At 37.0% G+C, this 261,224-nt stretch overlaps 16 protein-coding genes and 3 long non-coding RNA genes across 35 annotated transcripts in view; 7 read left to right on the top strand and 12 right to left on the bottom strand.

Moving 5' to 3' along the window:
• LOC109060351 (exonuclease V-like) overlaps positions 1 to 2,844 on the top strand; it is a 3,757-nt gene extending 913 nt beyond the window's left edge. For 4 of the 5 annotated variants that reach the window (XM_042739559.1, XM_042739558.1, XM_019077514.2 and 1 more), the window contains exons 3-6: positions 1 to 167; positions 250 to 354; positions 437 to 609; positions 1,648 to 2,844. The exon at positions 1 to 167 is cut by the window's left edge. In XM_042739559.1, coding sequence (XP_042595493.1) covers positions 1 to 167; positions 250 to 354; positions 437 to 609; positions 1,648 to 2,112 — 910 coding nt within the window. In that variant the 3' untranslated portion in view covers positions 2,113 to 2,844. The remainder of the gene's footprint in view (positions 168 to 249; positions 355 to 436; positions 610 to 1,647) is intronic. The other variant, XM_019077515.2, reaches the window with a different exon arrangement.
• On the bottom strand, positions 1,881 to 14,794 carry LOC122139821. Its single transcript, XR_006156567.1, has 5 exons — positions 14,618 to 14,794; positions 10,590 to 10,622; positions 9,616 to 9,788; positions 2,862 to 3,102; positions 1,881 to 2,015 (listed from the first exon to the last, which is right to left on the bottom strand). It is a non-coding gene; the product is annotated as an uncharacterized LOC122139821 (long non-coding RNA).
• Positions 14,795 to 18,982: 4,188 nt separating this feature from the next.
• Positions 18,983 to 21,399, top strand: LOC122139727. Its single transcript, XR_006156497.1, has 3 exons — positions 18,983 to 20,077; positions 20,166 to 20,289; positions 21,226 to 21,399. It is a non-coding gene; the product is annotated as an uncharacterized LOC122139727 (long non-coding RNA).
• Positions 21,400 to 26,486: 5,087 nt separating this feature from the next.
• Positions 26,487 to 34,695, top strand: LOC109060350 (protein ABHD15-like). The gene is made up of 3 exons (XM_019077512.2): positions 26,487 to 27,624; positions 30,448 to 30,800; positions 32,910 to 34,695. The coding sequence occupies exons 1-3, from the start codon at positions 27,124 to 27,126 to the stop codon at positions 33,460 to 33,462; spliced, it is 1,407 nt and encodes a 468-aa protein (XP_018933057.1). The 5' UTR covers positions 26,487 to 27,123; the 3' UTR covers positions 33,463 to 34,695.
• Positions 34,696 to 49,603: 14,908 nt separating this feature from the next.
• On the top strand, positions 49,604 to 76,753 carry aipl1 (aryl hydrocarbon receptor interacting protein-like 1). 4 transcript variants are annotated; one of them, XM_042739555.1, is made up of 9 exons: positions 49,604 to 50,492; positions 51,349 to 51,436; positions 69,291 to 69,358; positions 71,671 to 72,135; positions 72,374 to 72,553; positions 73,992 to 74,180; positions 74,715 to 74,891; positions 75,546 to 75,687; positions 75,908 to 76,753. In XM_042739555.1, exons 4-9 carry the CDS (start codon positions 72,040 to 72,042, stop codon positions 76,564 to 76,566), a joined length of 1,443 nt encoding a protein of 480 aa, XP_042595489.1. In that variant the 5' UTR covers positions 49,604 to 50,492; positions 51,349 to 51,436; positions 69,291 to 69,358; positions 71,671 to 72,039; the 3' UTR covers positions 76,567 to 76,753. The 4 variants fall into 4 exon arrangements, with proteins under 4 accessions (XP_042595489.1, XP_042595488.1, XP_018933056.2 ...); XM_042739554.1 differs by having other exon boundaries at positions 49,604 to 51,240; XM_019077511.2 differs by having other exon boundaries at positions 49,604 to 51,245.
• A 909-nt stretch (positions 76,754 to 77,662) lies between these two features.
• trarg1a (trafficking regulator of GLUT4 (SLC2A4) 1a) lies at positions 77,663 to 90,718 on the top strand. 2 transcript variants are annotated; one of them, XM_042739553.1, is made up of 4 exons: positions 77,673 to 77,823; positions 78,214 to 78,621; positions 87,784 to 87,910; positions 88,589 to 90,718. In XM_042739553.1, the coding sequence occupies exons 2-4, from the start codon at positions 78,238 to 78,240 to the stop codon at positions 88,597 to 88,599; spliced, it is 522 nt and encodes a 173-aa protein (XP_042595487.1). In that variant the 5' UTR covers positions 77,673 to 77,823; positions 78,214 to 78,237; the 3' UTR covers positions 88,600 to 90,718. The 2 variants fall into 2 exon arrangements, with proteins under 2 accessions (XP_018933055.1, XP_042595487.1); XM_019077510.2 differs by having other exon boundaries at positions 77,663 to 78,621; positions 88,589 to 90,717.
• A 2,433-nt stretch (positions 90,719 to 93,151) lies between these two features.
• LOC109060341 (Golgi SNAP receptor complex member 1) lies at positions 93,152 to 113,921 on the bottom strand. Of its 2 annotated transcripts, none has more exons than XM_042739550.1 (9): positions 113,767 to 113,921; positions 112,924 to 113,035; positions 112,477 to 112,567; positions 112,063 to 112,170; positions 111,308 to 111,399; positions 108,802 to 108,876; positions 98,148 to 98,177; positions 94,178 to 94,260; positions 93,152 to 93,878 (listed from the first exon to the last, which is right to left on the bottom strand). In XM_042739550.1, exons 1-9 carry the CDS (start codon positions 113,795 to 113,797, stop codon positions 93,754 to 93,756), a joined length of 747 nt encoding a protein of 248 aa, XP_042595484.1. In that variant the 5' UTR covers positions 113,798 to 113,921; the 3' UTR covers positions 93,152 to 93,753. The 2 variants fall into 2 exon arrangements, with proteins under 2 accessions (XP_042595484.1, XP_042595485.1); XM_042739551.1 differs by having other exon boundaries at positions 112,477 to 112,564.
• Positions 113,922 to 114,799: 878 nt separating this feature from the next.
• On the bottom strand, positions 114,800 to 137,076 carry LOC109060340 (carboxypeptidase D-like). The gene is made up of 22 exons (XM_042739549.1): positions 136,327 to 137,076; positions 134,903 to 135,150; positions 130,511 to 130,653; positions 130,238 to 130,407; positions 124,198 to 124,586; positions 123,922 to 124,113; positions 122,801 to 122,968; positions 122,613 to 122,722; positions 122,411 to 122,516; positions 122,071 to 122,213; positions 121,822 to 121,991; positions 121,023 to 121,325; position 120,988; positions 120,158 to 120,352; positions 119,453 to 119,588; positions 119,192 to 119,338; positions 118,999 to 119,094; positions 118,746 to 118,810; positions 117,752 to 117,883; positions 117,474 to 117,659; positions 116,872 to 116,974; positions 114,800 to 116,744 (listed from the first exon to the last, which is right to left on the bottom strand). Exons 1-22 carry the CDS (start codon positions 136,959 to 136,961, stop codon positions 116,518 to 116,520), a joined length of 4,065 nt encoding a protein of 1,354 aa, XP_042595483.1. The 5' UTR covers positions 136,962 to 137,076; the 3' UTR covers positions 114,800 to 116,517.
• Positions 137,077 to 138,617: 1,541 nt separating this feature from the next.
• LOC109103256 (14-3-3 protein epsilon) lies at positions 138,618 to 143,750 on the bottom strand. Of its 2 annotated transcripts, XM_019116633.2 has the most exons (7): positions 143,492 to 143,750; positions 141,645 to 141,844; positions 141,455 to 141,561; positions 141,104 to 141,310; positions 140,732 to 140,868; positions 140,097 to 140,136; positions 138,618 to 139,486 (listed from the first exon to the last, which is right to left on the bottom strand). In XM_019116633.2, exons 1-6 carry the CDS (start codon positions 143,553 to 143,555, stop codon positions 140,129 to 140,131), a joined length of 723 nt encoding a protein of 240 aa, XP_018972178.1. In that variant the 5' UTR covers positions 143,556 to 143,750; the 3' UTR covers positions 138,618 to 139,486; positions 140,097 to 140,128. The 2 variants fall into 2 exon arrangements, with proteins under 2 accessions (XP_018972178.1, XP_018972177.1); XM_019116632.2 differs by lacking the exon at positions 140,097 to 140,136 and having other exon boundaries at positions 143,492 to 143,748.
• Positions 143,751 to 144,594: 844 nt separating this feature from the next.
• Positions 144,595 to 148,750, bottom strand: LOC109103559 (adapter molecule crk-like). The gene is made up of 3 exons (XM_042739548.1): positions 148,204 to 148,750; positions 147,144 to 147,721; positions 144,595 to 146,898 (listed from the first exon to the last, which is right to left on the bottom strand). The coding sequence occupies exons 1-3, from the start codon at positions 148,421 to 148,423 to the stop codon at positions 146,761 to 146,763; spliced, it is 936 nt and encodes a 311-aa protein (XP_042595482.1). The 5' UTR covers positions 148,424 to 148,750; the 3' UTR covers positions 144,595 to 146,760.
• A 2,941-nt stretch (positions 148,751 to 151,691) lies between these two features.
• Positions 151,692 to 174,560, bottom strand: LOC109103555 (leucine-rich repeat-containing protein 75A-like). Its single transcript, XM_042739543.1, has 5 exons — positions 173,958 to 174,560; positions 172,622 to 172,925; positions 169,370 to 169,498; positions 163,906 to 164,018; positions 151,692 to 154,652 (listed from the first exon to the last, which is right to left on the bottom strand). The coding sequence occupies exons 2-5, from the start codon at positions 172,874 to 172,876 to the stop codon at positions 153,824 to 153,826; spliced, it is 1,326 nt and encodes a 441-aa protein (XP_042595477.1). The 5' UTR covers positions 172,877 to 172,925; positions 173,958 to 174,560; the 3' UTR covers positions 151,692 to 153,823.
• Positions 174,561 to 175,470: 910 nt separating this feature from the next.
• On the bottom strand, positions 175,471 to 180,497 carry LOC109103247 (polymerase (DNA-directed), delta interacting protein 2). 3 transcript variants are annotated; one of them, XM_042739544.1, is made up of 12 exons: positions 180,380 to 180,497; positions 180,055 to 180,253; positions 178,691 to 178,772; positions 178,508 to 178,608; positions 178,317 to 178,413; positions 178,106 to 178,181; positions 177,461 to 177,568; positions 177,234 to 177,370; positions 176,870 to 176,896; positions 176,636 to 176,761; positions 176,468 to 176,547; positions 175,471 to 176,282 (listed from the first exon to the last, which is right to left on the bottom strand). In XM_042739544.1, the coding sequence occupies exons 2-12, from the start codon at positions 180,237 to 180,239 to the stop codon at positions 176,168 to 176,170; spliced, it is 1,134 nt and encodes a 377-aa protein (XP_042595478.1). In that variant the 5' UTR covers positions 180,240 to 180,253; positions 180,380 to 180,497; the 3' UTR covers positions 175,471 to 176,167. The 3 variants fall into 3 exon arrangements, with proteins under 3 accessions (XP_042595478.1, XP_042595479.1, XP_018972166.2); XM_042739545.1 differs by having other exon boundaries at positions 180,055 to 180,249; positions 180,380 to 180,465; XM_019116621.2 differs by lacking the exon at positions 180,380 to 180,497 and having other exon boundaries at positions 178,691 to 178,766; positions 180,055 to 180,373.
• A 1,271-nt stretch (positions 180,498 to 181,768) lies between these two features.
• LOC109079238 (transmembrane protein 199-like) lies at positions 181,769 to 183,831 on the top strand. Its single transcript, XM_019094419.2, has 7 exons — positions 181,769 to 182,055; positions 182,309 to 182,497; positions 182,581 to 182,654; positions 182,769 to 182,858; positions 182,946 to 182,988; positions 183,069 to 183,181; positions 183,289 to 183,831. The coding sequence occupies exons 2-7, from the start codon at positions 182,326 to 182,328 to the stop codon at positions 183,382 to 183,384; spliced, it is 588 nt and encodes a 195-aa protein (XP_018949964.1). The 5' UTR covers positions 181,769 to 182,055; positions 182,309 to 182,325; the 3' UTR covers positions 183,385 to 183,831.
• A 540-nt stretch (positions 183,832 to 184,371) lies between these two features.
• smtnl (smoothelin, like) lies at positions 184,372 to 201,197 on the bottom strand. The gene is made up of 10 exons (XM_042739547.1): positions 200,647 to 201,197; positions 199,921 to 200,519; positions 190,581 to 190,662; positions 189,651 to 189,908; positions 189,498 to 189,560; positions 189,330 to 189,396; positions 188,177 to 188,317; positions 187,963 to 188,089; positions 186,624 to 186,775; positions 184,372 to 185,349 (listed from the first exon to the last, which is right to left on the bottom strand). The coding sequence occupies exons 2-10, from the start codon at positions 200,395 to 200,397 to the stop codon at positions 185,223 to 185,225; spliced, it is 1,494 nt and encodes a 497-aa protein (XP_042595481.1). The 5' UTR covers positions 200,398 to 200,519; positions 200,647 to 201,197; the 3' UTR covers positions 184,372 to 185,222.
• Positions 201,198 to 207,520: 6,323 nt separating this feature from the next.
• On the bottom strand, positions 207,521 to 215,411 carry LOC109103245. The gene is made up of 5 exons (XR_002020005.2): positions 212,601 to 215,411; positions 211,188 to 212,506; positions 210,694 to 211,106; positions 209,767 to 209,892; positions 207,521 to 208,161 (listed from the first exon to the last, which is right to left on the bottom strand). It is a non-coding gene; the product is annotated as an uncharacterized LOC109103245 (long non-coding RNA).
• A 1,306-nt stretch (positions 215,412 to 216,717) lies between these two features.
• Positions 216,718 to 220,367, bottom strand: LOC109103244 (tapasin-related protein-like). The gene is made up of 8 exons (XM_042739542.1): positions 220,210 to 220,367; positions 219,687 to 219,869; positions 219,324 to 219,596; positions 218,870 to 219,199; positions 218,263 to 218,592; positions 218,007 to 218,099; positions 217,510 to 217,529; positions 216,718 to 217,224 (listed from the first exon to the last, which is right to left on the bottom strand). Exons 1-8 carry the CDS (start codon positions 220,283 to 220,285, stop codon positions 217,216 to 217,218), a joined length of 1,314 nt encoding a protein of 437 aa, XP_042595476.1. The 5' UTR covers positions 220,286 to 220,367; the 3' UTR covers positions 216,718 to 217,215.
• A 307-nt stretch (positions 220,368 to 220,674) lies between these two features.
• gemin4 (gem (nuclear organelle) associated protein 4) lies at positions 220,675 to 224,641 on the top strand. The gene is made up of 2 exons (XM_019116619.2): positions 220,675 to 220,920; positions 221,379 to 224,641. Exons 1-2 carry the CDS (start codon positions 220,911 to 220,913, stop codon positions 224,525 to 224,527), a joined length of 3,159 nt encoding a protein of 1,052 aa, XP_018972164.2. The 5' UTR covers positions 220,675 to 220,910; the 3' UTR covers positions 224,528 to 224,641.
• A 4,371-nt stretch (positions 224,642 to 229,012) lies between these two features.
• On the bottom strand, positions 229,013 to 238,414 carry LOC109103242 (PHD finger protein 12-like). Its single transcript, XM_042739540.1, has 15 exons — positions 237,697 to 238,414; positions 236,946 to 237,124; positions 235,598 to 235,670; positions 234,255 to 234,672; positions 234,035 to 234,155; positions 233,233 to 233,365; positions 232,831 to 232,995; positions 232,494 to 232,640; positions 231,837 to 232,383; positions 230,957 to 231,064; positions 230,687 to 230,845; positions 230,503 to 230,602; positions 230,350 to 230,401; positions 230,089 to 230,227; positions 229,013 to 230,006 (listed from the first exon to the last, which is right to left on the bottom strand). The coding sequence occupies exons 1-15, from the start codon at positions 237,760 to 237,762 to the stop codon at positions 229,642 to 229,644; spliced, it is 2,772 nt and encodes a 923-aa protein (XP_042595474.1). The 5' UTR covers positions 237,763 to 238,414; the 3' UTR covers positions 229,013 to 229,641.
• A 2,699-nt stretch (positions 238,415 to 241,113) lies between these two features.
• Positions 241,114 to 261,224, bottom strand: part of LOC109103239 (seizure protein 6-like) — a 173,999-nt gene continuing 153,888 nt past the window's right edge. The window contains exons 10-18 of one of the 5 annotated variants that reach the window (XM_042739539.1): positions 249,509 to 249,705; positions 247,331 to 247,525; positions 245,690 to 245,881; positions 244,596 to 244,790; positions 244,360 to 244,398; positions 244,161 to 244,260; positions 243,551 to 243,650; positions 242,059 to 242,067; positions 241,124 to 241,292 (exon numbers count right to left, since the gene is read on the bottom strand). In XM_042739539.1, coding sequence (XP_042595473.1) covers positions 241,215 to 241,292; positions 242,059 to 242,067; positions 243,551 to 243,650; positions 244,161 to 244,260; positions 244,360 to 244,398; positions 244,596 to 244,790; positions 245,690 to 245,881; positions 247,331 to 247,525; positions 249,509 to 249,705 — 1,105 coding nt within the window. In that variant the 3' untranslated portion in view covers positions 241,124 to 241,214. Of the gene's footprint in view, positions 242,068 to 243,550; positions 243,651 to 244,160; positions 244,268 to 244,359; positions 244,399 to 244,595; positions 244,791 to 245,689; positions 245,882 to 247,330; positions 247,526 to 249,508; positions 249,706 to 261,224 lie in introns of all 5 variants that reach the window. The other 4 variants (XR_006156566.1, XR_006156565.1, XM_042739537.1 and 1 more) reach the window with 4 other exon arrangements.

Genomic DNA, 261,224 nt, shown 5'->3' with positions numbered 1-261,224 from the left:
CAGCCCAATGCAACGCTTCTTCAAGCGGCATCTGAATGTGACCCTCCTGTGCGACCAGTCTTGGTGTGAGATGAAGACTGTTTACGGTCTTTTAAAGCCATTTGTCAAGAGAAAGGAAATGCAACGTGCTGAGGTGCAGATCGGAAAGGAAATTCATTTATCAAGAGGTGAACAGTGATACACATTTAAACAGTGCAATATAATATATCTATCATATTCAGTAATCTGATCCATGACTTTCTTCTCCAGAACGGGAGATTCAGGATGTTGTCCGTGTAAATATCTGCACTAGAGAAGATGCAGAAGCCATCAAACTTCTTAAAATGTTGCACATGACACCGCTGTTGGAAGCAGGTGAGTTTGCAATGTTAAAACAGTGTTAGGTTTGGTACTCGGATCAGGTTTAAACATTTCATTTTCAAACATCTTGTTTCAGGAGAACGTGTGCGAGAGTTTCCTGTCTTTGGTGTGCTGGAAGGTGTTTATGTCATGGGGGTCATTGATGAACTCGTGTATAACCAGAAGGGGGAGCTGGTCCTAAATGAGCTCAAGACACGCAAACAGAACTCCTTGCCTAGTTCTGCACAAGATAAAGTCAACTGTTTCCAGGTGAGTTGGGGGTATTTATTGCAGGTATGGCCTTTGTCCTCACTCATACAGCAGTAAATCATTGCTCTGTGCTTTTGTGAACAGCTGCCTTGTTCTCACTGAACTTCATTCCATATACATTTGGCCATATTCAATGGTGTGGGCTCATTTTATGTCCTTTTCTATTAAAATACAAATTTCTAATACATTTAAAATGATGGGCTCCTGAAAATAACAAGTGCTGTATACACTATAAAAATTCGATTTAATTTTATTTTGGGGGGCATAAAGTAAAAAATGTTAGGGTGATACAACTGTCCTGATATCATAATAAAAAGCCTCAAATTCTAAAAAGTAAAACCTTAAGTAGTTTGGTGTAATCATTTACAATTATCTTTGAAGAAAAAAATCTGTTTATAGTATTGTAGAATTATTTAACCACTCTTATATTTTTAATTCTCTTTCTATTTAATTTTTTTAATTAATGTGGTTATGTGATTTAGTAACATTTATTTTATTTCAGTTTTAGTTTTAATAATTTTCAGCAATTTAATAATCATTTAGTATGCAAGGCAATATTTATATATTTTATATTAATATTTTGTGTTATTTCAATTATCAAAATAAAGTTTTAATTTCAGTTTCAGTGAACAATAACAACACTGGAAAATCCATGTTTTAACTCGACTGCATATTCAAATTTAAGCAAATGTTTTCTGCAAAGTCATGTGGTGCAACCAGCTAAATCTTGTGTTGTGACTCCCCAAAACTTAATGATATTAATGAATTAATAATTGATGATATTAGGAAAAATGCTTTTCACCATGAGAAATATTTTTTACAAATGTTGGAAAATGGCATAAAAAGTTTTTGAGAATCATATGAAATAAATATGAATAAAAAAAAACTACATTTCTGAGAACTTGGCACATGTTTTTTGGCACAGATTTTTCCTTCCCCTTTTACTTTTCTATATTATGCACACTATAATGAATCATTGACACATACTGTATATATTGGATAATTTTATATGTTCTTTAAACTATCCATCTTATTCAGGTTGGCCTATATAAATTACTATTTGATGGACTGGTGAGAGGAGAAGTGAAGAAAGACCATGTTTTAAATCACCTTAAACTGCGTTCAGGTCAAGTACTCGGAGCAGGAGTCCAGGCCCATGCTAAAAGCATTGGGGTCCAGGTGACTACCTTTGAGGAACTGGTTGATGCTCTGCTAATAACTGTGTCTAGTTCTGATCTTCCATGCATTGACCTGCTTCAGATTGAATACTATCACCAAGGCTCTAGTGGAACCATTGGGACAAGGGTCGCTCCTTTCGATGAAGCCCAACTACGGGCAGAGCTTCAGAGTCATCTGGCCTACTGGAGAGGTCGGAGGGAACCCAAAGGGGTGGACATAGAAGAGGCCTGGAAATGTAAATCATGCCTTTACGAACAAACTTGTAATTGGACAAAGAATAGATTGCAAGTATCTGACCAACAAGCAGATCATGCTAGTTCATGATTCAGCATTTTACAGATAATACAAACATTTGTATGTGGCGACTATTTTTGTCATGTTATTAACTTTTATACTTTAATTATTGTCTTATGTGTACTGTCTTATAGATTTAAATATGCATATATTATGTGAATGTTATTGTGCAGCTCTATAATGACTGTGAGTGAAGCGTTGTGAATTCATAATGCATTATATAATGCATAATGCATTTTTTGATTAGAATGGCTTTTTAATGGAAGCAGGCTGAAAGCTTGCTCACTTTGTGTGCATTAAGAAGTTTATGTCACTTAGCTAGTGGAGCTAGTGGCGGATATAATGCTGATAAAAACATAATGCATTGAAGTGAACAAATTACATACAGAAATTCTTAAATTAAAATACATATATGTATTTTATATATATATTAGTATTGTTTGTAGCCATTATATAAAAATAGTGTAAAATAAATTATTAATAGGTTAAGTTAAAATATTAATCCTTAACTAAATTATGAAGTATTTTTTGTTTTATTGTTTATTTATGCTGTATGTCACTAACAAATTATTTTAATTGGATGATAAAATGTGTGCCGTTAGATGTTGCTATTTTACCATTTCTTATTTACTAAATCACTGAATGTTTAGAATTTATGTTGAGCCATATCTGCAACACGATAACATGATAAACAATTTGATAACTATGACCTTATCAGTTTGTGTTTGACAGTTGCTAATATTAAATCTGTGATGCGCTGTGCCAAAGACTGGAAATACCATATTTTGATTAGCAGATCCCTCGTAGTGATAATCTAGTGTTGATACGGAGAGGCTGGTTTATTTGGCCCTGAAATTTCATCTGCACTGGCACTGACCTCAGCATTGCTGTTCTCTGTGTCGTCACCCAGTGCAGGCCTTGGAGCGTGTCCTTGTTATCAATATGACACACAGACTCTGAATGACACATCTGGCATTTAAAAGAGGCCACACACTCCCTCAGGGTGCTTCCCATCTGAACCTAAAACACACAAACAGTTTAGTCAATTTTTACATTCAATGGCTGAATTTGTTGTTGGTCAAGGTGTGCAGGCTCCTTTGCATGGCCATGTATCACAAGCTGTTTTAAATAGCCTCTGGAGGCTTATTTATTTTATTAATGAATTGACTCATTCCTTTCCTCATAATAAGGACACAACTGACTGCAAATCTCAATACAGAAGAGCCTGTGTTCTAATTTGATAGCCGGCTTTGCCCATGCGCAGGCATCGAACACCCGTGAGGCTGAGAGCAGCCATTATTAGATTGTGTTGGTTGAGGTCTGCTCTAATCTGCTAGTCGATAGGCTAAAAGAGCCATTCCCAGTGCTTTGTTTGCTCATGTCTGCACTAAAGCACACCATCTTCCAGCCAGAGTAAGCTGCAGTACAGTCTGGTCTGAAGAAGTTACTCAGGCGCTAATGACCCCTCATTCGGGGCTCTTAAAAGCACTCCTGCTCACTCAGTCTCTAGTAAAGAGCTTCAGCACTTCACTTCAGCCTTTGTAAACTCATGTCACCTGGCAGACAGAGGAGCCGTGCGACACTAACATGGCCTATCGTTTCATGCTCTGTTTGTGTTGCTCACCAATCTCAATTCCTGCGTCCCAATAAAAGGGTCTCTGAATAGTGATTGCATTAAGGCACAGACAAAAAGAAGCTAGAAGGATCCATTCCCTTTTTACCTATCAATCTTGTGAGGAAAAGGGTTAAATGATGCGTAAAACTAAATGCAAACATGGGGTGATTTAATTGATGTTCATGTGAGTGCGCAGTGCATGCGAGCTAATGCAGGTATACATTTGTCAGGACTTTGGAATCATTCATTTTGCATTGTGAAATCTTACATTGATAAATGTCATTACATTGGATTGCATCATTCCCTGTAAGCAAATCATTCTTCTAGAATATTACACTGAGTTAATCTCATGGAAACAGTACCAGATCACTTTTCAAATCTTTAAAGTGTTTTCTATTATATTCTAAAAACTGTAAATAATAATTGCATACCATTCAAAACTTTGGGGTTGGTCATTTTTTTTACTGTAATGTTTATGGAAGACGTTAATGCTAATCAGGGTTGCATTTATTTGATTAAAAAATACAGTAAAAACTATAGTATTATAAAATAATTTCACAATTTAAAATAACTGATGGAAAAGCAGCCATTACTCCAGTCGTCAGTGTCACATGATCCTTCAGAAATCATTCTAATATGATTTTGAATAAATACGAAGCATTTCATATTCTTATTCATTCTTAGCATTCTTTTTGAAAAGAATTGTGCTTTACATTATTTTTAGAAAAACCATAATTCATTTTTCAGTATTCTTTGATGAATAGAAAGTTTAAAACAGCATTATTTGAAATAGAATATCTTTTGTAATAATGAAAAGGTCTTTACCATCACTTTTGATTAATTTATTGATCAGTTTTACTGGTTGGAAGTACAAACAATTTGACTGAAATGTAAAAATCAATCAGTGTAATATAAACCTTTTTGCATTGTGGTAAGAAGCATCTTTTTTACATTATGATAATTAAGAAGTGGCAAAAGGGTAATTATGAAAACATGTAACATATGTTCCAGACTTGTTCTCAGCTGATTCACTTGTTAACAAATTCCCAAGGATGGTTTACTTCAGTGTAAATGTGATGCTTTTTCATAGATAAGGAAATGAAAAAATAAGATACCGAATTTGTTTTTGCAAAGAAATAATTCATGGTACATAGACTAAAAACTATGCAGTAAATCCATTAAAAGTGTAAGCCTGTGACGCAGATCTCCTTACAGAGTGACAGCGGTCTGCTGCCGCAGTAATGTAACTGAGCCAGTATTCAGCTCCACCCTGCCCAGTGTGGAGATCCCCTCACAGTCAAATGATCCCTGTCTGGAGCAACTGAAACCCACAGGCCTCTATACCAAGCTAAAGCAAAACATGAGGAAGTCCTTGGACTCAACCAGCTGTCCACAACCCCATTCTCACTGTCATCATTAGTCAACTGACGAAAACACCAGTCTCCAGTTCTGACTCTTTAATCCCAGGGATCAGTGCTACAGTGCGGTGGAACTAGAATCTGCTGCAAGTGATCACAGAAACAGAGAGCAAAGGGCCAATAACACTGACATCATCACTTTGATAATATAAAGAAATATTAGTCTGCGTTTCGACTAATGCAGAGGAAGATGGAGGAAGGGAGAAGATGGTTGTCAGAAAAAGTACACTTAAGCCCAAACATCTGATAAAAACATCACAATAATCCACACAACTCTAATCCATCAATTAACTTCTTGAAGCAAAAAAGGTGCGTTTATAAGAAACAAATTCATCACTGACATTTTTAACTTAAAACCATTGCTTCTAGCTAAAATACAATTCCATAATCCATAAAAAAGCAACATTTACAAGTAAAAACAGTTTGGATTATGGATTATGAACTGTTATTTTCATCAGAAGTGACAGTTTAAAGTGATAGTTTAACCGCTTAGTCAGGCTGTTGTTCCCACATGCTTCAAAGCTACCACCATCATTCCAATCCCGAAGAAGCCGTCTCCATCCTGCTTCAATGACTACCATCCAGTTGCACTTACTCCTATTCTCATTAAAACCGTTGAACGGCTAGTCATGCACCATATCAAGTCTGCCCTCCCCCCCTCCCTGGACCCCTTCCAGTTTGCATATCGGTCCAACTGCTTGACCGATGACGCCATCGCAACTGCCCTCCACTCAGCACTCACACATATACAGTCGTGGCCAAAAGTTTTGAGAATTACATAAATATTGGAAATTGGAAAAGTTGCTGCTTATGTTTTTATAATAGCAATTTGCATATACTCCAGAATGTTATGAAGAGTGATCAGATGAATTGCATAGTCCTTCTTTGCCATGAAAATTAACTTAATCCCAAAAAAACCTTTCCCCTGCATTTCATTGCTGTCATTAAAGGACCTGCTGAGATCATTTCAGTAATCATCTTGTTAACTCAGGTGAGAATGTTGACGAGCACAAGGCTGGAGATCATTATGTCAGGCTGATTGGGTTAGAATGGCAGACTTGACATGTTAAAAGGAGGGTGATGCTTGAAATCATTGTTCTTCCATTGTTAACCATGGTGACCTGCAAAGAAACGCGTGCAGCCATCATTGCGTTGCATAAAAATGGCTTCACAGGCAAGGATATTGTGGCTACTAAGATTGCACCTAAATCAACAAATTATAGGTTCATTAAGAACTTCAAGGAAAGAGGTTCAATTCTTGTAAAGAAGGCTTCAGGGCGTCCAAGAAAGTCCAGCAAGCGCCAGGATCATCTCCTAAAGAGGATTCAGCTGCGGGATCGGAGTGTCACCAGTGCAGAGCTTGCTCAGGAATGGCAGCAGGCAGGTGTGAGCGCATCTGCACGCACAGTGAGGCGAAGATTTTGGAAGATGGCCTGGTGTCAAGAAGGGCAGCAAAGAAGCCACTTCTCTCCAAAAAAAAAAACCATCAGGAGTCATATTGCTATCAATAGTGAATGTACTGAATAGAACTCTGACAAATTCATAAAAGCCATAATCTCCGATGAAGCCCCTTTCCGATTGTTTGGGGCATCTGGAAAAAGGCTTGTCTGGAGAAGAAAAGGTGAGCGCTATCATCAGTCCTGTGTCATGCCAACAGTAAAGCATCCTGACACCATTCATGTGTGGGGTTGCTTCTCATCCAAGGGAGTGGGCTCACTCACAATTCTGCCCAAAAACACAGCCATGAATAAAGAATGGTACCAAAACACCCTCCAACAGCAACTTCTTCCAACAACCCAACAACAGTTTGGTGAAGAACAATGCATTTTCCAGCACGATGGAGCACCGTGCCATAAGGCAAAAGTGATAACTAAGTGGCTCGGGGACCAGAATGTTGAAATTTTGGGTAAATGGCCTGGAAACTCCCCAGATCTTAATCCCATTGAGAACTTGTGGTCAATCCTCAAGAGGCGGGTGGACAAACAAAAACCCACTAATTCTGACAAACTCCAAGAAGTTATTATGAAAGAATGGGTTGCTATCAGTCAGGATTTGGCCCAGAAGTTGATTGAGAGCACGACCAGTCGAATTGCAGAGGTCCTGAAAAAGAAGGGCCAACACTGCAAATACTGACTCTTTGCATAAATGTCATGTAATTGTCGATAAAAGCCTTTGAAATGTATGAAGTGCTTGTAATTATATTTCAGTACATCACAGAAACAACTGAAACAAAGATCTAAAAGCAGTTTAGCAGCAAACTTTTTAAAAACTAATATTTATGTAATTCTCAAAACTTTTGGCCATGACTGTAGACAAAAAGGACTCATACGTCAGAATGCTGTTCATAGACTTCAGTTCAGCATTCAACAAAATCATACCTCAACAGCTCATTTACAGACTGGTCCAGCTGGGACTCAACATTTTGCTGTGCAACTGGCTGTTGGACTTTCTGACTGGAAGACCTCAGGCAGTACGGGTCGGCAGCAACACATCCAGCACCATCACACTGAACAATTGGGCCCCCCAAGGATGTGTGCTGAGCCCCCTTCTCTTCACTCTGCTGACCCACGACTGCATACCGTCACACAACTCCAACCTCTCTATTAATTTTGCGAATGACACGACTGTGGTGGGTCTCATTAGCAACAGAGATGAGACATACTACAGGAGCGAGGTGAGCTGCCTGGCCGGGTGGTGCAGTGACAACAACCTCTCTCTGAACATGGAGAAGACGAAGGAGATTATTGTTGACTTTAGGAGAGTGCACACTCAGAATGCTCCTCTGACCATCAACGGTGCGTCTGTGGAGAGAGTGAGCAGCACCAAGTTCCTGGGTGTGCACATCACAGAGGACCTCTCCTGGACTAAAAACACAGCAGCACTGGCCAAGAAAGCACAGCAGTGTCTCTACTTCCTCCGCAAAATGAAAGGAGCCAGAGCGCTGGCCCCCATCATGTGCACCTTCTACAGAGTCACCATCAAGAGCATTCTGACTAGCTGCATCACTGTGTGGTATGGCGCCTGCAAAACATCCTGCTGGAAGACCCTTCAACGCATAGTGAGAGCAGCTGAGAAGATTGTTGGTGTCTCCCTCCCCTCCCTCCAGGACATTTACGGAACCCGTCTCACTCGCAAAGCCCTCTGCATCGCCGGTGATCCCACTCACCCATCACACAGCTTCTTCAGTCTGCTGCCATCAGGGAGGAGACTGCAGAGTCTCCAGGCCAGGACCAGCAGACTGAAGGACAGCTTCATTCATCAGGCTGTCAGGAAGCTTAACTCGCTCCCAAACTTGCCCCCCCCACCATTCCCTCTTCCGCCCCAGGCACCACTGAACTATGAACCCCCCCACAGATCCCACATTCCCAGGTACTTCCACTCCCCCCTCTCACTAACATACGATGACATGTACCAGTCACTTTGTGCAGCATTGGTCTGCTCACTACCTCATTCAGCATAGAACTGACGTCATTCTACTACCTCTTCAGTCAGTTTAAATAAAAGAACTGCTCTCTGAGCCCTTTGTCACTTTAATTGGACTGAATAAGCTTTTTTGCACTACAATCTTTTTATCTGCACTGTTTGTTCACTTCACTGGTTTGCACTCTATCTGCCATGTGCCTTGTGCTGCTTTATTTAACTTTATTTTTATTTTTATTTTTATTATTTTTTTACATGCCCTTAAGATGCAAGCCCTTATTTGTATAGTTGTATTTTATATTATATATTTGATCTGTATCTATCTGGATTTTTAGGCTATACTGTTAGTGTTATCTGTATGCACCATGGGTCTGAGAGTAATGCAATTTCAATTCTCTGTATGTATGTACTGTACATGTGGAAGAATTGACAATAAAACAGACTTGACTTAAAGTTAAAATGCCTTGATGGATTTGTTTCAATCTTATTTCACAAGATTTTAATCAATAGACTGGAGTTGTAAGGTACAATGTTGATTATTGTAATGTTTCTATCAGCTGTTTGGACACTCATACTGACGGCACCCATTCACTGCAGAGGATCCAATGATGAGTAAGTGATGTAATGCGACATTTCTCCAAATGTGTTCTGGTGAACAAACAACCTCATCTACATCTTGGATGGTCTGAGGGTGAGTACATTTTTAGCCAGTTTTCATTTTGGCCTGAACTGTTCCTTTAATGTGATGAAGGAATTTTTTATTTATTTTTTTAAACTAGGAAACTTGCAGAAAAATGTAAGTGATATTTTGAAAAGCATATGATCTTTAGCTGTCTAATGCAATGAATTTTAGGTGTGACCAAGTTTATACAGTTTTGGTGCCAAGGGCAACATGCACTTTGACAGTTGCATAAAACAAGCACTTTTTTACACAGCTCTGCTCATGCACAGAGGGCTCTTGTGGACACCTAAGAGGAGTTTTGAATGCATTCAGGTCATTTGATACCAGGCCTTTGTTTTGGTGTAAAGCACGTCTTAATTCACTCTTGCATTACTGCCTTGAAGGTTCACGCAAACCACCTTAAAACATTGCAGATCTGATTCCATGCACATTTTGTCCTAATAGAGTAATTGTCCTCTCGTCCTGGAAGGTAACAAGCAGAGAGGAGTCTCATTTTTCATTTGGTGTTGTGGGAGGGAGTGTGAGAGAACTGCATACAGTCAGCGGCCTCCAGGAAAGACTCTGAAGCATCCTTTAACAAAGACACAAATAACTCAAGTTGAAACAAATTAAAGAACACGGGGCTGAGATAAGAGCAGGCTGTGTTTATGAGAATGTGAGTGGAGTTGTATGGGTTTGTTTAAGGGGAAGTGAGAGTGAGTGTGTGCATAGTAGTGGCACAAGTGTGCTTGTGTACATAAGAGATTAATTGAGCTGTTCATAAATGTGCTGGGTTAATGAAATGGCAGTTGACAGTGACCGTGCTGCACAGGAAGTTGCTTAATCTCTGTCACGCAGCACAGTAAGAAACACAGCTCATTATGTAGGTCAAAAGTCAATTTGATAACTTACTTTTCTGAGGCGATAAAGTGCTACTCTAAAGAAGGGTCAGGGCAGAACTGTAATATGAAAAATTTACGAACAGCCACTCTCGTCTACCCATAAAACTACATTGTTTCTCATTATTGCAATATATATATATATATATATATATATATATATATATATATATATATATATATATATATATATATATATATATATATTTAGACGGGTCACTTTTTTCAGTATGGTGGCAAGGGCAGTTTGCCCTTAGGTCGAGCACACACTCACACAACACACACGTTTTGCTTATTCATGCAAGATGAGAAGATATGAATTCATTTGCTATTTTTAGCCTGTTCATATAGTGAGTCTGCACGCTTTGGAAAGGCAGAGGACATTTGGCAATTCAAGCAGAGAACAAATTTGGCAAATCATGTAGAAAAGGCAGACGTAAGCAAAGTAGATGAACAAATTGTGCACATTAAAAATGCGTTCTCACAGGACTTACTCATTTCGCTTGAGCAGTCGCTTAGATGAAGCACTTAAAAGAAAAGTTAAAATTATGTGAATGAAATTGTGTAAATTAAAAAAACATTTACCCTTTACCCCACCCTCATGTCGTTCCAATCCAGAAATACTATAAATACAGAAGGAGATGTTTAGCAGACTGTTCAAACTGCTCTTTAAATATAAAAATCAGAGGTGAACAGGGGTTGTTTAGACCATCATGTCTAAAACACCATAACAGTATCCTGTTGCATCCTATATTCCAAGTTATATGTAGCCATATGATTGTCATGAATCTTGTAAATACCAAATCTGAATATGCATATGTTAATGTTGCATGAATGAGATTTTCAGTCAATAACAATAACATCAGTTTTTTTTCTTCCCCACAAGCATGTCATTTGGACTACTCTTATCACATTTTTTTGTCACTGATCATTCACTTCTGCATAGGCAGCAACACAACTGTCATGTTCAAGTACCATAGGACATCGCTAAAATAGTCCATGTGTCACCAGTGGAAACAAAAATAATGACTTTATTCAACAATTCTTCTCTTACGTGTCAGTCTCCTAGGTGTGTTCACAAGAGTACCATGACGCATGCGTGTGGTGCTGCTGACGCAGGAGCCAAGGTTCTGATATAGAACTAATTTTGAATAAAGTTGCTATATTTGTTTTCTTTTTGCACATAAAAATATTCTCAAAGCGTCACAAAATTATGGTTGAATCACTTGTGTCATATGGACCAATTTTTTATTTTTTATTTATTTATTTTGTTTTTTTTTTTTTTTTCATTTTTGTCTTTTATTTAGATGGGACAGTTTAGTGAGTGACATGAAGCAGTGTGGGGGAGAGGGGGCGGTATTGGGGAAGGTCCACAAGCCAGGATTCAAACTCGGGACGCCCGCAGCGCAACGGCGATATACGTCACATGGATTTTTTAAATGATGTCCTTACTACCTTTCTGGGCCTTGAACGTGGTAGTTGCTTTGATGTCTATGCAGGGTCAGAAAGCTCTCGGATTCCATCAAAAATATATTAATTTGTGTTCCAAAGAGTATTCAAGGTCTTATGGGTTTGGAACGACATGAGGGTGAGTAATTAATGACAGCATTTTCATTTTGGGGTAAACAATCCCTTTAAATATACAATTTTCAGATGTTAAAAAGAACAAGTCATCTTATAATTTACAGCGAAAAAAAAACATAAATTTACATTCCTAGGATTCCCTGTGTCACACTTTACATTTGATGTTTTTTTCATTTAAATATTTTAATTAGGTTTTTACTTCCATTTATTAAAGGGATAGTTCACCCAAAAATGAACATTTAATGAACTACCCCCAGGGCATCCAAGATGTACAGGTCCTTCTCAAAAAATTAGCATATTGTGAAAAAGTTCATTATTTTCCATAATGTAATGATAAAAATTAAACTTTCATATATTTTAGATTCATTGCACACTAACTGAAATATTTCATGTCTTTTATTGTTTTAATACTGATGATTTTGGCATACAGCTCATGAAAACCCCAAATTCCTATCTCAAAAAATTAGCATATCCATGAAAAGGTTCTCTAAACAAGCTATTAACCTAATCATCTGAGTGGGGAGTCATCAACTAATCAACTCTAAACACTTGCAAAAGATTCCTGAGGCTTTTAAAAAACTCCCAGCCTGGTTCATTACTCAAAACCCGCGATCATGGGTAAGACTGCCGTCCTGACTGCTGTCCAGAAGGCCATCATTGACACCCTCAAGCGAGAGGGGTAAGACACAGAAAGAAATTTCTGAACGAATAGGCTGTTCCCAGAGTGCTGTATCAAGGCACCTCAGTGGGAAGTCTGTGGGAAGGAAAAAGTGTGCCAAAAAACGCTGCACAACGAGAAGAGGTGACCGGACCCTGAGGAAGATTGTGGAGAAGGACCGATTCCAGACCTTGGGGGACCTGCGGAAGCAGTGGACTGAGTCTGGAGTAGAAACATCCAGAGCCACCGTGCACAGGCGTGTGCGGGAAATGGGCTACAGAGAAGCAGCACTGGACTGTTGCTCAGTGGTCCAAAGTACTTTTGTCGGATGAAAGCAAATTTTGCATGTCATTCGGAAATCAAGGTGCCAGAGTCTGGAGGAAGACTGGGGAGAAGGAAATGCCAAAATGCCTGAAGTCCAGTGTCAAGTACCCACAGTCAGTGATGGTCTGGGGTGCCATGTCAGCTGCTGGTGTTGGTCCACTGTGTTTTATCAAGGGCAGGGTCAATGCAGCTAGCTATCAGGAGATTTTGGAGCACTTCATGCTTCCATCTGCTGAAAAGCTTTATAGAGATGAAGATTTAGTTTTTCAGCACGACCTGGCACCTGCTCACAGTGCCAAAACCACTGGTAAATGGTTTACTGACCATGGTATTACTGTGCTCAATTGGCCTGCCAACTCTCCTGACCTGAACCCCATAGAGAATCTGTGGGATATTGTGAAGAGAAAGTTGAGAGACGCAAGACCCAACACTCTGGATGAGCTTAAGGCCGCTATCGAAGCATCCTGGGCCTCCATAACACCTCAGCAGTGCCACAGGCTGATTGCCCTCCATGCCACGCCGCATTTAAGCATTCATTTCTTCAAAAGGATTCCCGACCAAGTATTGAGTGCATAACTGAACATAATTATTTGAAGGTTGACTTTTTTTGTATTAAAAACACTTTTCTTTTATTGGTCGGATGAAATATGCTAATTTTTTGAGATAGGAATTTGGGGTTTTCATGAGCTGTATGCCAAAATCATCAGTATTAAAACAATAAAAGACCCTGAAATATTTCAGTTGGTGTGCAATGAATCTAAAATATATGAAAGTTTAATTTTTATCATTACATTATGGAAAATAATGAACTTTTTCACAATATGCTAATTTTTTGAGAAGGACCTGTAGGTGACTTTGTTTCTACAGTAGAACACAAACAAAGATATTTAACTCAAACCGTTGCAGTCTGTCAGTCATATAATGGAAGTGAATGGAAATCACGGCTTTGAGAGTCAAAAAAACATACACAAACAAAACCAAATTAAACCCTGCAGCTTGTGACGATACATTGATGTGTAAAGACACAAAACGATCGGTCTGTGCAAGAAACTGAACAGTATTTATATGTTGTTGTTTTTTTTCGCAATGTCCAAACTGTCCTGAGTGCATTCTCAACAGCCGGACACTCCTAATTGAGATTGTAGAAAGAGTGTCAATGGTCCATTTGAGAGATAGGTGGCAGTAATGCACTTATAAATCTGCCGTAAAGCAAGAAGAAGAAGAAGACATGTCACATGCTGGCTGTTGAGAACGTGCTCAGGACAGTTCGGACATTGCGGTGAATCAGAGAAAATAAAAAAAAACTGTATAAATACTATTCAGTTTCTTGCAAAGACAGATTGTTTCGTGTCTTTACACATCAATTTATCGTCACTAGCCTCAGGGTTTTATTTGGTTTTGTTTGTGTATGTTTTTTGACTCTCAAAGCCGTGGTTTCCATTCACTTCCATTATATGACTGACAGACCGCAATGGTTTGAGTTAAAAATCTTTGTTTGTGTTCTACTGTAGAAACAAAGTCACCCACATCTTGGATGCCCTGGGGGTAAGCAGATAAACATCAGATTTTCATTTTTGGGTGAACTATCCTTTTAAGGTTTTTAATGTTACATCTTATGTTGCTAAATTCTTATTCATTGTATTATTTCAGTGTCATTTGTGTTAACATAATGGCAGTATACTGTATATATTTTCAGCAAAGTTCTAGGAACTGCTGCCATTTTTCTTTAACCATAAATGTCACACATTATTTACAGTGTAGAAAATAAAAAACTCCCCAGTCAAAAATGCAGGCCTTGCAAACTACACAGATGGCTATTATTTCACAGTGAACCAGTGTTTGTGCTTTAGACACCAGTTTTGCTCAGAACACTAATGAATTTCAATGAAATTATTGTAAATCTGCCTTGAAAACAAGCATCTGGAGATGCTCTCATATTAGTTGGTGTATCTGTACCTTACTGTTCATTCAGCTAGCGTCCCGCAGCAGCTGGATCCCCATCTGCATGTAACCATGAAGACCTCAGCAGAGATTGCTGGGAAGTGTCTTCATAACGTGGCTCTATATGTGGTTTTATAGTGCATTAGGTGCTGCTTCCTTTCCATTATGACAGCATGAGTTACTGCCAGCAGTGCTCATGCAATTACTGCCATGATCGAATGTACTGTCCTCTTGCCACATAGTGCCCCCTGAGTGGAGCAAAACAAGCAGCGGAGCTATCATCTGTCTAGCATAAGTGTCTTGTAACACTAATTATACATAATGTTCTTTTTGGTTATGATTACAACAAAAAAAAAAGAAAAATCACCAAGCTTGTTTTTCACTGTGGTGGCAAGGTAGCATGGGATGAAGTGGGTTTTGTCCATCACTGTATCCCAGCAGTGAGGAGGTGTAGAGCTTGCTATTCCCAGAACAGGAATATACAGGAAATTAGAAAAGCAGATGGTGTTTTGTGCTAATGAGCCCTAACACAATTCACCTGTTAGTATCTGAGTGCTGGTTGGTGGGACGCAGGAGAAGATATTAGTGGCCTGGTGAGAGTTCTTTAACACCTATGATGTCATACACGGATCCTGTTTTAAATTTAGAGTGTGCCGTGCAAAGTTTCCTATAACATCTCTTACCAGAAAGACCTGGGTTTATGTGAGAGCCGTACAAAGTGAAAGGGAGAGGCTTACCACCTCGTTCTCAGATAGACAAGCAGATTAAATGGACAAAGAGACAAAGGGAATTGTGTCAGGGAGGGGAAAGTAACAGTGAGAGCGCAATGTACTGTGCTGGAAATCTTAAGCGTGGCCTACTACACGTAAGCAGTGGTGTTAAAGTGCTGTATACACAGGGGATGTGTTCACGGGGGATATTTATAGAAACCCTTCTCACTGTCAGATGAGAGGAGAGCATCTTTGAAGTGACGTCGATTTCTCTGTGTAAAAGTCCAGGGAGATGAATGTAGTGATTATTTTTCTTGGAGGCCCCATGACCTTTATCATAAGTTCAGTGGTTTCCTTCTTACAACACTGTGAAACTACTGAACTTTGCAAGAACAGCATGTTAAATTGAGGTTCAAAAGCTTTTTTTTAAAGTAAGAGTTGATCTGATTCATATAGTTTGATTCTGATTCATATTATTAATATCACAGGCAAAAACTGCTTCAAGGGATAGTTCACCCAAAAATGAAAACTTTGTCATTAATTACTCACCCTCATGTTGCTCCAAACATGTAAGGCCTTCGTTCGACCTAGGGACACAAATTAAGATATATTTGATGAATTCCGAGAGCTTTCTGACACTCCATAGACAGCAAGGGTCCTAACACGTCCTAAGGTCCAGAAACTTAGTAAGGCCATCATTAAAATAATCCATGTGACATTAATGGTTCAATCTTAATTTTACGAAGCTACAAGCATACTTTTTGTTTGCAAAGAAAACAAAAATAATGACTTTATTCAACAATTTGTCTCCTCCGCATCACCCTGGCGCCATTTTGGAGAATATCCACTGAATGTTAACAACATATGCAACATATGTACACGGATACGTTGTTTGCGCTCAGATCAAAGCATGAACAACATAAACAATGTTTTCGCATACGGTGCTGCTGACACAGAACAGTATGCGTCATTTACGTATGTGATACTCTCCAAAATGGCGCCAGGGTGACGCGGAGGAGACAAATTGTTGAATAAAGTCATTATTTTAGTTTTCTTTGCTCACAATTGTATTCTTGTATGCTATGCGTTGACTGTGGTAATATCCTTGCTGTCTATGGAGGGTCAGAGAGCTCAGAATTCATCAAAAATATCTTAATTTGTGTTCCAAAGATGAACAAAGGTCTTACAGGTTTGATGTTCTGTGGAACCATTTACATTATATTTTTCAGTGATTATTTGTTGAATAGAAAGTTCAAACAGCCTTTATTTAAAAAAATAAGTATTTTGTAAAAAAGTAAAAGTCTTCACTGTCATTTTTGATCAACTAAATGTGTCCTTGCTGAAGAAAAGTATTAATTTCTGTAAAAAAAAAAAAGGCTTACTGACCCTAAACTTGTATGTACTTGTTTATATTTAAGCGATATTTCATCTACATTAACATAATATTGCCAGTTTCTTATTTTTGCTCTGTCAACAAATAAAGCGACAACATTATTAACTGTTGCATGTCTCAGAGCAACATACAATTAGTGGTATTTAATTCCTGAATGAATCAGTTGAGTGAATGATTCAGTGATTTGCTTTAAAGATTGTATTCTTAAATGAATCGAAGAATAAATCAGTGCATCAAAGTTCCTAAATTAAGCAATGAATATTGAAGAAATTGTTTGACTGATTCAGCGACTCACTAGTAAAGTGAGAAACTTGTCGAAAGAAGCATGGCACTACCTAAGTGTACTGTATCTTGAATTTAAGTGTGTTTTTTTAATTGTTTATACATCAATGAAGTGAAAAAATATACCATGCAGTGAAATACAACATTTACCGGACACATTTGCTCATGTTTGCCTCATGTGCAGGTGTTACTAGGGTATAACAACAAGGGACAGCCTTACCGTGAGCGTCCCATGGGTCTGTGTTTCTTTTTGCTTGTCACCAGATAAGGCAGCATGTGACTCTTGGGACAGAGATCCCAGATCAGAGGGAACAGGCTGTTTCAGTTACACGGGAAAGTCATGCAGCACACAAAAAAGTACAAAAGTCAAATCCCACAAAAAGTATTTAGAAAACAAACTAATCACTTAATGACAGCATAGTGTAAATTCAGCGATGAAATGACGTGGGAGACACATGTGGCTCTACGTCGGATCAAGAATCACTCACGAGAGCCATATTTTGTTTTTCATTCCCTTCGTTTGTGCGTCACTGAGCCACAAGGTTTTGAGGTGAGACAGTGTGCTGTGGACATATGCATGAGTGCATGACTGCACCAAGAAATCATTTAGGAAAAGCGCTCAGTTGTCAGAGGAGAGCAGACAACTCACATGTTCGCAGGCATGTTTAAGGTTTTTCTGTTGTTTGTGGTTGTGATTTGATCTCAATCATTGTGTTGTGAAAAGAATGGGTAGTGGATGTGTTATTCATTCTGTGTCACACTGACTGCAGCATGAGCTACTGAATCATCCCTTTAAGCCAGCACGTCTGTGCTTTCTTTTTGCTTTGATATGCTGAAGTCCCAGTGCCTGTGATATTTTCACCACTGTAATAATTCCCTATGAAGCAGAGAGAGAGAGATTTTTTGCTGCAACAGCTGACCCAAAATAATGTGATTATGCAGTTCAGCTCACGTCAAGGTTTTTGATTATGCATATGCATCTGCAGACTGTAACAAATTAATGTTCAAGCCACATCTTTCCATACAACAAAACTGCATGGTTATTATAATGCCATTATAATCTAAAAAATTATAATCTAAAAAAGTATTATAAAAGTGGTCCAGACAGCTTAATTACTTATGTCCACGTACATAAGTCATATAATAGCTTTGTGTGAGAAACAGACCAAATGTAAGTTTTTATTCACTGAAAATTTTCTGAATGGACTACAAAAGTTGTATGGACTACAAAAATGGCACATCAACACCCCTGACAGCAAACATAGTTTAGAACTTGGAATATAATGCATGAGCTGTATGATACTTTAATATAACTTTTGCCATTACTTTTATTATTATTATTAATGTTATTATTAATTTATACTTAATATTATTATTAAATTAAATATGTAAAAATAAATAAATAAATACAATTAATTAATTAATAGTTTAACATTATTTTTTATTATTCATTTGAAAGTGTTGTGTATATACAGTATATGTATGTGTGTGTGTGTGTGTGTGTGAGAGAGAGTGTGTTTGTTTGTAATATAGATATTAAAATGTATTATATATAGTATGTGATAATTAATAAATGATAATTAATTTTAAAATATATTAATGATTTAGAAATAATAGATTAAAAAAAATCAAAGTACATTTTACAAAAAATTGCTTTCTGCAATTTGCTAGCAATTTTCAGCTTGTTTTGTATGCATTTTTTTTCTCAGTGTATAGCATTTTTATTGTAATTTATAGCAACTAAGTAGTATTGTACTTATTTATACTTTTTTTATAAGAAATTAATAATCATGAATATTCTGAAAACATAAATTATGCACTATCCTTTGATTAGGAAATTAAATTAAATTAAATTAAATTAAATTAAATTAAATTAAATTAAATTAAATTAAATTAAATTAAATTAAATTAAATTAAATTAAATTATGTTTCAAAGAATTGAATATTCCTTTAAATGCTATAGATAGATATAGTATAGGCTTAATGCACCCAAAACCACTCTGATAAACTCAGAAGAAGCAGGCCATGATGAAAGAAGTCTTGTTTAGAGAGGAGAGTTTCCATGAGCCAGCTAGACGGCAGTATTTATTTGAGGTTATGGAGCTGAGCACACATGCACACGCATAATCAGTCACAGCTCATTTCAGCTCCCTTTATCAGTCTGCACACATTTTATAACTGATGTTGAAGCGCAGACAGATTTGTTCCAGCTTTCCACACAGAGAAAAAGCTCTCTTGACACAACAGAATTTGTGAGACTTTTTAATACTGTACCCCTACAGAAGTTTCCAAAACACTCTGAGGCAGAGAAAAGAGACGCACAGTGATCAGAGAGTTTGTGTTAAGTCAGCTTTCATTTATTGGCTCTCATAAAACTTTGTTTTCATCTTTTCTGAGTCTAGGGTTGATCTGAGATATCCCACAATGCATTCACAGAGAGACAGGAAGATCAAAGAGAAGAATGAAAGTTTGGCTTATTCACTGACTCTCTCGTGTGCTACATTGAGACAAACAACCATCAGAGCAGTTCGGGATTCTGCTTTGGTGAAATACAATCCATTACAACACTGCAGGGAATGGATGGTTTGCTGGAAGATTTACTTTAAGATGACAACAGACCTAGAGAGTCTCAAGTGAGAAATTTTCAGGTGACAAATTTTCAGTTTAAAGATCCTCTGCTTTGGTTCTTTGTGTACTGTATACCCAGGTCACAAATTAGCTCTGTATATTAGGTTTGTGATCAAAAATATAGAGTCCCGATTTTTGTTTTCAGTGTCTTGGAAGAACAAATGCAAACACAAATACGTCAGTGGAAATAGAAGCGACCTTTCAGTGTGTTTTGTCCTAGTCCCTCCCTTTGTATCTTTTGGTTCACTTGGGCAGAATTGTACAACAAACAGTAACCTTTTCAGCCCATTCATTCACTGTGTACTTGCCCACGAAGTAGTGTTTTTTTTTTTTTTTTTTTTTTACCACACATTACCAGCACACAAAGATCACTGACAGGAAGAACGGAAAGCATGCATCTTTGCAGTTTTGTTGAGCTAGTTTTTTAAAAGATGAACCATAGCGACAAAACAACAAACTACAGTAGGTTTTGTTCTGTGATGATTCTGTGTCAGGTTTATGTGATCCATCGGCCTCTTTCTCATCTTTTTCTCCTCTACCCTGTAAACAGCTGCAGCCGTGAGGTTGAAGTCATTTCCCTGTGGGGGTGTTGGGTCCCTGGAGGAGAGCAGCTCTAATGAGACCCGATCTGTGGCTTGTTGCTGCTTGGCTCATCAGACGCATTCATCACTCTGGTGTGTATTAATCTTCTCTTCTTGAACAGAGACTCAGAGTGTGTCATGAGGCTTGAATGCTGCCATATCGTCATACATTTTCACACGTTTGTATTTTATCAGGGAGTTTTCATTTTGGAATTTCATTTAAATCGTATTTATATTACAATATGATAAATGATTTAAAATTATTTTGAAAGTGAATTAGTCTGGTAACAAGATAAAATTATTCTTTTGAATTATATTTTATAATATTAGAATTTTACCTTTCAGAATGATAATTAAAGATTAACTGCACTTATTCACTTTTCCATCTTTTATTCACTACTTATTCACCAATGAAATTAAATGACATTTTAAATTAAATTAAATTATTAAATATTAAACTAATACATAAAAAATTAAAATATAAAAACAAAAAGAAAAAATATTTTTAAATTAAAAATAATATAAACTCAATAATACTTGAATCTCACAATTATTAAAAATCTAAAAGATTAACTGCACTTAATTAACTGCAAAATAAAATTAAATAAAATTAAATTAAATAAAATAAAATTAAATTAAATTAAATTAAATTAAATTAAAATGATTGTTAAAAATAAATTAAATTAAATACAACTAAATTAAATAAAAAAAAAATAAACCAAATCAAAATTAAATTAAATTAAATTAAATTAAATTAAATTAAATTAAATTAACAAATTCTAGCCATATTAGCCATTAAGATCTTGCCATTAATTTTCCATAAAGAATAATGCGATTGCTTGCAATAAATGTTGCCTTGCAGCTGACAGGCAATGATTGAAATGCTAAAATAATGAGGTATAGTTATAGGTATAGTAGATAAGTACTTTGACTTTTTATAAAAGTACACTCAATATAAGTACTTGTGTACTTTTACTCAACTTGAATATTAAAAGAGTGTGCATATTTTGTCCACCATTCACATTACAGACTGATATCAGACTCCATGACAGCTGACATTTTGTGACTGTTTGAATCCCCCATGAATGGCAGCATGTGAAAACATCCGCTCTGCTTTTGCTGCCGCTAAATGTCTTTGGTCGCCATGGAGATGTGGACCACAGTATACTTTACAAAGCAGCTGCCTGCAGTGTCTCAGCATTGCTAGAGGTAAGACAGTTTCACTAACATCCAGAGCATGTCACCTTCAACAGGAACTTATTAAGTAGCTCAAAACCTCATGCTGTTTGCACAAGAAATCTTCTATTTAATCTCTCTTCTTAAGTATATCCTGCATTTCTTTGATGTGTGTTTACTGAAGCTTGTGCGGGATCTAAAGAAGCTCATGGTCATTTGATTCTGTGCACGTCTATCACATAAGTGCATCTGGAGGAATACTGAAACTGAGGCCTGCAAATGTTATGACAGTAACTCTCATCTGTATCTGCAGATAGGATTATAAAACTCTATTAATGAATAACCAAATACTGTAAAAACTGTGTGGTAAAGAAAATATATTTTTTTATTTCACTGCACTTTACTTTGAAAAAGTTCACATTCTTGACATCACACCCCCCAGTCTATTACTGTGGATTCCTGTTTCCAGCACAGAATAAAAAAGTATTTTTATCTTACAAATCTATGGCCTATTCTGATTCTACATATCATTTCTTAACGATTCCCAATTTTGATTCCAATAAGGTATAAAAAAAAAAAACATCAAACATATTAATTCTGTGTCTTTTAGCAAAACTTTTTTTTTTTTTTTTTTTTTTTTTGCAGCTGAATACCATGAACAAAAACCAGCTGCCTAAACAACACTTACAAAAGAAACTTCCCTGTGGTTTTAACAAAAATACCACAGCAAAAACAACTAGGTTAACTTATATAGATTTCACACATTATTAATCAAATGTAAAATAACACTGTATAAGTTTTCTTTTTGCAAATATGGATTAATCTTCATTAAAGTTACAGAAGTTATTCGGTCAACATCAGCAATTTTCTTTTTCTTTTGTTCTTTGATTAACATTAATGACACAGATGGTGACAGGTGTATTATGCTGCTGTCACTTTAAGACTGAATGCACAGATCCAATATATTATTGCACATGCATTTTCTTTCTCAACTGTTTACATTCAGATAAGACAAGACAGACTGTTTTTATAAGGATATTTTGACAATTTAGTATTTGTCCACTCAAGCACAAGAAGATGGAAAAGAGAACTTGGTTTAGTATTTGCACACTATATTAGAGGTTGCTTTTTTTTCCGCATGCGCATTGGATGTGTGCGAAGCACAGAAAACAGTGCACGAATACTGAATTCTCTTTCACATCATTGCACTTGATTGGTTTGAAATCACATAAAATTGTGAACACAGAAATCGTTAAGCGGAGGCCAAATGCGCTTCTTATCAAATTCATGGTTAAATATGGAACCAGTCCCCGAACCCAACCCAACACATTTTTTTTCACAACTTTTTTTTTCAAGTTTATGAGACTAAACTTAGATTGAGAAATGTTAACTTGTAACTGCAAGACATGAACCGACAACTCTGTGAAGAAAAGTCCGAGTTGTGAGACATAAACTTGCAATTGCATGAAATAAGTCTGAATTATCTTACAGAAGACTGGTACAAAAAGAACAAGAAACTTAAGTGCACCTGTTTGAATTTGGTTGGTCTCAACATATTCCTCTAAAAGAGGAAATGTGTATCATGAAGAAGACCAGGGAGGATGTGGTCAAGTTTTGAAATACCTCACACGCCACAGAGACATACTCAAATTTATACTCACCCAGAGCTGTTTACCATTGCAACCTGTCTGCAAACCCATCACAGCAGCAAGGGCCTGTCCCTGCTCCACAGCTCCGCCATAACCAGACCTTTGCTCTTACAGACAGTTTAATGAGAGCTGGAAGCATCACTGCATTCTAAACATTTCTGTAACCTTCACTCAGAACAAGGCCTACGGAGCGGTGGGTCAGAATGGATTATTGGGCTTATCATCGGTTTCAATGATTTGCTTATCAACATGTTTGTTTACATTCCTCTAAAGCAGCCGTGTGCATTTGATGGTTGACGTCACAGTGCCTATGATCAGTGGTGTTCAGAGCGGGAGCAACAAGATGAAGACGGCAGATGTATATTCTATCTCTTCTGCTAATTTATGAGCTTCTTCAGCTCTTCATAACATTTATAAACAGTTGTAGCATGCCAGCCATGTGATATATGAGAGGAGGAATGGAGATAACTCATTGTTTACTGTAATGATGATGCTTAGACACTTTTGCTGGCAATTACATGATTAATGGTATACAGTATGTGCATGTGTTGTTTACTAGTTATGTCACTAGGTTTGAGTTACTACAGTGATCAAGATTAATCCCACTGTTTTCTATTTTACCATTTATAATATAAAAAATGTTAATGTATCTATTGTTATTATAATTATTAATTGTATGTCTATCTTTATCTATTATTTGATATTTTTAATTATTTTATTCATTCACCTTATTTATTTTCTTGGTTTGTCTAAAAATAGTTAAATAAAATATTTAAACACTGCTTGGTTAAATCCAAACAGAAACCTCTCTTTCGCTGCTTTTTATTTTATTATTTGATCATTTCTTTATTAATGTCACCTTATTTATTCTTGAGATTGTCTAAAAATAATTAAATGAAATGGGAAAAATAATTTAATTTAATTTAATTTAATTTAATTTAATTTAATTTAATTTAATTTAATTTAATTTAATTTAATTTAATTTAATTTAATTTAATTTAATTTAATTTAATTTGAAAAATACCTATACAATTATAGTGGCACTACAAGGTTAAACTCTTTATACTCCCTTTTTAAAAAAAAATCTTTATTAATTTCACCTCATAGATTGTCTAGAATAAAGTAAAATAAAGTAAAATAAAATAAAATAAAAATATCTATACAATTACAGTGGTACTGCTTGGTTAAATGGAAACTGAAACTCCTCCTTTCCTTCTGTAAGCACTCTTTCATTTTGTCAAAGCACTGTGCAGTAAAGCAAACATTTCTGTTGACTCAGTACATGTTTTAATTTCATTTCAGTTTAAAGAGGAAAGATTGAATGTTTTTTTAGTTCAGGTTCAACTCACTGGGAATTAAATCTGCATGACTCTGCTGAACGATCAGCTGCCTGTGCAGGAGATTTCTCATTTATAATGTATGTGGTTGTACTTGCTCTATAATTCAAGCCATTATGTAGGCTTAGATTCAATTTTAGTATTTCAGTTGAAATCAGCACTCAAGGGAAGGGGCCAGATATAGACAAGCCCTTCCCAGATCCATTAATGTGCAGTGGTGGTGGAAAAACATTAGTATAGAAGGCTTTCATCATGCTCATATGGCCCAGTGAATGCAGGTGTGTGTTATCACAATCACATACAAGGGAGATCTGAATCATAAAGGAGGGCGAAGGCACAGAGGAGAATGTGATACAGTCGGGCTTCTACAAAGTGATCAGAGAGTTGGATTTGTGCCCTGAAGGTCATGGCTGTTGAAAAACCTTTCCCCATTTGTCATTTGGATCCTTTGTTTCCTCAATGTCCACCCAAGGCAATCAGAGGCGGTCTTTTCTTTTTACAAAGATTATTCTGAGACACTTCCTACATAGTAAAAGGACACTTTCATTGTCACTGAATCCTGTATGGGTGTGACATAGCAGAAAACTTGTTTAATATAGCTGCATTCCCAAAATAGAAAATTTTTGTACATCCTGCCAGATTCCCCTGATCTGGGCCCAGTTTTCATGTTGGAAATCTACGAAACAAAAATAGTTTATCATACAAAAGGTAAGGTATATAATAAAATGCATATAAAATTGTCCATATATAAAACTATAAGGTGCAACAGAGGGTTAAATAGAAATGAAGGGTTTGTTAGACTGACAGCAATAATCCAACAGCTCCCCACATGCACCTTTACCTAATCTCTCCATCTCGTAACAATCCCAAACACAATACAATGTAATCCCCAATCCATATTTCCTCTGTCCCACGTGAAAGCAGCAATCGCGCTGGAGTGACCAGGTTAAATGTGAAAGGAAACAGATTTTGTTGCGTGTAGAAACCCAGCCTAAGCCTTAATGTCAAACAAACAAAGCTTGATGTCACATGGTGCCTGTAATCCTGACGCTGGGTTCGCAGCACTATAAAAACATGCTGGCATTAATGGGACCATTTCAGTGTCTATTCCTAAGGCATTAAGAATATACTGAGAACAATAGCTCAAGTGGTGCCAGGCAGCAGTCTCTGACTAGGCAACACACCCAACTGGAGTTGTGCCACATAGGCTTTGTTTATTGCATTACCCCCCCAACCCCCCCCCCCCCCCACTCATTCAACCATAATGCAGTTAGAAAAAATTGCACTCTGCCTTTTTTTAGAAGGATCAGACTACTTTTAAACACATTAGAGGGTCACATAAAGCTAATATGATTATATAATATAAATATAAGGTGATTCTGTGGTTATAAACTAAATTAAAGCAATTTGCTGCCTACTTCCAATCTGTCAAAACTTTTTTATCACTCTGAAACTAGTAAGCTAACCTATTTTTATCTGGCAAGCAATGATTAAAAGTCAAATATTTGTATTCTTCTGTGTACTTCTAACTTGTGTGTGTTTATAGGCCTAGTATAAGTGAATTACATTAAGGTACTTTTCTTAAAGGTGCACTCTGTACATTTATAGGTGGATTTTTATTCATCCCATAATTATTATTATTATTTTTTTCTGATTAACTGGCTAAGCTGTGTTTTGCCTTCAACATTTGATGTCACAGCACTTGTCCCTCAGTGATGTGACCTACATTGTGTTTGTTATATTACTAAATTAGCTTGATTCATTTAGATCTTGATGCTCTGTAAAGCAGTTGAACACCGGCGGAACGTGCTTTATAAAAATTAAACGCATTATTAGTAGTAATAATAGTAGCTTATTCAACTATGCAACACGGCTGTTCATGTGACGTAAACAGCGACACCCATGAGGGGGCGATCCGCTCCATGTAAATAAAATTGCTTTAGTTTAGAACACAAGTATATTTATTTCGTTTTCATCTCATGTATGTAGGCCTACATATAATTTTAATAATATTTCTAAAAAAATAAATTGTTCATTTTTAATGTGTAAAACTTACTACCAAAGTTGAATTTGCTTTAAGTAATCCAAGGATTTAGGCTAATGAACAACAGCTGTTATGAAACACGATTAAAAGAGGTAGGAGACGAGTCCGATTTATTACAGCATCAGCCTAAAAGTATTGCAGATGAATAATATCTTCTGGAGAGGGCGTTCCTTTCTCTAAAACAGGGATGATTCACGGGCTCGAGCCAGTGTGTGATGCGACTCCACACAGAAAACTCTCTGACAATCATTCATCTCAATAGCTGTTCTGTGGCACACCACTGAAATGAGCACAAAAATGCCACAAGACTGCATGAGTCTGACAGGCGGATGCAGGTGAAGAGTTGACTGCGAAAGAAGATCTATTGCATAATCACTTCGGAGCACAAAGAGAGGCAGCGAGGGCGCTTCATTTTGAACTATGGCGGCAACACACCACATTCTTCTGACATAAATTTTGATTAGCTATGTGAAAACGTGCCATCTTGGAGAACAGCGACGAATTGCTGGATATAAAAACCATCCTTCCTCAAAACTTTCAAGTTTAAATAGTCGCTATCAGAGGCTGCCTGCATGTTTAGGCTACTACCTGTGCTATCAATTAACACTAATCTGACTCGCATCTGTCATTTGGTAGGGCTTTTAAACCGAAATCGGAAGCTTTTGGAGGTAGGCTATTTGTTTTTGCAGGTTACTCAACCTCATTCTCAGAAGCCGTTCAAATGCTGGAATGGATAGGTGCTGCTTGTTTTATGGTTTTAATGGCCATTCTCTGGCCAGTGGTCAAGTGTTTTGGAGCGGAGAGTCACTCCACGCTGCTGCTGCCACGGCGCGAGCGCAAGAGATCCGCGGAGAGATGCGACTCGAAACCAGAGGGACAAGGTGAATCCGACGCGCTCGCCTTGATATGCAAACCCTCAGCGCTGGCAAACTACCTTCTCAAACATTGCATGAGTTTTTGCAAGTCTTTATCGATACCAAAATGGAACTGGCGAATGAGTTCGTCTTTGCAGACTGTTTTCGGCGCTTTGTGGCCGTTTGACTGTCCGGTACATTTCATCCGAGATCATTTGCAGTTGAGTGATGATGGGCTCGTGGCGTTGGACTGGGCTGTTGTTGGTGCAGCACATTACAAGAGACGCAGGACGTCCAGTAATTCCACAAGTCCAGTTCTGCTCATCATTCCAAACTCTTTTGGGAAAATCACCAGGAATGTGCTAAAGGTAATTGTCTTCTTGAAACATTTTTTTCCCTTTTTAGGAGTAAAGATTGCGGTGCTTTGTTCAATATAAATAACATATAAATAAAACTGAAATACAACCGTCTGTCTAACCAACCAACCAACCAACCAACCAACCAACCAACCATCAGTAACATTCAGAATTACAAACACACAAATCTAATTTGAACAAAACACATAATATCAAAATAATGACCTTTAACCTTTGGCCTTTCACCCTTTCATCCCATCATGCAAAATGAAAAATCGTTCAAAAATCGAAAAAACACATAAAACTCATATTTTCGCTATTATAGGGTATTATGAGGCTAAAGACCGCTTTGTATGTATTTCACCTAAAATACTACATTGCAACCAAAACATCTTAACCAGTTTCCTAAACACCTGTATAAAGCTTTCTGTTGTGATGTGTAGGCCAATCCAGATGTGTGTGTCTGGTGTTTTTATTTTTTATTTATTTTTTTTTAAGAAAAGGAGCATCTGTTGATTTTAGGAGTCAGAATAAAGTCAGTGGCTAACAGTACTTGGGTACAAAAAAAAAGGTTATTTTTCAGTCTAGTCCATATATTGTGCATGTACAGGAGATGATTAGCGTGCATGTAAAACCATTTTATTGTCCACGTATACTGTCTAGGGGTTATATGGGGTGGGGATATATTTAACAGACATGTGAAACATTGTTACTGTACTGAAAGAGTTCAAGAAATGTACTTTAAATAAGGCTGCATTATGCACAGTCTTGAGTCTAAAACTGAAGCAGTTAACAGAAAACAATGCATTACAATTAAATGCACAGGTATTAATCCTCAGGGGCAAGTAGCAGATTAGTATTGAGAATACATTATGAAACTGGAGTACAGTAAAGGTGAAGTGAATATATTCTGTTTGACTGTTTTGCATTAAAGAGAAGATGCTGCATGACTTTTTCATTATTTCAATTATAGCATGCATGATAGACCCCCTCTCTCTGACTCTTCGCAGTAGAGTCAGAAGTGAGTCATTCTTCCTTACCCAATTTGGAGCTCACTCCATATTCCAGACCTAAAGCTCCAGGCAACTTTAAGTAAACTCATTAGCTTTCACACTCCATCATGGATGAATCCCAGAGAAATGTACGCTGTGCTCACCGGAACTTTGTTAGCTGAGCATTGTAGAGAATATAATCAGTGTGTCAGCAGGCTTCTTTTTGTGTGGGGCATGACTGAGATCAGTGATGGTGAAAGTATCTTTGTAGACAGATGGCATATAAGAGACAATTGTCGTAAGTCAAATGCCAAGAAGTCAGTGGGATATTTGCTCAAACATGTTTTGCCTTTTTTTATTTTTTTTGTGGAAAAATTATTTGTGACACTGGGTCTTGATTAGACTGACAAAAAAATGTAAATTAGCAGAGACTAAACTACTTCTTTTTTTTTTTTTTTTTTTTTTTTTTTTACAGAACAATGAAGTAATGCATATGGTTCTCCTTCAGTTTTATAGATTTGGCTGGATCTGTTTCAAGGCTGTAATATGCAAGTCTGTATGTTCAAATAGACACATTTTAAGGTGTTGGTTGGGGTTGAGAGCTAGTCCACTCTGGTTTCCATATGTTTCAGATGAATGCTATTTATGGGGTGATCACTGCATGCTAGGTGAGAGGCTGCACCCAATTTGCACATCGTAAAGCAGCGCTGGACTGCAGTAAGAGCTAGTGTGTTTTCTGACTGTGACGTAAGTAAGGGACATGAAAATACTGTGGTGAGAGGCAGATCCTGTTTCTACATTAAGTCATTTCATTTGCATCTTGGAACAATTAGACATTTGCCATCATGAATAGAACCGAGGAATTACTGTGCTTTTTCATTTTTGTTTTTTTAGTCTTTTTGTTAGTGTACTCCTAATAAGAGCATATAAGGATGACAGAAAACAATAGGATGAAGAGGAATAGGATGGGTGTGTGTTTCAAGCCAGATTTGAAATCTTATTTCTCGTATGAGCACCACCTCTCAGTTTCTGGTTAAGTTATGATATGTTGAGAATGAGATTCAAGAAAAAGATCAGCACACTTCCTCTTGGAGATGAATCCTCATTTTTTAGGTACAGTATACACAATATGTTGTGATGTTTTTGGGCCTGTGCAATTTATTCCTTACATTTATATAATCTAAAGCTCACTGGAAATGAATCCTTAAAAACAGTAGTAATTTAATACCAGTCAATCTCAAAATGAATATTTACGTTTTATACTGTATATTATTGTGTTGCCTAAATTTACTTAAGGATTTAAAATTATTGTTTTAGTGTTGGTATCTAATTTTTTTAAAAGGTACAGTATATAATTTTATCATCAGCTCCAGCTCAGTGTACTTCTATTTATTAAATATTCTAAATCTTGTAATATTTTCCCTGATCTCACTCTAAGATTATAGGAAATTGTGATATTTTGCACTCTGTCGGATTGTTTATTTCTAAGAATTCTTCAGACTTGTGAAACTTGTGGAATTTGGCAGCAGTGTTGTTGGTCCTTCTATCAAGTAATAGAATTTAACACAACCCTGATGTTAACACAATTCAGCAACAAAGAAAGCTACCAACCACATTATGGTAGCAAAATACACGTTTATGTATGTGTATATATTTAAGAGAGTTATATGGCTGCGCCCTGCTTTAAAATGTGTATATGTTATAATATTTATTTTTACTTTGACTTAAAACTACTTATTATAGGTGTGGATGAGACTCAAGCAAAACAGCTCTGTTTATACACAAAAATAACACCCCTGTGCTCTATATCTCACATGACACTTTCTCTTTTTTCTCCCCACATCTCTGTGAGGCAGCTCTGAGTCACGGCTACCTTCCTGTGATCTTCAACCGCCGAAGTCAAAATGGGACGCCGCTCTGTACTGTGAAGCTGCAGCAGTTTGGTGACCCGACTGACCTGCGGGAAGCAGTACGCTACATTCGGTACCGACAGCCAGCGGGTCAGATCTACGCCGTGAGTGAGAGCACTGGTTCAGGACTCCTGCTGTCCTACTTGGGCGAGTGCGGCTCCTCCAGCTACGTGACGGCTGCAGCCTGCATGTCTCCAGTTTTCCGCTGCCAGAGCTGGTTTGAGAGTGGCCCGACCTGGCCGTTCCACTGGGCTCTTGTGCTTTACCAAAAAATCTGCCTCAGCAGGTAGGTTTATAGGGAAGATCCTGTTCCTCTTAATTTTTCTCAAAATACCTGGGTTTATATTCAGGACTATTTAGAAATGGACTAAACTGTAAACAGGTGGATGATGAAACATTTCAGTTTTGTTTTCAAACATCATGTAGTGTGTTTTTTTTTTTTTTTTTTTTTTTTTTTAAAGGCTCTGATATACTCATGCTGAAGTTCTGTTTCAATCTTCACTTAAAGTTAAAAAGAAGTTTGAAAAACCTAAGCAATGTTGTAGTGTTAGTGAACATCCTTCCTCTCAGTAACAAAACAACTGGACAGTTCTTAACAAACAGTTAAGAAAGCATCTGATTGGATATGTTTACACAACCTCTACAATTCGGTGCTCCAGTCAAGTCACACTTTATACAATATATTGCTGTAAAGCAAGCAGCTTTACAGTATTAACAAAAAAACAGCGTCAGTGTTGCTTTCAATTAGAATTATGAAGTCAGTACTATAAGGCAATTCTCCAGTGTTTTTACTCGTGGACGTCTGACCTTGACAGACTGAACAGAAGAGCCCCAGAGCACACCTATCTATTATGTAACCACCATGGACCAGTGGTGGTTCAGAGATGTTTACCAGCCACAGTAAACTCCAGAAAGTTCAAATTGGCAAGTTGTTTTGAAAAAAAAAAAAAACTCCAAACGAACTTAATTTTGACCTAATTTTGTTTGAAATACCATTACAACAGCTTTTTTTCTACAGGTTTGCTTGAAGTATATTGGGGCCTTTAATATGTATTTTTGTTAGTGTGAAAAAAAGTACTGTAAGTCTTAACTTTTTTTTTTCTATTTAGGACTTCTAAAAAAATTTTTTTATCCTATTAGCAATTTTTTTTGGCTCACTAAATTTTGTAAATATTTATTATAACAAAAACAAAAAACAGTCTGCAAAAAAATTAAGAAATTACATGTGTATATATACACACACATACATACAGTGGTGGCCAAAATTATTAGAACACTAGCATTTTCATCAGCAAAAAATGGGTTTAAGTCAGTTATTTCTATCTTTTGCTGTAGTGTGTCAATAGGAAATATCAGTTTACATTTCCAAACATTAATTTTGCCATTAATTGTAATAATACAGGAGTCCGACAACAGCCAGTGCTCCACACAGAGATCTGATCTCACAATCATCCGGTCTGTCTGCAATGACATGAAAAAAACAGAACAAACTGAGACAGACTAAATCTAGAAGAACTGTGAAGACGTCTCCAAGATGCTTCAAGAGACCTAACTGCAAAGCTAAAGTACTGTTAAAAGTTTTAGGCACTTGTATAAAAATGCTGTAAAATGAAGATGCTGTCAAAAATATCTTCATAAATAGATTTTATCAATTAACTTCTATTAACTAAATTAAATCAACAGTCTGTGTGACCATCCTTTGCATTTAAAGCAGCTTTTGCTCTAGTTGCACTTGTGCAGTTTTTCAGGGAGTTTGCAATTAGGTGTCTTGAAGTGTCTTTGACGCGTTGCTACAGATCTTCTAGATTTAGTCAGGCTCAGTTTGTTCTGTTTCTTCATTTCATTGCAGACAGACCGGATGATGATGAGATCAGATCTCTGTGTGGAGCACTGGCTGTTGTCAGACTCCTCGTGCAAACAAAAATCTCACTGGATTATTACAATTAATGACAAAATGTAAACTAATATTTCCTTCTGACACTACAGCTAGCTATATATATATATATATATATATATATATATATATATATATATATATATATATATATATATATATATATATATATATATTTCAGGAGAAAATAAAGAATATATTTGGTCAGTTAACTAAGGATTTATTTTGCATTGTTAAATGGCATTATATAGATTAGACTTAAAGCTGTGTTTGTCTTTTTCAAAGGGATTGGTTACAATCAGGTGTTTCTGAAATAAATCATCTGGGGGGCTGTTGCCATACCGACTAGCGATGCATATCCAGAACTATTGATTTCTGCGGTCTGTCTAAACAGGTCGCCTGCTTAGTTGTAACTCGAATCAATGATGAAAACAAAACTCTTCCTTTGCTGCTCTTCTCTATAATGATTATACTCGATATTGTGTTAAATCCCATCTGCAGGTATAAAACTGTGCTCGGAGAGCTTGTCCACACAGACAGTTTATTCTCCAGCTGCTCTTTGAAGGCAATGGAGGAGGCCCTGTTCTGTCATTCTGGCTTGAAAGGGACGACGGAGGGGGCAGGTAGCTGGGAGACATACTGGGAACGTAACGATCCACTGAGGGACATAGATGAAGTGGCCATTCCTGTTCTGTGTGTGTGCAGCCAGGATGACCCTATCCGAGGGGAGCCTCAGGCCACGCTACCGTTAGAGCTTTTTGAGAGCAACCCACATTTCTTCCTGCTTTTGACTGCCCACGGAGGCCACTGCGGATTCTCCACATCAGATGAGGGCCCGATCGTCTGGAGCCACCAGGCTGTACTGGAGTTCTTTCGGGCCACCACTGATTTCTTTGCTGCGGAGGAGCGAGCTAAGCTGGTGGCCCGGCGGAGGGGTCTGAGCGGGGCTGGCAAGACTTTCCGCCATCGCAGTGTCAGCACATGCAAAAGACTGCCTGTCTGCTCGCATAACATTCATGCCATTTACAACTGGCAGAGGTCCTACACCAGATGATGATGTGCTCAGAGGGTCCTCACTTTGTTTGGGATTACAGAGAGACTGAAATAGCCAAGAACACTGCCAGAAAAGGATCAGTTAGAACCCTTTGTCTGACCTGCTGTTCGTCACAGCCAAGAAAACCAGCAGCTGAGTCAAAATATCTCTGTTTACATTCAGGACTATTCAGAATTTGGACTACCTTTGTCAACAGATAGATCGCGCCTGTCTTTGAGGATGTAAAAACATTCGATTTTTGTGAAGAAAAATATTTAAAGCTGAAGTAGAACATTAGAAAGGTGGGGTTACTGAATCATAGTTTCAAATGTTCACATTCAATTGCAAAAATAACTTTTTAATCAGTATTTTTGATTGTATCTTTGGTAATAAAAATCCTTAAAATAATGTTTTGGTTTTAGATAACAAGACTTGATTAGATATCTCAAAATAAATTTCTTACCACATTGTAAGTTTTTGGCTCGCTAAATTGACAAATTTGTGGTTCAAACAAGAAAATAATAGTTTGCTAGTTTAGTAAGTAAACCAAAAAATTTGATTGGATTTCTTGAAATAAATTTCTTAGTCCACTGGCAATTTTTTGGTTCACTAAATTTTGTAAGATATTTTCTGAAAACAAGTTTTGCTTCTCAAATTCACCTTAAATATGTTAAGATTTTTTAATAATACAAATACTGATTAAAAATATTTTTTGCATCACTAAATGGCAGTAAATACTTTAGCCTTAAATTAAATTTTTTAAAAGTCTTTTTCAAAGGGATTGGTCCAAATGTTTCAGTACTTCATTCCAAAATTTAGTGAAGATTAAAACTGTTAGTGGCTACATAGTGGCCTTTCCTTTTGGTGCTTTGGACGTCAGTAATATTCTGCCCCCTCTGCATTAGAACATTCTCTGCATACGATAATGAAAAGTGACATTCTGTAATTTTCTCTGTATAATACTGTTTTTCTGATAGATTGCTAGTTTATTTAGATATGTCCCCACAGTAAAAGAAGTAGCCTGTGGATTCAGAGTAAAGAGTCAGTCAGCACTGCTGGGGTTTCACATGACGTCATTCTGAGGTTTCAGGGAAAGCTGGTCACCCATTGACATGGGTGGAGCTCCAACACTGATTTATTTTCCCCTCTGTTTTTCTTTTCTGCCTCTCCTATCTCCATCTCAAAGATTTTTGTAATGTGTTTCTGGTGTCTGTGAACACGGGTGCTTTAATTAAAGGGTTTTGGCTAAACACATTAATGTATGCGAGTCAGGTTTTGTTAGTAAACAGGGCTTCAGAATTATAGGTTATGCAACGGACTGCATGAAACAGAAATGGGAATTCATTTACTCCCACAACTGTTCCTGAGAGCAGACTCACAAAAATGACTGCAAAACTGAAGCATTTGTTAGCATGTGCATTTAGTCACAAAGCTCCACGCTATTTGATCACACCGTTAATTCAAGGCATGATCACACTTTTACTGGACAGCCCCAAATATAGCTTCAGCCTGGAGCCTGAGCTCAGAGAGACCGAGACAGTCTCTGCAGTTCAAAATGGTCTCTTCCTCTGGCTTTATTCTTCATAATTAACCTACATACCAAAACGTCAATTTTCCAGTCAGTATCATCCTGGAAAAACATTTTTAATATACAGGCTTGGCATATGTTATGAAATGCTTAAGATTGTAATGTGACTGCAAGTTTGTACTGTTCAAAAGTTTGTGGTTGGAAACATTTTTGCTCACCCAGACTGCATTCGTCTGCATATATTCTGCAAAATACAGTAAAAACTGTAATGTTGTGAAATATTACTATTTGAAATAACTAGTTTCTAATTTAATATATTTGAAAAGGTAATATATTCCTGTCAGGGAAAGCTCAATTCTCAGCATCTATACTTGTTTTCAGTGTCACATGATCTTTCAGAAATCATTTTAATATGCTAAGACTAATTTCTTATTATCTATGTTGAAAACGATTGTGGTGCTGATTCATACTTCTGTGGAAAACATGATACATGTTTTTCAGGATTGTCTGATGAATAGAAAGTTCAAAAGAACAGCCGTTATTTGAATTAGAAATCGTTATTAAAGTATGTACTGTCACTTTCAATCAGTTTAATGCGTCTTTGCTGGGTAAAAGTATTCGTTTCTTAAAAAAAAAAAAAAAAATCTTACTGAACCCAAACCTTTTAGTAGTGTCTTCATTTCCACTGAGATGTCCTAGAGACCAGAAACCTGCCTTTTTAGATTTAGCACTGTAATTTAATTGCCGTTTTGTGTTCCCAAACATTTGTTTTGATAATCGATTATGCATGCCTTAATCAGTTTTAATAATCGTTAAGGTTATAACATTAGCTCCTAATAGGACTATGAATTGATTACTTACCTTGTCTATCGGTGACAACACTCTGCAAACAGTCAACAGTGAAATTCAGTTTGAATATTTTGTCATATATATGTATATATGTGTGTCAATCAACTTTTATTGTAAATATAGCAAGAATTAACCAAAACTTAAAACTGTGTGTCAATCAACTTTTATTGTAAATATAGCAAGAATTAAGCTAAAGTAATAGTCAATATATGCTCCTGCTTTCGTCATTACTCATACATTGATAAATTCCAGCATCTTTACAGAACTGCCTTAGGGTGCCATCTAGTGGATAATAGTTGAAAACGGAGCAGTAATCAATATATATTTAGATCATTGGTCCCTCAATAAATATGCTTACCTATAGGTACCTAACTAAACTACAACAAATTTATAACCAATTTTTTCCAATCCTAAATATTTTGTCACAGAAACTACTACCATTAAGGTACTTATATGCACTCTTAAAGGATAAGTAAGGCAATTTTGAGGGTCCTGTACAAGTGACAAGTTAAAGGTAACATTTATCTGCAATAATTTGGTACAGTAATTGTTGGTCTAAGGATTATATGGCTGTACATTTGATTTTATGCACTTGTTAGCAACGTTAGAAGCAGTGTAATATCTAGCCTAAATACTTTTGGCCTTATAGTGTGTGTTACAATCTTATTTTAATATTATTTATATACTTTTATAGTATTTATAATATTTTGAATGTTTTTATCATTTGTATTTTCATTGTGATTATTGTTTAAGTTTAGTAATTTTAGTAATGATAGTACGAAGTACATTTACTTGAGTATCTGTACTTTACTTTAGTATTACTTTTTCAGGAAACTTATGACTTCACTACATTTGAAAGACAAATATCATACTTTTCACTCCACTAGCCTACATTTCTATCAAGGTCCTCGAAGTAGAAAGTTGTTAACTTTGAAAGTCAGTGGGTGATTTTTTTTTTTCTTCTCCAAACCATGACACTTTTTTCAGACAGTCTATCAGTAATCACTCTTGTAAGGCTACGTGAAGTGATTTCCCAGCATTTTTGGAACACTGACCAGTTGCAAATGTGATATTTATTTACAGCAATTCAGTAATAAGTTAATCTTGTGTCATATAATAGACACAGTATTGTCTGATTTTGCAAAATTGTGTAAATATATTGTAAGTTGCTTCAAAGAACTAGCTTGTTTCATTTGTTTTTATTCTAAAAGCTTTCATTGTCGACATAAAAAAGGAAATTTACTTTTGGTACTTAAGAAAATATATTGTAAGTTGCTTCAAAGACATATTGGTATTGCAAGTATTACATAAAAAGCAAAACAGTGTGTCGACATAAAAAAGGAAATTTACTTTTGGTACTTAAGTACTTCAGTACTTTCACTCAAGTAATGGAATTGTGTACTTTGTCCACCTCTGGATGGCAGTATGGGAAACAGGCCGAGACTATGGAAAGGCAGTGGAGGCATGAGTGACAGTTACCATGACGCAGAGCTCACTCCTTTTGGCTCGGAAAGCGAGTTTATATTTAGCACCTATTTTTAAGCTGAAACATGACACATGTAGCCTAAATAATTCCGCTTCCAAATTCATACAATGCTTTTGTCCCGGCCTGCATAAAAGAATGGGGCTTCACAGATTGGTTTTAACCATGTCATAGTTCAGAGAAGCTCTCCAACAGCATACAGTTTATGCATTACAAGGGTGAATTAGCAGCACGGTAGGGATGCACATCATTAGTGGGTCATCAGTGGGCAATATTGACCCATCACTTGGTGATGTAAGAAAGGCCACATCCGCACACCATGTTCTACATTAATGAAAGGCATTGAATAGCTCACGTTTTTGGATAGATTTGTTCCAGGTGAGCTTAAAGTTGAAGTTAGAACCAAAGGCCACATGATTCTGGCTGATGTTTTGTGTGTTTTTGTTGATGTAATCTGGACTCTGGAGAAGTACAGCACCTGTGTTATTTGACCTGCCCTTTTGTCACTGCTACCCAGGTGTGACCATTTCCCAGCTCAAGCAGCAAATATTTGCAGAAGCCTTTGGCAAATTCTTCACATGTGCATGACGCAGATGTACTAGGTGGGGTGAACTCTCTCTCTCTCTCTAAGACATATTATGTATGTCTCTTGCTCTATTTTTTTCGTTCTCTCTCTTCCCATACCTAAATCTGCTTTAATCTCTCAGTATAGTTGGCTGTGACTCGGAGAAGAGCTGGTTAACGCCTGTCCCCTGGGCAGAGACATGAGGAGGACTGATGGCAGGAGATGTAATGTAGGGTGACAGGTTGCCTGGCTTGTCTGAAGGAGGCCAGATTAGGACCTCACATTCTTCCAACTTTCGTGGTTGAATTGCATTCTTTGCCATTTTACGGCTGGTTGAGGAAGAAGAAGGAGAAGCTGGCTACATTTACCAGAGGCTACGTGGTAGTATTGCCCTCTCTGGTGGAGACTTGCATCAGGTTTTTTTCCCATTGTGCAACTTCACGCCTGTGTAGCATGATCTGTGGGCACTTGACTGCTGACTGTCATCAGATATACCAGGCACAGGCCAAAAGAGCGGAACATTAGTTTCCACTGTTACAGAGAGTTCCAAAGAGATAGGATTAAACAAGTAAAGTAATAATACAACAAAGTTTAATAGTGCCTTTGCTTTTTAATAAAGGAGGAAATCATTTTCTATTTCCTTTATTGCAGGATTGGACAACACTGCAAACAGGGAATGCATCGCACATGTTTAGTTAATGCATTTTACATGATTAGACAATCAAACAAAATTTCAGCATTTACACGAATACTCAACTCTGATTGGTCAGTCACTGCATTCAACAAGTTATGAACAAATGTTGAAAGTTGTCTGATCTTTAATAACATTCTCATAAAAGTTAGTTACACATCTTTCATGGAATGTTATTTCCTGAAATGTTTTAGTTGGACTTTTTTTTTTTTAATGTTACTTGTTTTGGAATGCACAGAGAACATTTTGAAGGAACATTCCTATGATGTTTTCAAAATGATAAAACTGAATGTTTTCTTAACGTTTGTGTAACCAAGGGGAAAAACATTTATAGCCTACATTTAAAACATTTTAAAAACTCAACATTTTGAACAGAAAATTCAGATTTTTTTCATAACTTAATGGGAACTTTAGCAAAAAATCCTTGACATGAAATTTTTTTTTTTAATTGGTTCCCTGGTTGTCAGGTATCTCAGCTAACAGGAAATGTTCTCAAAACGTTCTGAATTATGAACAAATATACTTCCAGTAACGTTAATATAATAAAGACTTGTTCAAAGTTATCTGGTCTTTAAAGGGATAGTTCACTTAAAAAAAAATCTGTCATTAATTACATTTTTAAAATAGTCCATGTGACATCAGTGGTTTAACTTTTAATGCGTCATGGTACTGTTATTAACACATGTTGAATACTGACGAGGAAGAGAAGAAATAGCTTAAATAAAGTCATTATATTTGGGTGTTTTTGTGCACAAAAAGTATTCTTGTAGTTTCATAAAATTACGGTTGAACCACTGATGTCACATGGACTATATTAATGATGTCCTTGCTACCTTTCTGAGCTTTGAATGTTGCTGTCTGTGCAGGGTCAGATAAAAATATTGTAAATTGTGTTCCAAAGATGAACGAAGATCTTACGGGTTTGGAACGACATGAGGGTGAGTAATTAATGACAGAATTTTTTTCATTTTTGGGTGAACTATCCCTTTATTAATATTCTCAAAAATGTATTCTCATGTATTATGACAACAAACTTTCCTCAAAAAAAGTTACATAATACAGCTCTCAAATCAATATTTTATGTTCACTTTGTTTATGTGGTGAGTAGCATTGTAATAAGAAGCATAATTTACATTACTTCTGTACATTATCAGTGACTCAGTGAGTGTAAGTCATGCTTTTGGATGGAAGGTATGGCACTGTGTTAATGCACACTGCCAATTATAGTGCTGTCCTCTTTTTAGATGCGGACCTGTAGCACTCACATGCCTGACTACGTAATTAATCTGTCTGATTTATTGGAAACATGCAGGGACTGCACAGCTCCTGGCTGCCATCCTTGGGATGTCAGCCTCTGGCTGTAGAGGATATGGGGGAGGGTGGCCGGGTACCCTGGATACATCAGACATCTGTGTCTTCTGTCCGCAGGGCAGCACCTTTCCGCTTCTCTTCCTCATAACAAAGCGATGAAGTGGGCTGGGGTGGGCCTGGCCCCTCACTCGCATGGCCATCAGGGCATAGGACCTGGAAAAGTACAGCGCTTGTCTCCCAGCTTATTAGATGCTGTGTTTCATTACCTCCACATGAAATGGCCTTGGCTGGATGTCTCACTGCCCATTCCGGTCTCTCTCATATCTTCTGAAGAATGCTCCAGAAAAAAGCACCACTACCACTGGCGCAGAGGTTAGAAGATGCCCTTGCAATTTTATTTATTTATTTATTTATTTATTTTATAGCATGTGATATTAGCCTAGGGCAACTGCAAGGTCAAACGTGATATGAATTATAGAGAAGGGGTCAATTGAGACTTAAACTCACCCATAGGAATTCAAAGCATTTGAGCTACATATAATATAATATGGGTGAATATCACTGTAGGGTGCCTTTTAGTGTCCTGTACATAAATAACTCATTTGCTATGATAACTTAACATAATAATTACTATGAAAGGGTGTGTTATATTAGGCTAAGATTTTATATTCATAACAAAAGCATTACTTGGCTCTTTAGATACGTTTTCTCATTTTTATTTATTTATTTTTTTAGTTTTGTGTAAAAGGATGTCTGTTATTTTGCTGTTTCATGCACTGCTCATTAAATTTTAATGATAGTAGAATATTATCAAATCATAAAATGTTTACATTTTGTTCTCCTATTAATATTTTGTTAAATAAGAGTTGAGTATTGATCATTTGGTAATAAAAACAATATTTTTATTTAATAAAAAATAAGTGTTTGTCCATGTCCCTTGAATGGTCCCTTTAAGAAAAGCCCATCCCCTTTAGTGACATCAGAACAACAGATTTTTTGTCTCTTCAATGGCTTAGGTGAATAAGTTGGTGACTTTTCAATTGACAAATTTTCTTAGTCATGCAGAGTTGGCTTACTTGCTTTGCCAAAGCTAAACATGTCTGCCCTGTCGGCATAAAATATGCCAAAAGTGATTAGAATACAGTATTTTCAAAACATGTAATTTTAAATATACCATATTCTCTTCATAATAACATGCAAACAAAAAACTTCATCCAAATATCACAGTTTTCGCCAAATAAGAAAAAATACCTGTGAGAACTGTATGAGTTTCTTTAAAGACACATGGTTTACATAAAAGCTTTTATGTAGTTATAATTTGAAAGCAAACAAATAACCCTGTTGAGGAAAGGGACATCATACCTTTCAGAAAATATTATTTGCGTCTTAATTTTGTAATGAAAATATATTTAACAGTAATATATATGCCCATGACAGGGTGGACATATCTTATGGTTTATGCTTCGAATAATGGCCCATAATTATCTAAAAAAAAAAAAATGTGTGGGAGCTCAGCTAATATGCTTCTATAGTACTTCTATAGTTCTAAGTGTATACTATTTATGACATAACATAAAGTGAATGGGAAATAAAACCAAAATTTTTGAGTATTGTGAGGGTTGAAAGGCACTCTATGGTGATATAATATAATACAATACAATACAATACAATACAATACAATACAATACAATACAATATAATATAATATAATATAATATAATATAATATAATATAATATAATATAATATAATAAAACTACATATAAGTTAAAAAAATCTTTAGATATCCCGAAAAATGGGTTGCCTGAGATGTATAGTGGACTAGTGCAACTAAAATTAAAATCAAAACTAATCAATTACCTACGCATTCATTTATAGACAAAAATGTAAATAAAATAACTGAAAAACAGACATATTCAAATATACTGATTTAATTAGTTTAAAAATGTAGTTATTGTAACATAAAATCTTAGATAAATCACTTTAGAAATAGAAAACTAAATACACATGTAAAGCTATTTATTTTTTTGTTAATGTTTTAATTATTAATTAAAATTAAATCTGTCTATTTATTTGAAGTTATTTTAAAACAACTATATAAATAAAGGGGACTTAACCTGATTAAAGCTATTTAAAATTAATTGATTTTGTTTAAAATAAATAAAATGCTCTAAAACAAAATGCTTAGTTAATGTTAGTTAAGAATAAAACATTAAAAGATTTTTACAAAGAGTTGTAAATATAAGTAAAATACTTACTGAAAGTAATTTTTATGTTAATTTTTATTTTTGAATTAATATGTTAAGTAATTATTTCATTTAATTTTTGCGCTCCTGGTCCTCAGAAATGAACCTCATCAGATTGCTCCCTAAAATAACCAATAGAAAACTGACCTTTGACCCACTGTATAACTCACACACAAGCATTAGTGAATCCCTTTATCCACATATATAAACAATCCTTCCACTCATGTCCATATGGGTTTGACGTGAACTTTTCATGAAATGCTTTCGATGGAAAAAATCTGAGCCATTTCTTTCATAAAATTAGTTCCATTTGTAGTGCTTTTCATTCCTATATTCCCTACAGAGTTTATTTTTACTGAGCCATGTGTTCATGTAAAATTTTTTCATTCATTTTTCAAAGGGCCTGTGCTGATATTTGAACTAAACAAATCCAACTGACATTCCTTGAGGTCTATACTCCAATCCTGACCACAGTGTTACAGATTAAACCAGTCAGTATGATGTGACTCAGCAAATATGTCACGCTTGACAAAAATGGAAAGAACAGGATGTGACGTTCAGACGACAATTCAAATAAGACCTGAAAATCAGCATCTCCGTGAGAAAAGATTCACATTTCTCCACAAATGGAAAATTCCCACAGCATCCAGGAAAAGGTATCTCATACCCCACACTTAGAGCAGAGGTGCAGTGCAGCAGATATTACAGGTTACTGCTATGAAGATTAAAAGGATTGCCCTGGATATGAATGAGAGCTGCTCTGTCACAAGGGCGATGGGGCACATGGGTATTCTCAGGTGTCTTTGCTGCTTTCAGGGTGAGATATGGTGGGGCGGTGCAGTGTCACTGCTTGGCGATGTGGCACTTCCTTCCCAGCCTGCCAGGTTATGTTAATGTGCAGAGCACTGTGCTATAGTTGGAACGCCATGCTCTATTTGTGGAAAATCAGCTGGGCGAACTGCTGGATCTGTGTCAGACTGTAAGACTGGCAGGTGTGTTGGGAGGATGGCTGCTTTTTTAGACAGGTGCTCGTGTGTATTAAGGACAGGCTGAGCTCTTTACCCTTCTGGGAGGGAAGCCTTACTTGAATATAGGCTGACCTCAGTGGCGACAGCGTGCGCACAACAAACAGTGTTGTCGGTTGACACAATTGCTTGTGACACGTTTCCAAGGTCAACTAAGAGTCAGCTGTAACTGATTTTTGTTTGCTCATATTAAATGAAGATATATTGTGCACAGCATGACATGGGTGGCCAAGTGGGCAAAGGCTGCTGGGAAGTGAATGTGGGTCACACACACCTAAATCACTGTCACATGCTTAACTAACTCATATCACACCTCCAGCCATCAGGGCCATTACATAACCTGCTGTTGATTCCATGGTACTCTCGAAAACACTGTGCTGGTTCACTAATTGCTAGCATCGCAGTGATGCAACAACTCCAAGGGTCCAAGTTATAAAATGATCTTAGCATTTCAGAGCTCTACTCTAATCTCGAAGTGCGTTCATTAATACTGTATAATTTTATTCATGGTAGATCAATCGCTAAAGTCGATGGACTAGTGATGCAATGGTGCACTTTTACTTCGCCTGGCTTGACATGTCAAGTTCGACTTCTCTCTTGCAAGGCTGCACCTTGGTTTCCACGGTGTGTTGTCAGATATTGTATTGGTTACATTCCTTTGTTGTCTGGGTTGTCTTGATTAGTGAACATTAAGCTTGAACATTCCCTGATAAAGACAATCAAGGCGAGAGGTTTGAGAGCATGTATGTTTGCTAACTCAAACGGAGTTTGGCTGTTTTGAAACTCAGCTTGTCAAGGAGAGTGTGTTCCGTTGCAGGAACAAGGCTAATCATATCTGTACGTAGGCCTTGGTCTGCATTTGGAAAGGGAGATAATTCCTCATAAACTTTCATTGCTGGACAGGCCTGTACACAGGACCAGAGTCCACCAGGCATGGTCAATAGAGCATAAGTAGGGCAAATGTGATGATAAAACAGCTGTACATTACTGTACGGTAAACAGAACAGCAGACAACATGTTTAAAGGGTCAAACGATGTGAAATACTAGCGAACTCTACCCTAAAAAATGACAGTAATGACTCTAAATCACGTAATACTTAGTATGAGCCTGCAACCTTTGTAGTAACATAAAACCATAAAGATGTAAGGAATAATAAAATACTAGGGTCAATAACATGATGGTCATTCTTTAACTAATAATTTATTGAAAAAAACATTAAAAAATGAAAATTATACATACATTGACCGGAATATATCTCTACTATGATTGTAAATATATATATATATAATATATATATATATATATATATATATATATATATAATAAAAAAATTATTATTAAGTATAAAACCTTTAAAATAAATTGTTTTTATTTTTATTTCTTGAAAAAAAAAAATTATAACATTACTTTTTCATTGCTTATTAATTTTCCAAAACAAAGACGTGGTCCAAACTATGCAGAACAAAATTCTTTATTGTGTACAGTCTTATATGTTATTGACACACTTATACAGATGAATACACATCTAATCATGAGATATTACACATTTTTAAACAGACGTGTGTAGAAGAACTAATTTAACTAAAAAAAAAAAGGGAGCTCTCCTTTTAGATTTAAAAAAAAATGGTTTCATACATTTAATCATATTTTTTTAGCAATGAATAAATCATGAATAATGCTGCTTGCATAATCCTTTTGATTAATGATTCATTTTTCTGTAAGTAGTGTATCAAACGCCCTCGTTTTGGTTTTCTGTGAACTGTAGGGACTAATACAGTTTGCCCTTGAATATAGTGGTTCAATATTCCTCTTAATATTTTCTTTCCTGTGTAGTTGTGACCATGCGCTGCCCTATAGGTCTTGTTTTGTTTCATGGTAAGTGAGCCTGACAGAATGCTGAATAATTCAGTTTAATCTAAATCAGGTCACACTGTTCATTTCTTTATATCATAAGCTCACATACCAAAACTATCATTTTAAAATGTGTTGGCGGTTATCACACCTCCTATTCTGAAGAATTTTCACTCTGAGTTCCCTGTTGTCAAATAGATTTCCTGTAAACATCATCATGATAAAAAACACGATAATGCATTGCGTGTTTGCTCTAAATGCTGATCACAACTGCTTTTTATGCTTTGATGTTAAATTAATATGCTCATGGCATTCTGTTTTTACACTGTAAATTAATATGAGCTTGTTTAATCTCTTTATTATAGATGGTGCAATGCGTGTATCATTCAGATAACCCACAATTTTCATCACATCCTGTGAGATCAGGAACCTGTAAAGTCCAGCCCTACCTTTAAACAAAGAGCCTGTTCTAGAACTCCTGCCGTCAGCTTGAGAAGTATGTACTCTGAGGTTAACAGCACATGATGTAAATATAGCTAGTGCCTTGTCACTGAGGTATTGCCTTTCTGGCTGTTGCAACTATCCAGTTTAGAACAACATCCAGGATGTGGCTCAGATCCCCACATATTCACATTCTGAAAATTAAAGCGCTTTTTCTTATGCCTATCCTGTGATTGTTTGAATATTTATTGTGATGTGAAACAAACATGAGATTTATATTTCGCTGAGCAATGCATAATTGTTGTGTTTGGCCTTTCTGCCTTAGTGCGGGTCTATCACAAACCATTATTTTTGTTTAGCCAGCGTTCATCATGACTGTCATTGTCAGTCATGTGCGGTTATGTGACGTGATGGCCAGTGCTGAGTCATGCTGCGTCTATCATGAGTGTGTAGGTGTGGTCTTTTCAGAAAATGGGCAAAAACTGAAAGTTGTGCTCAGCCGTGTCACTTCGAAAAACGTTCACAGGGAGGGGAACAGCTGCTGGGATTCAAAAGTGCGTATTTTACCCTCACCTACATTTGCATGGTGAGCGCTGGCTCTTTAAATTGCTGTTAAGTGTCATCTCGCACGCACTTGCCTATGCTGAGTCATTGGGTTCAGGCTGGTTTTGTAACCTCCGCCCAGCAGGACTTCTCATTGGCTTGAGTCTTTACTCAGCCGCTTGTGTGGTTGGCTGCCAGGACCACTAATCAGTTCTCTTTTGCAAAAGGCAGCTCTTAAAGTTACAGTGGCTTTACTCTGATTTTACTGGGTGCTGTTTCACAGTACACAGGGTGGGGCCTGTCAAAAGTTGGGGTATTTAGATAAGTAAGACATGATTTGAAATTAAACATTACATTAAATTGCATTTTCTTTAGGTTGAGTTGCAAAGAAAAAGCCTGACGCTGGCAAATAATTATAAAAGGTTTAAATAAACAAGAACATACACTGAATATTGAAGCAGTTGATTAGACAAGTATTGTGGTTGAATAAATACAAATTTGATGTGTTGGTGGAACTGTTTGATCATAAGGTCCATGAGACGCGTCCTAAAAGCCAATCACGCCCATGGGAAGTGCTACAGCAAACATGTGATGAAAATTCACCTGCATATTTTCACAAACTGACTACTAGAATGCACAACGTCTGCAAAACTGTCAAGCCTGCAAGTTGAGAATTTGTTGAGGAAACAAAGTATACAGTAAAAAAAAAAGAAAAAAGGAATACAAAAATAAAAAAGTGATTTGTAACATTTTAAAATGATTTACTTTGTTTAATAAAATTAGAATTAAAAATAAATGTTTTCTTGTGTGTATTATAGTTTTTTAATCAATTTAATTAAACTTTTAATTTAGTATAATTAAAAATGTTACATATTTAATTTTTATATTATGTATACATATTATTGTAATTTATTTACTTTAAAAAATATTTTAAAATGTTTTTAATATAAATAATTTTATCATATATTTTATTTAAAAAAATTATATAAATAAAAAGGACAGTGTTAGCATAATGATGGGTACCCGTCCAACAGGACAGGGAATAATATTGCTCTACAAAGATACCTTATATAAGCAATCTATTATTATTATTATTATTATTATTATTATTATTATTATTATTATTATTATTATTATTATTATTATTATTATTATTATTATTATTATTATTATTAATTATTACTATTATTGAACTGTGAAAATATGATCAATGCACACAATTACCATAGACATAAGAAATTTTCAAGGGAAAAGTAATGCCACATTTCTATTATTACATTGCATTTTATAAATTGATATTATATATTAAGAAAGGATGCCTCACTGAGAGAAACAGGATCCTCTTCAAGAGGAGATCATTTACATAATATGTTCTCATCATGGACATGTATCGCTGTACTCATGCAGGAAGGCACTTGCCTGGGTGTGGGCCGATAGATTCCTGGAATCCATTTAAGAGCTGGATTAATGTCTCCTTGGAGAGACCAGTTCTGTGCACCAGGTATATTAATGCAACATTAACCATAAACCTAACACAACATGTTCCCAAATTGCGTTTATGTTGTCACTTGGGGACAAACTAGGTGACATTAAATAACTAAATTGAAGAGGTTCGTTTTAAGTCCCTTAACACTGTGATGTGTCTTATAGATAGGAACATGCCCAGACAGTGGGCCAGAGCTCGCATTAGTGTATTTGACCTAATCAGGATCAAGCAGAGAAAGTGCCCTCCAGGACTTACACCAGATATACTTAATGTCTCCAGTCTCTTAAGTAACAGGATGTAGGATGTCTCTTGTGGAGATAAAGCAAATTTGCATTTCCATTTGGAATACTGTGACTGTGTTGTCATGGCCTTTCTCCCAAAGCTGCTAAAATTTTGTTTACATAAATAATCAATAGATTTTCAGGAAATGTTAACCATGTTGGAACAGGACAGGAAACCGCTGTGTCAAGGTGTTTATGTCACCACTTTCAACACAGTATCTAACCAAACAGTCTCCAATTGGATCTAATCGCATTAACTTCACTAGGTATTTCCTACTTTTACTAAAACTATATTAGGGGACCTCTAAAATTATAGCTTCTGGAGTTCAGTTAATAATTTTTTAAAAAGTATGTATGTATATATATATATATATATATATATATATATATATATATATATATATATATTAATTCCTTCAATTAATTTTAAGTAAAATGATCTGCCGGACTTGATCCCAGAGTTAGTGGTGTGGGATTGTGGAATGAAGTGGAATCAAATGAGACGCTGCCCTTATAACAGTGACCGGGCAGTTGGACTGTAGTCATGCGGGAAAAGACCCTCTCTTGAAGCCCTCAGCTATGATGTACATGATAAAATGCATGCACTTATTAGTATTTGTTTGATTTGACTGTGCAGTACAAGAATTATGAATGGAATGGCATTTAAATTCTTGAGTTGCTGCACATGAGGAAACATTTTTTTGGTTACACAAGCAAGCATTAAAGTTTACTTGCTGTGATTATTTACTGAGGATACAGTGAAGTTATTGATGATGCTTTTGGGTTTCTGAAACCCATGTCTACAATAACGCTAAGTAATAATACTAATTATCCTCCTCCTGAACACAATGTTGCTTGTTTTTCCTCCATTTGGCCTATTTTTGTAGCCAAAAACAAAGGACGGCAAGGTCTAAAATTCTGATTGTAGAATAAAAGCCTGTATTTTTCTATGGTTTTCTCTCAGTCAGTGGCAGGAGTTTGCATTTTTGTTCAAAAATCCCTCTAGATTCAGCAAGCCACCAATTAGGGTTTCCGTCCACAAAATGAGCAATAGCTTAAATGGCAGTCAGCTTTAAATTTCACCAGAAACCTCAGGAATCATTTTTATAGAAAATGAAATGCAGCATTTTTCCTTACCAAGTTTTTCACCTGACTACTGTCATCAGTTCTGTGTAACTTGAATTCATTGATTAATTCTATTTATTAATACCATTGTAGAAACTGGCATTAAGCCATGTTAATTCATTCCACAAATATACGATAATAGCAATAATGAACTACAGAAATAAAGGGGATATTCGCTTGTCGTGTGAACTCAACATGGCAGCCACCAGAAGCAGACCCTCCATGTAAACAAAAACAGCTTTTTTAAAGCTACAGATAAGGCTTCATATTATGTGAATGTACATCTTTTTAACAATATTTTTTTATTAATTTCTTCATGTAAAACCCTTTTAATGAGGAAAAATTACTGAGTGTGGCTTTAACAAAACAGGAAATAATGTGGACATGAATATAGACCTACTAAAAAGCTCACAACTTGAGTTATGTCTCAAAAACAAGAGTAAAACAGTGTCTGTGGAAATTTTAAAGACATTACGCACGAGTCTGAATTGTATCAAAGTGAAGTAAGATTTAATAGGAGACTGAAAACAGTTATCCAGTCCTTCTTACAGAGGTGCTCAGTCATTTGCTCTTTAGAAGAGCCGTGAAACGCCAGTCGGGGAGAGATCGCGTCATTGGACAGTGTGCGCTACACCCGTCTGACTCAGAGCATGGCATTGGTGTGCAGGCCTGACATTCATGATCGGTCATAAGTGGGCGTTCCTTCTGTTCTTTGACTTTAGTGTTTGATTGGTCAGCTGTTGCTCTTGGCGTCACTGCGCTGCCAGCTGATCGGGAGGAGAGAAGCCGGTATGAGGGGAGTTGAAGCGGAGACTCAGGACGCAGCGATATGTGGGCTAGATTGTGAAATTTAGGACGTAAGACTAATGGGGTCGTATTGAAGTTGAGTTATTAGATTGTTAATGATTTCTGTAACACTCCGTTGAGTTGTCTTGAGCAGGTTAGGATTAGAAATTTTAGCTGAGTCGCGCTATAGCTCTTTATGTCAGGAGTGATTTGAGGTTAAGGTGTGGCTTTCAGCAAAAGGACGAATAAATTAAATTGTAGCAGAGCTTATATTAAATTCTTCGATATTTAGAGTAGAGTAATACATTAACAGTGGACAAGAGAGACTGGAAATGGCATCGGGACACGACCCAGGTCAGAATCGAACTTGAGTTCCCAATGAGCCAGCCGCTTTTAAATGTCGTGTGTGCGCTGCCTTGTGCGCCTGAACTGCGACTGAACTGAATCATAAGGGTTTTAACGGTTTTTCGCGAGGATTTGATAAGCGTGTGTTAAGTCCAGGAAGCGTTCGGTTACACAACGGAGTCTAATCGTTCGATGACCGTTGCAACATTTGCTGTAACTTTTCGGAAGTGTGTGAACCCACTTCAGAACGAATGGAATCTGTTACATTCCATTGGAAGAGATCGCGAGAGCGCTCGGTTCAGAGTTGAGCTGTAAAGGGCGTGAGCCGTCCGCTAGTAGACAGTATGTAGGCAGTATGAGGGAAAAAAAGGCATTGCGAAAATAAAGGATGTTACGCCAATTTTATGTGGTATCTGGGAGTCAAACCGCTTACCATTATGACATACGAATCGATCGACGAGAGAAATCGAGAATTCTACCAGTGAAGTAACGTAGGTAGGTGTTGGACATTCCTCATTCAGAAGTTTTCGCTCAAAGGTGTTTGTCGAAAAACTTAATATCGCAGCGATATCGATTTGACGCTATTAAGTCCAGTAAATATAAATACGTGAGACTGAAGCGTTGAGAATTAACACTGTATTAACACGGACAACTGATATAACAGTGGGCGTTACACCACTTTCAGTTACAATATATTAAACTCATATTTTCAGCTTTCGTAAGACGACAAGGAATAGGCCTTAGGGACCTAAAATTAATATTTAGTCATCATTTACCCACCTTCATGATGTTTTAAACCTGCATGGCTCGTATAGAAAGCGATATTACACAACCTTAGTCCCCATTCACTTTCATTGAATATAAAAAGATCCAATCAAAGTGAATGGTGACTGGCCCTCCTATTCCGCCTCACGGTTTCTCATGTTTTTACAGAAGATAGAAAGTTGTACAGGTTTGTAAAAACTCGAGTGTTAGAAAAGGACAGATTTTTGATTTTTTGAGTGAACAGTCACTTTAAGATAAAACCTAATACACGGAGTTTTGTAGTCTAGGTCTGTTTAAAAGACGAATGACAGGAGCAACAGGAGATTGTGCTATACGAGAGATGGCGAAGGGCAAAATTTTAGTTTGGGTAGCTGGATGGTTATATGTAAAACATGGATTTGGCCATGACACGACGCGTATACATCGTCACTGATTCCTGTGAGGCGAGAGCATGGCAAATTCCTCAAGACCCCACCCTGTACGGTGCGATACTATACGAGTTTTGCCTCTTTTTTTCATTAGGTTACTTGTTTCCTTTTTGTATGTGTGTGTCTGCTTTATCTCACTTTTCTCTTTTCCCACATAGCCTTACATCTGGAGCGAAGACCTCCGTTTCATACCAATATCAACAGTATGTCATTAAATGGATTTCTTCTTACGTCTGACTGCTGAAGGTAAGTTATGAAATATGATGGTTAGAGATTACTTTTTCCGGTGGTGAGGGTGATGTGTAAGAACTGATATCAAATATAATTAATAATAAAATTGTAGAAGCTAAAAATATGATATTTGATAAAATCCAAAGAACTGTTCAGAGTTTGTGAAACGTTTTTGTAAAATGTCATTGTGGATATTAAATATCAGATGATAAAGCAAACAAGGTATTTTCCAAATCAGTTCCAGCATATCACCAGATGTCTTTTGCTCTTTAATTTGTGGATGGGATTAAGCAATCAAGTGCTGACAAATATCCTTAACTCATGTTTATGCAATGGTTTTAATGGATTTTCTTGCTCCAGTAATTGTTTCAAGTTAGAAACATTTTAAGCCATGACGTACCATATTGTTACCTATCAGCCTTACCAGAATTAAGATAATGATGTTAAAACCAGATTTTCCTTTATTAGTCACTTTAATTTACACCACATTATTATATATAACCTGATTTAGCTTTTTAATGTTAGTTTATTAATATCTTTTTCCTTGATTTTAGATTTCTTATGAACTGAGAGCTGATTATGAAATCTCATTGATTTACAATAAGAAAAGCAAGAAATTGTCACATGACTGAATGATACAGTATGCATATTTGTGTCAGTTTTTTAATAAATGAGATTAAATGCACTGAAACTACATTTTAAAAATGGAGTTTGGCTTTCTTATTTTTAATAAATCTGTATTCTATCGTTAACTTAAGAATTAATTTTTCAGAATAATTGTTTCCATTCAAATTCCAGAAGTGTAAGTGTGTTGTATGTTTTGTCAATGTACCTTATTTAGGGTAGAAATAGTTATTAGGGTAAGAGCCATATTTAATATTTCCTGAATGAAAAAATACGGCTTATACGGAGGTCCATTTAATGCATTGTTCTGTTGCTCAGTCTTGATCATTCAGCTGATGCAACATTGTTTGTCTCTTGAAAATGTGTTATGAACTTGGCGTACAACCTTAAAACAGTACAGCCTATAAATTTTTCTCTTGCAGCCTTGTTTTCATTTGTGAAAAATTAAATGGCGTCTACCCTGAATTAAGTCAATATGTCTGAATAAATTAAGGGCTGTAAAATGACGTGCATGTCATTTTTATACACTTTTAAATAAGCAAGTTCAGATTGAAGTAGCTCATTAAAGAAGCAGCACAGTGCAGTTTATGGAAAAAGGAACATCTGTTCTCCTGCCCAGGGTAATCACTATCTGTAGAAAGGTTGGACATCTCAGATCTATGTGTTCAGGTATAATTTTCTTGCAGTCTTTTCAAAGCAATGAATTCGGTAAGAGCAACTCTTTATTTCCTGATTCAAGTGTATGTGCAGCTAAAGGCGGGAGTGTTTGTTTTGTGAACCCATTGTCTGGTCTTGCACTTGCGTTCACTGCTAAATGAGTTTATTCTTCATTCGAGCGTGGCTGGAAAGATACCGAAATATAACAGAGGAGTTTGAAACTCCCTGGACAGTTCGTGCACTGAATGGAGAAATCACTAAGGAGGATGTTTGATTGCTATTCAGTGTATCTGCTGTTCAAATGCTTCCTCCATTTAGTTTTTGACATTTATTGGCATTACTGTGAGGCCTAGTTCATATTTTTGCTTCCTCTTTAACGTTGGGCCCCATGGAATTTCATGAATAGATATGTGTGGACGAACAGACCATAACATGGAACTCCGACAACTGCATTTGTGGACATATGAGGTGAAATGTCGTCATATGGAGAGTTTTGGAACCACACCCTTAGCGTTACACATTTTCACTGTTCTGCAGGCCTCTTTGACATTTAGATTTTTTTACACTCTCATTTGTGGAGATTTGAGAGTTTTAAAGTGGTTTTTCTGCAGTCTTGGCGTACATTCCACCATTGCCTCCGTAATTGGTGCGGTATCGTGCCGCACAGACTGTGAGTGGGTTTTTTTTTGCAGATGAAGCTCGGCTGTGACAGTGATTTGCCTGTTTGGCAGGTGGCTGTAGTTGTCTTGAGTGTGGGAGGGGAGGATCTCAGAAGAAGGTCTGCTGTTGTCTCAAGGACAGTGGAGCTTCCCGTCTGTGCAGCCCCGCAGTCCTGTGGGACCAAATGCTGGACACTCAGGCGGTTTGTGCCACGAGATTTCAGGAAGTGAGCCTGCAGTGCTTCTGTCAACATTTTCATCCACAGTAACATTACGCAGTTAGATTCCTTGCAATACCTTTTCGCTGTGATGATTCGGCACTGTCAGAGACTTCTAGACTTTTAGAGTGAGTTTGCTTCTGCTGTCTACCCTGAGGGACCTGTATAATCTCCCTTTGATTAAATGGGCTGCAGGCTTTGTGCTCTACACTGCCATGTAAGTGACCCAGTTTGGGGTTTTGTGCTATTGTTCTTCACTGAATTTCTGTCCTCGACATACAAGGCGGCACACACATACGATGCCCCGAACTCTAAATAACGAGTTCATTCATTCTATACATGGAAAAATGGGTTTGTTTAAAACCTGTTGACTTCACTTGTGGGCTATTTCTCTGTCTCTTTCTCTCTTTTAAGGCAGCCAAGCTAGTTCACCTCAACAGTACAGAGTGTGAGCTAGCCCAGCTCTGTGGGAGGGTGGAGTCAGTCCAGAACGGCGTATCTCAGACAGCATGGAGGGCCTCTGCAGACAGAATGGAATTTATACCATATGTACCAGGCATCCCAAGAATGCATGGCACAGAGACTTGACCAACGGAAAGAACTGCAAAAAGCGCAATGGAAAGGGTGAGAGACAGAGAGAGGGCGGGAGAGCAAGCTGCAGGAATGAACCTGTTGAGTATAATTCCATCAGTGTTTCCTAAGGAAATAATTAGTCCTTAGTTAAGCACTAGACAGGCTTTCATATGAAATATATATATATATTAGTTATTTAACTGAAATATAAAACATATTAACTATGTAATATACAGCTCTGAAGTTATATGTTTTTCTTTTTGTAAAGAATTTTGAAAGAAATTAATACTTAATACACCAAGGATGCATTAAATTGACCAAACGTGACCGTAAAGACATTTATAATGTTACGAGATAAATGTTTGCTCAGAAATATTAACCAGCTGTAAGTAATGTTTCTTGATCTACAAATCAGCATTTGAATGACCACTGAAAATTGTAATTATGAGTGCTGAAAATTCAGCTTTGCCATCACAGGAATAAATTACATTTCAAAATATATTATTGAAATTGTAATATTTCAATGTCATTGTTTTTACTGTATGTTTGATCAGATGTGTGCAGCCTTGGTGAGCATAAGAGATTTTTCATAAACATCTTATTAACCCCACACTATTAAATGGTAAAGTGTGTATATAGCTATATAGCTTTGTGTCATTTTCAGTCGCATTACTACATGCTCTCGGCAAATCAGTTCCACTCAGTCAGTAAATAATTTTGGCTGAGTCATTCTCCATGTTGCGGAAACATCCTAGTGTAGATTTTTCATTCATTTTTCATTCAGTCTGATTTACCCATGGCACAGTATTAAAAGCATAATTGAGTCAAATCAAAGCTTTTGCTTCCTTTGCTGTGCCGGGAGAGGCAGCTGCCGCTCTGATCGCCGCTAACATTGCGAGCTATGATTCAGACTTCGGCGGGTGGGGTGGGGGAGAACAGGCGATGCTTTGTCATTACAACAACCAGCATTATGAAAGAAGCTTCATTTGAGTTACTGCTTATTCATAGTTTACCAGCTGCCATCAGCTTCCTTTTGCATGTGCTGCTAATACAGAATGTTCCTCTTTAGAATGTAGTCCAGTGTAACTGCATCGGAGAGGAGTAGGGAGGAGGCCTGGACTTGCTAAAGCTATGTACTGATGCGCACATGCTTATACGAGCAGCAGGGCTGTAGCGCTCCTTAAGCAATCATATATCTCACACTTTTTTTTTTTCTTTTTTTTACTGAACCTGATTCATCAAGTTCACAGAACAGGGTTTAAATGGATCTTTGGCTGTGCCATAAGCTGTGTTTCACAAAATAATGAAAAGAAGCTGAAGCCGCGATTTTAATCTTGGCCAGATGTTCTGCATTCTTCAGTGCTGCAATCTGCATTTCAGAAGAACGAGCTAAAGAAAGCACAATTACCTCCAAGTTCCAAACTTCCCTATTTTTCTCAAGGCAGTACCCTGCAGCATGTGGCAGTCATTGCAGTTCACATATGCATGTGCCTGTGATTTTTCCTGTTGTAGAAGTATGCTCCTTTCATGCCGGCCAGTTGCGACCCCCCCCCCCACCACACGTACACACACACACTGCAATGTGAATATGTGTGGGATGCTCATCACACTCTTAAAGGCTTTGACTGCTTCCTCTGGCTACATGTGGGCTTCTGGAGCTCTTGTTTGAGATTTATAGAAACCCCACCCCTCAGCCCTGATATTAGCAGGAGATTACATGAATTCCTGAAATGGCTTCGCCGCTTCCGTGTTGCCCCACAGTCATTTCCATTGTATAACCCAGCTGGAATTTCCTCTTTTATATCAAACTGTTTTGCCTGCATGTTTTTCTGTTTGTCAAGTTACTGGAAGAAAGTCGAGTAGCGGTTTAGAATGGTCCGTCTTGGATGTCAGAGGCACGAATAGCAGGCGGCTCTCGTTAGTTTCTGAATCCTTGCACAACCGTCATATTCATTCTGGAGAAGCAGTGACAGGGTGGGTCTGCTGGGATGCAAATGAACACTTAAATGTGCCACACCCTTTTTCCTTTGGGGTTCTTCAGATGAATTCTTCTGCATAAGCTCAGGCTTTGGCTAGACATTTCAGATTAAGGCTAAGATTACCTTCCTTGAGCGCTTTAGACTTTCTGTGGCTGTGACTTGGCCATGACGTGTAGATTTGTGTTCATCTGAACTATATATAGACTTTTAGGTGTCTTGCCCTGTATGCGCAAGCACTACTGTGCTCACTTCATCAATATTGGGTCGGGAGGGCGAGCACGCCTGCACCAAGACAAAGTCTGGGAGTCGAGAGGAGGAGCAGGATGTATGCGTGACGTCTGTGTCCCAGACGAGCCCTTGGTAAGTCTTCCTGTTTACCTCGTCGACTTCACAAACAAACGAACATTATCAAAAAACCTTTTGGGTACAGGTGCGTTTTTCTCTATAATGGTTCGTTCCGATCTCTTCCCCTTCCTGGCATCTGCCGTTTTTTTTTAGTCTTTTCATCTGTGCATTAGTGAATGGCATCCATTTCTCAATGTCTGCACTTCTCTATTTCTCGCTGTTGCCTGCCCGCCAGTTGACTCATGCCGTGATTCATGGCAAAATTACTGGAGCCGCCTCAGCATTTGAAGCATTGCTGTTGGAATGGTGATTGCCTGGCTTCTTAAAAGGGCTTGATGCAGGCACAACGATGCATGATTAAGGATGGAGCCGAAATGCAAGTGGTCATTCCGCTCTGTGCATATGTAAAGGCTGGTGAATAATGCACAAGAGCTGCGTGACACGGAGGAGAATGGGTAATGGAGTGGACGGGATGGGACGAGCTCAGGCATCTGCCCTAAAGTCACATAAATACAGCTTTGGGCACTCAGACATTAGGACCAGATGGAAACTCTGGAGTTCTCTCTTTCAGAAAGACTCAAGGAGTGGCTTCACATGGCAGACTATGATCCGTTAAAATGTGGTGTATTTGTGGAGGTATTTGTTTCAAAAGTTCTGCAGCCACCAATTTCAGGTTGTAAAGAAACGGTCGTTCTTTTCCCTCACATGCAGATGATCTGCTTGCATGCTGTGTCATGTGGCATTTCATAACTAAAATGGATTCTTATATCCCTCAGGGATTTAGCGGTTACCTTCCAGAGATTCTTACTGCATTCTGCCAGTTTATGGATCCAACCTCGCATTTTTCCACAGTAGCTGAAAGAAGAGAGACTTTCAACCACTGGGTGTGGTTCTCATTCTCCTCTCATTTTCTCTACTGTACTCCCTGTGAGAGCCTCTGCTTGACGGGAAAGCATGACAGGAATGTAACATCTCCACCATTGGCATCGTCTCTGATGAACAGAGAGCATGCACCTTTCAAAGCCGGTTTCCCTTAATAACCATTATCTCAGCTCAGAAATGACCTTGTGCTGCTTTGGTTCAGATAAATGCGGGATTTCACTCTAATTAAAGATCCCCCTTCACCCACCCCATTTGGTCACTTCCTGATTATTCATCTGGAAGCTGAAGAGAATGACTAATGCATTGATCCGTAGCTCATTTTGGCAACAATTTATGTGGGTGTTGAAGACTGTAACGACTAACGGCTAAATCAAGTAGGTGAACGTGTATCTGTTTAGACAGAGGGTGTAACAGTGCTTGCTTTGAAAAATCTGACTTGTGACCTCTTCCCACTGTCTTCCAGATGTTGGGCAAGCCCATTTGACCCTAAACTGCCGTCTTTGTCAATTGGATTGAAGTGTACCTTTGTATTTCACCTGCCGCTCAAGCTGTTCGGTGTCTCCTGGTGATGTGAGCAAGCTGTTGGTTCTTGGACGCCGTGGCAAGACAGCTGATGCAACAGTTTGGGTGCAGTAAGGAGCAATAGAAATGGAGGTATAACGGTGTTTTTTGCCACCACCCAACCTCCCATCTTGAGCCGTCTGTGGGCTATTGATTAATTGGTTCATTTGAAAGAGGTAGAAAGGGCTATAGGGAGGAAAATGTGAGCAGACGCTGCAGAGAGCGAGAGAAGGGCACATACTTCACCATTTCCCATTGCCTTGCGGAGCAGCCTGACTCTAATTGTTTGGGAAGCTTCCACGGCTTTACAATAAATCACTCCTTGGGAACACTGTTCTGTGTGACAGGATTTGTAGGCATTGTGTGTTTGTATATGTCGGTGAGTCATAGTGTGTGTGTGTGAGGGAGACAGCAATAGTTTAAACATGCTCCATTGTGTCCGGTACTGACCACTTGTTAGCCTGTGGTTCTCTGAGCGTCTTGACTGGGTGGGGACATCAAAGACCATGCGAAGGACCAGTGAAAATACACATCTTTTTTTTTTTTCCTGGGAGTGAGTTGGAGAAAAGTGTCTGGCTTTTCCATAACTGCATGTTATGCAGCTCTGTTTTGTCTGTGCCGCCCATTTTGTGGGATTAACTCCATGGTTATCACGACTTTAAAGAGCACATTATAGTGTGATACCGGACAGTTGTGTGTGATTGTGTATAAGTCTTGTAACCGAAGCTGACGGCCCTCCCTGCCTGCAGTGTCCTGGACATAGAAGGATCTTGTCTCCGCCTTCAGACAAAGGACGATTCAATCGCCCCGGTGTCTGATAACAACAGGCTTAAGACCCAGCAGAAGGGGGAAGCTGCAACCGAATGTGATTTCCGTCTGAAAACAAAATAGATGCAGTGAGCGTCCATTTCTTCTTTGGCTTTGTTCAGACTCAAATCGTTTTTTTTTTCTTTTCTCATGCACGTTATATGTATAGAATATTGGTTATATGACAATATTATCTGCTGATACTGTTTTTTTATGGTTTTTTTTTAGATTGCCTTTGCAATCGTCTAACACTCACTTAAAATTGACCTAATAATTTAATAACACTGCTAAAGTCTCAAAATGAATTTCTATATTTCATACTGTACATTGTAATGTTTTGATGCCTAAAGTCACTTGTAGCATTTACAGTAAAACAATTTATTCTTTTTAGGTTAGTGTATTTGGACAAAATAGTGTTTTTAATATTTGGTCATTTAAGTATCAGACATGAAACGAAGTCTTGATTTTACAGGTATCGAGCAAAATGTACTGTAAATATAGATTTATATTCTAGGCATGCACAGACATGCCTAGTCATATACATGTAGTTTAAAATTTGATTTAAGTATGTGTGTGTGTAAAATAACTATATTAATGTATACTTGTAATACTTCTAATATACAAATGTTGTCTACAGGAGTGTCTGAAATGAATCCATAAAACCAAACCCTATTTGTGCAGTGTGAACACAGCCATTCTTGCTCCACTGCGTTTGTTTGTCCATCGGGCAGCTCGATGAGTATGGGCAGATCATCCGTGCTGTTTGGCAGGAGTTGGCATTTCTGAGTTGTGGGTGAGAACGTGTGTGTGAGTAAGACTCCGAGGGAGCAAAGCTGAATGTGTGTGGGAGTGCCAGTCTAGGGCCAGTCAGTGCTTTGCAAACTGGACCTTTTTCTGTGGTTCAGCCAGGTCAGTGGGTTCATGAGGCCGTACCCATCCAACACTCGTCCTTGAATGCAGCAAAAGCGCAGAGCTTTATAGCCTCCTTTAGTGCTGTGCAAAAGATCAATGGGAGAATGAGGCCCAAAGACTGCCTGTCTGTGAGAGAAAAAAGTCAGAAAGGAAATGAAACCATACTTCATGAGCTTCCCTGAGAGAAGAATGAATGGCCTGATTTTTGGCTGCATACAGGAGGTTCTTTGGTTAAATGAATCAGATGTGTTTGAAAATGAAACTAAACCTTTAAGTCAATTGGATAAAGAGAGACTATTAATGCGGTGTGAGTGGTAGATGGTCTCCCTGCAGAACGGTTCGAGCATGATCAAACGCTTGGGTCCTGTGCACAGGCACCGGATCTGTCTGTACTCAATTAAAGGCAGGAGTTGAGCTGAGTGAATGAATGCTGAAGCAGTAGCAGGCCTGCAATACCTCAGGGGCAAAGAGCACATGACTAGACCGCCTCTCTTCCTCTCTCTCTTTCTCTCGCTTTCTCGTTAGCTTGGCTGTGGCAGTGAAAATGGGGGGAAAAAAGCCACTGTTTAAACTTTATCAGCCATTTCTCTTTTTTTTCCATCCACCCTGTCTGTTTTCAGTTTTCTTGGATGAAGGCTGCTTAAAGTGAATTTGATGAGTTATGGGATATGATAACAAGTGATGTCAAAAGCACTGGTACTTTTGACATCACAAATGGTCATATTCCATAGAGATACTAATATTAAAGTATGTAATGATGTACAGTTTTCATAGTACCGATATACGTGTGTGCTCTTGTGCATTGTGGTGATGCGTTTGAATGTTCACATGCATTTTTTAATCAAAGTGTGTTGACAATAAATGGTCATTAACATCAATCAAAAAAAAAAAAGAAAAAACAAAACCCTCAAAGAGAATGTTAAATGCTTGTAATTTATTTCTTTGCTTACTGAATGAATTTTGTTTTTATACTTTTATTCTTTATTGCTTGAATAATTGAAGCAGTGTTTTCTAAACCTAAATATTAAAGCTTTATTTATTTATATATTTATTAAATATTGATAACATTTAAATCAATATCACATTTTATTAATGAATGTGTTCAATAACCTATTCACTTTTTTTTTTTTTTTTTTTTTTTTTTTTTTAACCTTGGTATAAAAAAGGTATCATTATAAAAATAGAAAATTGTTTCCTAAACCTAAATATAGAAGCATGCTTAATTTTTTTTCAAATATAGATGCCATTTTATATCAGTATTTATCATTTTAGAAAGTGTGTGTTTGATACCATAGTAGATTTTTGCTTTATCACAACTGGTTTTGAGACTCATGAACATTAACTGGTTTTGGTGTTGGTGACTGAATTTTACCTTAACTTAAAGAAGAATTATAATGAACTTATATAATTTTGCTGTCTTAATTTGTACTGTTATAGCTCATTTTCTATTATTTTCCATCTTGTTTCTCCTCAAACATCCCTTTATTTCTTTGCCTCTGCAGGTCCTGCCACACCCTATTCCCACATTTTCTGTGGCATATCGGGAACAGACTCCGGGAAGCCCACTGGCTGACCTGCAGCAGTTCTTCACTGGCAAGCTTTATGTCCTTGTGTACCAGCTAAAGCTGCCAGCTGAAGAACTGTTGTGGTTTGCTCTTTCCTGGCACGTCAGCACAGAGATGGCGATGCAGAGGTAACGGCATCATTCCAGACAGTCGATGAGGCCGTCTCAACCAATCCTGGATTAGACAGATCCCATTTTTGTCAGTCCCTTCAGCAGCCTGCTCACATGAGCTGTCTGAGCTTGGCTATTCGTTCTTCTCAGGCATAAACAAAGGCTACCATACGGGGTCCATGCTGACTCAGCCACATTCCTGGCCCAGTGAGGGTCCCTTGCCCTTATTTGGGTGTGGAGTGGCATTCTGTGCTCTCAACTGAGCTGACAGAGGTGGCCATCTTACTCTTCAGCTGTAGCAAATGGTGGAGCTGACATTTAGTGGGCGAAACCTTAAGTACTACTGAAAGTAGTATTCTTATAGATGTTTCCATGCATTCTGGAGACATGCCCAGGCTTTGACGTGTTTGTGTTGAAAGTCGCAGAGATGCTCCAGGGGAACAACTGATGAAAGACTGCAGAGCGTAACTTTCTCTTTCCCTTTCGTGGCTGTTCTATGGTGTAAATATGATTTTTATGAGCTTGTGCACACTGTATGCATATAACCTTGGTCACACACGCACAGATCGGCCTATATACACATCCTCGTCACGTCAACTGACCTTATGCAAGCCATAAACTCCTCAAGGCTGACTTCTTCAGCACAGAAAACAGGATATGAAAATGCGTCCCTCTAAATCCTCCCAGCCAGATGAAAACTGAGAATATTCTAGGCATTTAGCAGAACCAGATGTCGCGTGCCTTAAATATGCTCTCCGTTCCTCTCCCTCCAAATGTGTACAAGATCCTGCAACTCTCTCACCAAGCTTTGCACATGTAACAGTACCTGTAGTTCTGACCTCCTCAAGGGCTTCTTCAGGTCATGGGCGAAGATCGCCTGCATGATCCGCTCTAGTCTAATGTCAATCTCTCCACAAGTGCATTAAAAGATTGTTGAGGGTCGTCGTTTCAGCTGCTCTTAAAGAAGCTCGGCCTGTCTGTGTTTCAGGCGCACTTAGGCCGTAGTACAGTGCGCTACTCTCTTTAGGGCCAGAGGTAAGGGTCAACACCTACATTTACATTACATTACTATGAAAGTTTAAATGAACATGATTGAATGATGTGTTGCTCAATAAAAAATAAAATGGCTTTGGGGAAGACTTGCCTTGTTTATTTTTACTTAAAATGTGATATATTTTTTGTTGTGGTTCTAAATTCTCTATGAATGTGAACATGATTTCTACATCCTAGCTTTTCTTGTTGAATTTTTGAAAACTTTACATAGTCAAGATTCAGTTTAGTTTAGCAGGTTATGGTTAATGTATTCAGAAAAGTAATTTTAGAGCCTCTTTCCCACCATACAGTGGTACTAACTGATTTAACTGTGAAACAAAATCTAAAATATATTAAATCTAAATATATTTATTCAGGGAATTATTTTTCATTTAATTGTGCCTCTCAAAGCATTATTTTCAAGGTACAGACCTAAAGACAAAATATGTTGCACGCTATGAGCCCCCATAAACTAACTACTAACTAGATGTCAATGCTGTTTATTTTTGTTTGTGTTTTTGGTCCAATATTTTTTTTTGTGGGACAACTTGTGTCTGTGATCATTCCTTGAATGTGAGATGGGTCACAAAGCCCTTTTTGTTTAATTAAGGTTGAGCTTGAAAGGTCCCCACAAGTGCAAAATAATCCCAAATGGCAGAGGTCAGATCCCTCAGAGTTACTTTGCACCGGGGTAAAGGGTGCCCACCAGGGATCTTCGGCGTACCTTCGACACTTTAGATTGTTTAAATTTCGGGACAAAAGCACATGTCCTGTACAATGCACAGTTTTGCATTTAGAAAGAAATTATAAAGATGTTTAATATTCTTAAATTTGAACATTCTTATAAACGTATTTATGCACAAAAAACAGCCATGGTCTGGTTTCTGTACAACATGTGCGGGCATATACTATTAACATTATTTTTATTTTCAGAAAATCAGGTTTGTCATAGTATAAAATTCATGGAATTTTGGATCAAGTCCAGTTGTACAGTATGTGCGTTTCATAAATGAGGCACTTGAAGTTATATATATATATATATATAAGTATTTTTTTTTTTTTGTCTACTTGTTTGTTTTTCGCAAAGGCTAAGTAGCTGCATCTGGAACAATTTGTTCAGACTTTAATTCAATTTAAATTGGAATGAACATAGGAATTTAAGATTCATTGGTACACCATGTTTCACGCGACGTCCCACACTCATTCACATAAAATCTGTTACGAAACAGAAGTCCATTTGTGTGGACTGATGAAACATTTATCTCCACATGGACTGCTTGGACACAAGTGAGAAAGAACAGATCCAGACTTGGTGCAAAGGGGTTTTACAACTCGTCTAAATTCCCCCCATCCGCAGAGTCAAAGCTGCTTAACCAGATTACCTTAAGTTCCAGGCAAGCAGGAGATCATTCACCTGACGAAACATCCGTGTCGCAACACTGTTCCAGCATCCTGCAATCCTGCCTGACCTTTGGCATGTGGCACGCCGGTGCCTTTTTCCTTTTACCGGGTCAATGTACCACAGTCTGCCTGTTGCACAGCGGGTGTCATGTAACCCGTCTGACTGGCAAGCGGCACAGTGTGTAATTCAGTACCGTACAATGGCCTCGAGACTGAGGGTGATTCATGGTGACTGTTCCGTCTTATAGCCAGGAAGAAAACCAGGAAGAGTCACATGGAATATAAGGCTGTCATTCTCATTTACAACATGTACACTACAGGGCTCTATATTTTTATATCTGCATCCCACCTGATCCTTGCAGCTCATGTCATTGACACTCACTGCGGGAATGGCCTTTGGCCTAGATTTCCAGCGTTTAAATGTTCCTCGTTTGTTTAAATCAGTGCTGACGTACATGACCCCTGCTTTATTTCTTGTTAGTGTGCATTAAAGGGCTACTTCACCCAAAAATCTTCATGTAGTTCCAAACCTGTATGACTTCAATTTTTCCATGGAACACAGCATTAATATAAAAAAATCAAAATGTTGTAACTACAACCTCTCCAATCATTTAGTCCGAATAACGTACTATTTCTTACAATTGGCTGCGAGCTAACAACCCTAACTCTAGCTCCCACACTAGCTTGTGTTTTTATATATCATGTTTCATTTGCGATTAACATGTTTTTGGGCCCTGTGTTGAAAATTTTACAAAAATATACATATTTGAGCACTCAAACCTCAACTTTCTTTTTGTAAATGGGGACGTTTGTAGGGGCTTCAGCTCCTGGTCAGAAACAAGCGGCCCTCTTAGCGGGTCCATGTTCAGGCCCTGTGATTAGTGCCGCTCCCCACAGTCTGGTGAATTCATTAGGTGCAGCTGGAAAATCCCATACGCAGGGTGTCTGAGGGCCGGATGACTCATACATTGGTGGGTGTACAGTACATATGCTCTGAGTAAGTAACTGGCCTCCCGGTTAAATGAAGCAGTGTGATACATATAGCAACATGCAGCCAACGGATCCAGAAATAGCCAGGGGAGAGACCGTATTAGGAAAATCCTAGAATGAAAAGGTGAAAAATTGAGTAAATTTCTGAGCAGTACGTAGGAGGGATGGATAGAGTACAGGAAGAACAAAAATGTTGGGAAAAATAGGAGGCAGTTCGAATTCATTGTGAATCATTAATCTGTCATCTCTGTACCTCCGTGCTTAATCCCAGCAGTGATGTCATCACAGGACCTGTCCACCAGACGATTCCCTTCTCTGTTTAAAGGCTGGTTATGTAATTCCATGGAAAGTCTGACCAGGGGAACTACACGAGCTAGACAATCTCATTAAAAGGGACATGATGCCTCAGCGTATGTCTCCCTCAACACTCTCCCTCTCCTTCCCTCACAATTGAGCTTTGAGCCACACGTTCACTGTCCTTTTTTATATCACTATTACTACCTTTTGGGCACATTTCTGATATAAAGTTGCTTGAATATTAATGACACTGTACATACATCAATTTTATGTAATTCTCTGAACTCATCATGTGATTTTCTCTGTCACTGGTCTGTCAGGCCTTCTCTCATCTGAAAGAGATGAACTGTGATGCCAGGTGACAAAACGTTGGATTGTTTTGGGCGAACAGGACAACCTGACAATGTTAATCCTCTTTTTAGACTTAAGTCTATACCACTAATTATGTGCATTTAGATTTTGTTTAGCTTGAAAAGGCACCTAGGTTCAAATAATTTTGGTTATATAAGCAATATATTAAAAAAGTATATGGTAACACTACTACCACTATATATATATATAGAAAGTTACATTTAAAATACAATTGCCTATGTACAATAATACTCTTTGAAGTATCTTGTGGGATAGTTTAAATACCTCATTCCACCACGTCATTGACATGCAGAGACAACAAATGTAAAGCTGTTCTGCAGCAGTGTGGTTTGAGGAATGTACTGTATGTAGTTCCTGTTTCCTCGTGAGGAGTACAGCGTGTCCATGTGTACAGGGTGACATGACATCCAACAGCAGCATGGCATGGGGCCTAGCGCTATTGTTTAATAAAAAAGGAACAGTGGCGTTTCCCACACTGGCTCATTGTTGCTCTCAGCTGATCTGTCTCAACGGGCTGAGGCCTGTCAAACCCTGCATTTAGGTAAGTAAAGCTATTTAAGCAATAACATTTGAGGAAGAAAGCTCTTAGCCATGAGGCTGTTGTACAATACTCTTTCAGACAAAAAGATGATTGCAAGATATTGCTGCAGTACAACAGTTAAATAAACCAGAAATTAATATCGAGTAACTTACGTTTTACAAATGGTAATGCCAGTTATTTTGTGTATGTGTGTTCCACTAAATGAACTCAACTTCAAAAGTTCACAAAGATCGCCCCCCAAATGCAAACCATTGAAATTGTGAAATGTTTTGAAGCAGTTATGATGTAACAAAGCACGTGACTTTGGCAATTTACTACACACTCCAAACCACTGTTTCAAAACAAATGATTTGCAAAGGTTTCGAGTCCCGTGAAAGTGCCCATCACTAGATTTGTGTTCCTATGTGAATTATCATTTCAGATGAATCTGTTAAATGAATGATTAAATGACATCTTCTCTGAGTAGGTACTTTTTAAAGTTAGTAATTACTTCAGAACAGTTTAAAAAGTATATTCTATATAATATGAATGTGTGTTGTATGAATTTTATTGCCATGTTGTCATTGTCATGTGACCTACCAGCTTCGGTTTCATCATTTCACTGCCTTCAAAAAGCCTCTCCCATGGCCTCATTGGATGTTAAAGTGAATTAATTGTGTTTTCAAACAAATCTGTTGGATGAATGATTCAGTGACTCATTCATAAAGACAGGCGCTTGTCGCCACCTACTGGCTTAACAATGTAACTTGCAGAAACAATCACCAATACCTCTATGTATGTACTGACAATCTGTCTGGAACACAGACAGCTCAGCCAATCAAATTCAAGGATGAAACTAACTGTTGTATAAGGGGGCTAAGCTAACTGTTGCAAATACCATCATACACCCAAGCTTTAGAGCCAAAATGAGCTTGGACTTGCATATTTGAAGAAATTGTTAGATTTTTCTATAACCAGAGCAGCTTTTTAATAATGGATTGCAACCAAGCTTTTTTTCTTTATTTTCTAAAACGCTCTGGCATTCCCACAAGCACGCTCCCTAAAACTTTCTCACGCTCTTTCTCTTTCTGGTGGTTAATTGATCCATTTTTCCAGTGGAGAGGTCTGTGTTTGATTCAGGGGAGGTCAGTGAGTGCGTTTGGGTGGGTCTGCAGTCTAAGATGTTGGCACAAGCTCTCTGAGGCACTCACCTGAGACCTTCACTTGCATCCACACCCTGATGTCCTTGGAATGTGTGTATTTATAGCCTTTCCTGTGAACCATGACAAGCATACATGCCTTTGTTCACCTGTGAAGACCTATCTGACAGGAACATTGCCACTGGGGCACAGGAATGTTCAGCATGAGGCACAACTCTTTGAGAAACTGCGCTAATCCTATTCCTGACCTCCGATTATTCCCAAGAACATGGATTTTTGCCACACCCTCATCATGTGGTTAAGCAACAATGGGGTTGAATTTGATATTACATCATTAAACTGAGTTGTCCACTTATTTGTTTTTCATTCAGAGGATCTTAAGGGGGAACTGATGTGTTGCGATAACTCCAGAATCACATGACTCAAATTCCTCAGCAACATTTCTACACAAACACAGAAGATGTTTGTGTTTTTCCACAGCTTCCCTGCTTGCCCGCAATCTTGTGAGCGGACTGTTTAGTCAACCTTTTTGCTCTGGCTCTCTGCATGTAGGAATGTGATAATGCATCCCAGCTTTGGCTTAGCCCTCCGGCCGGCCGCCTTGGTCTCTGGCTTCCCAACACGTGTCTGGCTCTGACTCCCACCCCCCCCAGAGACCTGCGGGACCTAAGAACGCCACACACTGCGCACTACCCCAAGAGATCTGCTTCTCCAGCGTCACACTAGCAGCACGTTCAACGACAGCTGTGTCACTCATGTGACCAAATGTCAAAGGCCTGGGCGAGCGGCGTGTGTCGGTGAAGTGGGGTTTATAATGGAATGTCTGTGAGGTTACAATGTTCAGGTTTTGAGGCCAGACACATTAAATGAGATTTATGTGAAGAGGATTTGCTGGCATGCTCTCTTGAATCCAGCATCTTAAAAGGGCTTCATAGATGCTACTGTAGAACTTAACTGAAGCACACTTTGTAAAACATTGGCATTACACTGCAATAGTACCGCCATGCAGTCCATGGTTTTGGTTTAATTGAAAATAAAAGCAGAAAAGCAATGTGATATGCAAATATAAAACTATCATTTCTTCTGACACTATAATGTTTTCACAATAACAGTGGAATTACACTACTTTTTGATCACTTCTTTTTGTTTTAAGTTCAATTTTAAGTCATATAAAGACCAAAATCTACTCAATAACATATTTAAAAAACTGAAATATAATAAGCCCAAATTCTCCTTGTTCATGTTTTGATCTTGCCAGTCCATGTGACGTAATTTTCACAATTAGCTGATGTTTGTGCACATCACCCATGTAAATTTTGCAGATCACCGTGGGTGTTTTGGCAGAGCAGAGGAGGGTGACCTGTCTGTGTGTTAAGTAATGCCATTCTTAGAGAGTATTATGGTCAGACTCTTTAACGCTAATGCTTTGGCCCGTGGAGTGTCCGTACTATCTGTCATAGATCTGCAGGTCTCTAAAGTCCAAAGAGGTTAAAGAGCATTTAGAGTTGAGAGCTGGACCATCTGATTCCACGGCCATCCCAGAATATCCCAGTCAGCTGGTCTCCCTGAGTGACGGAGCTTATAGAATAGCTTGTCCCACATGATGGTGGGAAGGTGGCTGTGTCAGCAGGCGCTCAATGTGAGAGTGAGCGCTCATGTGCCCTTTGTACTGCCTGCTATGAGCGGTGGTATGTATCTAAAGGTCGAGGGGAGGTACATGAGGCTCCAGCGGGGAGATATCGGGCCACTCGTTGCCCTGGATCCCAAAGGCCAACATGACACTGTCAACTCTGAATTCATTATCCTGTCAGGAGTTTGTGTCTTACAGTATTATATCGGGGAGCTCAGATTACTGTCGTATCAGGTTTTCTTGTATATCTGATCGCATAAAAATGACTTTTAAGTTAGTTACTGTTTAGTGACAGATGGCATACTCATTAGAGAGACATTCTGGGGTTAAGTGAGTTGCTCAAGGCTACAATAGTCACAGATCAGGTTTGTGATCCCAGTAACTCTGCTATGGAGTCACCTTTATTTTGGTTAAGGTTAGGGTTAGGTAAGATAATCTTGGTGGCTTTAGGCTACCACCACCTTCATCTTTGGCCTTTATTTGATTGATAGATCACTGACACTGTTTTAAAGACACTTGGAACATTTATGAGGAATAGCGCAGTGTTCGGTTTTACAGGTGTGTCTGTTTTGCAGGTCCAGGCAGCTCTGATCAACTCAAAACAAAGTGGAACAAACAGACACCCTCCTGCTGGAGCTTACAGGTATTACACACACTCACCTCTCTCTCTCTCTCTCTCTCTCTCTCTATTGTTCTGTCGTTCTATCTATCTATCTATCTATCTATCTATCTATCTATCTATCTATCTATCTATCTATCTATCTATCTATCCATCTATCCATCTATCCATCTATCTATCTATCCTTCTGTTGCTCCATCCATCCATCTATCCAACACACACACACACACACACTCCAGCACAGATGAGTGATGAGTTGTCATGCTTTGATTCAGTAAAGCATGGGTGACTAAAGAGATCCTAACACGTGTGTCCTGTCGGCTGAAAGCAGAGCACAGGATGTGTGAAAAGACCACAGAAAATGGGCTCCCTGAAGGGGAATGGCGTCTCAGATACCACTTCCTCTCCTAACACAGGATGTGTCCTAAAGTTTCATGTAGTGTCAGGTCAGCACAATGTGTCACATTATGACAAGCCTGGATAACAAACACACACTCACACACATCACCACGGCTTAATGCTGACAGACCAGTCACCTGTCTGTTCCTGGGTGCCCTCCTCATCTTTTTATGAATACAGGATCACAGCTTAATTCTGAGCTCAGCAGTGAGTGACACATTACACGAGCGGATTGCTGATACATTTTCAATATTCAGGTTTTCGTTTTGTTCACTGAATCGTTTTGATGGCGCACATGCCGTTCTCCACGTGGCTGCACACGCACAACGCAGCATGCGTGGGTGAACTGACGCAGTCTCCATGACTCACTCTGACACCAAACCTCACTCACAGCATCATTAATGTCCTTCTGCGTCTGTGGCAGGTGAGCAATCACAGAGCTGCACAGATCAGACCCACTTACAGCCATCGCACTGCAGCATTCATCAAACAGCCATGAAGCGCTCGAAAAATCAACTGAACTTAGCAACCAGAATTTTTTATGTTTTAATTTTTAAAACAGAAATGTAATTGTTCTTTAATTAAATTTACTTTCACGTGTACATGTTTACCTGCTCCAGATATAGATGAAAACCTTTAAGCAAAAAATAAATAAATAAATAAATAAATAAATAAATAAATAAATAAAAAGATATGCCTTGATTGAGGTAAACTTTCACATTATGTCATATTTTCTGCTCTGTCACTGTAAATCAAAAAGTAATTTGGGTAACACCAAATGTCATAAATCATAAAACACCAGAGAAGAATAAAGCCACTGGAACAGACACAAGGTCTAAATGATTTAACCTTGACATTAACAGTGAAACTGAGTAATATAGGCGCTGTCATTAATATTTTCAATAAGTTTTATTTTATTTGAAATTGAAGAGTATGTTGAAATTGAGCATAACTAATGGTTCCACAAAAAAATTAAGCAGCACAAATGTTTTAACATGAAAAATAATGTTACTTCTGCACCAAATCAGCATATCTGAATCATGATTTCTAAAGGAACATGTAATACTGAAGACTGGAGTAATGGATGCTGAAAATTCAGCTTTGCCATCACAGAAATGGATAGAAAAAAAATCCTTAACAAATCTTATCTCATACTTCTGGAAGCCTATTTGGTTTAGAAACCTTCAATATTATTTCTGCAAGATGATATAAGCTAGCTTAGCTACTGTACAACTACAGAGCCTTATTAAATATTATATACAATCATTACTTTTTAACTAAACATACACTATAAATATAATACAATGATAAAGCATTCACTTAAACATTCTTTATTTTGATGAAAGGAGCAGACATAGACAGAAACAGTGACATTCTGAATCTGAAGAGAGTCCTAATTAGAGCCAAATTAAGATCACAAAGTCCACATTGTAGCCAGCAGAGGGCAATACACTGTTTTTAAATAGACTTGGATGGCATGCAGCATCCAAAAAAACAGAGACAGCGTTGACCATGTGATTTCTGGAATGCAAACTTCAGTACATTCTGTTATTGTTACAGGAAATGTACAGAAAACTCTTAACTTGCACTAAAGCAGATTAAGAAAATCAGCTACGGCCAATATATATCAGATGGCTACAGAATGTGTAACCTTTTAAACAGTTCTTATTAATGGCAGATAACTGTCCTGTGATTACTACAAAATGTGTTTTTACACTTTTGATAGTTGGGTCCCATCGTGGTTGTTTTGTCCAGTGAATCCACTGCTTACTAATATTGCAGATTCTAATAAGGGTTCAGATATGCAATTGGCCGGTACACAATGTTCAGACATGGCTTGTAAAAACCATAATTGCATGTAATTTAGTGTCTAATCCAGGACAGTCTTACAAAACGGCATAATGCAGATGGCTTGTTCCAAACTTTTGTCTCGGCAGGAGCTCGGCACCGGCAGTGCTGCAACACACTCTTTGAGATCCAGCTGTCGGCCACATGTGTGTGATGGGGTCATTGAGTCCATACCCGGCTCTATATCATATCCTTTCTTTTAGTGTTCCTGTAAACCACTATGTTGGGATTGAACAGAAGGCGGCTGAAGAACCCCAGCTTTGTCCAGAACGTTCCAGGCTCTTCTGGTTGTGTATGTAGCGTGAAAATGCTGAGGAAAGCCCTTCTGTGGATGAGAAGGTGGGGCTGCTGGGCCTAATCCTGTTATCCCAGCCTTCTTAATCCAGATCCAGTCAGTCTTTACACCTCTTCAGTCACACAAACACAAACACACTTCCAATACAAATACATCACGCATTATGGAGGACAGCATGATGCTGGGTGTTGAAGGGATCAAGAAAAGCATCTTGCATGGAGGGACCGGTGAGAAGCCTAAATTTGTCACAGGAACTAAGGTACAGCTTCACAGTCATATTTTATACACATATATGGCAGGAGCGTCATTGCATTTGTAACAGTAGAAAGTGTTCCAGGATGTCATTTCATTGTTTGCCTACTCGAATCTAGGGATCACGTCTTTTTACCTCGTAATATAGTGCTGAGTAATGTTTTTTTTTGTGGATTTAACAGCATTAAACCCAAAATAACAAAATATGGGGCTAAAGCTTTCTAACTCTTCCATGCTCCCAACAGGTGACGTTCCATTTCCGCACTCAGCTCTGCAATGATGAGCGCACCGTGATAGATGACAGTAAGAAGGCAGGTATGCCCATGGAAATGGTGATCGGCAACATGTTTAAACTGGATGTTTGGGAGATTCTGCTCATGTCTATGCACAAAGGGGAGGTGGCTGAGTTCTGGTGTGATGTCATTGTAAGTATAATGTGATTTTCAATACTACAAATTACACAGGTGGAATTAAACATTGTGATTAAATTGAATAGTCCAGACTTATCGGATACTGAACTGGATCTTGAGTAAACGGAATCTATCAAAATAAAATTTAAAGACACAAAAATCAATAATAATAATTTTACTGAATATTAATTATTATGTTAATTGTCTATTATTTGTAGTTAAAAACTACAGTTTCAATTATATGAATTTCTTTGAATTTCATTCTATTTTTAATACTACTTCCTCAAATTTATTTTTTCAATTGTACATCCTCTTGGCTCCCTCAAATTCAGTTAAATTTAAAAGCCACTCTCTTTTCTATTCTCAATGGTGCTAAAATTAAGTTATTAATATATGTACAAACAAACAAATAAACCCTACCTTCAAAAAAATTTTTTTCAAAAAAATCTCCAATGCTCACCAAGGTTACACTCACCAGGGCTGTAGAGTAAAAGCAGTAATATTGTAAAATATTATTAAAATTTAAAATAACCATTTGAATATATTTTAAAATATAGTTTATTCCTGTGATGACAAAGCTGATTCTTCATTAGAGATCATTCTAATATGCTGATTTGGTGCTCATGAAACATTTCTTCTTATTATCAATGTTGAAAACAGTTGTGCGGCTTCATATTTTTGTGGAAACCGTGATAAAAAATTTTTTCAGGATTCCTTGACAAATAGAATGTTCAAAATGTTCAAAAGAATAGCCTTTGTTTGAAACTTTGAATTTGTTGTAACTTTGTAAAAGTCCTTAAGGTGATTTTTGATCAAATTAATGCATTCTTGCTGAATAAAATACATTATTTTCAAAAAAAATTCCTGCACCCAAAACTTTGAACATTAGAAAATGATTTTAAAAAAATTATTCACACCTCAAGTTTGAGTGAAGGCCAAATTGTTAATTGATATCATAAACAGATAACCCTTTACACAGTAAATACATTAAGATGAGACGTGGTGACCGACATTTCCGTCAGTGACCTTTACGGTACGCTACAAGCACAAAGTTGTGGAATACCACAGTGAGTTCCAGACTCTCATACATTAGCCTGATGGAAAGCTTAAATCCTTACAAAATAGGATTAATCTGAGGCTGCTCCACATGGTGTAATCATCATCACAGCTGTCATCCCAGCTCCAGCACCTCAGATACAGTACTATGGCTCTAACAGTCTCTATAACATTATGGGAAATACCAGGATTGTTAATACAAACACAGTCATGGACACATCAAGCCACATAAGCACACACTTTTAAGCTTAAGAAAAGTGCCATTGCTTTTAAAATATCAGTTGGAAATGGAAATATTTGCAGTAACTTCTACACTGAAAAATGACTTATATTAGGGATTATAAATAAGTATTAGTGTTAATAAGTACTTTATGTTCTTTTCTCTGTGGCCGAGCAGCACACTGGTATGTATCCAATAGTGGCAAAGAGTCTGCGGCGTATCGCAGTGGGGAAAGATCCAGTGGACTGGCACATTCACACCTGCGGCATGGCCAACATGTTTGCCTACCACAGCCTGGGCTATGATGATCTGGATGAGCTTCAGAAAGAACCACAGCCTCTTTACTTTGTAATGGAACTTCTGAAGGTCTGTTCCTTTAGGCACACTGAAAAAATATTTGCAAATTTTTACATACTTTCATATTTAATATGGATTTTACTTGTACTTTTACTTTACATGAGGTCTCACACCCTGCTTTAGCTTGCAAATAAGGCTTGATATCTATTATAACTGCAGGGTTTTAGCCTAAAGACCCTTGTCGGGAATTTAGAAAAATCGAAATGCTGCAGTGCTAACAAATACACTTTGAATTGAATTATTCTTTGCAAGCTACAGCAGTGCACAGGTCTTTGTCTTCTTTAATCATATAATTTTCATATGCACCAGCTGTAACCTTTCATGGCTTTTTATTTGTGTATCTGCAATATGATATTTAGTGAAATACATTATTGCGGCCTTGAGGTAGACTGCTGACTATGGTGGTTTAAATCACAGGAGCAGTACACAAAATGACCACTAGGTGGAGCTAGGGGATCATTTTAATATCGGTTTAGGCTGTGGCTCTAACTGGAAATTAATCATATGTGTGAAACTTACTGCAATAATCAATAATGGGTTCAGGTACAGCAGCCCAGTGAGTATGACAGAGAGTCCTGGGCTCTGAATGATGAAGAGAGATTGAAAGCGGTACCTGTGCTCCACGGTCAAGGGAACAAGCTCTTCAAACAGGGCCGATATGAGGACGCCACAATGAAATATAAGGAAGCCATTATGTGTATCAAGAATGTGCAGACAAAGGTAAAAAATACACCTCTGTAGCTGTTTTGCATACATTCCATAGTTTACAAATGACTAAATTCTGAGAAAAATATTTTTAAAATAATGTAACATTAAAGGGATAGTTCCCCCTAAAATGGAAAATCTGTCATTAATTACTCACCCTCATGTTGTTCCAAACCTGGAAGACCTTTCATCTTCAGAACTCAAATTAAGATATTTTTTGATGAAATCTGCAAGCTTTCTGACCCTGCATAGAGATGTTTGCAAGCATGCATGTGTCATGCTACTGTCATGAATGCATGTCTTGAATGACTGACAGAAGAGAAAAAATTGTTTTTGTTTTCTTTGTGCACAAAAAGTATTCTCGTAGCTTCATAAAATTAAGGTTGAACCACTGATGTCACATATTAAATGTGACTATTTAAATGATGTCCTTACTACCTTTCTGGGCCTTAAATGTGTCAGTTTTGTTGCTGTCTATGGGAGGGTCAGAGAGCTCTTGGATTTCATCAAAAATAGCTTAATTTGAGTTCTGAAGATGAACGAAGGTCTTACAAGTTTGGAATGACATGAGGGTGAGTAACTAATGACAGAATTTTCATTTTGGGGTGAACAATCCTTTTAATGAGGTACGGCACGTCTCATTTAATTGAAATGTGTCTGTTTCTTCAGGAAAAGGCATGGGAAGCTCCTTGGCTGAGACTAGAGAAGATGGCCAACACACTCACTTTAAACTACTGTCAGTGTCTGCTGCACATGGAGGAGTACTATGAGGTCATCGAACACACAACTGACATCATCAACCAGCACCCTGGTGAGTAACAGGAAGTGTGTTACACCTGTCGTCGTCTATTGGTGTTGGTCAGCGATTGGTGGATCTTGGAATGCCTGAGAAGAATATATGTACTGTAATTGGTTGACTGTCGCCATTGATCAGCGTCTGTTGGTGCAATGTGAATTGGCCTTATAACAGTAAGATGTGTTTCCTGATGTGAAATGCACCAGTTGAAAGCATTCCCTTTTTTTTTTTACAGGGGCAATGAAAGCCTTCTATCTGCGTGGAAAAGCGCACATGGAGGTGTGGAATGAAGCTGAGGCCAGAGATGACTTCATGAGAGTCCTGGATCTGGACCCAGGCATGAAAAAGACAATCAAGAAAGAGCTTGCAGTTCTCAAAATGAGAATGGAGTTAAAAAATGAGGAGGACAGACTGAAGTACAGGGGCATGTTCACAAAAATGGCGAGAGAGCAAGAGTCTCTAGAGCTGGAGAATCCAGATCAAGAGATTTCAGAGCAAACATCTCCAGAACAAGAAACAACTCAAGAAAAACAGAGTCCAGAGGAAGCACCACTAGAGAAAACAGGTGAAGAACAAACAAATGCAACACAAACATCTCCTAAGCAAATAACTTCAGCACAGGAAGTTTCACAAGAAGAAACATCTACTGCGCTATCAAGTTCTGATCATGAGATACCACAACAATCAACTACTCAGAATGTAACTCCAGAACACACTACCACAGAAGAAGCTACTTCAGAACAATTAGAAGCAGTGGAGCAATCAGCCTCTGAAGAAACCTCACCAGAACATATTACTCCAGAGCCAACCTGTCCAGAACAAGCAGACCAGGATCTTATAACTTCAGAACAAATGACTCCAGCTGAAACGACTTCAGAAAACATCAGTCAATGAGTCTTAATCATAAAAGAAATTCAAGAAAGGTGCAATAACGATGATGTGGGATAAAGCTGAACCCTTTCAACTTTTTCCCTCTGAAATTCTTTGTTGCTTTTCTTCATGTTTTCTTTATAATAATGTAAGATTTAACTTAGTATGACTGTAGTTTTGCCAGATTATCCAATAAAATAGTACTCAATCAGTTGCTATGTTGTGGTGGATAATTGAATAACGAATGATTAATTAATCCGCAGAATTTTGTGTCTCAAACATCATATACTTCATGATAACTCAGTGTCCCACTCTTTATGCACAGACATTGCAGTCCTATAATGCATTTAAATATTAAATATAAAACTGAACATGCTTATTAAATTTATCATGTTCATAAATTAATCATGTTTGAGTGATTTAAACATTTTAACTGAGCAAGTAAAATTATTTAATTATTTGAGGTCTCCTGGATTTCTTGTTTGCCAAATATTACTGTAAGATTTTGCATTTGTATGCATTGCATTTAAGCCTTTAATCAATTCATGAGCCCAGTTTGGGAAACCCTGTGCTAATACATATGTGCCAGCACTGAGATGATTAATATCCTGAGGTTTATGAATCAAATGATATGTGCTCTGGAACAGTCTGGATCAATGTCATTACATCATAAGATATTATTTTAAGGGGATTCCCTTGCATTTGTCTGCCATTTCCCACCATATCTACGGTGTCCTCATGTAACCATGTTTGTCACTGAGTGGGGACACAGATACATAGATCATTTAAACACCATCCACTAGATTGATTAATGAGAGATCACTGATAAAAAGATACAATAACAGGTGTTCAAGTCTCATGTAACTTTTCCAAACATCCTACTTTTATTCAGCAAAATAAATGGGCTACTTTCTCTTTCGTTGTATCCTCCTTCTAAACACTTTAATCTTTGACTAATTGTATAAGTAACCAAATAATAAGAGAATAGCATAAGTAATGCTTGTTTATAGTATAAAATATTTTAAAAGGCTCGCAAACACACCGGGAGCTATTGCAGCATCCCCAGGGGAAGAACATTGGGAGTATTACATAGAAAGTCCTGCAGGACCAGCGCACCTCCATCATTGATGCAAAGGAGGTGAGAGAGGAACATCAGTACACTTACTGCTGCTGTGCAACTACTTTAACCTGCTCTTCTGCTGCAATATCACAAAGGCACCTGCTTTTTTCCTTTTTACACGGGAAAACTGTTTTTTTTTCTACGCCTTTTAAGACGTTTGGGTAAGGCTGCTGAGGAAATGCTGAAGTCCAGATGAGTCGCGTCTCTGTGGTTTAGTTGAGTGTGTGGGCAGAGGAGATTGTCTTCCGATCTGGATTGAACTGAGCGGAACTGAATCCATTAAACACGATCACACAGAGAGGATGACATGGGAGGATAAAGTCACAACGCCTCTTTGACTTGTTTTAATTAGTAGAAAAAAATTGCGTCAAAAAAAAAAAAAAATCTGGACATAGTCATTCGACGTTAAAAGTCACATTAACCTTATGAATACAATCAAACGCGTTATTTTAAGTTAAAAAACCGTAAACAATGGGAAATTAGCGTCGCCTGACAACTTTGATAATATTTCACATTCGCCAAAAGGAGTTTTTTTTTTCTTTTTGTTTCAGAAACATTAACTTTGGATTTCCACAATGGCAATAAACACAGATACGGAGTTTGCGAAATCGAATCTGGGGGAGAGCGGCGGAACGCAACCAGCCGAGACCGAGAAACTCCTCGTGACCACCGAGCCCACCGGGGTGAAGACCTCCAGCTCCTTCACGGTCAATGTCGGGGGTGACAAGGCTCTCGACGGGGATCAGAACGGCCACAGTCTGCCGCTGAGATCCGGATCAGCGGGGCAGCTCGGGGTGGCTCCTCTCTCCTCGTCCAGAGTGAGCCTGAGCCGCACTTCATCGATCGGTAATGCCGCCCAAGAGCAGCAGAAACCCAAAGACTATCTCATACTGGTCATTTTATCCTGCTTTTGTCCCGTGTGGCCACTAAGCATCGTTGCATTGGTCTATTCAATTATGGTGAGTGTCAAGAAGTTATAATTGAAATAATTCAAGTCTGGGTGTTGTTTCCTAAATCAGCAGTCCCACGTTGTATGGTAAATATTTCTATACGACATGAAATTGTGTTGAAAATACTTGAACAAACAACACAAACTTCTTTCATGTCAGTAAACAGTGTCTATACTGTATGTTGTATGGCAAGCCGCTTACAGGTAAGCTATTCCTTAAAACTGCTGTTACTAGTAGGCTAGCCTACTTTAAAGTTGAATTAACTAGGAAGTCTGTAGTCACTATAAGATTATCTCAAATTTACTGGTAACAGTAAATTGTGCCTGCATCTGTTAGTCACTTATTCAGTACTAATTTAACTACTTGTGCAAATAGTTACTAAATTTCCCCCCGTTTTCTTAGTACAAACTAATAGTACTTTATTAGAGACTAGTGTGTATTCTATTTGTTACTAGTATTTATTTAACTCTTACTACTTTGGGTTTTTCTTTTATTTTTTATTTAACGATTAAAACTAGTAATTTATATATGGTAAAAGGCAATCATAGCTAGGGAGCTACATGTCTTAAAAATACTATCTAGGTACTAATAAACATTAGCAAAACTGAAATAGATACTGGGATAGTTGAAGAAATAGAAATGTTAATAGTAATGTTAAAAATGTTAATAAGTGATATCTGAATCACAGACCACCATAGAATTCACTGCCTTCTTTACCAATAACAGTGGAACAAGTTATTTGTTACGATCGGGATACTTACTAGTATGTACTAGTATGTATTGAATAAGTTCAGTAAAGTGAAAACTGTAGTCACTATATTAATACTGTATATGATACTAGTCACTAATAGTTGGATTACTTACTGGCATTTAAAAAATGTAATAAATTAGATACATTTTTAATAGTACTAGTTTAGTTTTAAATTAATACTACTGAGCATAATTGCTAAAATGACTTGCCATACTGTTGCAAAACATATGCAAAAGCACAGGAGCTGCATTGGGAGAGCAGAGCACAGATCCACTGGCAGGTTTGATTTACAGCCCTGTATATGCTCGCGGTAAATGGACCTGACTGCGTGCTGGGGAGCTATTCGCCAGAAAATTGGTGCAGACTACCTCCACCGTGCATCAAGCACCTACACAGCACAAACTCTAGGGAATGTGAAGCAAAACAGTCAATTAGAAAGCATAAATATGGTGCAATGTGTTCTTAAAAATAACATCTTTCTTTCTATCCACATAACCTAGAAGTTCAGAGAGTAAGAGTGCACATATGTTGGGTGTGGTACAATTTATCTGTATTTAATAAAGATGTACAAGACATAGCATTCATGATATGTCTAGAAAGAAACTATTTAGCACGATCCTGCATATTATATATGTAGGGCGGCATTTCTTTTTTTGTCCCTCTCAAAAAGATACCCTTGTTAGCAGATAACAGTATGCACTGTTTTTCAATCAGAAATGAGTGCTTTTGTTCACTTTTTCATACTGAAAGAACCGCGACTCAGCGGCGCATAACCTCAGCAGGATACAAATGAGACTTTCCAGCGCAGTCACAGAAGAGCAGCTTTTAAACACATCATTTCAGTAAATTTAATAAGACGCAGTCAAATTCAGCCTTAAGTGAATTTTGAACCATTGTGTGCTCGGTGCTCATTACAACTTTCTGAGTGTTTCAGTGGGACATGCACTATTGGAGAAACACAAATTAGTCAGAGGAAAGGCGCCATACAAATGCGCTCCGGTTTCTTGTAAAGATCAAAATCCTATATAGATTTACAGTACAGATTACAGAATGATCCCTGCTGTGCCCCTATCAAAAGCCATCCCACTCGACGCCCTTCACAGAGCCTTTGTGTTAAGACAGACTGAATAATTAAGAGTCCTAGACGCTCCTCAAGTTTTTGAGGTTGCATTGAAAGCTACTAATATTCTACAGCAAACACCTGTACTTCTGAACACACTCATGCAAATAGTGTCTCCCAGCCTCGTTGGTCCACACAAATACAAATAACCCTTTTATCCATGCCAACAGAGTGACAGCGGAAACCATAGCTACCTGACAATTCAACAGAGGGCAAGACAGATCAATTTAGCCTTCTAACCTGCTGTAAGGACCCCTCTGCATCATTTTGGGTCAGAATGCTTAACCCTTTTGGTCAGTCAAAAATAAAATAATCCAAACGGAATGTGTACTGGATTTCTGTTAGAATTTGGATCATAACTCTTATGTGGGTAAGGCTTAAACTAGAACTGCATTTAAACTAATTCTAAAGACAATTTTTAGATGTAACACTGTTGCATATTGCAAATATGCTGTATAAAATCCAGAATTTTCATTCTTTTTTGATTATAAGCCTTATGTAAATCTAAAACAGCTACAAAACAACAACAAGCCACTTAGAAAAGTGAGTGAGACACAGAGGCATGTTATTATATATCTTGTTTGGTAAGTTTAAAACATTAACATGGACATTTCAAAAGTGGAAAGTATGCAATTAAATATAAAAAATATTTCTGATATAGTATTTTACATTAATGCTACACTTTAAAAAAATAAATCCATAAAATAACAGAAAAAGCACTGGCAACTCATTACACAGGACATTATCCAATAATTTTATAGACATTCCTGTTAACTATGAAACACAACCCAATGCAGTGTAAAATACTGGTAAAAATTAGTGCTGTCAAAGGATTAATCGCATCCAAAATATAAGTTTTCGTTTACATATGTGTATATTGTATATATTTATTATGTATATATAAATACACACACATACAATATATATTTAGAAAATATTTCCATGTATATATTTATATTAATATAATTTATATTATATAGAAATATTTTAAATGTATAAACATAACATTTTTCTTAAATATATACATGCATATGTGTCTATTCATATATACATAATAAATATACACAGTAGACATATTATGTAAACAAAAACTTTTATTTTGGATGCGATAAATTGCGATTAATTTTTACCGATTTTTAGAGTGTACTATTAACTAAGGATTTCTGAGATGAGCACAAAAATAGACAACACAGTCATCTGAATTTGAAAAAGGCACCGCACATTTTCATTAATGTGGCTTCACCAATATTCGATATTGCAAAGTCATTATTTGTTCTTCTCTGAATAAGGTGCTCAATTTCAACATCCCTCAAGACGAAAAAATAAAATCATGAAACCAAAGGGTATTAAAACACTTTCAAAATAAGAGCACAAAGATGAAAAAAATCAAAATTGTGTACTTATTCTATGCCATTCACACTGACAATGACAAAGAAAAAGTTCACTTTAAATAACCAGATGATGCACTTTATTAATTGAAAAAATGAAGTGTGGAATGTTGGACATTTCATGCACTCAACTATCGCAGCTTTAATTACACTGCAGAGGGGGAGGGGCTATCAGAATCTGATCATGAATGACAAAATAACCTTATAAAATTCATACACCACACAGTTGAGTACCTAGTGCATAAATACATAGTGTATAAATGCATAGTGCATAGTGCATCATTTGCGATGCAACTTTAGTGGCCTCCACTGGTCACAAGAGGAAGTCTAAAAAACAACAACAACAACAACAATAACACACACACAAAAAAGGAAAAACTGGGATGCTACAGAAAGATTTAGTTTTTGTGTTGGAAGGCTATATGAAAATTCCCATTAGGATGATTCCAGATGCATGCTCCCATAACCACAGACATGAAAACAGTTCTTCTCAGCTGAGATCTAGAAAGCAATTGTAACCGACGACATTCTAGCAAGGTTTTGTACTGTAGGCATGCATCAGGAACTCTGAAATCAATGAGCTTACAGAGGCAGTACAGTGGCAAATAAGATGTTGTGGTAAGCTGAAGCTCATGCAAGCTGAAAGGAGTCACTTGGCTTGGCATGGGGAGGTGGGGTGGATTTTATTGGCCAATCTCAGTGCAGTGGGAGGACCAGTAAAGCAGTTACTGCATACGCTGCAGCTTCTGCTGGTGAAATATGGCAAGCAGAGATGCTGAATGGTTTTGTTTCTCTGTCCATTACACTATAACAGGAATTTGAGACTTCAATGGGCTGTCATTTTCTGCTTCTCCAGCTTTACAAAAAGCTCATATAGAATAGCTATGGAAAATATTGATGCATTAAGCAGCTTGTTGCTTGTTTCTCAAACAAGCCCCATACTGTAATATGGTGTCATCATGTTCTCACAATGCTGAGTGAAACATTACATTATGAAAGCAAACAGCCGGTGAGATCGTGTTTCACGTGTACCAGCTCATGCATTGACAACAGAAGCTTGCTTTCTACAGGCTAAATAGAAGAACTGGAGACAAATAAATCTAAATAAACACTGAAAAAAATGAGACAATCAAAGATATTAACAAAATGGCAGATAGTAGTAAGTGCATAATTATTTTTTTTAATGTTAATTCAGATTAACCGATAAATGGCAGATTGAAAAATTCCACAATAAATTCTAAATATTCATTATTTGGTTCTACTGTATATCCATGCCAATGCATTGCACACAAGGTTCATTGTAGTAAAAAATGTTCTTCACATTAAGAACGGTTTACAAAACAAAGTTCTTTGGGGAGCCAAAAATAATTCTTCTATAGTGAAAACCTCTTGATGAAACCTTTATTTTTTATGACTGTACACTATAGGTCAGCATTTTGCTAAAAAAAAAAAAAAAAAAAAAAAACCACCAGAAACTCAAACAAATCGTTCTAAATGCTACAAGCGAATTTAGAGATCACAACAATTTAATGTGCAATGTAGATTATATAAAAAAGATGTGTGAAATGTGCAAAATGCGATAAAGAATGAAACCGTGATATTAAATTATTAGTAATTTTAAATATTAACTTCAAAGTGAAAGTTTATCCATAAATAAAAAATGAAGATATTTTGAAGAATGTAACCAAATGTTTGCTGGTAGCCACTGACTTCAATAGTATTTATTTACCATGCTATGGAAGTCAATGGCTACCAGCAGCTGTTTGGTTACCAACATTCTTCAAAATATCATATTCAACAGTAGAAATAAACTCATACAGTTTTGGAACAACTTATGGGTGAGTAAATTATGACAGACTTTTCATTTTTGGGTGGACTATTCCTTTAAGAGAGCATTAGTTATTGCCAAAGGTAATCTAAATTTAAAAGAAAGTGCCCATTAATAATTATAGTTGTAATAACAATAACAAATATTTATTAAACTTGAATGTGGTTAATTACTATGTCTAGTCAAATTAAAACAAAAATATTACAATATTGCGTCTGTGTTGAAAATTATTTTATTTTGGACTTAAAACAAAACTGGTGTTCGCTGTGCACCATTGTGCAGGTTTTCTACAGTCATTCCTCCCCAGCCGCTGGCATAGCTGTTTATAATTAATGTCTCAAGCTCGTGAGGGAAAGCCAAGAGCTCCTGTTCACTCCCAGGCTGCAGCAGGAGATGTTGAGAGGGGGAGGGGAACGTTCTTGTGTGTTTATGTGACATACAATGAAAGGGAAAGTGAGGAGAAAAGGGGATCATCGAATCTGCCCAGAAGAATTGCCAAAGACTTTTCAGTTCAAAAGAAATATATTACAGGCCAAAGCTCCTGGGGAATCAGTGTTATCCATTTGCCGTGTCACGGCACACACCCCTTCTCTACTCGGAAAAGCCGCACACAGCCCATTAAAATCCACTGGCGTTTCTGAGCATTCTCCAAACCGCAGTCAGGCAAAATGCATCTCAAAACACAAAGAGCCAGAAGCCATTTGCGCGGCTGCATCACGACACATACTGCACTGTCATCATGCTAAATGAAAGAGATTGAAATGCAAGAAGGGCAGATGGCATTTTACTACACGGTATCTTCAAAAGACTCTTTCTGATAGAAAGCGCTGATACGGATTTTTGCAGTGATTAGACTTAGGAATCAATAACGTTGTGCTGCTCCAGCCACATATTATACCCCTGCTAGGGTGTCAGAGCCAGTCTGCAGTATTTGAACTGAAAGACGATGGGCAGGCTAGCACAGAGGGAAGAGTACAGGTCCTGCCTTAAAGTGCCATATGATTTTCTACATACCCAAAACAGATACTAAAGTATATTCCACAAGACAAGGATCTTAATGTCGTTATTGCATGACTGAGAAGTCGTTCAACCTGTCCTTGATGCTCAAAGAGGAAATATTAAAAGGCAATAATTTCTGTGTGTGTATTTACTACTTGTCAAAAGTTTGGGGTCAATACATTTTATGCTTTTATTTAGGAGGGATGTATTTAACTTAAAAAAAACTACAGCAAAACATGTTATAAATTTCTATTTCAAATAAATGCTTTTCCTTTGAACTTTCTATTCATCAGATAATCCACAGAAATATTAAGCAACTGTTTTCACTAATAATAATAATTATTAACATTACTTACGCATAAAATCTGTGTATTAGAATGATTTCTGAAGGATCATGTGACACAGAAGACTGGAGTAATGGCTGCTGAAAATTCAGGTTTACTATCACAGGAATAAATTGTACTATTTCACAATATTAGTGTTTTTCATCAGATAAATGAGCCTTATAGAGCATAAAAGATGCTTGTTCTCAAAAAAAAAAAAAAAAAAAAAAAAAAAAACCTTCACAACCTACCTATTGAGTAGTACTGTACATATATATTTATTTTAAATATTTCCTGTTATGTCTAATTATAAAAAGCTATTTTTTGATAAACTTTCTCAATATTGTTTCGAAAAAGATAAACATTCAGATTCTGTAAACGGTATGAGCAGGACTGAATACTGTGGCTCTAAAGGCAACAGGTAAACTGCAGTGTGATATTGAGGAAGCTGTGGGTGAGGGACGATTCGGTGTATGTGATGGGGGAAGCTCTTCAGTTTCTCCCAACAAAACCAGTTTGATAGAGCTGTAATTCTATCTGCTATTGTCCTACCTAATGCTCTAAGTGAACGCTGAAGACATGATTAAGAGAATAATGGTTCCACAGTCGGCCTTTCAGACTTTGGTGTACATTCATCATGGATGAATGTGATGAATGAGAAGGCGGCTTCCCACTGTGTTTGTTTAGTACTGTTCGTTTAACATTATGTAACTTTAAGGATTTCTGGTCCACATTATGTTTTGCTTTTTTTCCTATTGCCAGTACTTTGTTTATATTATTTTTTCCCCCCAAGCACTATCTACATAAAGTGTTATGACAGAAAGCTTGGAGTCTTTTAAATTTTTCATCATAAATGGATTGTGCACCCAAAAAGGAAAACTCTGTCATTTACTCACCCTCTTGTTGATCCAAGCATTTCTTTCTACTGTGTAACATATAAGAAAATACAGCAATTTGAAGTATGTTGGGAAACACATAACACTTGAGACTACTGACTTCCATTATATGGACAGAAAATAAATTCTTGTTACACAGAAGAAAGTCAGTCATACTGGTCTGAAACAACATGAGGGTGATTAAATGATAACAGAAATTTTAATTTTTGAGTAAATTCCTTTTTCTTTTGGCCATACCACATGTAATTGCTATACATGTAGTAGCACATCATTACAGGAGCTGTCAAGTCTAAAGGTGCTGAACTAAGGTGGCATCACAAAACTAGTGTGAAAATATGGACATAAATGTGTGTGACTATTAAAAAATGGTCACATCTTATTATAGATAAAAATAGATTATATCATGCATCAGCTACAGTTGGAATTACTGTCTGGAATTAGTTAATTTAATATATATATATATATATATATATATATTATTTCAGCTAGACGAGAAGGCAACACATCATTTCATTTACTATACCTTGATGTGCTAAAATAACAAAAACTAAATTTAAAATTAATAAAAACCATATACACATAAAAAAAACAAATACAAAATGACAAAAACACTTTTTTAATAATTACTGTAACTAAAATTACTAAAATTGTAACTAAACTAAAATTGCAAAGAAAATCTAAAAATAAAAACCAATTAAAAATATTAATAAAAACTATAATAGCAGTGCTATCCACAGTAATGGGCGTATACAAATCAGCTCATCTCATGAATCCTACTTTATCAGATAAAATCAGTGCTGTGGTTTGATTTTGAAACGTGTGGTGCACATGTTTATTCAACAAAGTCAAACACTGAAGGGGAGATCGGACACAAAATTCACTTTTACATGGTGTTTGCATATAAATGTGTCGTGTGGACACATCCACCCTACAAATGACAAAAATCCATTCATATACAGGTGTTTTGTAGTTGGATTTAAGAGTCTTAATTTTCTTTCGACATCAGATTCACAGAAGATGGTGGTGAGCAGTAACTTATTATTTAAAGGGACATCCACCGAAATGGCTCGCTGTGAACAAGGTAAACAAGGTAAAAAGGGTGTCATTTTACATGACCACTGAGAAATTTTAACCAAAATATGTTGCTAACATGAAGAATCATATAAATTTGTGGAAAATGGGAATCAGATCCACTTTAAAAAAATTGCATTAATATAATTTTACTTCGTCTTTGATAAACTTGGGGGGAGGGGCTTAAATTGCTCTAGTTCTGAGGCTCGTACTCTCTACAGTACACCCTACTTAGATAGAAATGCTTTTGGGAATCGTGCCGTACAGATTAAGTACATCTTACTACTTAAGTTCTACTTAGGGCTTCGGGAAGCTGATCAAAGTCAATTCAGCACCTTGGACAGCGGCATCACTCCCTAGACTCCGGACTTTCTTTTATGATAATGAGATTACGTCACATCGCAAGACGAAAAACCACGCCGACAAGATGGAGAATGGAATTAGCATTTGAGTGTCGGGAGATTGGTTGGCCACTGTGTCAGAGGCTTTTTCCTGCACAATCTATTGCTTAGTATTGATTACTTTAATGCAGTATACTGGAGAGCCTCTCCCTAGGGTACACTGACCGTCTAATGGGTGGCTGTGGCATAGGGCTGCACTCATAAGGAAACACGCTTATCAGTTCACCTCATCCTGTATCCAAATCACTTGAACAATTCACAGAGTCACTTCTGACCCTTTGCTTCCTATAGCATGCTGAATTTCAACCAAAGGATTAAATGAAAAAGAACACACTGCCTAGTATAACAGATCACATCTGTAATAAGAATTGTGACACTCTCTTTTTTTTTACAGTCAAGAAACAGTCTACAGCAGGGGGACATGGATGGGGCAAGACGCTTGGGACGCTTGGCTCGCCTGCTTAGCTGTGTGGCCATCATCGTGGGCCTCCTTAGCATCATAATCTATGTGGTTGTTGCAGGTATGTTGCATTACAAGCATCATCTAGCCACTATTAAACAATATAGATGTGACACGCTTTATTATTTGAAGTCAAAATTAATCACGAGTAGTTTTTTTTTTTTAGATGCAATTATGAGCAAAACACTTGTATTTTGAGTGTTTGATCAAATAAAGACTTAGCTTTCAAATTATGCCAACTTTATCATGAAATTCAAATAATAAATATTGTTTTGATGCTCTTTAATGTGGTGTGACTTGCTGCTGTAATTTAACAAGCGGATTTGCTTCTCAAAAGACATTTCTTTTTATCAACATTGAAAAAAGTTCTATTTAATTGTTCCTAAAAACTGTGATACTTTGAATTTTTTTTTTTGATGAATAAGAAGTTTAAAAGAATAACATTAACGCCTTTATTGTCAAAAAAAAAAAGAAAGAAAGTCTGAAAATACTTTTAGGAAGATTTTCTTAAAAACAAATTTTGACAGCCACCATTTAAATGATTCTATCTTTAAGAAACGTAATTATGTCAGAAATTCACTAAGAGACCAGTTAGCTTCTTGGCCAAAATGATGTAGTGGATCACATACTATAGTTGATAATATACTGTATACTGTACTATATTTGATAAGTTGTATGTATTTCCATATTCAGTGTTGCTGTTATGATTCATATGCTCTTTTTTCTGCTCTATCCTCAGTAACCGGATAGGAGGCATAGTAATAACGAGCAACCCATCTACAGCACTACTGCAAACAAAATAACAACCTCACCCATGATGTAATTAAAATAAGATCTCCCTCTTAACAATAATGCCACAAAAGATAAAAAGAAACAAGGACTGTAACAACAAAATAAGATCTGATTAAATAGCAAAAATGCATGCAGTAGGTTAGCATGCTCAGTGAAAAAAACTCCCATATGTTAAAAAGAACAGTAATGGCTTGCATTATGTAAATGAGAAACACTGCTGTTGTGGCAAGAACTCGTCTGAGGATGACACAAAGGACAAGAGGACTTTTTTTGTTATTCAAAGATGGTCTTTGAAAACATGGCTATGCTGCATTTTAACCTTATATTACTCCTGGTTGATCTTGCATTTGAAAATTATGCACAGAAATATTTGCAACATAACCACTATGTACATTTTATAAAAAGATTTATATGTGGAGTTTAAGTGACGGGAATGAACTAGGGATGACAAATCCGTTAGAGATTTAATTTTCGTTTATTTATTTATTCTGTTTTAATTATTAAAAAAAATGACCAAAATGACCACACGCATGCCTGATCCTGTATGTGAATAACTGTCAGCATTTTTCACTACTGTGTTTTTTTATTTGTAAGAGTAGTGGGTATTTAAAGATGGGAATGTACATCATTGTCCAGTGTATCAAATGCTATATTCTTTCAATGGCACAAAGTTCATGGAGAGCTCTGCCTTTAACCATGAGGCTCCGCCACACATCCCATACTAGCATAGATTCTCTCAGAGAGGTAAGACTGAAATGTTACGCATGCCAGCCCTCTCTTTCCTGATAAAAAACTGCTGGAGCATGGACATTCATCTAGAGGCATGCAACGGCCAGCACCATTCTGTGCCAAGACCTTTATATCAGTATGCTAAATAAATCACAGGCCTATTCATCTTTACCCGGGGTTCTTTCCAGGACAGAATGCCAGTTTCCCTGTCATAAATCTCCCGACTTATCCCTTATTATTATGAGATATATATCAACATATTTATAGAAATATTTAGGCATGCCATGGGTGGACAAATTTATTTTTTTTATCTTCACCTAGAATGAGCTTGTGTGTAAGGGACTCTGCTTTGACATGTCTCACAGTGTTTATTGCATCTCTTTGTTTGCTAATTCTTCAATCTGCTGATATTAATACGAGAAAATTACACAATCGGAGGTACAGATACATAACAGCACTTCTCTGGCTAGTTAGACCGAGTGACGGTTAAGAAGGAAATGTCTATTGACGTGCTTCATTCATACTGAATTAAGTATTTTACTGCCCTGTCATAGATTTCAATGCACTTTATCACTTACTTTTCAACAATATTCTCATGTCCTGTCAGTACTTTTGTATCCTAAAAGTATACTTTCATGTATAATCTCCTAAAAATAGACTGTTAGTACCTAAACACCTAAGATGACCATTTCATTTATAGGCATTAATGTACCGTTTTGTGCTTTTCATAACTCTTTTGTGTCAATTATGTTACTGTGTTGTTCATAAAACCCATTCTGCCATTATGAACGAGATGCAAAAATGCTGCTATGTGTCTTGAAACTGTGATTTATTATGTACAACTTTGCATTCTTGGTTCACTTGTATATCTGTTTTCTATGTTAGGTTACTGTGTAGCTTTGCAAGTGTGAAATAAACATTAACATGCATGGTCCAAACTTGCTTGCGGTTATTGATCGTGTATAGCACAGTAGTAGAGAAACACCAGCAAGCAAATTATTGCATTAGCAAAAAGCAAAATGTTAAGGATACTACACAAAGAAACACAGCTAGACAACAGCTTTCAAAGCCTTCCTGCCAAAAGCACATATACACAAGCTTCATTTTTCATGTTACTGACTATTGCTGTTGTAAATAATGCATGGCTAAGGAAATGGCACAAGATCTACTGGCTGATTTTGCACTTCCCTAGTTCTCTGATCTCTAAGTATGGCCCTCTGCCCAGCCTCACTCCAGCACTCAGCACTAACAGCCTTCTCTCACTCAGTGACACAAAGTGTTTAAGTACTCACAAATCTAGCCACCAGCTTAAATGAGACTAAAGTGCCATTATTAGTCATCTAGCATCACCATCCGAAGTGGTTTTATTTTGCAAGGAGAAGAAACAATGACAAAAACATAGAGCTTTTTGTCAGCTGAACCCCAAGGAGCTAAATTATTTGCTTGAAATTGGCCAGGAGATGTTAAAAGAAGTTAAATATTTCAAAATATAATGAACTGCACATCTTTTTATGCCCATTTTAAAATATAAAAAAATTAATCTAATTCTGCATTAGCTTTTCTATCACAATCTCATAAATGTGACATTACTGACTGAGAAGCCCTGACATGGATATTTGTGATGTAAAACAATGGTTCTCAAACAAGGGCCAAGGCACACTCAAGATGACTTAAAATGACTAAAAGCAAGATAACACAAACACTAAAATAAAAAAATTAAAAATATCAATACATTTCATTTTAATTCACTATTCACAAGTTTATTTTTCCTTTAACACATGGTGTTGCAAAATCAAATCAAAAATAAGAGATTTAAATATCAGCCTAATTTCAACAGCTGGAAAAGTCATGTACCGTAAATTAAAATCTACATGAGCATTTTCATAATTGATATACAGTTTTATGTATATGCATGCCACACTAAAATATTTTTTCAGGTAGAAATTAGTAAATCATAATCAACTGGAAAAGTTGTTTAAGGGCTTTTGAATAATGTTGTTGACAATGGGAGGCTTTGAAGTCAAAAATGTTGAGAACCACTGATCTAAAACAAACTTTATTGCCAATGCAGCAACCTAAGAAATTCATAGCCAGCTAGATAGGTTTTGCATGCACTGGGTGACATTTCCATATTGCTCTTGTGTGGCTTAAAATCTGGTTAATATGATTTACACAAGTACTGTAGTACGTGTTTTTGCATCAACATCATTTTTTGGTGCAGTAACACATGTACCAATAAATCAATTTCCTCTTTATAGTTTAGTTCAAGAGTAGGGATGGTCCAAACAAAGACTACAAAGTAAGAAACATCCTGGTAAGTGTGTTGGGGCAAGGAAATAAACTCTGCAGGACATTGGCCCTCCAGGAGCAGAACTGGACACTCCTGATGTAGGATGATTGTCACTACAGTTGCCCTAGAATAACTTCAGGTTAAGTGTCTTGCTCAAGGGCACAACGGTGACAGAGAAAGATTGTGATCTCTGTCTCCAGTTTCAGACTCACTGACTACTCAGCATCTGTAGCTTTTTGGAAAGCCGCCCAGGAAACCAAGAATTACATGACCCCCTCATGCACGCATTACTACACAGCTGCAGCTATTGATGAAATTAAGCAGAAAGGGCTTCATTGTTTAGTGCTACATTCAGAGAACAGTTTTGCCAGCAGTCTAATTGAAACCCTGAGATATTCCAGAGCCATCATACCTCAAAATTCATGAATAGCACAGCAGGTAATGTGTGTGAAGTCTCCGTTCTCACCTCAGATCAGGTAGGAGTCCCATCATAAGAACACTAGGAATGAACAAAATAAGGCAACATGCAGAGCAAAATAAAACAATGCGGAGATGACAAAGACTTATTCATTTTTTTCTCTGGGTTGGTGTAAAGAGAACATGTTTCAGTCAGCAGGGGAAGTGAGGAGGCTTCCTGTGGAGTTCTGTGTGTGGCCTATTAGCTTCCAAATGACAGCTGCAGTACCTCTCCTACAGACACATTTAGGCAGAGAAAACAACAAGGTTCCTCTTTTGTGACTTCATCTGCAATTTGGTCAATGAGGCTAATTTGATCTGTAATAGACCCTCAGTCCCTCAACATTTCAGGGCACTTGGTCAATGTATGGACTGGAACAGCAAGAGACTGATGTGACCTTTAGATAATGGACCAAAAGGGAACAAACGAAAAAGGAAGAAATATATTTTTTTTTTAGTTTCCAATAGCCCAATCTAGTTTATCGTTTTGGGGAAGCTGATCTCTCCATTGAGTGATTATGTTGATTTTGTGTGAACATCCCTCACTTTATGCATCTATGGAAATACCTCAGGCAAACAGACTCTAGTCAAACTATGGCATATAGCTCCAGATGTGAGGGACTCCGCAGAAATGCACACTTTTATAGATGCCACATCTTTTGTAAACACAAGAGGGATAGAGAAACAGGTGGTGACATTAAGACTTCCAATCCTTCCTTCTCTTTCCTCCAACTCTGCTGTGTAGAGTGCTGGTCTTACCTCTACATGCAATCCCTGTGCTAGTTTTTCACTTGGCTGGATCAATGCTTTTCAGCTTGTATATTCATCATGTTAAAGCTCTGGCCTGCTTCTGTCTCTCACGCTCCAGTTCCATAGGAGGAGATGTGTGGATGTAAGTCAGCAGACAAGTGGGCTGCGAGTGCAGGCTTGTTGGTTTAGCCAGATATTCTTAACTTGAACCTGCTCTCAACTTAAAGACACATCAGTAAAAGCATAAAGCAACAGCACCTTGAAAGAGAAGGGTTAGACGTCAAATGCTGCAATGCAAGTGTTTTATTTTTGGACTGCCTTCTCCAGTGTAAAATGTCATCGATGAAAGAGTTTAGAAATATCTAAAAAATAGAAGCTTTAGAGGACGGACCTCTAGTGTTTGACACACATTTTTTATATCATGTATATGAATAATTTATTAATTCACAAAGTACACAGCATGATGAGAAACCCTCTTACTAAAAGGATCATCAAATTAAAACCCTCTTCCGATTAATAATATACAGGAACAGCACAATGCAATGTTGATGCTTCACAGCATATCTCTTGTCTCAAAGCCACTGTGTTATAATATGCACATTGAAATCTAGTCCTGTTAGTAATTTGGTCTTGGGTCCCAGTTCACATCTGAACAGCGCATTGTTTGTAGTACAGAAACAAAAAAAGGCTGTTAGAGCTAAACCCCTCCCAATGCTAAATACAAATAAGGTCCATGCTGGCCACAATCAATCTTGTTACCAGACTAGGCCAGGTGGGCTTCTGCTTTGTGGCCCCAATGGTCCACCTCTCATTGAGCCCTTTCTCAAGGCTTCGCCACTGCTCTGCAGAACCCCCCCCCAAAAGAAGTCGGTTAGCTCCCCTGTCCATCAGTGAAATGCATATAGCAGCAGAAGGATGGTGCAGATGCCGATGACTCCTCCCAGAATTAATGAGTCCCGTCTCTTCCTCAAGTTGATCCGCTGTATTAGGTTATTGATGGCAGGGAAACGGTCTGAAGTAGGGGTCAGTTAAGGAAGTACAAGTATACAGCAGATTGCATTGCCTCAAATATACTGTAGACAGCAAGTATTTTTCATGGCATATTACATTTTAGACCTTACAATTCTGATGTTGATAGATTACATTTAACAGTGTTAATAAATTGTGTTTTTAACTTAGGGAGTGCTCAATGACAAATGTAATCTAAATGTAAAAACGGGAAATGTGCATCTCCACTTAAAAACCAATATTGCACTGATACATTACGCAGGCCTAATGCATACATGTGCCCCTTATAGAAATCAAGGATACTGGCCAGGGTGTTGACCCTGCTTTGTATAGACTTCAACAAACCTCGCTGGGAGGTCATGTTCTCCTTGGTTGCCATTGCAATGCTGTGGGGAAAAAATAAAATGAATAAAAATAAATGAATAAAACAGAAGAGTAGATTTTTTGGCACTGGCCTATCACAGCACTGGAAGTGGTCAAAAAGTGCTCCGATCATTGCGTCAAGGGCGCAGCAGCTGTCAGGACTGCAGACGCAGGAAAAAGTCTCCCAAAGACAGCAAATGTCTCTTTCACTAGGTTTGATTTCAGACAGGAAGGCAGAAGCTGCATTGATGTAATGCTCCAGAGACGTTGGCCACACACAGCTAGAAACCAAAAGTATGCAGAAAAGTGACCAACCATTACATATCCATTTCCCTTGACACTGCAGAAAGTGAACACCTCATATTTTGGACAAATCAGAGGTTTTCCTGCAAAAGCCATTATTTGTCCTAGGTTAAGTCACAGTTCATCCAAAAATGAAAATTCTGTCATCATTTACTCACACTCATGTTATTCCAAACTTATTTATGACTAACTTTCTTTAATGGGTCAAAAAGATGAAGAATGCACGGTTAATTCTATTCCATTATTATAATGGAAACTGAAGCTTTAAAGCTTCAAAAAGGATAGGGAAAACCATAAAAGTATCATAAAATGGTCCATGTGTGTTACACATTAGTGTCTTTTTACAAAGCTTAATAACACAGAAATGGGAAGCACGAATGTATAGGGTTGCTTTATAAAGGAAAGAACATTACAAAAGTTTGGACCGAAATGAGGGTCAGTAAATACATTTTTAGGTGTAATATCCCTTTAATGCATTTTAATTCTGTATTGCTGAATGCTGTAATTACACTTTTGGATAGGTCTGCTCCCACCATTTATTTGTTTTCTTCAGCTGAGTCGTGCTTTCTTGTTCCTAGTGGAGAAGATTAAATTGCTGTGTGACACTACAGCTCACTCCAACTCCCACTCGGCAGGTTTGTGAGTGCAAACCAAAGCACTGGCACCATTAAACTCCTGTCTGCCCTACTCTGCGGCACAAAAGCCATCAGATATAGTTTATCACAAGTGTTCAAGCAGACCCCTTCACCTCAATCACAATGAACAGGAGAGCTTATCTATCACACCCACATAAAACAGACCTCAACCAGCATGTGTTTGAGGCAAAACTTGTGAAATTAGAGCAAGACAACACAACTTTAAAGCAGTGTGCAATGCACTGACCACTGAGGTGCTAGTTTCTTGATCTCCGAGGATAAATTAGGCAGCCAAACCCCAGTCACACAAACAAGCACTTTAAACAAGACAGTGCACCCTGAGGGAACAAAAGGTCTCCGGTGTTTTGTACTCTCAGGTGCCCTCGGTTATTTTGATATTTTGATATGAGTTTTTGTGGTGACGCCTCTATAGATGGCCTTTATCATCTGTTTAACTTTTGTTTTCAGCCCATACTCCTGAGCATCTGTATACCACGAAATGAAGAACACACAAGCTTAATCGGATCTCCTAAACTTCATATTTGGGTGTGTATTTGAATATGTTACCTGCAAGGAGGTATACCAATCTGACATCATTAAAAGAGAAACGTGAGCGCCCACACTCCTCAGCGATGAGAGCTATGATGAAACATTAAACAATGAGCTCTCATCTTGGTGGCTCCTGGCTGTGGGTGGTACAAAGGGAAGATAATGATTATAAGCAGCTGATATAGCATAATTTTTTGCTTGAATAAGACTGAGGTGGGATAAAAAAAGCTGCACGGACCAGGAGCCGACTTAATTAAGCACCAGTGCCGGTCGCCAGCTTTGGGGTTCCCCTAGGTGCAGCAGTAAAAGTGTAAGCTGCTCTCATGCCGCAGCATAGATCTGCAGGGAGGGAAAGATGGTAGTGCCCAGCAGCACAATATTCACTACTAAACCACCTCAGGAAAAAGGCAAAACTGTCCGATTTATGCAAATGACACGCTTTTCTGTTAGTTTCCCTTAAAGGGAAAATTATTATGATTCACTGTTTACTCACTCTCATGTTATTCCATACTTGAATGACTTACTTTCTTCTGCAGGACTCATAAGAACATATTTTGAAAATGTATGTTATTTTGTTTATACAATTGAAGTCAATAGGGTCTAGTGTTATTTTGGCCCAGAGTTACTATAATGAACTAAAACTATTAAAGAGGTCATATGATGTGATTTAACATTTTCCTTTCTCTTTGGAGTGTTACAAGCTCTTGGTGCATGAAGAAGATCCGTAAAATTGCAAAGACTAAAATCTCAAATCCAAAGAAATATTCTTTATCAAATTTAACTCTGCCACGCCCCCTAAAATGACTCATTCAAACACCATATTTCTACGTCACTATGTGGAAATACTTGCGTAATGCCGCCCAAATGTTCACGCAAAGAAAGAAGGCGTGGTTTCAGTAACCGCATTTAGTTTTTAAGCAGTCATGTCAGGGAGATGCTGTGTGTATCTAGGTGACAGCAAAAGCACTTGTGGCCTTCCGAAAGTAGATGCATTTAAGAAGCTTTAAGATTACTTACAACAGAACAGCAATGCATTTTATGGATGACCGTTTCTTGAACCTAGGAGAGGAGGTAATTCTGACTTTGCTACGACAATCTGGTGCTCCTGAATCAGCTACTGTAAGTATCTTTTGTTATTAGTTAAAGTATTTGCTATTGACTGTTCAACTGTGGAGTTTTGCGTGTCGTGTGTGTGTGTGTGTGTGTGTGTGTGTGTGTGTGTGTGTGTACGCGCGCGCATGTGTGTGAGAGAGAGAGAGAGAGACAGGGTCACACAGTGGAATCAGCTGTCTTAACCGTCCAGACTGCAAACACATACAAGCTTCATCACCGTGTCTGTCACGTGACTGTTCCCCTTTCGGGCTTGCACTGATGGTAAAACTAAGGACGTTATCAATGGTCTTTACATTTATTTTGAATGATGAAGCTCACGATTATGGAAAGGGGGGTTTCATTTCCGACGAGTGCTTGCGGTGTTCGGCCAATCACAACTGCACTGGGTCAGTTGGCCAATCAAAGCAGACTGCGCTTGTCAGAAAGAGGGACTTTATAAAAAAACGATGCGTTTGAGAAAGGCGGGGTATAGAGGACCTACAATAATGTACAGTATTTGAAAAATAATGTGTTTTTTGAACATTAAAGCATGTCAACATATTCTGTATCTCAACAAATACACAAAATAATGATATTTAAAAAAGCATCATATGACCCCTTTAAACACATTTTAGTTAATTGAAATAAGCCTAAAACATATAAAAATATAAATATTCAGAAAAAAACAAACTAAATGAAAGTTAAAGCACTAAAAGTACTAACTAGAAATAAACAATAACTGAAACTAGACTTCAAACCTAAATATATAAAAATAACAACAATAATAATAATAATAAAAAGCACAAAAATTGACTAAATATCAAACATTAAAATGAACTGAAAAATATCAAATAAAAGCAATTTCAAAATATTTGTATAGAATTTCAAAATATTTATATATATATATATAGGTGTAACAACAACATATATATATATATATATATATATATATATATATATATATATATATATATATAATACTTAACACTCTTTCGGTCCCCTTTGAATTTCACTATATGTTGAAAAACATTCATTCTTCAAAATTCCACAGAAGAAAGATTTGAAATGACGTGAGGGTTAATAAATGACAGCATTTTCATTTTTGAACTTTAGAGTCTAAATTCACTTGTAGTTCTAAACTAGCAATATCAACTCAATGCAAAAGCAATGGGTCAGTTGTTTGTATCTCTCCATCAACTGAGATCTTCCTCCTTGAGTTCATGACCCTTGGTTTTATTTTAATAAAACAAATACAACTGGAAACTGTTGCATTTATGAATGCATATCCGGTGTAAGAAGTGTCTGAACTGTTTGTATGAAGTTAGACTCACCTTATTGTGTCATCAATAAGCCGATCTGAGCTGTAAGGAAACAAGAAAGGAAAAAGAAAGGTGTTTAGTCAATGATAATCAGGTGAATTACTGGAGCCCTCTCTCATCTTTGAGAGTCAGGTTAAAGGAGTCAATCTATGGCAAACATCCAGTGAATACTGATTACGTCACAAGGACACCAGAATGTTTTTCAACAAATCTGGTTTAATAAGCATTACAATAAAGGACTACTATCGGCATTGACTAAAAATATGTGGACACTCAATGACTACATCCATATGCATTGCACATTTATTTTCAAAACCAATTTTATGCACCTATTAACAATGGGTACAGCTGAAATAGCTAAATATGTTCATCATGCGAGTCCATTTTTTGCCAAGTAATGTACATCACATATACAAAACTACCTACAATTCTGCTATAAAAATTCACACCTTAACAGCAAAATGAGTAAATAAAATCCCATTTGAGACTTAACAGACTATACTGATTGGGATACAAATAGATTCACAGATCGTCACTGCAATTATTGCTTAGAAATTATCTTTCAGGAACAATTCTTCAATCTTGCATTACTGTGTCTATACTGGAATGTCTCAATCCCACACCATGGCCATTTTTCTTTCCGAAAAGGAGATGCAGGCCTTCAGGGTGGGAATGAAATTCTATGCTGGCTCACAATCACATCCTCCGTCAATTTAGATGACAAAGTCTCAGGGCCAGTAAGACCTCCGGGGAAAGAAAGTCCTCAATTCCCAGACAAATGGTTTTCAGTGTGACAGAGAGCTCCAATTTTGATTACACGAGCAAAAATGAGATTGCAAATTCTCCTTCCGATGCCTCTTTCTGTCTGCATGGTTTGTCAGCAGAGGCAAAAGAAATCTGGCACACACACAGCAGCTGGGAGAATAGAGCCTAATGGTCCACACGCCGTTCAGCTCCACTACTGCAAAACAGGTCTCTGTCTTCACAGGCACATGAACATGTATCTTGGTACCTGCTTATAAATGCTTTGAAGAAAGGAAAAGTGCAGCAAAACTGATGCAAGAAGCTCTGCTCTGTCAAATGGCTGTCATCTTAAGAGCTTTGTTTGATCAAGAAGCCAAAACACTGAATGGGCAAAGACAAAGTATCCAAGTTCTCGACTAGACTAATCATTATAAATTGTCCCAGTGGGCACTAATGATGCTGATTTTGCACAGTTTAGTTTGCAATTAGCGGGGCAAATATTTAGCATCCTGTGGGACTCGACTAAACAGGTTCCTTTACCATCATCTGCATTTTATCTTGATAAATAATTAATAAGGCTTCCTTAAGCCTCATTAATCTACATCATCGGCATCAGACATACATCCACCTGGTTTCCTACAACAAAAGTTAAATTCAAAGGAAATAAATCAGCTAGTGAGAAAGTTAGTTAGAGGACAATGCAAAAACTTCTAGAATATATAGTCGGTCTTCCCATTAAGCCTCATCCATTTCGAACTCAACAGCAGGGCTATTAGTTCAATTACATTAGCTAGTATCACACATGACTGCCAATCTTAAAATTGCGGTGATACAATTTAGGTTTGTAAAGCTTTCAGCAAAGCTCGGGTTGCTGGCATACACATCTGGACTACAGGGAGTATTTTATTATGCTCATGAAATCCAATCATTTAATAAATTGTTGATATGGAAGTTTAGAATTTGTACACTACCATTTAAAAGTTTGGGGTCAATAAGATATATTTATGTCTTTGAAAGTCTTATTCTCACCAAGGATGCATTCATTTGATTAAAAATTACAGTAAAAAAGGTAATATTGTGAAATAGCATTATAATGTAATTTTTTTATTTTAATCTATTTCACAGCTCTCTGGAATTCTTGATTAGAATTGGTCAGTCGTGACATTTCGAGGTGTGTTACTTCCCGATAACAACCATTTGTCAGTAGCAACACTGAATAACATATCGCCCATCCGGGTATCTCGCTCTCTCTTGTTTTTATTTAAAAGCAGCTACTGCTTTCTTGTTATAATTAACAATTGTGTTAAAAATTAAATTGGAGGACTTCAGTATTAACAGTACTGCAATATTGCTGCCGTGTTTATCTCCTTACTATGATGATTGATTTGTATACCATAATAGATTATAAAATAATAAACATTTCCATCTTAAAGCAATACTTCTTTTTCCTATAATTATTTATGTGGTTAAAAGCTGTGTAATAAGTGGTATGGCTGTACCGCATTTCTTAAATGTTTGTCTGATTTCAACTTGTTCCTTTGTCTTGGCTAAAAGCTTCTTAATAACAACTGTTTTCTTCACGGAAGCTTTGCGTTCAGTGAGCTAATAACATATTTCAACTCAAATCAATATACCGTGTCCAATTATTTACTTGTACGGGAAGTTGTGTAATCCGCTTTGTGCCGGGGTCCTGATCACCCGGTTGAAGGTTATTCTGTGATAACAACCAGATGAATGTACATTATTCCTTACACATTATAAAATGTAGTTATTCCTGTGATGCCATAGCTGAATTTTCAGCAGCATTTACTCCAGTCTTTAGTGTCACATGATCCTGTGTGTTTAATATTTTTTTTTGGTAACCATGATACATCAGGATTCTTTGATGAAGTCAAAAGAACAGCATTTATTATAAATGTCTTTACTGTCATCTTTGATAAATTTACAGTCAGTGTATTAGCTAAATAAGAATATTAATTTCTAAAAAAAAAAATAATAATGTTTTTTTTTTGCACGGAAATGTATATTTCAAACACAAATTTAAAGTTATTTACTATTCATCCCAGGAATCATACCCTGAGCAGTGTTATTTGGAAATAATGCTTAACCCACAACAGCCCCCCCCCCCCCCCCCCCCCCCCCCACCTTCACCTGAGAAATACACAAGAGATGTATAAAAGGCTTGGTGTATGGTCCTATTCCAGAGGGCCCAATAACCAACCCCTACAGACACACACACAAATGTATGTCATACCCTATAGCCCCCTTGAGGCTTGTGTTTCAAGAAGTGCTCAAAGCAAACAATGTGCTCAGCATTTTATTCGCCAATTAGGATTGATACTGATAATGTTTCAGAGAAAATACAAAAAGCAAAACAAAGCAGTGAAGTCATTAGATAATTGTCTCCAGGGTTGAAGTATGAACAAATCTGACCTCCTCACTATATGACTATGCCTGGGAAAAGTACCCATTTACAAGAAACAAAACAAAATGCGACATGTTCAACTGCACAATTTGACGAACTTCACTGATAAGGTAAAAATTAAATCAGCTTTGCCTTCTAAACTGAGCTAATATCTAATTGTCCAAGAAAAATGCAAACCTTTAATCTAAAATTAAATAAACCAATCTAAATGAATCCTTTAATCTATTCAATGTTAATTAATGCAAACACATGCAGCACACGGCTGGTACTGTACTGACAAACAGCCTTTCAGGGTAAGCCATTTCCTGAGCTGCTTAATGGGTTCAGGCATCATATTGATGTATTTGATATATTTACATTTTCTTGGAAATGTGCATAAATGACAGTCTAAGATTTAACACAGATAACAGTTAAGACCTACAATTCATGAAAAAAAAAATCAATACTTAATTTACTGCTTGCCAAAATACTGCATATTAAAAAAATATTTGTCTAGCAAATGTGAATGGGAAAAATATTAAAACTTTTTTTTTTTTTTACTTAAACTTCAGACGCAAAAATTATAGTATGTACAGTTCCTTTCTGTGAAGCAGTTCGAACTGTCATTTTAATGAATGGATTCAAAACTCTAGATTAATGATCCATTTTTGAGTCATCATTCGAAAATATTCAAGAAATTCTGGAATTATTAAAAATAAATGTGCATTACTGCATCTGGGAGGGGGATCAAGGTCCAATTCTTGCTGTGTTTTTATAGGCTGAGACAAGCCCTGGATTTAGCTGAAGGATTTAGTGTAGTACTCTATTGGCTGTGAGGCAGACGGGCAATGGAAAGATGTCAGGGTTCTGGCGCAATGTATGAGACACAAAAGCTCCACTGGTGGAGAAAACGATCCCTAAATCTCGGTTTCTGCAGTCATTAATGGGTACATTAGCATAAAGGTAATTTAAAACCATTCTTCCTTTACCTCTCACTGTCTTTGTCACCTTCAGCCTCAATGTTTTCTGGAAAACTTTTTACTTTCAGCTAAGAAGTACAGTTTTGGTTCTCACTAGAATGCATTAGTGCAACTAAATGCAGTATGCTTCTGGTACCAATATTCTGAAACAATCTAGTAATGTCAACACCAGTAAAGGTTTGGACACACTTACTCATTCAGTATTAGTTGGGCTTGCTTTATCAAAACATCACTATTAGTATTGCTCTGTCTTTTTTTAAATTAAATCCTTAACCCTTCTATCCCAAAATTTTGGCACATAACCGCAATGTTTGTGTTATGGACATGAAAGATAACTTTAAATCATGTGGCTGTAAATTTGCCTGCACAGGCAAATTATAACATTGTGGTTCTGTAGTTTTTAATAGCAATCATTACTCACATTTCCTCCCATTCTGTAGATTTGTGTCTAGATTTGTATTTGTTTTTTTTTTGTTTTTTCCAGAATAATAGCAAATTCATTAATAACAAATGACAAAAAATAATTCATCAAAACAAATTATTATTATTAATTTGTTTACTCATATATATATATATATATATATATATATATATATATATATATATATATATATATATATATATATATATATATATATATATATATATATATATATATAATAAAATTTTTGTGTGCTTTTTTTTTTTTTTTTTTTTCTTAACATTGGCAAGAATAAGAAATGTTTCTTAAGCACCAAATCATTATATTAGAAGTAGAACTTTTTTTGAAGGATCATGTGACAGAAGACTGGAGCTACAAATTCAGCTTTTGCCATCACATGAATAAATTACAATTTAACCTTGATTAAAATAGAAAACAGCCATTTTAAATTGTAATAATATTTAGAAATATTACTGTTTTTGTTATTTAGATTTTGGTTTTGATTAAATAAACGTATTGTTAGCATAAGAGAATTCTTTCAAAAACATTATTAAACATAATTAAAAAAAAAGAAAAAAGAAACAAAATCACACCAGCTCACTGATGGTGAAGGGTAATTTTAAGCATTCAAGAATAAAATTAATATAGATCAAAGGATTTTGATGACCGACAGAAGAAAAAAAAAAACAGGTGTGTCCAAATTTCTGACTGATAATGTACATCTACTGACTCATACTCCTTGTCATTACAGGGCAGACGTAAGGGTGATGTTTGCACCATAGACACCCCATGCTCCACCTGACTGCTGCTGCCATGCAGTCCATTTTAAGCCATGGAAGAGATGGGAAGTCCCACCCTCTAAAAACCAAAGCTAAGCACTGGACATTTAACATGGGTTTAAAATTAAGAAATGTACTTAAATGAGTCCTCATCATCAGTCATGAAGCCAGTTTTGCTGTTTTTTTTTTTCTAAAGCTGGCACAAAGAGGAATCTTGCTGGCTCATCAAAAAATCCACCTCATTGTTATTGGCCGACCTATGTGAGGCAAGATTTATATCCCAGCTCCACAGAGCTGACAGAAGGAGAATGTGAGAGACGTCTGAGCCCCAGGCAGGTGAGCTCCATCTGCTGGATCCTTCATTCATGAAACTACAGTGGAGATGTTACCTTTGATACAGAGAACACGTTAATATGATAAAGAACTAGAAGAGAGAGCTCATTGGCCAAGTAAAAAAAAAAAATAGTTGTTCAGCTTCTGTTATTATGTCTGGCCATAGCTTTCCAATGACATGGCATGACGTTTGAGTTTTCGGTCTCCCAAAACCACAGAGACCTAGTGAGAAAAACACTGTGGGCTTGATAATGGAACTACAAAAGCTTTTGGCATAAGTTTCTCATTTAATGGTGTGCTTTGTTCCAGTCGCACCATGATGAGTGTAGGAGAAATTAAGACTCAAGGTCATTTGCTTTTTGCTAAACTAATTTTTATCATTTGTACTTTGATCTGTTTGATTGTTTTTGGTGGGAAAGTCGCCATACTGAATCCCTACATCCAGAGAGCTAGAGAGAGAGTCTCTTCTAGATGAGCTAATGGACTGTTGCTGTACGGGCACAATTCAAATGCATTTCCAATGCAATAAATAAATGGACATCTTGGAAACTCTACATTGCTCTGATCCCAAGTGTCCACCTGAAGTACAATAACAATTTCCTACAATATAATAACAGCTTTAAAAATGGAATCAAGGGATTCCAAGGCATAATGTAATTGTATTTAAAAGTCTTAAGATGTCAGCAGAGAACGGATCAGCAACCAATTGGGACATACAGAAGCATAAATTCTTGAACACACATCCAAAACAAAGAGAAAGGAAAATTTTGTTAAGAATTTTAGGTTTCACTTTAAGGTGTCCATGTTTTAGTGTAATTACACTGTTGTTATAATGTAATTACACAAAATTAAGTACTGAGTAATTCATTAACACAATGCACTTATTATATGGTTAGTGCATGGATTTGGTTTAGAGTTAGTTGCTTGTGATCATGCATAATTTACTGTTATTACTACAGTATAGTGAGCACATATAACAAGTGCAACAAGGATATTAAAAAGGAGCATTACTAACTTTTATTTAGCTGCTTATCTTAGAAATGGTCAAATCAGGGCCTAAAATTAACACTTTCTATGCACAAAATGTAAGTAAAAACTTGATTGAACCACTTCAATCTGCTTTTTTATTTCAAAATACCCTACACAACACCACAAAATATACTTATAAAATATACTTAAATATACTGTAATATATTGTATAATAATAGGCACAGTGCTTACTAATATAAATTTAAAATGGCACTTCACTTACTAATATAAATTCAAAATGGCATTTCATGTTAGAAAGTTTACCAAGCCGTACGCTAATCAAATTCTGAATATGACTTTCAAAGACTCTCATTAACCTGCTAGCTGCCTCTGATAGGAGTGGAGACGGGCCAAAACTCACACAGGCATGACTGCAGAGTCCTTCTGTCTCCACACACACACACACGCAGAGCTGTGAGTGAAAATCAAGCCTCCCTGCTTGCCCTGTGCTTGTGTCCCAATAAAGAATTGTGCTCAGCACTTCAGATTTAGTGATATGCAAGGAGAGTAAGAGGGACGTGACAAACTGCAAACATTAGAAAGCTATTGTTGGGGAAACTGCAGAACCAATAGGTATCACAGCATGTATGTGCATTATTTGTACATTTCTGTAAATAAAATAAAATATATCTATACCTGTAGAATATTTTTGCGCACACTTAATGCATTGTGTGTTCAAAAAATAAACCGTTTTAAAATTACATACTTTACAGAACATAAAAACTGTTCGTACACATACTAATCTCCCATCTTTCTGAAAGAAAGAGATGAATGTTAAGATATTCTTGGATCAACCCAGACATTAATGTCTGTGTATTTTCAACCAGCTGTGAATAAGAGGAGCTGACCTGTGTAATTGCTTTAAGTCTGCTTTGGATATAAACAGCACTAATATGGCCAGACATTTCCAGTAAATGTATAATGGATCTAGAGATGCTTGCTCTTCATGCTCTTTGCAGCCAGCATTCCTGTCATATAAACCATATCAGACAAGACTACTGAAGAACTAAGGTCCTGCCATGCCTCCTGTAGTATTATTCTTCATAATATAATCTGATAAGCTTTCTTTTTAATAGAACCTTCCAAACGTGTGAGCATCAAAATTTAAGCAGCATGATAAGAACCAGTTTTAGTCTTCAGGTCATAAGGTCCTAAGTTCCTAAGTTATTTAGGCCTACTTTAGTCAGCAGGATACTTAATGATTGTAAGTTCTATAAAGGAGCAAAACAGAACAAAAACATTTTGAGAAATGTAAAAAAGCTCTTAAGAATAGCCATATTTCCTGTAACAATATAGTATTGTATTACTGCTTGCTTTTTTCTCGTTGGATCTTCCCTTATTTGCCTGAGTAGTTTTCTGCAATGTGTTTCCACAATCTCCCTCCCTGTTTTCTCTAAGTGCTCAATGTAATCTATGAGTCAGACTGTCACAGCTGTTAATGTCTTTAAATGGCATTCCTGATGGCATTGACTTCAATTACTGTTTACACTGGAATGGGCTCGAGCTATAACACCAATGATTACTTCCTCTATGAGAGTCGAGAAGGATGTGAAAGGAAGATGAGGAGACAACCACAGCCCAAATCGTACATACACAGCTCTTGTGATCTTGCAGCGTATGGATGTACAGTACATCAACAACACTACTGGTATGATATTCTGGATCATATTCTATCATAGATAAATGTATGATATAGTAAATACAGTTTCTTAAAAAAGTAAAAGAAAGAATAGACAACAGAAAGTAGTGCAAATGTTAACAGAGTAAATGAAGTGGATATGCCTTTTGTTTGTCCCCCAGCAGACTCTGGTGTGAGGCACTGAGCTGAGAGAAGTAAGGGCACACTAATGCTGAGAAACAAAGTGGGCACGTGGCCAGGACTGCAGGCAGATAGAGGTACACATACACACTCAGCATTCAGCCAGCTTACAGTCTCAACTGTGCCAATTACCACTCTGCACATGAGGAGCAGGTCAATGGAGAGACTCTGCATATGAATCTGAACTGGCTCTATACAGCAAAACAATAACCGCCCATTTTTTTGGTTCCGCAAGTATTTTTCCCATTTATAAGCCCTAAAGGTATTAAAAAAAATAAATAAACAAATAAAAAAAATCCTATTCATTTTTAGTCATTGCACATTAAAAATATATTGTATAAGAACAATATACTTTATATTTCACCTAATAGTTTGCAATATTTCACAGAATATTCATATATACACTACTGTTTAAAGGTCTGTGGTCTGTAAAATATGTTTCTGAAAGTCTATATTTATTAAGCCTGTATTAATTTGATGCAAAATATGAAAATATTAAGTTTGTGTAATATTATTACAATTTAACATTTTCTATTGTCGTATATTTTTAAGTATACTGTATTCCTATAATTGCAAAACAGCCATTACTCTAGTCTTCAGTGTCTCATGATCCTTCAGATTTTTTGTTATTATCTATGTTGAAAACTGTTGTGCTGCTTAACATTTTTGTAAAAACAGTGATACATTCAACTGTGATTTTATAATGAACAGAAAGTCTTTTGAATGGAAGAATATATAAATACATGGCAAGGAATTCATCTATTAAATAGCTTTTAAAAATAAAGTTTTTGACAATTTTTATATTTATTATTAAATTAAAATAAGAACAGTCCTTCATAAGCAAGTAAGTTTAATTCCTGAAGTTAAACTTTCAGTTTATCCAAGCTTTCCTTAGGCAATAATCAATCCACATGAGCTTTTAAGCATGTGAGTGTAATATTTGTCTCTGTCACTGGTCTCTTTTACTTACCTCTGGCAAACTGATACACTGAGGCTTTGCTATGAAACAAATGACCCAGAGCAAATGCTCTGTCAAATTCTTTACCACAGCCCATCGATTCATTTTAACATTTTAAACCAGTGTGAATTTTACATCCTTTGTTATAGCAAATCACCCCATGCCTACACGAGTAGTCGGGGCAGTCACTTACGATGACTCCACAAATTTAAGTCATCAATTTGACATAGAACAGCGCAAGAGAGACAAGCGGCCTTGTTGAGTTACTGATGAATGAGAGTGTGTCTATTAAAGGTAACCTTTCTCCATTCCTGACGAAGTGGCTGACACTGTGAGTGGGTGACAGAGTGCTACACTTTGAGCGTCTTATTCTCTCCCTTTCACCTGAATGTGTCACTTCACTGAATGTGGGCACCTCTGAAGTTTGCTTCCTCTCTTCAATCATTGACAAACTCTAGATTGACTAGAATTGCACCACTATCTTTATTGTTTTATTAGTGGTTGTGTTGATCTTATCAAAAAGTGTTGAAATGAAGATGTAGTACCATGTAGAGCGAAACATTTAATTGAAATAAAATCAAAATCACAATACAGCTTAGTGTAATTATCTAATTGCTAAGGGCTGCAATTTAATTAAATAAATATATGCACTGTGAGTTACAGAGTGAAGCACAGTACTGTATTCAATTACATGCATACTTCCAGTGTTTTCAGGGTCTGGGAGCAGATTGCTTGTATTTGAGCAGATTTCTTCATTTCTTGTAACATGTATGCCTCAAACAACTTATAAACTGGCTGTGGCCAACAAAAGAGCAGCTTAAGCGCTTCCTGTAGTTTTCTTTTTTTTTGCCAAAAAGCTTGATGATTTAACATTAGAAAATAAAGGAAACACATCTATATTATAATTTTACTGTTGTACTGTAATAAATAAAATTATTATTTTAACCATAATAATATTAGAAATTACAAAATTTTGGCCAAAATTTTCAGACCTATAAACAAAGCACACCAAACCTGGAGTTTAAAAAAAAACTGCATTTTAAATCCATGTGTACCATGTGAATTATTTTTTTAAATGCTGCTCCTTCCCATTAAAGAAAAACTGGCAAATGTAAAATGATTATTTTATAATTTCTTCACATGACAATTGTGCTACTGTGAATATCGTCAAGTAGACAGCAGAAGAGGAAGGGTCTTACTTTCTCAAATGCTCGTGTTCTTTCAGGAAGAGCTCTGTCCGCCTGTTATTCACCCCCGAGCCACTCTTATACGTCCTGACAAGAGAAAAGAAAATTAATTAACTATTAAACAGAATCATGCAATCACCCAGGTGGCATTTTATGAACATCATTTTATAGAAAGTCTGGCACTTCAGATGAAGTGGGGGGTTGGGTTAATATTGAGGGTTTCTCTTCATCCTGTGCCATGCATAAGCTCTCTCTCACAGAGAGCATTTAGTGTAAATAATGAATGAATACAGTGCTGGGAAGAACAGCCCTTTCCCAAGAGTTCATCAAGAAAATGAAAGACAAAAACACCCCCCTACTTTGTGCAACAACAGCTAGGCTTTTCTAAAGACACCCACTGGCCTGACAGCACAAATTAAAACAAATCTCCATCTCTGATGGGAGAGTTTATGAGGGTGAGAAATGGCAGCCTGAACGACAACCTCATCTGAGCTAGGCTCCTCCCTCTGGTAGGATTTCTATGTACCTATTGTAAACAGACTGATGTAGAAGGGATATTAATTCAGTATCTATGGGATTACACCTGCCCGCTGGTCAAATCAACTGTCAGTCCACACCAATCACAGCAACAGGGTGCCGAGAGCCAACTTAACCATTCCAACAAGGATTTAAAGGGCAGTGCACTAAATCACACAGGGGGCTTTGTCATTTCTGCCTGCTGACATTTCTATAACATTGAGCTGCTGATCGATGGGGAGCCCAGTAACAGGAGAAGCACAGCAGGCATGACACGCACTGCACAAACTCAAGGAGTGATGCTTTAGTGGTGGCCCGGGTGAAACTAGAACCTTCACAGTCTGCATGACAGAAAGTAACTGGGTATGTGTGTGCAAACAATGCTCTACATTGGCTGGCAAATCCAGCAGTGTTACAAAAGGTGCACCATCGCCCTCTGGGGGTAAATATGAATATTACACCTTGTATTAACGAACTACTTTTTACTACACTATTTTGCAGAATAATACATTAAATTATTTGGATGTTTACTTTGACAAACAATATTGACAAATAATAAGTAAAAATCTTAAAACAGATCATGTCTTTACAATAATCAATAAATTTAACAATAGTGGGATTCAGATAATATGATCTATAAACAAGACATACAATTAAAAATGTTGGGGTCTGGAAGATATCTTTTTTTTTTAGAAATTAATATTTTTATTCAGCAAGGACACATTAAACTGATCAAAATTGACAGTAAAGACATTTGTAATGTTACTGAAAAAGATTTATTTTTCAAATAAATGCTGTTCCTCCTATTCATCAAAAAACTTCAACACTGATAATCAGAAATGTTTTCTGAGCAGCAAATAAGCATATTAGAATGATTTCTAAAGGATCATGTGACACTGAAGACTGGAGTAATGATGCTGCTGAAAATTCAGCTTTGTATAACAGGAATAAATTACATTTTAAAATATATTAAAATATAAAACAGTTATTTTAAATGATTTCAAAACATTACCGTTTTTACTGTGTTTCTGATCAAATAAATGCAGCCTTGGTGAGGACAAGAGACTTCTTTCATAGCTATTTTATTAAAAATCTAACCGACTCCAAATTTTGAACGGCAGTAAAACAATGTATGTTCAGGTTATAAATAATAATCAGAATGCTCTGAATTATATATAATTTCATCAAATCTGTGCAACATTCTAAGAGTAACCCACTCAAATTGATGCTCAAGTGAATAAAATCTGCCGAGGTGCTGTTCTCTATTCTGGGTAAACAAGTTTATTGCTGTTCAGGTGAGTGGGAGGCAGCTGAACATGAGGCAGAGAGGGACGGACCCCTAACTTGTGTAAATACAAGCTTTATAAATACAGCACTGTGAGAGATGGACTGAGCTCAAATCTAACCCTGACTGTCAGTTTATTTAGACTACAAAAATAAGTTCAATAGCAACTGCAAAGAGCAGTATGGAGTTTTTCTCATCATATAAGGTACCACAACTATTTCAAGGCAAACAAATTAAATAAGCAGCCCATAGAAGTGCTAGAGCATTGCGGCTCAGATCAATAAGTCATTATGCAGCCCTGCAGTCACAATCTCAGGGTTACAACCAGAACCACGTCAAATCGGTGACTGCAGAACTCCATAGAATGCTTGCACGTTCTTCACGTATTCATTTATTAAATATACTAAAATAAGAGTGTGTTTTTCCCACACCAGTTTAACACAATTTTAAATCCATTCAGAAGAATCCTGAAATGCGAAGAAAAAATCCATAGATTTCATCAGGGCCTGGATTCAACAAATTTTTATGCTTTGCTCTGGGATGAAACAGCATGAAGGTATAAAGACCAGACAGCTTGAATTGTAAGCAGAAACCATGTTTTTGGAGAAAACTATCATTCCATATACAAGCTTTCATAATCCAGGCTAACTGCACATTAGATGGAATTGATCTTCTTAACCTTTTTGGTTTCAAAAGGAAATTAAAGAGAAAACTCACTCAATGTCTTTTCTCACAGATCCCAAAAGATCCTCTCTCTCCCTGATTGCCATGAAGTTTGATTTGGTTTTATGAAATTCATGTGTGTAGTCCTACAGAAGGAAAACAGCGATGAAGGGGTTATAAATAAGCATAGCCAGCTATACTGATGTCAAATACAGAAAGTGCCCTTTCATCTTGAGAATACAGTCTTCGTAATAAATACACTATTTAAAGTTTGGGGTTGTCTTTTATGGTCACCTAGGCTGCATTTACTTGATCAAAGATGTAGTAAAAACAGTAACATTATGAAACATTACTACATAGCTGTGTTATTTTAACATTCTATGCAATTTATTCCTCTGATCACAAAGCTGAATTTTCAGCAGCCATTACTCCAGCCTTTATGACCCTTCAGAAATCATTTTAATATTGCTGCTTAATATTATTGTGGAAACTGTTACACAGTTTTTTTTTTTCAGGATTTTTTTAATGAATACAAAGTAAAAAACTATATATATATATATATATATATATATATATATATATATATATATATATATATATATATATATATATATATATATATATGAAACATATTTTGTAACAATCAATTTAATGCATTCTTGCTAAATTAAAGTATTAATTTCTTAAAAAAAAAAAAGAATAATTGCATTAATAAACACCTTACTGACCCCAAACTTTAAAACAGTAGTTTAATATTCATGTATAATAATAGCTGGGCATATTATAATTATATATGTTAAGAAACTCACCTGTAGGATGTCTCTGTGCCTCTGGAGAGTGTGCATTAGAGCAGCATTCAGAGACGTTACTCCCGGTGTGCTTGTATACTCAGCCATCTTGTCATTTACCCCTGTAAGCTTTAAAACACAGGAACAAAGTGAGACAAAACCATTAGTAAATCATCTAATTAATAATGTGTAAAATAAATAAATTCAAATTAAATTGTGTACTTATTTATTTGCATACTTATTAACTTTTTCAATTTTATTTATCTTATTTGTTTTCCTTTAGTGGTACTGTATATACTGAAATGTATACCCTGCTCTCTAGAAATCAGTTACTGACATAAGAAAAAACACTCTTTATCAGTCAATCAGTCAGGTTGAAAGACTATAAAGAAAACATATGGCACCTAACATTGGCACATTTTACAGAGATCTTACTTTCGCAAGCAGCTGCTCAATCTCCACTGACATGGTCTCAAACATTCTGTCCTGAGTGGAGTTGGAGAGCAGAGGCGTAGTATCCGAACTACTGAACAGAGAGAGAACAGAACAGTGTTTTTATTACCACCATATTCTTTATACTGAGATTTCATCCCCTTGGAATTATAAGGTTCTATCTGACATTTTTGTCAAAATTGAGTTATTCACATATTCTTATTCTGTGTCAACGTATTTACATTATGTGATAGATTTTTTAATGTTCTGTACATTATGGGACTTTTTATTTAAAAAACAATAAGATTCTATCTACACAGTCAAATGGAACACAAAAATTTGAAGCTCAATATCTCAAAACTACTCGGAATGCACATAGAACCTTATAATTCCAAGGTGACGATTTATAAAACATTATAATTCCTTCGATGAGGTACAGTGGCATCACACCTGTCTCCTCGACGGCCGTCCCGAGAGCTGCTGTAACTGGTGCACAGCTTACTGAAGGACACCAGCTTCAGGTCCAGCTCGTTCTCCAGCTGCCTCGCCTGCTTCCGCAGGTCTGTCAGCATGCAATAAAATAAAGATTACATTCAGTAAATCATTTAAGGGGTTATATACATTCAAAAATATAAGACAGCGTCACCAGAGTTAGTGACAGTTTATATTAGATAACAAAATAACATCAGTAATTTTTATAAAATGATACACAGCACATCACTGACAACTAAAGCTGGTAGTTATTACTGCTTATAAAAGACAAAACATTCATATTAGTCTACCTGGTCCTTACAGTTCATATTTACTGTCACAACAGAGTCACAAACACGTAAGAACATTCAAAACGTGGATATGATGCCCTCAAGTGCTGTCTAGGAAAGCAGTTTTTTAGATTTTGAAATACGGCCCATGAGATTGTATTATTTTGGTGAAAAATCTTGTTCCATCTTCATATACAAACAGCTGCTTAACTTTTTTGACAGCTTATATATATTAGTGTTACATTAAATACAGAAAGTCTGTATAAAATGAAAACCATCTGACAGATGTTTAATGTAAGAGATATGAAAGATGTCTCGCTGTATTCCTCAGGTTTTTGGGGCTAATCGGAAGCACTGACGTTTCTGCGGACTAGCGAGCTAATGCTAACGGCGATAGTTAACCGTAAAACCACACAGCTTTCACATAAAAACCTCCAAAAACACCTCACAAAAAAAAAAATTCGTCATCAGCCACAACAAGGCGCAGTAAAGGTTTTGGTCGAGCGGAATTTGTAACGCTTTGCCACCTCACCTTCCCAATAGTTGCTGTTTCCTCCTGCCATCTTTGTTGTTCAACGTCATCCGCGGTGGTGCTGGCAGAGGCGGAGACTCGAGCAAGAGTACTTCACGAGCACTTCGCGAGCACTTGACTGCTCTCTCTGACCTCACAGCGCCCTCACGTGCTGTGCTGGAGAAACGCACTCTCCTTTGGCCTTCAAGTTTTCCTGTATTTTATCTTTAGTGAAAACATTGTTCAAATATACAAGCACATTAAGTTTAAACATATTTAGTTTATTTTATATAAAATAATAATATATGTTATATAACTAGTATGCAACACACACACACACACACACACACACACATCAATATGCCTTAGTGTCAGTTTACATTTTCATTAAAAAAAAAAATACAAAATATAATTTTTTTTATATACATGTGCAAACATAACATTTTCATATATAATACATTATTAGGATCTTTAAGGATCAACTGGGATTTTAAAAATACTCATTCCTGCTGTAGATTATTTGGTCGTATTATATGAAAGTCGAAAAGAAAGTCGTGACATTTGTCAAGTATGGTAACCCATACTCGAAATTGGTGCTCTGCATTTAACCCATCCAAGTGCACACACACAGCAGTGAGAAGTGAACACACACCCGGAGCAGTAGGCAACTATATCCAGCGCCCGGGGAGCAACTGGGGGTTCAGTGACTTGCTCAAGGGCACTTCAGCCATGGGTATTGAGGGTGGAAGAGAGCGCTGTTCATTCACTCCCTCCCACCTACAATTCCTGCCAGCACCGAGACTCGAACCTGCAACCTTCTGGTTACAAGTCCAAATCTCTAACTGTTAGGCCACAGCTGCCCCATTATATCCGTATTATTTAGTTCCCATTTTCCTCCTTATATATCTATATATATATATATATATATATATATAGACAGACAGACAGACAGACAGACAGACAGACAGACAGACAGATATAGACAGTTAGAAACTGCCTAACACCCATCAAAAATACCGTAAAAAAAATCATATTAAAGAACACTCTTCAAATATTCAGAACAAAGTTTCATTTTTATTTACATCTCACTACACACAATTCCTTTAATACACATAAAACAGGTTTATTTGTGCAGTTCTTTCACTCTTGAGAGAAATTGCACTTGTGTAATTTACATATAGTTGGCAACAAGTCGATATGTACAATCATTGTAGTATAAAAAGAAAAAAATGTAACATCAGCACAAACATAGAAAAGTTACATATTTGTTCAAACACACCCAGAAATTTACATTCAAGCATGACAATCAACATCAAGCCAAATTAAATTCAAATTTAGTTGGTAATAGGATCAATGACTAAATAAATCATAGAAACAGAATTTTCCCACTTACTAACATCAGACTTGTATGAACGGACTGGCACAGAAAGATATGAATTAGGGTGTGAAATATGAAATAGAGTGTTTGTTGCTTTTCTCTTTTAAAAGCATGAACAATGCCCCACCAGTCTTCATCTTCTATATCCAAATCGTATATGTAACTTTTAGAGGGTAGAATGATTCAGAAAATGATTCACTGATTCATAACAGTGACAGAGTAAAGCTGCCTGCTCACAGTAAGAAGTAATTGCAGGTGTTCTGCTGGTTTCAGATTGCTCAATGTGTCACACAATCAAAGCCTCATCCTGTCATGGAGGAAACATACTGCGGTGCTTTAATGCATTTGAACATTTTCTATATACTGTATGTATGTTTTTAAATGATCACCAATGTTTTAAAGGTTTTTTGGAAGAGAAGATGTAGGATGCAGATACTGATCAGACAATGATGCCTAAATATACACTATATGTTTTTAATTAGTTTCCTGAATTGTAAATAACAGGTCAACGACATTGACATTGAAGTTGACAGCACTGTTTTTTCTGATCTTTTTGGGATACCTGAGAGCCGGTGAGCAAAATCAATGTTTCACTGGATGGATGTATAAATAAATATATATATATTTTTAAAATTAACAAAATGGACAACATTTTCATGAGTGCACATTAAGACAAAAGAATCCAGACAGACTGACTAAACACTAAGATGTCCGTGTGAAGTTATTATTGTTTCACCATATCCCTGAATGTCAAAAAAACAGGAGAAATGGGAAGGCAGTGAATGAGCATGTTTGTCTGCTATGTATCTAATGTGTCACCTTGCTTAATGTAAATATCTACATTTGAGATTGGATGGGTAACTCTGTAAAATGTGAAATATTTGGGCCATTATGTTGGCTATATGACTACAAATAACAAGAAACACAGCAGTGTGTTTTTCATAAACTTAATTCTGAATTGAATTGAATCAACTTAAACTCAAAGCCAATAAGCAGACCAGGTTCTCAGATGAATTGATTCCTGACTTTGATCCGGGCTCACAGAAAAAGGGGATTAAAAATTCCATTTACTCTAAAAATCATCATCCTCACAACAGCAGCGACCATGCAACCTCTAATCTAACAAGGCACAGTGTTTCATAATCCTGTTGAGATGGATTCTAGCTGTTCGGTTTCCTTTAGATAACTAAGCAGGCTGGTTGAGAGCAGTGGTTAGTTGCATACGCTACGGTGCAAAACGCTTGCCGGATTTCAACAGGGCATTAAAGTGCATCCCACGGTGGTTCTCAGGTTTCAATAGAGTGGACAATACCGCTGCTGGCCGTTGAGCGCCCTCTACTGGCCCTGCAGGCTGTGCGGACAGACTCAGGGGGAGGAGAGGGAGCAGTCAAGTCTCAAAGTTTGTTGGTGTAAAGTGTATCCTCGTCACTTTCGCTCTCATCTTGAAATTCGTGGCTCAGGAGAGACTTTTTGGAGCCCATAGACATGAGGTGGATCTCATCGTCATAGTCGTCCTGGTGCTGTCGTAGCCGATGAAATCCGTCTTTTTGTCTGTTTGACTTGGCTGAGCAGACGCACCAGATGATAAAGGCTGTCACAACCAAGGCTGTCATTGCAGCAGCTAGGGATCAAATAATGAAAAAAGATCAGCCATTGAATATTTGCATATTAATCTAGCATTTAACAAAATGGTTTGTAAGAACTGCAAACACCATCAGTAGAGTACTTTAGAGATTTGATCTGCCTACCTGCGCTGGCCACAACTAATTCTCTTGGAAGGCCAAATATATCATTCTCCATGTCAAATTCAATGATAACGGAACTTGCTGCTTCAAACGGTGACACAGACACCTGAAAAGAGTAACAGGAACAGTGAGGAAAAAAAACATAGATAGATCTCACTTAATTACTAATTTAAAATAAAATAAAATGTATAATATATTAGACAATTAAATTATCTTTCAAATAAACTATATTTATTATTATACTGTATTATACAATATTACACTTTGAATTAAACGCAATATTCTGTATTATATATAGTATATAGAAAAACAAGATAAATGGATTGTATATTATCTTCATTATTATTCTGCATTGTATATTATTGGACAGTTTGATTAAACAAAATATTCTGTATTAAAATAAATCAAAACAAAAACAAACCTAACAAAAAACAAACCAAAAACAAGCAAACAAACAAAATCAAATCAAACCAAAAACAAACAAAAAAACAAACCTAAACAAAGAAACCCAAACAAACAAAAAAAAAACCCACCAAACCAAAAACAAAAAAACAAAAACAAAAAAAAAAACAACCAAAAAAACCCCAAAGAACAACAACACTCACCTTCTGGGACTGTTGCTGGTAGCCGTCAGCCACCGCTTCAATGTTGTGTAAACCAGGGGCCAGAAGTGCATGAAAATAACCTCCCTCACTGGTGAAGACTCGAACACCACCGTTTAATACTATTATAGCACCCACAATGGGCTTACCGTTCTTATCCCTGACCACTCCACGAATCCCTTTGTGCACCTAGCACAGAGGAAACAGCTTCAGCAAAGGAAGAGCTGAGATGCAGTGGAGTGTGATAAACTAAAAGGCAGAGAGGAGGACAACGTACTGACCTCAACCAGCATGCTCAGAAGAGACTTCCTGTTCTCACCCCATAGCGTGGGCAGCATTTCAGCTGGTGGGAACAGGCAGCAGCTGGTGTAGACAGTGATCTCGGGACAGTGACCAAAGTCCACACTGAAGTCCTACAACATGGAGAGGAAGCAATCAGAGAGAAATTAAAATCAGAAATTATTAGGAGGAATTAAGATTTTATAAATTATTGTGAATTAGTTGGCCGGGGCCGAAAATGGGCTTCAGGTCTGTTCTGATTGCAGAGAGCAGTTAAAAAACCATGCCAAATACAAAAGAAAAAAAAAAGAAAAAAATTAGAATAGCAAAACACTTTCCATATGATTTAATGTTTTGACATTCAAAGCTGTGTGTCCAATCCAACTTTATGGTATTTTTTGCAAAAATTCATCAGTCACTTGGTAGAAGCTTGCTAAATTAGACCGAAACCAACACAGTCAGATTTCAAGATATGTACTTATTTCAAAAGTGTGGGGTCAATAAGATTTTTTTTAAAGAAATAAGTGTTTTTTAGCGAGGACATACTAAATTGATAAAAAAGTGAAAATAAAGACATTTATAATGTTACAAATGTTTCTATTTCAAATAAATGCTGTTCTTTTGATCAATTTTTTGTCCATTAAAAAATGTGCCTGTTTACCACAAAAATATTAAGCAGCACAAACGTTTTCAACATTGATAATAAAATTTTTTTTATTGAGCTTCAAATCAGCATATTAGAATGATTTCTGAAAGATCATGTGACACTGAAGACTGGAGCAATGGCTGCTGAAAATGCAGCTTTGCCATCACAGAAACAAAATGTATTTTAAATATATTAAAATAGAAAACCGCTATTTAAAAGTATAATAATATTTCACAATATTACAGTTTTTACTGCATTTTTTTAATTGAACAAATGCATCTTTATGTAAGAGATTTCTTTAAAAAAAAAAAAAAAAAAAAAGTGTTAAATCTTAACAGTATGTAATCTACCTTCATGCTGCCCATGTGACTGTGCCATTCAGCTGCTCGAAGCACACCATTAGGGATGGTGCCCACTGGAGGGAGACAGTGAGAAAGAGAAATCATTTATAACATCAACCTAAAAATGGTTCCTCTAAGAATAAATTAAACAGAGCAGAAGCTGTTTGATTTTAAAATGTTACATGCTGAGACTTTTCCTATTACTGAAAAGGTAACCTGTTGTTTTAAAAACTTGAAGTATGAATGGAAGAAATCAGCATACTCTGGCTGTTTGGGCATGCAGCATCACCCGAATGCATTTTGGGATGGTGGTTGGCATACACGGAAGCCAAATATCTCAGCGTATCGGCATTTTCCACTGAAATTGAGAAACAAGGAACAAAAAAACAAAACAAATCAAGACACCAATACAATAAATGGTAATTTTCTAAAGCAGAGGATGAATCAAAACATACCAGATTGCACTGGTTTGTCATATGGGTAGGTGACCAAAACGGAGCCTCCATCCAGAGCCACAGAGAGAGTGAAGCCTCTTTCCTGTATCAGATCCATAACGGCACGTGTCTCTGGCTGAGGTTCTGCAGCACGCTGAGATGCATTACCTACAGGACGACACATACTGGAAATGGTCAGCCATCCTGTGTAGACTAAGCATTGGAATGCTGCCATTGACACACGTTAGTGAAATGTGAGATAAAATCTGAACTCAATCCCACCGAAGAAGTCATTGTCAAGGTCTTTGCCGTGCACATTGGTCTTGCCAGCAGTAGAGGTGCAGTCTTTCTCTTTTGCTAGCTCTCGCCCATCTGGATTGATGCTGGGCAGGATAACAATTCTGGTCTCATTGATGAGCTAAAGACAGGAGAAAGACACCATGTGAGAAACATTTTTGAGCGTTCTGGCTGCATTTAAAGCAATTTCCTGCGGCAATCAAAGAAACCAATGCTGTTGATATACACCAGAAATTATTTTTGACTTGTTTGTAAAAGAAAATAATTAAGATATTTATAATAGACTACTTAAATGCATAAAAATGCCAGTTGTCTCTATATTGGTCAACAATATATCTGTATAACACGATATTTTAAAACTTTTTATAATCAAAGCTCTGCAGTGGTTTTATTTTGGGATCAAAACATATGATGCAATGCAATACAATGACTGAGAGATGAACAAATAATGCTCATCAAAAGTCTGATGGATCATATTTGATATTCACAAATAAACACAATAATCAAGTGAATCTGAGTTGCTTTAGTCTATTAAGTGTTTATCTTGAAAAATTACTAACAATACAAGTTATCTGTGGGTTTACTTTATAAAAATCAGCAAAGATTTCTCAGCAAAAAGACACGTGTACCATGACCTGATCATACTGTAACCATCATGGGCGTCACTTTTGCACAAGAAAATCAACTCACCCTTGTGATGGCTGTATTCTTTCCGTAGTTAATACAGAGACTGGCAGCAAACTCCAGAAGTAGCTCTGTACCCACAGGGGCGTTACCATGAATACCTGCCACAAACCGGATCTTGGGCTCAGACGGTTCTTGGACTTTAGGGTTGTTGGAGATCTCCAGGGCCCAGATAGTTCTGAACTCCACACTCTGACCAAGCTTCAATAGGGGAGCAAAATAAATATCATGTTACTGCATTAGTCATGCTGCTTAATATTTTGTGGGCACCATAATACATTTTTTTTTTCAGGATTTTTGGTGAAAGTTCAAAAGTGCACCATTTATTTGAAATCGTTTTTTTTTTTTTACAATATAAAAGTCTTTACTTCACTTTTGATCAATTTATACATCCTTGCTGAATCAACATACTAATTTCTTAAATAAGAAAAAAAAAATTCTTAATCTTGAATCTGAACAGGGCTGCATTTCCTTCTCTGGTAATTTAAACGTGGTGTCTTTAAACTTTGTTCAGCATAAGCTATTATTTCCAAAAATAACTTGTGGGACTAAGCTACAGCAAGACAAATAATACAGTTCACACAGTAACTTCATTGTGTACTGAATGCAGAGGTATTAATCTCTGTCATTCCCAAAGATACTTTGCCCTCCGGGGTTTGCGGCCACAGAAACACATAGGATTTGGTTCAGGCTTGTCTGCAGAGATCAGATAAATCGACTCATACTTTTGTTCATTTTAACATTGTTCTCTGAGGGAAAGGCATGGCACACGTGTGATTATAACATCTCTCCAGAGAACTTCTGTGTTTAAAGCCCCTTATGGTCAGTTTGCATACACTGAATCTGAAGTGAACTGAAGTGAGTGCTGTACCTTTGGAGTGAGGTAATCTCTGGGAAGTTCAGGGTGAGGCCACGCAGGAACTCTGAAACCTCACTGTAGCGTCGATAGCGGAAACTACTCTGGGTGGGAGTGTCCTTGATCAGCTTGTCCAGACCAGATTCTCCTGACAGCTGCTTGATGAGGCTCTGGAACTCCTTCACACTGGGATCCAGAACTGGGGTGGTGTCTTCTATCGTCTGCCCATTGGTATAACTGTGAATCCGGTTCAATGTGAAATTAACAATCTCCACTCCTTCCTTAGGCACGTTGACAAAGGTGCTAACTGAGGAGTAGCTGAAAAGATGGAAGAGAAAGTGTGAGTAATTTACAGTCTTATGCACAAAGAAAAATCTAAATAAATGTCCATGGTCCTGAATTACTCTTTAGGGTTGTTAAATAAAAAAAAATACAAATAAAAAAATGATATATAATTAAATAAAAATAAACAAATACACACACAGTATATATATATATATATATATGTGTGTGATTTATTATATAAATAAATATGGTTGCATTTATATATGACTTTTCTGTGTGTGTGTATGTATATAATACATACATATTTATATAATAAATTGTAAAATAAAATGCAAAAAATATATATATATATATATAATAATTACATAATGCTTGTTTATTTAAATTAACTTTATATCAACATATCCCTAAAAAATGTTGACCACAACTCATTTAATGGCCTCTGTGAGCTTCCGGATGTTTGGGAAAAAATCTTATTTTTGAAAATTAGTTTGGTGCCACTGTTAGTGCAGAAAATTCACAAAAATACCCTTGAGCAGAAGCAGTCAGATGGTATTTTCCTGGGACAAGTAAGCGCCAGTAGTCCCCTGCAACGTTGGATGTGATGGGGTGATTAATCGTGTCCACAGTGATTGTAGCATTGGGGATGCCAGATCCATCTTTGCTGTCGATTACCACTCCTTTTACTCCCCGGTGTACCTGAATGCCCCAAAACCATATTGTATACAGTATGTAGCAGGACAGATGTGAAAAAAGCCAGACAGCCAGACAATCTTACCTGATGGATGAACTTTAGAAGTGATCTGCGGTTTTGTTCCCAGTACTTCGGTAGATCTGCTGCTGGTGGGTATTTGTAACATCCCAGTTCAATGGTCACCTCAAAGCAGTTAGTGTTGATGTAGTTCCAGTCCTGCATCCCTCCTGAGGGAAAAGCACATAATGCACTTATATTAACTTCTTATTATAGTACTTTAACATTTTATACACTTTTTTGTCAGGATATTATTTTGTGATGACAATATTAACAAAATAAAAGTAAGCAGTTTGCAGGCATCTGTCGATTTAAAGTTTCCTTTTTTTATTTATTCATAATTTTTTTCCACGAACTTGGTGCTCACCGTGGACATTGTACCATTCAGCACCGTTGGTGATACCATCTTTAAAATATTCTTGGTACAAATTCATTCCCTTACAGGAGTGACCGTCATACATTTTAGAGTTTTCCTGAAAAAGAAAAACAGAGAATGTTTTACTGGCTATTGGTTTAGCTTTTAATGATTAAATATACTACTTCACCTGTGAGTACTTATACTAATTCACCTGTGAGTAAGCAAGAGCCACCATCCTGAAAACATCATCATCTGAGGACTTGCTGTATCTGCTTAGATTGTCCGGACTGTCGTCAAATGGATAATTCACCACCAAAGAGCCTGACAGAGATAGAGAGGTTATCTGTCTGTGTTTAGCATGCTCCCAATCAAACAGAGCTTTTATAGATAAGGACGTACCTCCATGAAGGTTGGCAGACAACACAAACGGGTAGCTTTTGGCCCAGTTCATAACAGCAAGGGTCTCTGGCTGTCTGGGATCCTTGACAAAGTTGAATCGGTCAGGAAAGTTTCGGTTCAGGTCATAGTTGTTAGTGTTGTTACGTCCCTGGACACCACTGGCATCTCCTGCACAAAAGACAGTGTTTTCCTTACATTAGATTCCCATAGTTATAATCTTGCTCCCACACAGACAGACAGAAAAAAATAAATAAATAAATAATGTATTCGTTTTATTATTGATGATAATACTACTAATAATACTAACTAATAATAAATATATATATATATTTTTATTATATTATTATTGTTTATTATTATTATTATTATTATTATTATCATCATCAGCATACTTCCATACTTCTGTTCCACACAGACTGAAAAATTAAATAATAATAATAATAATAATAATAATAATAATAATAATAATTAAAATCAATATTGATATTAATTTAAAAATGTACTGTTATATTATTATTGACATTAATAAAATATAGTATTATTTTTGCATTTTTATTATTATTATTAATAATAATAATAATAATAATAATAGATGTTGGAATTATGTTCTTGTATTTTTAACACTGCTCCAACACAGACAGAAAAAGAATGTATTATAATTATTATTATCATTATTATTGTTACTATAATAATAATAGGATTACTGTGAATACTTATTTTAATAATAATATATTATTAATAGATAATACTGCTCCCATGCAATAATTATGTCAGAATTATAATAAATACATTTATGACTATTATTATTATGGTAGCAACATTACATATAATATTTTAAAGAAATAATAATAATAATAATAATAATAATAATAATAATAATAATAATAATAATAATAATAATAATAATAAATGTATTATTATATAACATATATTCCAAACATTCAATATAGTTCGAGGCTGGCTATTTCTGTCACGCGTGATATTATAATATTAGTAAAAAATGGAATGCTGAACGAAGAGAGATGCATTGAACAGCAAGTTATACCACAATAGAGAATAGTAATATCATAATACATAAAATGTGTATGATGAGCTGTTTTTCAGAGTTGGCGAGGCCATACCCTCCTGGGACACTTCATATCCATCTGGGTTCATTGAAGGCATGATGTGGATCCGTGTGGAGTTGATGAGCTGGGTGATCTCAGGGTCAGTGCCATAGTTGCGACAAAGGTACTCGATGAGGTTGAGGAGCAGTTCCCGACCAACCACCTCGTTGCCGTGCATGTTACCAATATACTTAAACTCCGGTTCACCTGGTGAGGAACGACAGGATTAGTTCACTTTAAAAAATGTTTGACTTTTAAAGATGTAGGATCTTTACACATGGTGGGAAGTACCAAACTCGTGGACACCAGGATTGTCGGAGATCTCCATGACCCACAGGGAACGTTCCTGCACAGACTTGCCGATAGAATACAGCCGTGTGATGGAGCTGTACTCAGAGCTGAACTTCTGCAGGAACAGCTTCATGTCGTTGTAGTGGTGATGGCGGAAGTCCTGAGGCTGGACTGTAACCCTGGAGTCCTTCTCTTTATCTGCTGCTTCCCTGACACCGGTGCTGCTGCTGCTGCTGTCTGTGCTGGCTCTGTTCACAGAGGTTTCAGTCGGGGACTCTGAGATCGAGGGGGCGGTTGGATTCTCATCATTCTCAGCTTCAAGGGTGATGTTCAGAACAGCTGCTTTTCCCTCAGCCACTTCCACTCCAGCCACGGACATGGGAATGTAGCTGCATGAATGCAAAGATCGACATGAAACACATAGAAGGAAAACTTAAACGTGAAACATAAGTCTCAGGGCATACAGTATGGGTATTGACTGAGTATTGATACAGATTTTCTCATTTGATTCATATTCACCAGCACTTGATTCAATTCTTTTGGGTATATTTCAGTTATAATGTCCACTGTGCTTACACATAAAAGACATTCTCTTTCTGTTTGCGCTGAATGTTTTTGATTCACTAAAAAAGAATCATTAGGATCATCTCTTTGTGAATCTGACTACTTTGGCCATGGCATATGTTTTTGATTCCCTAAAAAGGACTGGTTCATAAGAGTCATTTGTTCATGAATTATACTAGACTGGTCACACTGTATGTTTTGGATTCACTAAAAAAATGAATCAGCTCATAGGAATCTTTTTGTGAATCTGACCACATTGGTCATGCTACACATTTTTTATTCACTAAAAAGAACCCGTTCGTTAGAGTCATTTGTTCATAAATCAGACTATAGTGGTTGTGCTGTATGTTTTTCAATCACCAAAATTAAAGAGTTTAGAAGAGTTTCTTCATGAATCTAATTACACTAGTCATGCTGTATGTTTTTTGATACACTTAAAAAAAAAAAAAAAAAAAAAAAAAAGATTCAGCTCACAGGAGTCATTTATTTGTGAATCTGACTACATTGGTCATTGTATGTTTTTGATTTACTAAAAAAATAATTGGTTCATAAAAGTCATTTGTTTGTAAATATGACGGTACATGGGTCATACTGTATGTTTTATTTACCTAAAAAAATAGAATCAGTTCATAAGAGTAATTTGTTTGTGAATCTGGCTACATTGGTGATGTTATATGTTTATGATTCACTAAAAAAGAATCAGCTCATAGGAGTCATTCTTTTGTGAATCTGACTACATTGGTAACGCTGTATGTTTCTGATTTACTAAAAAAAGAATTGGATCAAAAGAGTCATTTGTTTGTAAATCTGGCTACATTGGTGATGTTGTATGTTAATGATTTACTAAAAAGAATCATCTCATAAGAGTCATGACTACAGTTAACACTACAGACTACACTTGTTTTCCAGTATGGTTTTGATTTACTAAAAAAAGAAAAGGCTCATAAGAGTCATGTGATTGTGAATCTGAGTACACTGGTCATGTTCTTAATTCACTAAAAAGAACCAGTTCATAAGAGTCATTTGTTTGTGAACTGGACTATACTGGTTGCAACATAATCAATATAATTATTATATAACATTATTATTATTATTATTAGGGCCCGAGCCAATGGGCGCAGGGCCCTCTTGTTTTTCTAAGGATTATTATTATTATTATTTTTTTTATTTTTCTTTCGACTAAACGGGGCTTTTTGGGGGCCTTAAAGTGCTCAAAAACTCTTGAAAATTGGCACACACATTGGAATCTGCGGTCATTAGGACGCCGCAGAGACTTGGCCCCCGGCGTGGCACAGGGACTCTACGGCGCCCCCTGGAACACAGTCAGAAATCTTGAACCATAGCTCACACAAACTTGCAAGTATTTATATGAAACTCTGTACACTTATAGATCTCATTGAGCCGAACAACTTTTGCACTCTACGTCATAGGCTCCGCCCAACAGGAAGTCAGCTATTCAGGGTTGTTTAAAAAGTGCATGCTCTGGAATTTGATATACTCCTCTGAGGATTTCCACCCATTCGCCACAAAACTCGGTGAACATGATCTCAAGACATTGGGGATGAAAAATTGCCAGGGGATTTTTGATATCTCGAACGGTTTGCTCGTGGCGAGGCGTTGAAAATAGGGCGAGAAATGAGAAACAGGAAGTCCCTAATAACATCCACATATTTTAATCAAACTTCAGGGGTTTGTTCGTTGTATGATGCCGATCGCATAGATATCACTATTAGGAGCCAAAGTTATAGCGCCACCAACTGGCAGCAGGAAATGTGTCATTTTCAAAATGCTTTGAATTCAGCATCTTATTTTTACTCGATTTGCTTCAAACTTCATCAGAATAATGACAAAACACGGACAATGTAAATATGTTGTGGGGATATTGATATCTAATATCGTGTTGCCATGGCAACATGTCAATCTTGAATATTCTGTTCTGGTGATTTTTAGGCAGATAACATGCTCAGAATAACATGAAACACAAAACATATATCAGAATTAATGATAGATATACAATGGCAAAAGATCATAATAGGGCGTGGAGGGGGAACTCTATAGCGCCACCTTTTGTCAAAAGTGGGGGGCTTAGTTTTAGCTACAGACACCAAACTCAGTACATAAATTGTTCTTATCAAGACGGACAACTTTCTAATTCACAGTTATCAGCTACGACCAACAGGAAGTCTGCTATTTTGGTTTAAATGTGGATTTTTGGAAAAATATTGCTATGAATTAATGCATACTCCTCAGAGGAAAATTACACTATACACACCAAACTTTTTCTATATGATGCCAAAACACTGAGGAACTTAAATTGCGATTGGATTTTGGATAGCTTGAACGGTTTTGCCGTGGTGATTTTTTGAAATAACAGTAAAAAGGGAAACATTAATTGTCTTGTATTTTTAAATTGCAGCTTGCAAACACTTCAAACCCATTTTTCATACATAGAACAAGTCATTCTGAGGAAAGATGCATAGTTTCACGATTTTACAACACTGTATGGATAAAAGAAAATTAAAAAAAACTGTCAGACATCTGATCTCACTCTCTAAGGCCACTCTCTCTCTGTGTGAGAGAAGGGAGGGGTTTGGTGACTGAGTGTGTGTGCTGTTGGTGACTGACTAAGTGACTGACTTTGTTGTTGGTGACTGAGTGTGTGAAGGGAGGGGGGTGGGGGTGCTTGAGGGCCTGCCTGCCTGACAGAGAGAGAGAGAGAGAGAGAGTTAACATCTCTTTAATCACCAGAAGAAAAAAAAAAAAAAAAAAAAATCAGTAATTGTGTGTTGTTGTTTTTTATTTTTTCATCATTACAGCTTAAGAAATCTCTTAGGCCTTATCCTTTTCTGTCAGTTTTGGGGCCAAAAAAAAAAAAAAAAAAAAACCTAGTACAATTTGTAGGGCTCAGACAACATTATTTTACATAATTAGGTTAAGAATTATGTTAATTGCAACATAAAAAGATTTTTTAAAAATACATACACATGGATATATATTTATATTATTCTGTAAATAATTTTAAACTTATCTGGTACTGACCTATGACAGACATTCTGTGACATGACATTTACACAATCTCATGGATGTAACAGTAAAACAGTTCAGCTCACAGATGAAGACTAAGCTGTAATGCAGGCAATAATGTTTTACAAGTGCTTATAGATCAATAAAATCGTTAAAAAAAATTTTTCGCCGAGTGCATAATAATAATAATTAGTCACATTGATATTCTGGTGATATTTTTTTCCAAGCACATTTTACCAATTCCAAATCACATCAATCTTAATAAATACTATACATTTGTTATTTAATAATTTATGAGTGATATATAATTGTCCTTGAAGACTGTGAAAAACTCCTTATATTCAGGAGTGTTGAATTATTAGGCATGTTTTTTTGCCATCCATTGGTCATAGAGCTCATTGTAGCGGTTGCTCAGGTGTTGAAATAGATTTGTTATACATTATACAGGTTCACACGTACTCCATCTGCAGTGCGTATGTAGTATGTGTATGCGGTACAGAAGCAGCAGCGAGAGCGCGTTATTGTAACGTGAAAGAACATTAAAATAATGCGCGAGTGCGAATCTATCCGCTCACAAAACCAGACACGCGTGCTCAGATACATGCTCTAGCCCGGAGAGAATGCGCGCACTTTAAACGTGCTTCCTCTCGCTGTGTCATGTGAATTCACAACTCTCTCTGTGCTCATGCGCTAGATATTCATTCTTTTCGCACCTTTTTATTTCTAACCTTTTCTGTTCACATCTTTTACCGTGTGCAGTGTGAACGCTCTGATCCATTAACATGGGCTCGGAAAAAAATACGCATAACAGACAGAGCTTGTAAACCTGGCCTTACGTAGGCATATGCCCTGTCTGTCCTGTTCTCACGCTCCATTTAGGCGCCCTTCATTCTGAGTGGTTCAGATAGCAACACCAAACGTGCAGTGTGTAATACCAATCATGGCCACCACCAGGTGGAGCTATAGGATTACTTTTAAATAATTGTTGTTGAAACGTGTATAGAGCATTTAAATCATTTATAAAAATCTTTCAAAAAAATATGTATTCTTAAAAGCTAATGAATTTTACTGGTAATATAGTTTTATATAATCATTTCACAAATGTTTATAGATCATTAAAATGATTTTTAACAATGGTTATAGACCATGAAAACTGTTGTCAACAATTTATAATAAGCTCTTTTTGGTTTACATTAGTTAATGCAATAACTAACATGAACTAACAATGAACAATCTATTTTTCAGATCTTTTATTAATCTTTTTTTATGTTAGTTAATCCTATCATTTTAAATATTAATATTCATGTTATTTCACAGTACATAAACTAATCTTAAAATAAAACTGTAAATAAAAAAAATAGTAGTAAATAATGTATTAAAATATTTGTAACTAAGCTTTAATTAACATTAATACATATAATTTTATGTTAAATAATATAGTATTTAACATTAGTACAAGCTAAGTATGAACAAAATATTTTTACTGCATTTGTTTGTGTTAGTAATATTTAGTTAGTAAATTAATATGTTAAATCATGGTATAGTAACTGATGTACATTAACTATAAATTTTTATTAATAATGTAGTAATCCATTTTGAACATAATATTAACTAAGATCCATAAATGCTATATAAATGATGTACTTGTTAACTTATATAATGTTAAAAACTAAATCCTTATTGAAAAGTGTTACAATAATAAGAATAAGAATAATAATTTATTTGTGTGTGGGTGTGTGTGTAAGTGAGTGTGTGAGAAAGACAGATAGAGAGACTCACATTAATAAATGCCATACAGTTGTTGTTAATGTAATTTAATATAATTAATGTTAATAACTGAAACCTTATTGGAAGTGTTACTCAAGTTTTATATATTGTGTTGTGTGTCTCTTGATGGTTTGGATTAACCCTTTCATTGCTGTATCCCTTAAATCCAAACTGCTAAATTAAGTGTGCCCAATCCTGTTCCTGGCGATCGACTGTCCTGAAAAGTTCAGCTCCAACTCTAATCGGTCTTACCTACCTTTAATTACCTTAAAATAACCTTTAATCAAGCAATCCTGAAGACGTTAATTAGTTGCTTCAGGTGTGTTTGAGTAGGGTTGGAACTAAACTTTGCAGGACAGTCGATCGCCATTAACAGGGTTGGACACCCCTGTGCTAGAGGGTTACTGTGTATGTGCCCGCTGGGCACTGTTTTCCTGATGCCACCGGGGTGGCGTTTGCACTGATGGCTTGGGCCCGCCATCGCTGCTTGCAGCTATATTTATTATTATTATTATTATTATTATGTAACGGGCAGTGCTGTACAAATACATTTTCACACAGCCACTTAAAAATATCAATATTTTTACCTGGCCCTAACCATATAATGAACGAAAACCAAAGGATTGTCCTCAGAATGTAGAATCTGCACATACAGTTTTCCCTCATAAATATGTACCATACGTACCCTGGGGCTAACACTGTGATGTTGTAGGTGCCGGGCAGCAGTAGGCGATAGTAGTCACCAAAGCGTGAAGTGCTCACATTGTGGTTAATGCCCGCAACCATTATCACAGCATCTGCGAGAGGAGCATCATTCCTGGCTGCTCTGACAAAGCCACGCACACCGATATGAATCTGAACACACACACACACAACAACACGGAAACACTGACATTCTTCAAGGGCTCATTAACTCTTATGTCAAGCATGTCATTGCTTGCACATCAAGTTCTACTACCTTCTCCATGTAGGCCAGCAAGGCCTCCCGATTGTTGTCCCATTCTGTTTTGAGTTGAGTTGAGGGTGGGTACTTGCAGCAGCTGAGCTCCATCGTGATTTCCAAACAGCCCCCCTTCAGGTAATTGAAATCCTGCATACCCCCTGCATGGAAAGCAAGGACAAACTGTGTACCAAAGGCATGGGATAAATTGACATAATGGGGTTGTCACGGCTTAAACTGTAAGTGTCTAGAAACACGAGGAACATGATAATACAAAGAGTCTTTCAAAAGGTGTGACTTCAAGAATGTTTGACCAGTTGCTTATGTTATGGGGGTAGGAAACAGTCCATGCAAGCTAACCTACTTTTAGATCTTTTAAAAATAACTCTAACCCATTTTAAGACTGATTTCAGAATACAAAGAGCTGACAGATATGGGTTAGGACACGCATTGGTCATGTCGGTCTAAGAACACGCTGTAATCCCGCTTTTAATAACACTCTCTCAGATGCCAAGCCTGTGTGTGCTGAAACACTTACAGAAACCCTTCAAACAAACGTCTTTAGCAATATATACTTTAGCTGGAAAAGAAACCAGTCGGGCTAATGCTGCCATGTTCTTTCCCATTCAAAAGGCTGAGGCTGGTAAGATTTTTTGAAAGATATTATACTCTTGTGCTCACTAATGCTGCATTTATTTGATCAAAAATACTGTGTTTAAAATAAATAATAAAAATAAATAAAAGTATTGATTTCTTAAAAAAAAAGAAAAAAAGAAAAAAGAAATCTTTCTGACCACAAACTTTTGAATGCTAGTGTACATTAGTTCTTAATGTAACCTTATAACTATTTAATGCAGATACAGTTTCATCTACCAAACCATCAAAATTTAATCAAATTGGCTGAAAGCTAGGGGTGGGCGCTATACCGATATGAAAGTGACTACCGGTATTATGTTGTTCCACGATATGGATTTTGTGATACCGTGGATACCGTTACATATTCATAAATTCAGATTTTGCATTTATATAGTTTTGTTCAATTTGGTAAGCTTTGCAAATTTTAACACAAATGACAATAAAGAGTCGAGGCTGAACGTTTTTGTCCTCTTCTGTGTGCAACGCCGTACTACACAGGCATTAGTAATCAAACACAGAGCATCGTAACAGACCAAATAATAGAGCACAAATCGCCTACCGTTACTCCAGTAGTCTCAAACTGAGGGATAGTGTGCAGTCAGCAGATTATTTTGCTAAAGAAACCTTTGCAGGGTGCTCAAGACTACACTGCATAACTGTCCCGCTTATCATGCGGCTACTTGCCTGATAAGTAAATAACTGAACGCAAAATATTAATTAGACATATTTTAATTACCTCAACATGACTCGCAGTACCCGCTTGAGCGCTGCGTTATCAGTTGTAGAAGTTGTGGTTGTATCAATAACAGACGTGATTAATGAATCAGAGTTATATTGAGTTAAATAACTCTGACACAATGGACCATTTCAAATATTCATAAGACAATCTTAAAAAAAATATTTTTCAAGCAGCACAACCGTTTACAACATTGATAATAATCAGAAATGGTTACTGAGCAGCAAATCATATTAGAATGATTTCTGAAGAAGACTGGAGTAATGATGCTGAAAATTCAGCTTTGATCACAGGAATACAGTAGCCTATTTCCAGTCATGCGAATTTAGATGACAGACCAAAATGGCCAAAATTGCTTTCAAAGCTTATCTTTCTTTCTTTAGCTTAATCAACTTAAAACTGTATTTTAAGATTAGTTGGCCCTGCTACTTCATGCAGTCTAGAGCAAAAGGACCTTTGCTAACAAGGCGAATGACTGTTTTAACTGAAAGCTTTTTAGGTCAGATGTCTCTGCCCCATGTTTCCTGTCTCGCCATAATATGTGACACTGTATTCTAGCAGTCTAGCATGTGTTTAAAGAAGGTGTCAGAAGGCCAGTTCCTCTGTTTGTCAGCACATCCTTAATAACAGTTATTCAGACTTTCTCAACAGTTACACAGAAAACAAACATATGTGATTAGTCCCAGAAGAAACATCCTGTTTTAGCACATGATCTTTGTATTTGGTTACGTAAAAGAAAAGGATAATGTTAAACTTCCTTATTAAAATGTATGCAGTGTTGTAATAAACTGACAGAACTATCCTTCAATCTGGGCTACTGACCAGCCAAAACAGACTGTAGAAAGCAAATCAGTGTTGCCAGGGTCCTATGCTTGAAGTGTATTATCTTCCCTGGTTTAACCCTGGGAACACAAAAATGACTCCCTAGATAGACCTGGAATTGTCATTAAATGATTGAATATTAACTTTAAACATGCAACTGGTGGTCTGTAGATTTCAAACTGTGTTGGTTACAGTCTCAGAGACAGGATTCAGGTCACTGAACAGGCTTTGAGGCCTGAAAACAATACAAAAAGAATGAAACTTTACAAGGAAGAAACTTGCTCTATCTGCTCACATAACTCTTATGCAGTTTTGTCATTGTTAATTTAAACTGAAACTATTAAAACAGTTTTTGTTCATTGAAACAAAGTTAAAATTAAATGAAATGGTTTAATAATAACTTTATAATATTAGAAGAAACTTTAGAATTGAAATTTAAACAAAATATTATATTAAATTTGAAACATGCAAAATAAAAATAAAGAGTCTTGCCAATGAACTGAAATACAATAAGTTTCGGTCGAATCACTAAAACAGAAATAAAAAAATATTAATATAAATAAGAAAAATTACAAAAGACAAATACATACAGTGTTTCCCACAGCCTTACACTCTATTTGTGGCGGCACTACCCCGCCCCCATATATACATATATATGCAAATTCATTTTCTGCCAGCAGGAGGCGCTTTAAGAGTGGGAGAGATACAGGATTCTCCGGTAACGGCTGCGAAGCAGCGCTGAGCTCACAAACGCTGCCTTATCAAGCATTACATGCAAAATGAAATGAAAATGAAATCGAAAATTTTCTAAATACAGTCGGTTTCCTTCTAAAATACAGTGATATAAAACACCCGCATTGGTTTTTGATTTTGAAACGTGCAGTGCTCATGTTTATTCAATGAAGTCAAAGCCTTTTGGAAAATCTATTTGTGGCGGTCAGTTTTGATATTGTGGCGGCCCGCCACAAATAAATCAATGTGTGGGAAACCCTGACATATACATATGTATATGTATTTGTCTTTTGTAATATATATACACACACATTACACATATATATGAATAAATACTATAATGACATAATCATCACTAAAGTAACACTGCTCTTATTATCTACATGTCAAAGACACCAGTTAAATGTTATAAGGTCAACACACATCATAAAACAAACAACTAAAGATCAGGTGATATTTGCATGGGAATTTTGCACTGAATGGAATTCCACATGTAAAAGGGCGTCATATTTAATGTTGGGAATGATTATGTCATAATTTCTGGCAGTTTTGAAGGTCACCGCCACCACATGTTCACTTTTGGTCCTTGGAGCATCAGTGCTCAACATTCAGGAGAGATTAGGCGTTCACACAGGAGGTTCTCGTTTTGTAAACAGAAACAAACAATATGCTACAGCTTCAGAAAAGCTATAAAAATCATACCCAAATGCAAGAAGTGTGATTTATTCACAATGAGACTGGTTGAGCAAGTCATAAGGTACATGATGAATCTGACCTGCAAGCTTCAAGGCACATTGTGGATCAGATTTCTGCTGTTTGACGGTGATGGCTGAGAATACGGACTTCAGAGACTGAGGTTACAAACTGCTAAGGAAAGTAATCAGAGAACACCAGAACAGTAAGCTTACAGTCCAGGTGTTAGATTACTTGAAAGACTATTGCCTTTCAAACTAGTACAGTTTGAGAACATAATTAAACAATATTAATTAAACATATTGAACATTCCCAAAAAAAACCAAAGCAATCTCATTTCCAGCATTCTTCAATTTTAAATTTTCTTAAAATATAATGTGGCTACTATTAATATCAATATTTGCTGTACATTTATGTAACTCATGATCATCCCTCCCAGTAGGAAATCTGTGTAGGAATGTCCTGAGTAAAGAAGGATGTGGGAGGAGCCAAAAAACGGTTCCACTGAACTGATCTCACACTACGAGAAACAACCCCCTGCTTGTGCTTTCCAAGGAGCAGGAAACAGAAAAGAAATCATTCAAACCAGCCATTTTTCAAGACCACTGAAGTAAAGTTAATCACTCATAAAGCTCATACAACAAGCACATCTTCATCTCTATGGAAACAAAAAGCCCTTATGATAATTTGCATGATCGCTAGAAACTCAGCGGGTGAAATTTGGATAAACAGAACAGAGGAAAAGGGGGAGATTTAAAGACCGGTGAAGGGATTAAATGTTGCCAACGAACCTGCCACATCATACCACTTTGCTCCATTTGTGATGCCGTCCTCGAAGGTCTCATTTATGTCTTCCTCACACTTCGGCTGCCCGGTTTTCATAACAGGGTTATTCTCTGCGTAAACCCGGGCCAAGTATCTGAAGAGAGCATCATCGGGGGATCTGCTATAGGTGCCCTCGTTATCATGGGCCGCAGAGTCATCAAAAGGATAACTGGCCACCACGGTCCCACCATGCAGATTCCCCGAGAGCACAAATCTGGAACAGAGAATCAGAAACATCAGAAATGTTATAATTAACCCATCTTTTCAAGATTTTATTAGACATTGCACTTACAGAGGTAATAATAAGATGAAAGAACAAGGAAAAATTATGGTAGAGCTGAATTAAAAAAAAAAAAAAGTTGCATTTAGCAAAAATTTTATTATTATTTAAATAGAGGTAGAGCTGGATTAGAAACATTAATATTAATGAAAATCTTCATAATTTCCATGATTTTCAGTTGTTTGTGATATTTATTAACTAGATTATTTTATTATGTTATATTTTATATCTAATATATTCTATTATATATAATATTAGATTATTACATTGATTATTTTTGTTCCTTTGTTTGCTTGTATTTTGTGTAAACTCTATGAAATCTTAATCCAGTAATGACAAACAGCTGGAAAAGTCGAGGAAATTATTACAATCTTCATGAATATACATTTTTCTCATTCTAATTTTGTAAGAAGAAGAAGAAAAAGAACAATGGTAACACTTTATTTTAAGGTGTCCTTGTTACATGGTACATGTACTCACTATAATAACAACAACAATAAATTATGCATTATTACATCCAAGTAACCCTAAACCAAACCCTAATCCTAACCGTATAGTAAGTACATTTAGTTCATTAATATTACTCCGTACTTAAATGTATAATTACACTGTACCAAGGACACCTTAAAATAAAGTGTAACCTAATAATCATAAAAGCTTATGATTGATATTATTACAGTAACACTTTACAATATCGTTTCACTTGTTAACATTAGTTAACATTAACAATGAAAAATACTTCTAAAGCATTTATTACTACATTAATCTGTTTCCAATCAAAAGTTGTATTTGTAAATATGAACTAACAATGAATAGTTGTATTTTTATCACTACAGTTAACAAATGTTTTAGTAATGTTATCAGTTATTGCACAGTTTCGTCATTATAATTTCAGAAAAAAAGAATATTGTAGAGATAAATGAAAAAAAGTATATTGATTAAGACTTTTTTCATGACTTGTACAGGCAAAATTCCCATATTCTTAAAAGCTGTGTTAGTAGCTGTGTTTTGGAACAGGGTGGCAGGGTCCTAGCTGGTTTAATATTGTTAATAGCTATATTTTCTGGAAGGTCTGTCAGAAAGTCAGGTTCGGTTTGTGAAGGCTCTTACTTGTTCTCCAGGATCCACCTCATGACAGCGGTGACTTCAGGCATGTCTTCTGCATTCTCGTCTATCTCTTCAAACTGGTCTGGGAAACTTCTATTGAGGTCGACGTTTCTAGCATTATTCCGACCCTCGTCTTTGCCCATACAGTCCCCCTCCTTAGCCTTCTCAAACCCATCAGGGTTCATGGTCGGCATGATATAAATATCTGTGGTGTCGAGCAGCTCTGTGACCCGCGGCTCCTCTCCGTACTTCTCCAGCAGATGCTCCAGCAGGTAGATCAGAACCTGCCGGGACACGGTCTCGTCCCCGTGCATGTTGCCCACGTACTTGAATTTGGGTTTTCCTGGTCCATCAGCAGCGGGGTCCCTGGTGACTCTCATCACCCAAAGCTCCCTGTTTTCAACGGATCTACCGATGCTGGTCAGATTTGCGATGTTTGCGTGCTTCTGGGCGAGACTTCTGAGAAGGTCAGTAAGTTGGTCGTAATTGTAGTATCTGCTGTAAGTCTCTGGCTCCAGCTCTCTCTGCTCGTCTACAGGAACTGAGCTGATGGAGCTGATAAACACAACAAGCAGAGATAAAACCAAGAGCGAGAGTTTATGCGATGAACACAGACGGCTTCCCCTCTGTCCCGACATGTTTCCGAAGGCACCTTGACATACACATGAAATCCTAAAATGTGTCCGCCTGGAGTCAGGTCCTTTCTTTAGCCTGACGTCGGGGTATTTTTGGTAGGAACTTCCTGCTAACGCTTTAACAAGGGTGGAGTTTCTATGACAGCCGGAATTGTTTCAAAATAAAAGTCATGACTACACATTTCTATCATTCTGCTGTAAATAAGAGCATAATGGTGTCTGTATTTTAACCACTAAAACGAGTTGCTGTTTTTTGGAAAATGGTATTTGGTTTTATTGATGACGGTCTATCCAGTGAAACTAATTACCAGCTTTATATGATTGTGGAGTTATGGCTGTAAATTAAGGGCAACAACTGAACAACAGATTTTTTTTGCATGGGCCTCTTTACACCTCCACATTTAATTAATAATAACAAGTTTAAAAAAGAGCAGCTTTGTCATCTTTATAGCAGTAGTAGATAGGAATATACTGGCAATTGGGTGACCAGTGTTGGGTAATAGATTTCTTCTGGTTCAGCTACTGTAATGACAAAGTTTTGTTTTCAGCACTAGGATGGTCCAAAGATTCAAACAACTAAAATACTTATAACTGAAATGCAAATAAATTCAGATATTCTCCAGGGATCCCACTCCATATAATCAATTAATTCAATATTTTAATCATTAAATTTACATGTCATTTCCAGTCATACTGCGTGAAGATGGAGTTTAATGTATATATATATATATATATATATATATATATATATATATATATATATATATATATAAAACCCATTAAAATATTTTACAGCCTGGCTTAGTAGAAAAATGTATATTCATTATATAAATGTTCATTGTGTTTTAACATTTTCTTTTTTAATTTCATGACTTTTCCAGATCTAGAAATCACAAGTTTAATACCGATATATCCTGATATAGCCAGGTTTTCCAGGACCTTAGGAACAGTGTTTCTACAAAAATGTTGAAGGGGTGAATTAAAATAATAAATGTCTTATTTAAAATAATCTTAAGCCCCCCTGGTTGTGAATCACTGCTACAGAGGGCCTTAAGTTAGTGGGCCCTATTCCACCACAGGGACCTGGACAAATTCCTGGTTAACCCGCACTGAGATGAGTTTACAATTTTTCTTAGTGTACTAAATACTTTGTTGAATGTTAGTTATAGTAGAATCTAAATGAATACACATCATTCTTTAAATATAATCTTTAACTGACAGAATCCTTGCAAATACTAAAACCTAACATGTGGGACTGAGAAAACGCAACATCTGACGGTCCAAGTCCTACTCGCCAAGTGTGAATTTGATTGATTTCTTCCTTCTTCATAAAACATTTCTCTAACTTATTCTCTAAGGTAAATGCTTCACTAGCAACCATTTTGTCTCATGAAGGAAAAGCCCATAAAATGTAGAGATAAAGGAGAAAGGAAAACATTTTGAGTGCCGAAGAGGTGGTTAAATATTTTACTTGAGGCAGTTTTAAGTTAATTGTTAATTCCATGCTGTTTCGTTGTAATACAGATTCTATGTCTGTGGTTCCAGTCAGATATCCAGTAGTACAAACTAGTTTCAAGTTAACAAAAATACAGAAGAAATTATATGCATCATGTAGATTCAGGGGGGAGAAGAAAAATAGACTATTTCATGTAACTCATGCAGGCTTAAAATCAACTTTATTAGTGCTTTTTTTTTTCTTTTTCTTTTTGAGACAGCCAAATGGAGACCTGCATTTGTCTTAGTTCTAAAAGCAACAAGGCTCCTTCAGATTTATAGAGCTGCAGCCATCCATCCATCCACTCACCATCATCAGCCTATGTGAGCAATACAGTATTTTAGCACAAATTACAGTCCAGACCACTGGTAAATATTACTACATAACTACTACTTGGTGATGTTAAGCATTTTGCTCCACATGGATATCAAGAAATTTGCTTCGACTTTCTCTGAAAAAGCAAATTAACAAAAAGAGCACTTTGTTTAGACTTGCCCTTTTAAAGGTTTAATTGTTTTCTTTAACTGCATTTTATAATTGCACTAACACAGAAATATTACAGCTCAAACAACTAATAATAGACATCAGTAACAGTAATAAAAGTTAATTTCTGTAATTACATTAAGAAAAACTCAAAATATATCCAGCAACTGATAAAAATGTTGAGAAATAAAGCAAATGAACATTAAAAAAAGGAAAAATGTTGTACCAGGACAAGAAAAAAAAATACTCCAAGAAATATTTAAGTTCTGACCATTCAAAAATCATAATTGAAGTTTGTTTCATGAGTGGTATATTTTATTTCAATTTAAGGGCTAATAAAACAGAATAATATTAAAAATCAAACAAAGGGAGAGAAAACTGGAGGCATCAAGCTGTTGAGTGCCACTCATAAGGTTGGGCTTGGTGGCTCCCTTTGTGAGTGGGGTCTGGGGAGGGGGAGGGGGAGTGGGGTGGAGTCTCATATTGGCTGTGTTGTCTCATTGGGTTTCGTCCTCCACATCTTGCAGCGCCTCTTTATTCTGTTCCTCACCTGTGCACAGAGAAACAAAGCCAATGTTATTGCATCCTAACACAGTTATGTCCCTTAACGCAATCCATGTGACGTGTCGCACATCATCATCAAGTTTACAACCCTTGCAAGATCTGTGCATTACGAGTTTGCCAAATAAAAAGCTATAAAAAGCAAAAATCAAATCAATAGTTAAGGACCGAATACATGCTGTGAGAAAAATCAAATTAATTTACCATGTTATATTAATAGAATGTCATTTTCAAGCTCAAAATAAATAAAAATCTAGCTTAAGTCTAATTAGAATGCAGTGTTATCTCATGTGGTCATTTAACTTTCACACATAATTCAATTCCCAAACCAAAGGATAATACCCTTAGACACCTTTACTGTACATTTCTTAATAAAACATAACAGAATTTTCCAAATTCTAATGTATTTGTACAACACAGCCATTCCAATTGGACACTGAGGATCTGGCAGTGATCATGCAGAAACCGTTTGTTTCAGACATGCTGCACATATAGCACTCTGGTGGCTACAAAGATCGCAACACAAAGCTTACAAACGGGTGAGTGATGATGCAATTTGTGGACAAAAGGGCAAGAGCTGGAAAAGTGGCCGCACTTACAAATAAAGTTTGTGGGCAATTAACATTTTCCTTTAGGAATCTAAATAGTGGGGATGAAAAAAGGCAAGATGGGTTAAGTTGGACGGCATGAGTCTGGACACATTACAAGATGACATGAAATGTAGTAGAGAAAGATTATACTGCTGTGTCATGTGTGCACTAGGTCAGTATGTACTTTAGAAATCAACAGAGCTATTAAAAACATACACTCTTACTTTTGGGGTAGGAATAATACTTTTGTATTGATATACTGAATACACTACATTAGATCTATAAAATATTTATGCTTAGAACAGGGTGTGAAAATAAAACAATTAACATATAAACCACTACATTATATTGAGATAATGATTTAATTTCAGGAGGATGAATTTGAAAAGTAGGCATGTTTACTTGCACATTTTCCACTGCCAACGTAGACAGAGCCCTCTATTTGAACACTTTTAAAGGCAGATATAAGAGATGGTTGGAAACTATGCCTCACAAGTCCTAAATCGGGACACTCTGAAACAATCGCTCTAAAAATAGCTTTGGTTTGTGGAGGAGCTTTTGAGGATGTCACCTTCATGTACCAATGGGTTTCAAAAGACATGTTTGTCAGGCTTAGCATCTGAAACTGCGATGATCCTTCTTACCGTCTCCCTGCATATCTGAAGTCCATAGTGTCAGGTTATCACGTAACAATTGCATGATGAGTGTCGAGTCCTTGTAGCTTTCTTCACTCAATGTGTCCAGTTCAGCAATAGCATCGTCAAATGCCGCCTTTGCCAACCTAAAACCAACAGCCAGGTACATAAACTATTAAGTGAACCGGAATACATTGCAATGAATACCATCATGGTCTGATAAGTAACCAAAAGCATTATCATTAAACTCAAATTACCATATTCATACAAATGTAATAAGAGTATGATGGACCGAGATTTACTAAACTGTAACTGTCTGTAGTACTTCATGTTATGAGATATGAAAACAGAAAAACAAACCAAAACACAAAGAAAACAAACCTGCATGCACGGTCGGGAGAGTTGAGGATTTCATAGTAGAATACGGAGAAGTTAAGAGCCAGACCCAAGCGAATGGGGTGTGTAGGCTGAAGGTCTGTCATTGCAATATCACTAGCAGCTTTGTAAGCAACCAAACTGTTTTCTGCAGCCTCCTTCCTGTCGTTTCCTGTGGCAAACTCAGCGAGATACCTGTGGTAATCACCCTTCCTGATGCATCAAAGGAAGAAAAGGTCTGTTTAAAACATGTATAAATAAAGCCGTGACCTCATTGAGTCACATACGATTCATCCTTAGATATAAAAAAAAAAAAAAAAAAAAAAAAAAAAAAAAAAAAAAAACTTGCTTTCATACATTTTGTAGTAGAAGACCTTGGACTCTCCTGAATTTGCAGCTGGGATTAGGTGCTTGTCCAACACATCGAGGATGTCATTGCAGATTGATTTCAATTCATTCTCAACCTAGACATGAAAATTCATAGGTTAAAAGTGTAAAACTAATCATTCTAGTTATGTGAATGAAAGTTAGTTCGCGCATGTCTTACCGTTTGTCTATATTCCCGAATCATTTTCAATTTGTCCTCTCCACCCTTATTCTCCTCTTTCTGCTCGATACTACTGATTATCCTCCAGGATGCTCTTCTTGCCCCAATAACGTTCTTGTAGGCCACCGAGAGCAGGTTTCTCTCTTCAACCGTTAGCTCAACATCCATCCCAGCCACCTTCTTCATGGAGTCGACCATTTCTGGAAAAAATTAAAATGAGTGTGATGGATATTTTGCTGACTGGATTTAATTACAACAGAATACAAGTCGCAACCATATGAGAAACATACCATTTTTACTCAGTCAGTAAGTACAGTTGGGATCCAGAAATAAAATCACATTAATTTTCTTCACAGGTAAATTGAGCAAAAACGTATAAACTCTGGTTGTTAATTGATGGTACGTGCTTTTGTTTAAGCCATTAGCCAAAATAAATATAATTTGTAAATAATTGTGTTTATCAGCAGAACTTCTATACCATAATTCTGCAGAGAAATCTCCACCAATCACACGCAAAAACCAAAAGAACTCATAAGTGCCCGCCCACTCATACAAAGACCTGCAAATATAGCAAACTACTTAAATATCTGCATGCATATCATGCAATAAACTTAAAACATACTTTTTCTATATACAAATAAATCAACATCTTTATATTTCTGCATTGTTTTAATTCTACAGTCGCTCACAAAGCTTCATGGGATTGTAGTTCATTAAAGCTCATTATGTCTCATACCATTTGTCTCATTCTCAAATACGTTTCCGCTTCAAACCAAAGTTTGTAATGTTGTGATTCACCTCATAACTGGTTGGATTGATTCATGGCTTCCTATGAGAAAAATACTAATTTTTATTAAAATACCAAGACCACTGAAAAAGTAAGTGGCCACTGTCGCACTCCACGGGGTATGTATTATATATTTACTCAAATAAGAGAGGCTAAATATTATTAACAACTTCACATTTACTTGCATTCAACTTGGGTTGCCAGTATACGATCACAAAACACTGTGCATATCCTTTGTTAATCATCATTCTTGCACACTGCATACTTTCAAGTGTTGAGTGAAAACCCTAGATACCCAACATAAGTTAATGGGTGACTAAACTAGACAATAAATTACCAACAAGCCACAATTATAGCTGCTGGTTTAGGATATCGTTGAAATCTTGAATACCAATACCTTCTCTACAGTCCGAGATGAAGTCTTACTGCAAAGCTAAGTTACAGTTTCTCAGCTTACAAAGCATTACTTGCTTTGCGTTACTGTACAGCGGATGCGTCTCAAAACCTAGTGAGGTAACGTTAGCTGGCTAGACAGCATTTTTGGGTACCACAACTCAACGTGCCTGTAAGACGCAAAAATGCTGTCTAAGTAGGCAGCTCGAAAGGTTTTGAGACACTGCCACCGTCTCTCGTAATGTGCTGCGGGGGTAAACGCAGAAAAGCGAGGACCTCATTCAGAAATAACTCTTTATTGTGGTTAATTGGGTCGATTAAGATAGATGTTAAGTAATATTTGAGCCGTTCCCCGCCTGCATGAGGCTTGAAGACCGCAGCCACCCCCTCCGCCATGGCTAGCAACAGCTTGCCTCACCCACTAACTCTCCGCCATTTTGTCTCCTCAATAAACGTCTCCATCTTCACATGCCTTCTGTAGTTACCCCAATATCACAGCGACAGAATTAACGGACTGTACAAATAAACGAAACAACGTTTTTAAAAAGTAAACGGGTGTTTGCTCGGTTTAACTGCGAATTAAGCCAGCTAGCCCGAGCGTCAGTTAGCCTGCACGAGCTCTCGCGTTGTAAAAATAACGTTCCCGTTACCTCTCAGTGTCTCTTACCATCATATCTCTCCGCCTGCTCGGCGAGTTTGGCTTGGTACACCAAATCCTCCCGGTCACCCATGTTGGACAGCGCGCGGCGAGCGTGTTGTGTGAGATTGGGAGTAAAGGAGGAGTGCGAGTTCACCGGCAGGCCCCTGCGCGAGCAACAGCTGCAGCTTGAATGGTGGAGTAAAGATGGCGTTACACCTTCATCCGGGGACTTTCACACAGCATCTCCACACACTCCCTCTCTCCACGCGAATGCTGGATTTTTAACCCTCTTTATTTGAACAGAGAATGAATGCTATGTGCCTTTTGCGTAACCTAAAGATTGGGTATTACTGGCAGCGGTATTCTGGAAAAAAAAACACTTGAAACATTTGAATTTAAAGGGATAGTTCGTTCCAAAAGAACATTCTGTCATCATTTACTCACCCTCATGCAGTTCTATTCTGTGAGAAATATGTTTAAAGAAAAGAGTCTAGACCCAGATGCAATACCCTTTGAATTAACACATTAGAACACAATTATTTTGAATTTAGTACAACGTTCAACTGAAATAACTTTAATTTGTAAATTCTGTCATTTAGGCTACTCGTCATTTATCAGCATACAAGAATATATTCTGAGAAACGTCCTTCTTTCTTGTCCATACGAGAACATTTTTGGAAGAATGTTGGTAACCAAATAAAAACCAACATTCTTCAACTATTTTTTTTCCCCCACAGAAGTCAATCAGTCATACAGTTTTCGAAAAGTAAATTATCACACTTGAATGCTTCAATCGAACATATTAAAAATTAAATTGTATTTTATTTGGGTCTAGACTTTTTAAAACAAAAACACCATACAAATTAAATGGTGTGCGGTTTCAATGTAAATAACTAACAATAAAGTAACTGTGAAATGGTAATGATATATATCACATTTTGATAAAAAACGACAAATTTGCAACCAGATTGTCTTATTAAAATTAATAACTCTGAATATTATAAAAGAAAATTATATAAAGGAAAAATCATACTATAATAGGAAAATTAAATATTTTTCATCATGTTGATGCTCTCAATAGAGTAATGAATACGAAGGCATGAAAATACTGACAGAGGCAGAGTAAAAGGTTTGAGTAGCATTACTATAGGGGTCAACTTTATTTCATGTACAGGAATAAAACTGTAACAAAAAACATAGGATTTTTTTTTGTGTGACTTAAAACACTGTTCTGACAGACTTGGATGCACATAGAGGATAACACGAGATTAATTTCACAAAATGACTGTGTTGATATTTAGGTTCTAAACATAATACTTTGGGTACAATTCAAATGTACAGACACGACTTGCGATTACGGTTAACTCAGTCATAGACTAAAGTGGTGCGTTCTGAGGTGAAATCATTCTCACAAGACACAGGTGAGAGTTCAGACTTACAAGACTCCAGCTTGGCTTTGTGGCTGATTTTAGTGATTTAATTTCATCAAAGTCATTTCTGACTGAGCATAGACAGTTAATAAGACAGATCATGAACATCAGAGTCCTTCATAATTACGACTTAAGTGACAATTACATAACATGGCCGGCTTGCTGTCACATCATGACAACATACAGCTAACCTACACACATACACGACATAGCTTTCTAACATTTAGATGTGACAAAACATAAGAGTCTCCAGGTGATTGTCATTGTTACCAAACAAAGTTAGTCAACTTTTTCTTTTTAAAAGTAACAAAAAATACAGATAAAGGGTAAAAACATTAACATTTGATAGTGTTCTGGTAGCCTGTTTATTAGTGTTATAATCGATACATTTGTCCACAGACATTTCTATTCTCCAAATACAGTCATTAGTCATGGAAGTTGGTTAAAAGAAATGGTTTTTGTAAGGTTGAACAAAATATACTCAACTTTTCTCCGCATGTTGCTATTAACTAATCAGGCTAAAGACATTGCTGATTTGGTCATTGACAACAATCTGCAATTAAGGCAGGCAATTAGGAAAGCAACATCTTACTTGGGCATTAAAGGACAAAATGCACTAAATTTCTGCATTGAGATAGATAATACAGGCATAATGGAGGCTGATGTTTTAAAACAAAAATCAATAGCCAGATAAACCAATCAAAGATAAAGGCTACTCGTATGTGCAAAATCAATTGAGCAAAACACATTTGAGGCATCAGTTTGGGCTTTGCACATTAGTGTGACACTTCATATGATCCTACTGTGTTATTGTAAACACAGCTGGGTTGTTTTTGAAATATCTTTATCTAATATTAAAGCAGTTTTGGAGATTCGTAGTAGAGTGTCGCTACAACAACCACTTAGTGTATTTTCTACCTTGGCATGGAAAGTTTTGTCTAAAACACATTGGTTATTTTAAGTTGGAAAGTCACAATGTTGGATTTTTATTTAAAAACAACAACAACAACAAGAAAAAAAAAAAACATTTAAGTCTATCTTATGTTGACGTATTGAGTCTAGCATTAGAAATTAGGGTTACACATTCAACAAATCCGCATTTAGTGTAATACTTCCAAGTACAGCAATAATGGTGAAAGGAGCAAGTAGCATTTCCTGATAATATATAATGAAAATGTAGTAAAACAAGTTAGCGGTAGTGGATAATGATGCTTTGCCCATCTTGTATACATTAGAAATGTGCATAAATAAAACTAAATGCGGTGAGGGTTCGGCTACTCCATCTTTTATATAATGTACCGCCCCGGTAAGAACCGCTTCATGACACAACTGACCGGCGCTGAGCCAGTCATGGCTGACAAGCCAATGAAAAAGACTAAAAACTATTCAAAGCACGTTTGATCTGCATTTCTGAATATTTTCATGTAGTAGATAATTTGTAGTGTGAAAGCTGCTGTGTTCTAGGACACTAAGTAGTGTATGCTACCGCAGTCAAAGAAGCAAAGGAACAGTCCCTTGTTAAGACACCAAACCGCTCATGTTTTAAGTCCAAGCAGGCTTCTTCCTCTTTTCCCAGTTCACAAGAAGCCACACACTAATGCTCCTCTCTCTGTAGTGTATGGTGTTGCGTGTGGAATTTAGTGTTTACTTGGTAAATATCTTCAATTATTGCATAAAATCTAATAAGGGGATTGTTGCAGGTACGGTGAACGTTGGCATGAGACACAATGGCACAAGGTAATGACGAGGCGGACAGGTAAAGGGCAGTAGTGAGGATGTGTGAGGAGCCGGAGTGTGTGTGTGTGTGTATTTGTGTGTGTGAGTGAGTGTACATCTAAGGGCTGCTAGGGAAGACAGTCTGCTCTCTCAGCTCAGTTCGTCCTCTGGATTGTGCTGGTCCAGCAAGCGGACGTGGGTAAAGGGAAAATGGCCATGCTTTCCCTTGCACTCACCCTCCCACTGACCATTTACATTGATCTTGGTCACCTTCACCATGTCGCCGACCTAACAACACAAGACAAGTGCGTCAGAAATGGAGGAAACACTTTGTTAATGCAATGCACAAAACAGCATAGCATACTTAAATAGAGAATTACAGTTCCACTGGGAGGCGCCAAACCAAAAAAAAAAAAAACATGGTTTATTTCACAAAATTCTATATAAAAATACATTTTTAATGTACAAAATCAGTCATCTGTGTCTGGGTTGCACTTAAAATACCGTGCAATTAAAAAAAACACATTAGTTACCTCCAAAGCAAGAGCAGTCTTGTCATATGCATTGGGAACTCTCTTCTGAATCGCCCTGGCATAAACCGGACCATTCTGTAGATTGGGTAAGGATGTCGGCTGGGCATATTGGCCCGGCTCGCCAAGCAGAGGTTGAGACTGAGAACCGTGGCCGTCGGAGTTGCCGTGAGCTCCGGATCCTCTATCAGACCCTCCAGGGCCCCCTGATGTTGGCGAGGCCGGCCGGTACTTCTCCACGTAGGGCACTGGGATCATGCCGACACGGCCTTCTGAATTCTGTGCGTTCCACCACTGCTCCTCCGGCTTCTCCAGAACTCTTAGAATATCGCCCTTTCGAAACGGAAGGTCCTCGTCGTCATTGCCGGGGAAGTCAAAGAGAGCTCGGACGTACTCCTCTTCCAGCCTCTGAGGCGCTCCTCCTGTCCCTGCATTGACACTGATGAAGGACGAGTGCTTGGCTTTGCTGATGGGCTCAATGAGAGTGGTGGTATCCAGGTAGTGGATCTTATAGAACTCCAAGAGCGCAGGTAAGGCATCAAATTCCTGATCTCCAATACGGAACCGAGGAGGAGCGAGTCCTGCAGGATGACAGCGACAAGCACATACGATGGATGGACTATCAAGACTTAATTAACTTTAATCCATGAAGACTTCACTAAATGGTACATATAATAGTTACAATTGTTGTCCTGTAAACATCACTATATTTTAAAATACCACACATAATTGTTAAATTCTTCGTGTACAAACAAAAAAGTGGGTGTTTTGTCATAAAAATACGTAAGGTTCCCATTACATGTTAAAATATCTTCATTATCTGAGTGACTGATTCAAAAACACTGTTTATACTGAAAAATATCTTATCTCTGTATGTGTAAACATCTTATAGAGAATACTAAATTACTACGTAATACTAGAATGACGCAAAAAAATCAGACTGAATGTGCAGAACTATTCGTAGTCTAGAAGTACACAAGTTTCTCGTCGAGCTGCTAAGCGTTTTGCTAAGGCAGCATTTATTCGTCCCGTTGTTGGCAGTATATTTATAGGCACCGCTTACCTGGTCCGGACTGGCGATTGCTGCTGATGCTGTTTATTATGTAATGAGAGACTTTGGAGTTCTCCGACACAGACAGCACGTAGTCCCCGGGAATAGTGATCGAGTCCCGCACCAGGAACACTCCATGCCTCTGCCCTTGGAGCAGCGAAACCGCCTCTTGCCGGCTTAATCTCCCCCAATACCAGCTCCCTCGGTCCTCCGAATCAAAATTTCCGGCCATGACTAGCGCAAGAAAAAAGCCCAGGCTTCACAGGCCTTCCCTTCGCCTCTCCTTATCCGCAAGCAGCGTTCAACTCATGCAAAAACTTTACCGCGTTCCGTTGTTGAACACGTTTCGAATACGCGCAGCATTCGCACACTTTTCTACGCCTTTTTGCTCCAATCGGGTAAGAAAACAGCCGACGTCGGAATCCCAACGTGCATTAGACGCAAAAACTACGACTATTTGCCCCGCTCCTCTGATAATTGTTCAGTGTAAACCAAAACGTACATTGGAAGTTGTCACAAGGAAGTTCAAATATTTCAAATGGCGGACAAGGGAAACAATTTTTGACCTTATTTCCCGGAAGTGATGCAATAACACATTCAATTCAGACGGCGCTTATAGGTAGCCATATTGATGCGGTCAATGTTGAAAATGAGGCCATAGCCCCGTATTATTCTGCAGTTTAATTTAAAGACTTTACAATTTTATATACTTTTACTAGATAATTTGTGTGTGTTTTTTTTATGAACACATCTGGTTTTGTTTTACTTAAATTTGTAATAGATTTACATTTATTCACTCGTATTTTATATATATATATATATATATATATATATATATATATATATATATATATATATATATATATATATATATATATATATATATATAACCTCTTTACATCCAAATGACTAACGATGTTCGTATTCATATTATTATTAATCTATATATTTAGTAATGTGTTTGATAATGTTTATGTATTTTTCTGGCCAGTGTCAAAGATAAATTTCCGCTCTGTGAATATCTGAACGGAAAATGAAGCTAAATGAAATGTGTTTCTCAAAATCACGATAGTCTCTAAAGTAAAATCCAGTTCAGCCTAGTGGTTTATAGCGGGTCTGCTCATAACTAGTCCTAATTGATCACCATCCGGCTGTCCAGCGACCATGTGTTCCCATCCAGCTTGATTTGACCGGCTAGTGTGGTTTGTTGCTGTTCTAATGGTCTACTTGACGTTATATCTTAGACCAGCCAATGACCAACTGGAAACCAGCAAGAGTTGTTGTCTAAAAAGGATTTTCCAGCAGTATAAACTGTACTTTTATAGGCCTTGTTGGTCCGTATTTTCATAAATTAATTTTCTTATCGAACCATTTATAGCCTCATTTGCTAATATACTCAAAGGTCGTTTGTGTTGTAAATTGCAAGGAAAGAAACGGAAGTACGTAAACACATAAAACAAGCCCAAGCCCAAAGAGTCCAAGCACGAAAGAGTTGCCAGCCACTAGATGTCGACATCGATTACTAATAACTATTCCCGTTCAATTACAGTTCAATGTTCCGGTGCACACACGCAATAAAAACGTTTACGTGCTGATTGTTTTTTTAAATTTTTTTTTTTTATCACAGTTCTAACAGTCCAACATTTTATGTACTGTTTAACCCTCTATGGTACGGAGTTGCCATATGGCAACAATTAATTTATACTCATTTCCTTGTTATTCTGAAAAAAACTACGATATATCACATTATGGGAATTAAAAGGGTAGGCCTTAAGGTAGCCAATGATGTGCTGTTTTTAAGTCACATGACAACTGAATGTCCTCCCAAAACTCCTTTTCCCACTGTCACCCTCACACAGAAGACACCTGTTGAAGTGCTCCAGAAATTGCTCTATTAACCTAATTTCTAAACATCTTTTCTCAAGGGGGATTTTTTTGCAACATCTTTAGCAAGTAAATTAGATATTTTCATTCATAAATCAATTTTGTCTAACATAGTTTTACTGTAAATTAAGAAAATATCAAGGTTGCCATATGGCAACTCTGTACCACTATGGAAAAATAGGTGTGTTGCCATATGGCAACACTGTACCACAGTGGAATTGCAGTAATGTATTTCCCCATTGGGATTTTTTATAGATAGTAGCATCAATAAAATCATTACAGTTATTTAATGATTTGAAGTGTTTATTGTAGTATAGTTGTATTTACGTATAAATAACAAAATTATGTCTTAATTTCAGAAAATGAATACAGCTTTATTTTATGGAAAGTGCAATAGGAAGAGTGCAGACTTGGCCTGTCATGGAGAATAAAGGGAAGTGCAAATACCCTGGCTGCAGGGGGATCGTCCGCATGAAGTGCAGCAAATGTGACTTGCACCTTTGCATCACAGCTGAAAGGAACTGCTTTTTGCAGTTTCATGGGATGTCATGAAATGTGACTTGAGTTGGACTGAGACATGTGCACAGTGATGGACTGGGAAAACCCACACTGAGGGGCAGCTGTGGCCTAAAAGTCAGAGTGTTGGACTAGTTACCCAAAGGTCACCGGTTTGAGTCTCGGTGCTGGTAGGAGTTGTCGGTGGGTGGAGAGTGAATGAACAGCGCTCTTTTCCACCCTCAATACCCATGGCTGAAGTGCCCTTGAGCAAGGCACTGAACCCCCAGTTGCTCCCCGGGCGCTGGATATATAGCTGCCCACTGCTCTGGGTGTGTGTTCACGGTGTGTTCACTTCTCACTGCTGTGTGTGTGCACTTGGATGGGTTAAATGCAGAGCACCAATTCCAAGTATGGGTTACCATACTTGGCAAATGTCACAACTTTCACGTTTCACTTTACTTCAGGGAGCCCCCTATCGTAATACCTGAATCTTATGTTTTCATGTTCTACATGGTATTAGTGCATGTTCCATGCTACCATACATTTACTTAACTTGTATAAAATACTTTCAAAAAGACTTGTTTTTGTTGTTGGAATCTTTGTGGATGTAAAACAATAAAAAGTTGATGAATTTGATATGCATATATGGTACAAAAGCGAATTTTTTTGTCCGTTTGCAAGCATTATTATAATACTTTTAAGTACTATTTTGAAGGTTAAATGATAGGAACCTACTTACTTTTGGTTTGCATGAGTCCCAAGTATAAAAATCTATCAATATCTAAAAGAAATGTCAATTTAAATAGAAAAGATAATCATAGTTTAATAGAAAAACTACTTTTTTGGTCATTTTCCATTGTGGTACACTGTTGCCATATGGCAACGTTTTCCTAAATACCCCCCCAAAAAATTTTTTTACATTTTTTTTTTGGATTTGTATAATTGAAGCTATTTCATGTAATAAAAACTTATTTAAAAAAATATTTCATGGTTAGAACATAATGCGTACCATAGAGGGTTAATGCATAAATGAATTGTATGTTTGTTAAAGGTTTATTGATTTTGATGCCAACAGTCAAATACATTTTGTTTTGTTTACAAATAATCAAATACACATATTGCTGTTCCTTATCATTCCTAGCATTCTCCTTTCTTTATTAACCATTGTGGGAATACAGAAATACAGACAAAATTCATTGATCACAGCTCTTCAGTGCACTTTTATCAATATATAATTCCCTTTCAGTAATGGCAGAACGTGTCTAGAAGTATGGCTTTGAAAACCAGCAGGAGATTTTGAGGCTACCCGGTGACCATAAAATGACATGATAATCTGAAATATATTGGTTAACTTTATTACAGGAGCAATTAGGCTTAATTAATTAATTTTATAAACCATCATTTGGGGAGGGAGATAATACTACTTAAAAAACACTCAACAAGATTTTTGCATGTAAGCATTATAATAATATACAAAGTAGTACAGTATAAATGGATATTATAAATCCTAATTCTCAATTAAGTAATTTTAAATAATGTTTTCCATTAAGACAAATCAGTCTAATCAATATACACTGTCATTATAACAATAATTTCATTTACTGGCATATCAGAACTAGTTTGAATTACATTTGAATAATGTAATATATAATTAGGCACTACATAGATGTTTATAATATGAAATACCTTTATCATTTAATAACAGTGGATAAATAGATGGAACCTTTATATCATTTTTGTTTTAAGTATCTATTCTAAAGAACTGAGCTAAGAAACCTTACATTGTCTTCAAAATCCATGTCAAGCAGCAACAACAGAATAACAGTATAATATACGATCATATAGCCAAAGACACGTTCTTTTTTTCTGTGGAGTGAGTCTTTTCTCTTTGGCTTCCGTCCCGCTGCTCTTTATCAAACAAACATATTGTTTTGGGCCAACAGTGTGACAAGATATTTTGGTTTTCCACTGTATAAATTAGGGGCACTTAATATGATCTCATCTGCGTCCCATCCACCTGACACCCGGGACATGCATATTCATTGGACGATACTGAATAGAATTTAGGTTGTTTTCAACTGCTGGAGAGAACATGATGTTTGCGACAGTCAGATGCATAGATGGACACACCAATTCATGACAGCAAAGCCAATCTGCTTATATCCAGCATGTTTAACTGATCTAAATGTGCACCTACACACACACACACACACGCTTCTCCAGCAGGGTTTTGAACAGGCACATAGGCACACAGAGGTTCATGGTTATGACAGTGATGGGGAAAACCTGAATGAGAAGGTATATTTGATATTTTTGTACCTCACAAGTGATCCATTTCTCCTTTGCAACAACAGACAACCGCTGTGATTGTCAACCCTAAAAAAACTGCTGAATCCCATGACTCCAGTCTGAAAATAAGCCTGTCCTGCTTTCTCTTTTTCTTAAAGGGACAAAGTTTACAGACTTTAACTAATTAAATTAGACAGTGGCTTCCATCAGGGTGCGCTGTCTCAATGATGCTAACTGTTTTGGGACAAGGTCTTCTCTTAAGGGCTCGATGGCTCCAGAGGAGTGCTGTGACTGGTTGGAGCAAGACAGATGGGAAGACTGGATTTGGACGCCGCCTTCTCTTTGCTCCACTTTGTGACTGGATATTTTACATTTTTAAGACAGTGAATGGGAAAACCTGAATAAGAAGGTATGTTTGTTATTTCTGTGATTCATTTCTTCTTTGCAAAAACAGACAGCAGCCATGATTGTCAACCCTATTAAACCTGCTGAATCCCATGAGTTCATAGGTAACCCAGTCTGAAAACAAGCCTGTCACGCTCCACCATTCTCTTTTTCTTAAAGGGACGAAGGTTACAGATTCAGTGTTTTCAATCAGGTCGGGTTTCTGAATGACATGCTAACTGGTCTAAGACAGAATCTTCTCTTAAAGGCTCCAGAAGCATGCTGTGAATGGCTGGAGCAAGACGGATGGGATGACTGGCTTTGGACATCCTCTGCACCCTTTGTGACTGGATCTATAAATTTACTTGACAGTGAAGGGAAAAACCTGAATGAGAAGCTATATTAGATTTATTTTAACCTCACAAGTGATTAATTTCTCCTTTGCAACAACAGACAACTGCTGTGAGTGTCAACCCTATAAAACCTTTCATGACTTCATGGATAACCCAGTCTGAAAACAAGCCTGTCACGCTTTCTCTTTTTCTTAAAGGGACCAGCATCTAATCAAATTAGACAATCAGGTAGGGTTGTTCGAATGACACGCTAACTGGTCAGGGACAGAATTTTGTCTTAGAGGCTCGATGGCTCCAGAAGAGTGCTGTGACTGGCTGGAGCAGGACAGATGGGAAGACTGGCTTTGTAAGTCCTCTTCTCCCTCTGCTTTGGATGCCCTTTTCTCTTTGCTCTGCTTTGCAACTGGATCTTTTACCAGCCGCTGCTCCTCCAAGGTCCACATACTGTCGTCTTCGTCCTCCTTGCCTTGCACCTCCCTGTCAAAGTCCAGCAACTCCTCCATCATGTCCTCGATCTCCATCTTACTGTCAATCTCTTCTTCTACCTCAGATCTGAGTTCTCCCATACTCTCAGTCCTGTTTGTATCATCTGCATCGTCCTCATCCACTCGGCCCTCTGGCTCGCTGGCCTGGCTCTCGCCGAACTCAAGGATGGTGGGAAGGTTGCCCTGTTTGGGGCAGCGCTTACGCAGGCTCACCAGAAATGCTTGTGGGAGGGAGAAGATGTCCACGTTGTTCCCCAGGTCGATCCAGGTGACGCTGGGGAAGCTGTCTGGGTCTTTCAGTATGTCTGTGAGCTCTTTGAGCACGGCACGGGTCAGCCTGTTGCCATTGAGGGCCAGAGTCTCAAGGCGGGGAAGAGATGTCAGCGTAGGGAGGAGCAGAAGGAAGGCATCGTCTGTGAGCTCGGTGAAGCCCAGCTCAAGGCTGCCGATGCGGGATGCGTGGTGATGCAGGTAAGCACAGAGACGCTCCATGTCTTTCACTCCAAGAGGGATGCCAGACAGATCTAACGTCCCACCGGAGGGAGGGCTTGAAAGAACTGATTTCAGACTGAGAAAGAGAAAAAGAAGCAGATAGAGAGTAAGAATGTGTGTGTGGGGGTGGGGGAATTAACTTTTTATTGAATTTTATAAATCAGAACCAGAGGAGAGTAAATATTAACCAAAGGAAAGATTTTAAATTCCTAGCAGTACACTATTAAAACTAGGACACATTTGCTGGTAATTTCATTAGGAACTGAAATATAAGTGGCAAAAACTATAATCTGGCCCTGAGCTGATAATTATATAAAAAAATACATTAAAGAATAAAAAAAAAGTACAATAAATTTATTAACTAATAGACTTATGTTTGCATCTTTTTAAATCAATTACCTTGAATATATTCAAAAATATAAATAGAGAGAGAGAGAGAGAGAGAGAGAGAGAGAGAGCTTGACTATATTGGATTTCTTAAGTTCTTAAATTAAGATTCTATTTCTAAGATACAAGAAATAGAATCACATTATGTCTCGTTCATGCTTTTTTAACATGCAATTTTGCTGAAATACTGCAAATAAATAGATATAAAATAAAATAATAATAAATAATTATAAATAATATAAAATAAAATGATATACACATATAAAATTATTTTAATAAATTAATTATAATTCAGATAATATTTTATTAAAAATAATGGAAAATGCAGTTTATTTTTACATACATTATTATGACATGAATATTTATGGCCATTGGTCATTTAATTATCTTAATTCACTGACATTGGCAGGTGTGGCATCAACTTAGTGTTGGACCCTACATATAAACCACAGCTCTGCTCACATATTTAAATGGACTCTTCCAAACCCTGTGATGTCTGACATAAGACCTTTTAGTGTGGACATTTCCTGTGGCAACAAAATACATTGTATAAAATGTATTATAATTATTAGAATTTCCGCCCATACTAATGTGGTACTAGATTTCTACAAATGGAAGTACTTGAAATTGCTACAGTAATTGTAACAGTCATTAGTGCCTAAAGAAGAAATGTAGGGCAGGAACAAACTAAATTATCCAGCCCTATACAAGAAGAGCGCAAAGGAACTGTTGAGGAACTAAATTTTATAGTAATAATAATAAAAGAATAGTCTATTCAGCTTAATTTTTGAAACCCATACCAGCTTTAACATTTTATTAAAACTCAGAGACGTTCAAAGACTTATTGAGGGAAATTGAGACTTGATTGAAAGGATTAATTTTCTGTAAATGCATTACAGATTCAAAACAGCCCCTTGAAATATGAACAGCATAGAATTTAAGAGTTCATTTAATCATGATGTCAGTTGTTATTGTCAAATATGGATTAAGAACCTACAGTACGAGAATTGAAAGTGGGGAACAGAAGATGAAGGCAGGAAGAGGAGCTGATTTATTAAGTAAAAGAGAACAAATGAATTGCTTTAACTGATGCACATGCAGCAGACTCATAATAAGCTCAGTGTGCCACCACAGCTTGCCAGTGTGCGAGTGAAGAGAGAAAGAGTGAAAGCGAGAAAAGAAACAGCGAGAATACTAATTCATAATGTGGCCGGCGCTAATTCACACCAGGACATGCATATATCTTATTGAACTGGCATTTGAGGAAGAGAGAGGAATAATAACCATCCTGATTTGACATGCTATGCTCATTCTGAATGATATATTTCCTGCCCCGCTCTGATCCTGTCACTGACCTAGCAAATAAAACAGCAGCAAAGTCAAGGAAATGGCTAAACCAGAACAGGATATCAACTCTCCTGATATTACTGGCCAGGATCCCGAATCCCACGCTCTTTAAGAGAAAAAGCCATTCCCTCTCTCAGCAATCTCCCCCTGAATGCATCTGACCCACTTACATTCTCTCCTCTGCATTTGATCATTTCCAAATGTTCTCATTAACGACGGAGGGATGTTAAGCAGAAATATTAAAACTATCTTTTAGCAAAATGGTATCTGCCACTTGACTTTAGAGAACAATTTGAAAAGTAGCAACATTTCTAAAACTTGTACATAATATCTGTTACACTGCTCTTAGGTTTTTGTAAAAATCTCTCAAATGCCAAAATTGCTTGAATAACGCTCCAATTTGAGGAATCACTGGTTGCATATGATCTTAGGGTCACTTTACTGTTTTTCATATGCAATATATGACACCAAAGCAGCTTTTGACTGCTTGGAAAGCAGGAAAGGATATACAAGGCTGTGCGTAATCAGAGATTTAGCAATCTACTTAATGCTTAATTTACTTAAGTAGCTTTATAATTGATCTAAAATTTAAATCGCCCCTTCAATAACACTAATGCAGCACAATGCAACAAAGAGAATGATGAGCAACTCTACATTTTCTACTTCTGCAGCAATTTCTACACTTGCATTTTTTCTTTTTTTCACACTACTTATTTTCGATCTGGCAGCAGGTGTATGCTGTGAAAAATCCTTCCGTTGCATCGTCTTTCCTGTGGATGTAATTAAATCAGGTTATTACTTTAGGGTGATAGATCGGAACAAAGGTTTGAATTAAGACAGTGAGGTTGAAGTTCCTTATTCTCAGCTATACAGAAATAAACCCTTTCAATTACAATCAAACTGAAGAGCAGCAGGTGGGTGGGAGGTGTCAGAGATGCGCCATACTGTATTGCTTTGTTACAGTTCATTCACATTCTGTCACAGAGAAAAAGAAAGGAAGAGAAAGGAAAACTCTAACACTCAACTCAGCTTTATGAGTCTTCTATTGAACATAAAGAGCAGTATAAGAAAAAGAATGACTTCAATCCATAATTTACATTGCTGGAATATATATCTCTGTTCGAAAGTTTGGGGTTAGAAAGATTTTTTATAAAGAAATTAATACTTTCATTTAGGGACGCATTAAACAAATATAACAATACAAAGCAATTCTATTTCAAATACATGCTGAATAGATATTAAGCAGTTTTTAAAATAAATAATAAGAAGCAGCAAATGAGCATATCAGAATGATTTCTGAATGACCATGCTGAAAATTCAGCTTTGGCATCACAGGAATAAATTTAAATTTAAATAGAAAAGAGTTACTTTAAATTAGTGCTGTCAAACGATTAATCGCATCCAAAATAAACGTTTTGTTTACATTGATATATGTGTGTGTACTGTGTATATGTTTTATGTATATATAAATACACACACATGCATGTATATATTTAAGAAAAATATGTTACGTTTATATATTAAATATATTTATATATGATATAAATTGAATGTACATATATACATATAAATATTTTTTTTAAATATATGCTGTATGTGTGCGTATTTATATATACATAATAAATATACACAGTTCACACACATATAATGTAAACCAAAACTTTTATTTTGGATGCAATTAATCACGATTAATCATTTGACAACACTACTTTAAATTTTAATAATATTTCACACTGTATTTTTGATCAAATAAACATTGCCTTTGGTGAGCATAAGATACATTTTTTAAACATATAAAAATGTGAATGTAGGTCAAATAAAAATGGCCTAAGACCCTCCAATGATATATTGAAGACTCTTGGATAATAAGTGTGGTAATTATGACCAATTAAGTGCCGAGTCTATCATTATACTGCTCTATTCTCCAACACACTGATGAAAGGTCATCACTGTGACTTTCAGAGCAAAATGAAGGATTACCATCACTGAAATAAATCCTGAAATAAACCCTCTTTTGCAGTGGAGGCAAGGATAACTGAATGTGTGCACTAACAATGCAGTACACTTTGGTGCCCCATTATTTTAGCTTTATATCCTAATCATACAAAATGTCAAGCTTTTGACATAATCTGTTAAACTGTTTTTTTTAGTTTAGATTTTATGTATTTTTATTTTTTTTTTGTAAATACTACATGCTTATGTCATGATTTTCCCCATTGCAAAAAATACCATAAAACTGTGACAAATAAGAAATAACTTTTTTACACCTGAAACACCACCTTTTGTTTTTATGATGTTCAGGCCCAATTTTGTATACTATTCATGGAAAGTGCCAGCAGATTTGTTTAAGCTCTCTATGTAGTGACTTTATGTGAATTTTAAACATTAAGTTCAAGCAATTTCTTTTGTCAAAAAGCTTTTTTTTACTCAGCCTCTCAGTCATCAATGACTCTGACATGACAGCTGTCTGGACGGCTATGCAAATCAATACAAAAGCATCAATGTAAAGATACCACTAATTGGAGGCAGGTTTCCATGTGCCAAATGAAACGTCAAAGTCACTGCTCGAATAAAGACAGACAGGGAATGAAATTGAAAAAGCCAGAGATGCAGAAAGCTGTAAGGAATGAATATCAAAAGCCTATTGCAACTTCATCATCATGCCACATTCAGAACCTGCTGTTTCTGCTCTCAGGCAGTAAAGAGTGTGAGCAGAAGAGGACAAGAAGACGACTAGAGAGAAAGAGGCTCGAAACGAGAGCTTAAGCCATTGAAAATCTAGCAAAAGGCAGAACTGTGAGGTAATCTGTCGAGGAGAGGCAGCATTAGAATGACTCAAGAGATCATATGAGGAGAAAACAGAGGGATGAAAAATAGGAGGGAAAATTTAGAAGGCAGAAAGAATTCAGCAGACATGCCTGAGAGATGACAGTATGATTTCACAACAGCCCTTATTCCACACCCTCTTCTACTCCTGTTTTACATTTTCAAATCCCTTTTTCGTTTAACATAACTCTCTATCTTTCTTCTCCACTCAAATACCAGTGTGTTTGCTATTAATGTGGGTGTTATGGAGGCAGATCATATGCTAAAGCTAGATAAAACACGGTCGCCTCTGGACACGATGATCCAGAAAGCTCCGGTCTGTCTGTGTTGAAATGAGGAAGAAATTCTTCACTGGCTCCTGACAGCCGCGAGCTGCTTGTTATGGACTAAAGGGTCTCCAGACGAGGGCAATGCGTTTCACATTTCAGTTCATGAAACAATAGAGGCCATGTAGTAGGTCTATGGCATATCAGATTCCACTTAAGCAGTTTTGTTTTGAAGAAGCAATCCAAATACTCCTAACAATATTTTTTTGTTTACGCAACTGCATAACAATACAGCTTTCAGATATCTATTGTTCTATTTGCATTTAACAATTTGACAATCGACTAATATATTCTATTCAGTGAGAGTGGGCGATACTGTTGGCATTGTGACAGCGCAAGCTTATGCTAATGAACAAGATTTAAAGGGGTCATATGACGTTGCTAAAAAGAACATTATTTTGTGTATTTGGTGTAATGAAATGTGTTTATGCGGTTTAAGGTTCAAAAAACACATTATTTTCCACAAACTGTACATTATTGTTTCTCACAAAGCACCATCCTTCACAAACACGTCGATTTTTACAAAGCTAATCGTTCTGAAAAGCGAGGTGTGCTCTGATTGGCCAGCTATCCAGCGTGTTGTGATTAGCCGAATGCCTCAAGCATGTGACGGAAATCTTACGCCCCTTACCATACTGTGATGACCTGTCTGGCCGGAGCGACAAAACATAAACATAAAACCCATTATAAATGTGATATAAACATGATTTCTAGTTGTGTCCTATTTTGGAAGGCCAAACAAAGTAGTTTCGCTTTCTCAATGAAACAGCATCACACACCGCGGCCTTGAGTGAGCAGAGGCCGGAGGCCTAGAGTGAGCCGCAGCCTGCTTGAGTGAGCGGAGGCGGGCGGCAGAATATGAATACAGTATGTATTTACACTGACATTAAATGCATGTTATTGGATAAACAAACAGATCAACACATCTGGAGCAGATGTATAATTTCCTCCGGTCATATGTAGAATTGCAAACTAGCTTTAGTGTAAATATTTGCATGGAGGCACATAGATTTAATTGCACACACACTATGAGTAATGCATTGCTCGCATAAACACACACGTACCGCAGCCCAACATCTGTTACTTGTGAATTCTCTCAGAGAAAATGGGACACCTGTCTGAGAGACTGTCTCACTCTGACCGGTGGAGGAGGTTAAGGTCATGTTAGCACTTAGCCATTACTAGAGCGGAGAGGGAGGAATCATTAAGGGAGAGAGAAAGAGAAGGGCAACTGAAGAAGACATAAAATGATGAGAGTTAAAAATAAAATCGTTATGAATGCTTGGCTGTATTTCTCTGTTGTTATTGCTAACTTAATGTAAAAAATGTTTTTGTTCATTAAAATAGAGGAGTAAAATAAAATATTAATATTAGATTAACAACTTCAACTTAAAAAACCTTGAAAATTAGAAATGAAATAATGTAAGTTGCCCATGGAACATGAACTAAATCTGAAAAAAGAAGAAAAAAATTAAGTAATAAAAATAAAATAATACTAAATGGAAATATTAGAAAAACTAATAAAAACAACAAAAGCACATAAAATTAAAACTTATACTGAATTTAAAATGAAAACAAAGTATGAAAATAAAAACTATTTTAAAATATTAATCAGTATAATAATAGCATAAATAATAACAAAATGACACTACTGAATTAAAATTTTTCCAGAGGAAAATATAGAACACTTTTTCAAACTTTTAAAAAAAAAAGACAGAAATGAGGCTTGTATGAATTAGAAATGTTCATAAAAAAATTAATAAAAAAATATCTCGGCAAAAAATGTGCAGTTTGATTATTCAGCTACTCTTTTTGCAATCCATACAAGAAAGAAAATCATATCATCTCAAATCAGATTTTTAAAAAAAACAAGAATTTAAGAAAATAGTGACATAATTGTCATTTTAGTTGAGCTTGTTTTCCTTGCCTTTTTGCACCTTCAGGCTGTGAACTTATTTGAACTCCTATTTCCCCAGGACAGTCCCATTATTGCCGATCTGATGAAATCACATCAGTAAGCTCATAGTTCAAGCAGATCAAACAAAAGCGCTTGAGGATGTTTCAACAGAGAATAAGGAGACCCTTAGAGGCACACAAGTATCGACAACACACCCAAGGAGAGGTGAGAACGCTATGTGAGAAACACTTCCCTTTTTAAACCCCAACAGCTGCATTCACATCTGCAACACCACACCACAGTACACAACATAAGCGTAACAAATAAAGAACCGTGTGTGGTGTGACTCAGACAAACAGCAGTGCTCCATCAACAAAAAGCACCAGGTGAAGATTAGACAACACAACCGGAGCGGATAAAAGGAAGAAGGTATCGAATCTGGTCTACGCAGAACACATGCCTTCACATTCCAGCTTAACCACAGCAGCTGATGCAGTGAATGAACTGCGGTAGGGGACTTCAGCTGTTTTATCCCTGCACACATAAGTTAGGGAACAGAATAAAGGCGTCAGCTAATCTAAAGTGTATCCATTGACACAGGAAATAAATACAGCGTAGTATTTCCTCATTTACACATTACACAGTCTGTGTTTTGACTATATTAATGGCAGTTGGAAAGGAGCCACATAAGTATGAGTCTACACCACAGAACCATGTGTTAGCAAAAAACCACACGGCACACAGTGGGAGGCTGCTCTTTCCTTCACTGACTCACTCTGCAGAATAAACACAGCTCTTATCATCAATGGACGGAGAGGAAACCACTGAAAGCCCCGTTGAGGAGCAATTCACAGGTGATGAGATTTGGATGGTATACGCAGCTGTTCTGGAGATATAATACGAGATATTCTGTATTAAAACAATTTGGGGATATCAGAACCGTAGGACCCAATCCTCAAATAAAACGCTCCATTAGCTGTGCGGTTTTTAAAGCGTAATTAATCCCTAAGTGCTGACGAATCAGTACATGGACAAACAACTGGCAAAGTGATGATTCATTTTGACTGCCTGCTCTGCAAAGTCGGAAAGCCTTTTATTTTTAAGCCAACAAATCACTTTAATTAATGAACAAAGTGAGGCACTTGTGAGCCACTAGGCTACTGTATGTGGGCTGAAGGATACGGGCATCAATGTAATTTATAATGTAGCATTAAATGCAATGTTTTCATGTGAAATGAAAGTAATTATGTGGCAGGAGAGACCTAGACAGAAAAAAAGAAAAGAAACAAAAAGAGAAAAAAGAAAAGAAGCCCGAAAAAGAATGGAAAAAGACAAATTTTGACATAAATGTCCATAAGGACTTTGCTAATGAAGCCATGTGATTGATTCATTGAAAAGAATCAGTTAAAAAGAATGATTCACATATTGTACATTAATATGGCTTGCATGTAGGGTTGCAAAAGGTGGAAAATTTCCAGTACATTTTGTAAATATTCCATAAATTTAGAAAACTTTCCAGGATTTTTTTTTGAATATTCCAAAGATTTTTGGAAAGTTTCCGGAAATTTACTGGAAATTTTCCACCCCTTTGCAACCCTACTTGCATGCAAGGTTTAACATACAGAAAAGATAACAAATATTTGAGAATGAACAACTATTCATAACAGGAGCTCATTACTTTTATATGACTTTTTAAACTATTATTATTTATATGATATTCAATATTTTATGTAGTATATATTAAGCAATTATAAGATAATACAGCATATATTCAAAGGTTTTGGGGTCGGCAAGGTTTTTTTTTTTTTTTTTTTGAGAAATTAATATACAAAGATGCATTAATTTGATGAGAAGTGACAGTTAAGACATTTATAATGTTACAAAAGATTTCTATTAAAAAAAATGCAGTTCGTTCAAACTTTTTATTCATCAAAGAATACTGAAAAAATGGTTTCTACTAAAATATTAAGGAACACAACTGTTTTCAACATTAATAATAATAAATGTTTTTTGAGTGCCAAATCAGCATATTTCAATGATTTCTGAAAACTGACACAGAAGACTGGAGTTATGGCTGTTCAAAAAATTTCATCACAGGAATAAATTACATTTTAAAATGAATGAAAAAAGAAAAGTTTTTTTAATTGTAATAATATTTCACAATATTACTGTTTTTGTATTCCTTTTATTCATTTATTAATTCATTTTTTGATCAAATACATGCAGCCTTTGTGAGCAAAAGAGATCATGAAACTTACCGACCCCAAACTTTTGGTGTATGTGATAACTAGAAAAATTTATATTGACTATAGAATTACCCACTTTTAATATTTAAACAAAATTACAAATATTAATCTATTACCACATTTTTCATAACTGTGGGAACCCTGAGAAGAGAGAAGAGTCAGGACGAAACAAAAAGAAAAGCGCTGTAAACTGAGGTGTAAAAAAACAACAACATGTTGTTCTGAGGAAAGTAAGGCAGCATATGCCCTCACTGCCTAAATCTGAGACCCCCTCTCTGCTTATCAGCTCTGCTTTCTCACCAGGCCTGAGGCTTTCTCTTAAGCAGCCCCTGCCGTCTCCACTGGGTGTGGGGGCTCAGGTGGTAGGTCAGCTGACGGCACACCTTCTCCATGGCACCCAAAGCATCTCCCTCCTGACAAAGAAAGAGTGAGAAACCACATCAATCAAGCTGTAACACACAAGCAAGTTAATGGGAACTGTCAGAAGATCAGGATATCTGAGCCCTCAAGGTAAAATACTAATTTCTTTAACATTTATGATGACAGAGGAGCAAAGCTATATGGACTGACCGACATGTCACAAACACAGTCTGGCTCTATCATTAGGTCATCTGAGGTTAGTGAGTGCGTATGCATGTGATTTGGTAAAATGCATTAGCATGTAATGGATTAGCGACAAATTGATGTATTGTACAGTATGGCCATCTCTGGAAAGCTTTATTATTTTAACTCACATTCATCACTGCCTAAAGCAATCCAATTTGCAGAGAGACACGAACACTCACACACACACACACACTGCCTCAAGTAACTGCCACACTCCTCTAGACAGAAACTATTTCTGCCATTCTTTAACACATAAATTACCAAAAAAGAAAAGTGCTGCATATTTCTGCAGGGCTGCCAATAATTAAATCTAAGGATGCACTAATATTACAATTCTGGGTGATAACCAACAGTTGGCTAATAAATATTCTCAAATTCTATATTATTTTGTGAATTCAGGATTAATTTTAGTATGAAAATGGATATTCATTTTGAGATTTGGTAAAGATTATATTTAATGTTGATGATTGTTTATAATAAACTACAGTATATGAATTCAAAGATGACTGCAGTGATAATCTAAATTTATTTAAATATCAAATACCAATTGATACTTATGAATTTAATTTAAAAATACATGTAAAAAATGTCTATAATATGGAACTAATATATCCTGCATCCCTAATTAAATCTGAACCTACATGCTACGATATACAATCAGTGTTGTTACTGTTAACTAAAATGTTACAAATAATTTTTGTTTACAGAAATAAAACTGAAATAAAATAAAATGTAAATGCTAATTGGAAAAACAAACTTAAAATTCTGACTTGGCAACTAACAAAATTAGTTGCCAAGTTGCCAAAATTAGTTGCCAAATTGCGAAAATTTCCTTTCGTTATCACTTAAACTTAAGTGATAACATAACTAATGCTACAACTGAAATTAGAGCTAAACAGAAGGATATTTATTAAAAAAAGCAACTAATAAAAATGACAAAAGCTGATACAATAATTAAAAATTCAAAACATATAACGATGTTGCTTTGTGGGTGTCCCGAGTTCGAATCCCGGTTGGGTACCTTTCCTGATCCCGCCCCCCTCTATTTCTCTCCCACTTTGCTTCCTGTCTACTCTACACTATCTTAATAAAGGCAAAATGCCAAAAATAAAATCTTTAAAAAAAAAATGCATTTAAAATATTAAAATACTTAGTATAAAATAATGCAGGATATATTGGAGCACATTTCAATTCATTATTATGAGCTGCAAAGCTGAAATCCTGGTTATGAGATTTTTTTTATTGTTCATTAACAGTAAATTTGTCTTGTCACGTTAATCACAAGTGAAATGTACAGAGGTTTATTACTGGAATTACATTGATTTGCTTCAGGTAATAATGAGGTTCAGTGCACTTGAGTGAATGAGAGGGCACTGCTCATACATGACTAGGTTAGTTTCAAGTACTAACACTTGCCTCAACTGTGGCTCCATCTAAAAACCTACAAAAATGTCTCAACACGCAGAGTCGGCTATAAAATTCACAGGATCAGGACCACATTTTTATAGGTCTTACCCTGGGCCAAATGGCATTTGTTATTATCAGGAATCCAAGCTAACAGTAACACAGAATTTCACCAAGGACACATTGTCTGTGCTCAGGTGTCTGAATCTGCACTGCAAACATCAATATGTAAATCAATCCAGCCATCACATCTCCCCGCTGCACCAGGCCTTGACCTCTGCAGGGGATGAGAGATAGAACTATGTCTGTGGATACTGAGATGTCGGGAAAACACATCCTATGTGTTAGTAAAGCCTAGTGGCTGCTGCCGGTGAGATTAACAGTGCCACATGGCTGGTCAGCTCTAGTGCGCACCCCCCTGCAGACAGACAGTGGGTCCCCTGGCAATGTAATCATTCGCCCAGCGGGCTCTGCCAGCTCTGAGAGCGCAACAGACAGCACAGCTTTTCTTTCGTCACATCACTAAACTCGTCTCTACTTTGTCTCGCTCCACTGCTACTTACAATAACATCACTTAGAGAAAATGTCACCTTACGCTCTTGTCTGAACTCTCACTCTCCCCACTTTTAGTTGACATTTCATTATGTCTGCTTAGTTAAAGTTATTGCATATGCATGTTTCTAAGGCTGGTTCTCACTAATATGCTCAATAATATGCAGGTCATGGACTGGCCATCTGTTAAGGGTGTTTCCCTGCCTGTTGCCTGAGATGCTGGGATAGGCTCCAGCCCTCTCCTATGGTGTGAAAAATGGATGGAAGTCCAGGTCATATTTCACCATAAAATCTAAAGAAAGTAAACAAATAAATGATAAGTAAATAAATTATACATTTTTGTGTAAATATATACATTTAGTTGAATTTTGGTAACAATTTAGAATAGGGAACACATATTCTCTATTAACTAAGAGCTTTCCCTCAGTAAACTTCTAATTTGATGCTTATTAATAGTTAGATTAATAGGTAAACTTAAAGGGATCTAAAATATGATCATACAGAATAAGGCATTAATATGTGGTTTATAAGTACTAATAAACAGCCAATATGCTAATAACATCTATGATAATAATAATAATAATAAGAAACTAGTTAATAGTGAGTATTGGTCTGTAAAATAAAGTGTAACCTGAATTTTCAGCAGCCATTACTTCATACTTCAGAAATCAATTTACAGTGGGTACGGAAAGTATTCAGACCCCCTTAAATTTTTCACTCTATGTTATATCGCAGCCATTTGGTAAAATCATTTAAGTTCATTTTTTTTCCTCATTAATGTACACACAGCACCCCATATTGACAGAAAAACACAGACTTGTTGACATTTTTGCAGATTTTAAAAAAAGAAAAACTGAAATATCACATGGTCCTAAGTATTCAAACCCTTTGCTGTGACACTCATATATTTAACTCAAGTGCTGTCCATTTCTTCTGATCATCCTTGAGATGGTTCTACCCCTTTATTTGAGTCCAGCTGTGTTTGATTATACTGATTGGACTTGATTAGGAAAGCCACACACCTGTCTATATAAGACCTTACAGCTCACAGTGCATGTCAGAGCAAATGAGAATCATGAGGTCAAAGGAACTGCCTGAAGAGCTCAGAGACAGAATTGTGGCAAGGCACAGATCTGGCCAAGGTTACAAAAAAAATTCTGCTGCACTTAAGGTTCCTAAGAGCACAGTGGCCTCCATAATCCTTAAATGGAAGACGTTTGGTGTGACCAGAACCCTTCCTAGAGCTGGCCGTTCGGCCAAACTGAGCTATCGGGGGAGAAGAGCCTTGGTGAGAGAGGTAAAGAAGAACCCAAAGATCACTGTGGCTGAGCTCCAGAGATGCAGTCGGGAGATGGGAGAAAGTTGTAGAAAGTCAACCATCACTGCAGCCCTCCACCAGTCGGGGCTTTATGGCAGAGTCACCCGACGGAAGCCTCTCCTCAGTGCAAGACACATGAAAGCCCGCATGGAGTCCAAGATGGTGAGAAATAAGATTCTCTGGCCTGATGAGACCAAGATAGAACTTTTTGGCCTTAATTCTAAGCGGTATGTGTGGAGAAAACCCGGCACTGCTCATCACCTGTCCAATACAGTCCCAACAGTGAAGCATGGTGGTGGCAGCATCATGCTGTGGGGGTGTTTTTTCAGCTGCAGGGACAGGATGACTGGTTGCAATCGAGGGAAAGATGAATGCGGCCAAGTACAGGGATATTCTGGACAAAAACCTTCTCCAGAGTGCTCAGGACCTCAGACTGGGCCAAAGGTTCACCTTCCAACAAGACAATGAACCTAAGCACACAGCTAAAATAACGAAGGAGTGGCTTCACAACAACTCTGTGACTGTTCTTGAATGGCCCAGCCAGAGCCCTGACTTAAACCCAATTGAGCATCTCTGGAGAGACCTAAAAATGGCTGTCCACCAACGTTTACCATCCAACCTGACAGAACTGGAGAGGATCTGCAAGGAGGAATGGCAGAGGATCCCCAAATCCAGGTGTGAAAAACTTGTTGCATCTTTCCCAAAAAGACTCATGGCTGTATTAGATCAAAAGGGTGCTTCTACTAAATACTGAGCAAAGGGTCTGAATACTTAGGACCATGTGATATTTCAGTTTTTCTTTTTTAATAAATGTGCAAAAATGTCAACAATTCTGTGTTTTTCTGTCAATATTTTTCGGGGAAAAAAAATGATCTTAAATGATTTTAGCAAATGGCTGCAATATAACAAAGAGTGAAAAAATTAAGGGGGTCTGAATACTTTCCATACCCACTGTATGATGATTTGCTGCTCAAGAAACATTTCCTATTATTATCATTGTTGGAAACGGTTGTGCTCATTATTTTTTTTATATATTTTACGTTTTCCAGAATACTTTGATTAATATAAAGTAAAATAATATCTACAATACATAATACAGTAATAACCTACATAAATTCTATTTTCTATTTTTTCCCTATTATGTTAATGAGAATCAATCGTTTTTGCATTCTGACAACAAGCACCGAGAGAGGAAGTGCACTTAATTTCCATAAAAATAACAACACAACACAAAAAAATCTTAATGGTCCTAGAAACAGACTTCATTTTCTTTAAGCAAAATATAATTTCTTATTTCTTTCTTTTGATTTTGGGGTGAAATAAAACCATTTTCTTGACAGATTTCATGAGACTTACACAACCACATTTTGTTAGAGAAGATGTGATGAGCTCAGTGTAAAGAAAACAATCGGCAGCATCCTTGTTGTTTTGGTGGAGGTCAGGTGTTTGTGCAGCTCTCTATAGGAGCTGAGCAGGGTGTTAGTGGTGTGGTATAGTGCCTGACTTGCTTCATTAAGTGCAGCAGCAGCAGCAGTCTTGAAAGAGGGCTGACTGGTCTTTAGTGTGTGTGACTCATCCACGAATACACCTCCCTCTGCCTCTACCCTCTCCGCTCTCTTCATCTCTGCTTCTGCCTCACACAAAGACTCACACATGCTTAAGCAACTGGGTTTCATCCTAATGCTCACTGCACTGGAATGGTACAGTTTCATTTTGCAAGTCTATCTGCTGTGCCGTCCAGGCAGTGCTATAAGGCACTTTTCATTAAATATTAACGTAACACAACATAGGAGAAATGTACAGAAATAGAACAGAAATGGGAAACAGAAGTGTGTGAGCGTGTGTTTAGGTGTGTGCATGTCACGAATCACAGAAGCACTTTACCGTCTTTGGGCAGTGAATATATTTGGCCAGGCTGATAATGAGGTCATGGGTAATGGGATCCACCAGGTTGCGGAAACTGGCATAGCGGTAGAGAACATCGTCCAGAGAGGTTGACTCCATTCCCAGATCCTGGAAAAAAGACACAATACAGGGAGGTCAAGAGAATGAGAACTACAGACTACAGCAGCAGATCACACTTAAAGGAATAGTTCACCCAAAATGAAAATTACTCAGGCCATTCAAGATGTGGATGAGATTGTTTGTTCATCATTTGGAGAAATTTGGCATCACATAACTTGCTCACCAGTGGATTCTTTGTAGTCTGTGGGTGCCGTCAGAATGAGAGTCCAAACAGCTGATAAAAACATCACAATAATCCACAAGTAATCCACACGTTTCTATCACTTAAAGTCTTGGGAAGTGAAAAGTTGCATGTTTGTGATAAACAAATTCATCATTAAGACTTTTTAACTTTAAACGGTTGCTTCTGGCTAAAAAAAAAATGAGTCCACAATCCATAATAATGCTTCCCCCAATGAAAATAGTACACCCCCATGTCCTCTCACATCCATTAACGAAGTTAACTGATGGACTGGAGTCTTTGTGGATTTCTGTGATATTTTTTTATCAGCTGTTTGGACTCTCATTTTGCCGGCACCCATTCACTGCAAAGGATCCATTGATGAGCAAGTGATGTAATGCTAAATTTCTCTAAATCTGTTCTGATTAAGAATCAAACTCATGTACATCTTGCATTGCGTGTGTGAGAGTACATTTTGAGCAAATTTTCATTTTTGGGTAAACTTTACCTTTAAAGCTTATTTCCTTATTTTGAAATTTTTATGTCATCTATGAAGCTTTTTTATTTGTAATAAATATTTACATTCACATAAATGTAAATGTGCATGTAACATTTATATACGCTTCCAAATGATGATGTTCAGTGTTCCTGAAATCATTTAAATGAAATGTCAAAATGTGGGCCTAGAAAGTGAAAAGACTTTGTTGTCAGCAAAGAAAAATAGAAAACAGTTCCTTTAACTGTTTAAAACAAGCTAAACTGATGGATAAGTTAATCTACATTATCAAATCTGTAAAGGAAAAGGGCAGGCAGTGGGATCAGCAATTTAAAAAATTGCAAATGTGTGTGGGGGTGAGGGCTCTACAGCCAGAGCTAAATAATTAACAGTGAACCAACGGGAAATGGAAGGGTGAGAATGAAACAAATAATCATTAGTATGACAAAGTGAATAAGGTTAGTCTTTGTTAAGGAAAAAGGATGAATAATTTTAATGTCACGATAAACTATTGAAATTCTCTCCCTCCCTCGATAAAACCCTGGACCTAAACCGTGCACGCTGAGCATAAGCCTTGGTTTATCATTATCATCCCCCTATGGAGCAGAATCTTGATTAATCGATTTCCATTTAATCAAAGGCCCATCCATTTTCATGGTTTCCGGGCAACAAGGTACACTTGGTAACCAGTGGACAAGAGACGCTGTCCTTTGACTCTCTTGCTCATTATGTGCTTTAACCCTCATTGCAGGATACACTGCAAATGCATTTCAGCAAAAATCTCACATTTACTTGGGGTAAAAATCTGCCCCTTGTGAAAAAGAAGTGCACTTAATTGTGCACTTTTAGTGTACTTCAAATCGTAAAGGTATATTTTTAAAGAAACTGTACTTGGAAATAATGTAATATTAATCAAATAAAAGGCCACTTAAGTGTACTTAAAGAGGGTACAATTTCATGTTTCTTAACACACTTTTAAAGTGCACTTTGTAATAATCTAATTAAAAGCTGTAAAGTGCATTTTACATCATTACATTTTTAAAGAAGTACTCTTATTTTGATGTGTTGAAAAATAATATTGCACATGTAAAGTACTTGATTATAATTTTAAATATATTTAAGTGTGATATTTGATATTACATTTAAATTAATTAATTTAAATGTACTAAATTGCACATTTAACATATAGTAAGGTGTCCTAATTTACTATCAAGCATTATGGTAAACTAAAGAGTAGGTCTAAAAATAAGTTATTAATTAATTGCATTCAATATACATTTAAACTATAATACAAGTTCATTTGATTGTAAATAATGTGCAATAAAGTGTCCAAAAACATTACATTTGTTTGCACTTAAGTATCTTCTTTTAAAGTATATTATATACTTTTTCACAAGGTCCTTTTGAGAACAAATCCTGCAGTTTGTTCCGCACCCACCTGTTGCTTCATCACTGCACAACAATTCATTTAATACTACCTATGGAGGATTAGAAATGCCCATTAATTGATTTATTGAGCCCTGCTGCCCATATGCAGAAAATCCTCCACAGAAGCAAAGTGCAGCAGACCTGCTAAAATGACCTTCCAGTCCATAAGATGATCGTTTCTCTTGAGGAAAGCTGGATCAAAAAATAGTAATGGGGCAAGAGTTCTGGCCACATATACCCATCAAACACTAGCTATCTGAGACAACCATTCGATATAAAGCAGAGCATTGCGCTTACTGACAGCATCCATAATCACTACCCAAAGTAAACAGTTGGTGTTTATGCAGTGCAGTATTACTCTTCGGCCAGCTTGAGCGGTGTCTGTTCTCACAGGTTCACAGGACTGTAAAACGGGCATCTGTCTCAACAGCACTGAATTCTGTGAAATGCAGAATCTATAGAGCTGGGAAACTATTGCAGGGGTCTTGCCATATATCACATAATCATCAATCACAACAAACAATAATTATGCATTAAGAATTAAAATCTTAAGACATCCTACAAAATAAAAAAAAACAAAAACACAACACACAACTTACACCAATTGCAAAAATACAACATATGATTCTCTCTGCTGTAAAGCAAAGTGGGGTTTCTGCATGGAGCACAGATAACAAATCAGGTCAATGAGTCCAACGCTTTGGCCAGACATGTGCAAACAAAAAGCAGCAACATAATTTCTTATATTTGTGATCTGATTTCTTGCCATTTGGACATTACATCTCACTACTACCACAGGGAGCCTCCAAAAAAGACTGGTCCCCCAGGGCTTTGCAGGACAATATTTGCCAGAATAAAAGCTCTTTAAGTGCTGTTTACGAAATTGGGAGGTACACACAAATTGATAACAGAGCTAATGTTCAACTGGTGGTGGACAAGAACTCAAGAGAGAGAACTCTGACAAATTTCTACCTCTAACTGAGTTTCAGCCTTAACCTATACAAGAATCATGGAGTGGTATGTGTACCTGCCGGAGAGTCTTCAGCATCTCTGTCGCCTCATCGTGCTTCCCCTGCTTTGCCATCAGCATCATCTCTTGTATCATCCCAATGCGCCGCTGGTATGGAGGAGGAGTCCCACCGCTCCTCAGTTTGTCTCCTGACCTCAACATTATAGAAGTAAGGATGTCTCCTCGCTCTTTCGTTGGGGTCCGTTTCCATCCTGTGCTCTGAGGACTCGCTCCTGCCTCCTGTCCCGCGGCCTTCGTTTGCTTCGCTCCCATGTTTGGTTATAGAGTCTCACCCTGGAAAGGGGCCTTCAGACTGGGCCTACTTTCAAAATGAATTCACATTTAACTATTAAAAGTCTTTTAATTGTACGTGAGATTACATTTCGTAAGAAACAAATGAAAATGAAAATAAGTCTTAGAGTGTTCCTGTAAAGTTTATTGGAGAACAGTGTTTTAAAAGTCCTTCTGCTCACCTTACACCTGTCATCTCTAAGCTGACAGAGAAAATATACTTACATTAAGATGTGAATTTATATAATAAAATTACAAAAACTTGCATCGAGTGGCATTTCAGTAAAATCTTTTTCACAAAGTGCTCATTCACAGGGTGTGAACTAAGAGGGAGGTTTGAGGGATGTACGACCCCCTAATTAAGGCATGAATCTTAGAAATGTATTTTTACACAAGCATTTATATGTTTCAACAGCGTTCGAATAACGTTTCAGTAACCACAAAAATTACGTGCGCGAACGGAAATCGCTTCTGCGTAGGTAACCATAGCAACAGCTGCTCATCGACGTTTGTATCGGGCGGTGCATCAATAAAACACTGTACTGTCGTTATTTATCACATTACCATGTATAAATACATCACAAATATCTCAAAAAAATTGTTTTGTTTTGTTTAAAACGTATAGAGGGTTAAGGAGCGCAAAACGACCGTTTGGGATACGATTACGCTCATAAAATTACTTAAAAAGTTGACTCCGCTGCGTACATTTCTCATCCAATTTCCCAACTGTAAACTGTAGTTTACAAAACGTTTAACTTTTATATAATTCACAGCTGACTCGTGTAACGTCACTTGTTTACTCTTTAGAATCCTCCGTTTGCACGCGCAAAATTATTTTGGAATTTTATAAGGCGGCAAAACATCTAAAACACTGCGTGTTACATTCCAAAACTTCTTGTATGTCAGTCCAGTTAGGTCATAATTAATATTTTCTGCCAAGACACCAGTAATCCTCGATTCCCTCAGGTAGGGAACAGATCTGATGATGCCCGCGGCATGACAGTCCCGCAAACCTGCAGAAACTCTCACAGTCCGGTTCAACAGAATTATAGCACGATCTTACGGCAGGATGATTCGTTTCCCGCCCGTGTTTTTATTTCAGTCGTTGTTTGTACGTGTAAACATCGCAGTTCCTTCGCAGTCTCTTAAATGCACACGCTGTAGGTTTCCGAGTTTAGTCGACGGCGAGCAGTACTGCTGTGAAGAAGGGCATGTAAATATTTACGTCCTCCGTCATTGTTTTCCTCCGCGCACAAGTCATTCCAGTATTTTCTTCAACGCAGACCGCAGAAATATCACTGTTCTCTGCTGAAATGCTCCATGTCGAATTAATTCCCGCTTTGAAATGACCTCTCCCCAGGTGTGTCCCGTCTGAGGGTAGGGTGTGTTCAGAGGAGAGCGACTGAACGGTCTCTCATCACTCAGATGGAGCGGGGAGGCGCTGGCGCTGGACACAGGCTTTGTGGGAGGGGTAGAGCGGTCAGCAACATCCTCCACTTGTGTTTCAATCTATAGTCGAGAATGCACCACTGCCTTGGTACAGTTAACCAAGTGGAGCTGATGGTCGCTATTGGGACTGCTCCAGTTCTGCACGATAGGAGGCATTTCAGCACTTAAAAAAAAAAAGATATGAAAGAATCATTTACACGTAAGGACAATCCCGTATCCCAGTATACGCGTAGTCATAGATTCTCCTCAAGTTATTGTTTATCATTGACTTGTGCGTGACGTTAATGTTGGCCTTTCTTTGCTGACATCTGGTGTTTAACACATGGCATGTCATCTGCTGCAATTTTTTTTTTGTTCTTAGACGGAAAATCTGGTATTGAAAAAAAGCAATAAAACACTTAAAGCAATTAGTTCACTCAAAATGAAGATCCACTGACCGTGTACTCACTCCAAGCCATCAGACTGAGGGTCCAAGCAGCTGATGAAAATGTCACAATAATCCACATGGCTCCAGTTTATCAATGTCTTGTGAAATGAAAAGCTCCATTTTTGAAAGAAACAAATCCATCATAAGGGTATTTCAACTTTAAAGTCGTCACTTTTGGCAACCCCCCCCCCCCCCCATATTTCTCTACTGACTCAAGGTGAACTTTTCACTGGAGAAAGCAATATTATGGACAGAGGACTTGGCTTTGGAAGCAAGTTTCATGTTAAAACACATTAATGATGGATTTGTTTTTATAAACAGTTTTTTCTTCACATGATGTTAACTGACAGTCTGGAGTCGTGTGGATTACTGTTTTGTTTTTTATGAGCTGTTTAGACTTTTTGGCACCCAGTCACTGCAGAGGATCCATTGGTAAACAAGTGATGCAATGCTTAATTTATCCAAATCTGAGCTGATGAAGAAAAGAGTTCTTCTGCATTTCAGATGGTACACTTCCATTCGGGGTTAACTATTCCTTTAAAAGTACTATGGAGTATAAATTTAAGGTAAATATATCACATCCAAAATGTGATGTAAGTAACTGACCTGACATATTATTGATCCTATTTCAAGCCATTTTCTTTGTAGAGAACAGCAGCAGCTATTGGAAAACCACATCAATCATAATAAGAACAGGAAATTGGAAATATTTTATTTATGCTTTTACAAACATATTTACAGTAAACAGTAAAACAGTTCATCATCCAGTAGTTTAATCCAAATATACGATCAAAGGTTGTTTACAAGATGATGATCTCTAATACAGTTTTATCCCGCTAGGCTTTCTTAGCCAAACCACATTTCACCGGCTGACTTTGACATGGCCTTAGAATAATCTTTGCAGCAAGCCATTAATTAGACTATTTGCATTTGGAGAATGTCCACCGACTGTCTTCTCTAGAATATAAGTAAGGAATTTATGATAAGAGGGGTTTAAACTTAAAGATAAATTGACAAAATGCTTGATTTACACTAATAAGCTTATTCAATTGATGAACACAGCCCTCCAAATAAATAGAAGAAAAAAAACCAAATCACATACAAATCTTCTTAATACGGCCTTTCGAGGTGCAAGAGTTTGAAAGAATCACATCCCCATCACACACTTGCTTCACATTTAATAACGCCTCGTTTTAACTTACTATTCCTTTTCGCCTTTAAAGATATGCAGTTGCTACAAATATTCAGCGCTGCAGTCAGAGACTGAAAGATGCTTTGCTAAAACCACTGTATATTCAAGGAGCACTGACAAGGAAGGTAAAACATGGATCTCCAAGTGAACAGCCTGTAGGGATGCTGAACTGAGCCGTGATGGTAGGCTTATAGGTGCAGGTTTATTACAAGGGATAGCCAGTAGGGGGAGCTTTGTCATACTTATTGCTCTCTAGTGAAAAAGGTGGAATGCGCACGTCAAAGTGTGAGCCATCTGTCCTCTCAAAACAGAATGTCCCCCTAAACAAGAAAACAAAACGTGATGTTCATGCGTCATTACTAAAACACAACACAACATAACAGAGCGAAACCACATTGCCAATTCAGATACACCAACAAGCATTCAGCCTCCAGTCATCCTAGCTACATGATTTAAAAAAACATGTAAAGCAAGCTTGGTTGTAAGAGTATGCTGATAATCTCACCACATGTGTCCACTGGGTGCCTGAAGTGAAACATGACTGCTGTACTGAAATGCCGGCTGTTCTCTTGACAAAACAGGCTCCTGGGGAGATAATGATGGATTGCATTCAGCAAACAAGTCATATTTCCATAGTCTTTAATTCTGGGTTATGCTTTTGTGAATTAATAACCTTGCCAACCACTCCTCTGCCACGGACTGTTTCCAGAGTCCCTGAGAGACTGAAGATCCTCCAGTGTCTTTCCCTGAGTTGAACCACCTCATTGCCCAGGTTCTCCAGACGGATGCAGTACCGCCACTGAGGAAAACATCAACATATTATCTCTAACAGGCAACAATGGCCATTCTATATATAACCCTTTTATTGAGTTATTATAAAAAACCATAATTAGGTAATTTTGCCTACCCAGTACACGTGGGAGTTTTGAGCCTCCTGTTGACAAACAAAAACAGGTCAGAATCAGGACTATGAGTTACATTCACTTCACAATATTCCATACATATTCTAAATATAAATTATAATTATACATAAATTATGCTTTTCTTCAGCAAGGATGGATTAAACTTGACAGTAGAGACATTTATAATGTTACATTTGTTACAGAACCCAAACTTTTCAACAGTAGTGTATAGATCTTAATCTGGTTAGATTAAAATATGGCACTACCATGACTAAGGTCTATTATACATAATAATGTATACATTTAATACATTTTCAGCAACCTGCAATGAGGAAATTGTTGCAACACATAGCAAGCCTCTATTCTTACTCTCATGCCCATGTAGAAGGGGATGACAGTGACACGGATGTTCTCTGTGGTTTCACGGTGCACATCTGAGAGCTCCAGCCAGGGATGGTTCTTCTCCTGCCAGGCCCGTAGGGTATCTCTTGCAATGAACGGAGGAGCTAAATAAACAGTGTAAATGCAATCCATCAGAAACATTTTAATCAGTAAAAGTTTGAAAACTGCTGCAAAAGTATAAGTGGACTAGTTACTTCTGGAGGGGTTAAACATGAGGAAGCGTTCAAACAGCTCATGCTGGATAGGAACTTGCTCAGTGGAGTTATAAGGCAGGATGTCTTCATGACTCACATAATCCAGACCTGAAAGACATAAGCAGACAAGGAAGAAATTAATAAAATAATACATAATGTAACTTTTTTTTTAAATGCTGCCCACAATATTTAAGGGATAGTTCACCCAAAAATTAAAATTATGTAATGAATTACTCACCCTCATGTCATTCCAAACCCACAAGTCCTTCGTTCATCTTTGGAATACAATTTAAAACATTTCTGATGAAATCCAAGAGCTCTCTGACCCTCCATTGAAAGCAATGCAATTGAAATGTTCACAGACCCAGAAAAGTAGTAAGGACTTTGTTAAAAGTCAAAAAGTTCAACCCTAATTTTACGAACCTATGAGAATACTTTGTGTGCACAAAGAACTTTATTCTATGGAGGGTCAGAATACTTTTGGATTTCATCGAAAATATCTTAATTTGTCTTCCAAAGATGAACAAAGTTCTTATGGGTTTGGAGCGAAATGAGGGTGAGTAACTAATGACAGAATTTTAATTTTTGGGTCAACAATCCCTTTGAGGATAGTTGAATCTTTATGTGACTAATTGTGAGAGTTACCTGGAATTGCATACAGGGCCCTGCTATCATCATGATTTGCCAGGAACGTAACTGCTTCAGTCTGAGATCGCTGAGACTAATGGTGACAAAAACACAGCCACTAAGGTTAAAAATGGACTCATGATTGCACTAAAATCATTAAGTCATTCAAGGCAAACATACGTACACTACATTAATTCACTATTTGCATATGTCATCTGATGCCACTTACTATGTGAGGGCAGTCTCTGGTGTCTATGAGGACCTGGTAGTATGTATGCATCTTGCCCTTCACTTCCTTTGAGCCATGGCCTGTGGAGTCTGGCTTGCTGAAAAAGCACACGGCAAACAGGACCATTGAGCTGTAACACTGAGTAAATCATTTAATCAGGTATAAGCCTAAAAAAATCCTCTACTACATACCTGTCAGTAGCAGCAGCAGGACTCACGTCTCGATCATACAGACGAGCGTGCCAGGGGAATAACACAATGCCTCTATAACCAAACACACTGTGCAGGAATAGCTGTGGATTGCACATGCAGAATTAGAATATCGACATCAGAGGAATCCGAATTAAGGGTTGTGTGATTAAAACGATCACTGACCTGCCCGGTTTCATATTTGCCGTGCTGCTTCAGAGCTTCAAATACTCCAACAGGCTCTAGTATTTTCCCCTCCGGTCTGTTTCTGCCAAGAATGAATCCGTTTAAAATAACGTAAATTGTAATATCCCATAGCTGGGATCCCATACAGCAAAAAATATATTTCATGGGCAAGAAAATGCATTTCCAATCTTACAATAGCCTACAGGCAAACAGTATATAATATTTTTAGATTTTTATGATTTAATAATGTTTAATATTATATATATATATATATATATATATATATATATATATATATATATATATATATATATATATATATATATATACACACACACACACATACATATACATAATAATATATATATATATATATATATATATATATATATATATATATATATATATATATATATATATATATATATATATATATATTTGTAATATGGATTTTTTTTAACATAGTAAAGTATGTTCCTTGTAAAGTAAGTTAGATATGTGTAAGTATTTTCTTGGATTAAAATATATGGAGAGCAAAATATATTTTAAAATGTATTTAAATATTTTTAACTTTATTTTATTCAAATGTCTTTTAACATATAGAAATGTTTGAAATATTGTTGAAAAATCTACAAAAAAGTGGCCAAAATATATTGGTAGAAAAAAGATTTATGGAAATATATTTTGAAACATATACTTAAAAATATATTTTATTTATTTATTTATTTTGGTATGGTATAGTGGATAACACCATTGAATTACACATCCTAGCAACTTGTAGTCAACAAGAATATTGTGCAACATCTGAAAAAAGGGATTTGGACACAGACCACATCGAACCTGAAAGTTTCATGGTGCACTAAAGAGACAGACGTGCTGACCACAAAAATAGGACTTGTCTGATAGCTCAGGCTTAGGCCCAGACTGTAACTTATGTAATCAAGAATAGCTTTGGGGGGATTGAAAGCAAGTCCTTCTTGTAGGCCTCATTTTGTGTTTTGGTACCTGTCCTATTCCAATGGAATTGTAAAATCAACTCAAAAGTAGTGTCATCAGCACATCTGACTCAAGATTCAGGCGTCCAGACACTTAGTAAAAAATAAAATGAACTGTAGAACTACAGAGTTGGGCAGTGAAACAATATGGCAGTGGTATCGCAGGTATGCAAGCATGTGAATCCTTCAAACTATAGCAACAGCTAATATGAAACACATGACAGCTGATTATAAACTCTTAATAAACATAAATGCATTTCACAGACACATCGTAAAAGTATCTGCTGTCAAAATAGTTTGCTGCAACTATAACTACAACAGTTGTGTAACGGGAGGACATGGTAGGACGTTGGCTTTACTAGCTCTTACCGTGATGACATGAACCTCGTCTGCTGAAAACTGGAAAACCTGCATGCTGAACACAACGGCTGGGCTCTTTTCGGATCTAATCCGCTGCTGAAGTCTATGGCACTCAGTATTCTGTGAGTGCACTTGTGCTGGTTATATTTACTAGCAGTGGACAATAAGCCCCGACGTATTGCACACGCTGCCATCTTCCTTTAGCTATCTGCACATGAACACACGGACATAGTCAATATCCTACATATTAAAGCTAAAACTCACATTTAAAGCGCGTGAAATTCAGGAATATTCAGACGCACGAGTTTGAAATGAGACTTAATTAAGTTTTTACCCTATTATCGCAATATTGGATATTACAAACTGGGACACCATTTCCCATAACGCATTGCGACCGGAAAACGTCGATACTACACAAAGGTCATGCTAACGTCCTGTTCCTTTATTTATTTATTTATTTATTTATTTATTTATTTATCTATTTTTTATTGAACTTTCAAAATTACAAATTCAAGTTCTTGGCATATTTCTCATATTTACACATTTTGTAAATAAAAATATAAACAATTTTAATAAAATAAAATACAATTATAATAAAATAAAAATAAAAAAATAAAAATAAAAGGGCATCACAAGCACGTTAAATTAATTTAGCAGAGACACAGTTCTTTGGGCCTTACAGTTTTAAAAATAAAGACTTTATAGATTCTAAATAAGCTTTAAAGGCTGTTTGAAAATGAGCAAAACTGGGTTTTAAGTTACTCCATTTATTTTGATGAATATAAAATTTCCCTAATAACAAAAACAGATCAATAATAAATATTCTCCTTTTAGAAAAGTCATATTCATTTAAATGAAGTAAAACAAATGATACATTTAAGACTAGGATGTTCCTTTTGTGGTATTATAGTATATTTGCTGAACTTTTTTTTTCTTTTCCAATCTCCTGTCACTAAGTGGAAATTACATTTAAGTTGATTCATAGATGTTAGTGCTCTCTTAAAAGACTTAGGAATGGTATTAATACCAATTGATCTTTCTGTTTAGGAAACCCTAAAACCTCTCTACATTTATTCTGGAATTGCTCTAACACAACATCATTTTGGTGTGACATTCTTGATTTTATCAAATATTATGTGAATCCTAATTTTGAGTTTACGTATGTTATTTTTGGTGTTCATGAATGCGAAAAAGGCGATACTTATTTCATAAACCTTATTTTCCTGTTAGCTAAATATCATATTCATAAATGTTAATTTTCTAAATGCAAACCTCTTTTTTTAAGATTCAAACTTGAAATGAATCGACTGAGTTCTCTACACTCTTAAAAGCATAAAGAACAATGGCTTTGTTAAAGAACTTGGCACTTCCTCTGGACTGAATGACTCTGGGCTGTTGTTGTGTTGTTATGAGATTTGACAATAATGACAATTATTATTGGTTTTTCAAGCATTTGAGAGAGAGAGAGAGAGAAAGAGAGAGAGAGAGAGAAAGAGAGAGAGAGAGAGAGAGATAGAGCATGCTTTTATTTTTATCAGCATTGTGGTCATGTAAGGAGACACTGGATTTTTTTTAAATATTTTTAAGTTTTTATAAGTCATAATACTGACTCCATCTTTTCTCTTTGTCGCCAAAAATAAAACATAAGAATATTATATTATTAATTTTCTTTTATTTTTGCCAAATATTATATAAACAAAAGGAGTTAGTAAATCCAAACCCTTGTTTTTGATTCTTGAACAAGAGCTTAAAATATATCCAAAGCGAATCTATTTACAAATATCATATAAAAATAATAGACTTTATTTTTAAAGCATCATTTTAAAAACTGCATTTAAGAGAAAACATTTGAACAAAAACCTATCTTGCGCCTCAATCTAAAAGGCCGAGTATCTTCCTTGACACTAGGTGGCGCTGTGCGATTGTGCAGTTAGTTTGCAACGGGCGTAAAAACAACACACTGAAGAAGAAATCAGCTGATTTCTTTTACTGTCTATGGCTGATATACAGGTCTGTAAATAGGAAACATGCTTAAATTGTGATAAAAATACATAACTTGAAACAACATAGTTAAGTTTTGTTAGGAATATTTTCTATTTTTTATAATTTGTGACGCTAATTTGACTAACGTAGCTATTTGATACATTAAACGAGGAAGTTCCTTTTTGCTTTCCGCTACTTTTCTATCTCGTGTTCACACAACCTGATACAGTACTGAGATAAATATACTACTGAACGCACGTCAGGGTGTTCTGAACTTTAGCAGGCGTCTTTGTTACCATGGCTTCTTCGTTTAAAATCGGAGAGAGATTTCGGGAGAGTGCGAGAGAGTTGCTGGAGGAAGAACCCGCCGTTTCAGAAGAGCTGAAGGAAGAACTGAAGGCTCTGACAGATCAGTCCATCGTACCATTCAAGACTGTAAGAAAACTACACAGGCTTCTTCGAGAAAATGGTAAGAAACATGCACATTCTATATAGCAATGACACGTTTTGATACTTATTGCACACTACAAGCTGAGTGTGATGTAATTGTAGGACATCCAGTGTATCTTCATGAACTGTTTGAGGACAGCACCCTTCATCTTCCAGAAGTTATCACACCTCCAAGAGTAAGTGAGGACATTTCATTACGCTCTGTATTTGTATTAATATAAGAAAATATATTTTTCACTGTTTTTTTTTTATTATTAAGATTGATAATTGTATTTATTTCCACCCAACAGAACCCCCAGTTGGTTGCCCGCTTAGAAAAAATTAAAGCAAAACTTGCCAATGAAGAATATAAGAGAATGACACGGAATGTAAATCCACAGGTGAACACTCCTCTGCAGTCTTTATATCAAACACATGCTCAGTAGTTTTTGAAAATAATCTCAGTGTATTTATATTTGGCCCAACAGGAAATGAATCATCACGGAACTTTAGCAGATTTTGGGCGACAAGGTCAGGATGTTCCCCTTTTCTCTTCTCATTCTTAATGCTTATCTGTCGTGTTCATCTCACGTGTCATTTGTGTTCTGCAGTGCGTTCCGTGAAGGCAGTTGTTGTTACTGTATTCAACTTCCTGGTAACTGTAGTTGCAGCATTTGCCTGTTCATACCTGGGCAGCCAGTACATCTTCACCGAGACGACAGCGGTAAGTGTGCACAGCATTCACATCATCAGTGCACAGTGAATGAGGTTAAGAGTTAGTTTTGGAACTGAACACATATTTCTAATGTCTCTGTATGTATTTTCTTTCAGAGAGTAATAGCTGCAGTGATCGCAGCATCTGTTGTTGGTCTTGCTGAGCTTTATGTTCTGGTCCGGACTATGGAGGGAGAACTTGGAGAGCCCTGATACCAACTAAAATCATCCAATATTGCAATATTTCTATATTTGCTTGTGTCATCATTAATGTTTTTTTTTTACTATACAGCTTTGTTTTTCTCCAAATCAAAATGTTTTGTAATATTAAGTAAAAAGGCTTCATTTACACTAAAATGCCCAAGATTAGAATTAATCAGACAGCTGTGAATTAATCGAAAGATTAATTAATCAGTTAAGTGGTTTAGGAAACCACTTCTTTGATGTCAAGACACTAGGCTGTACATTATGATCATGTTTATCTTTGTTCATATTTACTTGGATGTCCTCTACAGGAGTGTTATTCCTTGCTTCACTTATAACTAAGAAACGTGACTGTAAATGGTCTGTGCTTTGATGTTTATTGTGATTGTTACTGACTCACAAGATGTTGTGTCTTTTTAACAAGAAAATAATAATAAAAACTAAGTTGACTCAAAAGCATTCAAAATTATATCACACTCTCTGGTGATGCTCACTGTTGAGAGTCCAGCTTTGTTTAACCAGGTTTACAGCATTTCCGGTTATTACGCAGATCCAGTGCTTACTGTATGTTGCGTATTGTACTTCCTGCACATGCACCTATGTGCCTAAGCTTTGACAAAGCTACAGAAACACAGTATAAAAGACAACCAGAAACGTGCAGCTCAGGGTGGCATATGAAACGATGCCTTAATGCCACTGAAAATGAGGAAAAAAAGACAAATAGTTATAAAAAAAAAATGTGCCAATCTATTTGAAAACAAAATACATATTGTACTTTATTTTCTGTACATTTCTATTTCTTTCTATCTTTTATTAGTATGAAATCTGCTAATAGATTTCTATGTCTCTATCTTTGCAGTCTATAAAATGGCTCTATAATCCACTGAATTTAAAATAGTAGTTCGCACAAAAACAAAAATGTACTGACCCTTGAGTTTGTTTCTTCATCAGAACAGATTTGGAGAGATTTAGCATTACATCACTTGCTCACCAGTGGAGTGAATGGGTGCCGTCAAACAGCTGATAAAAACATCACAATAATCCACAAGTAATCCACATGACTCCAGTCTATATTAACATCATAAAACTGTATGTTTGTGATAAACAAATCCGTCAAGGTATTTTAACTTGACTTCATCACTTCTGGCCAAAATACCAAGTCCATAATCAATGATAATTATTCCTTCCTGTGAAAAAGTCCATCCCCTGTTGTCCTCTCACATCAAAATCCACCAACATATTTCTTTAGAACTGATTTGGACTGTTTTTGCTTGTAAACGGGGCTTAATCTATGCAAAAACATTTTAATTATGGATTTGCTTCTTACAAACATGCAGCTTTTAATTTAATAAGATGTTAAATGATGGCCTGGAGTCATGTGAACTGCGTGTGGATTATTTTGATGTTTTTATCTGCTGTTTGAACTCTAATTTCTGACGGCACCCATTCACTGCAGAGGATCCAATGGTGAGCAAGTGATTTGGAGAAGTAAATTTCTTCAAATCTATTTCCAACAAAGAAACAAACTCATCTACATCATGAATGGCCTAAAGATAAGTGCATTTTCATTTTGGGCTGAACTATTCCGTTAACTTCAAGCTGTTTAGTAATAAATCAGAGGCCACCATTCTAAAAAGAGTGTGCCATACACAAAAGCCATGTCTCAAAGGACTGTATAAATAGTCGATGACCTTTTCTTGATTAAAATGCAACTGCAGAAGCATCATGCTTGAAATGGTGTGGGTTCCCATAGACATTTTGCATACCATAGTGACTATATCAGAGTTCAGTTTTGTCCAGCAGGGGACAGTGCAGAGTGTTCAGCTGGAGCTGAAGAGGCCGAGATCTCACTCAAACTTGCGCAAGTGGTTATATAGTGACTGGACGTAAGTAAAGACACACATGGGGTCTGGCTTTCTTCCCATCACCATCATGTCCTCCACTTCAATGAGCCTATCACAGCCAGCCTTCTTCCTGGAAATACAGAGAAGCAGATTTAGCAGGGCTGGACGTGTTTTTTATTCATTCTCTATGTCCGTTGACTATTAAAGTTAATATGATAAGTGTAATGCATATGTTCAGATGACGTCTATGTGAATATTTCAGAATGTGAGAATTGGGACACGGGTTGCAGGAGCATGATGTCATGCTGCTGGGCTGTCAGGCCGGAGTAGCCGTTCGAGGGGAAGGGGAGGCTCCTTTGAGCTCAACAGGGATTTGTTGGCATGCGTTAGTGGTTTAAAGTGTGCTTTGCGGACACCCTAGACTCAGACGCATCGGAAACTAAGTAACTTTATCTTCTGTGCCGTACTGTGAGGTGATGTGGAGCACAACTGCAGATGATTTGTGTCAACTTGTATTTTGGAATCATTCTGTTCAGCTTGTTGGGTCGGGTCACGCTAAGTTCACATCTCATCTGTCCAGTCTATTCCTATTTAAAGACTTTTAATACTTTATTAGAGCTTTTAAATGAAAATGAATATGCTGTCGTTATTTGCTCACTCGTATATCATTACAAACTTTTATTTATTTTTATTTTTCTATAGAATGTAAAAGGGGATTTTTATAAGAATGACCTGTTTTTGATATTTTTATGCAGATGTTTGTGTATTTTGGAGCTTGATAGACATTATGGGTTTGAAATAATATGAGGTTGAGTACAAAATAACAGAATATCACTATTACACAATGGAAAAAATATATTGATGTCAGGGTCAGTACATTTCTTTAATGTTTTTGGAAAAAAACGTCTTATGCTTATGAAGGCTGCATGTATTTGATCAAAAATACATTACAAAGTAATGCAATGAAATTTTATTTTTCAGTTTTCTGTCTATATATATAATTTATTCCTGCATTGGCAAAGCAGAATTTTCAACAGTCACCCATGTCACATGATCCCTCAGAAATCATTCGAATATGGTGATTGCTCACTATTAAAAATTATGAAAACAGTTGTGCTGTTTAATATTTTGTCAAAACAATGCTATAAGAAAACGTATTTTATTTAAAATAGAAATATTTGTAACATTATAAATGCCACTTTAGATGTTGTTGTTCTGAACAGCAGCGAATATATAATTTTTATTGTTAATTGTGTATTTTTTTCTTGGTCATCTGCCTTTTTCAGTGTCGGATGGGATGACAAATTACTCAACTTTAAGAAGTTAAGGCACCATGAAGTGTGTTGACATCTCAATGCTATTGTGAAAAGGCTTAACAGAATTGCCTCCATTCCAGTGACTTACTCTGCAGTGCTGAATGCCAGCTCAAAGTTATGTTTGCGGTCGGCAGGGGACAGGATGTTGTAGTCAAACTCTGTGGGGAAGAAAGAGTGCACCAGGGCGCAGAATGCCATGCCGTCACTCCAGCTGGATGAGAAGTTTTGAATGTCGATGTTCTGCAGATTAATGGGAGAGAGTGAAGCTATTATATTACACAGCACACTGGGGTTTTGCTCCCATACCCTTCAACACAAAGTCAAAGTCAGCTTTATATATTTTCTTAAATGTGCATGTTATCCCAAAAAATAGGCCTGTTTTTGAAATTTTCCATCAAAATAATTGTATAAAAAAATACAGATAAAACAATATATGAAGAAAAAAATATAGCCTCACACACCTGAATCATATATATATATATATATATATATATATATATATATATATATATATATATATATATATATATATATATATATATATATAGGGTTATTATATTGAATTAAAACTAAAATTAAAACCACTTTTCTCATTACTTGAAATGAAATAACTGCATAAAACAAGATATCAAAAAATTAAGATAGTTGCCAACGTTTTTTGCCGAAGTAGTGTGCTGCATTTATATTTTTTTTTCATCAATTTAATTGAAGAATATAATAAATCTTACAGGAATAATAATAATGAATAACAATACATTTTAAAAAGAAGGTTCTTCTTGAATTATTTTCTCTTAAACCGTGGATAAGCGAGAGGCATAGAACAATAATCATTTTCTTTGAGAGTCTGCAGACGTGCTTGTGGCTGTCAGAGCAGATGTTTTATTGTTGTCTGGCTCTTATCTTCATATGCTGGAATTTTCTGTACACCTCATCATTTAATGGTGTTCATTTTTCATCCGTAGCTGGCAAATCTGACAGGCTCAGACATTGTCTGTCACTGAGGGAAATGGAAACCATCATGCGTGTTGTCAGCTGTCTGCTCTGCTTCTCATGTTTACGTACAGCTCTCTGTTGACTCTAAATTAAGCTTGACCATTACATTACTATCTCTAACTAGAGCCACATGGGCTGGTTTGCAAAGCCGCACTAGAGTCAGGCAGAATATATGGAACACTAATACCACACATAATGTTAATTCACTCTCTTTTCAATGTTAATAAAGTTGATACGTTAAAGCTAATGTAGAGAATAACACTTCATAATGTGCTAATCTTAAAAGAATAGTATAGGAAACTCTGCGATGCATGATAATCCTCCTCTTATCAGGCTGAAGTGTTGTTAAATTATAGTTTTAATACACTACATGTGTGCAAAGCCCCCTTTTTCTGCTGATTTGAGATAAATCCCATAATGCACGAATGACTTACCTGGTACCCAATGGTCTTGGATCGACACCATTCCAGAAGAATCTGCTTGATACTGCTAGCACTGGATACTCCAAAACTCTGAGAGCGTTTCAGCTTTGGTTTGGAATCCACAGGCTTGGGTCGCTTAGTTGGGAAGATCAATGCAAGAGGTTTTTTTTGTGATTCAGAACATGAAAGAAAGGTTGCATAAGCTTGCAGATGATTCCATTACCTGTTGTTCTCAGAGTCTAGCCTCTCAAAAATGGACCTGCGAGCCTGGGCTCCAATGTTTCGAGGTAAAGTCTGGGACCTCACAAGCTCCCGTCTGCGCTCAATGCCTCTACCAAAGGATAAATCCCCTGACATATCCACGTTCCTGATACAAAGAGAAAAAGATGGCAGAAACATTTCAGGTCTGTGCAATATTAAGTTTTTTTTTTTTTTTTTTGGCCACACACAGATTTCACAGTTGTCTAATCCAAGGGTGTAAGTTTGGTTTTAACAAAGCCAGGAGACTAATATGGTCCCTATAACCATTTTAAATGACCATGTGTGTACCAGATGTGTGGTAGACAGCATCACTTTTAATTAAATATGTTAATTACTTAACATAAAAAAAAATAGTTTAGAAAGGGAAACAAATATGTTTTACAAATAAAAACACAGGACAGATAAATATAATTCTGATAACACTTTACCTAAATATTTAATGCTAAATTTAATGTTAAGTTAATGCTAATTTATAAATATACTACTCTCCATTGTTATTTCATGTTTATTCTCAATACATCATGTTACTTTAAACAACTTGAAGTGTTAAGAAATGCTTTAGTATACACTTTGTTTATAAGTTTGGAATCTGTAATATATATATATATTTTAATTATTATTATTTTTTTTTTTAAAGAAGCCTCTTATGCTAACCAAAGCTACATTTATTTGATAAATAACCCCAAGTAAAAACAGTAATATTGTGAAATGTTACTACAATAACTGTTTTATATTTTTTATATATTTTAAAATGTAATTAATTTATTCCTGTGATGGCAAAGCTGAATTTTCAATAGCCATTACTCTAGTCTTTATGCTCATTCCATATTACTGTGCTGTGCAATATTTTTTTCAGTATTCATTGAGTCCATTCATTGATCTATTTGAAACAGAAAACTTTTGTAACATTATACATATCTTTACTGTCACTTTTGATGTGATGTGTATTTTTTTAAATGGTTGTGTGTATAGATATTAACATTAACCAAGATAAATAAATGATATGCAAAAAATGGCTTGTTCACGGTTTATGATAACTAATGTACTACAGATAATAGCAAATGTAACCTCATTGTAAACCTTTATTTGCACTTAGACACAATTTACACAAGACCCACCTGTCTGTACTGTGTGGGAAAAGATCAGAGTAAGTCACTGACTTGGCTGGAGCCGAAGATGCTTTCTCTGTAAGACAAAACATGTGGCAACACAAACAATGAGACAGACTTTATGATAAAAGCACTGCTGTATGTATGAGTCACAGAGAACGGCTGAATTTATCCTACCACTAAGCCGTGGAGAACCCATAGTCCTGGCAGGAGTCGGAGCCCATGTTTTCACAGACGATACTGCAACCACAAGACCAACACACACATTTAGGAGATGACAGCAGAAAGACTCATCTGTAGCCTCAATTTGTGAAGTTGTAATAGTCATACCTGCATGAACAGGAGGCTCTAGTTGTTGCTGGTTATTACTGGTGACTGACTGACTGTTTGTCAGTGAATCTGTTATGGCTGACGGCGTGGCTTGCATCGGACTACCAGGTGACTCAGGACTTTTCATAACTGCTGAGTCAGCCACTTTTTTGGTTGCTGTGATTGGCAGGTGTGGCATTGCCATTGAAACAGGGGCTGTGTGCTGCTGTGACACACCGTTGGGTGGTGAGATTCTCCTCAAAGGCATAGTAGAGTTTTCTGATTGGAGAGATAATGGATTGTGGTCAATTAGTTTCAACTGAAGCAGTTTAATGTGCCATTCATTCTTTTTGTTTTTACATCACTGTATGATAATGTTATGTTTATTCTAAGTGCACTCTGCAGTTCTGTTCTCTGCCACATTAAAGGTTCGATCTCTTTAAAGTCGTGTGGATTTTGATTGGTTATTGGGTTATCAGTTGGAAAAAAAATCTTTCTCACAGTAATTCCAATGCTATATTTTGTGTGGTTATCGACTTTTATGGTTGTGGTGTAGGGATCACTTAAAGTATATTGACTGTTCTGTTACAGAACATATCCATGCAATTTTTTAGTTGAATTTTAATTATATTAACTACATTATTTTCACCTGCATTTACTTTACCTGTCTAATGATGTGTGTTTATGTTGAAATAAATTTAAACAACAGTCTTTTCAAATTTTTTATTGAATTGACTAGGGGCAATTTATGTTTTGCACTTCAGAATTTCTGTTAAAGAAGCATAGTGAATTGTGGAAAAAGCATAGTGCTAATTACGTTGTGTTGCGGCTTGTTTCTGTTGTGTTTTGCTTATTTCGTTATGTTGTGACTTGTTTCTGTTGTATTGTGGCTTGTTTCCATTGTGTTGTGACTTGTTTTGAGTGGTTTTGAGAAGTAATTATGTGTAATACCTGTTGAGGATAAGTGTCCATTCTCCAAGCCTTGGGAAACGGGTGCTGGATCCACTTCAATTGGCTCATCTCGCTCAACACTCTGTTAGAGAGAGAAGAAGCACTTATGGTTAATCTTTAAAAAGACTAGTAATTTAATAACATATAATCTTTAGTAGATCTCAGAATGAATATCAAATTTTCATACTGTACATTATATGTTGTAAGGCCTAAAGTCATCTGCAGCATTTAAACAGGATTGCTAGACAAAACAATGTGGAATTCTAATATCAGCATTTTTTGGTTATCAGTAAATTGGTTACAAATAAATAGCTTTAAAACAAGCCCTTAAAAACAAGTATCTTTCTCAAGAGGCACAGTCCCAAATTGTTAAGCACCAAAACAGGGTAAGGAACATGAGACACATGATGTGATTATCCAATAAACGCTAATCAGAGACATGAAAAGAGCCAAAGTGGCTTCAAATGAGTTCTTCAGAAGGTCACATTCTGCTAAAGCAAGTGAATGATGTAATCTAATCAAAGTCATTTGATAGATGAGTTCACTATGAAATCACTATGGAGTCCAGTGATGTTTACAGAAGCCTAGTCTCTTTTAAAAATAAATCAAAACTCTGGATCAAGAGCTGATGTTGGTCATCAATAGATATGGCTGCTTTGCTGGTCTATTTTAATCTTTAAAAGCCACTTGTGCCCTCTATGCACTCTTCTGTCTGACCTAAATTCAAGAACACATGCTAACATAAGTGCCTTGAAGTTACATGCTGACACATGGTCACCGCCTTGCTTCATTTCCTTCAGACCTCAACCATCAAATACTTATACAGATACAGATGTTTGGCCTCGGCTGCAATGAGCTAATCATTACAAAAGCAGATTGCCTCCTAAGAGGGTGGTGGACTAGTTTTTAAGGCCTGGAAACAAACCAAACGAATGACTGTGCATGTTCAGTTGTCTCTTGCACTGTCATTAATTACCTGGCAGCTTATCAATGGGCTTTAAAAAGCTCCTTTGTGTGTAACCTGACCCTCACTAGTACATGCAAACACATGCTAATATGCAAACAAATGTGCCTTCATGCACGGGAAGCGCTCATTTATGAGTGCAAATACAAAAACACAGAGATTAAAAACTAGGTACGCAATCAATGCATTTTAAAAGAGAAATAACTTTCTAGTGAGACTCAAGGAGTAATTGAACTGGGGGCCAGGTGACATCATATCTAAAGAATGCTGGAGGAGTGTGCGGTTGGAGTGGGGCAGCTGCCTGTCCCATTGAGAGAAGGAGATAGGGGGAGACAAAATTCACCTCAACCCTAAAGCGTATCCAACTCTGATCTGCTGGCTGAACATGCAGGTTTTCAATGCTGGACTGTGTCATGTGTCAGTCTCTCTAGGGGATATCAGCAGACATGTGACTTTTGAGTGATAGGGAACATGTATTATAGTGTTTTCGCACAGCCTGAATTTGGAAAAACACTGCCTACAGCCATCAAGGTTTGTATCTAAAATTCCTTCCAAATTCATTGGTTCAGACACTGTTTTGGCACGGAGGTCACCTGCTGCTCAGCCCTGGGCTAAATTAAGAGGTGTAGGGGTAATCTAACCACACCCATCTCGTGTTCACTGAACTGCATGCACTCACCGCAGTTGCTCTTTTTTCCTCCAGGAACAACACATTCCCCATCCCAGAGAATGCGTCATTGCATTAATAGAGAGGAGCAATAAAGCAAGTTCAGGAAATAGGGAGGTGAGACAGAACATGTGGAAAAACACTTTAGTCTAAGGCTGCAACTAACAACTACTTTGATAATCGATGATCTTCTTTAATTTATCAATTAATCGCACTGCTGTAATAACATAACTTTTTATTTTACTTTTATTTTTCAAACCTATTAAAGTACTATCATCATAATCATATAGCTGTTCATCCCAACTTTAATCTTGAAAGAATGATTCATTCACAAATCTGACAATGCCGTCAGCTTTTGGAGCAAATCAGTGAGTTGCCATTCCTGTGAACTGGTTCAAATGATTCGTTTAAAAGACTATTTTCAATATCAATTATCATCAACATGGCAGTTTAGTTGTTCAGCCCAATGAGTCCTCTAGCCACACACAAGAGGAAAAATAAAATTGGACAGTCTATCCTTCTGTCCTCAGGGAGGGTCACTCGTCTCTTGTACGTGCTGTTCCTCCATAACTGAGGACACTCAAACACAATAAGGGTGCTTTTGACAACAGCGTCGTCTCTCAGACTATTCAAAACAGACCACCAGAGGACTGAATGCAGCCCCTTCAGAGACACAGTAATCACTCCTGTAGGTGAGAAGACAAGAAAAAGGCCTTGAGGAGTCTTCTGCCTCTAAATGCGGTTACTATGTACAGTCCGCTCAGACAATGGACTCCCCACACAGAAAACCTTTCATGTGAGTCTAAATGTCCCTCTACGGCAAAATAAGAATTTCCCCAGCATTCTGGCAGCCTGTCTGTGCAATGCTGGGGTGCATAAAGGAAGATACTACAAGGTTGTATTGTATTGATTTGATGGTGAGTGAAATAGGAGTAGAGCATTGTTACTGCAAGAGCAAACAGAGAGCTGCTCTTTGTATGATCCGAGAGATGAATGCCAGTTTTGATGTAGCGCTGTGTGTGTGCACATCTGATTTTAAATGTATGTAAGAGGATATTCTTGCCTCAGTGTGACATTTGAGATTCTTGGAACGTTGTGGTGGTGGGGGAATGGAATGGAACATAAACAACAATAGAGGGCATGTTTGTGGGAGAACTCTGGAGGGTTCAGAGGGCTAATTCCAGCCCCTGTCACTCAAATCCTACAGATAGCCAGCTCTTACAAGGCCCTCTCTGGTATTAATAAGCCATGCTGATAGTGCTATTTATATTTTCCAATGTAAAAATAGCTGAGCTCACTTTTGGAGCAGGAGAGTCATGATCAGGAAAAGCGGAGTGGATGCTGTTTAAGGCATACAGTAAATCTAGAGTGTGAAAAACAAATGAATCATTCATGATTGAAGAGAAATATTTGTTCCCCAATTTAGCCGACAGTAATTTAAGGGTCGTTTTTCCTACTGTTAAAAAGTTAGAGAAAGGTCTGTAAAGTAGAGACAGACAGGGATGGGGTGCCTGGTTTGTGAGGGTCTTTGCTCTGTAATTTCCTTCACAAACTCAAGTGTTTGTGAAGAAAGAGGCCCAAACATCTGTTTCTCGAAGCACCACAAAGCTCAAATTTTCTGTCTTCTAACAGAAGCAAGAATTGAAAGAAAACCTGTGCAGAGGCATTTGAACACTTAGTAGCATGTGAACTACGAGAATTCCTCCTGATTTCTCAGGGAATGTTTCATTTTCACTCCTACATACTCCCACATTCACAAAAGTAAACTGTAAAAAGCCTTGTTGTCCTCCAGGCCATATAAATTCAAGCTCTGAATCTGACCTTCTAATTTAATTTAATTGGTGTAACCAAATGTAGTCAAGTTTATTCAGTCATATTAAATACTGGTTAGAGTCCAGTCTGACATTATTATGAATTATTAGGAGTCAGCATATTCAAGCAATTGCGGATTACTCTTAATTCTTGGCTCGTTTTAGTCAGACAAGACCAATTAAGGGATTTGTTTGCTTAAGATGTGCTCAAACTGGATTACTGAATCAGTAAGTTTAACTGGTGCAACTGAATCATTTGAATTCCCAAATGATTCATTCAGTGCTGTTTGTGAAACGGTTCACTGAAAAGAAAGAGGCTGAAAGAGGATCGCTTGATTTCACAGATTAATTCATGTTAGTTTGTCTCAAAAGAATGATTTGTTCACTAATCTGAATTCTGGAACATCTTTTTACGAAATGTAGTTTGGTAAAGTTTCCCGAAGTGAAAATACTTTGCTACCGTCCACCTGGTATTTTACATTTTAGGTTGCCCAACAAAACATTTCTACACCTCTTTGGTTTACCAAAACACCCTCATAGTAGGAAGTGCACTTGAAACTGAACTGTACATTACTCATCTATAAACAATCGTGCGGGTTCTGACGCAGGAGCTCCTAGACTCTTGAGAAACCTCTTCAGATTAAAACTACATGACCATGCAGCGAGTCCACTTCAGCATGATTCATTGCAGCACGATTGATGGTTTGTAGCCTAGAGGGACTCGCTACATCTACAGCCCCACCTGCAGATAAAGAACACAAACCTGGGCAGTGGTCAAACACACCACCTCAGACCAGAGAGAGAGAGAAATGAACCATTTTAGGAGTTTGCACCCAAAAACTAAGAGCTTAACTTGGTTTCTAGCACCAGCTGAGACACCAATGGCCTTGCACTCCAGTGACACACACATGGGAAGTAATGTGACTCCACATAGGGTGGATAGGCAAGGTCTTAACTAGAACTTCTTCACCTAACTTCTCCCAATCTTGGCCCTTACAGATTCCTACAAGGTGGGACAATGGTTCCTGAAGGGCAGTGAAGTCATCCCGTAAACACAGAATTATTAACCTGTAACCACGGAGATGAAAATACATGGCATTGTCTGGAAGTAATTAGGAGAGCCAGGGGCAGCATGGGAGCGGCTAGATGCCTTTCTCTAGCCCCCAATCCCCATCTATTCTCTCTCTTTTCCACCCTCCCTCTCACATTCCCTCACTCTTTCCCTCTTTCTCGCCCTCTCTTTCTCTCTCTCGCACTCTACTGTATTAATAGCTGTGCAAAGGTTTTTTGTTCTACTCCTTCTTCTCTGCCAGGAATCTGTGCTGGACATGGAGATTGAGGCAGGGCAACGAGAGGAGATTAAACGATCTGTTCCATTATGAGTGCTTTGGCTTCGGGCCAACGCCGAGCTGGAAACGTCAAACATATCTCACACAAACACATGCAAACAAACACATGCTAGAATGTTCAAGTAAGCTCCTTGAACCCTCCTGCCAAGACGTAAAATTATACAGGTACATTTTCATACGCATTTTCCTCATAAATAAAGGCTTGGAGTCCAGCAGCCTCGCAAATGTGGACGCTTAAGTGAATCTTTGCAAACAAATGCTCAGCCTTTAAGCCTTTGGAAGCCTACTTGGCTACCTGGCAGGCTGTACAAATCTAGAAAACTCCCAACATCAAAACTGAATTTAAAGCCAAGCATGTCAGATCAAACAACATTCCTCTGGGCTCCATGTAACCAAAGTGGACCGTTTTACAAACAGCTCGAGTTTGGCAATATTAGATGGGTGAAAACTAGATGTACTGGCACTCTGGGGTGAGGCAAGTCAAAGTGGGGAGGGCGTTTCTCACACTGCCAGCGCCAAACGTGGGATTTGAAGTGCTGTTATGGTCATTTGGTGAAGCTTGGCAACATGGGGTTTATGTAGAGGAAAAACAGTCCTCGTTACAGATGTGTGGTGTGTATAAACATGTCACAGAAGGTATGAATGTTTATAGTTATGTCATAACATGGTGAACGGTGTATGTCAAAACTATAATTGTTCACGGTTCTTTGCCAGTTTAAAACGTCTTCTTTGCCAGTTTAAAATGATCGAAAAATACTTGCAATATGACAATCCACTGAAAAGATAGACATGAAGATGAATTTTCTTAAACTCCTCAAAAAAATCAATATACATATTAATTTGTTACCTACTTCCTAAGTCAAATTTACGTCATAAAATGTACAGTTTATTTACTTTAATAGTGCATCCTAAAATATGCTGTCTTCCTAGTGGGAAAAGTGCATTGCTGTTCTTAGGGCTAGTTTGGCTCAAGAAATGATGCAAATTCTGCTAGTTGCAACAAGCCTAGTGGAGGATTTTCATTCCATAATGCAGATGATTCAGTCTCTTTGAAAAGATGTGCAGACTGACTTTTGTCACTGAGATTACTGATGAAAACCATTAACAAAAGGTTTTTCAATTTTCTCAGTAAAAAGAAGATGAGGTCAAATAAGTGCACCATGACAATAATTAAAAACATACTGTTGATGAAAAAACACTGCAAATATTAATAATGCACAAATAATTTTTCAAAGATATGTCTTGAAAGAATATGAATTTAGAACAGAGAATGATCACCATTAAACTGAGGTGCTACATATTTAATGTATAAAATATTTGAATAGATTTTGTATATGTTCCACTCGCTCATCAATGTGATTTAACTCAATTAAAACTAGGTTCTATTTTATCTGAGTAAAACTGACTAATATAAATCAATATAACTTGATGAAATATTGACTAAATTTAAAGGAAAATACAAAAAGTCAAAAAACAAAAACTATGACTAAAACGAAACTGTGAAACATCTAGAGAACTACAACACAAAATAGTTAAGATATTTGGGAAATCCACTGTCAACTAGTTTAGCAAAACGAATCACTAGAAGACAGCTGTTGATATTTACTCTGATGCCATTGCTAACTTTTAAGCGCAATGAAGGGCAGCTAAAAAAAACAATAGAAACCTCTTAGACAAGGATCCAGAGGCCAGATCATCTTCATTATTTGGGATTGACAGCATGAAGCTAAGAGGAAATCGACTGAGTTTATGTCTAATACTAAATATCTGCAATATCTGTTAGCGTATTTGTGTCTGTGTGCACACCTGCATGTATCTACATCCTTTCTATGAGATTTCGAGCGTGCTTTAACAGAGTTACCACAGATAACACCCGTGCAAATCTTATCTTCCTCCCTCCCCAATCTTCACTCTCTCCATCACATACCCTGGAGAAGCACAGCAGAACACACACACACACACACACACACACACACACACGTGTTTGAGTCAAAGTTGTCTGACTTTTCCAATGCAGTGACTATGTTGAGGCACAGTAGAATCAAAGATAACCCACTGACCCCTAAACAATTTATTCACATCAGCAGTAATGGAGGGCAAGAGGCTTTTTTGTGCTTGAGGCCAAATGTGAACGTGCGGTGGGACCACGCTCCACAGGTGTGGTTTCCAGCCAAGCACCTGTCCTTCAAACCCGAGAGACTCCAGAGGAGTTCGGCAGTGCTAGATCTACACCACATCCCGCTGAATAAAGAAAGTGTGTCCTGGGTGTTCTTTAAATCCTGACTCACCCAGTGTACTTCAAATGAGGCAGAATGTCGACACAAAGGCCCATTGAAACCGCAGAAATGTAGCGGTAATTGGCAACAGCAGTGCAGGACTCCTCTGTGGAGACAGCACACAGTGAGGGCAGAGCAAAAGCATTTGCTGGTCCCCTGAACTCTGGACAGGAAGAGGAACACAGGATGATACAGTTTTGACAGTAAAGTTGCAGCAAAAACATATATAATGAACCTGGCATTTTGTCATGAGTAGTTGTCATATATTCTTTCTGACTATCCATCCTTCTTTCTATCTATTTATCAGTTGTTCTCATTATTCTGTCCATCTATCATCAATATTTATATACAACCATTCATCCATCCATCTTCTAAACCTTGACAAAGTTTAATCTTATTTTTTTTATTTAATCTTTGAATTTCAATTAATTTTAATTCTACTTCTTTACACTGAAATTCATATTTCATATATGCATCTTGTTTGCTACATCAATTTAAATTCAAGTTCTGAGAACTATAAACTGTACTGAAAGAGGCCAAGCATAGAATGACGGACAGATAGAAAGACAGAGAGGGAGTGATAAATGAAGAGGACTGGAGACAGAGTTTCGTGTGAGACAGAATGATAGTTGAGAGACACGAACAAGAAATGCCTCAGATACAGTGGCGGCAGTCTGAGATTGAGCCCAGGATAAACTGTTATTTCCCAAGAATGGAAAGTACATCAGGCATCTGAAAGAATCAGAGACAGACACAGAGTTAGAAGGAAGAGCGTGAGATAAAGTGTGATACTCATGATATCTGCAGGTGCTCTCAGTACAGCCACGTGGAGGCAGGCCAGCACACATCACCACGTGGAGTCTTGCTGTCTTTTTCCAGTCTTTTTCTCTATCGCTCACTTTTTCCTGCAGGCTGAGCCTGAAAGGGAGTGATCTGCAGACCTGCTACAACAGTCTCTTGAGTATTTTACAAGCCCAGAACGTAGCTCTCTGATTGTGCAGTTGGCAGGTGTGGATGTGACAGGGAAGATAACAACCTTCTTTGTCTCTACTGACTCTCACTCACAGCCAAAATCAACTGCTCTCCCTGCTACTACAATATATGATTTAGAAAAACCGTTTACAAACCTAAAGTCTAAAACAAGACTTTCTGAAACAAGCCAATGAAATTTGCATGCTATGCAAATTATAGTATTTTTATACTCCATAGCACAAGCTCTAAAGTAATGAGTGACGACTGCATGCCGTTTGAGTTTTACTGTCACAAGCAGCAGCTGTTAAAGGCTTGAAGCTGACAGGTTCAACTCAAAAGACAGTCTCCTCAAACAAAATAAAGCTGTAGTCCTGTAATCCTGAATAGATCCATTATCCATCATATCAAGAACTGCATCTCAAGATCCTAAACTCCCTCAAGTTTGAAAACTATGAAATGTACATAATCAAATAAAGCAAGCTTTGAATGAATGACATCTGCAAAATTGGCTTAGATCATCTTGGTTTGATCAGTACTAATGTGAACAAATCTGGATTGTTTGAGTATTTTAAAGTGATTGTTTTAATAAAATAATTTTTCATTTCACAAAAATTGGGGCTTTTACACAGACTGAGTGAAGGCAGATTTGTTCCTGCTCCAAATTATGTGCAATGTTTCATAAAAGCCATAATAAATCTATTTAAATTAAATGCAGCATCAGAACTACCCTATTTTAATACCATAAATTCTACATTTATTATAAGCTCATATTGTTTATTTAATTATTTTTAAGCATCAATTTCATAACATTACTCCTGTAATTTTAATTCCCATGCCTTGTTTCAAGATTTTAAACCACTTCAGGTGCAGCTTCTATGCAGTTTAAAAAATGCATTAATTTTATAAAATAGATCAAACTAAATTCTGATTGTAAAGTAACTATAAAATTTATGTTAATTTTGCAAGTTGCTTAGTAGCTTGTCAACATCTCAAAAACACTACTTTGAATTATTGATTTACATTGTGCCTAAAAACTGTGGCAGTGAAGTATCTGTCACTTGATCCAAACATCATCCCACATTTGTCAGAGGCTGCGCCAAAGGTCTGAGACAAATTCTGCCCTTACAAACATTCAGTTAGTTTGTATATGTTATCCAGCTTCGGGCTTCTCTCTATATGTCTAAATATTTAGTTTTCCAACATAAAGTTCCTCACATCAATTCATTCTTTCCAGTTCTACGAAATGACCTCACTCGAGGTCATGCTTCTATTTAAACACATTCTCGCAAATGTCTACTCACATTCGTTTTGCTGGTGACGGAGAAAGTAGCTCTGCTGGAGAAGCGTGTGGCGGTGGGGCTGGAGGCAGAGCCGCTGGCGGAGCCGGTCAGAGCTGCTACACTGGGGGCTGCAGACGGTGGAGACTGATGCCCCGCGGTGCTGCTGTTGTTCTGTGGTGGCGCCGATCCTTCAGTGAGAAGTGCGCTTCTGTCGCACACCGACCCTGTCAGCATCTCTACCTGTCTGGTCAGAGCCTCTAACTGACCCCTTAGCTGCCGGTTTTCCTGCTGCAGCTGTGCGACGGCCCGGCCCAGAGGTCCACTCACATTAATGGCCTCTTCCAGTCTCCGCTCGATGCCCAGCTTGAAAGCACTGACATCCATGTGGATCTCACGCACTGCATCCCGCAATGTGGTTTCATAGCGGGCCAAGGCAGCACACACCGTCTCCCCTTCCGGAGAGCCCTCGGCCACTGATGCCAACGGGCCTGCCTCCATCTCCGCTGTGAGTCCAGGTACCTTCCTTTACAGTCCTACACCAAATTTAAATCAGCCTCTGATATTTCCCTCTTGAAATTGTTTACAGTCCAAGATCCATATAGAAATCCAGAGGGATTGACCTGTGAAGACAAACTCAGTCAGATACAAACTTTGTTTAATTATCTAATGAATAAAAAACATCTTTAAACCTCACCCAGCTTAGAAGTAGAAAATGTTAAAATTGTGAGTGTTTGAGTGTTTACAGACCTTATGTTTCAGTGTGATTTCTCAGCTGTGAGTGTGTCTGAGTGTGTGAGTTCGGCCCGCCGTGCTGTTTTAAAGTACAGCTCTCACAGTCACGTTAACCTCCTACTACTCCTGCAGCCCGGGGGAGGGAGCAGAGAGAGGGAGGGAATAAGAGAAAAGAGGAGGAGAGATAGTGCTCCACTTTATCCCAGCTCCCCCTCCTCCTTTCCACTGTATTTGTATTAATCTCCACTTTCACAACACAATGCTCTGTCTCTGCTCTCTCTCACTCCCTGTTCCTCGCTCTTTTTTTATCTTTTTTTCTCCTGACAGATAAAGGCCACTGCTCACATTTCTCCAGCTCAAGCATGTCCCACTGTCTCAGCAGTGCTATATCAGAGAGGAACAGACATGCCTTTTGTTTTTGTTTTTTTCTTTCTCACTTTCTCTGGGTTCAGAGTGTGGTGGTTGAGGTCACGATAAAGACTGCACTCTTAAGGTTTAAGTGACTGTTTACACAGTAAAGCATGACAATATGCGGTTTGAAATGTCCTAACAAGTTTCAAGCGGCAAGCAATTTGCCTGTCCGTGCTAAATGTGAAAATGCTGCCAAATGTGATGCAATCATATGCAGTCTGTACATATTATTTAAAGATTAATGTACAATTATGAGGTGTGAGATTTTGGGTACCTAATGTGTTGTTGCAGAAATAAAAAGTTGCATCATGTAGACAAAAAGTCTTGTTGCATGAATTTTGGACATTTAGGAAATTGACTTTTGTTAATGTTTCCTAATATGATTGAATGATTTTTAAAATTCCTATTATATTTTTTATTATTATTTTACATTTAATATTTACTATTTTATATATTTTATAAAAATACTAAATTATTACACTACTTTAATCAATATATTATATTATAAAAAGAAACATAAACATAAAAATAGTTTTATTTTTATATTTAAAACTAATTTAATATTTATATTTGGGGTCTGTTTATGTTTGGGATTTTAAAAGAAGTCTCTTATTCTCACCAAGACTGCATTTATTTGATCAAAAATGTATAAAAACAGTATTATTGTGAAATATTATTATAATTGAAAATAATTTTCAAAGTTGTTATTTATTCTTGTGATGGTAAAGGTGAATTTTCAGCAGCCATTACTCAGGCTTCAGTGTCACATGATCCTTCAGAAATTTTTATAATATGCCAATTTGCTGCTATAGAAACATTTCTCATTATTATCAGTGCTGAAAACAGCTGTCCTGCTTCATATTTTTGTGGAAACCTTGATAATTGTTTTCAGGATTCTTTAATGAATAAAAAGTTCAAATTTTTTTTTTTTTGTGTAACATTAAAAATGTATCTACTGTCACGTTTAATCAATGTAAGTGATCCTTGCTGAAAAAAAAAAAAAAAATCCTTGCCTGCCAAAACATTTTTAGAATCCTCCCTTCTCATTTAAATACAATAGCTAAACTCATTTCAAATGAATAAACAAAGAGGTCATTCCCTGGAGAATCCTCCTCTGTACTTCCTAAAAGTTCAAAGTCTTGTCCTTTCCAAACTGACCTTGCGTCCTGTAATGATCATTCAGTGTATAGACAAAATGAGGGATGATTGGATTTCAAGAGTTTGCTGTTTAGGGTGAATAGAGGGACATAATGGATCTGGAGGAAGTGGGCTTGTTGTGTTTGCGTCTGTGTTTGTCTTTTGTGGGTGAAGGGATGAGTGTAAAGCTGCAACAGAACCCCGGCAGAGCAAACAGGCCTAATCACATAATGAGGTACAGGGGGGCTCTGGGTTGGACTAACGGCCTGTAGCACAAACACTACAACGAGTCCTGGCCAACAGACTGAAATAACTTTACATTCCAGCACACTGTTTACTGTAAACACTGAAAGCCGCGGGAGAGCAGAGGTGATTTATAACTGTACACACTGGGCATGTGCTCATCAACTTTACATAACAGAGCTGTGTGCGGATGCTATACACATGAGATGCCACGCTGAGGAACGGGTTATCAATTAATCTTTCATCAAGACATCTTGATCTAGACAGAGGCTCTTCGAGTAAATCTTACAACATATCTGACTTAAAGTTTGCTGGAATTTTCGGCAAGATTCTGACTCGGAGCAGCTGTTTTATTCATCCCTCCTCAGCCCTCCAAATATGATTTCCATCTTGCAATGATGTCAGACCTTCACGTCAGGCATGGGTTGTAAATGTCTTTTAGGATCAGCAACAGGCACATGGAGGAATGGCACAATGTTGTGCTTTTCCCTGGCAGTTTGTTATTGTATCTAATGCAGCCACCATTTCTTCCCTTTTGCCCTTATCTGATCCTAAGATACATGGTGGTGATTCGGAGAAGTCAGGCAGAATGGATCAGACACGCTTTTTGGATCAAGAAGGGCCAGTGCAAGACCTCACATGCTCATGCAAGATCTGTTCACTTTTATCAGAGAAGGGATCAATGATAGAGATAACCTGGCACAGGTATTGAAACACTGACATGAGAGAAGAATGTTACCAAGACAAAACTATGACACAACTATAACTTCATCCTACATCCTACGTTTCTGAGCCCCAGGGATCTCTGGGTGTCGGGAAATGGCAACTGACATACAATCCTGATATGATTCACCAAATTACACTGTAAAATTATGTCTCATTTAAACATACTCATGTATACAGTCATTGTGACAAATTCGTACAAGATTAACAAGTCAGATAAACAATCATCTACTCATGAAAGACTGCTTTGTTTTGATTTTTAACATGTTCAGCAATCATGTAATTATGTTAAACTTTCTACAGAGTTATTTTACAAACACTGCTTGCTTACCAACAGCTATAAAAGGTTTGTGTTGTACTGTGCAGCTTTTCAATTGTTTTTTGTGTAAATATGACAGCATTGGATGTTCAGAGTTTTTTTTTTTTCAATTCTGCTAAGCTCATGTTGCATTTTTTAACACATTAATAAGTTCTATGCGAACAGCCCCTTAAAGGGATAGTACACCCAAATAATGAAAATTCTGTAATTAATTACTCACCCTTATGTCGAATCAAACCCGTAAGACCTTTGGAACACAGGTTAAGATATTTTTGATGAAATCCGAGAGCTTTCTGACCCTGCAGAAACGTAGTAAGGACATCATTAAAATAGTCCATGTGAAATTATTGGTTAAACCGTAATTTTATGAAGCTACGAGAATACTTTTTGTGCGCAAAGAAAAGAAAAATAACGACTTTATTCAACAGTTCTTCTCTTTCGTGTGAGTCTTCGGCACGCCTTCACAATAGTACTGTCTATGGAGGGTCAGAAAGCTCTCTGATTTCATCAAAAATATCTTGATTTGTGTTCAAAAGATGAACAAAAGTCTTATGGGTTTGGAACAACATGAGGGTGAGTTATTAATGACAGACTTTTAATTTTTGGGTGAACTGTCCCTTTAAATCAGCTTAAGGGGCCTTTACTATTTTTGTGTTGGAATAGAAATCTTTTGTAACATTACAAATCTGTTTACTGTCACTTTTGATAGGATTTACACTTAATAGGAAAACATTTCTGAATCCTGCATTTAGATTTAAATACAATAGCTGAACTAATTTTAAAATTACCATGCCAATTTAAAGGACTTTCAACAAGGTTCAGTGTTGAAGAACACTAGATGATAACTAGTGGAATGAAGGTCTAGAGACACGTTTTCGGAACTTCTGTTAACTTCAGTGCAGCATTTTTAGAACGCCTTGTTGTGAGTGGAACGCTGCAAATGATGAAAGTGCAATGGTCAAATATGTCTCGCACATGTTTACATAGAAAAACAACGGAAAATGAGTGCAATGGAATGCAAAAACAAGTTCTGTGTGAACAGCCACTAATATCTTGTTGCAGCCCAACAATATGCCATAAAGTGACAAGCTATAAAATAATGCTAATCAGTTTTCATTTTAACAGCTGTGGCCCACATTGAAAGCTCACTGGAATCTAAGAATATATAATCAACAGACATGGATGGAGAGAGACTGATTGTGAAAGTTTAGAATTAAATAATGTGGGACAAATCCCTCAAGTTCTACCAGGAAAACCATAAAAAACATGCCATTTGTTGAAGCTTTTCAGAAGTGTCAAAATAAAGATATGCGTACAACTTTACACTTTTCAGCTGCAGCGCATAAGAAGTGCAAGAAAGCATGGAAACAGAGAAAAATGATCTGATTGGCTGTGTTTGGTGATTGATTGCTTTGTGTCATGCCCCATTTCTGCTTTTGGTGCCGCTTTGCTGGTCTTAGCTGGTTTAAGCTGGTCTCCCAGCCTAATTAATTGACATGCCTAGCAGCTGAAACAAACAAGCTAAGGATATTTAACCTTGTTTACAGCCGTGAAGAGGCATTTTTGTGGAAATGTGTAAAAATCGATAACACTTTAGTATAGGGACCAATTCTTATGATTAACTAGTTGCTTATAAGCATGCGTATTAATAATATAATGGCTGTTTATTAGTACTTATAAAGCACATATTCTGCATGACCATATTCTACATCCCTAATCCTACCCAATACCTAAACTTAACATCTTCCTTACTAACTATTAATAAACAGCAAATTACAAAAATATTGCACAATATATACAACAACTATAATAAAAAAAAAAGCCACAAACCACTGAAAACAAATAGAGAACTAAAAATCTTACCAGCAATAATAACTATTATCAGTGGTGCCTTTCCAAAATAACCAGACTTTCCTTATTTGGGAGAATGAGGCATGGTGGGAAACATGCAGTAAACAGTCGAGTTTACCACAAATCATGAATTCTACGTCTAAACTTTAACACACACCAGTCGAACCACTAAAGCTACAGGGCACATGGTTCCTTAACCACATTCAGCCGTGATGACATAGACTGAAACTTTTCCTGTTCACACAGAGAAAATGTCAAACCATCAGTCTAAAGGCTGAAATTTGGTCCACAGCTTGAGCGAACCAATGCCCTCCGAATCCTGTCTGGCTTTAATCTGCAAGATAGCTGTTGACAAACCACCGATCCTTCTAAAAAACAAAAGCCACGTGTCAGCTGTGGTTTTCCTGAAAACAAGTCTGCGTGGCCATTACATCAGAGTTTCCATGGGAACCCAGAAGTCCAAACACGTCCAAAAGAATAACAGCCAAATCATGATGTCATCGTCGCTTCAAAGTCAATTTAATTAAGCGCACATGGTGCCAAGTGAGAGAGAGGGCGAGTGCAAGAAGCAGATGAGAGAACAATAAAACTGATTTAAAGTTATTTTGTGATATTCTTGGCATTGTCTCGGAGGCATAAGCAAATCGCTTTCTGGCAGGCTGCTCCATGACATGAGTTATGGTTGAAATGTGACTATAATGCATATCTGAACCAGAGGTGATTGATTTCATGCTCACAAACCATTCATATACTCACACACATCACCACACTGCTGTGGCAGTGTGATCCTCCAGCTGAAGAAATGCCCTTTTGCTGGGGAGGACGATGGGGTTGAAGGGTGAAAAGGACAGAGATGTGGAGGAGGGGACACATTCCCCAAATCCAAGTCGACCTCCTGAGATGACTGGCTCCGGATAATTACAGTCCCGTTTGCTCTGAATGGCCAGGATGGGCTGACTGAGCTGTACTTCACTGCTTGGTGTTGATCTCCATTGCTGCACACACACACACACACACACACACACACACACACACACACACACACACACACACACACACACACACACACACACACACACACACACACACACACACACACAAACAGCTTCTTTTATCAATCAAATACATACACACATAAGCATGCCTGAGAGGAATATGAGACTACATCCACACCACATCAGACCTCACCACAATACAATTACCCCCGATTCAGTGCAGTTTGCTTAAACCCTTCGATCCACACTGTACTTAATATTCTAGTGGTTTACTCGGGATGTCTTTACTGTGGAGAAAGTGATCCCGATTTCATCTCATCCTCGAAACAAGCCTTGTCTTAAGTGGTCTTTGTTTTTAAAAGGAATAAATAAACAGCGACAACAAGAGTAATTACAACCGCCGCACAATGACTTAATATTGCGTTTGAATTTAGGCTGAGGTTTGGTAATATTAATTTCTCTAACGTCTCAAAACCACAGTTTCCTTCTAAATTAAATAGACTGTTTGTCATTCTGGTGTAAACTAGGCTACACATTTCTCAACATTTCAAAAGAACAATGGGGGAATTATAGTTCTCAATGAAGGCTGTGGATCATCTCATTTGAATTATATTAAAGGTTGAGAGAAGATCCAAAAGTTTGAGATCTGGGATTTTATCTGGAAATCTGGAATTTATTTCATTTATACCTGGAAATAAAACAGAAATATTAGGATTTTTCTCTGTAAAATAAATATTATTTCTAGGGCTATATCTGTCCTGCTTCCATTGATGCTCTTTGGATCAACTCAGATATTCTTGGATAATTAAATTATTTAAATTGCTTTTAAAATAAAAATAAATAATTATTCAATTCAACATCACTCATGCTGTTGTGCTTGTATAATTAAAAAACAGAGACAGTAAAGACTAACACTTACAAAAAAATTATATTTCCAATAAATGTTTCCAATAAATATGGTCTTTTTGAACGTTCTATTCATCAAAAAAAGAAACAGTTTTCAGCACTGATAATAAGTGATTCTTGAGCAGCAAATCAGCATATTACAATGATTCCTGAAGAATCATGTGACACTGAAGACTGGAGTAATGGCTGCTTTACAATCATAGAAATAATTTATTATTAAAATATTTATTAAAATTGCATTTTAATATATAGGAAATCATTTTTTAATTGTAATAATTTCAAAATATAACAATTTTTACTGTACTTTTTACTCAAATTACTGCAGCCTTGGTGAGCATAAGAGACTTCTTTAAAATAATAAAAAAAAAATGTTATCAATCCCAAACATTTAAACGGTATTGATATAAGTGCATTAGAAGAAACCTGCAGAAAGTAAAAGTTCACATTATAATTGCTAAAACTCCACAAAGCAGCAACCCCTTTTTGAGAAGCAGGAACTATCAATCTGTAGCCCATGCCAAGAATAATGCTTTAGCAATGATAGTTTTCTAGAAAGGCAAGCAAGAGTGAAGTAATCGAGGCAACTCAAGCCAAAACACATTTTCTGTCATATCCATCTATTGTTTCTGCAATCTGCTCTGTTGCTAAAACCTCCCAGGCTCCTTTACCCTACGGCAGCCTGCACTGCATGACATCATCCTCTCTCTTTAACCGTTAGAAGGTGAGGCCACTTAGTCTTTAACACACACACGCACAGACGCAAACATACACAGCAGTGCACTTGGAAAGTCATCAGTGGTATTGGTGTCACCGTGCTGAGAGTGATGAGCTGGGATACGTGCGCTCCTCTGAAGTGGTTTGGACAGCGTAATAATGGGCTTATTTGACCGTGTTCCTGATGAGAGTTTCATGAGCTGTGCAGAGAATAACCATTTTGGTTTCTCACTTGAGGGAAGAAAAACATATTTTTTCTATTAGCGGTTGATGTCAGCGTGTACGATAGCGGTCTAAAGTGGAAGAAAGAATGATTTTGTCAAAACATAATATTAAAATACTTGGACGGTCTATTACTGAGTGCATATATTTACTCTATATGTCATATGCTGCATAATGCATTTTATAACAGCATGTAAGAGAATGAATGCACTACGGCAGTCCAGCATTAATAGCTTAAACTCAAGCCAACTTAAAAACACACACACACACACACACACACACACACACACACACACACACACACACACACACACACACACACACACACACACACAAAAACATTATATTATAATTTGTGTTATTTTAGTAAGTTAAGTATTTACAGATGGTTTGACATAGTTTATAATTATAATTTTTTTATTAATTTTAACATGTTTGTTTGTCATTATTATTATTATTATAGTAGTAGTAGTATTATAGTAGTAGTAGTATGTCTACGTTTATTTTTATTTCAGTTGTAGGTTTTTAGTACCTCAAGTTAAATTAAATTAAAATGAGAAATGTTACCTTGGTAAATAGTTGAAATAAAATACATTTTTATTTTATTTTAGAGTTACAAAAGTAACCTTTTTTTTTCGTTACATTAATATAATATAATATAATATAATATAATATAATATAATATAATATAATATAATATAATATAATATAATATAATATATAATATAATATAATATAATATAATATAATAATATAATATAATATAATATGTGACCCTGGACCACAAAACAACAATAGCCCAAAACATATTACATGGGTCAAAATTACATATTTTTCTTTTATCCCAAAAATCATTAGGATATTAAATAAAGATCATGTTCCATTAAGATATTTTGTACATTTCCTACCGTAAATATATTAAAAAATAATAATTTCTGATTAGTAATATGCATTGCTAAGGACTTCATTTGGACAACGTTAAGTTGATTTTCTCAATATTTCGATTTTTTTTGCTCTCTCAGATTCCAGATATTTAAATAGTCCAAAATATTGCCCTATCCTAACAAACCATACATCAGTACATCAAAGTTTATTCATTCAGCTTTCAGATGATGTATAAACCTCAATTTCAAAAATTTGACCCTTATGACATATATGATAATATAATATAATATAAGCAAGAAATTTGGCTGAATGTTTCTTATTTGATTCTTTTTAGGTGCCAGTTTCCAATACTGCTTATTTCCAAGTGCTGGATCGGCTGCACAAAGGCTTGTGTGAGAGCAAGAGAATGCAAGCCCCTGTAAAATCTTTCATTTGGTGTGAGCTATTCAATATGAGGTTTGAGAGGCCTTTTACAGGCTGAAGCATGGTGGCCCCTCCAGGTGAATTAAACTGTGTGTTTGAGTATGTGTAACATTCCTAATTGTCTGAGCACAAAGAAACTTTGGAATGAACATTAAGAGTGAACTACAACATATTACTGATTTGTGCAATAACAGGCTTTGACGTCTTTGACAGAACGCAAACATACCAAATATATGTAATCACTCATACACCTGCCTATGTTTGTGCAATAACAGGCTTTGACGTGGCATACGTGCATGTGCTCACCTGCGAGGGATCAGAGCCAAATATATGTAATCACTCATACACCTGCCTATGGTGGTCTGGTTGCACTGCAGTAACAGTATCAGCCTCCAGTGAGAATGCTTTGTAGCTCATTAGCAGCGATGTACCCTGGTAAAAAAAAACAGTAAAACATTATGATAACACACTAGTGATATATTCACATTAGTGAAAGAAGATTGGAAAGAAAAGCAAAAACATATCGTAATGCAATTGAACTGACAACCAATTTAATTTATACTGCAAATGTTGTATACTTCAGAAATATATATTAGCTGTCATTTATGTCCTACTAAGGTTTTGTTCTACTTAGCTACAATATATAATACTATTGACCACTTGGGAGCCTTTCATGTCTAGCGAATTTATGTATTGTAATATAAATTGCATACAGTATATCCCTTCAGTATTTAATAGCCTCCCATAAAATGTATTTCTACCTGGGAAATCTGCACTTAAATGTTATAAATAAAAGATACAGCTTTAATTTCATCAGGCCACAGTGTTGATCCTCTAGAAGTGATGGATCCAGACTATAAAACAGCCCAGGAGCTCAAAAACAAAAATCAATAAAACAGCACTGTAATTTTAGTTATTAAAAATTTATTTGTCATTTTTTATTATAATATTTATTTAAAAATTAATATAACATCACATATTATAATATACATTATTTTTTATTACAAAATATAGTTTTTTATACATTTTTATTTTGGTTTTAGTTATTTTAGTACCTCAAGTTAAACTAAATAAAAATAAGACATAATTTGTAATATTCTAATAGTTTTTATCTCAGTTTTACTATAATAACCAAGATTATATAGCATAATAGGATGCATGTCACATTTTTGATGCTATTGATATATTACATTCATCCCCACAACATTTAGTGTAACAGGTGAGGAGACACACAGACAGTTAGCTGCAGAAGCAGGATGGGCCTGGAAAAGGTTATCTGCTGGGACACAAATCATTTTCAATGAGGGCTGGGCAGAAAGTGAAGTAATACATCTATCATCATCATTTACTCATCCTCATGCCATTCCAAACCTGTATAGCTTTCTTTCTCCTGTGAAACACAAAAGAACATATTCTAAAGAATGTATTTGTAATTTCTCTGTCCATACAGTGAAGGTCAGTGTGGTCCAGTGTTGTTTTGGGCCCATCTGACTTTCATTATATGGACAAAAAGCGTGTGTGGTGGTGATCCATTCTACTGTTGGCAGTGCTGAGGTCAGAGAGGTCAGGGCATGTGCTGGAGGGATGTGGCGACTGCTGGGCATCTGTCACTGCTCATGATAAGCCCGGTGGTTGGGTCTGGCGCACTGCAGAGGTACAGGAGATTAAACATAATACAGAGAGCCGAACAGAGACAAAAAGTGTGTCGGTAGAAGTTGGCTTCTTACACCAGTCAGAGATAAATTCAGCTGTTGGTAGGTGTCCCTGATCCTGAATCAATGAAATGCAGACTCCTACCTCGATCCGAGATGTGCTGTTGAAATATGATGTCTTTCCCTTCCCTGTAGGAATAATCCTTGTATGAATGAGAATGAATGATGAGCAGCAGGATGAGTATCAGCAGAGCTCTCCCACACACAGCTTGCTGGCCTGGACTATTATTTCTGAGTCCTCTCTCAGTATGCAGTAGGAGGCTCAATAATATGAGTCATTGGGACAACACAGAATAGAGAATGAGAGATTTATATATGGAGCAGAGATAATAACTGGACTTCCAGACTTATCCTTTTGTGTGCCTGCGAGTATAGATTTCTTTGTTTTGGATGATCTGATTTCATTGCTAGCACTTTATATGTCCTTAATACACACAATTATACCATCATTATAAATTTTTTTTAGCATCATTTTTTATTGAAATATGAGTGACTGACAGACCGTTGTTCCATATACCAGACTTCACCAGAGTTTGCATTCAGATCAACAACCACCCTACACTCTTTTCTTTTTAAATAATCCATTTAATTTGGATGTACGCCAAAAACAAACAAAAAATCTGTCGCTTCTTCTTTAACATCACAACTTGCTGGGAAAAGTGCTCATAGCTGAAGAAACTATTATACCCCGTCTCACTTTTTTTTTAATAAATAATGGACATTATATATTGATTCAAGTTTAGATTACTTTATTATATTTGAAGAAAGAGACTATGAGATACTAGCACAGGTGACTGGTGTGTACAGTTTTCAAGTGTACAGTTTAGAAATCATTATGAAAATATTTTACCATGGAATGTTGCGATTGACCAATCAGAAACAAGGATTCCAGAGAGCTGTGCAATAAACTTATATTACTCCATATTAAATGAAAAGAAAGAACAAAGAGGCCTGCAACAGAGACTCTGTCTGAGTGCAAACACGCTTAATTGAGCTGACAGAGGGACAGAGACGCTACCATGACTAATGGGAGAAAGATAAACAGTGACAGAAAAGACAGACAAGGTAAAGAGATAGAGAAAATGACTGGCCCCCAACAGACCTGATAAATCACTGTGGATGACTTTACTTCCCGACACTAGGTCCAGAGGGCAGATGAGGAGACAGGGTCATGGGAGGTCAGTGGACCGTGAAGCTTTTCCATCCCTACCCATTTTAATGGCTGAGAATCTGCCCGACCCTCCTGTAGGGCTGCAGGGGAGGGTGTCTGATCCTGACCTTTGACCCCTCAGCTGGTCTTCTCTCCCAAAAGGAATCCATTTCTTCAGTCAGTTCTGCGCAAATCACACCACATCAGAGGAATCAGATTACAAGCAGTAAAGACATCAAATGCAGGGTATGACATAGTTTACCAACAAACCAACCTACATTAATGGACAGTCACAGATTTATAGGAACTCAGCAGGGGAACGTCGTTCACTGGTTAGTCTAAATCCTCCCTCACTGCGGATTTCTATAAAATAACAAATGACATAGATGGCCGCCGTTAAATTACAGTTACAGAGCTGCGATATAGAGACGAGCTGTGCGGATGTCAGAGCCATCACTCAGTTTGTGGCGTCAAATTTTTTCTGACGCTCACTTTCAGCTGACAGCTTCAACTTTAATCACCTCTGCGTTTGGAGAGCCAAATAACCTAAGAAAAAACCTGGCGATATTTCCTGGCAAGTCTTTGGAGAACATAATCATATATGGTCTAAAGCTCTGAATGATTGCTAAGCATTTTAGTAACTTATGTCTTTTCCATGACATCATGCTTGAGCGCGCACATACACAAATACGTGTAATGCCCGTGTGTGCGTAGCGCTCCTCTTATCTTCAACCCTTTAAATGTTTCAAAGGTGTGTTTTTGTTTCAGCTAAGCACTTTCATCAGGTTTTGTTTTCTTAGTTGGGATTCATTTAAAATGGATCCACCGGTTTGCCTCACAGACGGTATGGAACAATTACCCTTTCTCTTCTCCCACTCGGTCTCTGTCTGTGCTGTGCTTTTCAGAAAAAATAAAATAAAATAATAATAATAGCTTTAGGCGGTGTGTTTTCAGGTATATGTCGCATGCTGAATGACATTAACCGATAAACACCACACCAAAGCAATGGTTGCTGAGATACAGTAAACTATTATCATCAGGCCTTGAGCCCCCTGAGCCCATTATGTCCCATAGCCATTTTCATTCATGTCATTCTCATGCTTCCATGTGTTGATGTGTTGGATCCCCTTTCAGACAGACTTTCAGCCTATTTACAGTAAACACAGCTTTTCAGACTTATTGCTTGGACTGGTAATATTAAAAAAAGCATTTCCCATAGGCTCACTGTAAATCAAATGCATATGAACGTTAATGACATTTTATCCGGAAACACAAAAACTGTTATTTAATATATATTTCATGATATTGTAATTTTAATAATTATCACCAATTAAAACAATATCATTCCATTACACATATATAGTGTAAGTGTATTTAGAATTTTTGAAGGTGGAATGAAGCTAAAATAAAAATAATAATTAAAAAACTGACTGAATAAAAAAAAAAAACTTTACACAAAAAAGTTGGCGTCTGATATTCATTGTTTATTTTATTTTGAAGTTTACATATTTAGTTTATGCATCAGTGGAGAATGTGCTATGACCTTTCCATAACACTTATTTTTCATCTCATGACTTAATTTGTCTCACAGTTATCAAAATGGTATAAATCATATTCCAGATGGTAAAATATTTACGTCTGTGAACACGCTAAATTACACAGTCATAAACTTGTTTATATCTTGGCGGTATTTATACCAAGTATTTTATTGTCAGAGCAGCTCACCAGGCCCACTTAACCCCAGTGTCTGTAATGATGGACCACTCTGTATGTAACTTTAAAATAACTTTAAATCAGATGTGGCCAGGCATGGATTTGGTTAAACCTCTAGTTAGAGTTGGACATCCCAAGACTATGAAAAGGCAATGACGTTGATGTCTAGCACATCGGCATCCTTATCTTTACTACACACATATTGGTTTTCTTCATAGATGTCATCAGGTGCTGGGAGAAGACGCAGTGTATCAACCAACTATCTCACACGCTAAAAATACTACAGGTCAGCGTGTCAGTCTTGGCAGTGCTGGCCAATGGGAGAAATCTGAGCATTGAGATGTAAGGAGGGTGGAAAGACAGAAGTGATAGAGAAGAGAGAGAGAGAGGTTTGAATTTAAAAAGGCAGAAACCACAGACTGATTGATGTGGATTGCAAGGACAGAAGTCTTTCCATGCCATTCTATTCCACCGATTAAATGTGAAGGGTCTGACTGAGCATCAAGCCAGTGCCCTTACCAGAGAACCAAAGAATCCAAGAGAAAGTTTACCTTTTGGGTCTTCACTCCAGCAGACTTCAAACACAGGCTACACAGGCTAAAGGTCCAGAACATCACAGGAAAAATAGACACACACAGAGACACAGAGTGGGACAATATAAAAAGACAAACAGTCGAATAATCCTGATGATAAGGTGAAGAATTTGGGGGAAAAGGAAAAGCGTCTGTTGAAATATTTACTGGAAAGTTGGAATTTTACGGGAGACAAATGTCTAGCGAGTTTATATGGCACAAATTAAATCTGCTGAGACAAATGCTGAGCAAATAAAGTAGTAGACCATCTAGGACAGTCAGGAGAAAATTTGCTGTGCATACAAACACTTAACCGCAATTTCAACTCCCAGTGACTGGAAGAAAGAGAAATGAAGCATCATCCACCCAGATGTCTGAGACTGCAGACTGTAGAGGTAATAAAATCTGGCCTTAAAGGGATAGTTCACCCAAAATTTTTATTTCTGATTTTCCCTTATACTCGCCATCATATTGTTCTGAACCTGCATGATTTTCTTTTCTTTCCATTGAACACAAATGAAGGTATTTTGTCCATGAAATGAAAGTCAGTGGGGTCCAAACAACATTGAGTCCCGATAAATTTTATTGTATGGACAAAAACAAAACAAACAAATGAAAAACACAGACACTTTTGTGCTCCACAGAAAAAAGAAAGTCATACAGGTGTGAAACGACTTGAGGGTAGTGATGTTATTGTCAAATAAAACTAAAACTATTTAAATATTTTTATTAACTGAAATAAAAATTAAATATTAGATGAAAAACCTAAACCTAAAAAAACTTATAATACTTAAATATTTAAGAAAAAGTAATAATAATGACAAAAGCACATAACAAAAATCCTAAAACTTAAACTGAAGTTTAAAATTCAAAAATAAAAGCTAATTCAAAATATTCATAAATAACTAAATAACTCTGCATGAGGGTGAGTAAATGATAAAAATTTTGGGACGAACTGCTTTAAAAGCAGCTATATTGAAAATTCTCTGTTGTACCTTAAAGTCCCTTAGAGAAATATTTATGAAAAATAAATCGAGCCATTATTGATTTCCCCAGAGCACTGACCAGCATCAGCAGTCCCATGGCTCTGCGTTTCTGGGCTTTGGAAACAAAACAAGCCATTCCCTTAGTTCTCTTTGAATTACACTACACAGCCTCCCCACCTCCCAGAGTGACCAGGTCTGTTTGTTTTTAAATCCCATCTGTGGTGAAACCAGGGCCACATGGTCGTTCATTCTAGGGTTAATCAACTCCAATCATTCTTTAGTTCAGCTCGGCTGATTAAAATGTGCTAGAAAAATGTTTCTAACTTCCACAACACATTAGCCGGAATAAAACAAGCCACTGCCGCATTTTGTTTAAAATGTCAGCAGGTCGAATGGAAACTGATGGGGCTAATAACGGATCACGAGCCATGGGCAGGCGGCCCATCGTTTATGCAGTTGGTGTAATAGAAACCCTTGATTTCTCAAGGCATAAGCCTCATCCGGTCCCAGGACAGCTGTTTCCGCAGAACTGCAAAGCTTGGCTGAGCAATGACCTTCCTCTGGCGGCTGACCCACCAGGATGCTAGTTTCCAAAAAGCTCAATGAGCATCACCACTGAATAAACCTTGAAATAAAACAAAACCTAGTTTCTATCGGTCAATGCAAGCACAATGATGAAACCAGGGATTCTGAATTATCATACAAAGTTCCTTATAATGCCTCCATTGTGCATTTGAAGACATTGTAGCTGGGATGATAGTGTGTGTGAGAGAGAGAGAGAGAGAAAGAAAGAGAGAGAGAGAGAGAGAGAGATAAAAAAAGAGGAGGGTACTGTGGGAGAAGGGGAATGTACCAAGTGGTACTCTGGGAAAGCTGCCATGTACCAAGTGCCATCTGTCGTGTTTTCCATACATTACTTTACAGTGTAGCTAACTGGGAGTCATGGAGATGCCTCACAGGGGGCTTCGTGTGGTCCAGAGATGAGTATTTAGCCAAGAATACTTCAAAACCCCACAGGCCTCAGAGCGCCACTGGTGTTGGCTTTCAGTGCGAGCGGAAAACAGCGTAGCAAACATCACGCAAAGTTCTCTGAAGATGGATCAATTTCAATTTGACGCAATCAGAACAGAAAACTCACAATGATTTTATTTTAAATCCTACAATTTTTACTAAATTAAAATTCAAGTTCATATACATTGTTCCAAGCATTATTAATTTTTTTGCAACTACATTGCAAAAAAAAAAATACAAATTTAATCTCTCCCAACATATTTTACAATATTTGATTATTTCATAATTTATAAATCAAAATGATCAACGTCAGTAGTGCACTTTGCATTCATTAAAATCATGCCAAATTGACATTAATATTTATATATGGCAAAAACTACCCAGAAACCCACAGTGCCTTATCAGCCATATTAAACAAGGGCATAAACCATAAGATCTGGAATTACAATTCACACAATGCACTCCCCATTTTCTCATGAAGAGCACCTGATCTTTGCGAATGTAGCAGCAGCAGAGGGAAACGGCAGGGATGAGGGGAGAAAGAGACACCAAGGGAGGGAAGTGTTGTCGGTTTCCATCATGCTGTACTTCAAATCCTCAGGCATGAGCTCTCAAAACCTCTGCACATAAGAGACATAAGGTAAACATACAGCGTGAGACTGGACATATGGCAAATAGACGCACACACTTACGTCACACTTCCACATATTTCAGTAATTACAAATAAATGTACACACAGATGTGTAAAACACACAGCACGTACACATACACAAACATAAATAGTACAGAGAGCCTATTCATCTCACTCATTTTTAGTCATACACAGCTGGGGTTCAAGTACATTTACACAAAAGCTGTAGGTAGAAATGTAATTGTTACTCTTCTATTCCCACCTTCATACTCACCTTTTTTGCTGCTTTTCTACCTAGAAAAGAGAAAATATTATAAACATTAGACTTGCACAGGTAAATAGAATAACTGAAAGGTGAAACAAAGTTTTTATTCAAGTAAACATTTAGCCTTTGAAACACTGCCTTAATTAATTCTTTACTTATCAGCCACACTATCACTGTCTACTGATGACAAATAATCGTGACCAGGAGTTGGGATAAAGGATTCTGAGATACTACTATTAAAAATGTGTATAATACTTTGTCTCACTCTAAGAAAACCTTGTGTACATCAAAGAAAGTAGGTAAATATAAAATAACTAATTAAATATATTAATAACTTTAAAATAAATTGACCCAACAACAAGATACTCTCGCTTTTTTTTTTTTTTGCTAAATATTTATTTACAGTAAAAACATATTTATATATTTTTTTAACAATTGATTTACAATTTTAAATATGTCAATATTTTGCTCAGTTCAAAATGGTTTATAAACAACAAATGACTCACCTGCAAGATACTGAGGCAACATATAACAAAGAATTACTAGCATGGCAATTATGAATCCAATGACTGCGATATACCAAATGGTAGAGTCAGGTTCTGTGACAAACAAACAAAACAAAAAAAGTATATTGAAGAGTATTGTCATAATGGAACATCATGCCTGCCACCTAGTGGTTATTTATTTATATCTAATTCAAAGGATATTTAGGGACTTTCCATTTGTGCAAATTATTTTGTTTTTGAGTTGCATCTGATTTACCTGTAACTATGAGATAAAAGCTCTTGCGGATGGGAATGAGCAAGGACTTATGGGATACTCTGCAGGTGTACTTATATCCAGAGTCCTCCAGGCTAGGCTGCAGATAGAAGAAGGCTGAGAGCGAGTATGTGCCATCTTGATGAAGTCGATGACTGGAATACAGAATATTCTTCAGGAATGAAGGCGTAGGGCTGCCCCCAGACACTTCACGGTACCATTCAATGTTTACGTCCAGGGGATAGTACCCCTCTGCATCACATATCAGCTTCTGGTCCTTACCAAGTGTCATAGACAAGGTGGAGCCCACGTTTATAGACACGCGGGGTTGTTCTGTGGAGTTTGAAAGAGAAAAAAAGAAACATTCAAGTGAGCGTTCCATCATTTATTCACCCTCATGTTGTTCCAAACCTGTATGACTTACTTTCTACAGCAAAATGCAAACGAAGATATTTTGAAAAGCTGTTTTTATCCATGCAAAGAAAGTAAATGGGGTCCAAAACAACATTTGACTTATCTCCACTTAGCTATCTCTGAAGATGCTTTAAAACGATAAAAAACACTATAAAAACATAAATGTGAACTGAATTAAAGAAATGTGTCATCTTACCACTTAGGGTAAGGGGAATATCATGGCTGCCATAGAGAGGAGGAACCATAACAGAGCATATATATGTGCCCTCGCTGTGTTTTTTGGTGGGTGGAAGCTTATAGGAGGCGTTTCCAGCGGCGATGGTCTTGACAGTCACTCCGCTGCCTTCACTCTTCCCTGTGCGGCTGGAGTAGCTGAAGAGCTTGCTGCGCTCCCCGTGCTTCTGCAGTCTCCACTCCACCGTTGCATTAGGCAGTTTATGATCCACAGCAAACTGACAGTGCATGTTTGGCTCCTTCAAGAATCCCACCTCCACGGAGGGAGTCCGGGTCAAAACAACCATCGCAGCTGGAAAACATATGTAATAAAGGATGAGAAAAAAAAACGAATTGAATATTTGCATTGTTTCATTTTTGTACTCTTCATCCAGTTTCGGAGGAGGCACTGCCTTTCTCCCTTGCTTGATGGTTACCTGAAGTTGTCAGGAGATCCCTATCATTGACTATTTTCCACTGTAGAAAGTCAACCTCTCCTTGGGCAGGAGCCGCAGTTGTGTGTCTAAGGAAGGTGGTGATAACGAACAAGCCTTGTGTATGGCGTATTGTACAGGTGAACCAGACGTCATGATCTTGCGCTCCTGCAGTAGGCCAGCGCATTACAATCCCTCCAGTGCTGTATCTTCGGATCTCACAGTTGAGTGTATCCTCACTTCCCTCCAAATAGCGCCTCATATCCACTTTAGATGCTGCATTATTGTACACAAATGAACAAACAGCAGATTAATTACAGAGAGAAGGATATATTAAGGTTATAACTTCAAATCACGTTCACTTACCTGTGACAAGAAAGGTAATGGTAGGGTGTAAAGGCTTGTCACCGACATTACCAAATTGAAGCACAGCCTCTCTGTTGATATACTTGGTTTCTGTGTGGCCGTCTTCATTTATATTAACTGTCTCATCCACAAATGGACAAGGAAGCCACTGAACATCATAAAGAGACTGTGAGCCATTTACACCTGTTCAAAACAAACAGATCAGTAAATAAAAATAATAATAACGGGATAAACCCAATTCTCAATTAACTGTAAATGAAATGTGGAGCCAAACAAAACTGAAAATAGAAGTAAGTTACTGGTATACACAGATTCCATTTTAAACAACCTTGCTAAACAAAAGTGCCTTTAAACTCCTCTGCTAGGTATTTCCTTCAACATATTATGCATTAATTTACCCAAAAGTTCCGATTTATACATAAAATACACCTTTTGCATAAAATTACATTATACGAGAAGAGGAAGTAAAAATAAGTTGGTGATTCTACAGCAACAATCTTTACAAAAATATATGTAAAAATACCTAAGCGTAAAAGTGCTAGGATAAGACCGCTAAAAATCCAAAACATAATGTATTTTCTCGTCCTCGGGACAGTCATCCAACGTTTCTAAAACCGCCATGCAAGCATTTAGTTTCTCTTTCGTTTCTTCAGACTGGTTGTGTTTCGGTTGTTTTGAACAAATCTTTAACTGAATGAATCTCTCGAGTCATTCCCATGCACAGAATCGTATTTTAACTGAATGTTTTTTTAGCGAACTGAATGAACTTTGACAAATGAATGTGTAAGAATGACAGTAAAGTAAAAGGTCATGAAGGACTCGGTGTTTTTAATTAATCTTTTGAGTTCATTGCAACCTGCAAATAGGTCACTGGACGACTCACTGAACGAATGTGAATGAATCTTTTTTGTGAAGGGATTCAAAAGATTCGAATCACTGAGATCCCATCCACGTGATGGCGCTACAAAAAACACAGCAAGGGGAACATCTCCAGCCGTTCTTGACACGGAAGCACATACAACACAAGCTTTACGTTTGAAAACCCAAAAGGCAAACGTGTTAAGCTTTATACCATTCAAAACGAGTATTTCTCTCAGATTTGCATAAATAAACGTCTGGAAACTGCATGCATCGTCACAGCTGTGATCAGCGTGGGGATTCAGTGGATGTGAATTAACCTAACTTTACATCAGCTTGTGACTTTTCTTTGCAAGCACAGCAATTATGGATCAAGGTAATAATCTATTATTGTTTTAATGTGAAATAATATACTCGTACGTGATGACGTTGTCTGCGCGTAACATTCTGTCATTAAGGTTATATTTAACCATTAACCACCATCGAAACACCAAGTAATCATAAATTGTCCCATTTGATCAATATTAATATATAATCAAAATGACAGAAGGATTCTGAAAGCATCTTACACTGTCTTGAGTAGATCCCACATTAATTTATGAAACATAAAAAAAATGTATTCTCAAGTTAGAAACATTTTAGCTACACAAACATGGACATGTTTTAAAATATGCACACTAGTTATTGGACAATAACTATATAATTATTTGTATTATTAAAAAATATCACACAATATATAATAATGCATTTTGGTGGAAACTATGCAATGCAACGTAAAGATATATATCATGCCTGAAAAAAGCAATACCTCTCCTGATTCAACTCCTGTTTCAGAGTCATGGCTGAGCTGTGAGAAGACTGCTGTGCTTCAGGGAGGATTCTTACTGGCAAATCAGATATGCCAACCTGAGCCACTGCTGTCTCTGAAAAAAGAGGATTGGGATCGGATTGGATGTCCGATTGTCAACGCAATCAAAGAGATATGCGAACAATCACTCAAGGACACCAAAGAAAGAGTCCACTGGAGGAAGAGGATTCTCTGTATTGTGTGGAGCAAAATCTTAGAAGTGAGGAACAAAGAGGACATTGATATCAGATGGAAAGAAGACCCATTGTTTGCTGTACAGAACAGCCTTCCTGATATTAACCATACTGTGCTGTTTGAGCTGGTGAAGTCTATGAGCTTTTCTACTATCTATGTGGAGCTGCTGTTGTGCTTTCAACCAGCTGAACGGTGTGAAGAGCTCAAGCTGCTGGTTGATCATGTGACAAGCAGCAGCACAGAAGCAGATGTGAAGCTGCTGTTGGAGGTGTGGTGGGAACTTCTGAAAGGCAAGAGAGGGTGCCTTGATGCCTTAGACCAGCTCTTTACAACTCAGTGTTCGCGCTCCATGATGTCCACGACTGAGCCATCACCCCTGGCTTCAAAAAGATTCAAACCTGATCCAGAATCTACATGTGTTGTGCATGTACTGTTTGAGGGGCTGAGGAAAATAAAAGAGCATTTGACGTCCTCCGAGTTGTGTTATTTTGCCCTCTCTAATTGCCTGGACACACTGTATACCAACTACCTTTTAGGTAATGCTACTGATCTGTCCATAGAAATTAAACTCCAAAACATCTCTCGCACAGTGAGCCTTAAAAAGAGAAATGAAGTGCTGGATGGTTTTGACCTGATTGAGGTCTTACGTGAGGCTCAGAGAGACCTTGCTGCCACTCTCACTCCTGCTGAGACCAAGCCATGTGGAATGACATTCATCCAGGCCATGCAGGTCACACTTGAAATGATATGCTCCTGGGAGGTTATGGGGCTTCTGAAGATGCCCAGCAATGACCCAAGTGTCTTGGCGATCCGTCTGAAAGATAGCCTGGATAGAGTTCTGACTTCTTTGGAGCAGGCATCACATGCAAAAGACCTGGTTGGAAATGGACAGACTTTGAATAATTTGAGAGTAACTCTGAAAGGCTTCACAGCGTCTTTATCATTCCCTGTTCCTGAAAGTTCTGCAGCTGAATTGGCAAATATTTCCATAACCATCTTAGACCATCATCTTGAGGGGTTTGAAGGTCTTCCTGGACTGTTTGCATCCAAACTTAGTCAGAGTTTCAGTAACACGGAGTGGATTCAGTGTCTGGAGAGAAATGGGAGTTTTTTTCAAACCAAAGAGCTTTTGATGACATTGATCTCCACGCTTACAGCTAAATGTCAAAGTGACGCTGATGTTCAACACTGCAAAAAGCTCAAGGATATTATTGTAAACCTATTTTCCCACTTGTCGTTACCTGACAAAAATGCTACGCTTTCAGAAATGCTCTCCATCTCCAGAAAAGGTCTTCACGGATTTCTGCCCAGTTCTGTAACTATAGGTTTCTCAGAAGAGCTCAATCTGGCCTTCAACAGCATCATTCAAAGTGGTGCGAACAGCAATCTCGATGCAGCAGTCTCTGCTGTGGCCCGAGTGGCTTTCCAGAATCCTGAAGCCACTTTGCGGCGATGCTGCCACATGGCTGTTGTCAATCTTGGAGCTCACACTCTGATAGCTGAGATTCTCCATCAGCTCTCAGGTCTCATGTCTTCACCGGGAGTTCAGAAAGACAATCTGCTGTGTAGGTGTCTGCAGGGCACGGTGTGGAGCAAGCTCTCCTCACTTCAAGAGGAGAACCAGTTTCTGCAATTCTTGGCTGAGATGATGAAGTGTAACATAACTGGAAGCACAGGAGAAAAGCTGAGTTTCCTTCCTCCAGAAGAAGTCTTGCATGTGTTTGTCCAGCCGTACCTTCTCCCAGCATCTTCCAGGTCAAGCAACTTAGAGTTTTGTCTCCGACTTCTTCAGTGCACCCTGAGCCAGGAGACCACGAGCGACTCAGTGCATTGGATCATGAGCTGCTCTCCATTCCCTCTTTTATATTGTCTGGGTCAGCTCTTGAATGAGTGCAGTAGGTGCTGGGACCAGCCGGTAGAGAGCGAGACACGCATCTCCATGGAGTCCAAAGAGCTGCTGTTGTCTGCACTGCACACACTGGGGATAATTGTTGGCAAGGAAGTGGCCCGTGCACCTGAAGCTTGGTCCAGAGCTCTCTTTTGGCTCTACAGCAAAGTGGAGGAACTTGATTGGACTGTGCGTTTTTACCTGAAAGATGTTTGGGGAAACCATTTCAAGTATGAAGTTCCAAACACACTGTTGTCAGTTTGTGATCTTCCTGAGCAGGAGTGGTCCGGACTGGACTTGCCTCAGTATGGACAAGGTACTGGACTTGTAGCATGGTTGGAATGCTTTGCTCTGTCGGACCGTGTTCATGAGGCAATGCTGAAATCTCTCTCCCTAAACTTGCTGAAACCAGATGAAGTCAACATGTTTGGCAAGGGCCTGTTAGTTGCAGCATGTCAGATTCTCCCGTGGTGCACATCTGGGGAATGGGAAAGACTTTTGAAAGTGTTACAAGAACTTTTACAGTCAGACAAGCTTTATGTACCATACTCTTTAGAATATGTTGATTTCCTTCCATTACTCGATCTACGTTCGTTTGCTGGCGAGTTGCGCCTATCAGTGTTTCTTCTTCGAATCTTCCAGCTGCTCTGCAGTTCGAGCTGTTCTGATTGGCTTCCACCTCAAGGCTGGGCGCATACAGGACGGCTTTATGCCAACGCGATGAGGGGCATTATCAGCTCAGTCACTGAGAAGATTCCCACTATGCCATCCCCCAAAACCTCTGGAGCTTGCAGTCAGGAAGTTCTGTTTGTGTTGACTCAGCTCTTCTGCCATGTGCTCCATGTGCAGGTGATGATACCTGGCCAACCGGAGGCACTGTACCTGTGTGCCCTGGAGATTTTGACCAACTATGAGGCCGTGCTCTCAGCATATCCCGACAGCTGCACTGCTCTGCAGGGACTCAACACACGTCACTTCTTCACTACAATCACAGACAATTTGAATAGTGCAGACATGAAAGCTGTTCTACACCAGAAGATAGCTCAGTTATGAGATTACACCAGGAACTCAACACTCAACAATTAATGATGACTGCCACATCCTGAGTTTGAATTTGTTTATTTGGTTTGTCACAGAAGAAAGTTAAATAAATAATTGTGCATAGTAGTTGTTGTGTGTAACACTTCTTTAGGGTTATATATTTGCTAACACTTTTTTTTAAATAACGCTTTTCACAATACATTTAGTTTTAAAGCAGCTTTACAGAAAATGCTTGTTTTGATACAATTGGGAAGTATTATCAACCAGAGCTATTTATCAAAGCAATGTCCAGATGGCAGTAATATACAACTATAAGATTCATGTTAAATAGTTTCTTAACGTCATGTATTTAATTAAGCAAGCACAACAAACCTGCTGCAATTACAACTTAAGCTTGTAATGATTTCAAAATAAGGCTAGTATTACAATATAAGGACAATATTTGACAGTTTTGCATGCCAAAACATAAAAATAAGGTTCAGTTTGTTAATAGGCCTATCACTTGGACCTAATAATGAGCCATTTTTACAGCATTTATTCATCTAGGTTCATTTTAATTTTTTAACTACTGTTAATTCATGTTTGTTTATAATGCATTAATAATTTATACAATTGACACAACAACAAAAAAATTGTATGCAGAGATTAACAGTAATCTGGATTAATAAAATGCTCTAAAGGTATTGCTTTTTGTTAGTTCATGATACCTAGTGTTAACATATTGATCATTATTGTAAACCATATTGTGACCATGGACCACGAAACAAGTCTTAAGTGTCAATTTTTCAAAATTGAGATTTATAAATCATCTGAAAGCTGAATAAATAAGCTTTCAATTGATGTATGGTTTATTAGGATCAGACAATTTTTTGAATCTGAGGGTGCAAAAAAAAAAAAAAAAATACTGAGAAAACCGCCTTTGAAATTGTTCAAATGAATTCTTAGCAATGCATATTACTAATCAAAAATTTAGTTCTGATATATTTACGGTAGGAAATTTACAAAATATCTTCATGGAACATGATCTTTACTTAATATCCTAATGATTTTTGGCATAAATGAAAAATCGATAAGTTTGACGCATACAATGTTTTTTATTTTTATTTTTTTTTGGCTATTGCTACAAATATACCCCAGCAACTTAAGCATCTTTAGGACTGATCCATCCTTATGAACAGCTCATGCAACCCTTTAACGATCACAAAAAAAGATACATTTTCAGGCATATAAGTGTTTTATCTTCTCTTTATTCTGAATCAAACAGGTGTCTTGATTTTAAAAGAAAAACTAACTTTCATCACATCACTCTTAAAGTTGCAATAAAATTGGCCATATGCCACATACCCCGCCCTACAAAGACATCAACAAACCCAAACAAGCAAAATGATTTTGATTTGTTTTTATTTTGGCTGCTTCCAGTGCCTACAACTTTTAAAAAGACAGGCTTGGTTACTCAAGACATATTTCTATTATTGCTAATACATATTGTTGAAATTTCATATTGCTCTATGTCAGGTAGTGGGGCAATTTATGCAAATTATTACAAAGACAAATCATTTGGAGGAACTTTAATGATAGGTTTGTATGATTGCATAGCTGTTTTCACAAAACTTTAGGGTTATCTGGGATAAAGATTCTCTGAAGGTAATAAGCATGACTTCCACCTTCCTCATCATCAAATGCAAAGACTATTGTGAAGACAAAATGTTTGTGGGTTTTTCTAACAATTACATAGTATTACAAAAATCAGTGCAGCTTAATTCTGTCAAAATAAAAAGGTTTTCTTTCAAGTGAATAGTATAACAAATAATTGTGTTGTACTACAACACAAGCTAAGCCCAATTTACCTTTTGATGTCTTATGTTTTTTCATAAATGAGTAAATCACATGATTACAATAAAAAATATAATTAATGTTATTACACCTACAGTGCAACATATACTGCATGCAAGTATCCAAGGGGATTCAGGACAGACCGCATGTTTCACTCCCTTCCCACAGTTTTTTGGCCACAGCATCATCCTTAGCCTTGGCCTTTACTTTCTGCACAGCACAGTCTGAAAAATACCTGCCACTCAGGGATTCGATGCCCTCCTGCACAGCACAGTGTAGAGTCGTCTGGGCACCAGCCTCTACATCCTTAAAGAACAGAGCTGCGATGGGTCTCTGGACATTTTATTCATATTACAGGTGAGATCAGAGTTTATAATACCTGCTGAAACAAATATATGGATGGTTAGCCATTGCAGAAAATACACAGTGTCAGTGTGCCTACATATGAAACTCAAACACCAGTAAGATGTTAAAAGGACACAGACCTAAGTGGAGGCTGTAACAGGTCACGTTAGTTCCTTGTAGCCTCTTTGTGAGCTCATGTGTGAAGAGCACATTACACAGTTTGCTGTATGAATATATCCGGAAGACACTCCCAACAGACTCTCCGACTCCTTGTGAGTGCGAAGATTGTCAAAGTTCAGGTTACCATAATCATGTAAATATGAAGATATGGTGACGATGTTGCTTGGTGCACACTCTTTCAATCGGTCCAATAACAGGTTAGTCAGAAGGAAGTGACCCAAGGTGATTTACACCAAACATAAGACCAAGACCATCTTCAGTAGTGCCCTGCATATAAACTCCTAAAAATACAGAAGATGTGCATTATAGATGGACTTGTTATAGATTTCTGAAATATTGACATACATTTTGATTTAATATTCCTCACAAAACTAGCACCAGAATGGTTTTAGATGCAGTGATATACAATGGAGTCCACACTAAATATTGTGGGGTTTTTATTTATATATATTAATATTAAAAGATTTGGGTTAGTATTAAGGAAGAAAATTAATACTTATATTCAGCAAGGACACATTAAATTGAGCAAAAGTGACAGTAAAACAATGCTACAAGATTTCTGTTTCAAATGTTTCTAAAAAAAATGTATATATATAAAAAGAAAATCTGAAAGATTATCATGGTGACAGGTTTTTTTTTATTTCATTAATGAGTTTGCTCATTTTTTTTTAAATCATTGGATTAATGATTATAAAGCTTCATTGAGTTTGCAGAAAGGCGCAATATATAATAAATCATATTATTATTATTAATAATAATTTTATTATTTAGTGTTTGCATGGCACCTAGACTGCATTTTTAAAACCATGCAAAATGTTGTATTTGTTATAACTATTTGCACTTATAACATTTCGTAACAAAAATGTCTAATGGAAAGTACTCATTCTTCCACCAAAAACATAAAATAAACATTTTAACATTACTGGAAATAAGTCAACTTTAAAATAACGTGAAAAAGTTCGAACTTGAACAGAATTCAAAGCAACACATTTTCTTTAACCCTGATAATCAGGTTCATTGGTCAAAGTAGGATTAACATTTACCTCTGTAAAACTATATAAAAGATTCAGTATAGTGGTACCACAATCCAGTGTCTTAATAGCAGGCTTAACAATATTGCAGTGACTAGTATTTTAGCAGAAGCCAGAGTTAAAATAGAGCTGTCTGGAAAATCATCTGATTGAACAGTCCCAATTCATAGGGGCCTACGGTAGGCTGTCAATAATATCTGCAACATAACTGAACTTTTGAGGGAAAAAAATACACTACACTTACCAGTGCATTGATTGTATAAAGCTCACTTACCTGTCTACCATCAATCTTCACTGCCTGATTGACAAAATTCACTTGTTTACTTGATTATCTTTTCAATCTTACCTGCATTCTTAAAGGTATAGTACACCACAAAACAAAAATTCCTACATTAAGATTTACTCACCCACAAGTTGTTCCAAACATGTATGACTTTGTTTCTTCTGCTGAACACAAAAGAAGATATTTTGAGGAATGTTGTTAACTAAACAGTGGAAGGTAGCCATTGACTTCCATAGTATTATTATTTTTTTTTTTTCATACAACCGAAGTCAGTGGCCGCTGTTAACTGTTATCAACGTGTTCACCAGCTGAAAGAAATTCATACATTTTCGGAACAAGTCGGAAGACGTAGCGTGTTTGTGTGCTTTCACCTTGTAATTACGGTAATTACAACACAGCATGAATGAAGCAAAATGCTACGGTGGAGTGCTATCGTCATAAGAAAACACCCTTGACTCCGTTAATTTAGTCACACGGTTCCACAAACAGTACAATTAGAGTTAAGAGTTAAGTAAACCTGTGCATTTGCTCTCAGCAATTTCATATAAAATGCTATTTTTTTTTATTACATAAACAACAAGCATTGATCCATGTTAATTTTTATAATAATCACTCAACAAAGGGATTAAAGCTACCACAAAAATGAAAATCCGTAAATTTTTTCACTCCCACTTCATTCCTTAACGGCTTACTTTCTAGTGTGGAACGCAAACGAGATACATGCTTCAGTTTTGGCAAAAGTCATACAGATTTCAAACAACATGAGGATGAGTAAAGTCACAATTTTCTTTTCCAGTTGAATTATAAACAAAAACCATGGAATGGTCTGTTATTTAAAAATCTTTATATATTTACAATGTAACGACATACACGTCAGACATTTTCTTGCTGACAAAATGACACTTCAGTCACATGTACATGACCAAAAGGGACAATTTTAGTTGAACAACTAGCTTTATACACAAATGAACTTCACAACTAAGGCTGTAGAGGCTCTAACACTACAGAGAAATGGACAGTTCCAGAAGAAACCAGAACGCTCAATGATTCTGCTAATAAATCCTACAAAGGTATTTGCACATGTATGCATTTCTGCATATAGTTACCTAGTGTGCAAAAACTGCAGAAAAAGAACAATGCATTTTTATAACAAAATAAAATATTTTGGAGTAAATATATTGTTCAAAAGAGTACATAAAAATCCCTTGCACTGACACAAAGTATACAGGGTGTGGTGTCGACAAGTGAGGTTTAGGGGAAAATCGAACGGCTGCTTCTCAGTCAAAAGGTTTTTTGCATAAAAAAACATGATAGAAATGTAATGTGCAAACACGGTCCATAAAACCAAGCCCCAAAAATACCTCCATACAAATGAATGAATTAACCACTTTATCAAAGTTCCTCAATTCCAAACTGCATTTACTGTCCATTGTATTTTCAAAGGAGAGGAGGGGTTATGATACAGACTTGGACTGTAGCACTGCCATTTGGTGGAGTTTGGGAGTCTGTGCGTCAACCGCTTCAGTCTCTTCTTGGCTAACACTGGTGGACATCTGCTCTTTTTTGGGTTGGTTGCTAGCAAACTCTGTGATGCTGAACAGGAACTGCATGCAGCCCACTTTGATGCAGCTGCTGTGGTGGAGCAATGCAGTGCCCTCCCAGCCGGCTCCGCTGCCCCCAATCAGGCTGGAGCTGCTGGCTTTACAGTTGCAGGGCAATTTGGGTCCTCCTTGAGCCTGGCTGCTCATCACACCACCTGCGGGTATCAGCACCGTCTCCGCACACATCTCACCTAGCGGTATCCTTGACCTGTTACCTCCTGTGGATTTACCAAACCAGATAGAACGCATTACTACAATTCGTGTCATGCATTACAAAAACAAGATATGGGTGGTACTCACTGATGCTGTTTTGTACTTTGGACGCGAGCCCACTGGGTGAAGTGATGTTTGGTTTGTCGGAGAAGTCACATGAGTAAAGCACGTTATCTACAGTCGTCCCATGCTCACTGTAGTTCAGAAGCTCATAATGCTTCGTGTTCTACGAGAGATTAAATAACATTTAGAAGCATTAATCTCCCTTGATGTGTTAAATCTGGACAATTAAATCAAAATGAGCTTCCCAAGAGCCTTTAATGAGGCATAATTACAGATAACACTCACTTCATCATAAAAGATGCAACCAAATTTCCCAAGGCACACATCCATTTCAACAAATTACAAAACAAACACATACATAACAAAAACCCAAAAAAACAAAAAATCTCTATGAGTCTTATTCAAAACAATGCAAACGCAATGTTGTAGCAAACTGTACCTGTTCCTATGTACAGAGTCCTATAGCACATGTTGATAGCTGCCCCTTTTCCTGTTAAAGGACACAGTAGTGCTCGAGCTTGTACGTCCCTTTTTTGTGCTGCAAAAAGCAAAGGCTTGCTATATTATGACTGGAGGGGCAACAGCACAGCCTCAATGTGATGTGATGGGTGAGTTTTGTTACCGTCTGCAAGAGGGGAAGGTTTTGGGAGAGAGGCAGTGACGGCTGGAGGAATCCCACATTTGTTTGAGGGTTGAAGTGATTTGGGAGACAACAGCTGCTGGATCCTCTGCCAAGCCAGGAGTCTGATAAACTCCTCATCCAGCTCATTCATGTCCACTTCTACAACACAGAAAGAATTCCATTCCTCAGAACCAATGCAAGATTATCAGTTCTACTGGACAATGAATGGTTTCATTTAAAAATCATGTCTGGCTGAAGTGGATCTCTTACCTGCATCGCCTTGAACCACATTCTTGATGTAGCTGTATAAGCTGCCTATAGAGGATGGGAGCACCGAGCCTTTCCCAGCAGGCATTACATCAGCGCTTCCTTTGTTCTCTGGAAAAAAAACAAGACATAAATATTCAATTTTGTGTACTGAAAAACCAACTGAAACTCAAATTTAGTTTTAGTTTGGACAACATATATTAGGGACTTGCAAATTTTTGCACATTTTCCACTAAATTATTCAGTTTAACAATTCTTTTAGTAAATTTGAGGGGGAAAAACAATTTGGAAAAATTTATTTTGTATTTCTATTGTTCTTTCTTTTCTATTATATTTGCCCAGCAGCCTTGTCAAATGCTAATGAAATTTTAGACAACACTACAGCAAAAAATAAATAAATAAATGAATTGTTTAAAGATTTTTGGTCAGGAAGATTTTAATGAATTAATACATTTATTCAGTAAGGATGTGTTAATTAAACTAAATTGATAGTCGAGACAGTTATAATGTTCTTTTGAACTTTCTAGTCAAATAATCCAGAAAAAGCAACACTGATACTAAGAAATGTTTCTTGATTTGAAAATGATTTCTGAAGGATCATGTGACACTGAAGAATGGAGTAATGGATGTTGAAAATTTAGCTTTGCCATCACAGAAATAAATCACATTTTAAAATATTATAAAATAGAAAACTTTTTTTGGATTAAATATGTGCAGCATCGGTGTGCATAAGAGATTTGTCAATTCCTGTGCAATATATATTAAAAGAGTAATCACCCGTTTGTCTGTGGGGAAACAAGGATGATGGTGATTCTTAATCTTAGAGCACAGCTGAAGGAAAATGAGGTATGATGTACAGAGAGTATGATGTAGGCTCAAATACCTTTAGTTTGAGATGACAAGCTGCTGTTCAGAACTGAAGAGGAGTTCCCTACAGCTGAGCTGTGATGATGGGCAGGCGAGTCCGAAGCAAGGCTGGTAGACGAAGGAGTATCTCTCTGCATACAGGAGCTGAGGGGACTGCTGCTCTCAGTCTTTACGTCTACATGGTTGAGCAGGGCTGGCTCTGACAGTGCTGGAGTTTGTAGTCTAGGATGGCTGCTGGGCTTGCCACATACCACTGGCCCATTCACTCCCGTGCCCTTTTCTGCTGGACTGTCAGCGTCACCCTGACAAGATCTTTCTCTGCAGCTTTCAGACTGTTCGGGTGCAACACAGGGCAGCACAGGGGCCCCCTGGGGGCCAACTTGTGTACCTCTAGGCTGGACACAGTCAGAATTCTGAGAGCTAAGGTCCTGCATCTCTGTAGACTCCTGCGTCTTCACGTCTGACATATCAGTCTGCTCCGAGTCCCGGAGGGAGGATGACATCTGCTTAGCAGATAAATGTTTCATAATACTGCACTGAAGTGCAATGACATGATGAAGCCACTGTGGAAAGGGGGGGAAAAAAAGCTGAATGATACAAAATACTTTTGCACTCATATTTATACTACAGCAGTTTAGTTTGTTATACAATCACTTTTCTACAGTGCATTTACCTCCTCTTGCTCCCCTTCGCTGGTTAAATGTTGAGAAGAACATTCTTGTTCCATGAAACCGTTTGTGACTATCTGTCCATTGCGAAGACCCACTTGATCCACCAGCAAAGGGGGATTTTGGTAGTGACTTTTGATGGCATTGGGGACCTACAAACATATCAAAGTAACAAAAAGTCAAAGCTTTCCCCAATAATCTGAAGACTGGATAAGGATTTTTTTTTTAAATTATTTTATAGAAAAATCACAGAGTAATCTTTAGCCAAATAAATGTAGTAAACTGAGCAGAAATAAAACAAATTTAAAATAAAAATAATAATGTTGCTCAATGAGACTCCACCTTCAATGTCTTTTTCTTGATGTGGCGAACACCTCTGCGGTTGGGATGGTGTTGGCGGTGAACCCAGCGCAGGAAGTCCACTTTAACTGCATGTTGGGACAATCGGTTCTGGAACTGATCAAAGAGCTGGCAACGTGTGCTGAGGGTCACGTTATTTTGGTTTAGCTAGAATGGAAATAAGCAACGTTTTTATTTTACAGTCCATAATATCATGAGAGTGTAACAAAAGCACAATCAATCAGAACACAAAATAAGATTGTTGAAATATTACTACTTAAGTGGCATATATTACACAAACTCAACAGAGAAAGAAAACTCTTATTACTAGTGCCACAATAATAACATGTTTGATGTTAAACATCCCTAAAATGAACAACAAGTGATCAGAGACAAGACACTAACCACCATGTGCTCTGCGTGGTTGGGACACATCCATCTCCCAGTGGGCATGGCAGTGAGAGGGGGGTCCAGGCAGTCCATGTGGAATAGGAGCGCACAATAATCACACTGGATCAGAGGAGCCACCCTGCAGCTCCTATGGAGCAAGAATAGAGAGGAAACTGATGCACTGTGCAACGATACTGATGACAATCAATATAACTCCATTAGGAATGCAAGGACGTTCAAATTCTGGCACAGTGCTATTTTAATATTATTTATATACTATTATAGATGGTATATTTATAAATAAACTAGGGCTGTCAAATGATTAATCACGATTAATCACATCCAAAATAAAAGTTTTGTTTACACAATATATGTATGTGTACAGGGTATATTTATTATGTATATATAAATACACACACATAAATTATATATTTAGAAAATATTTACATGTATATACATTTATATATATTTAAATATATTTAATATATAAACATAACATTCTTCTTAAATATATACATGCATGTGTGTGTATTTATATATACATAATAAATATACACAGTATACACACATATATTATGTAAACAAAACTTTTATTTTGGATGTGAAAAATAAAATTGCAATAAAATAGTAAAAAAAAATAAACATAACTTTTTCAGTATAGGTGTGCATAATTTTCCCGTGTATCATCAATTTATATTTACCACAGACCAAACCCTATTATAAAAATTCCATAGGAAAAGTTCTCTCTACATACATACACTATCAGCCAATAATTTACATGATGCTGTCAGTGTCTGTAATGTTTCTGGACTCTTACTTGCCACAGGTAAAGCACACTTTCACTGGCAGAGGGACCAGCCCGCTGGGATCCAGCTCATGTTGTGGCCTCTTTACATTCTTGCCTATTGCCTCCTCTTTCCTTCTGCGCTTACTGCTGCCTGTAGATACACACACACACACACACACATAGAGTTTAACTATAAAAACACACAAAGCACACTTTAACCACTTAGCACAATAGTGTGGGCGAGCCTCACCTGGCAGTGAAGTGGTGCACGTAAGCTCACTGGGCAGCTGAAACTGTGTGGGGTTTCTCTCCATGGCCGCAGCGATCAGCAGCTGAAAAGGTTTCTTCAGACGAGGTGTGGCGCTCTCAGACTCAGAGCCCTGCACTTCCTCTTCGACGTCCATCAGGTCCTCATCCACGTCATTATGTTCTGACGGCGTAGGCGTGTCGGTGGACGCATTTGAAGTGGGCGTACCGGGACGGCTGCTCGTGCGTCGCTCGAGAAGACGGACCTGTGCGACGGCGAGTCTCAAGCCTCCTGATGCGGCAGAGGGCAGCCCATCCAGACGCAGTGTTCCCAGCTCCAGCTCTGCTGCAGGGGAGGAGGACCGCTTGGACAGCTGCCGCTCAAACGCCCCATTCACCTGCTCTGCCTTCTGCTCACGCTTCTAAATAAACAGAAAATTACACACTACAGCTCTGTTCCCAAAACTAACCGTTAACATGCTGATAAGAAACTTTAGTAAGCATTATTAAAGTATCTCTTACTCTAATAACTAAAAAATAATAGCACACACATTGAGTGAATAAATTATTTGACTTGTTTTATTGATTCTTTAGACACTGAATGAAAAGAACGTTTGTTTAATCAACATTTCTTTCTTTTTAAATTGTGTTGAAAGCAATGTATTTGGGGTTGTATCCTTTGTGGAATAGGCATGCATCTTGTGTCTTTTCAGGAAATTAAAGGAATAACTCACCCAAAATTAAGCATTTTTTTTATTTCATTATATAATCTGACAATTGTCACTATCCCTTTAAATGTTGATAAATAAACATTAGAGAGCTTAAAGGGATATTCCACCCCAAAATGAAAGTTTTGTCATTAATCACGTTCGTTCAAATCAAAGCATAAATACACATAGAAAATGTATCCTTGTGTTGCGGCTTTGCGGTCACAGTTTGTGTAAAGCAGGTATGTTCCAAAATGGTGCTACGGTGATGCGGAGAGACAAAGGAGACAAATTGTTGAATAAAGTTGTTATTTTTGTTTTCTTCGCATACAAAAAGTATTTTCGTCGCTTCATAACGCTACGGTTGAACCACTGATGGCAGATGGACTATTCTGACAATGTCTTTCATACTTTTCTGGACCTTGACACTGTAATTTACTTGGCAGTCAATGGGACAGACACAAGCCTCCCGGTTTTCAACCAAAATATCTTAAATTGTGTTCTGAAGATGAACAAAGCTTTTACGGGTTTGGAACGACATGGGGGTAAGTGATTAATGACAAAATTTTCATTTTGGGGTGGAGTATCCCTTTAAGTTTCCCAAATACAAGACAGCAATGGCAAATATGACTTCACCAACCTTTTTGCGCACACTGCAGCGATGACACATCCAGTCACCAGGGGGCAGCATCTCTCTGCTCAAAGGTGGATTACTGTGAAGAATCAAATGTTTATTATTTTTACAAATCCTGATGTGTTTAAAAACACAACAATGCTTTTTACACATTTTAAATTTAAATTCTCTGTAGAAATAAAGATTTTTGCATACAGTTAAAGCTTACAGGTTTTATTCATGTGCTAGATGCAAAGAAAACCACAACGCTGCAATCACACTGAAACTGTCTAGGTCTCACCAAAGTTAAAACAGGCTGAACCACAAGGATGCTCTGCAATCTTTAGGTTGCATGTTGCAACATTACTGATATTCTACAAAAATGTAAATACATTTTTTTTTCATCTTTGCCATGCAGGCATTATAGGCCAGCTTTATATTACATTAGCAAAGAGAAAGGCTGGATCAATTTTATGTGACGCACATCCGAACAAATCTCCCCTCAGGACAGGAGAGTTGTTGAATAACAATACATTTACTTTCCTTTAGTGATAAACATAGGACTATAGCAGTAAAAACTAGGACTATAGCAGAGTTTGCATTAAACAGCAATCAAATTAGGCAGGAGTGCTTCGATCCAAACAAAGCCTCTATGATAAAACTATAAGACACTGCTGTGTCTTCAGAATGAGAGAAGTATTGAGGGTAACTATACAGAAACAACCTGTAGGGGTTTTTTGTTCTTAGGTGCATTAATATTTTACTTCAAACACAGGCTGTCAGTGTTAAGCAGTATAGTGAACAAAAAATTTTTTAAATGCCATTTCTAGGCATTTTTTGTTGTTGTTGGATGAGGAAGTGGTGATGTGCACAAAAACAATATGCACCATTAGCAATCATAAAAATCTACATTGATTATGTTTGATATGTTTTTTAGCGTTAAATTTCTACACGGGACAACTGTCAAACTGACTGTAGTTTCTGTGACAGTACTATTAAGCATTAAAGAAATGCATTATAATAATATGTCACAATTTTACTGATTTTACCATGTTTCTGACAAAATAAGTGCAGTCTTTGTGAGCATTGGAAACATTTCAAAAACATTTTTTAAAAATCCTAAAACTTTTGAATGATAATGCATGTCATTTAAATGTTTCGTTACAATTTGCTAACTGCAAGTTCTTAAATACTTTTGCTATAAAATAACTGCATATGGTACTAACACCTACAACTAACTAAATGCTTCCAAGACCTCCACAGGTCACACTCTTAATCCTCATCAGCCAACAAGAAAACAATCTCTGTAACCTTTAGAAATCAGCAGCATAAGCAGACTTTTACACCCAGATGTAAAAATGCATTGCAAACATACCAGCACTGCAGGTGAAAAGCAGCGGGACAGTGATCACAGCAGAGCAGATCTCCTCCCTCACGGCAGCTATCGCAGGTGTCATGGTTCGTGGCTCGGCCTCCTCTTCTGGTCTCCCTCTCTGGTTTGCGTCTCTTCTCTCCATCCTCAGAGCGTGGAGGTGCGAGCAGCTGTTGAATTTGCTGGAACAGATTGGCAAATATTTTTTAAGCATGCATACAGTCACACAAAGATCTCCTGACAGTCATCAGTGGAGAGTTGCTTCACACATTCATCTGGTGTTTCCAACCCTATCCTTGCACATTTTGGATATTATACTAATCTGAGACACACACACAATGCAGATTGTGGATTGAAATTAAGGGTGACATTAGAGAGACCCCAAATCGGGCAGTCCAGGGGAGCCTTAAGGACCACTGCATTCAACTATAAGGTCATTAAACTTTTTTCCATGTCAAATCAGATCCATCTGAATATATATATATATATATATATACACACACACACACACACACACACACACACACACACACACACACACACACACACAGTTTTGTCTTCGTTTCTACTTTACAGACAGGCAGTTTCTGTACCAAGCCAGCTCAGCATAAACTACCCAAAGCAAATGTCCACAAACGACTGATTTCCATTCTGCAATTTGCTGTTATTATGACTCATTTAATCATTAATACAGGCATATTTAACTCACACAAGACGCTGATTCGAGGCACAGCTGAAGGGCAGACAGGCTTACCTCCATTAGGCCCCCAGACGTGTCCAAATCGTACAGAATCTTCGGGGTCTCCATTTTGTCCCACATTCACACTGCTAAAATATAGCATGAACACACAACCCGACAGCAGTTCTCGCCTTCTCCAAACCCAGGCGGGTTAACTTGCTGTCTTTAAGCCGTTCTGGAAATATTAAACGGGTCGATAATCTAACAAGATAACGTTAGCGGATTGGCTGCTCAAGGTTCGGCTAGCTAGCAGCTATCAACAAACAAAAGCACAGAGCTCGCCAGATGTCTGGTGCTAAACAAGAGCTGACGAATCGCTCAAACTCTCGTTTAAGTGCAAATATCGTTCCTATTTTGAATGCGAGTTGTTGTCTAGTGCAGTATTGAAGGGTTCCTGTGGGATGTAAAGGCCTAGCTCGCTAGCCTAGCAGCATCCTCTGCTTCAGCAGCAGCCGCCTGCAAAGATGCGTGTAGAAATCCACAGCTGTCTGTCCCCATCGCATACTGACTAAAAAAGCGCTCGCTGTCACAAAGTACGTCTGCTGGATTGATTGTCGGCGGTTAGGTTCTCATGTGCAGAAACCCTCGTGGATGGCGCTCAGATGACAGCAGTGAAGAGCAAAGGTGTTGTTATGAAAAGCCATTGCTAGTAGCTATGCTAACTGGCTGGCGTTGCCCTCCTCTGACTCGACTCTAGCGGGGTTGGAATGAAGTCTGCGCATGCGCACTGAGACGCAGAGGGGAACGGCTCCTCCTAGCGTTAGTCTGGCAGAACTACACAAACTCTCCAAGCCTGCAGGCCATGTTTTCTCTGAAGCTCAGCGAAAAAGTATTAGCGTTTCCGAAAAACAAATACAACCAGCACAGTCTGATGGAATATCATTTTTAATTGAAGATATGCTATGACAATGTTGTGGTAAATAATAACAGTACAGTGCAACGAAGTAAAAATATATCATTTTGGACCATGATAATCCTAAACAACCAAGTCCCTTGCAACTTTTAAAACAGATTCCTTCTGTGAGCGCTTAACTGAATCCCTCAAAAATAAATACATAAATAAATAAAAATAGAATAAAAAAACAAACTCAAACTACACTGTTGTTATAGGCTACTTGTAATTACAGCACTTGTCTTAATATGTAACTGCTCATGCTGTATTCCTCATTGATAAGTTGCTTTGGAAAATTTAATATGAATGTAATGCCTGTAACTATATCAGAGTTATTGATGTTGCTCTGACTTCCAATAAATGTTGTTTCTTAGGTTCCCAAACTCTGTTGTTTAGTTGGAGACAGTGAAACATTGAAACATACACTCACAATGCAAGGCTGTCATGTGACCAATTGTGATGTTTTTGGCAGCTTTTGCTAGTTACATTGAAATGACAATATTTCAATCAATACAGACAACATTCATATGGGGACCAAGTACATAACTGTTTTAGATGATCCATTTCATTGATATTAACAGACGGACTGTGAAATGATGAACAAAGATCTATTCTATAATAGATAAACCCCATATATATACATACATTTAAGCCATATCTAATACAAATTTTATGTACATTCTTAGATATTTATATATTAAGAGTGCCTGCTGAAAGAGTACAGTCAGTTGTTATTTTGTTTCATACAAAAACATACAAAAATAAACGGAAACCAAAAAAATAGAGCCAATTGATCAGTGAAGGAGGGATGATTTACAAGAATTGTCTGTACATAGATTTTTACTTTTGGCTAAATCAACCAAAGCTGAATTTAACACAGATAGAGACTACTTCCCCAGCAGTCTTTTCTTTGACTGTACACACAGGCAAGCCACAAATAAAAACAACAAAAAACCTCAAATCAACCCAAACAAAACAGGAACCCACTTCACATTACTGGATACAGATGTACCAGTTTCCATGCAAAACACTACACTTCATGAAACTAGATCTTATTTGAAGGTTTATAATCACAGCTGTTGTAATAACACATTTCATTTTCATTTTGTGGAAAATTAAAAGAATAATAATAATAAACTGTAAACCATGCATAGGTTTAATTGTTCAGTGGTTGCTGAGTTTTACATAATTGTTTTAAAGAACGTTTATTTTTCCTTGTATGGAGGTGTTCAGGTGGGAAATGTTATGATTATATTTGTGACTAGTTCATTTGGATAAGAACACCAGATACAATGACAGTTTGGAGTCAGTCATAAAAAAAATAAAAAATAAAAATAAATGAATATATTTATTCAGAAAGAATGCATTAAACATCTCAAAAATAAAGTAACAATACTTTTACATTGTGGGAAAATTCTATTGCAAATAAATGCTGTTCTTTTGAACATTCTATTAATCAAAGAATCCTGAAAAACAATTATCAAGCTTTCCACAATATATGAGCAGCACAATTGTTTTTAGCATTAATTAATAATAATAAGAAAGATAAAAAAATGTTTCTTGAGTATCTGATCAGCATATTAGAATGATTTCTGAAGGATCATGTGACACTGAGGACTGGAGTAATGATGCTGAAAATTCAGCTTTACCATCACAGGAATAAATTAAATGTTAAAATCTATTCAAATAGAAAACACAACAATATTTTATAATATTACTGTTTTAATGTATTTTTCAAAAAAAATAAATAAAAAATGAATGCAGTCTTGGTAAGCATTAAAAGTTGTCTTAAAAAACATGAAAAAAAAAAAAAAAAAAATAAAATAAAAAAGACTCCAAACTTTTTTTAACCCATTTCTGCCTGAAAATTAACAGGTAATTGTAACTTTATTTGTATTTTGTTCAATTACTTTATATGTGAATTTATATCATTTTGTTTATACTTCACATGTGCAACTATTTCCTGTGCTTGTAATTTATTTAAATCTTAAAATGTAACTTTACATGTGAATTTTTTGGAGAGGGGGAAGGAGGGGTTGTGAGTGCAAAAGTGCGACACTTAAAAACAAATGAAAAAAATTCTGTTTACTGAGACATCAATCACCTAAACAGCATGGACTCCCTATTATCAGTCATTTTTTTATTTCCTTAATTTGGCTCAATTACGGGTAAAAACTGTACAAGCAATTCTGCTAGGCCATGGCTATTGAAGCTCTACAAAAATAATATCATGTTGTCCACACACTTCGCTTGCGGAAGTCCTCAGAAGCAAGGTAATATTTACAGCAGATGGGAAAAGATGAGAAGGTAGGTGAGATTAAGAGCAGAGTTGGCTAAACAAGATGTGAGAGGAACTGAGAGATCTTCCACAAGGAAGACAAACACTCCCCCTCCCCCAAACAAAAACAATCTCAAATAAATACATAATTCGTATTCTCTCCCATCCTAACAAACAAACAAAAACAATTCAAATATAATACATTTAACATATATATATATACATATCATTTCATTTTGTGAGGGGTAGCAAAACCAATGTTGGCTGCAAACACAATATGAAAGAGAGATGCTAAAGAAGGAGACGCCCTACACCAGTGGTTCAAACCTTCTCAGCCTTGTCCATGTGATGCTATTCCATTGATCAACTCTCCTTACAGGCTCTTTCTTTACAACAGAATCCTAGAGAGTACCTCTGGTGGCTGCTTTGAATCATAGGTCTCTGTACAAATCAAAAATACCATGCAACTTAAGCATGAAAAAAAAAAAAAAGACGTAAAAATAATAATCAGCAATGGAAACATAATGGAAGTCTGCAGGAAAAACTATCAGGCTACTTTGCTGGGAAAACAATGTGTGATTTATGAAGTGATATTGTGATGTTTTCACAAATAAACACAATGCAGATTTGTAAATGAGCATTTAAAAGCCTTCTGATGTTTATGAAAAATAAACAGCATGCTAAATCAATAACGCATATGAAAACAAACCTTTATAATCCTGAAATTAAATGTCCAAAATGTAATATTGATCGGCTATGCTTTTTGTAATCGCAGTCTTTTGTAAACCCAGACTTGTCATGTCTTTCTTCACACCCTAGAGAGATGCTTGTGTTTGCATCATCTTCACATAATGCTAGTACACCACTTCAGGGCATTAGTGCAAGAAGAAGCAGCACACATACATGCACAAACACATACAGCACACAGACACTCATCTGTCCAGCCACACACACTTATGTACAGTCAAACACAGACTTTGCCCTGGGGCCCAGAAACTGTTATCAAGCGGTTTAGTATATGCAGGGAGTGTGCTGCTGGGACTGTGTTATGAATGTCACACCACACAGAGAGAGAGAGATCTGGAGGGACACTAGCACAGCACATAAGAGGTGCGAATAACCTGCAGTCTGTAACGCATGATAGACACAGGAGGCTGGGGAAAAAGAGCATGCATCATTGTAAAATTATTGACAGTCAAAATCTCACCTCATTGTTCTTCAGGGATGCAGATAGTGAGAGAGGAAAGCAAGTGCAAATGTAAGTGATTGAGCAAGTTCAAGAATGTCACAAATTGTCAAATTAATTTTTTTTTTCTGAATTAAAGCGATAGTTCACCAATTATTACTCACTCTCATGTTGTTCAAAACCTGTATGAATTTCTTTTTTCCCATCCCAGATGCCAGAAACTTGGTATAAGATTTTTTTCTTTTCTTTTCTTTTCTTGCCCTATTCTCTTATGCTCACAAAGACTGCATTTACTTATAAAGAATAAGAGTAAAAACATTAACAGTGAAATATTATTGCAATTTAAAACAACTGTGTTTTTTTGTTCTATTTGAATGCTGCTTTGCCACTCAAGAAGCTTTTCTAATTCTCTCAATTTCCAAAATTCTAATTTTGTAAAGCTCTCAGAAAGCTCCAGGATTTCATAAAAAATATCTCAATTTGTGTTCCGAACAACGTTCTTATGGGTTTGGAGCAACATGAGGGCGAGTAATTAATGACAGAATTTTCATTTTTGGGTGAACTATCCCTTTAGTAATATATTTGGTGATACATTTTTTTTAAAGGATTCTTTGATGAATAGAAAGTTTAAAAGAACACCAATTATGAGAAACAAGTCTTTTGCAACAATTTAAAAGTCTTTTCTGTCACTTTTGATCAATTTAATGCATCCTTGCTGAATAAAAGTATTAAGTTCTTAAAAAAAAATCTTACTGAACCCCAATTTTGTAATTGTATCGTGGCTGAAAACAAATGAGACTTTTCAATTTTCTCTCTTTTGTCACTATTGAACAGTTATTGTCATAAGACCTGTATTACAGAGTCATACAGACTAGTTTTATGATGCCTTTTATGATACCTTATGATACCTTTGCAGTATTTATTTTTTAATTCAACAGCAATGGTCCCCTTCCATTTGGGAGATTGTGCTAAATGTCTCCCTTTTGTGCTCCACAAAAGAAAGAAAAAGTCACACATGGGTTCGAAGCGACATGAAAGTAAGTTAAAGATGACAGAATTTTTATCTGAATGTGAAATACCTTTTTTAGCTGAATGAATGTGAATATATTGAACAATGAGAGCAGGTGAAGCAGACGTGGCTGGTGATATGCTAATAGACTACACAATAATAAGGTTAAATGTTTCACTTCCTCTGGTGTTCTGGCCCAGTGATAAAACTGTGTGATTGCTAATGATGAAATGATGAGGGCGTGACTCCGTGCGCCACTTCATTTCAACTCCAGAATGGCACTTTACAGCTAATTAGATAACAGAAATTAACCCACAATATGGCAACGCAGATGGCGTTCAAAGTGAAGATGTGCACCTGTAAGACTGAACACATGAGTATGTCTCAGTCCTGCCATGAAATATCACCACAAATGGATACGATGGGTGGGAATAGGTTTCTATTACAAGTGAGGAGGTGGTTGCGGATGAATGTAGCCTGTTGGTGAGCACATGCTTTACTTACTGCAGTCTCGTAGATGGGGTTTTCAAAAGCTGACTCTCCTCTGATTTGATCATATTGTGGTGATGTGGACATAGAGAGACGTAGAGACTTGCCTTGCACTCTGAGAACAAACATATGACAACAATTAATTTGACTTACAATGGTCTAACCCACAGGAGAGACATTTGAACAAAACTATAATCAGAATTAGACTGTGTCACATACAATATATAAAAATTTCAACCACATGGAATCTGCAAACAAATTACATTTGACTTCTTACATTTGACTCACAACTAATGTCATTTAACTATAAAAGCTGTAATATTGTGAAATATTATTACTCTTTTCTATTTGAATATATTTTAAAATGTAATTTATTCCTGTGATGGCAAAGCTGAATTTTCAGCATCTTTACTCCAGTCTTCAATCTCACATGATCCTTCAGAAATCATTCTAATATGCAGATTTGCAACTTTTTTGTGCAATTGGATGAATTTATTTTATTTTATTTTTTAAAAAATTTGATGAAAAGAAAGAAAAACCATTTATCAAATATAGAAATCTTAATGCACTCTTGGAAAATAAAAAATACATTTATTTAAAAACAAAACAAACAAAAAAAGCTTACCTTGAAAAGTAGAAATATATTGACATTATAATAATTATGATTACGGCCACTGGGATAAAAATGGAAACAGCCACACTGGCTCCCTCCATACTGAAATCCACTGGCCACTGATTTGGAACAAAGTATAGCAAATATATAAAATAAGTTAAGCTGTATACCTGTGAAGACAAATTTATGTGCATTTCTAAGATGTTCTTACCATCCAGTCTGCGTTCATCTATGTACTCCAGTGTTACCGCTGGGAAAAAAGCGAGAGCTTTTAACAAATGAGAAAATGTTGCTTGTCATACCAATTATTCAAAACAAACACTCCCTACCCTGAAGAGAAACAACATATCAATAAATAAACATCCACTGTAGACAGGAAAGAGACCTTATGTGAATGATATAGTATGCAGATCACACATCATGAACACTGCAAAACACACAGACTACCTTTGCACAGCGGGGGTGGATGGCTCCATTTGGAAGGATGCCCGGGGACACAGCGGAGAACAGGCTCACCCTGGAGCTCATACCCACTCATGCAGGAGAAGCGCACAGTTTCTCCAGCCTGATACACATGCTTCTCTGAGCTCTGAATGGTATAGGGAGGAGTGCCGGGGTTCCTACACGGCTCGTACGAATCCGCTATATGACACAGATATACAGATATATACACATCAATAAATATGGATTAGGTAATTGCATACTAACTACTTCTGAAAATAAAAATGAAAACAAAGCAAAGCAAATCAAAACAAAACATAATAAGAAAACAAATACAGATTAGTTAGTTCTAACCTACTACTTTCTTTAAGCAGAATGAGACATTGTAAAATAAAGAAAACAAAACAAAACTAAGCAAAAACAAACAAACAAACAATCTACTACTTTCTTTAAAAATCCCCCCACATGATTGTAAAGCATTTTGGCTGTACAGCAATACACAATAAAGCATTATATAAATGCCTCGTTCATTCATTAATTCATTCATTTAAACAAAATGAGTCCTTGCAAACAAAACAAAAACAAAACAAAATAAAATCAAACAAAAACCACCCAAGCAATCAGAAAACAAAACAAACCAAACAACAAAACAAATAATACTGATTAGTTAGTTTAAAACTATTTCCTTTAAATAGAATTAAACTTTGTAAACAAAAGAAATGAAAACAAAACCAACCAAAAATGAAAGAAAGGAAAACAAATATGGATTTGGTATTTATAAACTATTATTTTTGTAAACAGAATGAAACATTGAAAAATAAATAAATAAAAAATAAACAACCAAGCGCACAACAAGCATGGATTAGTTAGTGATATACTACTACTTTTGGGAATAGAATGAAATCTTGTGGTCAAATGAAACCTACTGAAACTACAAAAAATAATTAAAATAAACATTATTAAATGTGCACTCTTGATTACTTGTTTGAAACTTGATTACAAGTTTAAATCACAGATCATTTTATACAGTTAACACCCATATGTGTGTGTATCTGTAGGTGTATATCTGGGATTATTTGTGAATAAAATTATGTTCTCACGAATGCATTTAGGCAGTTTCTCGCTCCATTTGGGGCCGGTGGAGTCACGGTGGTAGCAGGAGAGCAGGCTGTTTCCTGACAGCGAGTAGCCTTTGTTACAGATGTACTGTACAGTAGAGCCCACGATGAGACGCGGGCCTGACATCACCCTGCGACTGTGCTCCACCGTGCCTGGGTCTGGGCATGACAGGACTGGCAAAAAAAGCAACAGGTCACAGATTATTTTTTATTTTGAAACAATATTGCAGCTTTCTTTAGTTGAGTTTGGAGTTCAGTATATTCAGTACTGTACATCATATATCTATGATACATGACTTTGTATATTAATAATGATTATTTTAATAGTTTTGTAATGTAACCATAATAATAAAATATGTAAATACATTAATATGGCACTATATACATAATGAGTCGAAATTAAATTATTATATGATATATTGCAATATTCAAGAACTCTACACACCTATTATATTGTAGTTCTTATTTTCACCTGAGGGTGGCACCAATGACTTACATACAAATATTTGCTGGGCAAACAATGCTTTTGGATCAGAATTGTTAACCATTTTACTTTCTAATTCATGCAGTTTTCATATCTTTTACATATTAGTTTTTTACATTACTATTATGCATTTAAATATCAATATAAATACATTTTATTAGTATGCTTTCTGGTTCCTCTGTTCTTCACATTTCACATCATGCTTGTGGTTCCACAAAATCAGAGTGCCAGGGGCCACCACACATCTCATCCAGAAAGTATGAGACATGAAGAACATGTGACTTTGATCTCAGGGCAGTGTATGGACACACAGTGCAGTATAATAAAAAGATTACTTCGCTCCTGCCTGCCCAGCTGCAAACCCAATTCTCTCCTCAGCAGTAGAGGGGCAGGAAAAGGGGACGGGAGAGGCGAGTGAGTTAATGATGTTTGCGTGGCGGGTGAGAAGCTTTGAACCAGATAACGGTCCCTGCTGCTTTTGGCCTGTTGTTGCTGCTACTGATTTTGTCAGGGACAGCGGCAGAACCTGGACCCCAGGGTCATTCGGTCTCCTGTCTGCTGATACTTGAAACGACGAATGTCTGCAGACATCCTGGGAGCCTGCAGTATTACGCACTCACACAGAGCGAGTCTGAGCAACACAATAGTCAGGCGACAAGATTTAATTTCAAGCACTGGAGTGACTTTGGCTAGTTGCCGAGCTGCCCTGATTTGAAATTTGTTGATGAAACACTCCGTGCCTCAGCGGGACGCCATCGTGATCTCACCAAGGGTCAGAGAGCGAAATTAAAATTCTTGCAAAATCACAAAAATCACTTAAGGTGGGAGCAAAGAGAGGAAGATGCAGCAAGACTGTGAAGCGAAACGACACCTACTTTATCCGTGAAGTCGCCCTCGAATGAAAAGTGAGTGATTACCCACAAAGCCCTCCTTCACTTTTTGCCTGTCCTTGAATGGGACCGAGCTGCAGAGGCGAACAGGCACTTGTGAAATTCCCCCCTCAAATGGAATTCAAAAGCTCATCTAGTTTCGGAGCACAGGATTGCTCTTGATCAATAGGCAGTGCGTGTTGGTTTGGAAGAGGGGTGAAAATGGATTTTAGAGAGAGTGGTTATCATCGTGAGTGTGTGTGTTTTCACCTCTTTCACAGCTAGGCAAGTCTCCGCTCCAAGTCAGGTCCCACTGACACATGAGCATTTCGGTGCCCACCACCTCAAAGCCTGGGTAACACTGATAGGTCACCACCGTGCCGTGCACCAGGTCAGGGTGAGATGTGGTCTTCCAGCCGTTGGAGATCTCTGGAAGCTCCGGGCAGGTGTCGTTACGGGGAACCTCTGCAAAAAAGAACATTTCATCACTCTGTGGTTGGTCTTTCATGACTTAATCTTGCTGCATCAACTTTTTCCTTTTCTCCTAAAATACCTCAGGATAAATCAAGTGAGACAATTAATTTTTTTTTTTTTTTTTTTTTTTTTTGCAGAATAAAGAAAGTCATACTGGTTTGAAACGACTTGAGGATGAATAAATGTTGACAGAATTTTAATTTTTAAGTGAACTAGCCCTTTAAGATTTTCAGAAGTGGTCTTAACATTGCACTTATAGTTGCTAACAAGCCAACGTTTGCAATCAAAAGTCAGAGATTATCATGTGGTCTCAAATATTTCTCATCAAATTTGCCCAAACCTTTTTTTCTCTATTTAATCTGACTGCTTTCTAAGAGGATAGACTGAGACATCTGTGAGACATCTTTCATGTCATTTAATCTAAAATATATCAATTGTTAGTGCACTCAAAAATGAATACTCATCATTTACTCATCCTAATATAATTCCAAATCTGAAAATGTAATCTCTAGAACACAAAAGAAGTCATGTTGAATTTTTTTTTTTGTCCATACATTGGAAGTCACTGGAGCTCAATGTTGTTTTTGGAGCCCACTGACTTTCATTATATGGACAAAAACAGTTAAAACATTCTTGAAAATATCTTCTTTTGAGTTCCACTGATAAGTCATTCAGGTTTGGAATAACATGAGAGTATGCAAATGAAAGATTTTTTGATTCTGTTTAATCAAAGGACTCCTTTTCTTTCCATTAAATCTTACTACTTCTGTATGGAGAAACACTTGAGACATCTGTGAGTTCTCATTTGTTATTTTCTTTCCTGTAAAGTAAGATTCAATTAGTTTGATTAGTAGAGCAAAAGTGAGGGAAAGAGAGACAGAATGTTCAATAATGCTTGCAAACAATTTCTTTGTTTCTCACTGTGTCCCTGAACAAACCACAGGTGTTGTGTCTAATGACTGATAAATCAAATGCTAGGAATCAGCTTGGCTGTGATTAAAAATTTGAATAGAGCAGCACAAGACAGCTGGCAGGCATTTTGCTCATGTCCATTCTTAGCGTGGCAGAGCTGGGGAGGGCACGGCACCCGGCAAATGCAGCTAATGAGTACAAACATGCAATGTAATTGTTAGCACCTCAGCAAGGCCAAATCCCCTGCACATGCAGGAGCTGCTGGAGGAATCTTCCCTCTGTGCTGCGTGAAGGAAATTAAAAAAACAGTCCATTTCAGTCCGCTCTATGAATCATCTGCATTCCTCCACCCTCCAAATAGAGCTTATTATATTTTATCTGATCTTGTGCAATAGTCAGCACCAAGAGAAGCTGATGGAATGACCTTCTTCTCTTCATCCTCAGGAAAGGTGAGGACTAAACCAGTTGTGGCTCTCGTTCTTATAACCTCTCTCTCTCTTATGTCTCCTCAACAACTTTTCATCAAACTGAGACTGGCAATCCATGTGACATCTCAAATAAATCTCATAAGCAGATAATTAATAAGCTTCATCCTAGTGCATTTAGATGTTTGGGATCTGTAAGATTTTTTTTTTCTCTTATGTGCAGCATTTAAAACAACTGTTTTCTTTCTGACTACATATTAAGAAGCAATTTATTCCTGTGAGGCAAAGCTGAATTTTCAGCAGTCATTACTCCAGTCTGCAGTGTCACATGATCCTATGATGATTTGGTGATCAAGAAACATTTCTTCTTATTAATAATGTTGGAAACAGTTGAGCTGCTTAATATTATTATTATTTTGTGGAAATCATAATTTTTTTTAGGATTCTCTGATGATCAGAATGTTCAAAATAACAGCATTTATTTGAAATAGAAATCTTTTGTAAAAATATAAATGTCTTTACTGTCACTTTTGATTAATTTAATGCATTCTTGCTGAATAAAAGTATTCATTTAAATCTTCCTGTCACCAAACTTTTGAATGGAAAGTGCAGCAGAAATGGTTAAATAGGTCATTACCGAAAAAGTGCACAACAAAACCATTGTTGTAGCCGTAGATGTTGGTAGCAGGGTCCGACTGGAACTGGATGGTCACATCAGCCATGGAAGTGTAGAGTTTGAAGCGAGGACGGGAACCGCTGTACTGGCCCAGTATCTTTGCAGTCAGGTCGTCTCCATCGTAAAAAGTCAGCAGGTCGTTCTTTCCCATGTGGAGACTGTAAGCAGATAAAATACAACAGGTCAATCCCAGACTAATCCTCTATCTCAGATGTTCAGGTCTCATCTCAAAGCAATACCAGGGGCCCAGGGACCTCCCCTCTAACTTGTCTTCCTCTAGTTCTTATTTCCCACCCTTACTGCTTTTCTCTTGCCCCTGCTGCAAATGAAATCTTTTCTGCTGTTTAATGTTTTCCCACTGCTTTTGTTAAGCATTTTTTTTGCATAGTTTCAATAGCTGTGCAATCACAAACCACATTCATCTCACTCAGACTATAAAGAGCAAATGATTCAGCAGCGGGGGAAACAACTCCTCTTATCTCATGTTTGGAAATAGCTGGAAAATCAGTTTCCTGATATTCAGGAGCCAGAAAGAGAGGACATTTGGCAGCTTCCCTGTGGCAAATTCAAGAGAATCTCCATCACGGACATGCTTTGAATTATGTTGTGAAATAAAACAGAAAAAAACAAAAACAGAAAAACTTTAGAACCATTTTAAATCACCATTTTCCCAATTTATTAATTTATTAGGGTTACATTTATATCACATACATGTCTTACACATTATCACTTCTAAGTTAAATTAAGACATAAAATAAAATACTAAAAACTTTCATTTTTAGAATTAAAAACACAGGACAGAAACTAAAAAATATTTGTATTACAGGTACAATAAATACACTACAACAGTAAAGAAACAATAAAAATACCAGAAGTATTGTGATTTTTTATTACAATATGAAAAATACATGTTTTTATTCTTAATTAATTTTAATAGAATAAAATGTATTCCTGTGATGGCAATAAAATAACATTCTAAAATATTAAAACTGAAAACATTTTAAAAAGCAACCCAATTTAATGTTGAAAACAGAATTTCAGAATACTTTCAGAATTATATTATGAATATAAAGTTCAAAAGCATATCATTTATTTGAAATATAAATCTTTTTTAATCAATTTAATGCATTCTTGCTGAATATAAGTATCAATTTCTTTAAAAATCAATCAATTAAATAAAAAATAAAAAATAGTACTAACCTCAAAATTTGAAAAGTAGTTTATATTTAATAGAAAAAATAGAAGGAATTTTCCATAGTCACTATAACTGTCTCTCCCATCCATATGTCAGTTTTGGATCATATCAAGTATAAAAGCAAGTTTAATTTTTTTTATACCTGAGAGGAATCCAAGCCTATTGGTCAAAAGCCTGGGGAATATATGACCTTCAGAGCACTTTGTACTACCTTGAAGATGCCTGACAGCTTTACACAAAGGTGACAAAACCCCAGTCTACAAAAGAAATGTCAATGAAAAGCTTTACCTTGAAATCATCTGTTTCACTACTGCACAAATAATCAGCCTACACTACAAAAGACAGACATATTGAGGTATATTACAGCATACATCTCTCTATTTCTATGTGAATGTGATCTGTAACTGTGGCTGACGTCCACCAAACCCAGGCAGTCTGGCCGGTCACTGGTGGAGGGAGTGTGATTCAGGCAGGCAGGGAGGTGGCATACACACTCTATCTTGTCACTAATTAATCACAAGTGGGCAGTAATGGAAGTCATTACTGAGGAGAGGGGAATAATTAATCATCTCTGTTCTGCTGCAGCACGAGGCAGAATGGTTACATTTAAGCAAAATGAAGACAGGATGTTTAAATTATGGCTTACATGCATGCGCACACACATACACCTACTGTTACATATGGATTGAATGTATATTATTCAACTGTCAACAGCCCTCTAGTAGTGTATGGAGGAAATCCATGTATGCATTTCCACTGGGAGACATGTTTAAACCAGAAGAGCCCCTGACCCGCTCTGAGGACCAGAGAGAGTGAAACTGTGTCAGCCCTTATTGGATTTGTTGTGATAAAGTTAAACAAGCCTTTGCGTAGCCGCACACCGTATCTGCCGAGAAAATCAATCATGCTTTCCATTTGCTGGCAGTAATTTCATTTTGTTTAATCACAAAAACAGGCTCAGCTTGACTTGGCCGACAACACAGCCGCCATCAGAATGCATTAAACTCTCATATAGGGCTCTCAGACACGTCGTCCTTCGCTTAGCACAACGAAAGGGAAGTGACAAATGCTGGCTTTTTAAAAAAAGAAATGTCAATCGAGACATTCTCTGCATCTCAGCCATGGTTAAAATACGGTTCTGCTGGTGAAAGCCGTGAAGATGCATTTGATTCTGTTTGCTTGAGAGATAAATGGGAGTATTTTGTGGAGGATTTTGTGTCTGGCACTTCTTTGGAAAACTAATACATTATGATCCATCCTCTGTCACGCAAACTGAGCCTATCTGTACCTATCTGTAATTTACATGGATGACAGGCCAATACTGAGAACAACTGTTTCCATGCATCAGAGTGAACCAATTCTGAAGTGGCAAGCAGAAGCCTGTCTTCCTTTCTCTGCTCCATGTCTGTTTAGCGGAGAATCATCTACCTGAATGATTGCCCTGCTGGAAAAAACACCATTTCCAATCAAATCCCCTTTGCTGAGGACTGGGCACGATGGGCTTGTGCTCGACATACCAACAACAGCTTTGAGCCCAGGGCACAGTAACCCTGTGTGTCCTTGAAACATAAAGTAAAGCTAAAAAAAAAAAGTTGTACATATTTGCAACACAAGTCACAGTTCCATTACAGATTTGTGCAAACTTTTGGCGATATTTTATAAATGTCGATAAAAAAAGTATTATATTACATAACAAAAACTGTTTTTTTTTTCCTCTCACGATAAGTCATGGCAATGGAATTTGGTGGGATTTTGACAGATTTTTGCTATATTTAATCGAAGGAGGCATATGCGTGTATCTCAACAGAAACGTGCGCAGCTCATATAAACACAAGCATTGACTAGAGTAGGGATGCACCGAACCCAGGATTCGGATTCGGCCGAATACTGGGCTTTTTGACGGGGTTCAGTTTCGGCCGAACCGAACCCTAGGCTTGCGCTATGCTGGTCGATGTCATGCGGCTTTTGATTACGTGAAGGTGTTTACACGTGGACCGTTCATATGAATTAGACTGTGAGAATCTGAAAATTGAACTTGTAAGCAAAAAAAGTTTTGTTTGGCAGTACTTTCAACCAAAAAAAGGCGATTCAAGTCAAGCTACTTGTTCAATTTGCAATGCCGATTTGTCTCATGGTGGCAAGGACCCTAAGTAGTACATACATCGCCGCTGTTAAAACATTTGCATCTAAAACATCCAAAAGAATATGAGTTGTGCATGAAGGAATCTACAGACAGCAGCCAAAATGCAGCAACTTCAGGAATGGCAGAGTGAGGACAGTCACAGCTAAAAACGTGTGCTAACCAGACGACCATTACTAGCTTTGCAGTTAAAATAAAATAAAATGAAAAATACACTGCTGTGGACATTGTTTACTTCATTAATGTGTTTTACTGTGTTAACGGTTTTCGGTTTCGCCCGAATCTTAATCAGTGGATTCGGTATTTGGCCGAACCCAAAAAATCTGGATTCGGTGCATCCCTAGACTAGAGTGGCCGAGATCACCTCCGGTGGCCGTATCAGAGCCACACTGTGCCGGACATGTGTGTAGTGTAAATTGTCTAAGCATTAATGGCAGGGAAAGCCCCTTATACTTGAGAGCAGCCACGTATGAAGTGTTTCTTGGAGGTTATAGTACACTGAAGAATGATCATATGACATTTTACATACGCCATGTCACCTGTACTGTAAATGCGAAAAAAAAAAAAAACATTTCCATTCCAGTTTTGCGAAGTATTCCTTTTTTGAATTGCCTGAGAAACCACCTAATGCCCCTAGAATCAACCCTTTAAATCATACTGGTCAAACACTTTGGAGTAATTAAAATTTTTCGATCATTTTGAAAAAAGTCTCTTATGCTCACCAAGGCTGCCTACAGTACAAACTGGAACATTCTGAAATATAATTAATATAAATATAACTACCTTTTAGTGTTAATTTTGTTAATGAAAACTATAACAAAAAATGTTCATTGAGCTTTTTCCCATGACTAAAACCAGATGATGACTATCAATAAACAATAATAATTAAAAATTATACAAAAATCTCTTATCTTTGTCCAAAAAATGGAGACAAAATATTATAGTAGACTGCTGTACATGCCTCTATACTGTACGAGCTTTCATGTATGCGAATGTCTGGTTATCAGGAGTTCAAATCCCCAAATCAGAGCGTGTTTTGCTTAATTTTTGCAATCTGGCAACCATGCGCACACACTCACTCACATTCGCTCTTCATTACGGAAGCCCGACAATGATCTAAAACACAGACAAAAAAGTAAGCTGCTGTTTAGCGATCTCCATGTGAGATGTGCGGCTTAAATGAAAGTGTCATTCAAGTGTCGTTCTGTCATGAGAACTCAACTATTTTGTTTGTGATTGCATTTACTCAACCACTGTTGTTTTAATAGAGAAACATTATTGCAATTTGGAATTACTGGAATTGCTGTTAGGAATTTTACAGTTATAATATTTTTGCTTGTTTTGACCAGTTTTCATAATGTAGACAAAAAGAGTGTATACCGTTGAAGTCAAAAGTCTACACCCCCCTTTCAGAATCTAGAAAATTATTTTACCAAAATAAGAGGGATCATACAAAATGCATGTTATTGTTTATTTAGTACTGACCTGAATAAGACTCACACTGAGGATAACTGAGGGACTCATATGCAACTATTACAGAAGGTTCAAACGCTCCCCATGTTCCCCAGAAGACAAAATAAGTAAAATTCACCCTGAACTTCAAATTCAAAACGTTTTTACCCCCAGCTCTTAAAGCATGGTTTTTCCTTCTAGCGCATCAGTGAGCTTATAATAAACAGTGAGCTTCTGTAATAGTTGTATATGAGTCCCTCAGTTGTCCTCAGTGTGAAAAGATGGCTCTCAAAATCATACAGTCATTATTGGAAAGGGTTCAAATACACAAAAATGCTGGAAAACCAAAGAATTTGTGGGACCTGAAGGATTTTTCTGAAAAACAGCAGGCAGGTTAAAGAGATACTCCACCCCAAAATGAAAATTTTGTCATTAATCACTTTATTCAACAATTCCTTTGTCAATGGTCTCCTCTGTGTCTCTCCATCCTTGTGGCGCGGATGACACAGAAGAGCATACACAGCATACGGTGATATGGAGAGACATAGAGGAGACCGCTGACAAAGGAATTATTTAATAAATTTGTTATTTTTGTTTTCTTTGCTTACAAAAAGTGTTCCCAAAAAAAAAAAAAAAAAAAAAAAAAAAAACAGCTGTGGACATTCAGGTAACAACACGGTATTAAGAATCGAGGGGATGTAAACTTTTGAACGGGGTCATTTTTATAAATTCAGCTATTATTTTCTCTTGTGGACAATATGTAGACTTCTTTTATGTGAAATATCTTACTAAATACTAAAAAAAAAAAAAAAAAAAAAATACCAAAACATGCATTTTGTATGATCCCTCTTATTTTGGTAAAATAATTAACATTTTGCAGATTCTAAAAGGGGGATGTAAACTTTTGACCTAAACTGTATCTAAGTCTATGATATTAATTTATAAATTAAATAGCATATCATAAATCACACTAGATGAGGTAACATAAACCATGTGCATGAGTTCCATTCTGTTGGTTTGTGCTTATTGGTGTGAGTGCAATACCTAAAATGTAAAAATGAATCAGTTTAACTATTAGATAGCATGACAAAAATGTGAGTTTTCATTGACTAAAACAAGACTAAAATGCTCAGACATTTAGTCGACTAAAACCTGACTAAACAAAAAAACTGACAATTTTGTCTAAATAAGATAATAACTAAAAAGTACATTTTGACACAGGACTAAGACTAATTTATGTCTGACAAAATTAATACTACTACTTTTAATATTACCTGATAAAAATATTTGAATTTTCTGCAGGCATACATTAGTCTGTGGGGGTGATTCTACATGGAATAAAATCCGTTACGAAGCCACAAGAGACTCCAGAGATTGGCCTTTAGTCCACAGCCATTTGTTTAAAATGGACTCTGGACAGAGGCAGCAAATTAACACAGGACTTTCCTGAGATAAAGGTGGATAAGCCCCAGTTACTTCTGGATGAAAAGCTGTACAATGTTGGCACTGGGAAAAGCCAGTCAAACAGCAGAGACTAAACCTTCATTTGTATTGTCAACATTTCCAGAGAGACTTATAGAGGATGAAGCCTTCTCAAATAAAGGAGAGAAATTAGTTCCTTTGTTTTTGCAGAGTTCTTCTTTAATTAGAAAGTTAAATATTGGTCTGGGTTCTGGCTCTGTGCCTGGGGGGATGAGACAGCCTTGATTTATTACCAGCCTGCTAAAGGCTGTGACTCTCTGAGGTGCACGCAACCACCATACAGTGCTCTGCAGCCAAGCCAACTGTAAACCCAAAGCAAAATGCAGGAGAAAATGAGAGAAACCATCATAAACAAATCAACAGCTCATGGTCAATCAGGACTACATTTCATTTAAATTGATTCAAATACTGATGCGTCTCTAGAAAATGCATGCAACCACCATACAGAGAATATGAGATTTACAAAGACATCCAACAAATCTGTATGTTTTGCATTGCACTTCCAATAGTGATTCCATTAGAAATTGATTAAATAAAGTCCAGAAACAACAAAAACAGGAAGGTTGCCCAATAGCAGGTATTCTCAGAATTTATGTACGGGGCCATAATTAATAGCATTCAATTATTTCTAATAATTACCGGCATAATTAAATGCAACTAACTATGAATCCAACAATATATTATGGTAGGTAGTGTCAGGATTCTGGACTGTCTTTGTTGTGTTTTGCTCCCCATGTGCTCTGTGACCTAGTGTTCCCGTGTGTTTGATTGTTCATTGTTTCCTGGTGTGGTTCATAATTAGTTCACCCTCCTCTTCTGTCTGCCCCTCGTTATCTGCCGTATTTAATTTCTAGCCTGTGCCATTCTCCCTGGTCTGGTATTGAATGATCATCTTGTGCTACAAGTGTTCTTGTCAGCCCTGTGTATCCCGTGTTGGAAGGATTAAAGTTTGTGTTTACTGTGAAATCTTCTGCGTCTTGTCGTTCCACGCTCCTCAGTGTAGTACAATAGTGACAGGTAGTTAATTCTATAAAATATATACACTGTTACATCACTGTTCTCAAACATATGCACAATTTATATACACTTTTTATATTAATTGGTTAAAGAACAACAGTGCTAGATGGTGTTCAGTGAGTCTTTCTGCTGGTTACATGGTTATTGTGAGTCATTTGGACCATTTATTCAACCGATTTGTTCAAAAATTATATATATGAATGAAACAAGTGCCTGAGTGAGTCATTGAATTATTAACTTAACCATTTAGTTCAAACACACAAATTCATTTAAGAACGAAAAACCTCTATTCCATGCAGCTCAGAATGTTCAATGATTCAGTTGGCCAGGTTTTACTATCCTTGTGGGGTCATTCGTTCCTCACAATGTAGCATAAACAAGTACACACATGCGCACAAACACACTTTTGTAAAGGCTGAGGCAGGAAGGTAAATACATCCTACTTAAATCATGTCGGTCTTGCACAGCTGTGCACTACAACTCCAGTAGAGGGCTTTAGCACTCATGGGAATCCTGAACTTCGTCTGGCTCTGATATATCCAGCGTTCCCTGCTGTGCAGTTAAGTCTATGAAAGACTGTGTGCAGGTGTGCCAGCTGTCACCTGTGCACCTCCCCACCCCCTTCCTCCGATTCATGGCCCGGCACATTCAGCGTGAGAAACCCTCCCTGCTAAATGAATTCATCAGCCTTCATTACGCCCCACGTTCTCAGGTAATTGGGAGTGTGCCGTACATTGATGAATGATTATGGAGGAGTGGGTGCATATTCATTATCGGGCTAAAATATTCTTACAGACCCATAATGAGCCTCCAGCAGTGGCCCGGGCCCTGGTATTACAGCACCAATGATTTAAGTGCAACCAAAGGGCTCTGCAGGACACCTACACAGAAATATGGACCTGTGGTGGGTCAATGATTGCTTGTAAGAAGATGCATGCAAGAATGTAAGGACAGAAGCTAAATATTAAAAGTGTGTGCACTAGTGCTAGAAGATTTGTTATTAGTCTCTCTCTCTTAGGCTCTCTGGGCTGAACAGCTGTGGTTGGCTCCCTCCTCACTCATTTTCCTTCCCTATATGTCTCACTTGATGTGCCTGGCTGATAATGTCCCATATGTCCTTTGATAAATTTGGTCATTTGAAAATGATAAGGGTGGGGAATGCATGGGCTTCGCAGCAGTTCAGAATGACTCCAAATACACCATGATTAGTACACCCATGTTCCTCTGCTGCTCAATCAATGGTCCTATGTACACCTGATATTAAGATTCTCATGTTATGAAATCAAAAGAAAAAACAATATACAGACGGCCATTATTAGGGAATATTTATTTTTCCAATTTCCGAGGCTATGACAATGTTCACATTATATGTTCAAGCTAATTATGAGTCCCTCATTGCTTCAATAACCAGTAAACAAAAAAACATTTGTAGTTTAGGCATAGACTATGGCTTAAAAATAATATTAAAATTAAAAAACTACAAATACTAACCTTATAAACATAAAAAAAAAAAAAAAAAAACAAAAAAAAAATATTACTTTCAATATTACAAGTTGTACACTACTAATCAAATGTTTGAGGTGATTTGTTTTTAGGTTTTTGAATATATATGTATGTACTATATGTATGTATGTTTAAAAGAACAGCATTTATAAAAAAAAAAAAATATATATATATATATATATTTTTTTTTTTGTGTGTATACGTTTTCTATTGTTCTTATAAAAGTTAAACTTTTGATTAATTTAACGCACCCCTGCTCAAATTAAATCAAATTGTTAATATTTTTGAATGTTAGTGCATGCTAGGAGTGATTAATTGCACAAAACTGTGCACTATATTCATCAATTTGCAAATAATTTTGAATTGTACTAACTTTATTTCAGATGTGAATGCTTCACATGATCTGTCATGATGCACGATGACATCAGAATTACTGAAGTGCATGTATATGAATCAACATTTTGGATCCCTTTTTTACCAGTATTTAGTGTCGTCCTACCTTGTTTTAATCCAAAACAGATGTTAATATCAGGTATAAACAAGGCAGATATCTACATCAGCAAATATCCACCAGTACATCTGTCTCAAGACATCTGGACTTCATGTAGAAACACGTGCCCTCATCCTCACCAGCAGGAATAACTCACCATCTCCCTCCATTACCTCCACTACAAAATAAATGGAAAATTAATTATGTTGACTGCATCTCCAGCAAAACATCCAGTATGTCATTTATTACACAGCCGCACAATGTAGCACTGCAGCCGGGACACTTGCAATGAGAGAGAGACAGAAAACATGACAAATGCGAAATGAACCATATGCAAATGAGTGAATCTTAATTAAAGCAGCCAAATTATTGAATGCATGAATAATCTATCTGGGTCTGACACAGCCGGGCCTCATGTTCCGCACCTCACCTGACGGCACAATCACACTCAACACTTGTTTCCCTGCTCACATAATTGATTTCACATTCATAAAAACATCCAATAAAATAATTGTTGTTCTGTTGAGTTCATTATTAACCTTTGTGCAATGTGCATCCCACTTCTGCGTCCTCTTTATGCACAACATGCCCCTTCATCTGCCCTCTATTTTCAACTCCCCATTTGCCACTCTCTTTCAGAGCAGACTCTCAAACTCTGTGCCAAAACCTAGCTAGCTGCTTACTGCCTAGCTAGGCATCCTAACTCACTCTCATATTGTTTTGAAGCATCAGCAGCAACTCAATACACCACACAAATAGCTTGACTTAGTGTTAACATGCTAACAGTATAAAATGCAAAAAGGCACAAAAATATAAATAATAGTAATAATTTTAATGTTAAATTATAGCTACTGCTCAAAGGGTTGGGGTCAGTAAGATTTTTTTTAAAACGTTAATGCATTTAAATAAATAGGGGTGCAATCAATTGATCAAAAGTGACTGTAAAGACATTTATAATATTACAAAAAAAAAAAAAAATCACATAAATGCTGTTCTTTTGAACTTCATATTCACAAAAGTTTCCACAAAAAACGTTAACAGAACAAACATTTTAAACATTGATAATAATAAGAGATGTCTCTTGAGCACCAAGAATATTAAGCATATCATATTGGAATGATTTCTGAAGGATCATGTGACATTGGCTACTAAAATTAATCTTTACACGAATAAGTTACATTTTTAAAACAGTGGAAACAAATGGAAAACAGTTTTTTTTTTACGTTGTAATAATATTTTTCAGTTTTACCAAATAAATACAACCTTTATGAGTTTATAAGCCATCTTGGGTTAGGTTGTGAGCTTGCCACAAAGCATTCTGGGAGTGCATTCTCTGTGTGAAATGTACATATGATGCTACATACACATATTTTTGGTTAAAATTAGGTGTCCTAAGATGTCAAATAATTAAGTTGCCTACTGGCACAGCTTTTGCATTGATGATGCCTTAAAATGCCACCTCTAGGCATCTCAACAGGTTTTGGAACAGAGTATTTTTCCCTGTGAGAGGAGAGAGAGTTGATCTAGCTGGCATCTCCAAGCAGTTCAAGTCTTTCCCCCCATGAGGATCTGCAGAGAAAATAACTCTCTCTCGCTTGCCATCTTTCAATCTCCCCACCAGCGTAGTTTGACTGCATTTGGCAGAGAGAGTGCAAACCGAGTAAACCTGATGCGATGCTAACCGCAATTTACAGATACACTCAACCTCTCCCATGACCCCTCAATTAAATTCAGCATAAAGCTAGGCAACAGCTATCTTGTCTTTGAGAACTTGGCTGACAGCAGGAGCCACTAAGGAAGCGCCATGCCACCCTGATCACAGTAATTATTGATACAATGCAGAGAAATTCAGCTTGTTTTTGGCATAATTCTCAAAGAGTTTAGAGTAAATTTGAAAGAAAGCTGGGCTGTTGTGATAGTGCTTTAAAAATGTATGCTCTGGGAGATCTTCAGAAAAGCCAATCGAGATCTTTGAGTTCTAGGCCATCGCAGTTCAACAGAAATCTCACAAAATGCCCAGAGCGATATGACGGGTGTTTCATTTGGACAGTGAGAGCAGAATGGAGCCGAATCGGTCAGTGGGGAGCAGATGACGCAAAGCACCAGAATTTGTAACTGCGGTGCAATCTCAGCCACATCAAGGACAAACCCAGCAGAAAGGCAGCCCCATGGTGATACGAGTTTGAGTCTGTAGAGAACTAAAGTTAGAGACTGATGGGTATGAAGGGATTGTGCTGAAAGGTCTTGATGAAGCCACAGTGGATTTGAACCACACTTATCTCAGTGTGAGTAAAGGATGCAGCAGAAGTATCAGTTGCATTCTCTAGTGATGATACATTAAAAGCTCAGTTATGTCCACTGAAAATCTCTGGAGAGGTCAAACACAGAGATTTTGGGA

This window comes from Cyprinus carpio, chromosome B15 (genome assembly GCF_018340385.1).
Source record: "Cyprinus carpio isolate SPL01 chromosome B15, ASM1834038v1, whole genome shotgun sequence".
NCBI lineage: Eukaryota > Metazoa > Chordata > Actinopteri > Cypriniformes > Cyprinidae > Cyprinus > Cyprinus carpio.
Note: the sequence above shows the minus strand (reverse complement) of the source record. Positions and strands in the feature narration are given on the sequence as shown.

Bases quoted from the DNA above. Each gene is read 5' to 3' on its own strand.
- LOC109060350 (XM_019077512.2), top strand. From the start codon at position 27,124: ATGCTGGAATGGATAGGTGCTGCTTGTTTTATGGTTTTAATGGCCATT. The intron at 27,625-30,447 runs GTAATTGTCTTC...TTCTCCCCACAT, and splicing joins TCACCAGGAATGTGCTAAAG to CTCTGTGAGGCAGCTCTGAG. The intron at 30,801-32,909 runs GTAGGTTTATAG...TCCCATCTGCAG, and splicing joins CAAAAAATCTGCCTCAGCAG to GTATAAAACTGTGCTCGGAG.
- aipl1 (XM_042739555.1), top strand. From the start codon at position 72,040: ATGGAGGACAGCATGATGCTGGGTGTTGAAGGGATCAAGAAAAGCATC. The intron at 72,136-72,373 runs GTACAGCTTCAC...TGCTCCCAACAG, and splicing joins AATTTGTCACAGGAACTAAG to GTGACGTTCCATTTCCGCAC. The intron at 75,688-75,907 runs GTGAGTAACAGG...TTTTTTTTACAG, and splicing joins CATCATCAACCAGCACCCTG to GGGCAATGAAAGCCTTCTAT.
- trarg1a (XM_042739553.1), top strand. From the start codon at position 78,238: ATGGCAATAAACACAGATACGGAGTTTGCGAAATCGAATCTGGGGGAG. The intron at 78,622-87,783 runs GTGAGTGTCAAG...TTTTTTTTACAG, and splicing joins CATTGGTCTATTCAATTATG to TCAAGAAACAGTCTACAGCA.
- LOC109060341 (XM_042739550.1), bottom strand. From the start codon at position 113,797: ATGGCAGGAGGAAACAGCAACTATTGGGAAG. The intron at 108,877-111,307 runs GTGAGTTTTCTC...TTCTCTTGTCAG, and splicing joins TCTGTGAGAAAAGACATTGA to GACGTATAAGAGTGGCTCGG. The intron at 93,879-94,177 runs GTATCCTTGATT...CCCCTACTTCAG, and splicing joins CAGGGTCAACACCCTGGCCA to ACCGTTTCCCTGCCATCAAT.
- LOC109060340 (XM_042739549.1), bottom strand. From the start codon at position 136,961: ATGTCGGGACAGAGGGGAAGCCGTCTGTGTTCATCGCATAAACTCTCG. The intron at 130,654-134,902 runs GTTCGTTGGCAA...CTTTCCATGCAG, and splicing joins AAAGTGGTATGATGTGGCAG to GGGGTATGCAGGATTTCAAT. The intron at 119,589-120,157 runs GTGAGTTGATTT...TCCTGTCTTTAG, and splicing joins AGAATACAGCCATCACAAGG to CTCATCAATGAGACCAGAAT.
- LOC109103256 (XM_019116632.2), bottom strand. From the start codon at position 143,555: ATGGGTGACCGGGAGGATTTGGTGTACCAAGCCAAACTCGCCGAGCAG. The intron at 140,869-141,103 runs GTTTGTTTTCTT...TGTTGGTTTTAG, and splicing joins TCTCCCGACCGTGCATGCAG to GTTGGCAAAGGCGGCATTTG. The intron at 139,487-140,731 runs GTAAGAAGGATC...CTCTGTGCACAG, and splicing joins TTCAGATATGCAGGGAGACG to GTGAGGAACAGAATAAAGAG.
- LOC109103559 (XM_042739548.1), bottom strand. From the start codon at position 148,423: ATGGCCGGAAATTTTGATTCGGAGGACCGAGGGAGCTGGTATTGGGGG. The intron at 147,722-148,203 runs GTAAGCGGTGCC...GTCATCCTGCAG, and splicing joins CAATCGCCAGTCCGGACCAG to GACTCGCTCCTCCTCGGTTC. The intron at 146,899-147,143 runs GTAACTAATGTG...TTGTGTTGTTAG, and splicing joins AGACTGCTCTTGCTTTGGAG to GTCGGCGACATGGTGAAGGT.
- LOC109103555 (XM_042739543.1), bottom strand. From the start codon at position 172,876: ATGGGAGCGAAGCAAACGAAGGCCGCGGGACAGGAGGCAGGAGCGAGT. The intron at 164,019-169,369 runs GTAAAGTGCTTC...TTTCTTTGTCAG, and splicing joins ATATTCACTGCCCAAAGACG to GAGGGAGATGCTTTGGGTGC. The intron at 154,653-163,905 runs GTGAGAAAGCAG...TCTCTTTCTCAG, and splicing joins AAGAGAAAGCCTCAGGCCTG to TCTGAAATCAGTTCTTTCAA.
- LOC109103247 (XM_042739544.1), bottom strand. From the start codon at position 180,239: ATGGCAGCGTGTGCAATACGTCGGGGCTTATTGTCCACTGCTAGTAAA. The intron at 178,609-178,690 runs GTCAGTGATCGT...TGCAATCCACAG, and splicing joins GCAAATATGAAACCGGGCAG to CTATTCCTGCACAGTGTGTT. The intron at 176,283-176,467 runs GTGAGATTATCA...TTTCTTGTTTAG, and splicing joins GCACCCAGTGGACACATGTG to GGGGACATTCTGTTTTGAGA.
- LOC109079238 (XM_019094419.2), top strand. From the start codon at position 182,326: ATGGCTTCTTCGTTTAAAATCGGAGAGAGATTTCGGGAGAGTGCGAGA. The intron at 182,498-182,580 runs GTAAGAAACATG...ATGTAATTGTAG, and splicing joins CAGGCTTCTTCGAGAAAATG to GACATCCAGTGTATCTTCAT. The intron at 182,989-183,068 runs GTCAGGATGTTC...TGTGTTCTGCAG, and splicing joins AGCAGATTTTGGGCGACAAG to TGCGTTCCGTGAAGGCAGTT.
- smtnl (XM_042739547.1), bottom strand. From the start codon at position 200,397: ATGGAGGCAGGCCCGTTGGCATCAGTGGCCGAGGGCTCTCCGGAAGGG. The intron at 189,397-189,497 runs GTAGGATAAATT...TTTGTCTTACAG, and splicing joins GGGTTCTCCACGGCTTAGTG to AGAAAGCATCTTCGGCTCCA. The intron at 186,776-187,962 runs GTAAGTCATTCG...ATTAATCTGCAG, and splicing joins CCAAGACCATTGGGTACCAG to AACATCGACATTCAAAACTT.
- LOC109103244 (XM_042739542.1), bottom strand. From the start codon at position 220,285: ATGACTGTCCCGAGGACGAGAAAATACATTATGTTTTGGATTTTTAGC. The intron at 219,870-220,209 runs GTATTTTTACAT...TGTTTTGAACAG, and splicing joins CCTAGCACTTTTACGCTTAG to GTGTAAATGGCTCACAGTCT. The intron at 218,100-218,262 runs GTAAATCAGATG...TGTTTGTCACAG, and splicing joins CTTTTATCTCATAGTTACAG to AACCTGACTCTACCATTTGG.
- LOC109103242 (XM_042739540.1), bottom strand. From the start codon at position 237,762: ATGTGGGACAAAATGGAGACCCCGAAGATTCTGTACGATTTGGACACG. The intron at 231,065-231,836 runs GTATTTGAGCCT...TTTTTTTTCCAG, and splicing joins CTTGTCATCTCAAACTAAAG to AGAACAAAGGAAGCGCTGAT. The intron at 230,228-230,349 runs GTGAGTGTTATC...AATCTCTCGTAG, and splicing joins GTTGCATCTTTTATGATGAA to AACACGAAGCATTATGAGCT.